The sequence below is a fragment of the Hippopotamus amphibius genome, chromosome 17 (assembly GCF_030028045.1).
Source record: "Hippopotamus amphibius kiboko isolate mHipAmp2 chromosome 17, mHipAmp2.hap2, whole genome shotgun sequence".
NCBI lineage: Eukaryota > Metazoa > Chordata > Mammalia > Artiodactyla > Hippopotamidae > Hippopotamus > Hippopotamus amphibius.
The window spans coordinates 8,901,303-9,171,708 of record NC_080202.1 but is presented as its reverse complement, the minus strand read 5'-3'; the positions used below and the strand labels follow the sequence as shown (position 1 = coordinate 9,171,708).

At 50.9% G+C, this 270,406-nt stretch overlaps 19 protein-coding genes and 2 pseudogenes across 60 annotated transcripts; 9 read left to right on the top strand and 12 right to left on the bottom strand.

Annotated features, from left to right (window-relative positions):
• Positions 1-34,881: 34,881 nt before the first annotated feature.
• Positions 34,882-37,498, bottom strand: LOC130840620 (C-type lectin domain family 10 member A-like). The gene is made up of 9 exons (XM_057716302.1): positions 37,432-37,498; positions 36,764-36,880; positions 36,352-36,456; positions 36,199-36,270; positions 36,013-36,084; positions 35,790-35,876; positions 35,546-35,697; positions 35,175-35,281; positions 34,882-35,038 (listed from the first exon to the last, which is right to left on the bottom strand). The coding sequence occupies exons 1-9, from the start codon at positions 37,496-37,498 to the stop codon at positions 34,882-34,884; spliced, it is 936 nt and encodes a 311-aa protein (XP_057572285.1).
• Positions 37,499-45,859: 8,361 nt separating this feature from the next.
• Positions 45,860-46,254, top strand: LOC130840569 (40S ribosomal protein S15a-like; annotated as a pseudogene).
• Positions 46,255-48,128: 1,874 nt separating this feature from the next.
• ASGR2 (asialoglycoprotein receptor 2) lies at positions 48,129-62,316 on the bottom strand. Of its 3 annotated transcripts, none has more exons than XM_057715568.1 (9): positions 62,180-62,316; positions 61,780-61,972; positions 57,636-57,755; positions 57,342-57,437; positions 56,603-56,674; positions 56,400-56,486; positions 56,152-56,297; positions 49,775-49,881; positions 48,129-49,296 (listed from the first exon to the last, which is right to left on the bottom strand). In XM_057715568.1, the coding sequence occupies exons 2-9, from the start codon at positions 61,844-61,846 to the stop codon at positions 49,095-49,097; spliced, it is 897 nt and encodes a 298-aa protein (XP_057571551.1). In that variant the 5' UTR covers positions 61,847-61,972; positions 62,180-62,316; the 3' UTR covers positions 48,129-49,094. The 3 variants fall into 3 exon arrangements, with proteins under 3 accessions (XP_057571551.1, XP_057571550.1, XP_057571552.1); XM_057715567.1 differs by having other exon boundaries at positions 61,780-61,935; XM_057715569.1 differs by having other exon boundaries at positions 49,214-49,526; positions 61,780-61,935.
• Positions 62,317-90,646: 28,330 nt separating this feature from the next.
• On the top strand, positions 90,647-91,239 carry LOC130840344 (FUN14 domain-containing protein 2-like; annotated as a pseudogene).
• Positions 91,240-105,801: 14,562 nt separating this feature from the next.
• On the bottom strand, positions 105,802-109,183 carry ASGR1 (asialoglycoprotein receptor 1). 5 transcript variants are annotated; one of them, XM_057715383.1, is made up of 9 exons: positions 108,964-109,183; positions 108,608-108,733; positions 107,438-107,554; positions 107,215-107,310; positions 107,073-107,144; positions 106,773-106,859; positions 106,532-106,683; positions 106,349-106,455; positions 105,802-106,210 (listed from the first exon to the last, which is right to left on the bottom strand). In XM_057715383.1, exons 2-9 carry the CDS (start codon positions 108,714-108,716, stop codon positions 106,048-106,050), a joined length of 903 nt encoding a protein of 300 aa, XP_057571366.1. In that variant the 5' UTR covers positions 108,717-108,733; positions 108,964-109,183; the 3' UTR covers positions 105,802-106,047. The 5 variants fall into 5 exon arrangements, with proteins under 5 accessions (XP_057571366.1, XP_057571369.1, XP_057571368.1 ...); XM_057715386.1 differs by having other exon boundaries at positions 108,619-108,733; XM_057715385.1 differs by having other exon boundaries at positions 108,650-108,733.
• Positions 109,184-116,641: 7,458 nt separating this feature from the next.
• Positions 116,642-138,434, bottom strand: DLG4 (discs large MAGUK scaffold protein 4). Of its 6 annotated transcripts, none has more exons than XM_057714196.1 (20): positions 138,285-138,434; positions 130,593-130,757; positions 127,151-127,204; positions 126,956-127,015; positions 126,622-126,746; positions 126,354-126,523; positions 126,116-126,252; positions 125,823-125,967; positions 122,603-122,898; positions 122,375-122,477; positions 122,122-122,236; positions 120,572-120,748; positions 120,254-120,290; positions 120,133-120,160; positions 119,955-120,002; positions 119,778-119,879; positions 119,261-119,433; positions 118,221-118,330; positions 117,595-117,686; positions 116,642-117,386 (listed from the first exon to the last, which is right to left on the bottom strand). In XM_057714196.1, exons 1-20 carry the CDS (start codon positions 138,312-138,314, stop codon positions 117,280-117,282), a joined length of 2,274 nt encoding a protein of 757 aa, XP_057570179.1. In that variant the 5' UTR covers positions 138,315-138,434; the 3' UTR covers positions 116,642-117,279. The 6 variants fall into 6 exon arrangements, with proteins under 6 accessions (XP_057570179.1, XP_057570180.1, XP_057570181.1 ...); XM_057714197.1 differs by having other exon boundaries at positions 126,956-127,006; XM_057714198.1 differs by having other exon boundaries at positions 130,692-130,757.
• A 2,695-nt stretch (positions 138,435-141,129) lies between these two features.
• Positions 141,130-146,508, top strand: ACADVL (acyl-CoA dehydrogenase very long chain). Of its 3 annotated transcripts, none has more exons than XM_057714207.1 (20): positions 141,130-141,184; positions 141,361-141,436; positions 141,710-141,775; positions 141,861-141,933; positions 142,038-142,102; positions 142,210-142,344; positions 142,747-142,891; positions 143,152-143,281; positions 143,381-143,506; positions 143,842-144,040; positions 144,310-144,414; positions 144,848-144,934; positions 145,018-145,080; positions 145,178-145,279; positions 145,353-145,450; positions 145,538-145,610; positions 145,705-145,777; positions 145,868-145,940; positions 146,041-146,116; positions 146,201-146,508. In XM_057714207.1, exons 4-20 carry the CDS (start codon positions 141,885-141,887, stop codon positions 146,339-146,341), a joined length of 1,740 nt encoding a protein of 579 aa, XP_057570190.1. In that variant the 5' UTR covers positions 141,130-141,184; positions 141,361-141,436; positions 141,710-141,775; positions 141,861-141,884; the 3' UTR covers positions 146,342-146,508. The 3 variants fall into 3 exon arrangements, with proteins under 3 accessions (XP_057570190.1, XP_057570189.1, XP_057570191.1); XM_057714206.1 differs by having other exon boundaries at positions 141,144-141,285; XM_057714208.1 differs by lacking the exon at positions 141,361-141,436 and having other exon boundaries at positions 141,172-141,285.
• An 84-nt stretch (positions 146,509-146,592) lies between these two features.
• On the bottom strand, positions 146,593-155,176 carry DVL2 (dishevelled segment polarity protein 2). 3 transcript variants are annotated; one of them, XM_057714203.1, is made up of 15 exons: positions 154,730-155,176; positions 151,976-152,045; positions 151,391-151,536; positions 151,152-151,261; positions 150,893-151,028; positions 150,690-150,780; positions 150,483-150,552; positions 150,243-150,382; positions 150,080-150,156; positions 149,288-149,355; positions 148,973-149,101; positions 148,744-148,875; positions 148,427-148,606; positions 147,756-147,974; positions 146,593-147,608 (listed from the first exon to the last, which is right to left on the bottom strand). In XM_057714203.1, exons 1-15 carry the CDS (start codon positions 154,957-154,959, stop codon positions 147,160-147,162), a joined length of 2,247 nt encoding a protein of 748 aa, XP_057570186.1. In that variant the 5' UTR covers positions 154,960-155,176; the 3' UTR covers positions 146,593-147,159. The 3 variants fall into 3 exon arrangements, with proteins under 3 accessions (XP_057570186.1, XP_057570187.1, XP_057570188.1); XM_057714204.1 differs by having other exon boundaries at positions 151,164-151,261; XM_057714205.1 differs by having other exon boundaries at positions 151,391-151,532; positions 154,730-154,798.
• A 532-nt stretch (positions 155,177-155,708) lies between these two features.
• PHF23 (PHD finger protein 23) lies at positions 155,709-160,841 on the bottom strand. 2 transcript variants are annotated; one of them, XM_057715402.1, is made up of 5 exons: positions 159,872-160,841; positions 158,255-158,286; positions 158,002-158,094; positions 156,618-157,455; positions 155,709-156,513 (listed from the first exon to the last, which is right to left on the bottom strand). In XM_057715402.1, exons 1-5 carry the CDS (start codon positions 159,903-159,905, stop codon positions 156,299-156,301), a joined length of 1,212 nt encoding a protein of 403 aa, XP_057571385.1. In that variant the 5' UTR covers positions 159,906-160,841; the 3' UTR covers positions 155,709-156,298. The 2 variants fall into 2 exon arrangements, with proteins under 2 accessions (XP_057571385.1, XP_057571386.1); XM_057715403.1 differs by lacking the exon at positions 159,872-160,841 and adding an exon at positions 158,842-158,903.
• A 146-nt stretch (positions 160,842-160,987) lies between these two features.
• Positions 160,988-163,075, bottom strand: GABARAP (GABA type A receptor-associated protein). Its single transcript, XM_057715406.1, has 4 exons — positions 162,845-163,075; positions 162,221-162,299; positions 161,964-162,082; positions 160,988-161,491 (listed from the first exon to the last, which is right to left on the bottom strand). Exons 1-4 carry the CDS (start codon positions 162,932-162,934, stop codon positions 161,426-161,428), a joined length of 354 nt encoding a protein of 117 aa, XP_057571389.1. The 5' UTR covers positions 162,935-163,075; the 3' UTR covers positions 160,988-161,425.
• A 1,019-nt stretch (positions 163,076-164,094) lies between these two features.
• On the bottom strand, positions 164,095-170,435 carry CTDNEP1 (CTD nuclear envelope phosphatase 1). Of its 2 annotated transcripts, XM_057715404.1 has the most exons (8): positions 169,627-170,435; positions 166,901-166,967; positions 166,688-166,806; positions 166,410-166,481; positions 165,877-165,993; positions 165,537-165,648; positions 165,041-165,125; positions 164,095-164,744 (listed from the first exon to the last, which is right to left on the bottom strand). In XM_057715404.1, the coding sequence occupies exons 1-8, from the start codon at positions 169,726-169,728 to the stop codon at positions 164,684-164,686; spliced, it is 735 nt and encodes a 244-aa protein (XP_057571387.1). In that variant the 5' UTR covers positions 169,729-170,435; the 3' UTR covers positions 164,095-164,683. The 2 variants fall into 2 exon arrangements, with proteins under 2 accessions (XP_057571387.1, XP_057571388.1); XM_057715405.1 differs by lacking the exon at positions 165,537-165,648.
• Positions 170,436-170,662: 227 nt separating this feature from the next.
• On the top strand, positions 170,663-176,219 carry ELP5 (elongator acetyltransferase complex subunit 5). Of its 3 annotated transcripts, none has more exons than XM_057717139.1 (8): positions 170,663-170,792; positions 171,180-171,240; positions 171,327-171,407; positions 173,007-173,227; positions 174,356-174,537; positions 174,869-174,964; positions 175,108-175,208; positions 175,858-176,219. In XM_057717139.1, exons 1-8 carry the CDS (start codon positions 170,771-170,773, stop codon positions 175,970-175,972), a joined length of 879 nt encoding a protein of 292 aa, XP_057573122.1. In that variant the 5' UTR covers positions 170,663-170,770; the 3' UTR covers positions 175,973-176,219. The 3 variants fall into 3 exon arrangements, with proteins under 3 accessions (XP_057573122.1, XP_057573123.1, XP_057573121.1); XM_057717138.1 differs by lacking the exon at positions 170,663-170,792 and adding an exon at positions 170,801-171,019; XM_057717140.1 differs by lacking the exons at positions 170,663-170,792; positions 175,108-175,208 and adding an exon at positions 170,799-171,019.
• Positions 176,220-176,496: 277 nt separating this feature from the next.
• Positions 176,497-178,843, bottom strand: CLDN7 (claudin 7). The gene is made up of 4 exons (XM_057715859.1): positions 178,189-178,843; positions 177,168-177,332; positions 176,960-177,044; positions 176,497-176,873 (listed from the first exon to the last, which is right to left on the bottom strand). The coding sequence occupies exons 1-4, from the start codon at positions 178,409-178,411 to the stop codon at positions 176,711-176,713; spliced, it is 636 nt and encodes a 211-aa protein (XP_057571842.1). The 5' UTR covers positions 178,412-178,843; the 3' UTR covers positions 176,497-176,710.
• An 11,971-nt stretch (positions 178,844-190,814) lies between these two features.
• Positions 190,815-196,526, top strand: SLC2A4 (solute carrier family 2 member 4). The gene is made up of 11 exons (XM_057716504.1): positions 190,815-191,037; positions 192,331-192,447; positions 192,557-192,729; positions 192,820-192,944; positions 193,058-193,173; positions 193,274-193,436; positions 193,523-193,710; positions 193,880-193,984; positions 194,133-194,234; positions 194,730-194,933; positions 195,445-196,526. The coding sequence occupies exons 1-11, from the start codon at positions 191,005-191,007 to the stop codon at positions 195,646-195,648; spliced, it is 1,530 nt and encodes a 509-aa protein (XP_057572487.1). The 5' UTR covers positions 190,815-191,004; the 3' UTR covers positions 195,649-196,526.
• A 468-nt stretch (positions 196,527-196,994) lies between these two features.
• Positions 196,995-202,990, bottom strand: YBX2 (Y-box binding protein 2). Its single transcript, XM_057713741.1, has 9 exons — positions 202,686-202,990; positions 201,960-202,023; positions 200,490-200,523; positions 199,561-199,650; positions 198,694-198,978; positions 198,415-198,518; positions 197,967-198,144; positions 197,479-197,563; positions 196,995-197,383 (listed from the first exon to the last, which is right to left on the bottom strand). The coding sequence occupies exons 1-8, from the start codon at positions 202,960-202,962 to the stop codon at positions 197,513-197,515; spliced, it is 1,083 nt and encodes a 360-aa protein (XP_057569724.1). The 5' UTR covers positions 202,963-202,990; the 3' UTR covers positions 196,995-197,383; positions 197,479-197,512.
• Positions 202,991-221,649: 18,659 nt separating this feature from the next.
• On the top strand, positions 221,650-226,535 carry EIF5A (eukaryotic translation initiation factor 5A). Of its 3 annotated transcripts, none has more exons than XM_057716637.1 (6): positions 221,650-221,865; positions 223,739-223,924; positions 225,103-225,207; positions 225,418-225,549; positions 225,653-225,726; positions 225,897-226,535. In XM_057716637.1, the coding sequence occupies exons 2-5, from the start codon at positions 223,760-223,762 to the stop codon at positions 225,713-225,715; spliced, it is 465 nt and encodes a 154-aa protein (XP_057572620.1). In that variant the 5' UTR covers positions 221,650-221,865; positions 223,739-223,759; the 3' UTR covers positions 225,716-225,726; positions 225,897-226,535. The 3 variants fall into 3 exon arrangements, with proteins under 3 accessions (XP_057572620.1, XP_057572621.1, XP_057572622.1); XM_057716638.1 differs by lacking the exon at positions 221,650-221,865 and adding an exon at positions 222,075-222,229; XM_057716639.1 differs by lacking the exon at positions 221,650-221,865 and adding an exon at positions 222,106-222,249.
• A 184-nt stretch (positions 226,536-226,719) lies between these two features.
• Positions 226,720-229,517, bottom strand: GPS2 (G protein pathway suppressor 2). Of its 5 annotated transcripts, none has more exons than XM_057716632.1 (11): positions 229,387-229,512; positions 229,038-229,200; positions 228,564-228,673; positions 228,376-228,488; positions 228,145-228,224; positions 227,973-228,055; positions 227,630-227,783; positions 227,439-227,528; positions 227,262-227,365; positions 227,081-227,176; positions 226,720-226,906 (listed from the first exon to the last, which is right to left on the bottom strand). In XM_057716632.1, the coding sequence occupies exons 2-11, from the start codon at positions 229,129-229,131 to the stop codon at positions 226,823-226,825; spliced, it is 1,008 nt and encodes a 335-aa protein (XP_057572615.1). In that variant the 5' UTR covers positions 229,132-229,200; positions 229,387-229,512; the 3' UTR covers positions 226,720-226,822. The 5 variants fall into 5 exon arrangements, with proteins under 5 accessions (XP_057572615.1, XP_057572616.1, XP_057572613.1 ...); XM_057716633.1 differs by having other exon boundaries at positions 227,262-227,341; XM_057716630.1 differs by having other exon boundaries at positions 227,262-227,341; positions 228,376-228,673; positions 229,387-229,517.
• Positions 229,518-229,676: 159 nt separating this feature from the next.
• NEURL4 (neuralized E3 ubiquitin protein ligase 4) lies at positions 229,677-241,752 on the bottom strand. 10 transcript variants are annotated; one of them, XM_057716613.1, is made up of 29 exons: positions 241,216-241,752; positions 239,826-240,270; positions 239,541-239,606; positions 239,098-239,396; positions 238,815-238,926; positions 238,638-238,726; positions 238,040-238,112; positions 237,625-237,889; positions 237,196-237,377; positions 236,790-236,875; positions 236,509-236,683; positions 236,218-236,416; positions 236,050-236,126; positions 235,857-235,935; positions 235,350-235,519; positions 235,125-235,256; positions 234,601-234,746; positions 234,266-234,490; positions 234,070-234,168; positions 233,826-233,987; positions 233,468-233,632; positions 232,746-232,904; positions 232,203-232,382; positions 231,974-232,061; positions 231,773-231,880; positions 231,482-231,626; positions 231,205-231,317; positions 230,961-231,126; positions 229,677-230,371 (listed from the first exon to the last, which is right to left on the bottom strand). In XM_057716613.1, exons 1-29 carry the CDS (start codon positions 241,501-241,503, stop codon positions 230,167-230,169), a joined length of 4,698 nt encoding a protein of 1,565 aa, XP_057572596.1. In that variant the 5' UTR covers positions 241,504-241,752; the 3' UTR covers positions 229,677-230,166. The 10 variants fall into 10 exon arrangements, 9 of the variants coding, with proteins under 9 accessions (XP_057572596.1, XP_057572594.1, XP_057572598.1 ...); XM_057716611.1 differs by having other exon boundaries at positions 235,344-235,519; positions 241,216-241,751; XM_057716615.1 differs by having other exon boundaries at positions 236,505-236,667; positions 241,216-241,751.
• Positions 237,884-257,299, top strand: ACAP1 (ArfGAP with coiled-coil, ankyrin repeat and PH domains 1). 8 transcript variants are annotated; one of them, XM_057716623.1, is made up of 30 exons: positions 237,884-238,824; positions 243,465-243,572; positions 243,684-243,755; positions 243,986-244,071; positions 244,168-244,419; positions 244,765-244,965; positions 245,064-245,201; positions 245,454-245,606; positions 246,517-246,658; positions 247,208-247,265; positions 249,916-250,035; positions 250,211-250,264; positions 250,349-250,407; positions 250,619-250,802; positions 250,943-250,987; positions 251,094-251,189; positions 251,303-251,377; positions 251,470-251,579; positions 252,742-252,793; positions 252,891-252,991; positions 253,316-253,439; positions 253,539-253,750; positions 254,368-254,437; positions 254,560-254,654; positions 254,776-254,948; positions 255,514-255,686; positions 256,092-256,201; positions 256,287-256,397; positions 256,748-256,797; positions 257,120-257,299. In XM_057716623.1, exons 1-30 carry the CDS (start codon positions 238,787-238,789, stop codon positions 257,218-257,220), a joined length of 3,363 nt encoding a protein of 1,120 aa, XP_057572606.1. In that variant the 5' UTR covers positions 237,884-238,786; the 3' UTR covers positions 257,221-257,299. The 8 variants fall into 8 exon arrangements, with proteins under 8 accessions (XP_057572606.1, XP_057572605.1, XP_057572604.1 ...); XM_057716622.1 differs by having other exon boundaries at positions 245,064-245,297; positions 246,568-246,658; XM_057716621.1 differs by having other exon boundaries at positions 245,064-245,297.
• Positions 257,300-258,025: 726 nt separating this feature from the next.
• Positions 258,026-260,774, top strand: KCTD11 (potassium channel tetramerization domain containing 11). Its single transcript, XM_057716635.1, has one exon. It carries the CDS (start codon positions 258,760-258,762, stop codon positions 259,456-259,458), a length of 699 nt encoding a protein of 232 aa, XP_057572618.1. The 5' UTR covers positions 258,026-258,759; the 3' UTR covers positions 259,459-260,774.
• A 243-nt stretch (positions 260,775-261,017) lies between these two features.
• TMEM95 (transmembrane protein 95) lies at positions 261,018-263,090 on the top strand. Its single transcript, XM_057716640.1, has 7 exons — positions 261,018-261,234; positions 261,460-261,516; positions 261,720-261,800; positions 261,906-261,926; positions 262,044-262,148; positions 262,263-262,350; positions 262,511-263,090. Exons 1-7 carry the CDS (start codon positions 261,066-261,068, stop codon positions 262,542-262,544), a joined length of 555 nt encoding a protein of 184 aa, XP_057572623.1. The 5' UTR covers positions 261,018-261,065; the 3' UTR covers positions 262,545-263,090.
• The last annotated feature ends 7,316 nt before the right edge of the window (positions 263,091-270,406 follow it).

Genomic DNA, 270,406 nt, shown 5'->3' with positions numbered 1-270,406 from the left:
GGAAGGGGCCGAGGACACAAAGGTCAAGGCCTGTGGTTCAGGCCAGGGGTGCACCTCGGCTGATATGCTCTGAAATGGGGGGTCGGTCATGAAGGAGGGGGGTGAAGGCACACACACGGTGCGCTTACTGTGTGCAGGGAATGCGTGTGCTTGGATGCCACACCTGAATGGGGAACCAAACAAGATCCCCTGAACCTTGAGTTGGGACTGGGACTTGGTAAGGGATTTGCTGAGTCTGAGGCCTGGGGAGGCTGATGGTGGGCTTGAAGTTGGCACAGACAAGACAGAGCTGAGGCTGGAGCTAGGTTGAAGCCAAGATCTGGGATGGGATGGGATGGGATAGGATGGGAGTCCCAACCCCACCTGACTCCTCTCTTACCCCCTCTACCAAGTTTGTCTCTGGTGCCTCTTCAGTCCAGTCCCCAATCCTGTCCCTCTGTCACCGCCCCCACCTCCCCAACCCTGTCACCTGCTGAAGATCTGGAGCCTCTGGCTTTTGGACCTCTCTGGACAGTCCAGCCTCCAGGACAGGAGATCAGGATGGTGGAGGAGGCACCCAGCTAACGTCTTTGAGCCTGGTCTGTGTGTTTAAATATCCAAATATGTCTTATTCTGGCAATCTCTGCTTCTGGGACTTTGGCTAAGTTATGTGTCAAAGTTCTTAGTTGGAAGCCATAGGCACCAACTCTGGCTTATCTAAGGACAGAAACAATTGATTACAGGATAGTGGGCAACACCCAGAATTACCGAGAAGACTACAGAACTAGCTTTGGCAAGAACACAGACTGCCACAAGCCTAAACGAGGGGTCAAGGCCACTGCTGTCACCATTGGACACTAGATGTCGCTGCTGGTCTTTTGTGGCCACTGGACCTAGAAATGGCTGAGGCTGATCTGGGAAACACTCTCTGCTTCATTTACCTCCAGCTCCAAATCCAAGTCCAGGGTCGTGCTTCTGCCCAAGTGAACCTTGGTCATGTGCTCTCATCTGTGCTCTCCTGCTAGCTAGAAGGGACACCAGGAAAGTAAGAACCTGGTATTTCCATTGTTGACAGATAGATGGGTTCTGCTTCCCATCAAAAATAATAAGGTGGAACATGTCAATCATAACCTCATTAAAGTGGAATCATCATAATCACCATCATAAGAATTTCTCAAACAAAGGAAGAGTTTCAGATGTGAGACAGCCCAAAACGTCCACTAAAAGCAGGTCACATAAGGATAGGAATGGGATTCAAACTGAGGCAGCAAGGTGTGTGTGTCCTGCAGAAGCAGCTTTAAAAGCATGGTTCTTGATTCCCAAATCCAACATTAGGTATCTATTAAAAGGTGGTACTACTTCAAAGGATTGTTGGTGAGACGTCAGTGAAATAAAGCTTGGAAAGGACCGGCACAACCCCAGGCACGTGGTGGGCACTCTACAAAGGCAGGTTCCCTTCCATTTCATTTGCTCCCATTTTTCTGGCCACTGACAGTCACCCCTTTATCTCTACTCCAGTCCGGTCTCTAATCCAGTTCCCTGAAGTGCTCCCATGTCATGATCTGAGAGGGGGAGTCACACCAGAGGGGCCAGTGATGATGTCTGTCATTTCCCTTCTGTGGTACCCTTTAAATATAAGTTTCAGGTGTACAGCATTATGATTCAACATCGGTATGCACTACAAAGTGATCACCACCACAAGTCTAATTACCATCCATCATGATACAGCTGACCCCCTTCACCCACCTCCCCCCAACCCCTTTCCCACTGGTAACCACTAATCTTGTTCTCTGCATCTACGAATTTGTTTTCCTTCTTTCATTGTGTTTATGCATTTGTTTTGCTTTTTTAGATTCCACATATGAAGTCATATGATATTTGTCTTTCTTGGTCTGACTTGTTTCACTTCCACGTTGTCCTAAATGGCAAGATTTCATTTTTTTTTTTATGGCGGAGTAATATTCTATTGTGCGTATACCACACGTTCTTTATGCATCCATCCATCGATGGACACGTAGGTTGTTTCCATATCTTGGCTATTGTAAAATAACGCTACAGTGAACGTAGGGGTGCACATATTTTTTGAATTAGTGTTTTCATAAATACCAGATAAATACCAGAAGTAGAATAGCTGGATCGTATGGTAGTTCTATTCTTAATTTTTTTGAGGCATCTCCACATATTTTCTATAGTGGTTGCACCAATGTACAATCCCACCAATAATGCGTGAGGTTTCCATTTTCTCCACATTCTCGCCAACACATGTTATTTCTTGTCTTTTTTGATAATAGCCATTCTAACAGTGTGAGGTGATGTCTTGTGGCCTTGATTTGCAATTCCCTAATAATTAGTGATGTTGAACAACTTTTCACCTGACTGTTGGCCATCTGCATGTCTATTCAGATCCTCTGCCCATTTTTTAATTGGGCTGTTTGGTTTTTTGTTGTTGAGTTGTATGAGTTCTTTACATATTTTGGATATTAACCCTTTATTGGATATCTGATTTGCCAATACCTTTTCCCATTTAGTAGGTTGCGTTTTCGTTTCGGTGATGGTTTCCTTTGCTGTGCGGAAACTTTTTAGTTTGTCACAGTCCCATTTGTTTATTTTTGCTTTTATTTCCCTTGCCTTTGAAGTCAGATCCACAAAAACATTGCTAAGACCTTTGTCAACAGGTTACTGCCTACGTTTCCTTCTAGGGATTTTATGGTCTCATGTTTTACATTCAAGTTTTAATCCATTTTGAGTTAATTTTTGTGCATGGTGTAAGATAGTAGTCTAGTTTCATTCTTTGGCATGTAGCTGTCCATTTATTGTCCTGTCCTTTCTCTGTGGTATGATCTTTGCTTCTTTGAGGGTTTGTGAACTAGAGGCTGTGACTGGTTGCTGCTACCACACAAACCTCTTCTTGTCTGTGCACAGGGTGGGTCTTTTCCCTTTCAGTACCCTTACTTTTGAACAGAGTTCTACTTGTCTGCCTTGAACCTCCTTTGCCCCTGCCTGCGCTTCAATGTCATTACCTCCGCAAAGCCTTCTCCCCTACTTTCAAAGCATTTTAAATCGTGGGCAGCCTTTTTTCCTAAGGGTTCCTTCCCTCTATCTCATGCAGACAAATAGCTTTACCCACCTTTGTCTCAAACTCTGGTCATATCTCTTTCTGGATTCACAATCAGGAGTCTCTCGCAATGGGACTGATCCTAGTTTAAAGCAAGCTTGTGAGTCTGATGCCTACTGTGTAGTTTGAAGAGTGTGGTGGCAGGGTCTGGCCTGAAGGGAAGTCACATCTGAATAGGCTAAAGAGAGGTCTTGGGCATCTGGTCGACCAGCTGCCTAGGAGTAGCATCTTGATTTATGGGTTATAAATTTACCTCTCCTGGACCCAGGAATCCAGGGGGTAGGAAGTTGGTACCAAAGGCTCAGGCTTAGATGTTTCAGGACTGTGGCCAGTGAGAGCTGAGAGCACTGAGTGGCAGGGTGTGGTAAGACTGGAGCCTGAGCTCCATGATACAGAAAGCCTGGTTGTTCTAAGGTGGCTTGTGGTTTCTGGGTTTATTTCCCTGTTGTCCTTGAGGAGAGTTTATTTATCCCCTGAGTACACAGGGCTTAGGGCTAAAAGCTTTCCAAGTGCTTACAGAAATGTTACAGACCTGAAAAAGTCTATTGACTCCAAAATACAAAAAGGAAACTGTAAAAACCTAAAATAATGAATGCTTAAATCTTTAAATAAATATATGCAAAACAATATTAGTCAATCAATTCCTTTGATAAATTTCATTACATTGGAAAACAATTTGCATGTTAATATTTCACACTTCTCAGAACTTCCTAAATATTCATGATGACTGCCGAGACATCAGAGACAATCATGGATTCAATGAGTTTCTTGTAGGCAATTCTAAAAAAGAAGATCCTTTCAAAATTCTTAACAGCAAAAATGTTATATTTAGTGCGAAATGTGGGTGTATTTTTAAATGCTCAATACTGAGAGGTAATATAGCATGGTGGTAAGAACACTGACCCTGGATCCAGACCCCTGGCTTTTCCATTTATCAGCTCTACCACCAAGAGCAAATTATTTAACCTGTCTGTGAACGATTCCCTCACAGGACACAATAGCACCTTCTTCTGAGATAAAAAGATGATGATGGTGATGGCGATGATTATTACTTGTTACTGTTAGCACAAATTTTTAGGGTTGTTGTGAGCATTAAACGAGTTAATATTTGAAACAATTTGAAACATTTCCTAATAAGAAATAAGCACTACTTAAGGGTCTGTTTGTCCAAATAAATAAATGTAGGAGAGCTTTTGATCCCTGAGTGTTTGCCTAAGTCTTTAGGAAAGTTCCATCCCAGTTTACCTGGGCTGGTGAACCAAAGGAGAGTGTTGTGTGCAGCCTTAGGCCACAACCATGAGAGGAACCATGTACACTTGGGCTTTCAGGATGGAGGCAGAGCTAAAAGAGCCCCAAGGACAAGGGAAAACCCGCGCCAGAGAGTTGCTGCCCAGTTTTTGTGCTTCTCCTACCTGGGCTAATCCATGGAGTCTCCAACTTGGTTTTTATTAAGGAAGCCGCCTTCCTAATCCCTCCCAAAGCTGATTATCCATTTTGGCACTGACCTGCTGGACCCTTGCTGACCATCCCTGCCCTACACAATACATACACCTCCTTGACACTCTCCCTGTTACCCCTCCAATTTCTGATGGTCTCTCACACTTTCACCTGAGCCTTTGTCTCCAGCTAGGGGTCCAACTTCCCATAATGCCATTCAGTATTGGGGATGTCGATGAGAAGAGGCAATGCCCAGAGAGCTCAGTGGGTAGCAGTTCCTGGTAAAATCAGCCCCAGAGAAAAGGGAAGATCCTTGTGAGTCATAAGCCCTTCTGGAGAGCATAAGCAGTGTGCTCACTGGCAGCACACACCATCTCTATTAGTTAGGATGTGTCTGGCCACAAGTAACAAGAGTTCAACTCAACTTGGCTTGAAGAATAACAAAGTATGTTATCTCATGGATCAATAAAACTAGAGGTAGGAATACCCAAGGCTTAGCTAATCATCTTCGGGGAATCAGGTTCTTCCTATGTTTTCAGTCTGTCACCCTTGAGTTTTAGTGTTTTCCTCTTAAGGCTGCAACACAGCTTCACCAGTTTCAGATATGGCATCCAGCCAGAACCATGCTGTGGAGAAAAATGAGCACATTTCTTCCGGTGTGTCCCCCTTAGCAGTAAAGGCATCTTTCCCTACAGACCCCAGCAGAGAGCGCCTCATCTTTGGCCAGATTTGATTTCCATGCCCATGATTAAACCAGCCATTGGCAAGGGGGATGGGGCCACCACAAGTGACTCATTCTCATCTGGTTCTACCTCTGGGACTGGCCTGGAGACGGATTCATCTGAAGCCCAGGACTGTATGGAGTAGGGTGGATTCCTAAACCCCATTCAGGGTCATTTAGGAAGGAGAAAAAAGAATCAGTGTTGCATAGGAAACCAAGAGTGTTGGCTAAGCCATCTATGAACTCTCTGTTGGTGCCTGAAGGGACTGGGGAGGTTGGAAAATCAAAGATTATGCTGGAGGGGCTGTTCCTCTGGAGGGGTAATTCCTATTGCTGTTCCTGGGACTCTGATGGGGATTTTTTGTTTATTATTAATGTGATTTATTCCCTCGGATGATTACCACAAACTCCTCCCTCCTCCACTACATATACTCAGAAGGAGCAGGAAGAAACACCTACACTACATGTAAAGGATCTGACATAATACCTGTCATGAAGTGGGCATCGATATAGCAGCAATAGATAAAAGCGTGTCTCGCCTCCCCCAGTCTCAATGATGGAACCCACATCCTAACTGGTCTTCCAGCCACCAGCTGGCCCCAGCAATTCATTCTCTTCACTGCAGCAGAGTGATTTTTTTTCAAAATTCAAATCTAATCTACCCAGAAAGGCTCCTACTGCCCTCAGGACAAACTCAAGACTCCTTAGCCAGGAACACAAGGGCCATTATCATTTGAATCCATCCTGAAAATCAAATCTTCAGAGCTCATGCTCTCTGTATCCTCAGCTTCAGCCCGCTAGCGGGGTGAATGAGTGAAGCATAGGTAGGCTCGGCATGGTTACAAATTGGAAGGAGCGTCACACCAATAAATTCTAAGACATTGGATGTGCTTCAGCAGCCATGTTCTATTTTTTTTTTAAAGTCTAAGTAAAATAGAAATATAAGGAAACTTCTTAAATTTACTAAAGGCCATTTCTCCCCCAAAGGCAATTATTCTAAAGAGAAAATCATTAAATCTATTTCATTAAAAAGCATGATCACCACTATTACCCAAGGGTGTCCAAAGGTTTTAGCAAGCACAAAAAGAAAGTTAATATTGATAAGACTGAGTACCTAGAAGACAGGGCAGACTCTAGCATAAAAAATTCTCAAATAATAAGAAAATTTGGCAAGGTGGCTGCATACAAGATGTATAAGTGTAAAACAGTAGCTTTAAGTTCTTCTTCTAGCAATAGGGCAGCTAAACTCCTACTACAAAATACCTAAAAGTGCTAGATAAAAAAGCCTTTTAATTCCTTTTAAATTAGTGGCTTAGCTAGAAAGAAAATAAGAGAGATTCTTACAGCAGAAGCATAAACCCAGAGATGTAGCAGATAGCAACCCAGAAGCTGAACACAGTAATACGGAGTTTCAAACTGAACGCCCATGTGAGTGGCAAGTGACAAAGACTTGGGACCACATGAGCTGGGGACTCAGATCATAATAGCAGCCTCAGGAAAGACCATAAAAAAAGATGTAAATGAAAAATATTTCCTGCCATATCGATAAACAAAGGATGTTGCAGCCATCAAGCCATCACATTACAGCTGCCCCCAACAGTGAGCCCTGAGGGAACTCAGGATGGAAACAGGATGATTGCCATGAAGCCATCAGCCACTGCAGCTGCCCCCAACCCCTCAATGGTGCACCCTGAGGAGACTCAGGATGGGAAAACACAAGATACTGGCCCCAGACAGCTGAGGTACATACCAAAAGGAATGATTTCAATGAGCCTAGACTTTTGCATCTTCTCATAAATAGAAAAGTGCTAAATTCATTAACCTGAGATATCGGTTTTCTTTAATTAACAGTTATCTTTTGACATTCTGACTACCTGGTTTTTGTTACAAAACCCCTACATATCCTGCCTCCTCCCTTACCTCTTTGGAGCAGTCTCTCAGAGCTAGCTGAGAGGCTATCTCCTGGGCTCAAAATCCTCAGAAAGTCTGTCAAGTAAAACATAATTCTCAACTTTTAGGTTGTGCTTTTTTTTTTTTTTTTTTTTTTTTGGCCACACCATGCAGCTGGTGGGATCTTAGTTCCCTGATCAGGGATTGAACCGGCACCCTCAGCAGTGAAAGTGCAGAGTCCTAACCACTGGACCACCAGGGAATACCCCAGATTTTGCTTTTTTTTTTTTCAGTTAACAAAGAAGAAAGCTGGTCTTCCAGAGAATGAAAGAAGATTCCCATAAAAATTCATAACCACAAGCCTGTCCTCAAGCAGCATCAGGGCACAAATACACACATCATTTAAGTTTCAAGAAACAACCAGCTGACATGTAAAAGAATGAAATAAGAACACTTCTTAACACCGTACACAAAAATAAACTCAAAATGGATAAAAGACCTAAATGTAAGGCCAGACACTATAAAACTTCTGGAGGAAAACATAGGAAGAACACTCTTCGACGTAAATAACAGCAAGATCTTTTTTGACCCACCCCCTAGAATAATGGAAATAAAAAACAAAAATAAATAAGTGGGACCTAATGAAACGTCAAAGCTTTTCTGCACAGCAAAGGAAACTATAAGCAAGACGAAAAGACAACCCTCAGAATGGGAAAAAATATTTGCAAATGAATCAACAGACAAAGGATTAATCTCCAAAATATATAAACAGTTTATCCAGCTCAATATCAAAAAAACAAACAACCCAATCAAAAAATGGGCAGAAGACCTAAATAGGCATTTCTCCAAAGACGACATACATATGGCCAACAGGCACATGAAAAGCTGCTCAATATCACTAATTATTAGAGAAATGCAAATCAAAACTACAATGAGGTATCACCTCACACCAGTTAGAATGGGCATCATCAGAAAATCTACAAACAGTAAATGCTGGAGAGGGTGTGGAGAAAAAGGAATGCTCTTGCATTGCTGGTGGGAATGTAAATTGATACAGCCACTATGGAAAACAGTATGCGGATTCCTTGCAAAACTAAAAATAGAACTACTATATGACCCAACAATCCCACTACTGGGCATATACCCAGAGAACACCATCATTCAAAAAGACACATGCCCTCCAATGTTCATTGCAGCACTATTTACAATAGCCAGGACATGGAAGCAACCTAAATGTCCATCAACAGATGAATGGATAAAGAAGATGTGGTACATACATACAATGGAATATTACTCAGCTGTAAAAAGCTATGAAACTGGGACATTTGTAGAGACATGGATGGACCTAGAGACTGTCATACAGAGTGAAGCGAGTCAGAAAGAGAAAAACAAATATTGTATATTAACACATATATGTGGACTATAGAAAAATAGTACAAATCAACCGGTTTGCAAGACAGAAATAGAGACACAGATGTAGAGAACAAACATATGGACACCAAGTGGGGAAAGCGGGGAGAGTTGGGGGGAAAGAATTGGGATACCAAATTGTACACTCTAAATATATGCAGTTTATTGTAAAAAATAAAAAAATAAAAAGTTTAAAAAAATCTAATGTAAAAAAAATAAAAAGAAACAACCAGCTGAGTGACTTATTTAAAGTAGTCTCTACTGAGCCTGTGCTCTAGAGCCAGTGTGCCGCAACTACTAAGCCCATGTGCCACAACTACTGAAGCTCTCTCGCCCTAGAGTCTGCATGTCACAACTCCTGAGCCCGTGGGCCACAACTACTGAGCCCATGTGCTGCATCTACTGAAGCCTGCGCACCTACAGCCCGTGCTCCGCAACAAGAGAAGCCACTGCACTGAGAAGCCCACGCACTGCAACGAAAAGTAGCCCTTGCTCGCCACAGCTAGAGAAAAAGCCTGAGCGCAGCAACAAAGACCCAACACAGCCAAAAAATTTTTTTAATTAAAAAATTAAAAATAATAAAATAAAAAGCATAACGATCAGTACACGTCACCCCTAAAGAAATAATAAGGGATAAAAAAAAAGAAATAATAAGGGTAAAGAGAGGGAAGGTTAACATCATTGCAACAGTGGCTGGCACACAGCAGGCTCTAATGAACAAAGGTCATTATTATTATTATTACAATAATTATTATAAGACTAATAAAAGTTATCTGTGTTATTATTTAAAAAAATAAAATAAAGTAGTCTCAGCTAGGGAGGACCTCAGATACCGGGCAGAGGCAAACACAAATCCTCTCTGAAGGAATATACCACCAGACCTGAAAGAATCTTGAGAGACAAAGTTTCAAAAACCAACAGCTTATAGTCTTCAAAAAAAAAAAAAAAAAAATCCAAAACACAAAAGAAAACAGGGCTTCAGAAATGAGAGTCGGTGGAAATAGCAAATGGCAAAATAAAACGTTATGTTTATTTATTTATTTATTTTTGGCCTCGCCACTCGGCTTGTGGGATCTTAGTTCCCCAACCGGGGCTTGAACCCAGGCCCTTGGCAGTGAAAGCGCAGAGTCCTAACCACTGAACCGCCAGGAAATTCCCTAGAACTTTATGTTTAGATGTTGGTGTTATTGGAAAATACAAAATGAATATATCAAATATGTTTAAATAAGTAGAAGAGAGTTTGAAAATATGAATAAGAAAAAAAATTATCAAATGACTACAGAGACTTCCAGTGGGGAGTGCTCACAGCTGCTACTGCCATTTCAGGCACAACAGTGAGGCTGAGACACCAGCTGGTCCACTGCGGGGTGGGTGCTGGGGCTGGCAGGGCTGCACATGGCTAGCAAGTCTCGGCATGTGGGTGCAGAGATGGCCAAGGTAGCAACTTTCACTTGGAGGAGCCGAGGAACTGGGTTGAGCCACCTCAAATTCCAAACTGAAGATCAGGAGTTTGATTCATTGCCTACTGTACAGAATGCACTATTTAGACACTACAACATTGACAGAACCAATTCCCAGGGCCAGGCAGAGAAGTGGAGTGATTCTCAGGCAGGAAGAGCCAGAGGATGTGTGACCCAACCTCTCTTTGACTTTAAGAAAGGCGACATCCTGAAAATCCAAGAAAAGCCTGAAAAGCAGTGGTGGAACAAGGACAGCAAAAGCAAGAGTCCCTTATATTGAGTACAGACCTGCCTCCATCTCAGGATTGGCTCTGAGATTGGTCAGGGAACTGGGAAAGGTCTCAGGATGAATGTGAGTGGTCAGGGGCGTATAATGCAAATGAGGTCACTTCCCATTCACTCTTGTCCCTCTGCTGGATCAACAGAACCCAAAGAGGACTTCAGCAGAGTATAGCTCAACAAACAGTTTTGCTGACAGTAGGGAACGATATTTTTCAGCTTTTTTGCAACTGCCATCCATATAATTTCTTGCAGAGGTCAAAGGCAGTTTACTTCTTAAGGTGTTCTGGGAGAGAATTACTCCATTCCTAGTCATAGTTCATCACGGTAAAGATATGAAATTGGAGAGTTTATATGTTACCTTCTGAATCGTCTAATTTTAGGCAGAAGTGTCTATGCTCCTGTGTACAGCAGGGAGAAGTGTCTTGCCCCTTATTCTCAGGCAGTGCAGATCAATCTGTGGAAAAGTGGTGGAGTTAGGAGGGTCTTCACTGCTTATCCTGATTTACTTAATGGTTTTCTTTTCTCATTCCGAAACCACTCTATTAAAGGGCAATAGACTGTTCCCATCCACCTCCGGGAAGTAATCATGCACCACGTGAATAATACACAATGGGATTGCTTTTTCATTTGTAAAATATGACCAGTTATGACTCATTCTGACATTTCAAATCCTAATAATTCTGGGGGCACAACTAGAGGCATTTGTCTTCCTATCTATCCAATGAGTCATACATTTTCTTCAGATTCTATTCAGATTCTTGTCCTTTTCCCCCAAACCCACAAGTAGGTTAACTCTAAGAGAAGTGTATGTTTTCATTCCAATGAGAGGCAGGATGTGCAGAGCACCTTACTCACTACAAAACGTTAAGCCAGTATTGGGTCCACTAATCACCCAGATCTCTGCCTTCCCCCAAGGAGTCACTGTAAGTTCAGCAGTTAAGTAACTCCTTACTCCCGACTTTCCTTTCATAGTCATGTGATAGCTGCCACTGCTCCAAACAGCATGTCCTCAACAAGGAACCATCCACAGCAGGAAGGCAACAGGCAGGGATCCTCCCTTCCACATCTTTCTTTCTTTCTTCCTCCCTTCCTTTCATTCTTTCTTTCTTTCTCTCTTTTAAATCAGGGAAGAACATCTTTCACTGAAGCCCCAGCAGGTTTCCAGATCCTCAAATGTCATTGGCCAAAACTGAGTCACATGTTTACCTCTAAACCAATAGCAGATGAAACAGTGGCCGTGCCCTAATAGGCTTAAACCAATCATAACTCAGCCCTTGGTAGTGAAGAGGGGAGGGGCTACCCTGGACTGGTTGCTGTCCCACAGCTGTATATCTGAACAAAGAAAGAAGCAGGAAATGACCTTGGGAAGTGTTGGCTAAAAAGCAGAGAATGATAGTCTGCAGTGAGAAAGAGGACTAAAGCAGATGGTGGAAAGACTGCCTCAGGCTTCCAGTTCGCCTTTCCAGTCTATCTCAGGGCTTCAACCACTTCCCTGCCCTGAGTCGCCTGTTGATTCCCTAGATATGGCTGCCTTAACTGAGCCCTGCAAAAACAACAGAAATGCATTGCCTCACAGTTCTGGAGGCTAGAAGTCTGAAATGAAGGCGCCAGGAGGGCTATGCTCCCTCTGAAACTTTTTGGGGGATGACTCTTCCTTGCATCTTCCTAGCTTCTCATGGTTTGCCTCAATCCTTGAGATTCCCTGGCTTGCAGCCGCTACACTTCAATCTTGGCTTCCGTGATCACATGGTTTTCTCCTCTGTGTGTGTCTCTTCTCTCCTTATAGGGACATTCGTTATACTGAATTAGAGACCCATTCTAATATGACATCATTTTAACTAATTACATCTGCAACCATCCTATTTCTGAATAAGGTCACAGTCACAGGTACTGAGGGTTAGAACATCAAAGTATCTTTTTTGGAGGACACAATTCAACCCATAACAGGCTGTGGGAGACACCCTTGTGTAATGAATGGTCTTTGGGCATTATCTAAATCTTCTGTAGTTTATAACCAGAGTCTTCTAATATAGGATTCCAGTAGTGGTTCAAACAAGTCCAGATAAACACGTGTCATACTAACCCTTCCTCAGTCTCCGTCCTCTCCTTACTTAAGACTCTTTGTTTCCAGAAGCAACTTAGAAATTCTTACGTGATCACCCAGGTGCAGTTTTATCTCCTTTGAACCAAAGTCTTTTTTCAGAAGAGGGTCTTGTATAACTTTAAATAACAGAGGGTTTGTTTGCATAATTAGAAAGCCAGCCTGGGAAGTTTCCTAAAATTAGGGAACAGTCTTCTTTTAAAATATATTCATGCCAGACAGAAGAAAAATTCAGGTTGTTGTTGTTTTAATTTGTGAAAATGTAGCTTTTTTTTTTTCTTTTTTTTTTGGCTAAGTTGGGTGTTCATTGCTGCACGCAGGCTTTCTCTAGTCGCTGAGAGCGGGGGCTACTCTTTGTTGTAGCATGCAGATTTCTCATTGCAGTGGTTTCTCTTGTGGAGCACAAGCTCTAGGCGCACAGGCTTCAGTAGCTGTGGCACATGGACTCAATAGTTGTGGTTCACGGGCTCTAGAGCTCAGGCTCAATAGTTGTGGTGCATGGGTTTAGTTGCTCTGTGGCATGTGGGATCTTCCTGGACCAGGGCTCGAACCTGTGTCCCCTGCATTGGCAGGTGGATTCTTAACCACTGCACCATGAGGGAAGTCCCCAAAAATGTAGCTTTTAAATAGCACTTTTTTTGTTCGATTTGCAAGCCTTCCCATGCACCGGCTATGCCAGATTCATTGTGCTTCCTCCCAGTCCTGCCCCCTTTCTGGATATTGATATTCTTTTTTTTTTTTTAATAAATTATTATTTATTTATTTATTGGCTGTGTTGGGTCTTTTTTTTGCTGTGCATGGGCTTTCTTTAGTTGCAGTGAGTGGGGGCTCCTCTTCGTTGTGGTTCGCAGGCTCCTCATTGCCATGGCTTCTCTTGTTGCGGAGCATGGGCTCTAGGTGCACGGGCTTCAGTAGTTGCAGCACATGGGCTCAATAGTTGTGGTTCACAGGCTCTAAAGCGCAGGCTCAATAGTTGTGGCACACGGGCTTAGTTGCTCCGCGGCATGTGGGATCTTCCTGGAGCAGGGCTCAAACCCGTGTCCCCTGCATTGACAGGTGGATTCTTAACCACTGCACCACCTAGGAAGCCCTGGATATTGATATTCTTAATATTCAGAACCTGTCACCAATTGCCCACCCTCATCTAAGTCAACCCCACCCCAAGCACTCTGACTTTTCAGAGCTAGGACAGTCTCCCCTTTGTGGCACCTGTGACCCATCACACCCCAATCCTCCCCCAAGCAGGCCGGAATTGTTTGACTTTGTCCTTGCTGTGGGGGTGACCATTACAATGTGACCTTGACTCGTTTACTCCAAACTTGGAGAACTTTGCAAGTTGGGGGAAATCTTTTTTTTTTTTTTTAAGTTATACGGTGCTTTATTTATTAACATAGACCATGACTTCCTTTGTTAATCATCAAATGTGCACTCATGGCATGATTTTCAAAGGCTTCTGCCCATTCCCAACCCCAATGTTAATCCACCCTCCAATGCTGCCTTGTATTTGTTTTCAACCAAATCTGTGATGCAAATAACTTTATGCTCTAGATCTATGGAAATTTCTATTTAGATATTTTTCTATGTCATTTATTTGGTTTTTTTAATTAAAAAAACTCCACTTTATGCAGTTAGAAAATCCAAGCAGTGCAGGACAATTAAATGAAAAGCATGCAATAATCATATTTAGAGCAGTAGAGGAGGCTCCTTTGTTCCAAGTGCCGAATCTCTGTGTCACCACTGTTCTGCCCACCACTCAGGCAGCAGTGGCAGCTGTCCAGTCTCTGCTCTGAGTTGCGGTGGGTATGCACAGAAACCAAGACAAAAGAGTCAACTGGATTTCTGAATGGGTTTTCAAACTCATGACAGAAGCAACATTCTGAAAGCCACAGTGATTTGCAAGAATCAGGTTGTGGAGGCGAGAAAAGATTTTTCAGATTCCAAAAGTTTTGCTTTCAATATCAACAGCAGTATGACTGCATAAACCTGAATCCAGAGATGAGACAGCGGTGGGGAAGGTGGCGGGGGTACGAGGAGGGGAAGAGGGAGCCTTCCTGGACTTGCCAGGAGAGATATGGTTCCACTGGGGCAGGAGAGGAACTAGAAAGAAAGAGGAACATACTATATGCAGAAATAAACTCAAAATGGTTTAAAAACCTGTATATAAGACATGACACCATAAAACTCCTAGAAGAGAACATAGGCAAAACATTCTTGGACATAAATCATAGCATTATTTTCTTAGATCAGTCTCCCAAGGGAAAAGAAATAAAAGCAAAAATAAACAAATGGGACCTAATCAAACTTAAAATCTTTTGCACAGCAAAGGAAACCATTAACAAAATGAAAATACAACCTATGGAATAGGAGAAAATATTTGCAAACAATGCAAGTAACAAGGGGTTAATATCTAAAATACACAAACAGCTCATACAACTCAGTATCAAAAAAACAAACAACCCAAACAAAAAATTGGCAGAGGATCTAAATAGATATTTTTCCAAACAAGACATACAGATGGGCAAAATGCACATGAAAAAGTGCTCTACATTGCGAATTATTAGAGAAATGCAAATCAAAACCACAGTGAGGTATCACCTCACGACGGTCAGAATGGCCATCATCAAAACGTTTACAAATAATAAATGCTGGAGAGGGTGTGGAGGAAAAGAAACCCACTTACACTGTTGGTGGGAATGTAAATTGGTGCAGCCACTACGGAAAATAGCATGGAGGTTCCTTAAGAAACTAAAAGTAGAGCTACCCCACCCTTGGGTATATATCAGGAAAAGGTGAAAATTCTAATTTGAAAAGATACAGGCACCCCAATGTTCATAGTGGCACTGTTTATAACAGCCAAGACATGGAAGCAACTGGAGTGCCCATCAATAGACTGCTGGCCTAGAAGATGTAGTGTATGTATATACATTGTGTGTGTGTGTGTGAATATTACTCAGCCATAAAAAGAATGAAATATTGCCATTTGCAGCAACATGGATGGACCTAGAGATTATCATACTAAGTAAAGTAAGTCAGACAAAGACAAATACCATATGACATCATTTATACGTGAAATCTAAAAAATAATACAAATGAATATACAAAACAGAAACAGACTCACAGACATAGAAAACAAACTTATGGTTACCAAAGGGGAAAGTGAGGTGGGGAGGGATGATAGGAGTATAGGATCAACAGACACAAACTACTATACATCAAATAGAGAAGCAACAAGGACTTACTGTATAGCACAGGGAATTATATTCAATATCTTGTAATAATCTATAATAGAAAATAATCTGAAAATATATATGCATATAACTGCATGACTTTGCTATACACCTGAAATCAACACAATATTGTAAATTAACTATAATTTGACTTTAAAAAAAAAAGAGGTGAGTCAGAGTGAGTCATTAGTTTGGTTCCTATAAAAGGGACTGGAGGTTAGACTACTGGTGGGGTCAAATTTCTGGGGACAAGGAAGACTGAATGTACAGTAGGTTGGGTTCAACAGAGCAGAGATCTGTGCTTTGCTTCTCAGATGAAGGGCTGGCAAAGACCTCAGGCAGAAGCCCTCACACCAGTAGGCCCACTGACAGGAAGTAGAAATGGCACCTGTGAGGAAAATGTGACACCCTGCTCCATCAAGAATGATCATCCTGGGGGCTTCCCTGGTGACACAGTTGTTAAGAATCCACCTGCCAATGCAGGGGACATGGATTCAAGCCCTGGTCCAGGGAGATCCCACATGCTGCAGAGCAACTAAGCCCATGCACCACAACTAGTGAAGCCCAAGTGCCTGGAGCCTGTGATCCTTGACAAGAGAAGCCACTGCACTAAGCCCCTGCTTGCCGCAGCTAGAGAAAGCCCGTGTGCAGAAACGAAGACCCAATGCAGCCAAAAAAAAAAGAAAGAAAGAAAAAAGAAAAGAAAAAAAGAATGATCATCCCCAGGACAAATGGGGGAGAAGAGGGAAGGGAGAGGATCCAGAATTGACCTGAGCCTGAAAAGGACAAAATCCAGAAGTGACTGGATTCTTCCGAATTAAGGTGATTTTCTGCCATTAGCGATAACGTGTGCTCCAGAGCAATGCTAAGTAAAATTCCATCTTAGAAATCCAGTTCCAGTGATTGTGAAATACTGTGTCTACTCCTTGGGAAAGCTCCTTCCTCCGCCCTCCACCCCATCCCAGGAGCTGAGACGACATCAGTGAAGGGGCAGGTGTGGCCCTCCCTCCTGGGGCCCCATCCTTGAGGCGGGACAGACATTTGAACTACCAACTGCAAGTGACCGACAGTCCAAAGCAGGAAACCTGGAGTTACAGAGGGATTTATAACGGGACGATTCCTTATTCTACAGAGGACAGGGGGTTCTATCTTGAAGGAGTGTCTAACCCAATCCAGAAGTCAGTGGAGAGACGGGCTCAATCTCCTTCAATTAGTAATTTAATCTGTGATGCAAATTCCCATTAATTCCACATAAAACACAAAGTTGCCCTCCCCTATCTTACCTCCTACTCTTCCTGCCTCCTTAGTCCTGTTACCTGCAGAAAGTTGGAGAATGGGATTCCTGGTTTCCTTGGGCAGCCCAGATACCAGGGTCAGGAAATTCTGAATGAAGGGCCAAAAAGTGGAGAGATTCCACACAAGTGACTGAATCCTTCCTGACTCTGTGTGAGAGGCCCAGCATCCTGTACCCTGAGATGCCCTAGCTCCTGACTGCGGACCATACATAAGAAGACGGTTGGAACACAGGTGAAGGGTTTATTTAGGTGGCAGTGGGGGATGAGCCCCACCTGGCACCCCTTTTTCAGGGAGCATTTCTTCTCCTGTCCCCTTCTTTCCAGCTCCCTGACTTCCTCATTTTTACCGTTTGGGAGGGGAGCAGGACAGGAAGGGGCCAGGGTGCAGTTTATTGTTTCTTCTATGCCTCATCCTGTTTCACTTCCTGCCTCTAATTTCTCCAAAACTGCTGATACCTCCAGATATCACGGACCCTGGTCTAGAGGAACCTATTTCTCTTCTCTTGCCCAATTCAGACCTGGCCTCCTAGGATCTGAACCCCTGACCCAGCTTCATTAGGCAGCTCAGCTCGGGGCTTCCCTCCACTCAGAAGTAAAAGTCAACCATAGATTCAAGACCATGGGGGAAGGAGAGAGGGTGATGGAGAACAGGACTTCCTGACTGCAACAGGAGGGGAGGAGCCGAGGACAGGAGCAAATTTTTACTGAGCATGAAATCTGTGATGCAGATTGTGTCAGACCACCCCACCCCTACCCCAGCAACCATCAGTCTGTTCTCTGTATCTATGAGTTTGGGTTTTTTTCAGATTCCACCTGTAAGTGAGATAAGACAGTATTTGTTTTCTCTGTCTGATTTATTTCAGTTAGCCTAATGCCCTCAAGGTCCATCTGTTATCACAAAAGGCAGGATTTCCCTCTTTCTCATGGCTGAATAATATTCCATTATATATATATGATATATATATATATATCATTATAATCATTACAATTATAATCAGGAATCATTATATATATATTAATAATATTCCATTACACACACACACACACACATGAGGGTGAGTCAAAGATTATCCACACTCCGGCTGTAGCATTTCTTTTAATTAATTTTTAGAAAAGACGAATACATTATTTTTCGACATAATCACCTTGCTTTTCAATACACTTTGTCCACCTGTCAGAAAGCTATTGTATTTCCTCATTAAAAAATGTTTTAGGCTGAGCTGTGAGCCACAAATGCACCGCTGTCTTCACTTCTTCATAAGAAGTGAATCTGGCTCCTTCTTGACGGCTGACACCTGTGCGACCTTCCTTGAACTTCTCTATCCATTCATACACACTTCTTCGCCACAAAACACTTTCTCCATATTGTGTACAAAATCTTTGATAAATAATGGCACCAGGTATACCCTTAGACCACAAAAAACAAATTACTGGACACTGATCTTCTTTCATGCAAATCACAAGTGGGGCATCCATTTCTGCTCGCACCACAGTTACAAATGAACTGATGTAACACATTCACACATGCACAGCAGTGACTGGGGAGACAGTAGCCTGAACAGAAAGAGCTGACAAGAGAGTATGGCCAACAGAAGTTTTAATATAACCAGAGTGCGGATAATTTTTGACTCACCCTCGTACAATGGGGAAAAGACAGTCTTTTCAACAAGCAGTGCTGGGGCATGAGAAGATGCGGAGATCACATCTCCCTACAAATAGATCGGTGCTGGAGGCCAGCGGGGGACCTGAGGCCCAAGGAGACCTGAGGAACCCTGGAGCAACCGGGTAGGACCAGGAGGGAAGTCAGGGGAGTGGGAAAGGGGAAGCTGGACAGGACCGGTGCCTCTTGGGGTGGCTGGGTGAGAGGGGAGTTTCCCGCTTGGAGGGACCCTTGGGGGCTGGGGAGATGAAAACCGCAACTGGGTTTCTCCAACTGAGGAGGCCAGAAGGCCTGCTGAGCTCCTGGGCCTGGGAGCCTGCTGGGCTCCCCAGTGAGGTCCTCCACCCTCCAAGGCCCCCTCCAGGCTGCCTGGGTCCTGGGGGTGTGGGAGGGAAGGAGGAGGGTGAGGAGGTGGAGAGGCGGACTGGTGGGGGTGGGGGCTTTGCAATCGGGGGATGGGGAGATGAGAGGGCAATTCACCTGCCCTCTTGGCCAGGGAGGCCGATTGGGCTCCCGGGCCTGGTCCTTCACTCTCCAGGCCGCCCTCCAGCACGTGGGTCCTGGGGGCATGGTGGGGAGGGGGACAGGGGGAGGGAGAGAGGCAGACAGTGAGGGTGGGAAGGGATTTCTCCAGGTCAGAAGAATCGGGGAGGCACCACCGGGTATTTCTTCTGGGCAGGTCCTCCACCTTCCAAGGCCCCTCCGGGCCATTGGTCCTAGGGGTACAGGAGGGAAGTGGTGGGGGGAGAAGAAGAGAGGTGGAAGAGGGGAGGGACCCTCTGGGATCAGGGGATCAGGGGAGGAGCGGAAGGCTTTTCCACGGCCCACTGGCCAGGGAAGACTGCTAGGCTCACAGACCTGGTCTTTCACACTCCAGGGTCTCCTTCCAGATGCGTTGGTCCTGGGGGCGTAGGAGCATGGCAGGGGAAGAGGAAGAGAGGCAGACGGGTGGTGGGACGTTCCAGGATCAGAGGACCAGGGGAGGTGCAGAGGACTTTTCCCCTGCTCACTTGGGCCTGGTGGGCCTGCTGGGCTCCTGAGTCTGGTCCCTCAGTCTCTCCAGCTGAGTGGGTCATAGAGGCATTGGAGGGAGGGAGGAGAGGGGAAGAGGAAGAGAGGAAGACAGTGGTGGGGGGACCTTGCAGGACCAGAGGATCAGGAGAGACACTGTGGGAAATCTCCCTATCCACTTGGCATGGGGAGGCCTGTTGTGCCCCCAGGCCTGGTCTTCAGTCCTCCAGGGGCCCCTCTAGGTCTCACTTGTCCTGAGGGTGTAGAAGGAAAGAGGGGAGAAGAGGAGAGGCAGGCAGGGGAGGGGCCCTTCTGGGGTTGGAGGATCAAAGGGAGTGGGGAAGGTATTTCTCCTGCCCACTAGCCCTGGGAAGCCTGCTAGACTCACAGACCTGGTCTTTCACACTCCAGGGCCCCCTCCGGCTGCTTGGGACCTAGGAGAGTGGGGGGCAGGGAAGAGGAAGAGAGGTGGACAGGGACCCTATGAGACTGGGAGATCTGGGGAAGTGCCGCAGGTGTTACCCTAGCCCAGTTGGCCCTAGGAAGCCTGTTGGGCATCAGAATCTGGTCTCCTGCCTTCCAGTGCCCCCTCCAGCTGTGAGGGTCCTAGGGGAATAGGAGGGAGGGGGTGAGGAAGAAGAGAACCCAAGGGGGAGGGACCATCCAAGAGTGGAGGACTAGGGGAGGTGCCTAGCCTTTCTCCCACCAACTTGGGCCCAGGGAGCCTGCTGGGTAACTGGACCTGGTCCTTTGCCCCCAGGACCAGAGGCATTCCTGGGCCCCGCTGCCTCATTGGGCCTAAGCCCCCTTCCCCACCACCCCCAGGGCCTTTTCTAAACTGCCCATCACCTACCAGCACCCCCTCCTTGTCTAAGCCCCACCCCCACAGCCAAGGCCTTTTCTGGCTTTTTTTTTTTTTTCTTTTTTTTTTCTTTTCTTTTTCTTTTTTTTTCTTCCCACTTCCTCGCTTTGGCTATTGCAGTCATTTTACCTCCCAGTTGTTGCTCCATCTATTTTTTTTAAAATTTTTTCTAACACATCTGTTAGTTTCCTATTCTTATCACATTTTTTAATCTTGCTATTGTCCTGCTGTTCTCCTACTTTTTTTTTTTCCTTCATTTTTCCTGCTCCACATGACTTGTGGGATCTTGATTCACAAGCCCGGGATCAGGCCTGAGCTCCTGAGGTGGGAGCTCTGAGTCCAAAACACTGGACTAACAGGGAAACCCAGTTCCTAGGGGATATTCATCAGAGTGAAGTCTCCCAGAGGTTCTCACCTCAACACCAAAGACCCAGCTATACTCAACAGCCTACAAACTCCAGTGCTTGAAACAGCCAGTGGGACAGGAACACAATCCCACCCATCCAAAGTGGGGGGAAAATGTGATGACAAAAAAATACATCAGATGAAGGAACATGGTAAAAATACACAAGACCAAATAAATGAAGAGGAAATAGGAAAAATGTCGGAAAAAGAATTCAGAGTAATGATAGTAAAGATGATCCAAAATCTCGATAACAAAATAGAGAAAATACAAGAAACAGTTAATAAGGACTCAGAAGAACTAAAGAACAAACAAACAGTAATGGACAACAAAATAATCAAAATTAAAAATATTCTACATGGTATAAACAGCAGAATAACTGAGGCAGAAGAACGAATAAGTGAATTGGAAGATAGAGTGGGGGAAATAACTGCCACAGAGAAGGAAAAAGAAAAAAGAATAAAAACAATGGAAGACAGTCTCAGAGACCTTGGTGACAATATTAAGTGCACCAACATTCGAATCATAGGCATCCCAGAAGAAGAAGAAAAAAAGAAAGGGTCTGAGAAAATATTTCAAGAGGTTATAGTGGAAAACTTCCCCAACATGGAAAAGGAAATAATTAATCAAGTCCAACAATTGCAGAGAGTCCCATACAGAATAAACCCAAGGAGAAATACACTGAGGCACATATTAATCAAACTAATGAAAATTAAACACAAAGAAAAAATATTAAAAACAGCAAGAGAAAAGCAACAAATAACATATAAGAGAAAACCCATGAGGATAACAGCTGATCTTTCTGTAGAAACTCTGCAGGCCAGGAGGGAATGGCAGGATATACTGAAAGTCCTGAAAGAGAAAAACCTACAGCCAAGAATACTCTACCCAGCAAGAATCTCATTCAGATTTGATGGAGAAATCAAAAGCTTTACAGACAAGCACAAGTTAAGAGAATTCAGCACCATCAAACCAGCCTTACAACAATTGCTAAAGGAACTTCTCTAGGTGGCAAACACAAGAGAAGGAAAAGACTTACAAAAACAAACCCAAAACAATTAAGAAAATGGTAATAGGAACATACATGTCAATAATCACTTTAAATGTAAATGGATTAAATGCTCCAACCAAAAGACACAGACTGGTTGAATGGATACAAAAACAAGACCCTTACATATGCTGTCTACAAGAAACCCACTTCAGACCAAGGGACACATACAGACTGAAAGTAAGGGGATGGAAAAAGATATTCCATGCAAATGAAAGTGAAAAGAAAGAGTAGCAATACACATATCAGACAAATAGACTTTAAAGTAAATACTATTACAAGAGACAAGGAAGGACACTACATAATGACCAAGGGATCCATCCAAGAAGAAGATATAACAATTGTAAATGTCTATGCACCCAACATAGGAGCACCTCAATACATAAGGCAAATGCTAATAGCCATAAAAGGGGAAATCGACTGTAACACAATAATAGTAGGAGACTTTAATGCCCCACTTACATCAATGGACAGATCATCCAAACAGAAAATAAATAAGGAAACACAAGCTTTAAATGACACATTAGATCATCTCGACTTAATTGATATTTATAGGACATTCCATCCAAAAACTATAGAATACACTTTCTTCTCAAGTGCACATGGAACATTCTCCAGGATAGGTCACATCCTGGGTCACAAATCAAGCCTTGGTAAATTCAAGAAAATTGAAATCATATCAAGCATTTTCTCTGACCACAATGCCATGAGACTAGATATCAATTACCTGAAAAAAACTGTAAAAAATACAACCACATGGAGACTAAACAATATGCTATTAAACAACCAAGAAATCACTGAAGAAATCAAAGAGGAAATCAAAAAATACCTAGAAACAAATGACAATGAAAACACAACAACCCAAAACCTATGGGATGCAGCAAAAGCAGTTCTAAGAGGGAAGTTTATAGCAATACAGTCCTACCTCAAGAAACAAGAAAAATATCAAATAAACAACCTAAACTTACACCTTAAACAATTAGAGAAAGAAGAACAAAAAACCCCCAAAGTGAGCAGAAGGAAAGAACTCATAAAGATTAGATCAGAAATAAATGAAAAAGAAATGAAGGAAACAATAGCAAAGATCAATAAAACTAAAAGCTGGTTCTTTGAGAAGATAAACAAAATTGGTAAACCATTAGCCAGACTTATCAGGAAAAAAAGGGAGAAGATGCAAATCAACAGAATCAGAAATGAAAAAGAAGTAACAATGGACATCGCAGAAATACAAAAGATCATGAGAGACTACCACAAGCAACTATATGCCAACAAATTGGATAACCTGGAAGAAATGGTTAAATTCTTAGAAAAGCACAATCTTCCAAGACTGAATGAGGAAGAAATAGAAAATATGAACAGACCAATCACAAGTACAGAAATTGAGGCTCTGATTAAAAATCTCCCAACAAACAAAAGCCCAGGGCCAGACGGATTTTCAGGCAAATTCTATCAAACATTTAGAGACGAGTTAACACCTATCCTTCTCAAACTCTTCCAAAATATAGCAGAAGGAGGAACACTCCCAAACTCATTCTACGAGGCCATCATCACCCTGATACCAAAACCAGGCAAAGATGTCACACCAAAAAGAAAATTACAGGCCAATATCACTGATGAATATAGATGCAAAAATCCTCAACAAAATACTAGCTAACAGAATCCAACAGCACATTAAAAAGATCATACACCATGATCAAGTGGGGTTTATCCCTGGAATGCAAGGATTCTTCAATATATGCACATCAATCAATGCGATATATCATATTAACAAATTGAAAGATAAAAACCATATGATCATCTCAATAGATGCAGAAAAAGCTTTTGACAAAATTCAACATCCATTTATGATAAAAACTCTCCAGAAAATGGGCATAGAAGGAAATTACCTCAACATAATAAAAGCCATATATGACAAACCAACAGCCAACATTGTTCTAAATGGTGCAAAACTGAAAGCATTCCCTCTAAGAACAGGAACAAGACAAGGGTGTCCACTCTCACCATTATTATTCAACATAGTTTTGGAAGTTTTAGCCACAGCAATCAGAGAAGAAAATGAAATAAAAGGAATCCAAATTGGAAAAGAAGTAAAATTGCCACGCTTTGCAGATGACATGATATTATACATAGAAAAACCCTAAAGATTCTACCATAAAACAGCTAGAACTAATCGATGAAATTAGTAAAGTAGCAGGATATAAAATTAATGCACAGAAATCTCTTGCATGTCTATACACTAACAATGAAAGAGCAAAAAGAGAAATTAAGGAAACGCTCCCATTTACCATTGCAACAAAAAGAATAAAATACCTAGGAATAAACCTGCCTAAGGAGACAAAAGACCTGTATGCAGAAAACTATAAGACACTGATGAAAGAAATGAAAGACAACACAAACAGATGGAGGGACATAACATGTTCTTGGATTGGAATAATCAACATTGTGAAAATGACTACACTACCCAAAGCAATTTACAGATTCAACGCAATCCCTATCAAATTACCAATGGCATTTTTCACAGAACTAGAACAAGAAATCTTATGATTTGTATGGAAATGCAAAAGACCCCGAATAGCCAAAGCAATCTTGAGAAGGAAAGATGGAGTTGGTGGAATCAGGCTTCCTGACTTCAAACTATACTACATGGCTACAGTGATCAAGACAGTATGGTACTGACACAAAAATAGAAAGGCAGATCAATGGAACAGAATAGAGAACCCAGAGACATATGGGCACCTTATCTTTGACAAAGGAGGTAAGAATATACAATGGAAAAAACACAGCCTCTTCAATAAGTGGTGCTGGGGAAATTGGGCAGCCACATGTAAAAGAATGAAATTAGAACACTTCCTAACACCATACACAAAAATAAACTCCAAATGGATTAAAGACCTAAATGTAAGGTCAGACACTATAAAACTCCTAGAGGAAAACATAGGCAGAACACTCTATGACACACATCAAAGCAAGATCCTTTTTGACCCCCCTCCTAGAATAATGGAAATAAAATCAAGAATAAACAAACAGGACTTAATGAAACAAAAGCCTTTGCACAGCGAAAGAAACAATAAACAAGACAAGAAGACAACCCTCAGAATGGGAGAAAATATTTGCCAACAAAGCAATGGACAAAGGATTAATCTCCAAAATATATAAGCAGCTCATGCAGCTTAACACCAGAAAAGCAAATAACCCAATTCACAAATGGGTGGAAGACCTAAATAGACATTTCTCCAAAGAAGACATGCAGATGGCCAACAAACACATAAAAAGACACTCAACATCACTAATCATTAGAAAAATGCAAGTCAAAGCCACAAGGAGGTATCACCTCACACCAGTCAGAATGGCCATCATCACAAAATCTAGAAACAATAAATGTTGGAGAGGGTGTGGAGAAAAGGGAACTCTCCTGCACTGTTGGTGGGAATGTAGGTTGGTACAGCCACTATGGAAAACAGTTTGGAGGTTCCTTAAAAAATTACAAATGGAACTACCACATGACCCAGCAATCCCACTACTGGGCATATACCCAGAGAAAACCATAATCCAAAAAGAAACATGTACCATAATGTTCACTGCAGCACTATTTACAATAGCCAGGACATGGAAGCAACCTAAATGCCCATTAACAGATGAATGGATAAAGAAGATAAGACATATATATACAGTGGAGCATTACTCAGCCAGGAATGAAATGGAGCTATATGTAACAAGGTGGATAGACCTAGAGTCTGTCACACAGAGTGAAGTAAGCCAGAAAGAGAAAAATAAATACTGTATGCTAACTCATATATATGGAATCTAAAAAAATGGTACTGATGAACCCAGTGACAGGGCAAGAATAAAGATGCAGATGTAGAGAATGGACTTGAGGACACGGGGCTGGGGGGCGGGGGGCAAAGGGGAAGCTGGGATGAAGTGAGAGAGTAGCATAGACATAGATACACTACCAGCTGTAAAATAGATAGCTAGTGGGAAGTTGCTGTATAACAAAGGGAGATCAACTTGATAACGGGTGATGCTTTAGAGGGCCAGGACAGGGAGGGTGGGAGGGAATCACGGGAGGGAGGGGATATGGGGATATACATATAAATACAGCTGATTCACTTTGGTGTACCTCAAAAACTGGTACAAGTGTAAAGCAATTATATTCCAATAAAGAGCTTAAAAAAAGAAAACAAGTTTACCAAGGCACAACCAAATGTATTTTTACACATTGTATGCCCCAATTTAAACCCTTCCCTTCTCCAAGAATAAATAACACCACGTCAGGTAACTGACTGAAATCCCAATCATTTTAAGAAAAAGAAAGTGTTGTATTCTGGACCTTTACAGAATTGGGAAATGCCTTCAGCCAAGAGCAAGCTGAAGACAGGAGTAAGACCGCCTGCAGCTGTGTGTTGATGGGCAGGTGGACTTCCTCTACCTCCTTCCTCTCTAGCCTGTTTTTCCCCCCGCCCTTGTTGACTTGATAGTGTTCTTTGCTACTGAAATTGGTCTCACCTTCACCTCTAGTGTCTTGAACCACAGTGCCTCCCAATAGAAGTCTGTTAGTTAAAGAAATCCTTTCCAGTCAAATAATGAACCCCTCTGAGCTAAGGACAGGGATCTGCTTTAACTTAACCACTCTATTTGCATGTTAATTTTTACCTTAACACAGTTGATTCAGTTTAATAGAGTGCATAAAAATACTGTGCATTTCAGCACAAAATTTTAAAATAGTATCCAATAAAAAAAAACAAAAAAACAAGTAGTGTTGGCAAAGCTGGACAGCTATACATAAATCAATGAATTTAGAACACTGCTCTACACCATATACAAAAATAAACTCAAAATAGTTCAAAAACCTAAATTTAAGACATCACATCATAAAACTCCTGAATAGAACATAGGAAAAACATTCTCACACATAAATTGTAGCAATATTCTCTTAGGTCAGTCTCCCAAGGCAGAAGAAATAAAAGCAAAAATAAACAGATGGGACCTAGTCAAACTTAAAAGCTTTTGCACAGCAAAGGAAACCATCAACAAAACAAAAAGGCAACTTACAGAATGGGAGAAAATATTTGCAAATGATGTGATCAACAAGAGATTAATATCCAAAATATAAAAACAGATCATACAACTCAATATCAAAAAAAAATCAAAAAATGGGCAGAAGGCGTAAATAGACACTTCTCTAAAGAGGACATACAGATGGCCAACAAGCACATGAAAAGATGCTCAACGTCGCTCATTGTTAGAGAACTGCAAATCGAAATCACAATGAGATATTACCTCACACTGGTCAGAATGGCTATCATTGAAATGTCTACAAATAACAAATGCTGGAGAGGGTGTGGAGGAAAGGGAAGCTTTGTTCATTGTTGGTGGGAATGTAAATTGGTGCAGCTACTATGGAAAACGGCATGGAGGTTCCTTAAAAAACTAAAACTAGAGCTACCATATGATCAAGCAATCCCATTCTCAGGTATATATCTAGAAAAGATGAAAAATCTAATTTGAAAAGATACACGCACCCTGATGTTCATTGCAGTATTACTTACAATATCCTAGATATGGAAACAACCCAAGTGCCCCTCAGCAGGAGACTGGCTTAAGAAGATGTAGTATATATAGACACAATGGAATAGAAAAGGAATGAAATACTGCTATTTGCAGGAACATGGATGGAGCTAGAGAACATCATACTAAAAGTGAAGTGTCAGAGAAAGACAAATATTATATGATATCACTTATATGTGGAATCTAAAAAATAATACAAATGAATCTATATACAAAACAGAAACAGACTCACAGACCTAGAAAACAAACCTATGGTTACCAAAAGGGAAAGGGAGTGGCGTGGGGATAAATTAGGAGTATGGGATCAAGAGATACAAACTACTATACATAAAATGGATAAGTAACAAGGATTTACTGTGTAGCACAGGGAACCATATTCAATGTCGTGTAACAACTTTAATGGAAAATAATCTGAAAATATATATATATATATAACTGAATGACTTTGTTATACACCTGGAACTAACACAATATTGTAATATCAACTATAGTTCAACTGAAAAAAAAAAATGATTTGGCTTCCCTAACCTCAGAGTGGCTCTGCTGTGATGCAAACTCACTGCACCTGCAGCATTCACTGGGGCCCCTCTGCATCCCCTCCCCTTGGGCTTGGGAGACAAGGGAATTGAAACAAACACGAGGCTCACACTGTTTGCTCTATTGTGAATAATAAAGTCTTTTATGTCTGACCCAGGGTGTCAGATCTTCAGCTCATACCTATAAAGTGATGGCAGACTAGCTCACTAGCTTACAAGTAGGGCAAAAAATCAGACCCTTCCAAGGAAATCTCACACTCTCCATATTTCTTAACTTGGGTTATGTTAAAAAAAAATTCATTTTGCCACTTTAAAAAGTGTAAAAGGAACGTGTGTGGCTACAGGGGGGTGTATTTGTGTGATCATGAGGCTTGTTGGATTTCTAGACCCTGGTATGTGACAAACAGGTCTCAATCACCTGCCTCCCAGCTTTGTGTGTGAAATGTATTACTTTGACAGTTATAATTAATCAAAGTGGTGGAGACTATTGAAACTGATGGCAAAGAAACAGGAATGTGTGTGCAAGGAAACGTGGTATTTTTGTTTATCAAGGAAAAAAAGAGTAGTTTTTCCCCTAAAGTGTTTAGTTGTTCTAGAATGTGCAAAATGATAAGGATAAAACCTGGGTGGATAAAAGAAATTGTAGAAGGTTTGTGAAATGAAATTTATTTTCCTTGGATTTTATATAATACCTATAAACAATGGCACTAAAAAGAAGGAATGGAATGTATTAAAACTGGCAAGATTGGTTTTATTTTGAGTTTATTAATAACATTTTTTAAGTATGAGAATACTTTCCCTCCAAATATTACATTAATGCAAGGCTAAAAGCTATTTTTTTCTCTGTTAGAATAACAAATTGGTCTGCTCTCAACAATAGTAAAAGTCATCATCTTGTATTTGGTCTGCTGAGAGAGTAGAGATTATATATCTCATCACAATAACTTTTTTTGCTTTATACTGAATTTGTTACATCCTTGCTTATTAAAACCAACAAGCAAAAGCTCCTCACTGCTGAATGTCAAGGTTTCTTACAATTGTGTTACTTTCTGCTATTTTTATTTTTTAATTATTTCACTGTCACCCTTGTAGAAACCTCAACCATTCTTTATTCCAGCATTCATGCTACTATCCTAATCAGGTAATCAACTTGTCTGATAAGTTTAATTTTGCCTTCTCAAGATCAGACCTTAAATTCAGAAAAATAAAATTCGGAAGGTATCTTTCACCCTAAACAATTTTGGAGGTTCCCCAGAAGGCCACTGGATCACTACAAAGGTATTCTTCTTTTCCTTTAGAGAGAGACGTTAACCAAAAAAAAAAAAAAAAAAAGGTTCATTTGGTGTGCACCATATTCTTAAGTATCTCACCACTATTTTAAGAGCTCTATGGGAGGGCTGTTCAATCAAAGGGGAATTCAGCCATCCCTGGGTTAATATGTATTGGCAAAGTGTTGGTAGTAATGTACACGTTTCAGAGACTGTACACTCTACAGATTGGAAGGTGCATAAAATGTTCTTCCTCTTTGGGAAACATACATCAAATCCTCCTAAAATAGTTCTGTATTATATTCAATAGATAACATTCTTCTCCACTATGATACTGCTGGTTATTACAATAAATTAACTGTAGCCATTCAACCTTATCCATCTATAAGCTGTTTCCTTCTGCTGCTTACCTGAAGACCCTGTTAGTAGCTATATAGTTTTAAAAAAAATCTTTGGGCTTCCTAGGTGGCGCAGTGGTTGAGAATCCGCCTGCCAGTGTAGGGAACGTGGGTGTGAGCCCTGCTCCAGGAAGATCCCACATGCCGCGGAGCAACTAAGCCCGTGTGCCACAACTATTGAGGCTGCGCTTTAGAGCCCGTGAGCCACAGCTATTGAACCCTGTGCTGCAACTACTGAAGCCCACTCGCCTAGAGCCCATGCTCCGCAACAAGAGAAGCCATGGCAATGAGGAGCCTGTGCACCACAACGAAGAGTAGCCCCCACTCACCGCAATTAAAGAAAGTCCACACACAGCAAAAAACACCCAACATAGCCAAATAAATAAATAAATAAATAAATAAATAAATTTATTAAAAAAAAATCTTCAACAAAGAAGCGTAGTCTGAAAGCCTCAGGAAAGGCATGGTACCAAGAATTTTTAAATACTGTTATTTCAAGGTATACACTCAGGAGTTTGGGCTTCTGAGCAGACGCTGCTTATGTAACTGTCAGTTCCACCATCAGACTGAGTCAGGATTTCCAGGACTATTCTAGTCTGGACACAGAGAAATTCATGAGACTTGAATGCTGACCCAACAACCAGCAGAACAAGAATTAATTAAGTGGGACTGCATAAACTGACGAGGGAAGTGACCTGGCAGTTATTGGTTTGGAATATTATTGGTGTTGTTTTAATGTTCTGTGCCCTTGGGTGCACTGGGTTCCAAGTTTTGGTGCCCACAGAACTAGCTGGGTGCCTCTGCTCCTTATGGAATCTCTTGCACACTGGGCAGTGTATTCTGGACCCATCAGTTCCAGGTCCCCTCAGAGCATTTTCCATCAAGACCTCTCTCTGCTCCATCCTGATGATTTTCACGTGAAGCTGGTGGGCAGGGTAAAGTGAAGGGGTGCTGCTTCCTGGCAGCTAAATTTTGGTTTTCCCATACCGTCTCTCTGACATCACCCTCTTTATTTTTTTTAATGTTTAGTGACTTCATTTTTTTTAAAAAATTTTTACTACTTATTTTTATTTATTGGCTGTGTTGAGTCTTCTTTGCTGTGCACAGGCTTCCTGTACTTCCAGAGAGCAGGGGCTACTCTTCATTGCCGTGCATGGTCTTCTCATTGCAGTGGCTTCTCTTGTTGCAGAGCACGGGCTCTAGGCACGCGGCCTTCAGTAGTTGTGGAGCATGGGCTCCTCATTAGTTATGGTTCACGGGCTCTAGAGCGCAGGCTCAGTAGTTGTGACACATGGGCTTAGTTGCTCCATGGCATGTGGGATCTTCCTGGAGCAGGGATCGAACCCATGTCCCCTGCACCAGCAGGTGGATTCTTAACTACTGTGCTACCAGGGAAGCCCACCCTCTTTATTTTTAATTAACACTAATTGAGACCCTCCTATATGCCAGGCAGTTTTCTGGATGCCAGTACAGTAATGAATGGGTCCTATCCTCTCTTAATGGGAACATTTAGCTATGAGCTGGTCCTCTGTGACTGAGTTGCTTCCCCTGGTATGCTAGATTGACTGAAAAATAGCAGTTTCCACCCCTTTCTATACCCATTCTCTACACAATATGGCTTTGTAGTTCCTTCCATCAGAAGGTGGAGTCTATTTCCCAACTCTCTGAATCTGGGCTGCCTTGTGATCTACTTTGGCTAATAGGATGCAGCAGAAGTGATGCTTCAGTTCCAAAGCTAAGGCTCCAGAGTCTTTGCATTCTTCCAATTACTCTCTTGGAACCCTGCTCAAATACTATGCAAACAAACCCAGGCTAGCCTAACATGGTCCAGTCATCCCCATTGCCTCAGCCCATAGCCAGCCAAATGTCAGACATGGCAGTGAGGCTAATCCTAGACCAGCCAGCTCCCAGCCAACCCACCACAAATGCATGAACCAGCCCAGCTAAGATGAGCCATACCTGGCCAGACCAAAAAACCACCCAGCTAACCTATAGACTTGTGAGCATAATAAATGCTTGTTTTAAGCCACTGAGCATTGGGATAGTTTGTTACATAGCAATAGCTAACCAATACACCAGGGAATCTTACCTACTTTTCCCAACAACTCTGGGATCTTCAAAGAAATGAAAGAACTGCCTTTCCTTATCATCCTAAGTTTACACAACTTTTAAGTGACAGAAAAACAACTGAATGCAAATCTATGTAAGATGAAAATGTTCTTTTCACAATAACACAGGACTTTCCAAGGCCTCACGTAGCTTCTCCATTCTGCGATTTTAAGGTTGTTAAAAATCAGGTGACATGAAATACATCAGGTTTCACAAAAGAGTACATACTGTGTGATTTCATTTATATGAAATTCTGGAGTAGGCAAAACCAATCAATGGTGAAAGAAAGAAGATCATTAGTGGCCTGAGGACAAGTAAATGGGTTAGACTGTAAAGGGGTAGAAGGGAAATTTGGGGGGTGATGGAAAATGTTCTGTCTCTATTGGAGTGGTAGTTCCCTAGGTATTCATACTTGTCAAAGTCATCTCTACTCTTCAAGTGGGTGCACTTTATTGTGTAAGAATTATGCCTCAATTAAGCTGGCTTTTAAGGTTAAAAAAAAGTCGGGTCAGTAAGGATGTGGAGAAAAAGAAACCCTTATGCACTGTTGGTGGGAATATAAACTGGTGTAGCCAGTATGCAAAGCAATATGGAAGTTCCTCAAAAAATTAAAAATAGAACTACCATATGATCCAGCGATTCCACTTCTAGGTTTATATCCAAGGGAAATGAAAACAGGATATCAAAGAGACACCTGCACACCCATGTTCATTGGCACCTTATTCATAATAGTCGAGATATGGAGACAACCTAAGTGTCTGTCAGTGGATGAATGGATAAAGGATAATATAATAGTACATCATATATCCATTATATATATATATATAAAATGATAGAATATTATTCAGCCAGGAGAAGGAAGGAAATTCTGCCATTTGCAACAATACGGATGGAACTTGAGGGCATTTATACCAAGTGATACAAGCCAGACAGAAAAAGACAATACTGCATAGTATCACTTATATGTAGAATTTTTTAAAAAAAAAAAGAAAAGTCACATTCATAGACAGAAAGTAGAAAAATGGTTGCCAGGGGCTGGGGGTTGGGGGGAACATGGACAGGTTTCAGCTATAAGATGAATAGGGTCTAAAACTCTAATGTAAAACACGGTGACCATGTGACTGACAAGGGATTAATCTCCAAAGTTTACAAACAGCTCATGCAGGTCAATATCAAAAAAACAAACAACCCAATGAAAAAATGGGCAGAAGACCTAAATAGACATTTCTCCAAAGAAGACATACAGATGGCCAAGAGGTGCATGAAACGATGTTTGACATCACTAATTATTAGAGAAACGCAAATCAAAACTACAGTGAGCTATCACCTCACACCAGTCAGAAGGGCCATCGTCAAAAAGTCTACAAAAAATAAATGCTGGAGAGGATGTAGAGAAAAGGGAACCCTCCTACAGTACTGGTGGGAATGTACGTTGGTACAGCCACTATGGAAAACAGTATGGAGGTTCCTAAAACTAAAAATAGGAAATTTCCTGGTGGTCCAGTGGTTAGGACTCCACACTCTCACTGTCAAGGGCCCAGGTTTGATCCCTGGTGGGGGAACTAAGATCCCACAAGCTGTGTGGCAGGGCCAAAAAATAAAAATAAAAAAACAGAGAGAAAGAAACTAAAAAATAGAGCTACCATATGATCCAGCAACCCCACTCCTGGGCATGTATCTGGAGAAAAACATGGTTCAACAGGATACATGCACCCCAGTGTTCATCGCTGTGCTGTTTACAATAACCAAGACATGGAAGCAACCTGAATGTCCATTGACAGATGAATGGATAAAGAAGATGTGGTACATATACACAATGGAATATTACTCAGCCATTAAAAATAATGAAATAAGGCCAGTTGTAGCAACTGGATGGGCTTGGAGATTGTCATACTAAGTGAAGTAAGTCAGGCAGGGAAAGACGAATATCATATAATATTGCTTATATGCAGAATCTTTTAAAAAAATGATAGAAATGAACTTATTTACAAAACAGAAACAGATTCATAGACTTTGAGAACAAACCTATGGTTACCAGGAGGCAAGGGTGGGAGAGATAGATAGATTGAGAGTTTGGGATTGACGTGTACACACTACTATATTTAAAAGAGATAAAAAATTTTAAAAATAGGCTTCCTAGGTGGCGCAGCGGTTGAGAATCCGCCTGCCAATGCAGGGGACACGGGTTCGATCCCTGCTCCAGGAAGATCCCACATGCCGCGGAGCAACTAAGCCAGTGTGCCACAACTATTGAGCCTGCGCTTTAGAGCCCGTGAGCCACAACTATTGAGCCCACGTGCTGCAACTACTGAAGCCCACTCGCCTAGAGCCTGTGCTCCCGCAACAAGAAAAGCCACGGCAATGAGGAGCCTGCGCACCGTGACGAAGAGTAGCCCCCACTCACTGCAGCTAAAAAGAAAGCCCGCACACAGCAAAAAAAGACCCAATACAGCCAATAAAATAATAAATAAATTTATAAAAAAAATTTTTTAAATAGATAAAAAATAATAAAATAAAATAGATAACCAACAAAGATCTACTGTATAGAGCAAGGAATTCTGCTCAATACTCTGTAATAACCTACATGGGAAAAGAATTTGAAAAAGAATAGATCCACGTATATGTATAACTGACTCCCTTTGCTGTACACCTTAAACACAACATTGTTAATCAACTACTAGCCAATATAAAATAAAAAAAATTTTAATAAAACACAGCGACCATAGTTGATAACATTGTATTGTATAGTTGAAATTTGCTAAGAGAGTAGAACTTAAGCGTTCTCACCTAAAAAAATAGATAAATATGTGAGGTTATGGATACATTCATTAACTAGATGGGGGAATCCTTTCACAACGTACACGTATCAAATCACGATGCACACTTAAAATATCTTACAATTTTGTATGTCAATTATAGCTCAATACAGCAGAAATTTTAAAAAATACCTTAGGAACTCTAGATTGTCTTTTAAAAGTTAAGGGGGGAAAAGAAAGAACTCAAAATGATGCTCCAATCTCCCGGGGCTTATTCTTCTCCCACAAGGAGAAGAGTCCCCCTCCCCCAGCCCTGCCATTTCCTTGGCCTGGTGGTCCACTCTCCTAGCTGGCCTTGCTCAGCCCAGCCTCGCAGATCCAGTGGTAGGGTCTCTGGCAGGCGTCGTCATTCCACATGCCATCGGGATAGAAGTGGGCACAGTCCTCGCCCCCACCCAGCTCGTGCCCGTGCCAGTTGTCTGGCTGGCCTGGCTTCCAGTTCCTGAGGGGAGAGGACAACAGCCCGCTAAGAAGATCAGATGGAACAGAACCCAGGTCGGGGAGAAGGGGCTGCGGGCCAGACCCTGAAGGAGCAGAGCTGAAGGACCGAGAAGGGCACAGAGATCCAGGGCACTCACTTCAAGTTGGTCTCATAGTCCATGCCATCCGCCCATTTCCAGACTCCATCGGGATCACTGAGGCCCATCCAGGTGAAGGAGGGGCCTAGATGAGCCTGGACAAAATCCTGGGATGACAGAAGAGCAGTGGTGACTTCTCCCCACCCCGGCCAACTCCTTGGTCTAGCAGTTCTGAACTTCATGTGTTCATTAAACCCACGGAGGAGATTCGGGGTGTTTATCCCAACGCCGGGGCCAATGAAACCTCTGAGGGTCTGGCTCAGATGGCAGTCGCTGTTAAAGCTCTCCAGGTGATACCAACGTGCAGTCACAGCTGAGAAGCATTTCTTTCACTGGGATGTGTCTTGGGACCTGCGCTCCAGGGGCCTCACCTGTTCCTCTCTGGAGTTGATGACCACCAGGTGGGCGCCCTCCAGCTGGCAGTACTTCTCAGCCTCGGGCCAGGGCTTCCCCGAGGAAGAGAACCAGTAGCATTTGCCTTCATACTCCAGCCAATTGGTTGGACAGCAGTTATTTTGCGAGCCTAAGGGGTCGGGGTGGGAGGGTCTGCGATGCTGCCCGGCGGCACGTGGGTGGCCGGCATGCCCCACGCAGCCCCCACGGCGCAGCCCTCACCGTTGCCTTTGAGAGCAGCCACCTTACAGGTCAGGGAGTTCAGGTTATTGACCAGCTGCTGGACTCGCAGGAACATGTCGGAATAACCTGGGACGCACACAGATGGGCAGTGGGTGTGGCTTCTGCTCCTCGAGTCCCAGGAAACCAGAGGTCCGTGCCCAGGCCCGGGCCCAGCCTGGGAACCCCCTCGTCCTCCCACATGCCTCACGCCCAGGGGCCTGACCTGCCATGAGTTCCCGCTGCTGTTTCTCCAGCCTGCTCTCCAGAGAAAGCACCTTGTCGTTCAAGCTACAGGCTGGAGGGGAGGACACTCAGTACCACGTGACTGCTCCCAGTCCCCATCTCCCCCCTCCCGAGAGCCCGGCCCTGGCCCTCACCCCTCCACACACTCTCAGGGAGGGTCTCTCACCTGCTTGCCGTTCCTGCTTGTGACTTTCCACCTCAGCTTTCAGAGCGGTTACCATTTTTTGCAAACTGCCGCCTGGAGGACCCAGGGACTCAGGCGGTCAGCGTGAGTCAGCCCTGACCGCTCCCCCACCCCAGTCCGGAGCCCTTTCCACACCAGCCTCACCCTGGGAGTTCAGTGCCCGGACATTAGCCATCGCGTGTGACGTGAAGTTGCTGAAAGTTGTTCTCAGAGTTGCCAGGTCCCTCTGAAACTTGGAATCTGATCGGGTGATGGGACAGGCAGTGCCGGGGGTTATCAGGTGCTCCCTGGGCCAGCACTGGGCAGGGCACTCGATGTGCATTGCCTCATTGGGTCCCTACAGTGACCCCACCCAGCGGGACAGGCATTATTGTTACCCAGTATCACAGGTGAGGAAACTAAGGCTCAGAGAGGGGACAGAATTTGACTACATTCCCCAACTGATGTGACAGGGCCAGCCGTCATCCTCACTTAGCACTCTCGCCATCAGCGCCCCCACCACACACCCCGTGATTTCTCCCTTCCCTGCCCACCCTGTGCCCCTCACTTTGGGATCCAATCACACAGATGCCGACCAGCAGGAGGAGGCCGAGGCCCAGGGACAGCAGGAGGGGGCGGGGCCCGGAGAGGAGCCGCTGCAGGAAGGTCTGGGGGCGAGGCGGCCCTGCAGGAGGAGAGGGTGTCAGGATGAGAAGGCCCAGGACTTGAGAGAGATGGGGAAGGGGACAGGGCCTCATGGAGGAGGCTGGTGCAAGGAGGCTGCACAAGGACAGTTGTGGGCGGGGGACGTCCTGGCCTCTGATCCCTCATGGCCCAAGTGCTCAGTCATGTGGGCCCCTCACACCCCTGGCGACACATGGACACAAAGACACACAGACAGGGGATGATGGCAATGTGTAAGGTCCTGTCATCAGAACTGGGGGACGTGGCAGGAGGACCTCAAGAGAGGTGGCGACTACCAAGCCCTTAGCAGGTTCACACTCATTAGTGAAAACAGGTTGGAAAGTGGGTTTACCCTCATGCCCTTTCCCAGAGCATAGGAAGCCAGGCCTGCTGTGGACCTTGAATTCCGTTCATATTGGGGCCCCCAGAGGCTGAGGCCTAACCCCTTCAGAGTGAGGGACTGCACCAGTACATACAGTAGAGATGCACATATGACATCTAAACATATTCAGAGGAGATTTTTAGGAAAGACCGTTTCTCCATTCCTCTTACCATCTGTAACCCCCTGGCTTTTCTTCTCACTCTCCAAGTACTGGAGATCTTCATACTTCACTGACATGCTTGGACCAACACGACCTCTGAGGCTGTCGGAGCTGAAGCGGAGGCCGGGCCAATGGCCAGGCTGGGGCAGGAGCTGGGATAAAGGCGGAGGCTGGGACCAAGCACGAGCTGCGGACAGGGCTGGAGATGAGGGAAGAGAAGGAACCCGGGGTCAAGGCTAGGAACAGGGATGGGCTTGGCTTTGCAGCTCAGGTCAGAAGTGGGGCCAGGATTGGGCTTTGAGCTAGGGTCAGGTTGTGTTTGAGGTTGACGGTGAAGGTAAAGTTGGAGCTAATTGTATTGCTAGGACTGGGTCCAACATCGGAACTGGAATTGAGGTTATGTCTTCTGCTACGATTGGGGTCAGTACTCATGTTGAAGCCGTGGATGGAGCTGGACCAAAGCTTGGTGCTGAAGTTGGACATAGAAAGGAGTTGAGGTTCAAGCTTGGTTGGGGGCTGGTGTTAAGATTGAAGCTGACTCTGGGGTTGAAGCTGCCACTGGGGTTAAAGGAGGAGCTGGGGTTGGTATGGGGTTTGGGCTATGGCTGGTGTGGGGGCTAAAGACAGGGCTGGAACTGGGCTAGGGAAGGGGTTGAGTGTGAGTCTCAGTTTGTGACTGAGGTCGTAGCTGCCATAATTCAATTCACATCCAGGGAAGGGAATAGTCTAAAATCTCCACTGGGTCATTAAATCCCCAAGCTGCCCATATACATATATATATATATACATATATATATATATCTTCAAGCATTCAGTCCCACATAAGACCCACAGTCCCCTCTCCCTGCTTTCTCTGGCATCCTTCCTGACCTCTTAGTCTCACCTGCATCCCAGCCTGCTTACCTGTGAAAAGTTGAGAGGCTGTGATTCTTGAGTTCTTTGTGCAGCAAGGACCAGAGTTGGAAAAAACTAAATCCTGGAGAGTTGACCGAAGGAGGAGCCACCTAAGTGACCGGACCTGCCGGTCTTTGTGTCTGAAAGACCAGGAGTCTGTGATCTGGGAATCCCCCACTTCCTTGATTGGCGCGGTAAATAACAAGAAGGAATTGAAATTGAAACGCAGGCAGAGATGGTGTGCGTGGAGTAGCTGGATACGGGGCCAGTTCTGCTCTCCCCTTTCAGGGAGTGTCTACTTCCTTTCTGCTTCTTTTCAGCTCCCCTGACTTCCTCAGTTTTACCATTTGGGAGAGAAGCATTGGACCAGAAGGAACCAGAGGTGCAGTCTGCCCCACTCCTCCTTTCACTTCCTGCATCTGAAGACCTCAGAATTGTCAGTGTCTCCATCACTGCAAACCCAGGTCCAGATGAGCCCATATCTCTGCTCTTGCCCAATCCTGACCTGGGGTCCCTGGAATCTGAGCTTCCTCTGGGGCCTCAGCCATCAAGTTCCCCCAGCTCTGGCCAGTTCTCCCACTACATTCCGAAGGAGGGAATGAGGGAAGGAGGGGAGCGGGTGGCAGAGAGTAGGATTTCCTGGCCGGAATGGGAGGGGAGGAGCTGGGGGAAAGAATAGAAATTATTGAGCAGGCAAATCTGTGATGAGGACTGTGCCAGACAATTGCATTAACCATTCAGTTCCCACAAGAACCTTGGGAGGAATTTTGGATGATGGACTTAGGCTCAGAGCCATTGTGTGACTTGCCCAAGATCACACGCCTGGTAAGCAGAAGAGCCAGAATTCCAGCCCAGTGCTGCCCGACGCCTAGCCTGGGCTCTCTCCACATACGCTGTCTTCACGAAAGGGATTCCATTTAAACCTGCCAACTCTGTAAATCCCTCTAAGGGGGCTGCCTTGAATTCCCACATGCAATCTTTTCAATAGGAAATATTCTTAATGTCTTAAAAGCAAATACATTTCAGATTCTATTTTCTAATTAAACGGGACTGTGTTCTGCTACTTGCTTTTTAAAATTCATTTAACAATGTATCAGAAACATTTTGCTGCATCAGTTCATAAAATATCCTTTATTCCTTTCTCATCTTCATCTCATTTCATAATCTGTGCCAGAATTTATTGACTAAGCTTTTTCCTATTGATAAACATTTAGGTTATTTCTTGCTTTGCTTTTATCTGGTATCCGGTATTTTAATTAGTATTTGTTACAGGTTGGGTTTTTGGAAGCCAATGCTGAGACTGAATTTGGGGTGCAGTCTATTATTAGGGATCAACACCTGTGAAAGGAAGGGGACTAAAGAAGGAGGGGGCACAGGGAGAAGATACATAGCTGCAAAGACCCCACAAAGCTTTAGCCCACCCAACAGGGGCTTCTGGGAGTTCAAACCACATTGCCTGTCAGAGCTGCCCATCACTGGCCTGAACCAGGGCCTTTGTTACCTGACCTTGTTCAGTTACCAGATGCGGCCACCACAGTAGGGGAGGGGCCTCAGGGGAGATGGCTGTGTACACAGGTTACACTGCCCACGACTGGGCACCAAGTCCTTCCTGGAAAGCAGGTCTGGGGCTCTTATCTCTGTGTCTACCCCAGCACTGCATTAGTTTCACACCTTAATTGGGGATAATCAACATTTTTGCATTATTGAATCTTTCCCATCAACAAGTATTTATTGGGTGTTGATAAAAGAAATATTCACATACTGAGGTATGGGGAAGTCGTTTTGGTTTTTTCATGAGTTAACTTGAATTTTATGCCAGCTGAAACAGTCTGTTTGTGGCCTATCAAACATACATTGTACACCTGCTTTAATTATTAAAGGAAAGGGTACACAGACCAGAAGTAAAGAATGCCCATGTTAAAAATAAAGATTAAATGCCTCTCTTCCTGGGACACGAATACTGGTCCTCCTTTGATGATAAGACTCCCTTCCCAGGTGTCAAGGCTGTACTGACTCATTGTGTACGTTCTGGCTTTTTTGAAACCTCGAAGAAATGTATCCCTGACTTATTTAATGTTCTTTGTTCTGACAAAATATGAAACTGTGCTGAAAACCATGCTTCTCTGGAGCAGTTTCTCAGCGTGATCTGGGAAGCTGGCTTCCGGGCTATAGTCTTCAGCTTGGCTCAAATAAAAAAAGTCTTTTCTGTTCTTCTTAGTGTTTGTTCATTGATTATTTTCATCAACAGTGTCTACAATATGCCAGGCACCCTCCTTTAGAAGAGGCATCCTTCAGAAGTAAACAAACAGATAAAAAAGACCCTGGTCACAGAGCTTATATTCTAGTGAGTGACAGATAAACAGAATAAGTGAATAAAATATATATAATGTCACACAGTGATAAGTGCTATGGAAGAAAATATAGCAAGGAACTGAGTCAGGTCAATTTTTAACAAGCTGTTAAGACTAAGATGTCAAGAACAGCCTGGGACTTCCCTGGTGGCGCAGTGGTTAAGAATCCACCTGCCAATGCAGGGGACATGGGTTCGATCCCTGGTCCGGGAAGATCTCACATGCCGCAGAGCAACTAAGCCCGTGAGCCACAACTACTGAGCCCATGCTGCAACTACTGAAGCCTGCACGCCTTAGAGCCCATGCTCTGCAACGAAGAGCAGTCCCTGCTCACCGCCCCGTGCTGCAACAAAGACCCAATGCAGCCAAAAAACAAAACAAAACGCAGCCTGACTGGGAAGATGATGTCTGAGCAAAGTCTGAAGGAGGTGAGGGAGAAGTAGATGAGTCACAACAGCAGGAAAACCTGCAGCTCCAGTTCTTTAGGGCCTGTAGGCTATTCTCACAGATTTGCTTTTACTCTGACTTGGAGGGGTAGGCTTTGGAGAAGGAGTCAGAGCAGAGGAGTGAGTGAATTCACATTTCAACTGTAACAATGTGACTACTGTGTTGTGACTTTCATGAAAAGGGACCAGAGTGGCAACCCAGAGTAGGGGGGAGGGATTAATAAGGAGGTTGGGATGAACAAACACACACTACTATATATAAAATAGATAACCAACAAGGACCTACTGTATAGCACAGGGAACTCTACTCAATATTCTGCAATAACCCACATGGGTAAAGAATCTGAAAGAGAATGGATGTATGTATTCGTATAACTGAATCACTTTGCTGTACACCTGAAATTAACACAACATTGTAAGTCAACTATACTCCAATAATTTTTTTTTTTTTTTAAAAAGAGCCATTGTAATATCTGGGTGAGAGATGGTGGTTTGTGCGTGGTGGTGGTGAGAAATGTTTTTATTCTGAACACATTATGAAGGTAGAATTGATAGGATTTTTGCTGATAAGTTGCATGTGGATTTTACACACATACACAAAACAGTTCTCCTTCTAGTCCCCCAAATAAATGAAACTGAGCATTTCCCATAAATTGCTGACTGTCTAGGAAAAACAACTTTCTCCCTGCCTTTGCAATGCTGATGCCCTAAGATCTGTCATGACCTTTCTGCGAATAGGAAAATCATGTGAGAAAGTTCTGTTTTGCCATCAGGAGAAGACCAATAAAAACTTGTTAAAACTGGTAATTGTGCAATATTTTCCTTTGAATACCTGGTGTGGTTTTGTTTCGTAAGCCTGCCCTCCTAAAGTCTGCTTTCCTTACAACGTTTTTGTTTTGAGTTTCAGCAAAGCAGTTTAATTTATATCCATCTTACTCATTCCTTGCAAATATATTTATTATCCACATTGTTCTTCAATTTTCCTCAAAAATTGTAACACAGAGGCTCATATTGTTTACATATCAATCATGATACACACATGTTAAACAGGTCTGAAACAGACATTGGTCCCTATCCTCCTAGGAACCACACACAAAAGAACACAACAAATGAGAATGTAGTCAGATATACTTTCAGTGATACAGAGAATGTTCTCTCATTGATCTGAGGTGGGATTTAAATTTTATAGTACGAAAAGATTAAATATAAATATTAATGATTAATCACGCCCTTATAACTTTTTTGCAAGTAACCTTTTTTTTTTCTTTTTTTTCCCTTTTGTCTCTGAGACTTCTTTCATGGTTGACAATGATAGCTTTCCTCTTCTGCCACCTTTTCCATGATCCCTTACCCTCTCCCAGCACCTCAGCTGGTCAGGATTCTTTTGCCGGGTGGGGTGACTCCAACTTCATTTCTGTAGCATCCAAGTCCATATGGCCCTGTTTTTACTGGGTCACCACAATGCACCATTGACCATTCTATTATTGGACATGGGAGTGCTACGTGCCACCTCAGGGTCTCACGAATTCTAGACTCAGTGCTCTTTTTTCCCGTCATGAAGCAGCAGACTTATTTCCCTTCTTAATCAGAATCAGTCACCTCCAAACGTACAATCACCTATGTCCCCTACCTAGTGCTATAATGAGGAGCCCACATCAGTCAGGATTCAGTCTCATCTTCAAATTGAAACAGAACCAAAGCTGTCTTCCCGCTGGGGGGGTTCTTCCCTTGGGCACTAGAACTTCAAAATTCAATGATCCCTTACGTGGATTATTAGGTGTCAGGTAAGAGGAGACACCACCCTCCTCTGTCCCATGGTTGTGCACGTGGCTGTGGGGGAGAGGGCACCATATTGACCACTGATTTAAGATGTATCCTCACCAATAGCTCAGGCATGATAGGTCATGGAAAGGTAGTGAGACAAGAAATTTATCCCATTTCCAGCCCCTGAGCCCAGAAATAGAAATTTGATGGGTCTTTTCAGATATATTTATATACCTTTAAGAATACACACACATAAGTAGTGAAGTTGTTTTGGTTTTTTTTGTTTTCTAACAGAATCTTCTCTGTAACATGCTTCTGCCTAGAAGTCGGTCTTGAGGATTTTCCCATGTGACTGCTCACCTCCTGTTTAATGGCTGCATGGTGTTCCAGAGTACAGATATTCCAGACTTTCTTTAGTGATTCCCTTGTTGATGCATTTTCGAGATGCTTGTATCTTTGGCTTTTATAAATAATGTTGACATGAATAGGCTTATATATACCTGTTTGTGCTACGAAGCAAATATTTCTCTTAAATATCTAGAAGTAAAAACAACTGAGTAGAAAAAACTATCTTAAATTTTTTAATTGTATAGATACTGTCTATACAATTGCTGAGTAGAAACAACTATCTTAAATGTTTTGATTGTATAGATACCGTCAAACTGCTCTGAAAAGACATTACCAATTTATTTTCTCCCCACCCATTTATAAGGATTTTCATCTATTCCCACCTTCACCAACAAACCTTTAAGTGGTGGCCGGCTGCCCTAGGGGAATCTGCTCCCCTGGACCTCAACCTGCCGCAACTAGCGAAAGCCCATGTGCAGCAAAGAAGACCCAATGCAGACAAAAACAAAAAGAGAGAGAGAGAGAGGATATAAAGATGGAAAATAAGTACATGAAAAGATGCAAGACATTAGCCATCAGAGAAATGTAAATTAAAACCACAGTATATACCACTACACATCTATCAGAATGGCAAAAATTAAATTAAAAAAAAAATAGTGACAGCAACCAAATGCAGGTGAGGATGCGGACAAACCTCTCCTGGAGGTTTTCCATACAAACCCAGGGGAAAACAGGCAGGGAGAAACTCAACACGGGACACAACCAGCAGAATTTGAGCAAGTAACACCAGAATCCTCGTGATGGCCCCAGAGACCAATCACCCGGCTCTCAGCCACATCTCTTATACCATCTCCTTCGCTCTCCCAGGTGAAAGAAGCCTGGTGAGAGCCAGTATCCTGCCCCCACCAAGATGCATCAGTGCTGATCTTTCAGACCCCAGGGTTAAAGGGAACATCCTAAAGAGGGAGGAAATTTCCCATCCAAGGGATCAGGCCTAGAATAGTGTCAGCTCTTTCCGCAGCACATCAAAGATGGAAAACACAGGGTGAGGCCTATGAAACAGAGATGGAAGATCATTTTCAACCTCGAATTCCATATTTCCACAAATGATCAATCTATCCAAAATAGTCCCTCCCCTGCACTCTTTTCCAGGAAGCTACTGGAGGGGATGCTTCAAGAAAACAAGAGAATAAACCAAGAAAGGACACGCGGATCCAGGGAAGAGAGGATCCAGCCCAGGAGAAAGAGGTGGTCCAGGGACTTCCCAGGACAAGGAGGAAGCCTCAAGAAAACTGCTGGCAAGGGGAAGGGAGGGGGAAAGGGGAGGAGGTGGAGGTGCAGAAGTGGATCAACAGGAAGCCTATGGCAGTTTTAACTCATGGGCCGGTTGTGGGCCCCTTACAAGGTCCCTGAGGCCATGATCACAAGCTTTTGTAAATTATGAAGATAAATAACAGACTGTGATCAGTTGAGATGACTACCGTCATTTTCCACTCCAATTTCCCCTCCTTCACACTTCCCTCTGAGTCAGGTGGCCTTGTTTTAATCCAACTAAGAAGCTGGGTTGGAAAGAGGGGTTTTTGTTTTGTTTTTAATAAATTTATTTATTATTCATTTATTTATTGGCTGTGTTGGGTCTTCGTTGCTGCACACAGGCTTTCTTTAGTTGTGGTGAGCAGGGGCTACTCTTCGTTGTGGTGCACGGGCTCCTTATTGCCGTGGCTTCTCTTGTTGCAGAGCTCGGGCTCTAGGCGCGTGGGCTTCAGTAGTTGCAGCACACGGGCTCAATAGCTGTGGCTCACGGGCCTAGTTGCTCCAAGACATGTGGGATCTTCCTGGAGCAGGGATCAAACCCGTGTCCCCTGCATTGGCAGGCGGATTCTTAACCACTGCGCCATCTGGGAAGCCTGGAAAGAGGGGTTTGGCTTGGGTGGAGAGGCACCCTGTTATGTGCTTTGCAGTCACATCATTCGTCCTCAGGGTTGGCTCAGGCATGGCTTTCAGGGTTACTGTTGGCTCTGAGGTGTGCTCCAAGGACAAAGAACAAGATACACTCGAAGGGCCAATATTGCCGGAACAAAGAGTTACAGGACTCCTCTCACTCTGTACAATGCAACCATTGCAATGTCCCAAAACTTTCCCAAGCAGCATGCCACATCCCTTGCCCATCCCTTATAAGGAAAGATATTTGCCCCATTTTTTTCCTGCTCAGCACACTAAAAGTATGCATACTCTGCCCAGTCAGCAGATAACTGCAGGTTTCCTGGTTATAAAAACAGGCAAGCAACCCGTGCTCAGGGTCGACGTTCGCTGGCTACCAGGAAGTCGGCCCCGCTGTTCTTGCAGGGACCCTTCTAATGAACTATCCCCCTTGCATTGTGCCTTGTGTTTGGAAATTCTTTTCCAACCTGCACTCAGACCATGACAACACCCACTGTGTAGACTCATTTGGGGGTGACATGAAGGTGAGCCATGAGCCTCCCTGAAGCACTGACATGAGTAGTAAAGGAGAAACATGCTAGAGGAAACCCTCCATTATTTCTCTTCTATGAAAAGTCACCTTACAACACCTTTGTCCCATGCAGAAATAAATAATAACTGCGCAGCTCTCTTTCCGCCATCTTTCCGTGCCGCCATAATGGTGTACATGAACGTCCTGGCTGATGCTCTCAAGAGTACCAGTGATGCTGACAAGAATGGCAAAAGCCAGGTTCTTATTAGGCATGCTCCCAAGTCATCATCAGGTTTCTAACTGTGATGATGAAGCATGGTTACACTGGCGAAATTGAAATCATCGATGATCACAGGGCTGGGAAAATTGTTGTGAACCTCACAGGCAGGCTAAATAAGTGTGGAGTGATCAGCCCCAGATTTGATGTGCAACTCAAAGATCTAGAAACATGGCAGAATAACCTGCTCTCGTCCCATCAGTTTGGTTTCATGGTACCGACAACCTCAGCTGGCATCATGGACCATGAAGAAGCAACATGAAAACACACAGGAGGGAAAATCCTTGGATCCTTTTTCTAGGGATGTAATACATACTTGCAAATAAAATGCCTCGGAGGAAAAACACAAAACCCAAACCAAAAACAAACCAGAACAGTAAATATGCAGCCAAAAAGTGTGGGGAAAATGGATTTCACAGGTGTGTTGGAAGATTATTAAAAATATTATATCAGAAAAAATATATATTATATCGTTTTTCTGATTTTGTGATGTTTATGGTAGCTTTCAGCTTTCATGTGTTTTTTTTCTAATTTAAGTAAATAATAAATTTTATGCTTAATTTCGTATTCATAATTTTGTAATATTTTCCTAAGAAGGCCTCCCCAAAATTGTGTACATTTCAGGCTCCCCCAAACTTGGATTTACCCTGGTGGTTCTACAGAAAAAGCACAACTGAAGTGCTGGCTGTGTGACCAGTTTGCATGTGCAGAAAATTATGTTGTCAGGCTTTTTACAGTTAAGGAAGACTTTGCAATCGGCTCAAAGAATATGAAAGAAATTTTTCAATTATTAACTTCAGAAGAAACAAAAGTTGTGCAAGAAAGGAAATGTAATCAGATTATACTACTTGGCTCAGCAGTAAACAACACTGACACAGCCATAACTGACACAGATTCTGAATTAGGATTTAAGCAAAAATTGTTATAGGCTAATTGGAAAATTGTGTAAATTTTATCTACGTGATAAAAAGTGACTAAATAATGTCTACAATTGATAAAGAGATGTCAGTTTGTGCGTATTATTTAGAAGTACAAATATCAACACTAAGGGAAACAGCTAAAACACTAAAACTAGTTTCTCTGAATAGCAGGAGTGGCTTAAGGAAACAGGTCCGGTAACTGCTTCTAGTCCTACAAGACTTTAGATTGTATGTATTATTTCCGTCATAGGTTTTTTTATTTAATGCCAATTACATATATTTGAAGGAAAAGTCCTAGAGAAAATTGGGAAGTCTTGACCCAGCATAAGCTTAGAAGCAAAAACTGCTTGAAATATTATATGTGAAAAACAAAAATAGCACCTATTTGCCCACCACAGAGAATGGTTAAATAACATGTGGCACACCCATACTTTGGAACTCTCTACATTTGCTAAATGCAATGAAGTAAAACCTCTCAGGAAATAGCGTAGATTGGATCAATGTCCGCAAGGCACTGGAGAGTGAAAAAAGCAAGCTACATAATGATATGCAGTGTTACATATATGCACGTATGCAGGAAATGTCCTGACAGGAGCCCTGTAATGGTTCATTTTTATGTGTCAACTAGACTGGGACACAGGGTGCCCAGATAGTTGGCCCAACATTATTCTGAGTGCATCTGTGCGAGTGTTTCGGATGAGAGGAACATTGGAATTGGGAAAGCAGATTGCCCTCCCTAACGTGGGTGGGCCTCGCCCAATCAGTTGAAGCCCTGACTAGAACACGAAGACTGGCCCTCTCATCAGTAAGAGAGAGTTTTTCCTGCCTGACCCTCTCCAAACTGGCACATTGGCTTTTTTTCCTGCCTTCAGACTCAAATGGAAACATTGGCTCTTCCTGGGTCTTGAGACTTCAGACTCAGATTGGAACTTATACTATTGGATCTTGGGGGTTTCCAGCTCACTAACTCACCTGTGGAACTTGGGATTAGTCAGCCTCTGTAATCACATGAGCCAATATATCTCCTATTGGGACATATACATCCTATTGGTTCTGTTTCTTTGGAGAACCTTGACTAATACAATACCCATGAAATGGTTAACTCTGGAGAGAAGTGGGAGGGGTGAGGGGAGGAGACTCCTTGTGTTTACAAGTGTGTGTGTGTGTGTGTGTGTGTGTGTGTGTGTGTGTGAAACATTTTTTACTACTAGCATATATTACTTTTGCAATAAAAATAAAACCAAAAAACCAGATTGCTTAAAGACTCTTTTAAGGTCAGTTTCAGAATGATCTTGGAAGGTGCAGTTTACCCACCTTGAAAGCTGTTGGAGACACCCTGTGCTTGAGAGCCATCTAGGTCTGTCTGGGGTCTTACCAGTCCTCCTTCTCTTAGTAAACCTTGTCACTGGCCTTCGCCAGCCCAGTTCACAGTTCCCAGGCTGACAGTGGAGCAGATGTGTTTCCTGGAACCTCTTCTGGAGGGGATCCCAGCTGTAGGGAACCCCTCAGGGTGTGGACAGACCCTCCAGCCACAGCCCAGCCAGCTCCCCCGCCCCAACAACCCCGCCAGTACCTTCCACAGGTCACCTCTGCTCCAAGCCTCTTCCCTCCCCTCCCTGACCTGTGTCCTTCACGATTAGGTGTCAAGGACAGCTGTCTACCAATTAAGCTTTCTCTCCTCCAGACTCTCGCCCTCCCTTTTCTTTGTACCCTATGTTTCCCAGTTCCAAATAACCACTTCGTGCAGAGTTTCAAGTATTTGTCCTTTTCCTACTCCATTGAGGAGGCTGAAAATTATAATCATAATTACAGTGAATTTCAGAAGGAGGCAGGATCTCAGTCTTCCCAGGGTCTGAGCTTCTTCAATCACCCCCTCCTCTCTCTCCTCAACCCCTCCCCACGCCTCTGAGTGTTACAGGGAGGAGCTAAATCGGACTCCATGTTAGATCTGTTTGTTTTACATGAACCTTTGTATTCTATTGCTTTTGTTACAAGTATAGAATATTACTTTATAGCCTGAAATATGCAAGATAGCCCATTCTCAAACCTCTGAGCTTTAAAGTTGCAGAACAGAGAATAACATTTGCCTTGTTGGAGGTTTACAGGAACACCATGACCTGACCTACGTGGACAGCTGCAAGAACAAAAGATTCTGACACCAGGAAGTCTGCAATAACCAAGAACACCCCCTCCCCTTTTTAGTATAAAAGAAGCCTGAATTCTAACTCAGGCAAGATGGTTTTTTGACAGACATGAGTCTGCCATCTTCTTGGTCTGCCAGCTTTCCAAATAAAGTCCTATTCCTTGCTTCAACACTTCGTCTCCAATTCATTGGCCTGTCATGTGGTGAGCAGAGCAAGCTTGGACTTGGTAACAAGAGGACTCTCTTATCCTTCCTTTTTTCAAAATGCCCAGTGGAGGAGCTGGAGGCAGGTGGGAGTGGGGGTCAGATCAGAGGTCTGCTGGAGGTCAGAGGTCTGCTGGAGGTCGGGGCGCCTCGATGGCGATGTTCCGCTTTATCTCACACACCCAGCGTTTCACTTGCTGGCAGAAATCATCATTCCAGAGGCCGTCCTCCCGGATCTCAGCACAGTCCTCGCTGCCCCCCAGCTCGTGTCCCTGCCAGTCATCAGGCTGAGTGGCAGCCCAGTTCCTAAGAAGCCGGGACAGAGCTCAGCACCAGATGCCCCCTCCTCCCAGCAACCCTCACACCATGTGAGAAAGGCTTGGCCTTGGGGAGGTGCGGGGAGCAGCAGCTGCAGCCTTGGGGGCTGGGAGTCTGGGGAGGAGATGGCTGGAGAATTTGGTCCCTGAGGGAAGAGTGGGAGTGTACTGGGGGAAGAGACCAGATGGCCATCCCCAGACCAAACTAACAGGCTGAGAGGAGGAGAGGCCACTTACTTGTAGCTGTGACTGTAGTCTGTGCCATCCACCCATTTCCAGGAGCCATCGCTGTCAGTGAGACCTATCCAGGTCTGAAAGGAGTTTGCGTGGTGTGCAACGAATTTCTGGAAAACATAAGGGAGGGAAGTTTCTAATCCCTTGTACCTCCACGCAGCCATCAGCTATGGTTCCCTCCGCCCTCCCCAGCCTGATCTACCCCCACATTGAAGCATCAACTTCCAACACTAGTTCCTTGCTTTTTCTTCTGCAACCATAGCTATCACTTAGTGAACATTTACTGGCTAAACCTTGCACTAAGTGCTTTACAAGGATTGTTTTATTTAAATCTCTTAAAGCCCTTTAAATTGGGAGCCCTAATGATTCACACTTTACATGTGAGGTTAAGGAACTCACGGTAGTTGTGGAGCCCAGGGCATCAATCCAGTGCCCAAGTTCGTGACCCCCACCCCCTGACCTGGCCTCCCACTTTATTCCTAACTCACGGCTACTTGGCTCAGATGCTAGTTTTCCCTTGTCTTCTGCCCACAGCCTCAAACTCTTGGGTTCTGACCCTGGACCCTGCCACCCCCATGGACCCCATGACCCGTTAGGGATCTCACTTTCACTGGCCTCTCACGTACACCTATCTGCTCCTGCTTCTATATATAGCTGCCATTTCTGCTGTTTTCCAGGCCCCAGAGCTTCCAAGTTTGGACCCACTGCCCAGAGCCCTGTTATGACTTGGCTGCATGGAGTCTGGCAGTCTGGCTGAAAATAGGAAGATGCCCTATGTATGAGGGGCAGCCCAGTTATCCAGCTGGCAAGGGCTGGGACGAACGTGGTCTTTGAGATAGCTTCCCAGGGTTCATGCACACCTCCTAGGACAAGACATCCAAGTGGCTTTCTCTTACATATATGGCTCTTTCTGGGGCCTTAAGTCCCCTGCTTTGGGAGGGCAGCAGAGGGAGGGTGTGGTCGCCTTGTTTTATGGAGGAAACAGAAGGATGGGTGACCAACATGTACATGTAGCAGTTCCCTTTGACAGTATACAAAAGGTCTCCAGCTATATTTGGAGGAAATTTTCCTAAGTCCACTCTCACGTCCTAGAGACCCAACTAAGATTGCAGCTAGTCACCTCATCTGCAGACAGATACAGTAGCACCCTTGAATTCTAGAATCCTGCAAATAGGTCAACATCCTGCGCATGAAGGGACAGCCCTCAGAGGCTGGCAGGAATGCTCCCCAAATTCAAGGGAGTCAACAGAGCTGGAGGGAAAGTGCCTGGAGACAAAATATTCTATTCACTGCTGCCCCCTGCCCCAGTCCCCTCTTCCCATCACCACAAGAAGCTGAATAACTGAAGGAAGAATACAACTCATCAATATCCAACCCTCTGTGCTGAAGACTGAGGGAAGGAATGAAATAGTGCCAGATGATGGGAGAAGATAGTCCAGGAGAACGCGTCTGCCCTATTCACGAGTAAATAACAGGCAAGAAAGAATTCAGCCAGTTCAAAGAAGTAGCACAGGGGAAGTATGATCACAGAACTTGTGCAAAAATAAAGAGGATGGAAAGGAAGAGAAGGAAGAGAAAAGCACTGTGATATCAAAAAGAGAGGTGAAAAAATATACTTTGTAAAGAAGGTATGTTTCAAAACATAAGAGGATATTGGAGAACAACTTACATCCTCAAAAACATTAAAGAGGATGGACTTCCTTGGTGGTGCAGTGGTTAAGAATCCACCTGCCAATGCAGGGGACATGGGTTAGATCCCTGGCCTGGGAAGATCCCACATACCATGGAGCAACTAAGCCCCTGCACCACAACTAATTGAGCCTGCACTCTAGAGCCAGTGAGCCACAACTACTCAGCCCAAGTGCCACAACTACTGAAGCCCATGTGCCTAGAGCCCGTGCTCAGCAACAAGAGAAGCCACAGCAATGAGAAGCCCTCGAACCACAACGAAGAGTAGCCCCCGCTTGCCACAACTAGAGAAAATCTGCGCACAGCAATGAAGACCCAACACAGCCAACAAAAATTAATTAATTTAAAAACATTAAAGAGGAGATGAACAACATAAAAACATGAAAGGAGATATCAAAGAAGAAAGCTAACAATGAAAAGTAAAGGGAAGAAATTGAAGAGAAAATTTGGAAGTACATTAAAAAAAAAAAAAAAGCAACTCAGCAAAATCCAAGCCTGAGATACGAAAGATAGTCTTGAGAAAAGAACCAAGGATACAGAGGAAAAGGAAGAAAGATGGAAGTAAATAGCAACAAGATGATGGCTGTGGAGGGCAAACAATGGCGATCATTTTGATGGTGTGCTTCAGAGGAAAAGAGAACAAAGGGACAAGAACAAGTATTCAAATACATGGCTTAAGAAAATCTTCCAAAATGTTAGAAAACCTAACTTTATGTGTGAAAAGGACTCTCCTGGCCTCAGAGCAAAAATATAGAGAGAATGAGCAATGCTGAGATATATCTGGACCAGGTTAATGAAATTCAAAGATAGAAAAGACTCCAACTATTTGTGCAGACATTTAAGGAATGTGGGAGAGAAACGAACAAGGCATTATAAACTTCAAAGTTGCTAAGAGACTAGATCATAATTGTTCTTAACAAAAAAAGAAATGCCAATTATGTGACATGATAAAGGTGAGAGCTAACACTACTGTATTAATCATACTGCAATATATAAACGTATCAAACCAGCATGTTGTACACCTCAAGCTTACACAGTGTTATATGCCAATGAAAACTCAATTTTAAACAAGAGAAAAGAGTGAGGGATGTGAAGAAGTGTGCTAATTTCCTCACCTTTCATATGGAAAGCTATATAAACTCTTTTATTTTTTGAAGCAAATAAGTTTCAGCCCATCATTTAAACTTATGACAGTAATTACTAGTATAAGGAAAAACAAGCTACATCTAGTCCAAAATAACAAAGAGGAGAAAACAAAAAGAATATGTCTCATATAGCAAATGGGAGAAAAAAGAAGCATACAAAACAGAAAAAGAGAGACTGGGTTAAAGATATCTATTTTAAAATAAATGTAAGTGAGAGAGCCCAGAAATAAACCCACACACCTACAGTCAATTAACGTACAACAAGGGCAGCAAGAATATACAATGGAAGACTTCCCTGGTGGCACAGTGTTAAGAATCTGCCTGCTAATGCTGGGGACATGGGTTCGATCCCTGGCCCAGGAAGATCCCGTATGGTGCAGAGCAACGAAGCCCATGAGCCACAACTACTGAGCCCGCGTGCCACAACTACTCAAGCCCGAGTGCCTAGAGCCCATACTCTGCAACAAGAGAAGTCATCACAATGAGAAGCCCGTGCACCGCAATGAAGAGTAGCCCCTGCTGGCTGCAACTAGAGAAAGCCCGAGCACAGCAATGAAGACCCAACTCAGCCAAAAATAAATAAAAAAAATTTTTTTTAATTGTTTTAGAATAAATAAAAGAATATACAATGGAGAAAAGACAGCCTCTTGACAAGTGGTACTGGGAAAACTGGACAGCTACATATAAATCAATGAAATTAGAACACTCCCCTACACCATATACAAAAATAAACTCAAAATGGTTTAAAAACCTTTATATATGACATGATACCATAAAATTCCTAGAAGAAAACATAGGCAAAATATTCTCGGACATAAATCTTAGCAATATTTTCTTAGATCAGTTTCCCAAGGTAAAAGAAATAAAAGCAAAAATAAATGGGATCTAATCAAACTTAAAAGATATTGCACAACAAAGGAAACTATCAACAAAACAAAAAGACAGCTTATGGAATGGGAGAAAATATTAGCAAATGATGCAACTGACAAGGGGTTAATTTCCAAAATATAAAAACAGCTCATACAACTCAGTATCAAAAAACAAACCCAATTTTAAAAAAATGGTCAGAATACCTAAAGAAACATTTCTCCAAGACATACAGATGGCCAACAGGCACATGAAAAGATACTCAGTATCACTAATTATTAAAGAAATGCAAGTCAAAACCACAATGAAGTATTACCTCACACTGGTCAGAATGGCCATCATCAAAAAGTCTACAAATAATAAGTGCTGGAGAAGGTGTGGAGAAAAGGGAACCATCATACCCTGTTGGTGGGAATGTAAATTGGTGCAGCCACTATGGAAAACACTATGGAGGTTCCTTAAAAAACTGAAAATAGAGCTACCATATGATTCATCAATCCTACACGTGGGTATATATCTGGAAAAGATAAAAGCTCTAATTCAAAAAGATACATGCCCCTCAATGTTCATAGCAGCACTATTTTACAATAGCCAAGACATGGAAGCAACCCAAGTACCCACCGACAGATGACTGGCTTAAGAAGATGTGGTAGGTGTGTGTATGTGTGTGTGTGTGTGTGTGTGTGTGTGTGTGTATAATGGAATATTAGTCATAAAAAGAATGAAATATTGCCATTTGCAGCAACATGGATGGATCTGGAGATTATCATACTAAGTGAAGTAAGTCAGACAGAGACAAATATATCACTTACACATGAATCTAAAAAATAATAAAAAGGAATCTATATACAAAACAGAAACAGACTCACAGACATAGAAAACAAACCTATGGTTATCAAAAGGCAAAGGGAGGCAGGGAGGGATAAGTTAGGAGTATGGGTTTAATAAATACAAACTACTATACATAAAATAGATAAGCAACAAGGATTTACTGTATAGCATACGGAACTATATTCAATATCTTATAATAACCTAAAATGGAACATAATCTGAATATATATATAACTGAATCACTTTGCTGTACACCTCAAACTAACACAAAATTGTGAATCAACCACATTCCAATCAAAAGAAGAAAAAAGAAAAATAAATAAAAATGAGATACACTCACCTCTTAAAGGCAAAAAGGCCCCTACACATTCAGTTTTTTTAAATCAAAAACAACTTACACACAACCTGTGGAGAAATACTTTAAGCTTGGCTGAACAGTACAGTAGCATCATATGGTGGGGGAGAAACTTAAAAAATCTCACTGCCCAGGGTGAATCCAAGATTAATTCAATCAGGATCTTTGAGTGTGAGACCAGGTGTCAATATGTTTTTAAATTTCTCAAGAGCTTATAATATACTGCGAAGACTGAGAATCACTTATCTAAAACACAGACTCAAAAAGAAATAAAAGGATAGGCAGAGATACACAAAGCAAATGCAAGTGAAAAAGCAATCAAGGACCAGTGTGTTCATACCACATGAAGATGAATTCAAGACAAAAAGCATTAAAGAGGACACTGACATTCATTTCTAAATGATGAAGGTACGATCCCATCCACCATGAAGTTGTAGCTGGTGTGAAATTCTGTGCACCAAATCCCAGGTTGACCCACATGAAACTGATATTTCATAGGCCAACACTGACAGAATACTGGCAATTTCAACCTGATCAGTGAAGCAAAATATGTTTGTAATCGTTCTACCACGTAGAGTGTGTGGCAAGTTACTTAACCTCTCTGCTCTTTAGTTCCCTCATCTCTATGCCCCTCAAAGTGGGGATAACAAGGATGGGTACCCCATAAGGTTGTGAGATTAAAGCAGAGGACATACAAAAGTGCCCGGCACATCGTAGGGACTCAGTAAATATTAGCATTTACTATCCCCCCAAATGCCCCGCCTGTTCTAATGGGTTGTTTCTTCCCTGTGAACTCGCCATTTGGGGTTGTGGTCTGGTGATAGCATGGGGAAGGGAGACCTGGGACGCTTTGGAGGAACCCAGTAACCCACAGCAGGTGAGTCTGGGAACTCCACGCACTCTGTTCCTTTCACCCAAGGGCAGCGGTCTGTAACCTTTTTGGCACCAGGGACCGGTTTCATGGAAGACAATTTTCCCACTGACGGGGGTGGGTGTGGGGAGTGTGGTTCAGATGGGAATGCGGGCGATTGGGAGTGGAAGGTGACGCTTCACTCACTAGCCGCCCCCCGACACACATCCTGCTATGCGGCCCGGTTCCTAACATGCCCCAGACCGGTACCAGTCTGCGGACCGGGGTTGGGGACCTCTGCCCAAGGGACCATCACACCCCAAGGCCAGCACACAGCAAGCAGGGACTCTCAGCGCCTCCACCCAAGTCCTGGCCCTTTAGTTCATCCTGCCACGCATTCTGTCTCCTGACCTGCTTCTCTTCACCTGGGCACCTGGCACCTGTCCTTTGCCCCAGCTCCGGGCTGTAACCTCCCACCTCTTAGAATCAATGGCTTAGATTCCATCCCTGATCTCCCAGAGCTGGGCTGGACTTCTGCTTCTGGATTCTTCTCAGGTTAGAAAAAAATAACCAGCCTGACCCAGGCTCCCAGAGTTTGCACTCCTGAGGTTTCCTCCTGCCTTTGGGAAGGGTGCGGTTTCACCTGCTCCTCTCTGGAGTTGATGACCACCAGGTGGGCGCCCTCCAGCTGACAGTACTTCTCAGCCTCGGGCCAGGGCTTCCCGGAGCGAGAGAACCAGTAGCAGCTGCCTTCATAGTCCACCCAGTTCACGGGGCAGCACTCTGTGCCTGAGGGCGTCGGGGGGTGGGGGCAGAGGGAGATGAGACCCCGCTGGAGGGGGCAGGCAAGAGGGACTGGAGACCCCCCCCCACATCCCGCCCCATCCCTACCGTTACTGTGGAGGAACGCCATCCGACAAGTCAGCGTGCGTATGTCCACCGGGAAGTGCTTCAGATGAAACAGCAAGGTGTCATGATCTAGGGGCCGGAGTGATGACACTGGTGTGGGCAGTGGGCGTGCCCCACCTACCAGGACTCCAGCGTCGGACTGGGGAAACACCACACACACACACACTCAAGGGACAGTCTCTGACCTGCTTTCAGGTCTTGCTGCTGTTTTTCCAGCTTGGCTTCCAGAGATGTCACCTTGTCACGGGCGCCGCCTCCTGAAAGAGAGGAAAGCTAAACCGTTTTCCCTCCGTTCCGCCTCCCCAACATCCCTCCATCCTCACGCCACTGGAGCAGCAGTCTGGGCCATCATCACCGTGACCTGAGACGTTGCATGCTCCGCCCACTGGTCTGCCCGACTCCACCCACTCTTTCTGACGCTGCGCAGTGATTTTCTGAAGCACAAACTGCTCAGCCCGCTGCCCTGTTAAATCCTTCCAATAGACTGTTATTTTCTCGAAATAAAGTCCCACGAGTTAGCACAGCTTACCTGCATTGCCTGGCCCCTACCCACCTCTCTGGCCCACCCCTCCTGCCACACTGGAAGCGTTTAGAGTCCCAGAATGTGCAGTGGTCCTCCTCATGCCCGGGTCATCACAGATTCTGTTCTCTACCAGGCTCTAATCGCCATCCTCTACTCTAGTCCCTGCTCATCCTTTACGGACCCTCGGCTCGGGAATCAGCATCCTTGGAAGCCTCGCCCAGCTTCTCGGGCTGGGTTACCTGGCCTGACCTGTGCACATCCCCACCCAGCACCCCAAACACTCCCTTACTGCAGACCCAGCACTGGGCACCCAGCACGGAGCCGAGCAAACCCAAGCTGATGAACAAACCCCTTGACCATCCAGCGCATCCCGGTCCCTCTCTAGGGGCGCGCCCACTCACCATGGGAGCTCAGAGCCAGGATCTCCATCTGGGTGCTCGAGGAGAAGTTGCTGAAAGTTTCCTTTAGGGTCTGCAGCTCCACTTGCAGCTGTGCTCCTTGTCAGACAGAACGGGATGAAGTGGGTTGCACTGTGTCCCACATGAAAGCCCCCATCACTGTCCATGTGACTGTCCCCTTCCCCATCCCAGCACTGCCCCCTTACTGCCTCCGTCTCTTCCCCATCGTGACTCTCATTGCCCCCAGCACTGCCCGAATCTCCTCCCCCATCGCTGCCCCATCCCTGCGACCCTCACTGTGGGACCCCATCACACAGACGGCCACCAGCAGCAGGATGTTGAGGCCCAGGACAAGCAGACTGAGGCGGAACATGGAGCAGAGACGCTGCAGCAGAGAGGGCTGAGGAGGAGGCTTCCCTGCAAGAGAAGGGGTGTCAGGATGAGGAGCTTGGGGAGAGGGGAGCCAGAGAGCCAAGGTCGAAGAGCATCAGGGGAACAAAGCCTGAGGAAGTACAGCCTGGGGTGGGAGAGTGGGTGTGGGTGCTGTTGAGGGAATCATTGGGCTTTACCCCAGTGTTCATGCAGCGCGCGCACACATTTGCATACCTGCACCCACAGGGACTCATGCAAACATGCACACACCCTCACACAGGGGCACATGGTGCACATGCGTGTAATCATACCATCTGTGTGCACAGCCTCCATCTTGGACCTGGGGGTCCTAGAGGCTGGACCCTGTGTTCTTCGAATTTGTCTGGGCCCCTCAGACAAATCCAAAACTGGGGCAACCTCCCCCAATTCCACTGGGATCCTTAAGTCCAGGTCATTCCACCGTGGACCACTCCCCCAAGCCCATCCTCCCATCTCCCACCCCTCGGGGCCTCCTCGCCCTCCTCCCTCTGCCCTCACGCCCCAGAAACCCCCGTGTCCCACCATAAACCCCCCCTCAGCGTTCAGTCATCTCACAGAAACCTTTCCTTCCCCTCCACCACGCTGAGCCCTGACCAACCCACATGCACAATCACAGAGGCATTTTTCATTTAACGCTCACAAATGCACACACTCTCCTCAGCACATTCTCACACACGCACTGAGATGCCTGTCCTCTCACACACTCGTGCACATACTGCAGTGCACGTAACACACACACACATTCTCACACACCCACACGCTCTCACACCTGTGCACCTACATCTTTGCACACGCAGACCCATCCTCTCCCCTCCCGCTATCTCTGCAGGCCTGGCAGGTCCTGGGCGCCTACTTTTGCATCTTCCTCCTTCAAATAAAATGCTTCCTGTTGTCTGCCTCAGACCCTGAGCCCCCTCTCTCCTCGTGGCTATCACACCCAGGCACCCCGACATCCACCCAGAACTCTTGACCCCTCACACCAAGGAATGTCACCTTCCTCCATGTCAGCCACACCCAGGCCCTCCTCTTGAGCCACACAGGCATGTCTCTGACACCCCACTGGCCCACTCCCCCAGCTCGGCACAGATTCCCTTTGCCTCCCACCCCCTCACACAAGTCTTCCCCAATCCCCCGGGAGAGAAGCGCTCCCTGACCACAGTCTTCCCCACCTAGCAGGGACCTCATGGCTGAGCCCCTGACCACTCTCTCCAGCACTGTCCACTCAGAAGGTCCCTGTCCTGCTTCCCAACCTGACCTATGACGTATAAACCCCCAGTGCTGGGTCAGCTCAGCATCTGTCTCTACCCTGAAACCAGACCCTCCACGGCTGATTCAGTTGTGCCACCAACTGGCTTTGAGGTCACGATCAAGTCATGGAACCTCTGAGCACCTCAGTTTTCTCATGTCCGCTTAAATGAGGAATCTCAATGAGTTAACTCATAGGAGTTGAGAGTAGAATGGGGGTTGCCAGGGGCTGGGGAAATGAGGAGTTGCTGTTCAAGGGGTGTAAAGTTTGTTGCACACGTTGAATAAGTTCCAGAGATCGGCTGTACCACATCGTGCCAGAGCTCACAGTGGGCTGGTGCGCACCTAAAAATGCGTTAAGAGGATGGATCTCATGTTAAGTGTTCTGACTGCAATTTTAAAAAAAAAAAAAATGGGGGTAAGAACAGTAGCTACTTGATTGGATTGTTCTGAGAACGAAATGAAACATATAAAGTGATGCTTGGGCAAGTTTGAAAGTAAAAGAAAGGATCTGCTAAACACGGACTCCGAAGGACCAGATTGACCCTCCTCCCAGAAACGACCAAAACAAAAACAAGATAGGTATAAGAAACAATATTTTTTGAGATACTGGGATTCAGGAAACAAAGGGCAATGATTCCTGTGGAGACAGGAAATAAACAAGGTGAGGCTGGATGATTGCCCCAGTCTCCTGCTGGGAGAAAGTTTTCAGGCTGCAGGGCAGGAAGGGGAAATCCAAGCAGAGCCCAGCAGGCTCCCTGAGTCGAAGACATGGAGCTGGGAGTCTGTGGAGACAAGGGACTTAGAATTCACAGGACAGGGGATCAGAGAAGAGAGCTGCACAGAGAATCCCTGAGATCTACAGAGGGTTCCCCTCAGGCAAGCAGTGGAGTGCTCATCAGCACACGTGTGTAAGAAAATCTACCCAAGGCCAGGAGAAAAACAATCTGAAAGCATTAGGGCACAGTGCCTGGCACTCATTTTGGGCCAGGAATAGTACCTATTCCCACCAGCCAGACTGGAAATCTCATAACCCACAGGGCACTGGGTAGAGTACCCAAGAAGGTCCCAGCACATCTAACAAATTATAAAAGCAAAACCCAAAAGGATCAAATGGACTCCAAGTTACTTAACCACACCCCAGAACAAAGCTCAAGAATATTTAGAGGAATACAAATATATGCAGCACACAGTGACGTAAAATTCACATCTGGCATCCAATCAAAGATTACCAAGCATAGAAGGAAGCAGGAAAACACAACTCATAATGTTAATAAATCTACCAAAACGGATCCAGAACTGACACAGATGTTAGAATTAACAGACAAGGACATTAAAACGGTTACTGTCAAATATTCAAAAATTACGTCGACTATCAAAGGAGATATGTAAAACTCCCAAGTTGAACGTCTAGACATGAAAAATACAATGTCTGAAATGAAAACTACACTGGATAGAATTAATGGAAGATTAGACACACATAAGAAAAGATCCGTGAACTTAGAGACATAGCAATAATAACTATATAAAAAGAAACACCAAGAGAAAAAAGAATCCCATCACCCCCCCAAATAGAGAGAGCACCAATGCTCATTAATACTAATATATGCATAATTGGAGTCCTTGATGGAAAGGGGGTATGGGGATGCATAAAAATTTTTTCAGGAAACAATTGGCCCATATGTTTCCAAACCTTCCAAAAACTACAGGCATATAAAGGGCTGGGAAGAGTGGGAAGTGGTCCCAGGTAAGCAGGTGACAGATGTCAGCCCATGTGAAGGCAGCAGAGGCTGCTGGAGAGAAACACACTGATGGTTGTACCCCCTCCGTCTCGCCCTGCAGTGCTGTCCACCAGGCCTTTATTGGGTGAGCCCCCTCTCCCATGAAATCAAAAACCTCTGGACTCTCTCCAAGTCTCCTGCTTAAACATTGAATCCTCTCATTCTCAGAAGATTCAACAATGTCCAAAGTTATTTTTGAGTGTTCATGACAGCACATGGGCCCCAAGGGTGCAGAGGGGAGTAGACAGATGTGGTCTCTGCCCCACGCAGCCTGCTGCCTGGTGGAGAGGGCTGGCAGCCCGCTTCCCCAGGGAAAGAAGGAGCCAGGTGGGAATACCTGTCCCTCCTGCTGCTCCTGCCCTGCCCAGCTCTCACCCTCAGCGGCAAGAGCGCCAGCCCTCCCTCAGCCTGCCAGCCTCAGGAATGAAGGGTCCCTCCTTCCAGCCCAGGCTAAACAATCCCCCTCCCTGCGCTTCGAGCCCCAACCCCTCCTGGTCTCCACAGAGCTTCCCTCCATCATCAGCACCCACACCTGCCACCCCCTCCCCCACCCCAGCTCCTGCCCTTCAGCCTAAATTGCTGAGGTCTTTCTCACCCAAAAACCCTCCCCCAGACACTTGGGGCCTTCAGTCAAGATCTGCTAGAGAAGAATCCAGGCAGGGGGCTTGCGGGGAATGAGAATCTTCCAGAATCTCTCTGTGCTCTTTCCCCCCAACACACACACACACACACACACACACACACACACACACACACACACGGCACACGCTGCTCAGCTTGGAAGGAAGAGAGGAGATCCCTTTCCTGGGGTCCTGGGGGTGGAGAAGGCGGTAAGGTCAGGGGACAGTCCCTGGTCCCAGAGTGAATGTGACAGAGACCTCGGAGGGACAGAGAGCAGCCAGGAGCTACCCCGAGGTGGAGGGAAGCCCCGGACACCACACACGTGCCTTTCCAGAATGGATCTGCCCTCCTGGGACTGTGCCCACGAGTGCCTGGGCCCTCACCTCTGCCGAGCTGGTGGTCGTTCTCCTCAGGGTCCAGCTGCTGGATGTCCTGAAATTCCCTCGCCATGCTGGGTCTTGGGCTGAGGCTGGGCGCGGGCTGGGGTTGGGCTGAGCTCAGGGCTGATGCTTGTGCTAAGATGCTAATTCCGGTCGAGGCTGATGGGTGCAAGGTCAGGGGTGGCTTGGGTTGGATCTGAGGTTGGAGGGGAGTTTGGGGCTGAAATGCTGCTGGGTCCCATTCCCTCTCAGGAGATGCTTGGGCCTTGACATGGCCAGAAGCCTCCCTTCCACACATTCCAAGTCACCCCACATCTTCCCATCCGTCCCCCACTGTCTCTGAACCAGGGTTTCTTTAATCCCAAACATCCCTGGTCCCGCCTGCCTTCCCAACCTTGGTTACCTGTTAAAGGTATGGAGGGCTGACTCTTGGGTCTCCCAGGCAGCCCAGGCCCTAGGGGAGAGGAGGGGCTTGAGCCGGGATGAGTGGGGCAGGTGGTGCTCACGGAGGAGAGGAGGGAAGGGGAGGGCGCTGGTCCAGGCGAGGGCCCTGAACCCGTGTGTCTGAGTGTCACCGCTTCCAACCTGGCATCTCCTGCCCCTGGGACTTTGGACAGTAAACAGAAGTGGAAACCCAGTTGGAACTCAGGCAAAGCATGGTGGGGGCGGCGGGCAGGACTGTCTCTGTCCTTCACAGAGAAGGGGTCTCCTGGTCTGTCCCCTGTATCCCCACAATCCAGTCACCTCACTCCTCATGGCACCTTTGGGGGCGGACAGGCCAGGAGGGGCCGGTGTGCAGTTTGCTGTTTCTCCTCTGCCCCTCCCCCCCACTTTCACTTCCTGCCTCTGAATTTCCCAGAATTGTTGGTCAGATATCCCTGACCAGGATCAGAGGGGCCAGGACTGCACTGTTGCCCAATCTGGCAGCTGAGTCTAGGTCCCCGCATCCTGAGGGCTCAGCCACCAGGGTCCCCAGCCCTGGGCCAAGTGGCTTCACTCTCCAAGGGGGTAAAGCCCCTCAGGGACTGGAAGTTTGGGGTGGGGCGGGGGAGGAGGGAAGAGCACCCGGAAGTTGGCGGGCAGGAGGGATTCAGCCTCGTAAATAAGCCCCTTCTGCAGCCCTGGCAACACAAGCCTTGGTCCTCACGCCCAGCCAGGGTGCTGAAAGATCCACAGACGTTTTCTCAGGTAACTCACCCCAGGAGGTGGGTCTTCTGCTGTTCCCACTTCACAGGGGAGGAAATGGAGCCTGGGGGAGATGAAGTGACTTGACCCAGGTGGAGGGGTCGGTGGGTAGGGAAGTTGGAAGCAAAATGGGTAAAGAGGGCAAAAGTCATACAGAGGGAGTCATCACTGTCCTGTGAGGAAGACAGGGCACCATGAACTGAGAAACGTGATTAACTCACTGTCTACACTCGCACTAACAGTCGCTTGAGAGAGAAAACCCGGTTTTTGTTCCTGATTTTCTGACCCTCACCAAACTTGGCTGCTGGCTACAGGCAGCGTTTCTCTTAGAAAGCTGCCTGTGTTTCCCTTTGAGCTGAAAAGGGATTGGAAAAAGGAAAGCCTGTGCTTTACTTGGGGTAACTTTCTGACACACAGGAAGCAGCCACACACTCTAACAGCCTGGCATTCCTGGGAAGCCACGAAAGCAGTGGTGGCTGCTTTGCTTTTTGACTGTAACTCGCAATAAGAGATATGTTTTACAGTGTGATCAGAGCACACACGCACGCGTATTTGTATGTTTTACTTTCTCCTGAATCCCCAGTGCCTGGCACATAGTAGGTGCCCAATGAGTATTTATTGAATGAATGAATGAATGAATGAATTTGTAGGTACGTTATTAACATGAATGTTCCATAAAACAATGCTTACGTTACTACTTGCATTCAAATTCATGACCAACTAAGTTGAGTGTCCCAAGTTGGGGTCACAGCTCAAAGTCTGAAAAACACTACCATGTGGTCCCAGTCTTGGCAAGAATGTGGTTTTAGTTCCAAGATGCAGGCACAAGCTTAACAAATTTTTCTACTGTGTATCAAGGTTTACCAACTGCCATCCAGGGGTGGGGGGATTCTCACTGGCCACCCACCTTGAGTGAACTGATTCCAAGTTTCAGGGTAAACTCCCCACCTGGGCACTGGCAAGATAGGGCAGAGAAAACAAGAGACACTTCTGCATCCTTCTCTTTCTCCCTATTTCAAAGTCAGCATTTTAATTTCCTGGAAATTGACATATAATTGGAGTGTTTCTGAGGTTTCCATACTGTCTCATTACTTTTGTTGGTTTTCTGATTTTGGTCATGGAATCCTGTTTTATTTGGTTGATTTGGGTTGGGTTTGGTTTTGTTTTGTTTTGTTTTTGTTTGAGAAATTGGGAGGGGGGGATTGTTTTGTTTTTTCTGTACCTCAGGTGCAGGAAGTTAGGTTAGTGGTGTTGCTGAGTTCATGACACACAGTCTTCCTCAGAAGTCTGAGCAAGATCTTTCTCTTGTTTTATTACCTTTCCTCCTCCATCCTGTTTCCCCACATCAGTTCCTCTGCTCTTCCGAGGCAGACAAAATCACGCATTTGCTACAGGTTACAGTCTCCAAAGATGGCAGCCGTCAAGTACTCCCCTCACTGTACATACGAGTCACACCACCCACCCAGAGGTAGAGTCCATTTCGCCTCCCCTTGAATCTGGGCTGCCTGCCTGACTTGCCCTGACCAATAGAAAGTGCTTGAAATGACACTCTGCCAGTTCTGGATTCAGCCTTCAAGAGACCTGGAAGCTTCCTTTTTCACTCTTGGAAGCTGGCCACCAGACTGTAAGAAGCCCAACTATCCTGCTGGAGAGAGAGACCCAGTGGAGAGACCTGGGGTGTAAGACACAATATGGAGAGACAGAGAACACAGAGGAGCCAAGACCCTCCACACGTAAATAAATCCTTCCGGGAGCTTCCAGCCCGGCCCAGCCAACAGCTAAATGCATCCAAGTGTGTAACCCTAGCCAGTACTACATGGTCCACGTGGCCTAGCCCCGCTCAGATTTCTGACCTGGAGAATCTTGAGAAATAATAAATACAATTGACCCTTGAATGATGCAGGGGTTGGGGGAACCAATCCTCCCCTGTAGTTGAAAATTCAAGTATAACTGTAGAGTCACCCTCCATATCCCTAGTTCAGCATCTGCAGATGGTGCAACACATTTTTAGTGAAAAAAATCTGCATATAAGTGGAACCACGCAGTTCAAACCCATCTTGTTCAAGGGTCAACTGTCGTTTGTTTTAAGCTGCTGAAGCTCCGGCTTGGTTTGTTGTGTATCAATAGGTAACTGAAATAATATACATTCTTAAATCTGTATCCTTATCAAATATGTGGTAATAGTTTGTGCGCCTGTTTTTTTTAAATAGATAAATGGAACTTTTATACATCTCATTTGTTCCCAACCTTTTTCATCCAGGAATAAATGTTTAAGATCTATCTACGTTGCTATTTGTACATGGTTCGTTGCTATGAACCGCTGCACAATATTCAGTGGAGTGTAGCCATCACAGTTTATTTACCCAGTTCCCTAATGATGAGCCCTAGGTTTTCACCAACACCCAGCACCCAACTACCACAACGGACACATCATGTCCCCATGTGGACCTAGGTGAGACTGTCTCTCAGGACTATATCCAAGAATGAAATTGCCAGGTCACAGAATATTCTCGCACTTAATTTCATGCACACACACACTTTTTTTTTTTTTTTTTGCATCAGTGAGATCCTATCCACAATCCTCTTTTTCAGTATGGTTTTTCTTCCCTTTCTTTCCTCACTTGCCTCCATGCTTCTCTACTCTGTGCCTTCACTGCATCCTCCATCCCTGCCCCTCCTGTGATAATATTAACCACCTAGAAATTCTTACTGTTTTTACCTCCACTATTAATGCTTCATCAAGTTTCCATGTGGACCTACATGAGAATTTCCCTGTGAAATATATCCAGGAGTGAAAGCGTGAGGTCACAAAGGATGCTCATGCTTAATTTCACCGAGTCCTGCCAGGCTGTACATTTTCCAGAATGGATGTGCCTGCTGACACTCCCACCACCAGGACATGAGGGCCCCCTCTTTCGAGTCATCCTTCTCAACACTTGATATTATTCAGCTTCTCAGTCGCTGCCAGCCTGATGCCATCTCACTCTTCTTGTATGTTGCATTTCTGGTTAATAGTGGGTTTGGACATTTCTTCACCTATTTTCTAGTCATTCGGGTTTCCCCTTGCACAGACCGCTTTTTTACATCCTTTCTCCATTTTTCTATTGGGTTTCCTGACTTCACTTTGCTGATTCACAGAATTTCTTGTATATTCTAGATACTCATCCAGAAAACAAGAGAAGTCTTTGAAAATAGCAAGTATTATAGTTAAAGCCAAAACAGTTAATAGAAGTTTTGGAAGATAAAAATTAGGAAATCTTTCAAAGAAGAAAAGAACAAAAGGACAAAGTTTTGTGGCGGTGTTTTTTTAATTTTTAATGAGAAAACAGAGAGCAAAATTGGGGAGGTTTTTTCCCCTGGCCTCGTGTGTCCATGTATATTTCCCGCTAGGGAAACTCTCAGGGCCTCTCTCCTGACACCCCTGCCTCCACTCACTCCTCCCCACAGGAGGAAGCTTGACTTACTGAGAACACCTGGTTCAGCTCCGTGAGGCTCTTTGGTGTCTCCCTGCTCAGTTTGTGATCTACTTTCTGCCAGGTAACACTGAGCCCGCCCCTGCAGAGAAAGCCTGCTTTGCCCAGCTCTGCCTGCGACTAGGTAAATATGTCTGCCTAATTCCTGGATGAAATATTAACAAGTCCTTTTGATCGAAGGTTCTAAACCAAATCCACCTTCACTGCTTATCAGCAATAAAGCTATGATTATATACTTATCATATAATAATAATAAAGAATTAGAATGGATTCCACTTTTCAGCTGTTGCTTTCAACATTAGGAGACAGGATGATGCCTTCAGACTTCCAAGAGAAATTTTTTCAACCAAGAATTGTAGGTGCAAATTGGCGTGAGAAAGTAGAATAAAGAGCTTAGAGATGTGCCAGGGCTCCGGATATTTCTTTCCTATTTCTACTATGTTTGGAAGTACCATAGAAAGTGTGGAAATAATCCAGAAACAAGACACGTAAAAGAATATCTCAATATGAGACTTTTTGTTATTATTAAATAAAATCTTATTCAACTCTTTCTGTATTTCTGCCTACAGGTTGGCTTTTTTTCTTATAATGCTAACTAGTGAAATTCGAGAGCCTGGCTTCAAAAATGCAGGTCATCTTATAATAAATAATAAACTTAAGACATCTAAGGAAGAGATAGAGACTCTCATTTGATAGGCTGAGAATGATCACTAGCCTACCCAGCTTGCTCTCCTAGGAACTGTGGAGACCAAGGTGGACCCTTGTGATTCTTGGGGCTGTATTCTGTTCTCTGCAGCATTAACTCTCTCTTTGGAAGGCTTAAGACCCCCAAAACTTTCAAAGAAATTGTTGCCATCACTGGTAAAAATAATTTCAAAAAAAACACCTGTGACTCTGATTGGTTGTCTTTCTTCGTAACTTATTGCACTGGGAATCTCTAAGCAAGGATATAATTTTCTTTTTTTTTTTTTTTGGGTGCACCAGGTCTTAGCTGCAGCACACAGGATCTTCATTGCAGTACATGGGATCTTTTTTGTTGTGGCATGCAGACTTCTTAGCTGCAGCATATGGACTCTTAGTTGCAGCACTGTGGTATCTAGTTCCCCGACCAGGAATGAACCCGGGCCCCCTGCATTGGGAGCATGGCGTCTTACCCACTGGATCACCAGGGAAGTCCTAGGATATAATTCTTATTTCAAATCAGAAACAGTGGCTCCAGTGGCCCTTTCCTCTTCTCTCATGGGCGTGATGGAATAACTAAGACGATGACTCTGCTAGGTTGATGCTTAGCAAATAATTCGAATTAACACTCAAGACACTCAGACAGTGGCTAAGAAGACTATAAAGGAAGTCCTCCTGAGAAAAGCGAATTTGATTTTATGGAGTTTTAATTTTAAGAAATAGAAAATTATTGTAAGGAAAACATTGCAAGATGAATGACTATTATATCTCCAGCAAAAGCAAAAGAAACTGCACAGGAAAGAAAATGTTATAATAGTAGAGTAGTAGGTCCTACAGGACATAATATTTACATAGACATATAATGTGAATGCTTTATTTTTAAAGATGCTGCTATAACTATATTTGGAAGATAGCAGTGGCATAAGAGAGCTAACCCGCATCTCTCATAGGAAATAAATGGTCTAACATTTAGAAATCCCTGCTCCACTTTGTCCAACAGGCACATTGCAGGGGTGGGGAGGGGAGGGTGCCATAGAGCGAGCTGGAGGAAACCTAACAAGTAATTGCCCTTTTGCTTTATGAAAAGGTTGGCCCTGGGCCTTGGCATGACTTGTGCCAAGAACATTCAGAGAACACTATATCCTAATACTTTGTGGACCCAAGACTCTACCTCTGGTATTTTAAAGGATGTTAACAAGAACTTTAGGAATCACCAGCATAGAAGGTCATGGAGTGAGCTGTGACCATTTTAACCAGCGGACATGGGAAGCAGATGAGAGCCAGGTCCCTGGCTGAGACAAGCATGTGACTGGCGGTGCCACTCATCAGCCAAGGAGCCCGGGGAGATCTGGTGTGGCAGCAGAGGCAAGGAGGCTGAGTTTCACTGGTGACATGGGTTTATCACACTGGTGGCCCATCCAGATGGAGATTCCTAGGGGACAGTTGCACACAGATGAATCTGAAGCTTGGAGGGGAGGTCTGGGCTGAAGAACAGGAATTTCCAAATGTAACCGAAGGCTTAGGAGTGGAGAAGAGGGTCTAGGACAGAGCCCTGAAAACACATTGAACAGACAGAGGAAAAGGTCTCAGGAAAGAGACTGAGAAGATGCAGTGAGGGAAGTGGAAGGAAAACAGGGAGGGAAACGAAGCAAAGAGCTTCAAGAAGTGGGACATCCAGTGCAAGATGAATATCTGAGCCCCCGTGTATCACTCTACACCACTTCCAAATTCTACTGCAAGATGTGGTGTAGATAAGAGTGAGCAAAGGAAAAGCAGCCCAGGACTTGGGTGTGGAAGATAATGGTCAGGGAACTAGGTTCCACATGCATGCCGCAACTAAGGAGCCTGCCTGCCGCAACTGAGACACAGCACAACCAAATAAATAAATAAATATTAAAAAAAAAGAATAATCCCACTTAGAAGCTGAACATATAAGAAGCTTAAAGGAAATGAGTTTTTAAATGTATTTGGACAAATTGATTATTGATTTTTTAAAAAACAAAGTAAATAGTCCTTTCTGTAAACAAATACCACCCAAAAACTCAAAAATTCACCTTGACATTAGTGTCCATGTGCCAAGGTGCTGGGGTCTAGAGCAAGCTGTCTAGGAGAAAGAAGACACCCACCATGCCAAGAACATCCACAGTAGAGCCCATCCTGACTCCTCTCTGGCCAAGCAAATAGACTGAGCAGTACATCCACAGCTCCACCATCACCAGCCTCAGAAGCCAAGAAGGTGGACGTGCCACTCTGGCCACCATGTTCCCACATCAGGAGGCTCTGTATCCATCACCACCAACTCTCCCCTCCCCTCTTCCCTGCTCTCTTTTTCTCCATAGCACTTGTCATAATTTAATATATTATACATTGGGGGTGTTTAGGTTGTTATCTCTGTGCACTGGAACAGACATCATGAAAACAGGGACTTGATCTCATTCAGTCCTAAATCCCCAAGCCTAGAATGGTACCTGCCCATCATCTGCTCCCAACAGTATATTTTGTGTGAGTGAATGGCTAGCCTTTGTTTCTCACTTTCTGTTTACGTGTCTCCCTCCCTCTCTGGACTCTAGCTCCGGGAGCTCAGGAACTACCTTACTCACCACTCAATATCTGTGCCCAGCACCATGCCCAGAAAAAAGCAAGGGCCTATGTAAAAGTGACCCCTGTCTGAAGGCAATGTGGAGAAGACCATGGCCTTTGGAGTCAAACAAACACACCTTCGAGTTCTAGTTCTGCCACTTACCAGCCAGAAGTGAGCCTTGGACAAGTTATTGAAGATCTCTGAACTTTAGCTTCTTCAGCTGGAGGCTATTATAATAATACCTACCTTGTGCTGTTCTTGGGAGAATTAAACAGGTTCATGTTAGGAAAAGTATCTAACACTGAGCCTTTATACAAAGTTCATCTCACAGAAGATGGTCAATAAGAACCCACTCTCTTACTGCTACAGAGAAAGCTCTCCTCCCCCCCACCCTCCTCACTCCCCACCCATCCCCCCACCCCCACCCCCAGCTTCAGGTGCTCGATCTGCATTTACTCCCCGGGGAAGTGACAGGAATTGGAGAGACTGCAGCATCTGAGCTCCAGAGAGAGGGTCCCCCTTTCTGTGGCTCAGGCAGGGGGATGGGAGCAGAAGGATGGGTCCCTGGGGATTTGGAGGCACTAATAATTTGGGGAACTTCAAGGGCAGGAGGTGAAAGAAGTGTGGGGCAGAGGGGAAACAGCAACCTGCACCCCACGCCTTCTAGAAACTCCCACTCACACACTCCTGTGACACAAGAATGAGGAACCAAGGAGAACAGACAGGAAGGATCAAGGGGTAAAGACCTGGCCTGGAGGAGAGTCAAGATGGCCCCACCCCCACTCCAGTCCTAGGCCCAGCCCCGGCCGGATCCAAACCTCCGTCCTAGCTCTGATCTCAGGCCCGGTTCCAACCACATGAAGAGCTGGGAGCCCCATAGTAACCGAGTGCCCCAGAATCATGATAGGATTTCCCTGGTCTCTGCCACCTGTGCTCTTTCTCCTGCTGGTCTCTGTCTTCCTACATTATCTGCCTTCACCTCTCTCTCCCCCATGGGCTCCCTTTCTGCCCCTCCGGCTTGTTCACACGTGCATTTCACAGCAGATATTTGTTAGGCGTCCCTTTGGGAGGAGGTCCGGAGCCCCTGTTACGGTCCTCTGGGAAGAGACAAGTGGTGTGAGTCACAGACACGTACACTATCCTAGCTGGCGGGCAACGTAGGCCACCCCCAGGCTGCCTGTCTCCGTCCAAGGAAAGGAAATTGATGCCCCGAGAGGAGACGGTGTGTCCAGGGTCCCACAACCCAACCAGAATGATGATCCTTGATGGACAAGATACTGAGGATGAACGTGTGTGGTCATTAGCTAGGGCTGCCAAACAACAGCACAGACAGGCTTAAATGACGGAAATTTACCTTCTCACAGCACGGAGGCTAGAAATCCAAGATCAAGGTGTCAGCACGTTTGGTCTCTCCTGAGGCGTCTCTCCTCGGCTTGCAGATGGCCACCTTCTTGCTGTGTCTTCACACGGCCTTCCCTCTGTGCGTGTGTCTGTGTCCTAATCTCTTCTTGGAAGGACATCAGTCATGCTGGATTAGGGCCCACCCTGGCCGCCTCATGTTTTCCCCCTAATGACCTCATTGTAACTGAATTACCTCTTTAAAGACCATATCTTCAAATACTGTCACATGGCAAGGGACTAGCGGCTTCAGGCTTCCACATATGAATTTAGGGGGAACCCAGTTCAGCTCATAACAGCATGAAACAGAGAAAGCTTTTCTGGGAGTGTGTGTGTGTTCACAGGGTGTGTGGTACGTGCATTTGGGGTCAGAGGAGAATTACTCTCCCCAAATCGAGCTCAGCCCCAGGCCCAGGAGGAAGCGGCTAGGACGGCCCTTCCACCCGTGCAATTACTGTTTTCAAAAATATCTCCTGGGGGGCTTCCCTGGTGGTGCAGTGGTTAAGAATCCGTCTGCCAATGCAGGGGACACGGGTTCGAGCCCTGGTCCAAGAAGATCCCACATGCCACGGAGCATCTAAGCCCATGTGCCACAACTATTGAGCCCATGTGCCACAACCACTGAAGCCTGCACCTAAAGCCCGTGCTCCACAAGAGAAGCCATCGCAATGAGAAGCCCGCACACCACAATGAAGAGTAGCCCCCGCTCGCCGCAACTACAGAAAGCCCGTGTGCAGCAACGAAGACCCAACACAGCCAATAAATAAATAAATATAAATTAATTAATTGATTTATGGGGAAAAAAATCTCCTGGAATTCCCTGGCGGTCCAGTGGTTAGGACTTGGCATTTTCACTGCCATGGGCGAGAAGTCCACCCCTGATCAGGGATCTAAGATCCCACAAGCCACTCTACGCAGCAAAAATAAAAATGTCCTTAGTGCCTTCTCTCTTCCAGATAGTATTGTAGGCAGCTCTGCTCTTAGCCCTAGGCAATCAAGCCCACACTTGAGAAGACCCTTCTGTGACCCTCCTTAAGCCACAATCCCCCACAAAGGAGTCCATCAGGTCAGGAGACAAGCCCACCTGCACCTTCTAGACCAGATCCAGGACACCTGGACACCCTTCCCACATTCAGGACCTCACAGCTCTGTTTGCTAGGGGAGTCCTCCCAAAGGCAGAACTCCCCTTTGGGTGCATAGCCCTCGGCTTGGGGTGGCCAGGGGCCTCTGTTTTCCGTGGACTGGGAGGCAGTTTTGCAGTGCAGGCTACACGGGCTACACCTTTGTGCGTGAGGTCCCTCTGGGAGGACGAGCCAGCGGTGAGAAGGGAAGGGAGGGCCAGGCCCAGGGCTTCCATCTGGACGCTTGGCCTGGGCTGCACATTAGTGTGGACCTGGATTGAGTGCTGGGAATAGTGACACACAAAACAGACATGGCTTCTGCCCCCTGCAAACCTCCTCTCTAAAAGGGAGACAAATAACAGACAAGTAGTAAACGGAACATAAGCTGATTTCAGAGAGTGAGCAAGTGCTTGAAGAAAACGGGAGTGACGGCAGGGGGATCTTCAGAGGTGCAGCCAGGCAATAATGCGTGCAAAGGCGCTGGTGCAACAAAGAGCTGGGTGTCGTTGAGAAAGAGCTAGAAGGCTGATGTGTGAAAGAAGATGGGTCAGAGGAGCAGAAATTGGAGATAAAGGCAGGGGCTAGATCATGTGGGGACCTCAGGCATGTGGAAGGAGTTTGGTTTCTCCTCCTCTGTGCGATGGGAAGTCATTGATGCGTGACTTGGTCTGATTTCCATTTTCAAAGGCTGCCATTTGAGGATGGACCTTTAAGGGCAAGGGTGGAAGCTGGGGGGCGGGGGTTGGTCCAGAAGTCCCAGGAGAGAGAGGGTGGTGGATAGGACTAGGAGGTGGCAACGATGACAGCAACAGTGAGAAGAGGCCAGATTAAACGTAGATCTTGGAGGAGGAACCGTCAGCTCAGCACTGGCTGGGGAGCAGCTGTGGGCGGGGATGGCGAGGCTTCACGAATGATCCCTCAGCTGTGGCCGAGACAGCAGCTAGATTTAAGTGAGTCGGGAAGATGGGAGAGCGGGAGTGGATTTGCAAGCAGAGTGGAAAGAGGAATGAAAAAGAAGCCTGATTTGGGACCTAGTCAGTGTGAGCTGCTTGTTGGACCCTGCGATGTAGATGTCAGGTGGGAAATAGAATGCATAATCCGGGCCAGGTCACGCACACGCTCACCTCCATCCCATGAGCCCCAGTATCCTGCTCTGGCCAGGCTGGGCCCTGGCCACTGGCTATGCTGTGTCTCCTCCCAAGCCAAGATCCCTGGGGGGCCGTGTGTGGGAAGCGTGTGTCCTTGGATGTCCCATGGGGGAGTATGGGGACAGGAAGACCCACTAAAACACCAAAACAGCAGCTCAAACACCAGAAAGTCCCCAGTCGTTGGACTGATGTTTCCTGCAAGTAATGACATCCCTGCCTGACCCATCACCTCCAACCCACCACCTCCGTTTGAGGGACGTGCTCAGGGGACTAGCAGGGCTGCAGACTCTGCACTCTTCCTTCTTTTTCTGTAAAGAGGGCTCTATCACTCCCCAAAAGCCCCTGTCGATGTCCCACCACCCTTAATCACCGTCGCCACACTTATCCGCATCCGCGTGGCTATCGCCCTGTTGACAGAGGCCTCGTTCTCCTTGCCTGGTTTACAAAACCCATGTCACCCGGGACTTTTTGTGTACGCGTGTGTCACAAGGGCATGAGAGGCTGGAATGGCTGAGGCTATTAGAGACATGAAACGTCAAAGAGGACGTGAGAAACGAAGCCATCAAGAACCTCCCGCAGATTCCTTGAGCCGCATTCCTTTTTCCCTTCTCGACGTGATCACAGGATCCTTTGAGGCCAAATACAAGCAGAGGGGCCTGGTGGTGGCATCAGATGCCTACCGTGTACAGCTCAGGGCTTGTGCCAGGGCTATAGGTATAAGTGGGGACCCCACCCTCAAGAAGACCACAAATGAGAGGGCAGCATGGATTCATAGACGGCACAAGCTCAGAATCAAGGACGGTGTTCAGGGTGGGCTTCCTGGAGAAGGTGGTGGCTCGGCTGCCCTCAGGGGAACCTCAGCCTCCAGACATTTCTACCTACTGTCCCCTAATGTCAGAGGGTAAACTCTGAGAGGACCATTTGCCACACCCTAGTGTTTATTTTAATATATTTGTGTTTGTTTTAATATAAAAATAATTTAAAATTAAATATTGCTAAGTCGGGAATTCCCTGGCGGTCCAGTAGTTAGGACTCTGTGCTTTCACTACCGAGGGCGTGAACTCAACCCGTGGTCAAGAAACTAAGATCCCACAAACTGCGTGGAATGGCCAAAAAAAATTTTAAAGAATTCTAAAAAATGTCTTAACATTACTGTGTCAAAATAGACTCTCCATGGGGGGAAAAATGCACCTGACACATTACCAAGAAATAATCTAATAATACTAGGTTGATATTTATTGAGAGTTTATAAAGTGTCAGGCTTTGTACGACATGCTTTACATCTACCATCTCAGTTAAGCCCTATGGCAAAGGTACTGCTATGATCCCCGTTTTACAGATGAGTAGACTAAGGCTTAGAGAAATTAAAGAATGTCCCTAATATCAGTCACAAAAAAGCGGCTGAGCCAGGAGGCAGCCCCAGGGCCGTCTGACTCCAGGGCCAATGCTCTTGCTATTGTGCAGCCCTGGGTGCACCCCTTACATCGCAGACTTGCATCAGTTTGAGAAGCTAAGAAAGGTCCAAGCTCCTTGCCGCTGCCCTCATACAAGCTCATCTCCAGTCTTCCACATGCTGACATCTTAGAAGCTGCAGGAAACTACTTGGAGCCACCAGAACATGACAAGCTGTTTTGTTTCTTTGTTCCTTTGCACGCGTTTCTCACTTTCCTGGAATCCCAACCCAAGCATCCATCCGGTGACCGCCCCCTCATCCTCCAGGTTATGATTTAAGAGTCCTCTCCTCCAGGAAGCCTTCCCTGATTCACCAGAGCTCACCATGCCCTCCTCGGCGCCACCTCCACGCTGGGCAGATTTCCCTGTCGTGGCTCTGGAGCACCATCTGTCTCCCCTGCTGCACCCTGACACCCTCCAGGCAGGAACCATGGCTTTTCCACCTGTGTCCCTAACACCCTGCCCAGAACCTGGCACCCAGCTCGCCTGGATTCCCCTCCTCCGTTTTTCTGGTTAAGATAGAGGAAGGCTAGCATTTTAGTATGAACATTGGGAAAGACTGAGGGAACAGTTCATCGAAAAGTATGGGGGCAGTGGGATTTGTTTAGTAGCTTTACAATCATTCACCTCTTATAACTCACTGGGCCCTGCTGGTACTAAGTAGAAGTTGCTGGTGGAGAAGGGGGAGGCAGGATTACAGCCAGAGACCCCCAAGAGATCTTTTGAGCCTCATCTCCCCTGCCCCTCTCTTGCCCTCAGCATTGGCCAAATATGTTCTGTTTTTTGGATGACCCCATAGAGTCCTGGAGATCCCAGGCTAGAGAGAAGTCGAACCTTTGATAATCTTAGTGCTATGTCCCCACCACTGAGAAGAGCACTTGACACATTGTAGGCTCTCAAGAAATGTTGATTTAATGACTTTTTAATCAAGTTATCATTAACATACAATTTTATATTCGTTTCAGGTGTACAATTTAGTGATTCGATGTTTTTATACATTATGAAAGGATCACCGCAGTAATTTTCATCCATCATCACACAAAGTTGTTACAATATCATTGATTACATTCCCTATGTGTAACTCCGTGACTTATTTATCTTATAGCTGGGAGTTTGCGCCTCTTAATCCCCTTCATCTATTGGGATTTAATGATTTATGTTTAACAAAATAATGTTTTTAAGTTATTGTGATAGGAAAAATGTTGATGAGAATGTGGAGCAACTGGAACTTTCATACATCGCAGGTGGGAGCTTGAAATGATGCGATTGCTTTGGAAATCTGTTTGGCAGCATCTACTAAATCTGGACACATGACCCAGCAACGCCAGTCTTAGGGGTATACGCAACAGAAGTTCACCCATATTTCACTACACAGCCCCAAGCCTGTGCCACAATCCAGATGAACCTCACAATTGATAAGTCAAAGAAGCCAGAGTCAAAAAGAGTGCAGTGGCCCTGGTGCCATTTACTTAAGGACAAAACAAGCAAATCTAACCTACGCTATGAGACGTCCGAGGACTTCCCTGGTGGCGCAGTGGTTAAGAACCGGCCTCCCAATGCAGGGGACACGGGTTCCATCCCTGGTCCAGGAATATCCCACATGCCACGGAGCAACTAAGCCCCTGCACCCCAGCTACTGAAGCCGGCACGCCTAGAGCCTGCGCTCTGCAACAAGAGAAGCCCCCGCAGTGAGAAGCCCCCGCTCTCCACAACGTGGGTAGCAGCAGCAACAACAACAAAAGTCAGAGAGGGAGGGGCCAGGACTGGAAGGGGACACAGGGGCTCTGAGGTGCTGGTAATCTTCTTTCGAATTCAGGTTTCTGGTTGCATGTGTGTGTTCCATGCGTGAAATCTGACCTATGCGTGTTTCTGGAAAACTTCTTTAAAGTACCGTAATAGACTTGCAAAGTCACTTTGTGCTTTAGGGGGTGTACGCTCACCATTGAAGAAGCTGGGTTTTTCTTTCCTTTTTTTCGCTTACTTTCCCAACATCCAGGACGGCAGCGCCACCGCGTGGTCACCCCTGCATGATGCACCCGTCAACCTCCTATCTATCCAAACAGCTGAAGGGAAACAGTAAATGGCAAAGTGATGGTTCTGATAGCTAAGGGTTTTCCACAGAGCAGTTCCCAGGAGCAATTTGACAACGTTTTCCTCTGATCATTTCTCTTTTGTTAACATTTATTAACTTACTCCCGTTCGAATCCTATACACTTTCTGGTTACTCTGACTTCTATCTTAGAGGCGATGAAGGCTTGCAAAGACCCTGAAGGTGTCCTGGCGGCATCAGAAGGTGGTAGTTTCTCTGTGTAACGCCCAGATCCACTGAAGTCAAGTTCAGAAACCAGGACGACTGAGTTGATAAACTCCAGGTTTATAAGAGCTGGGCGGGGGGTGGGGGGTCGACTTTTACTTTCCAAGAAAGTATACTTAATGCACTCTGCAGCTTCTATCAGATCTTCGCTTCCCTTGTCTCTGTCAAATTGGGAAATGGGGGTAGGGAGATCTACACAGAGCGACGCCACTCTCACCGTATCTGGCTCTTCCCCCAAGAAGGAGAGAGTGTCCCCTTGGCTCCCTGAGGAGGAAGACGGCCCACCCCCGCCAGGCAGGACCACCCACCGCCTCCTTGGCCAAGGCGCCTCTGTCAGCATCACCCTGTGTGTCTCAGCACCCTGCCTGCTTGACAACCGGCCTCAGCGAATCCTCAAACTGTTCCCTTCAAGGTTAGATGCAAGCATGTCTTCACCGATCATGCTTTTAGCACCCCCCCTTAGCAAGTTTCTGACATGGAAGTTCCAGCTGGTTTTGCGGTATGCAAATCGGCCTGAGAGAGCCCAGGAGCCTAGGCTGGGGAGGCCTGCGCGTGCGCTGGGAGGCCAGAGGGACCCAGCGGCCTCCACCCACATCAGGCTCCCCCGGCTTTTCCCAGAGTCTGTCCTTGGAGACAGGGGATGCCCGTCACACTTTTCACAGGAAAGTGTGTTGAAGGGCCTGGGCTGCATCTTCCAGGCCTCTGTGGGGGCCTGAGGACACACTCCCTCCCCCACTGCCCTCGGCCTCTGCTGGGGACCCTCTGTGCCCCCACCCCTACCCCCACCCCCAAGTAAGCCGCCCACTCCAGACCCAGGTCCAGTCCTGGGCCTCAGGTCAGGCCCGAGTGAGTCTTCCTCCTTGGCCGGTTCTGAATGCAATCAGCCCTCCGGGTCTTAAACTGTTTGGTCTGCAGTTGACGGTAGGTGAGTTCTACCTCTAGGTTCGGTGTTGGATTCATCTCCCATGTTGTTCCCCACGCCCTACACCACACGCCTCTCTGGTCTCCATCCCCTGACACCCCCAGCCCAGGGCCCCCTGCCTCTGGCCCCGGCTCAGGGCCACCTGGCTGCCTGTGACCCATCCAGGCAATAGCTTTTCTTCTAATTAACCGTTAATGATGAAACACAGTGCCTTGTTAAAGGAACATACGCTTGGTTTGTTTTCCCAAGCCGACAGTAAAACTTGTTAACAAATTCTCTGTCTGCAAGTGACCTTGCAAGAGAGGACTGCTCTGCTAGAAGCCCTGCAGCCTCTCCTCAGCTGATTAAGCCAGGAGGCCAGCTGCCTGCAGGGGGAGGGGACACAGGGCCTGTCCCCTAGCTCAGCCAAGACTGCTCCTCTCCATAGGCCTTGGTGGGAAATTTTCACAGGGGCCAGAGAATTTCCCATTTCACTCACCCCTACTTATACCCCACCTCTGGCAACCACCAATCTGTTTTCTGTATCTATGATTTTGGTTTTAGCTTTTTTTAAAATAAATTTATTTATTTTATTGGCTGTGTTGGGTCTTTGTTGCTGTGCACAGGCTTTCTCTAGTTGTGGCGAGTGGGGGCTACTCTTCATTGCGGTGCGCGGGCTTCTCATTGCAGTGGCTTCTCTTGTTGCAGAGCACAGGCTCTAGGCACATGGGCTTCAGTAGTTGTGGCACATGGGCTCAGTAGTTGTGGCTCTCGGGCTCTAGAGTGCAGGCTCAGTAGTTTTGACGCTCAGGCTTAGTTGCTCTGCAGCATGTGGGATCTTCCTGGACCAGGGCTCGAACCCGTGTCCCCTGCATTGGTAGGTAGATTCTTAGCCACTGCGCCACCAGGGAAGTCCTGATTTTGGTTTTTTGTTTGGAGAGTTTTTCTTTTTTTTTTTTTTTAATTCTGCATGTGTGAGATCATACAATATTTGTCTTTCTCTGTCTTATTTCACTCAGCATAACGCCCTCCATGTTGTCAAAAATGTCAAGATCAAAAGTCTTGCTTTATTTGAGGAAACAACTTTTTTCTTAAACACACAGCTAAATCACTTAACAAAAAATACAAATTTCTGCACTGGAAACCATGGTAGATTTGTTTTTAATGTCTGTTTGTGTAGATTGTACCTCCATTGTGGAATTCATGTTTTAAGTGTTTCTAACAGGTTAATCTGTTTTTTAAACGGGCTCCCTGCATCCTCAAACCCAGAAAGGGCTGGTAACAAAAGAGTTCGTTTGTTCCTAAAACAAACCTAAGTTTTTATTTCCCCAGTGGGAACATGACCCTCTGTTTTTTGAGGTCCTTAAATGTTTGCAATAAAAATACAATTAGTCAGGGTACCTAAATGACACCTTTGTTTAAGGATCGAGCCCCTCCCTTGAAGCACAAACCTTATTGTTTGAGAACCGTCCTCTTGTTAAGGGAGGTTGGAATATTTTTATTATGTTTCTAAACAATATCCAAGACAACACCAGTTGTTAGATCAAAAAATGTTCTTATACATTAGATTGAACTTGAAAGAACTAATTTTGTATTTTAGGTTTGTAAGTTGTTCTCTTTTCCTCCATAAAAGCAGAAAGCACAGCCCTGCTGTGGGAGCCTGTGGGAGGGCAGAACGTTCTCCCCAGGTGATAAAGTCACCAGCCACAGGGGAGGGAGAGGAGATGCAAGAGAAGAAGGACTACAAGATCGAAACCAAAGTTAAAAGCCGGCTGTTGAACTTTTGCTCCTTACACCCCAGGAATTTCTCCAGAGCAAAACAAACTACTAAAAATACAAGGCAGTCTTGTTTGATAGCAAAGCCCCTCCTCTGCCTTTGGGATGATGGAATGCAGGTCGCTATGACGATAGGGGTTTAGATTGGAAGAAAGAAGGCATTTCCTCTGCTGTGTGGCCTAGAAACTGCAGGGGTGGCCAGAGGGGGCCCTAAAAGGACACAGGGGGCCAACCTCATTGTCAACACTCCCAGTGGGTATCTCTGTTCAAAGCAGTTGCTATCCTTTTCCACCAGCATTCTCTGCCCACACTGACATCATGCAAAGAAGGAATTTCATCAATCGATTGGCATTCCAAAACAGGAGTTCGTTAGTACAAATCTTGTTGGATGCCTTCCTCCCTTACAGGGTTGTTGTTTTTTTTAAATTTATTTATTGGCTGCATTGGGTCTTCATTGCTGCTCATGGGCTTTCTCTAGTTGCGGTGAGCGGGGGCTACACTTTGTTGTGGAGCCCGGGCTCTAGGCACACGGGCTTCAGTAGTTGTGGCTCGCAGACTTAGTTGCTCTGCAGCACTTTGGGATCTTCCCAGAGCAGGAATCTAACCCATGTCCCCTGCCATTGGCAGTTGGATTCTTAACCACTGTGCTCCCAGGGAAGTCCCCCTTCTAGGGTTTTATCCCTTAGTAATCCTAATTGCTTTGGAGAGAGATTTGTATTGGTGGATTTGGTTCTTTTGTGGCATCACAGATTTTCAGAGGCGGCTCTGAATTTTACAATGCACCCATGCAGGAAGGGAGCTGCCTTCGTCTCCTAGGGTTGCTGTGACAAAGTACTGCAGGCTGCGGGGCTTAAACAACAGAAATTCGTTTTCTTGCAGTGCTGGAGGCTGGAAGTCAAAGATCAAGATGTGGGCATGGTGGGTTCCTTCTGAGGGCCGTGAGGGAAAGATCTATTCCGGGCCTCACTCCCTAGCTTGTAGTCGGCTGTCTTCTCCTTGTGTCTTCATATCATCTTCACTATATGTGTCTGTGTTCAAATTTCCCCTTCCAAGTCAGATTAGTGCTCACCCTAATTACCTCTCTTTAATGATCTATTTTTTTTAAGATTTATTTTTATTTATTTATTTATTGGCTGTGTTGAGTCTTCATTGCTGTGAGCTGGCTCTAGTTGCAGAGGGCGGGAGGTATCCTTCTTGCTGTGCGGGCTTCTCATTGCAGTGGCTTCTCTTGTTGCGGAGCACGGGCTCTAGGCACACGGGCTTCAGTAGTTGTGGTACATGGGCTCAGTAGTTGTGGCTCGCAGGCTCTAGAGCGCAGGCTCAGTAGTTGTGGCGCACGGGCTTAGTTGCTCCGCGGCATGTGGGATCTTCTCGAAGCAGGGATCGAACCTGTGTCTCCTGCATCGGCAGGCAGATTCTTAACCACTGCGCCACCAGGAAAGCCCTTAATGACCTATTTTAAATTCCTTATCTCCCAATACAGTCACATCCTGAGATACTGGAGGTTAAGAACTAAATGTATGAATATCATGGGGGCTGAGGTGGGGGGGAGACACAGTGCAGCTCATAACAAGAGTATAATGCAAAGTTTATGCATCTAGGATCTGACGGCCAACTTGAGGATTTGCTTTTTGGACAAGCAAAGCCTGCATTTGGGGACTGCTTCTGTATTTGTATACAGGTATAGGCTGCCCTCTTTGAATATATTGTCCTTTCTGTGGCTCCCCCCATCAAAGAAATTACCCCCCCACCAAAAAAAAAAAGCAATTGCACTTTCACTGATTGTTGTAATATTGACATTTGGTCTCCTGGGCTCAGGGAGGCCTGTCCTGCTGTCTCTGGTCATAAATGTCCAGAGTGAGACGGGAGAACTCTGCAGTCTACAATGGTCCTCCTGATTCTCCCTGAGAGTTGCATGCCTGCCCTTCCCCACCTGTCCAGACCTCTCTTGGCATCCATGCTCTACTCCTCCCATTGTGGACATCTGCCTGTGACCACCCTGAGGCACCCTGGGGTGACCCACAGCCAGTGCAGGTCTGACTAGGAAGCTATCCCTGGTCTGATTAAGCTCAAGCTTCCATGGTCATGGTCTGGCTAGGCTGCCCATGGCAATGTACTTGAGACTTTAACCACTGACCACTTTGAGCTGTAGGATTAAAGAGACAGGTCTGTGAGACACCTACTTATTTTACTGATATAAATGCACTTCCAAGAGATTCTGGATTCAGTGAGTTAGTCAAAGGAACTGAGAGCAGCTCTAACAATTTGATTGATTGAAATCTGGTCTGTACTGGTGAAGACTGAGTTGATACCAAAACATCCCTGGTATCATGCAGAGGAAAGAATACAAAAGCTGGACCTCCTGGTGGGGCCTGGGGGAAGGTTGGAGAGCAGCCAGTCACCCACCTAGCAGCATTTTAGCAGGTTAACGGTTTTGGATGTCATGGAGGGGGCAGCATATTTAGCTAGTCGTTATTCAGCCTGTAGATTTGCCTTCACTGTCTGCAGGGCTTCTGCCAGCACTGCCATCCATACCCGGACTTTTAGAAAAGCCTTACTCACTGTCACGGTGTACACAACGTACTCCTGAGCCAGCAACTCATTATACAGCAAAGGAAGTACAGCGCTGAGCTCAAGCACAAGGGATTCACTGGTCCCTCCTTGTACCTCATCACCCAGAAGCAGCTTATCTGACTTCTGGTGGAATGATGCAGTCGATACTCCATAACCGTGCCAGCTGGGTGACAACACCCTGTAAGACTGGGGATGCTGTCCTACAGGATGCTCTGTAGACTTTGAATGGTTCCTCCCATAGCCTGGATTCACAGGTCCAGAAATCAAGGGGTGCTTCTCCCTGTTACATTTAATAACTCACTTGTGTTCAGCTTCTGTTTACCAACTTTAGAGGCATTAATTCCCAAGGCTGAAATGCTTCCATGAGGAAACATGATTGGTTCCACTGAACTGGAAATGGTATTGCCCCATGACCATTTTTGGGCCCCTCCTGCCACTGAACCACAGAGAAGTGACTGTCTTGTCTGGAATGACTGACCATGGTTCTCAAGGCGGAACAGGGTTGCTGCTACACTACAGGGGCAGGGAGGAGTGTATCTAGAATTCGGGGGATTCATGGGCAGCTCTTGGTCCACCCATACCTTGTAGTAAAACAATGGAAGACTACAGGGACTTCCCTGGTAGTCCGGTGGTTAAGAATCCACCTTCCAATGCAGGGATTCGGGTTCAATCCCTGGTCAGGGAACTAAGGTCCCACATACCGAGTGGCAACTAAGTCCACATGCTACAACTAGAGAGCCCGCCAGCTGCAACTATTGAGCCTGTGCACCATAACTAGAGAGAGAAACCCATGCGCCACAATAAAAGATCCTGAGTGCCGCAAGGAAGATCCCATGTGTCGCAACTAAGACCTGACACAGCCAAAAAAATAAAAAATAAAAAATAAAAAATAATGGAAGACTACAGCAATCTAATAAAGACAGAAAAACCAGGGATTCAGACTCTTCAGGAATGAAGGTTTGTGTTTCCCACCAGAAAAATGTGCCCTGTCTGCCTGTTGAAGTACTTGCTGAGGGCAGAAGGAACAGAGAATGGGTATTGGAAGAATGATGTTATAAAGATAAACTACATCTCTGTGCCCGTAACAGAAATAAGGACTGTAGCAGATATGCATTTCTTCTTCCTTTCTTGTTACAGATTTGAATACATGAACCAATTATTTCCTTTTCCCCCTTTTTCCTTTCTCCTCCCATTTCATACAAAGAGTAGTGGTGGTGTTTAACTTTAAATTTTATTTTTCAGGTCACATAATATCCAGGTGTGGTTGTGACAGAGCTAGAGGAGAAATTAACATCACCCAAAGATGGATAAGGGGAATGATAAGACTTTCAGTCTCCCCTTTTCTGGGACTATTTCCTGGAATGAAAAACAGCTGTCCCATGTTGGATAGAAATGTGATATTGTTATTATTGTATGGAAATTAAGCATGGGTAGAAGGGTGATAGTATTGAACCATCCTTGCGTTTCCTAAAGTCCATTTGGTCATAATGGTCCCAATGCTTTTTTTAAGAGTTTTTTAAGTTGAATATAGCTAATTTACAATGTTGTGTTAATTTCAGGTAAAGTGATTCAGGTTCTATATATACATTCTTTTTCAGGTTCTTTTCCATTATAGATTTCTATAAGGTAATTAATTTAGTTTCCTGTGCTATACAGTAGGTCTTGTTGTTTATTTTATATATAGATATTAGGTCCCAATTCTTTTAATGTGTTGCTGTATTCCATTTGCTAATATATTATTTAGTATTTTTGTATCAATATTTATAACTAAAATAGATAAATAATATTTGTGTAATTTTTATTAAGGTTTGGAATTAATGATGTATTGCCTTCATTAAAATAATTTGGATATTTTTTCCTCTTTTTCTGTGCCCTGAAACAGTATCCAAATAATCTCTAAAGGTTTGTTAGAATTTTTTGCAAAACCATCTGAGTCTGATCCTTTAGGGAAAGCTATTGGCTCTTTGAAAATTCTCTTTCTTTTATTACAAATGTGTTTATACTTCCTCTCTTCTGGGATATTTTTGATGAATAATTTTTTTTTAGAAAATGATGCAGCTTTTCAAATTTGTTTTTTATGAACAATGAATAAGTTAGGTTATATTCTCATTTTTCCTCCTTCCTTCTCTCAACTCTACCATCAAACTTTTGTTTTAATCTTAGTTCTATGCTAAATATATTCAACATTCACTACCTTCCTCTCACTGAAATTTAGTCAGCTATCCCCTGGTTGACTGTTCATCCTCTAGTAATTTCTTCAAAGAGAGCCCATGAGAACAATATTTCCTAAGATCATGCATGGTCAAAACTGTCTATGGTTTAGAGAATAAAAAGACAAGCCGCCATCTGGGAAAAAAATATTTGCAAAACATATATCTGATAAGAAAACAAACAAAATAACTGAAAAATGGGCAAAAGATCTGAACAGCCACCGCACCAAAGAAGACACTCAGGTGGCAAAGAAGTATCTGGAAAGATGTTCAACATTATTTATCATTAGGGAATTTTACATTAAAACAACAGTAGGTACCACTACACACTTATTAGATAGCGAAAATCCAAAGCACTGGCAACAAATGCTGGCAAAAATGTAGAGCAACAGGAACTTTCACCATTGCTGGTGAGAATGCAAAATAGCACAGCTACTTGGGAAGACAATTTGGCAGTTTCTTACAAAGCTAAACATAGGCTTACCTTACAATTCAGCAATCGTGCCCCTAGGCATTTACCTAAATAAAGTAAAAACGTAGGTCCACACAATGTCTACAGTAGCTTTATTCCTAATTGCCAAAAACTGGAAGCAACCAGAATGTCCTTCAATAGGTGAATGGATAAGTGAACTGTGGCACTTCCAGGCAATGGAATGTTATTCAGTGCTGAAAAGAAATGAGTTATCAAGCCAAACAGGAAACTTAAATGCATATTGCTAAGTGAGAGAAGCCAGTCTAAAAAGGCTACATACTATATGATTCCAACTCTGTGAAATTCAGGGGAAAGAGAAATTATTGAGACAGTAAAAAGGTCAATGGTTGCCAGAAGGAGTGGGGGTTGGAGGAGAGAAAACTGTCAGCGACCTTTTTATAAAATCCTGACTCATGTTTTCTTTCCTTGAATACCTTGTGTCATTTCTTCTGGCGTTCGATGTGGGTCTGCAGACATCTAAGGCTAGCCTGATTTCTATCCTCTTATAAGTGACTTGACCTTTCTTCCTGGCTACTCCAAAAATTCTGTATTTTTTTATTTTTATTTTTTTAAACAGATGATTTTTTTAAATTTATTTTATTTATTTATTTGTTTTATTGGCTGTATTGGGTCTTTTTTTGTTGTGCGCGGGCTTTCTTTAGTTGCAGTGAGTGGGGGCTACCCTTCGTTGTGGTGCGTGGGCTCCTCATTGCCATGGCTTCTCTTGTTGCGGAGCATGGGCTCTAGGCGCGTGGGCTTCAGTAGCTGCAGCACATGGGCTCAATAGTTGTGGCTCACGGGCTCTAAAGCGCAGCCTCAATAGTTGTGGTGCACGGGCTTAGTTGCTCCGCGGCATGTGGGATCTTCCTGGAGCAGGGATCGAACCTGTGTCCCCTGCATTGGCAGGAAGGTTCTTAACCACTGCGCCACCTAGAAAGTCCCTGTATTTTTTTAAATCAATACCTTGATCAGTTTTCCCTGGCACATAGCATTCTCTTTCACTGTATAGAGACAAGTCTCTTTTATCTCAGAAAAAGTTTCTTGAAATCCTATATTTAAATGTGTGTGTCCCCGACTTCATTTTCGTTTCTCTAATGTTTGTGATGTTTTTCTTCCACTGCTTCCTGAAGTTCAGCCAGCTCTCATTCCATGTGCCCCTGTTGTCCCGTAGTCTCTTTTCTGCCTTCTTCCTTCATCGGGATGATTGCTTAATTAACTTTTTTAATTCCTAGCAAAATGTTCAGTCACCGTTTTCAACTGCTCCCTGGCAAAATTTTTTCTGGTGAGTACTCTTCATCTCTTTGTGACTTTTACGGCTGTTTCCCACATTTTTTTCCCCTTTGGTATATCTCCTCAGTGCTGTGCTAGTCACTGAATGAGTTGGATTTTCCTAGGTCAATATTTGCACAGTGTCCTTCCTAGCATCACAGCCCAAAGGCTCTCTCCTCAGCTGCTTCCTCTAAATAAGGCTCAGCTGTGGGAGCCTTTGTGGCACCCCAACCCCTCTGCTTCGCTGAACAGACAGTGAACAGAATAACGGCCCCAGACTCTCTCTTTCCAGTTCCTGCTTCTCACTCTGCCCGCAAGGATACACCAGAATGGTCCTCTCAGCTTCCAGAAGTGTATTTTTGCTCAGACTTTCAGAAAGCTGCAGCCGCTCCACCCTCTTGCCATGTTCCCACCTTCCCTTTCTCCTAATCACAGTCTCTGCCTATTCACAGCTGGAAATTTGGTGTCTGTGGATAGGTCTATTTTCTCGTTTTATTGAAAATGGAATTTTCCATTCTCTTTATTCCTTTTATGAGATTTTCAAGCAAAGCATTTAAAGCTGACATCTGCAGATGTGTTTGCATTGGAAATCCCTTTTGGAGATTTGAGGTTGTTAGAATGGCCAGCAGCCATGGTTAGAGCCTCATGGAGAAGCGGGTCTTGCAGAAAGATGCCAACATGCAGAAAAAGACAGAGCGTCCTAGCAGCGTTTGGGTTCCTTCCAGGAGCCTCAAAGATCAGCTCCACCCCTATCCTTCACAAGATTTGGTTTTATGAGTCAATAAATTCTCCTTTTGGTTGCTGTCACTTCCAAAAAGGGAGTTCTGACTAATACAGGAAGTAGCCACGGTCCCCAGTAATCTTTTCCTTGTTTGCTTGGTTTCTCCAGGTCCCGCTGCCCCAGCCTGACACATAACACAAGGTGGCTATTGTCCCCTAATAGGAGCATAAAATAGGTCACCTACTATAAACCAGCATCACACATGCCAGGATGCAAGAAACGGTCAGCAGTTGGAAGCCTTACATCCTTCTACCTCGTCTGGCATGTCAAGTCCATCCTCCATGCCATGTTCCCTTCTTCCTCCCCATCTTCTCTCTGCCCTGCATTCCCATTCCACCTTGGACATCGTTTCCAGGCTCAGCTGCTGCTCCCAAAGCTGCATCCAAGCCCTCAGAGGGATGTATTGGCTAGTGGTCTTGGACCCACAGAAAAGGCATTTCAGAGATTGAGGGGCTTATTATAAAATGATAAAAGATTCAAAGATTCTTGAAAGATATAACAATTGTAGAATTATGTGAACTCAATGAAATAACCTCAACACATATAAAGGGAAAACTTGATAGAACTACAGAGAGAAATTGACAAATCCACCATCACGGTGGAAGGTGTCAACATGCTTCTTACAATTAGTAATAGATCAACGCCTCCCCTCCCAAAATAGCAAAGATTTGGAAGATCTGAACAATCCCATTTTAAAACTTGATTTAATAACATATATAAAACCCTGCTGCAAAGAATTAAAGATTAAACAATCTACTCAAGCATGCCTGGAATATATACTAAATTGGCTGAGTAACAGGCTGGAGGCAAGTCTCAACAAATTTTAAGGAAGAAATATCATATAGATCTCTCACCAAACCCCAGTTAGTAAGAAGCCATTAACACGTAGAAACATTTCAACATTCTTGTGCAGTTGGAAATTTTAAAACCCATTTCTAATGTCTTATAAATCAAAAACAACATAACACATTTTCAATATTTAGAATTGCAGCAACATTGCAAATATTACACATCAAAGCTTGCAGGATGCAGCAATAGGAGAAAAGAGGAGAAAATTTATATTCTCATGTCTTCATTAGAAAAGCACAAAGACTACATAGCTTTCTTTAAAAGTTAAGAACAGGGACTTCCTAGGTCTTACAGTGGTTAAGAATCCGCCTGCCAATGCAGGGGACACGGGTTTGATCCCTGCTCCAGGAAGATCCCACATGCCACGGAGCAACTAAGCCCGTGCACCACAACTATTGAGGCTGCGCTTTAGAGCCCGTGAGCCACAACTATTGAGCCCATGTGCCGCAACTACTGAAGCCCACGCGCCTAGAGCCCGTGCTCTGCAACAAGAGAGGCTACCACAATGAGCAGCCCGCACTCACCGCAACTAGAGAAAGCCCGTGTGCAGCAACAAAGACCCAACACAGCCAATAAAATAAATTAATTAATTTTAAAAAAAAGAATTCATGTGAAATTTAAAAAAAAAAAGTTAAGAACAGAATAACCCAAAGAAAGCTGAGAGCCAAGATTAATTAAACAGAAAACAAAGACTCACCAGAAAGTATCAGCAAAGCCAAAGGTTTCTTTGAAATTGATATTATCTGAAAACACTAATCACAAAAAAAAAGGTAATTCAAAAGGAGGTAAAACTCCAGATATAGCAGAGACTAAAAAAGAAATAAAATACTATAAACAATATTGGGACAGCATTTGAAAATAAAAATAGAATGGACAAATTACTAGAATAAATATAACTTTCCAAAAGTTACTCAAGAAGAAATAGAAATCTGAATAATTTGTAATAGCAAAACCTTGAAAACAACCCAAACATCAGAAGGAAAATTAAAATGGGAGCGAGGGAGGTTGTAACATAGTCCAAAAATGGAACCCTTTTATGGTTTGATATGGAAGTAAAAATATTCTACATACATTGACATGGATACGTCTCACAAAGTGCTGGGTGAATAAAAGCAATCTGTAGAATGATTTATAAGTAGGATATTATGTACGTAAAGTTTAGAAACACACAAAGTAATGCTAGTCATTGGTAATGAACACAGACATAAAAAATTAAAGTACAAAAACCTAAGTACCACCTGTTAATTTCAGGGTGGTGGTTACCTAGGGAGAGAAAGTGATGGGGTGGGATTGGAAATGGGTATGCTGGTGGCTTTAAGTGAACAGGTATCTCTTTTAAGATACTGTATATCAGAAACATATGCAGCCAGATATCAGGACCTATGAAAGCTAGATGCTGGGTATATGGGTTATTTTTTCTGTTTTTCTGTAGATTTGAAATATCTCATAATATTAATTTTTTTTACTAAAAAGAGACTAGGAGGTGAGGAAGTGAAGACAGTGAAAAAGGCAACTCTTAAAAGAGTTTTGCTCTAAAGAGAAGCAAAGAAGCTGGGAATTCACTGGTCCGTGTTCCAGAGAGTGGGTATCTGAGGTGGGGGTGGGGAGAGCTGGTTTGTAACCTGTGGGAATGATTCAGGAGGGAGAGAAGCTTCATGGGTGCAGGGGGGAGGGAAGCCCTGGAATCAGTGGGGGGTGTGGGCTCTATGGCCTTTGATGGGAGCAGAGAGGCTCCACTGGCCCGTTAACAAAAGCAAAGGAGAGGTTGTGTGGATAGAGATGCAGGTGTGGGAGTTGGTACCTGGAGGTGGGAAAATGAGAGAATCTCCTTAGCTGCTGTAACACTGATCTCGATGGTTTAACATCACCAAGCGTGTTTCTCACTCACATCACAGTCCAAAGGAGGATGAGTTTCCTCACAGGGGTGGCTCAGGGGTCCAGGCTCCTCCTGTCCTTGGCTCCGCTGTCCTTTAGGGCCTCCTCAGACTCCCTTCCATCTGGCCGGCTGAGGGGCAAAGAGATAGAATGAGAAGGACCAAGTAAGACACATTACGGCCAGGCCTGCACACACACGACAGAAGCAGCACAGGCCAGAAGCGAGACACATTGCCCCAACCTACCTCCAAGGGAGGCTGGAGTGTGAAGTCCCCCAAGATGGGGGAGAGGAGATGGGATCGGTGCCCATCCCAGTGGTCTCCACCACGGAGCATGGCAGGGTGGTGGGCTCTCATCAAACCAGACGTTGTCTCAGTGAAGGAAGAAGCGAGGTCGTCGACTGAAAGTGAGGAAGGATCAGGAGAAGAGAAAGTAGGAGAAGAGGATCTTGGAGACACGGAGGGCGGATGGATAAATAGCATCTGTGGGAACGTCGGGCAGTGCTAAAGGGTCACTTGAAATTGGTCAAAGTTTTAAAATCAGACAGGTCGTCGGTCGGTGGTGTTTTTGTGGTTCTTGGGGCTGCTTCCTATGGCCACATCCGCCTGCCCGGGTGCAGGACCAGAGCAAAAGGAAAAGAATTGAACTGGGGTTGGAGTTTTGCCTGGTGAGAAAGACGGAGGGAAAGAGGAACAGGGGAATTCAGGGTCTGAAAGGATTCTAATTATAATTTTAATTACAATTGCTTCAAGCTCGCTGAGAAGGACAGTGAACATGACAAGGGAAAGATAATTTGAAGGAGTCCCTGCAATGTCCTTGAGAGACAAGCTAGCCTACATGGCTGTGTCCCGGCAAGGAAACTTTGAGGAAAGTTTCAAACCACTGGACCTTGCACAATTTGCTAAAGAGCAGTCATGTCCGGGCAGGAATCTGGGCCCCGTGCGGAAGAGTCTCGCGTGGCCATCCCATCGTTAATGGAGGCATCTCTGGTTGGCACGTGGGTTTCATTTTCTAGGAGGCTGGAAAGCTGGCTGCAGCATCTGTGAGAGAGAGATTTTTTTTTTCTCCTTGAATTTGCAAACCATATTGGGTGCATCAAAGCTGACTGGCATTAAGTAGAGAAGGATATGAAGAAAGCCCAGGAATTGCTGAAAATCCCTAAGAGCAACCAGATACCTCCTGATGTCAAAAGCAAAACCAAAAAGGTGCCATCATTTGTGAGGAAGAATGTTCCAGAAAGTAGGGGATTCTTTGGAGGCTTTTGGCTTGGTGTGGCATCCTTCAGAGGACAATTCCACTTCCATTGTCCCTGGATGGGTTTTTTCCCTTCCATCGTGTATCAGAATGTGTCAGTTGTGTTTCCCAACCAGAGCCTCTACATTCCATCAAGAGACACTGAGTAGGAAATGGGGGAGGGGAAGTATAAAAAAAGAGAGAGAGAGAAACACTGAGTCTCCTCCTCCTCTTCTCCCGTGCCCTCCTCCCTGTGGTGGCAAATCCAAATGGCTTTCTACAGGCATCTGTTGGTACAGACTGTCTAATATGGCCCTAACATGAGCTTGATGACAATGGAAGAGACTTTCTTCCCAGCACACGCCTCACTTGGCTAATCTCTAGGTCAGCAAGAATGTTTCTAATTCTCCAATGTAACATACACCAGAACTGTTCCAAGATGTGTCACCTTGGTGGTTGAATAGATCCCCGAAGTCTGTTCCAAACTGTTGATCTGGAAAAGAACTAGCAAGTGCATAGATACCTGGCATGTATGTATGTATGTACGTATTTGTATGTATGTATTTAGTTGTGGCTCACAGGCTCTTTAGTTGTGGGATGCATGTGGGATCTAGTTCCCCAACCAGGGATCGAACCTGGGCCCCCTGCATTGGGAGCTCGGAGTCTTACCCACTGCGACACCAGGGAAGTCCCAGATACTTGGTTATTATGTGCTGCGTGGAAAGTAACTGAAAGCATTTGCCTTTAAGTATGAAATATTTTGGCATCTTAGTATCTACTTTCCTTTTTAGTTGGTTTTAGATTACAGAAACAGAACTGTCCGTACCTGCTATTATTATCCTGACAAAAATGGCAACATAAGCACTATAATTGAAAACTCTGAATATAGATGAATTTATGTGCTGTATGTATGTGCTGAAGGTATGGTATTTGGTAGAAGGTCTTTAGGGAAATCAGTTGATAACAATATATCGTTGACTAGTCAGTGAATCATTTAGGGGCATTACGACGTTATCCACAGGAAGTTTTCCACCATACAGGTGGAATGCATTCCATGGCTATTTCAAAAGAGTTTATTTTTGGTAAAACATGTGACTTCAGGGGAGGGAAGAAGCTCTTGGGGTTTTATTTCATAGAAAGGGTTTTAAGCTTTGAAATTTTTTAAAATACATTTTCTTCCTTTCAAATTATGCTTCGTTTTTAATTTTTATTATTTTTGGCTGTGTTGGCTTTCTCTAGTTGCAGAGAGCGGGGGCGAGGGGTGGCTACTCTTTATTGCATTGTACGGGCTTCTCGTTGCAGTGGCTTCTCTTGTTGCAGACCACGGGCCCTAGAGCGCACGGGCTTCAGCAGTTGTGGCTTTCGGGCTCTAGAGCTCAGGCTCAGTAGTTGTGGCGCACAGACTTAGTTGCTCCGCAGCAGGTGGGATCTTCCTGGACGAGAGATTGAACCCGTGTTCCCTGCATTGGCCGGCAGAGTCTTAACCACTGCACCATCAGGGAAGCCCTAAGCTTTGAAATTTGAAGTTTTCTTCACCTCTTATTAAAACATTGGGGGTAACCACAGCTCTTCTGTACCAATTTTACTATTCCTGGTCTGTCAGCATGAAGTGTAATTTTTTTTTTCCTTGAGTTCACTTCATTGCTATTTTTTTTCTTAAGCTCTTTATTGGAATATAATTGCTTTACACTCTTGTACCAGCTTATGAGGTACACCAAAGTGAATCAGCTGTATTTATACACATATCCCCATATCCCCTCCCTCCCGCGACTCCCCCCACCCTCCCCATCCCGGCCCTCTAAGGCATCACCCATCATCGAGTTGATCTCCCTTTGTTATACAGCAAATTCCCACTAGCTATCTATTTTACAGTTGCTAGTATATGTATGTCTATGCTACTCTCTCACTTCATCCCAGCTTCCCCTTCGCCCCCCGCCCCCCCAACCCCGTGTTCTCCAGTCCATTCTCTGCATCTGCATCCTTATTCTTGTCCTGTCACTGGGTTCATCAGTGCCATTTTTTTTTTTTTTAGATTCCATATATATGAGTTAGCATACAATATTTGTTTTTCTCTTTCTGGCTTACTTCACTCTGTATAAGAGACTCTAGGTCTATCCACCTCATTACATATAGCTCCATTTCATTCCTTTTTATAGCTAAGTAATATTCCACTGTATATATATGCCACATCTTCTTTATCCAATCATTTGTTGATGGGCATTTAGGTTGCTTCCATGTCCTGGCTATTGTAAATAGTGCTGCAATAAACATTACGGTACATGTTTCTTTTTGGATTATGGTTTTCTCTGGGTATATGCCCAGGAGTGGGATTACTGGATCATATGGTAGTTCTATTTTTAGGTTTTTAAGGCACCTCCAAACTGTTTTCCACAGTGGCTGTACCAGCTTGCATTCCCACCAACAGTGCAGGAGAGTTCCCTTTTCTCCACACCCTCCCCAACATTTGTTGTTTCTAGATTTTTTGATGATGGCCATTCTGACCGGTGTGAAGTGATACCTCTTTGTTGGCTTTGACGTGCATTTCTCTAATGATTAGTGATGTTGAGCATCTTTTCATGTGTTTGTAAATGTAATATTTGAACCTACATTTTTGAGAAGTAGCATTCCAGGCGTTCAGAATTAAGAAAGATGGCACATAAAAAATAAATTATTTCTGTCATCAAATATTTTTTAAGTGATGAGGTGGGTAACTGTCCCACCACCATTCACTGTATCTTTTCACTTCTGATTTGAAATTCCTCCTTAATTATTAAAGGAAAACTCTGGTTTCCTCTATTCATGACACATCTGACATCAAATGTGGGGGATTTTCACACACCAGTCAATTCTCAAGCTCTGCAGACACCAACGGGGTGTCCTACAATTCAATTATGACACCAGCTTCCTGGAGTTAGCACAGACTCACATGTTAAGGGCTCAGTCCTACAAGACTGTACCCACTTCAGATGCCACCACAAGTCCTGGTTGTCACCTGTTCTTCTGGCCAACCCGCTGTAAATCAGGGGTTCCCACAACTCCCCTCATCAGATTCAATAATCAGCTATAAGCGCTCACAAAACTCAGGGAAACACTTACATTTACTGATTTATTATAAAGGATATGGTAAAGGATATAGATGGACAGACAGCTGAAGAGGTTCCTAAGGCGGAGTCCAGAAGGATCCTGAGTGCAGAGCTTCTGTCCCTGTTGAGTTGAGAGGGCGCCACTCTCCTGATACTCGGATGTGTTTCCCAACCCAGAAGCTCTCCAGACCCTGTAGTTTAAGAGCTTTTACGGAGGCTTCACCACATAGGCATGATCAATTGTTATTGATCAATTATCAACTCATTTCCAGACCCTCTCCCCTCCGTGGAGGATGGAGGGTGGGACTGAAAGTTCCAAGCTCCTCATTAATGGCTTGGTCTTTCTGGTGACCAGACCCCATCCTGAAGCCATCCAGCACCTCACCAAGAGGAGCCTCATTAGAACAAAAGATGCTGTCATCACCAAGGAAATTCCAAGGGATTTAGGAGCTCTGTGCCAGGAACTGGGGACAGATACCAAATATATATTTCTTATTATGTCACAACTGTTGAATAAATTCCTATATGCACTTGGATATCATAGATATCAATGGTTTGCCCATCCCCACCTCCAGCCCCCAATCACCACATTTGGGTGAACCCTCCCCCTCCTTTCCATGTGGTCAGTACATGACCCTGCCCTTGGCTCCACTTTATTGGCACAGAGTCGGTCAGCTGACCCAAAGAGAGCCAATCAGTGTCTTCCCTGGGAGTTTGGGGAGGAGGAGACAGACAGATGGACTGACAGAATATGTAAGCTATAAAACTCAAGAGTGTTGTAAGCATGTGAACTGAAGAGCAGAGAAGCCAGCCTGCAATAGGAGAGAAGAATGAGGAAGATGCTCTGGAAAAAGCACAGCCTATACACAGAGAGAATTTTCTGGGTCCCCTATGGAGCTCCAGTCCCCGTTTTGAATCATGAGCCCCAGCTGTACCCCTGCCCCAAGATGCCATGAGACACTCCACAATCCTTCTGATAAACTCCTTCTTTGCTTACACTGGTTCCCATTGGATTTCTGTCACTTACAAACAAAACAGCCCCTACTAATTCCCTGGATCCATTTCTGGAGTCTGTTCTGTGACATTGATTCATCTGTCCATCCCTCTGCAATTGCCACGTGTGGTTTAATCCCTTACCTTCTATCTTAACAACTGATAGGACAAGTTCCCTGACTGTTTTTTTTCTGCAGGTTATTCTCACACATTTATGTTGTCCAATTTCCAAAAAAATTGCACAGGAATTTTGGTTCAGATAACCGTGTCTTTAGACATTAATCTAGGGGAAATTGACATCATTGCCCTACTGAGACTCCCTAGCCAAGGATGAGTTGGCTGTATTCAAGTATTTCTATGACCTCCATTAGAGTTTTACAGCTGTTTTCGCACGCATCGTATACATTTCTCAAGTTCATTCTTAGGTGTTTTATGTATTGGTTGCTATTGTGCGTCCTTATCTTTCTTTCTGGCGTTTGGGGACCGGGCTTGCAGTAGACACATCGCATCCCCTTGACTGCCTCCCATTTCAGCCACAGCAGAGGTGGACAGTGCTCTGTGAGCTCGGGCAGCTCCTCCAGCTGACGCTTCCCACCCAGCATGAGCCACACCTTCTGCCCCAGCGCCTTCTCCAGCACCGCGGGGAGCTGCCCAGCCAGCCAAGCACAGCCCAGACCCGCCGAGGGGTTAACACCACGGGAAACGGGAGCTGTGGGGAAATGCTCCAGCTACCCCCCCTTTAGGTCGTAGCTCAGGAGACCCTGGGGAGCCCCATCGCCTAAAGCACCCAAAGTGTGCGGCAACCCCAGGGATGCATCCCTAACGGTCTCCTCTTCCCTGCCCCCCCACCCCACCCCCCAACGCCTTCCCTCCTGCTTTCTGGAACCAGCTCCCAAGACAACTCCCTCCCTCAAGCCTTTCTCTCAGGGAGAGACTCAAACCAAGACAAGCCTCCTGGGGATTCTGACTCATGTGAGACAATGGAGATTTATAGGAGAATCATTGGAGCTGGTTGGTTTCCCTGCTGGCAAGAAACATCACAGCACCTTCATGCAGCATTAAACACAGCTGGGACCAGTCTGCCCCGCGTCTCTTCAGGTGAGAGGCATCCCAAGGTATAGTCCTCTCAGGGGATGCAACGAGGGGCTAACTTGGACGTGGTTTCCTCCTCTGACTCTTCTTCCCGGCATGCACGTGCATGTGTGCACACGTACACACACACATAAACATAAACACACATGCATACACACAGACTCATACACAAACAGAAACAGACATGCACACATACATACACAGACACATATACACACATACACAGAAACATACACACACACACACGCACACACACGCACACACACATCAAGCTGTAACCCAAATATTCCTGAGTTTTCCAGGCTTTGGTGCCTTACCAGTCTCTTTAATACCTCTGACAAGCCTGTAACTCCACAAATCTGCAACCCTCCTTGGTCTGCCTCCCCCCAGTCCAGGCCACAGCCCCTCCCTTTATTCCCCAAAGCAAGGTTAGCTTGAGGCAATAAAGAGGAAGATACGACAATGGCTGGAGAGGGGCCTGGAGATCAGGTAGGGAATTTTTGATGGGGAAGTCTTTGAACACAGAGAGAATCCCTGGAGAGGGAGAGGATGAAAATACAGGAGAAAAGCAACGGTCTCTGGAGTGATTTAAGGAAATATAGAGCAATTGCAGGGGTTTTATTGGGGAGGATACTACATAGATGGGATTATATTGTATATATTATTTTGCAGCCTGGATTTTTTACTTAACTTCTTAAAGACCTTAAGCATGACTGCCCACCCCCGCACCCCTCCAACTATTCTCACAAATTTGCATCTTGCATTCCAGACTCAGCGTTCTGGGAGAGAGGGTCCAGTGGGCAAGGTCTAAAGTACAAGCCCCCACAGCTACACCAGCAAGGGGAGAGGGAGAATATGGTCCCCCTTGGGATTCTTGTGCCCTCAAGTATGCACATAATGAGGGATTCCCTAAAACAGATGACAAATGTTTACTACAACATCCTGCTTCCCTGTTGGGTTGCTTTCTTTTCTTGTTATTGTAGGAGTTCTTTATACTCTGGATATTAATTACTTGTTATAAATGTTGCAAATATTTCATCCAAGTCTATTGCTTGTTTCCAATTTTAGTGAAGTCAAATCTGCCCATCTTTTCTGGAGAAACAAAATATCATCTCCCCATATTGCACTTGTAAAAAAAATCTATCACATCCCATATTTCCATTGAATCATATCTGCAGACCTGCATTTCCTAATTCGGCTGTAGTGAATAAAATATGAACAAAAGTGAGAGAATAGTAATGTGGTGAACACCCAGGTACCATTGCTCACGTCAACAATTGTCAATGGATGACCAGTTTTGTTTCTTCTACACCCATCCCAACCTGCCCCCCCCAACCCTGCTGAATATTTTCAGAGCACATCCCAGACATGTAATTTCACCTGTAAATATTTCAGCATGGATCTCTAAAATAGAGAATCTTCCATTTTTAACTTAACCATAACACCTCCTATTATACCAAAAATAATTGACGATAATGCCTTATCCAGGTAGTATTCAAAATTACCTGATATTCCCATAATGTCTTTTTTACAATCGGTCTGTTCAAATCAGGATCCAAGAGTCCCATGTTGCACATATCAGATATGCCTCTTAAGGCTCTTTTAATCTATAACAATCTCTCCCTCCCTTTTATTTTCTCCTTGTCATTTATTTGTTGAAGAAACCGGAAATCGGCTCTGCAAAATCCTCCCCTTCTGGATTTTCTTTCTTTCTTTCTTTCTTTCTTTCTTTCTTTCTTTCTTTCTTTCTTTCTTTCTTTCTTTCTTTCTTTCTTTCTTTCTTTCTTTCTTTCTTTCTTTCTTTCTTTCTTTCTTTCTTTCTTTCTTTCTTTCTTTTTTGGCTGCTCCACGCGGCTTGCAGGATCTTAGTTCCACAACCAGGGATCAAACCCAGGCCACTGCAGTGAAAGCACAGAGTCCTGACCACTGGACCACCAGGGAACTCTCCCCCTCCTCTTTCTGGATTTGACAGAATGCACACCTTGTGTGCGTGCTCCCCCCCCCCCCACTAAATTTCCTATATTTTTATTTATTTATTTATTTATTTGCTGGCTGTGTTGGGTCTTTGTTGCTGCACACGGGCTTTCTCTAGTTGCGGTGAGCGGGAGCTACTCTTCTTTGCAGTGCGCGGGGCTCCTCACTGCTATGTCTTCTCTTATTGCAGAGCACGGGCTCTAGGCGCGTGGGCTTCAGTAGTTGCAGCACGTGGGTGCAATAGTTGTGGCTCACGGGCTTTAAAGCACAGGCTCAATAGCTGTGGTGCACGGGCTTATTTGCTCCACGGCATGTGGGATCTTCCTGGAGCAGGGATCGAACCCATGCCCCCTGCATTGGCAGGCGGATTCTTAACCACTGTGCCACCTAGGAAGCCCTAAATTTCCTATAAACTGGTAGTTAGCACTAGAAGTTTAATTAGATTCGAGTTCAAGATTCTCTGAGAAAAATCTTTCCCAGGTGATTCTGCGTAGCCCCCATTGCATCAAAACGGGAGATACATAATGTCTGCATTTTTTTTTTTTATTGACCTCCTCCTTTCTAACCATTTTATTCCCATTTCTTGCTCTGGATCAACCTCCAGAAGTAGTCCAGGTAATGATTCACCTCCTTTTCTGGGTCCTGTTTCTCATCTCTCCCCATTAAGGCCCCAGCAGGGTGAAGGTTGAGATGTGTATAGACATTTTTCCTTCCGGACCAGAGGTGAGGTGTGAGTTTCTCCCACTCACAGCTCTCAGCTCTCAGCTTTGGTCTATTCAAGGTCCTTCTCTCATTTTGATGCCCCTCCTTCATCCTGGTCCCGTCCCAGTCTCCTCCCTTCCTTAAGCAACCACTCGAGGGGGATTGACATGTCCTTGAAAATGTGTGGATCCTTGAAATGTAGGTAGTGCTACGGTGTGTGTAGGCTATTGATTTTTATCAGTGTTCTTGTGTTTTAGGTGGCATTCTGTTCTTTAGTTTTTTCATTCAATGCTGATTTTAGGTGTCTCTGTTATCATATGGACATGTAGTCACTGGGGTTTTTTCTATGCAATATGCTTTAAATATTTTTTCCCAGATTTATTGTGGTACGATTGACAAATAAAAATTGTATATATTTAGGTTGTACAATGTGATTTTTTAAGGTGTACAATGTGGTGATTTAATATACATATACATTGTAACATGAGTCCCACGATCAAGGAAATTGACACATCCATTACCTCACATGGTTACCATTTTTTGTTGTGGTGAGAACAGGTAAGATTTACTCTCTTAGCAAATTTCAAGTATACAATATGGTATTGTTAACTATAGTTACCACACTGTACATTAGATCTCCAGAACTTAGTCATCTTATGACTGAAACTTTGTATCCTTTGACCAATATCTCCCCATTTCTCCCACCACCACCTCCAGCCCCTGGCAACCACTATTCTACTCTCTGGTTCAGTGAGTTTGATTTTTTTATATAGAGTCCACATATAAGTGAGATCATGCAGGTTTTGTCTTTCTGCAACTTGCTTATTTCACTTAGCATAAACAACGTCCTCAAGGTTTATCCATGTTGTCACAAAAGGCAGGACTATGATTTCCTTCTTTTATGGCTGAATAATATTCCATTGTACATTTATGTATATGTGTATATATATATATCATCTTTATCCATTCACCCAACGACAGATACTTTGGTTGTTTCCATATCTTGGCTATTGTAAATAACGCTGCAAGGACCAGGGGGGCAGATATCTCTTCAAGATACTGATTTCATTTCCTTTGGTTATATACCCAAAAGCGGGACTGTGGATCATATGGTAGTTCTAGTTTTAATATTTTGAGGACCCCATTGCATCAAAACGGGAGATACATAATGTCTGCATTTTCTTTTTTATTGACCTCCTCCTTTCTAACCATTTTATCCATGCTGTTTTCCACAGTGGCTGCTCCATAATCACTGATCCTAAATGCTGGACCAGAGCCTGCCAGGCACACCCACCACATTACGCCATCAGTGGGCACCTAGGTCGCCTCTAGTTCCTGCTACCCAAACAGCACTGCTGTGAACATCTCCACAGTGTCCCAGAGTGGACCAGTGAGAGAACTTCTCTGGTATGTATACCCAGAAGTAGGACTGCAGGGATGGTGGTATATATGCATTCTTAATCCCACAGAATACCTTGCAGAATGGCTATTCCCTTTCACGCGCCCATCAGCAGTGCATAAGGTTCTCATTTCCCCCACATCCCTGCCAGCACTTTTTATCTCTAATTTTTGTCAGCTGAATGGGTTTAAAGAGATGGCTCATTGACATTTGTTTTAAATTGCATTTCCTTCCTTGCTGGTGATTATATGCATGTCTTCATATGTTCATTGGGCCCACGGGGTTCCTCTTCTGTGAACTGCTGTTTATATCTTTGGCTACTTCTCTAGTAGGTTTCCTATCTATTTCTTCATCTCTGGGCTCCTTTGATGCTGGATGTCTTCTGTTTGTCCCTCCGCATCCACTGTCTATCCTTCTCCATGTCATTCTATGGCCTCAGAGGCTGCGCTGTATGACTACATCAAAGTGCTGCCTTGCCATCTGGCTTCGAGCCCTGGCAGGAGATCAGAGGGAGGAAGATGAGGGCAGTGAAGGTACTGACTCCCCAGCTCCCTTCCTGCCAGGGTAGCTGTGAGCTAACTGCCTCCTGCAACCAAAAGTCATAACAGATTGACAAAGTCACAGATCCTGGAGGCCCTCTCCACGCAGCTTTCTCTCTCTCTGGGCTCCTGAAGTTGCCACCAGCTCCCCACCGCTGGGATACCTGGGTCCCTGCCCTATTTCGTGTGGCTTCTGTAATCCTGCTCACAGGATCTTGTAAATCATCCCTTTATTAAAACATCTTCCAATTACCCATTTCATGTATGCCATCTGTTTCTTGCTGGGAGCCTAAATGATACATTGTCATTGAGCTGAAATTTTAAATTTACATGCAGTCAATTTCACTGATTTTTTTTTTTTTTTTTTTTTTTGCTTTTTGGCATATGCTTTGCAGGTCTTATTTTTGAAGCCCTTCTGTACTGCTAGGTAAAAGATTCTTCTTCCTTTTCTTTCCACTACTTTTGCAATTTTACCTTTTATATTGTCTTTTTTTTTTTTGGCTGTGTTGGGTCTTCATTGCTGTGCGTGGGCTTTCTCTAGTTGCAGAGAGTGGGGGCTACTCTTCGTTGTGGTGCACAGACTTATTGCTGTGGCTTCTCTTGTTGCAGAGCACGGGTTTCTAGGCACACGGGCTTCAGTAGTTGTGGCACGTGGGCTCAATAGTTGTGGCTTGCAGGCTCTATAGCACAGGCTCAGTAGTTGTGGCGAATGGGCTTAGTTGCTCCGTGGCTTGTGGGATCATCCTGGGCCAGGGCTTAAACCTGTGTCCCCTGTATTGGCAGGTGGATTCTTAACCCCTGCACCACCAGGGAAGCCCTTATATTAAGTCTTGAATCCATCCAGCAACCACCTTTGTATGTGATGTTGGGTATGGATTTCTTTTTCTTCATAAGGGGAGACAATTTTCCCAATAATGACTTTCCTCCACCAACTTGAGATGCTTCCCTTTATTATATATTAAGTTCCCATTTATGCATAGTTCTGTCTCCAAGCCCCCTATCCCATGCCATTGGTCTATTTGTCTGTTCTATATCATTACCATACTGTGTTTTTATGAATAGGGCTTTGCAATATATTTCTAATGCCTGGTAAATCTGATTTCACTTTCTCTCATTTTTACTCTTTTTTCCCCAAGTTGACTTTTATTCTTCTTCTTTTTTTTTAAAGATTGTTGAGTTGCTTCTAAAAATATGGCTGAGGACTTCCTAGGTGGTGCAGTGGGTAAGAATCTGCCTGCCAATGCAGGGGACATGGGTTCGATCCCTGCTCCAGGAAGATACCACATGCCACGGAGCAACTAAGCCCGTGTGCCTTAAAAAAAAATAAAATAAAATAAAAATAAAAATATAGCTGAAACTAGTATTTTTATTACATTGAATTCATGTATGAATTTGGCAAGGATTTTAATTTTTTTCTTGTATAGTCAGTCTTTATACATCACTGTGATAATAGGTGACAGATACTTCCTGAAGCCTCTTATTAGGTCTAATTGTTTATTGATGGTATTGATTTTCCATGTGGATGATCATATTTTTTTATCTCTTTCTTTCACAGATGTACTTTTCTCTCTTTTTCTTCTCTCCTTTCTCTTGCCTGGAATGTGTCACAGCTGGAGTGGGGCAGTCATCTGGGAACAGGTGATCAAACCCATATGCTGAGAATACTAGAACAACAACACAGAAGCAGCCAAGGTCCTAAAAGATTTTATTGTAAATAGGTGCTGAGCTTTCGCCAAGTGCTCTTTCTGCATGATGTAATCTTTTCCTTTGTACTCCATTAATCTAGTCTTCTGTACTCCCTATGCCTATCTTATAAATAGACTTTTCTGATGTTAAACCATCTTTGAGTTCTTACTCAAGGCATAGATGTCACTTGAACATGTTATCTCTTTTATTTATTTATTTATTTATTTATTTATTTATTTATTTATTTGGTTGTGCCCAGTCTTAGTTGTGTCAGGCGGGCTCCTTAGTTGCAGCTTGCCAGCTCCTCAGTTGCAGCATGCAAACTCTTAGTTGCCTCATGCATGTGGGATCTAGTTCCCTGACCAGGGATCAAACCCAGGCCCCCTGCATTGGGAGCACGGAGTCTTAACCACTGCACCACCAGGGAAGTCCCACATATTATCTCTCTTAATACACTATTTAATTTGGGCTAGTTAATATTTTAGATAGGAGTTTTACTTTTTTGGTCATTATAATGAAAATATTTGAAATTTGTTAAAATTTGCCTTAGGGTTCAGTACTTTCTCAAAAAAATTTTTAATGTAACAGCATACTTGAAAAGAATGAGTATTCGGTAGTTGATGAGGGCACTATAATAAATGTGTCCATTGGATCATTATATTTCAATCTGGCATTCAAAACATCTGTATACTTAGTGATATTTTTGGTCTGCTTGATATATCAATTACTGAGAGAGGTGCATTACAAACTGCTACCATGAATATAGATTTTTCTACCTTTTTTGTACTTCCAGATTTTTAATGTATATATTTTGTGGCCATGTTATTCAGTGCACATATATTTAACACTGGTATATCTTCCTGTTGAATTAAACCTTTTACCATTAAGAAGTAACCCTCTTTATCTCCAATAATACTTTTTGTTATAAGGTATACTTTATAAGATAATTGTTTGGTTAGAATTTTCCTAATATATCTGTTTTATACTTTCACTTTCAACCTCTGTTTAGATGTGTCTCTTGGGCGTATGCTTGGACTTGATCTTTTATTCTGTCTGGAAGTTCTTGTCTTCTAAAAAAATACTTTAGAGAATTCCCTGGTTGTCCAGTGGTTAGGACTCAGTGCTTGCACTGCAGTGGCTCGTGGTTCAGTCCCTGGTCCGGGAACTAAGATTCCTGCAAGCCGCACAGTGCAGCCAAAAAAATAATAATAAATAAATAAATAGATAATTTAGTCTTTTGCATTAAATATAATCAGCAACATATTTGGATTCATGATTAACCTTTTATTTTTATTTTTCTTATCTACCTGTACTGTTTTTCTCTCCTTTCCTGCCACCCTTTAATGTTTTTTCTTCTTTTCTCCCCTTTATAAATTTGGAGGTTATAAGCTCTGTTTCTAAGGGATTAACCCAAAAATTACAACCATGGTAGGAGACTCTGTCTGTACTCTGCTGTTTCAAATCCGATAGTGTTACATAATCATATCCTCTATGTCTGTGCTCCTGTAAACTTTTTCCTTTCTAAAATCATGTACCTGTGTTTCCTTTATTCTCCTTCATATTTGTTTGTTATTTACCTTTTCCAAGAATCAGAGTGTTCTTTTACTGATTGATCTACATTTTCCTTTTCTTGTGCATTGTTTTGCTTTTTTAAAAAAACAAGTTTTTTCTACTTGGGGGAATTTCTTTTGTTATTCTTTTTCAAGTGTCTTGAGTTAAAATTAAGATTATTTCCATTCAGCCTTTCCTATTTTTTAATAAATGTACTTAAGGCTGTATACTTTTCCTTTAGGGAATTGCTTTATACCATCCCACAATCTCAGTATGTAGTGTTCTCCTTGTTCATTTTTAAACCACTTGACTGTTTCATTTTTATTTTTTTCTTAAATTCAGGGTTTTCTAGAAAGATGGTGAGAAATGTATATGTTGACAGATCTTTTTGGCTATACTTTTGTACTTATTCCTAACTTTATTTTATTGTGGTCAGAGCATTGCTCCTTTTTAGAATTAGTGGAGGGCTCATTGGTGGGCTAATACTTTGTCCATTTTGGTTGATAAACCCATAAGTGTCCATAAAGTCTTCATCTGTTTGTTTATCCTGTTGTTAACTCCCATCTAGGTTGTGGGTTCTATTTGTTGGGGTTTTCTTTTCCATGGCATTGGTTTTCCTCCCATGTTGGTGATTCTGGGTTGTGGGTTCACCTTTGCATTTGTTTTATTTGTTACCTATCTGTGGATGCTGCTTCTATTCACATTGAGGTGGTTCTGTTCCTGGGGGCATTGCTGGAGATAGGATGGTCCCAGTGAAACCATGCAAGACCCTGTGGGGACCTCCCAGGTACAAAAGTCCCTCCATGTCCCCTGTCTCTTGTTGAAGAAGAAGAAGAAAAAGGAGAAGGAGAGGAAGGGGAGGAAGAGGAGGAAGAGGGGGAAGAGGAAGGAGAAGAAGGGGAGGAGGAGGAAGCTGTAGTCTCCCAAGCTTCCCCTGAGTCACAAAAGAGCAAGCTTAAGCTAAAGTTAACAATTAGGACAAAAGAGTCACAGAATCTTTAGTTCCTCCCTGAAGGACATAGACAACAGTGTCTAATGCACACTCCTGAGTTGCTTTGCAGATACTAAAACCACCACCAAATGGAAAAAGTTAACTGCATGATGACTAGACTGTAGCCATGACATAAGTTGCTCCATCTTGTACAATTCAAGAACTGGTCTCAAGGAAATGAGAAGAAACCCACCCTGGAACTGAAGATTAACTCTGCTTAAAAAAATCAAGATGACGCTGATCAGACCTCCGAATGACCAATTTCAAGGTGATTATCAGAGCTGACTGTGCTGTTCTGCATGTAGACCCCTGCCCCACCTATGTACCTATGAAACTCCCCTTTAAAAGCTCCTGCCCCCTGATCGGCAAGGGGGAGTTGGTTCTTTGGGACATGAGTCCACCTTCTCCTCAGGATTGTCAGCTTCCTCAATAAAGTTATATTTCCTTTTACCCAACACTTGTCTCTCAGTGTCAGATTCTTGAGAGAGGAGCAGCCGAACCTGAATTCAGTAACACCAGTAACAACGCCATTTTACAGCTGAGACTCAGAGCAGAGTAACTTGCCCTAACTCACATACCTGTAAATAACGAATCCAGGCCACCTGGCCCAAGGCCCAGACAGTTCTCAGGATGACCTGCTGCCTTCCCAAGGCTACCTAGTGCCAACCAGCCCACTCCCGATTCCTAGTCCCCAACAACAAGACCACTCAGAATGTTTCACGTATTTCTCTTCTTTTCACTCTAAAAAAAAAGTTGACAATAATAATCTGCAAACCACAGACAGTGGCATGGGTTTCAATCTCTTTGACCCTCCAAACATCAGTCTACATTCCTCAGACACCACCCTTCCCCCTTCCCTTCAAATCTTAGATGAAAATCCAGAAGCCCCCAGATAGGAGGGTGCCCAGACTAGGACCCCCATGGCAGGTAAAGGCATTGAGGAAATAAATTAGGGGGAGAGGAGGCCGCTAGCTTTCGCTGCCCCTGTCCCGTTGTGTCTCGCAGATCCAGCGGTAGGGCCTCTGACAGACATCATCGTTCCAGCGGCCATCATCGGTGAAGTGGGCACAGTCTTCACCTCCTCCGAGCCCGTGCCCATACCAGTCATCTGGCTGCTCTGGTCTCCAGTTCCTAAAGAGACCAGATGGACGTGGGCCCCAGGGGCCCAGACCCTCAGCTGAGCTGAGGAGCCCCTGGTGCCCTGGGACCCGCCAGGCTGGGATGGTGGGGCGCAGGAGGAGGGCTGAGCTGCAGGGCGCACACACTCACTTGAAGCCTGACTCGTAGTCCGTCCCGTCCACCCATTTCCAGGGCCCGTTTTGGTCAGTGAGGCCCATCCAGGTGTTCGCAGGGCCCATGTGGTGCTGGATAAATTTCTGGGGAGAGAGGAGGGGCTGGTGACCTCTCCTTTAGACCTGCCAGCCTCCCAGCCGAGCCCTGCCAGGCCCTCACCTGCTCCTCCCAGGAGCCCACCACCACCAGGTGGGCGTTCTCCAGCTGGCAGTACTTCTCAGCCTCAGGCCAGGGCTTCCCCGAGTGGGAGAACCAGTAGCAGCTGCCTTCGTAGTCCATCCAGTTCACCGGGCAGCAGTTCCTTTCAGAGCCTTTCGGGGCAAGGGGAGCGGGAGTGTGAGGGGCTGAGGGGAAGTGGTCAGGAAAGCAAGGCTAGGCGATCCCCACGCCCTGCCCTCACCGTTGCCCTGGAGGACGGCCATCTGACAGCTCAGGCTTCGCAGGTCAGACACAAACTGCTTCACTTGGAGCAGCAAGCTGGAGTGATCTGGGGAGACCGAGGGCAGACGGGGAGTGGGGATGAGAGCGGGGGAGGGTAAGGAAGTCGGGATGAAGCGGGGGAGGCTGGGGAGGCTGTCATCTACGTGCTGGGCTATGAAAATCCATCGCAGATGCTTTGCCACAAGGCCCCTAGGTTTGGCCTGAGAGCCTGTATCCTGCACGCTCACACACCCTCACGCACACACACTCCCTCGCTGACCTTCATTCAGGTCCTGCTGCTGTTTCTCCAGCTGGGACTCCAGGAACTTCATCTTTCTGCCCACATTTCCTCCTGGGGGAGAGACTTGCTCAGGGTCCCAATGTCCCTACGTTCCCAGCCCCCCAGCCCCAGCCCTCCTCACCCTGGACGCTCAGGGCCTTGACCTTGGCCTCCGTGCTCACAGTGAGGTTGCTGAACGTTTCTCGCAGACCCCGCAGCTCCTCCTGCAGCTTGGAGTCTGGGCAGAAGAGGGTGAGGACAGCACAAGATGAGGAGGCTGTGTCCGCCATCATGGTGGCCAGGACTTCCGCCACCCACCCACCCCCAACATTGCTCCCTTCCCAGCCCACCCCTGGGGAACGCACTCTGGGATCCGATCAGACAGACAACCACCAGCAGGAGGAGGCTAAGGCCAACGGAGATCAGGAGGAGGCTGCGTCCGGAGCAGAGACGCCGAAAGAATGATTTAGGAGGAGGCGGCCCTGCAAGAGGAGAGGGCGTCGGGGCTCAGGGACACAGAGGAGCCTGGGGCAGCTCTGGGGTCCTAGGAGGAGAGCAGCCTGAGCCTCCTCTAGTAGACGAGGAGGAACGTTATAGAGGAAGAAATTGGGCGGTGGGTGACCGGGAGAAGCCAGAGGCGACTGGAGGTGGGGAGGGGCGCAATGCTTTGACCTGCCAGAGCCCTACCCAGGCCCTGGGCCTTTGCTGCCATCTGGTGGCCAGACTGAGTCACTGCAGCATCAGAACTCAGCCTGGAGGATGGATTTTGCCAGCTGGAGGGTGTGGGGGGGACCGGGAAAGCCTTGCAGGTGGGGCAAAAGAAGTGGATTTCTTGCTCTCCGCCTTAATCCCACTCCTCTTTTGCTGGATGCAGGGAAAGGAAGTGGAGTAACCAGACTTCAGCTCCCTCAAGTTGCTCCCACGCAGGAGCCCTGTCCCAGTGAGCTGGAATGTGGGGGCTTCCCCTCCATTTTCTCCACAGTCCCTTCCCCCCATCGAAGGGCGCCGCCCACTCCCATTTGCCAAGAACTTCCTCCTGGCTCAGCCCAAACAGCATCCCTGCTCGCAGAAGAAAGAAAGGGGGCTTGCTTTTTGATGGGGGGGGGGGCGTCATCCTCCCCCATCAGAGATCCGTCAGACCCGTCACAGAAATCTTCCCCTTGACCAAACTGATCCCTGACACCCGTGCATTCACACACGTACTCACACTCACCCATACTCACACTCACACACTTGGCCAAGGCTCACCGGGTGCTGGAAAAGGAAAGAAGAAGGGGGTCTAACTTCTTCCAGTTACTCCCACGCCCCGGGCGCCCCTCTCCCCAGGGTCCTGAGAATTCGGTGACAAGGTGAGGGACGGGAGGGTCATGCGGAAGCCTGGGGTCACCCGTCACCAAGAAAGGGACTCCAGCCCCACACCCGCACCGCCCCTAAGAGGGGCGTCTCGGACGCTGTGTCCTTGTGCGCGGGGCAGACCCAGGGAGAGTCTGGGTCACAGGATTCTGTAGGAGCTGAGAGGAGGGGTCGAGAACCACCTAATGCTCGCCTTTCAGAAATGGGGGAGGTCGTCCCCTCACGTTTTCTGTGCTGATGGTCATTCTCCTCGTTGTCCAGGTGCTGAAGGTCTTGATACTCCTTTGTCATGGTAGGGCTGGCTGGACCTGGGACCAGGTCAAGGCTGGGGTTAGGACTGAGGCTGGGGCTGAACAGAGTTGAGGTGTGTGGTCCCGTCCCTTTCTAAGTGATCAGCGTCTGCAGGGAGACCTTTCTTCTTGCTCCCGTTCCCTCCCAGGTCTGACGTCCAACATCTGTCTTCTGAAGTTTTCCCACTCCTTCCCCACCCCTCCTGATATGGGTCCTCTCAGTCCCCTCCCCCACCCACCGCCATCACCTTTCTTCCCCTTTTACTTGCTGAAGGTCTCAAGGTTGGCTCCTGGGTCCCTCAACGCTGTGCAGATCCCAGGCTAAGAAACGGGCTGAAGCCTGGAGAATTAGGGTGCGCAGACTGCCCTGGATGGTGGGAGAGGAGGGGGCAGGGTCCATATGAGGGCCCTGAGCCCTGTGCGTCTGCCTGTCTGTGCGTCTGCGTGTCTGTGTGTCCAAACACACCAAACCTGGCATCTCCAATGCCCAGGACTTTGGACGTAAACAGAGGTAGAAATGGATTTGGAACTCAGGGGGGAAGCGGGGGTGGGAGCGGGGGATGGGTTGCCTCTTCTGTCCTTCCCAGGGATGGGGAGTCTCCCCAGTCTGTCCCCTATGCTTGTATGCAGTCACCTCACTCGTGGCACGGTTTCGGAGGGGGCCCGGCCAGGAGGGGCTGGGGTGCATTATGCTGTTTCCCCTCTGCTCCTCCCCACCCTTTCACTTCCTGCCTCTGAATTTCCCGGAATTGTTGGTATCTCCAAATATCCCTGAGCAGGATCAGAGGAGCCGAGCTCTGCTCTTGCCCAATCTGGGCCTGTGACCCTGGCACCTGAGCCTGGGCCTGGCTTCCTTGGGGCTCAGCCGCCAGACTCCCCAGCCTGGGGCTGAATGGCTTCGCTCTCCCGGGAGTGAAGTCCTCCCGGCTGCATGGGGGGATGTGGGGGGAGACGCAGGAGGACAGGTTTTTCCCACTCAGCTGGGACTGGTGCCAACAAACCTCCAATGACTCCTGTGTGCTTTTCTTTCATTACCTCCTCTCCTTAGCGCCAGGGCACATCCCTATTCGATTCGCACATGAGGAAACCGAGGCCCTGAATGGTAAGAGCTTACCCAGGGTCATGCTGCAAGGAACAGTAGAGGTAGGGCTGGAATGTGGCAGCCGGACTCCAGGACTTGTGTGCTGTCCCCAGAACCAGGGTCCCATCCTGCCACCACAGCTGGGCCTCAGGGTCCCAGAAATGCTAAAAGTGGTCCCTCCCACCCCCATGGAGAGTTCAGGAAGGGTTATGTTCAGAGAGGAGTGTCTGGATTAGAATTATGCTAAATTAGAAATTGGGGACTTCCCTGGTGGTCCAGCGGTTAAGACTCTGTGCTCCCAGTGCAGGGGGGCAGGGGTTCGATTGCTGGTCAGGGCACTAGATCCTGCCTGCCGCAACTAGGACCTGACACAGCCAAATAAATAAATAAATATTTTTTTTAAAAGAAGAAAGAAAAATTGGGCGATGTTAAAGACGTTGATAAGTTCTTGCTTTAGGCCCCAAATATGAAGTCACAGGAATCCTGTGACAATTATTTCAGTGAGAAAACTAGGCCTGAGTTAGGAGAGTTTACATTACATGAGATATTCAGGAACACGTCCGTTGCATAAAATAAGAAGCGCTGGCTGCACCCTCATTTGTCTGTGTCTTGAAAAGCCCTACTTTGTTTGCATGCACTGGGAATGTGGCCAGTAATTTTGGTGGTTATTGGGCTGTTAATTTGGCTTTCTCTGATATTATCACTTACAATCTGGTTCATTCAGGCAAACAAACCTACGCTGTTTCGGTCTGAAGGGCGGTCACCCTTACAGAAGTGGTGATTGGAAGGGAGCTTCTGGGCAATGGGAATGTTCCACTTCTTGATCTAGACACCATTTGCAAGGGCATGTTCGGTTTGTAAAACTGCTAAAATCTGTATACCTGAGATCTGTGCATTCTTCTGTTTGCATCTTGTACTAGAAGAAGATGATCTTGCACCTGCCTTCCTCACTGAGTGGTCCCTCCATCTGCAAAGTCAGCAACAATGCCTGGAATCTTCCTCGCGCTCCAGATCTCTCTGACACCCCCTGTGCTTTCAAAGGGGCTCATGGAATTAAATTAGACCCACCTGGAGAATCTTCCTGTCCTGCGGTCAGCTGTGTACACAACATACACAACAACTTAAGAACAGGAGTCAGAGGTGATAAAACACTATGAAAAAAGTCAGACAAACAACACGAGACCTTGGGTGAGAATTACAAGGCAGCCCCCTGTACGATGTGTACGGCCATATGTAGGGCCACTCCCTATAACATAACGATTGTGAGAGAGATATCCCAGCACATTCACAGGTGCTGAGGAGGACAGCATGGAATCTGGGGGGCCACTTTTAGAACTCTGCTTCTTTGTGCGAAGCGACCCTGTCCCCTCTGAGTACTCTCCCCCTCGGGATATGGGGTATGTGCAGGGAGCAAATCAGAGAGGTTGGGCTCCAAACCTGGGAATCCCACCACCAGGGTGACGGAGAAAGGCTCCCTAGAGGAGGTCTGTGACGCTGGCCTGAAAGAACAGGAAGGATTTAATCAGTTGTAATAAGCAAGTGACGCTGGAAAGAGTGGGAGAAGTGGCCAGAGAGGTAGCTTGGGCCACCCTGGGGAGGGCCCTGTATCTCAAGGTGAGGCATCTTGAATGTCACTCAGAGGCACAGAGGTCTCCAAACTGGGGGGACAGGCGCCCCAAGGGGTCACAAGATCATCCATTAGGAGGGTGGCAAGAAAACATTAGAACTTTATTTAGGGACTTCCCTGGCGGGCCAGTGGTTAGGACTCTGAACTTTCACCGCTGAGGGCCCAGGTTCAATCCCTGGTTGAGGAACTAAGGTCCCGTAAACTGTGTGGCACGGCCAAAAAAAAAAAAAAACTTTCTATATATTTTTATCCCCTTTCTTTAGTTTTCTACTTGGGGATGTGTTTTATAATGTACATAATAGACTTGTACAGTGCTGCATGTGTATTGGTGATCTATTGCCATAAAATGATTACTCCAAAACTGAGCAACTTAAAATAGGGAATATTTATCATTTCAGTTTCTGAGGGTCAGGAATCTGGATGCAGCTTAGCCAGTTGGTTCCTGCGCAGAGTCTCTCATGAGGCTGCAGTCAGGATGTCAGCCTGTGCTACATTCATTTGAAGACTTGACTGAGACTGGGGGACCAGCTTCCAAGGTGACTCGCTCACACAGCTGGCAGGTTAGTGCTGGCTGTTGGCAGGAGGCCTCAGCTCCTCACCGCACGGGCCCCTCCATGGGGCTGCTTGAGCATCCTTGCAACATGACAGCTGGCTTCCCCCAGAGCAAATGATCCGAGAGCACAGGTGGAGGCTGCAATTTCTTTTACGACCTAACCTCAGAAGTGACGCTTGCTCCATCGTCTCCACAACATCCTAGTGGTTCCTCAGTGTGGAAGGGAACCACACGAGGGTGTGAATACCAGGGACGAGAATAATCAGGGCCACCCTGAAGGCTGGCTACCACAACATGGCTAGAATTATTAGATGAGGGAATATACACTGGGGGACACACACCCAAAAACACTGTCCTGATGTTGGCACCTGAACAACAAAGTTCAAGACTGACTACAGGGGCCCATGAGGAGTTGCAGGCAGGGCAGTGGTGAGGTCAGAGCTGTGAGCTGAACAATGGCCTGGCCAGAGGTGGGTCCCTGAGAGGCAGGGAGCTCAGTAGGGAGGCTGCCCAGTTGGTTCCAATGAGAAAGTGTGAGGCTTGAGGCCAGAAAGTGAAGGTCACACAGGCAGAGATTTGCAGAGGAATGGAGTGGACCTGGTGGCTGCGAAGCGGGGGATGGGGGCAAGGACAGCAGTGCACCTGACCGGGGTCCAGAAGGCTCCTGGAGACCACAGAGATTTTTAGTGACACCGAAGGCACAGTCTTGGGTGCTGCCCTGTGGTGAGGGCACAGTGGAAAGAAAGCCCAGGACAGAGTCCCCGCCTGTGGGGGGAGCAGAAGAAAGAGCCCCAGGAAGTGGGGGTAACCTTCAGGGCCAGCTCTGGGGACCCCAAGTGCCAGGTTAAAGATGGTCAAGGAGAAAGGGGGCTGGGGCTCCAATCCGGGTGAGTCAGGAAGAGGGAAGTGCTTTTCTGGCAGGTGGAGGAGGGGCCTGGGCAGTTAGGGAACGGAGGAGGGGCGGGGTGAGGTGGACACTGAGAAGGGAGGATGCTGACGGCCGGAAGTCCCCAGGAAGGATGTTAAGGGGGCAGAAAACCAGTGCAGCTGCTCTCGGAATCTGAGTTCACCTCATCTGGAGAGTGGCTTTAACGCCCATCTCAGGGTCATGTCAAGGTTAAATAAGATAACAAGTGGAAAGCACTGAGCACGGTGCCTGGCAGTACCAAGCGCTCTGCGCCTGCTATTTTTATTCTTATTATCACTAGCAGCACAGCCAAGAGATGAGTTACCCCCAGGGCCTCTGCATGAGGGGGATGGGGGAAGGCTGGGTCGGGAGAGCAGAGGAGCTCTCTCCCCACATCCCAGAGGGTGGTGAGCAACTTCCCCGGGACAGAACTGGGGCCCTGGGATGTGTTCCAAGACAGCCCCCTCCCCTTCTACAGAGACGGAGACCTGGGCCCCGAGCCCCGCAGCTCTGGCCCACACCTCTCAGAGCGCTTCCGACCTCGTGCCTCTCGGCGCCCTGCGGGCTGCAGAGTCACATACCCAGCAGACCCAGCAGAAGAGGTCACAACAAATGGGCAGAGGGGCGCAGAGGAGGCTCGGTGCTGACCTTCCAAAGAGGGGGACCTGTGGTTCCCCACATCTAGCCCAGGCTGACTTGGACTCAGTGCCAGGAGCAGCGACAAAGAGAGAGGGGGCTCTGAGCAGGACGGAGGAGACGGCCGCTGCGCACAAGTTTCAGATGTGAACGGATAAACCCACCCAAGGGCTTCAGCCTCCCCTCCCGGGGCTGGGCGAGACCTTGCCTGCACCGCGGGGTCGGAGCGCCCCGGCCCCCATAGGTGTTCCCTGTCCTGGCTCTCTGCCCCCAACCCCACTGTCTTTTGTGCTGGGACAGCCAGGACCCTGTGACCCAGGACCCTCTACTCCTCCTTCCTACTTTGATTTAGAGCATGAAAATTTTAGAAGATTGTAAAACTCCAAATGTTTCGAAGTTTTATTTTAACTTTCAAGTTTACCCAGTAACAGAGAACAGACGAAGAGGCCAAGAACGAAAATCACTACCACATTCTAACGTGTGCCGGGCAGTGTGCCAAACACTTTACGTGTTTTTTTCCCTTTATTCGTCACGAGAATCCAACAAGGTGGTTATCGTTCCCATTTAACAGCTAGGGAAACTGAGGCTCAGAGAAGTTAAGCTCTTTGGCCAGTGACAGTGACACCACATCTCTCATCTTAACCTCACGACCACCTCCTCCCTGGCTCTCTACCGCTCCCTACCGGACCTCTTCTGACAGGACCCACGGCAGCCGGCCGCCCCCCTCTTACAGCCCAACAGGACTTTTCCTGGTGTTTATAAAATCCACACGAAGGCCTCAGGCCTTGCTGACTCCTCTGACTCATCTCCTACTTATCTCCCTCACCTGGCCCCGCTCCACTCTGTGACCTCCTTCTGTCCACCAACATCACAAACTTCTTCCTACTTCGCTTCCTCTCTCCACCTGGCCCGCTCCCCGACCCTAGGCTGTGTTGTCAGGTCTCTACACAAGCGCTGCTCCAAGAAGAGGCCTCCCTGACCACCCTGCCTAAACTAGCAAGGACACACACCCAGTGGTCACTTTCTTTCCTCAATAACACCGTTATTATCTTAAATTCCCTGCATTCCTTCACTTCCTACTGTGTGTCCCCACTGGGGGGACCCCCAAGTGCCCTGAGGGCAGGGACATCATGTTCCCAGCATTTCAAACACTGCCTGGCACCAAGGAAGATCCAAATAAGTACTTGCTGACAGAAGTAGAGAGCGGTGAATAGGAATCAGGCTTTTTTTTAAAAAAAACAAATAAATAAAAGCAGGGGGGAAAAAAGAGGAGTCAGGCTTTGAACCCCAGTCTGTGTGGGAACCCAGCACACCAACCACTCAAGCACACACGGTCTCCTTAAAGGGCCGAGGAAGAGCTTGTTAGCGATTTGGAAGAATACATCCCAAACTTCTAACATGCTTCACTCTAAGGAGTATGTGGAATGAGATGGGGAAGGAACTTTTTTTTTCAACCATATGTATTTCCATATTTGCAGTTTTGTAAGGTACATGTAGTAGTTTTGTAATCTAAAACAAAATGCATGCAGAACTAGGATTCACCTTCTAGGTGAATTCTCCTTAACCCCTTAGATGCGACGCGTTACCTGCACGCACCTTCCTCAGCTCACAGCTTTCTCCCTTGAGCCGGTGGCAGAGAACGTGAACACAGCCTCACACCATCTGCTCCTACGCAGAACCAAGCTAAAAGGATTATTGGGAAAACCAGTGCTTCTCCATCCAGTAAGATATCATAATCACCTGGGAGGTTTCCTGAAAGGCAGACCCCGGGCCTCCACCCCCAGGACTGGCCTCTGCTGGATAGACTGCTGCACAGAAAACTGCAGGGCGATGCAGAGTGGACCCCTGGTTTCAGGGCCACACCTCTGGGGATCTCTGCCTCTAGCCTTGGATCTGGTCAGACCAGAGCAGTTCCCCCCGAGACCCCCACCCCCCACCGCCAATACTGCCCCTGGGGGTGGTTGGTCTTTTCCATCCAACTCTCAACTTTGTCAGGGGTGGCTACAAAAACTGCCCTTTTGCACAGTTCATGACTTAACCATCCCACCTCAGCCTTCCTCCCTGGGGCCCCTGAATCAGAGAGAGAAAAGGGTCGGTGGGACCCCCCAGCTGGTGCCAGCAATGGCTCATCTATGCTGCAGTTGAGGCCGGTGTGAGGGGAGCCTGTCAAGCATATGAACAGTGGCAGAAGGGAAGCTGGGAGTGGCATCTGAGAAGCTTCAGTTAGGATCTAGGGCACAGGAACACCTGACTCCCAGAAGAGCCATAAGTTTTTCTCCTTCGTAACATACATACATATATGTGTGTGTGTGTATGTAATGGACTGTTTCTCTTTTTGCCTGACCAGGAAGCTCAGAAATCATATTTACCTCATGGCCAACACACCTGTTTCTCCTATTTTCACCTTTGGTATCACGTTCTATTTTCCTACCCTTATTATTTGCACAACTGCCTCAAATATTTCCTACAGAGATGGGGCAAAGAAATCCAATGAATACTTACACAGCATTTCTTACGGGCAAACCTCTGTGGAGGTCCTTGCCAGAGCCCAGCTCTGTTCACGGCTCCGTGAACGTGAGTGAAGTGTCCTCTCTGTTCTTCTTTAGAGACCACTGTGCTGCCCGACAGGACTGAGACAGCCCAGGGGAGTGGTCAGGGCTGGGCTACATTTGCAGGTCCTCTTTCTGGGTTTGTCAGTGACCTTGGACTGAGCTCCAGCCCCGCCCCTCCCCCAGGCCCATTCTTCACTAACGACTCTGGAGCCTTGAGGTGCAGGTTCCTCCAAGGCCCCTTTCTGGCCACTCTATCCTGCCTCGGGGTGGGGGGGTGGGGGGGGAAGGGGGGTGGTAAAGGAAGGATCTGACATTCCCAGACCCATCCCTATGCTCCCACCTGGTCTCCCTCCTCACCCGGGTCCCCAAATAACCAGGCCACACACCAGGTTTCAAGTATCTGTCTCTTCCTTTCACTCTCTCAAAAGAAAAAATAAATAAATTGCAGAAGGCGGCAGCATTTCCAGTCTTCCCCTGGCTCCCGGATACCCGACTCCCAACCCTGCCCCCCCACCCTCCCTCCCACATTCCCACTCCCTAGACCCATCCCTCCCCGTTCCCCCAAAAAAAAATTCCCAGAAAAAAAAAAAAGCCACAGTTAGACCTTCCACTCATGCAAACCAGCAAAGAAAAAAGGTGGGGGGCATGTGGAAGGCAGGGGGCCCACAGTAGAGTCCCCCTACTTATCCCCCCAAAAACCACCTTTGAGAAGAAAAAAAATGGAAAAAAATAAATGAGAAATCAAGGGACATGGGGGGCAGGGGTGACCCCAGACCCTGCCTCGGGAGAGCGAGAGCGCGGAGGCCTGTAGCCCTGCATCCCTGCAGCGGGGTGCTCCTTGAGGGGGCCCTGACTTCTGGAATGTGTGTGGGAGAAGATGGGAGAGGGCAGGTGGCCCCCGGTGGGTCTGTGTGTGCGTTGGGGGCGGGCAGGGGCGAGGGGTCCTAAGGAGCTGGGGCTCAAGATCAGGAGCCCGGAGCTCCCCCCCACCAGGCCCCAGGTTCCTGGGGTTCAGGAGCCCAGTTCTGGGGTGCGGGAATACATGCAGAGGAGTGTCCCCCCTCCAGTGGGCTGGATCCAGTTAGAAAGGAAATAAATAAGAATGGGTGGGAGGGAGGCTGGGGGAGCGAAGGGCTTGGGCAATTCAGTCCAGACCAGGGGCCCGGGCGACGGAGGCGGGGCGAGTCCAGGCCAAGCCAGGGCAGGAATCAGAGTCTCTCTCGGGCTGGGACCCAGATGTAGGGGCCTGAGAGGTCCTCGATGACGCGCTTCACCTTGTGGTAGATCTCCTCAAAGCTGTCGCCCTCCACGATGGCTGGGGGTTGGCAGGGAGCGGGGAGTCAGGCCCAGAGGAAGGGGCCCCCTTTCCCAATTCTCCCATCCGTGTGCCATGGGGCTGCACCCACCCAGAGGCGTGGCCTCTTTCTAAACCGCCCGCCCAGTGGGGGCCCCTTTCGTGAATCGGAGCCAAAGGTGTCTGGAGTGGCGGCCGCAGGCTGGCTGCAGCCTCGCCGCAGCCTCACCTGAGAAGCACTCTGTGAACTCCTGCTCCAGCTTGGTGGCTCTGTCGAAGGCTTTGCGGGCTTGCTCCTCTGTGATCCGCTTATTAATCTCTCTGTGGAGAGTGAGAGACACACAGGCCTGAGGGTGGGTCCTGCCCTGCCTTTTAACTCCTCCATCCAGGGATGCGAAGTTGCAACCAGTATTTTCTTATTTGGAGTGCGAAGCAAAAAATACAATCCCTAACATCCTCTGGGGCCACAGGTGGGCCCCTCCCCACACCCCACCCCAGATGGGTGTGGCCACTCCAGGGACCTCACCAGAGCCTCATCCTGCCAGCCTGGCAGCCCCAGTGAAGGGATTCAGACCCTAACTCCCAACAGCCCCGAGGCCCTGGCTCCGCCCAGCAGGTGTGTGCCGCAGGGGTTGCTGGGAGTTGTAGTCCTGCCTAGCCCAGGGCAGGAGAGGAGGGAAGAGGCCTGGGATTCCCTGCATCCTCTAGGTCCCAGCTCTAGGTGCAGATTCTCCTCAAGGGCTGCTGGAGCTGTTGTCCAGTGTTCTGAGGGGAGAGTTCAACACACAGGCCTTCTGAGGCCCAGGGCCACAGGTGTGGGGGAGCAGAGGGGGAGCCCCTTGGGACCGTACTCACAGCACATTCTCCAGGGAGCGGGGGCGGATGAAGATGGCGATAGGGTGCAGGTGGGCCGCCTGCAGCCGCCGCACGGCATTGGCCGAGACATCGAGGATGCAGTGCTTCCCCTGGGGGCGGGCAGGGTGGGCGGAGGGGGACCGACAGGTGGCGGCAAAGGACAGACAGAGGTGCCAGGGCAGGACACAGTATGTGGAAAGGTGGGAAACAGGGGATTGGCCAAAAGGGAAGTGACATGGATGCGGAAAGACAAGTGAGCAGAAAGAGTGGAGGCAGGAAGGGTATGGACAGACAGAGCGAAAGACAGAGAGAAAAAGGTGAGGGGCAGACAGAGAGCAAGGGAGGTGCCAGCACAGGAGGGAGGGAGTGGGGGGAATGGAGGAAGGGGTGAGGAACAAAAAGATGGGGCAGAGCAAGGCGGGGGGGGGGGGGGGCGGAGTTGGACAGGTGGGGCGAGGAAGCAAAGAAAGAGGAGAAAGGAAGTAGGATAGAGGGAGGAGGGAGGGGAGGACGGACAGAGGACAGACAGATGGAAGGAACAAGGAGAGACAGATGGGAGGGAGGACAGGCAGATGGAGAAAGGAGCCATGGAGGGAGAGGGCAGGGTGGGGGCAGCAGGGAGAAGGTGGCGGCAGAGGAGTGGGAGAGGGGAGTGGAGACCCCAGGAACAGGCGAGGGGATGAGGGAGAGGGCCAAAGGGGAGCGGACAGAAAGGAGGGACCGAGTTGGGGGAGGCAGAGCCCCCGAGGGCAAGGCCACAGGGAGAGAGGTGAAACGGGGCAAGGAGGAGGGCAGGGGAGGAGAGGGGACAGATGGCAGCGCAGAGTTTGGGGTCAGGGACCGAGGGAGGGAGGGAGGTGGGGCAGCGCGGCACAGGAGAGCAGGCAGCCAGACAGAGTTGCCCAAGAGGAGGAGGAGGTGGAGGAGCCGAGTGCAGACCCAGCAGGGAAAGAGACAGAGAGAGAGACAGAGTTAGAGAGAGCTGGAGGGAGGCCATGGGGGGTGGGGGAGGAGGAAGAGGACGGGGCCGCGGCTCCTACCTGCTCGGCCACCTCGCGCACGGACTGGACGCTGGTTCCATACAGGTGGCTGTTGTACTGGCCGGCCTCGATGAACTTGTGCGCCTGAATGTCCTTCTCCATTTTCTCCCGGGACGACACAAAGTGGTAATCCCGGCCATCGATCTCATACTCCCGCTTAGGCCGTGTGGTATCTGCCAGGAAGTCACCCCACCCCCCAAAGATCTAACCACCATCCCTCCAGCTGAAACCCTGCCCACCGCGACCCCTCCGTCCCAAGTACCCAGCTGTTCCTTCAGGGAGGGGGGCTGCTGGGGAGACTGAGACCGAGGAGGGGCAGAGCCGCCTGCCCCAGCAGCCCTGGGTCCTCCAAGTCCCTGGCCTGGGACGGCCACGGAGGAACCTGAGGGTGGCGGAGAAGCACCCTTCTCTGAGGATCCCCGTGTCCGGCTGCACCCCAACGCGCAGGAGCAGCTCTGCCTGTGACCCCTTGGGCCCTGCCCCCACCCCGCACCCCCAGCCGAGGCCCCGCACTCACGGGGAACACAGGATCCGAACTTGTCGGGGAACTCGGAGAGCAGGTCGTCGTTGGCGCGGTCCTTGGCGGGCCCGAGGATGATGATGGGGCGAGCGTAGTGCACTGAGGAGAGAGCTGGGGTCAGGCGGGGGCAGAGCCCGGCGCAGGACGGGCTGGGCCCCGGGCCGCGGGACTCACCTTCCATCTGCGTCACTGTCTCGTAGCTCAGAACCGAGTCTTCTCGACCTGGGGGGAGGCAGGGCGTCTGCAAGGGGCTCGGCGGCAGGGGACTCACGGCCCCACGCCGCCGCCTCGCGGACTCAAGAGAGGCTCAGAGCCCCTCTCACGTCAGGTCTTCCCAGCTGACCCTGCCTACCCTGCGATCCAGAGCTGGAGCCCCAGTCCTAGGAAGAAAGAGCAGGCCACGCGGTTGGTCAAGAGTCCAGCCCCGCGAGCCTCCCACCCTTCCACCCAAGCGCACGGCCGCCTCTGCCTACCTTGGCCTTTAATCTTGACCACTCCCGTCGTTCAACCCTGCGGGGTACGTGGAGAGATGCTGGGGGTTGCAGGGAAATGCCCAGGGAGGGGCCCTAAGGCCCCGCCCCCAGGCCAGCTGAGAACCCCATCTCCCAGCAGCCCCTGGGCCCCATGCTCCTAAATGAGGTGTTTGCCCCAAGGGCTCATGCGAGTCACGGTGCCCAGGAAGGCCCAGCAGACAGAGTCCCAGGAAGTCAGAGGCCGCACCCATGCCCTCCCTACTGGCTGCACAACCTGGGGACCTTGCGAGCTTCAGTGCCTAAGGCAGGAAGGCTCACCGCCGTTTGCTGGGGATAAAGCCGATGTCATCGGTCTCGCTGTCAGAGTGGACCCGCCGCGCCTGCCACCACTCCTCATCACTGGCGTCGATGACATGCAGCACGTCCCCAAAGCGGAAGCTCAGGGCCTGGCTCAGGAAGCCGCAGTCCTTGGTCTTGTCGTAGTCAAACAGGGCCCTGGAGGGCAGGCGGCCTTTGGTCAGAGCCTGGTGAGGACTCCGGTCCCTGAGACCCAGCCTTAGAGGTTCTGCCCAGGGGTCTACAGACAGGCACGGCCTCTGAGGGCTCTCCCACAGGTGCTGTGGATCCTGTGCGGGGACCAAAAGCTCTACCAAAACTCATCATCGCCACAACTATGAACGGTCATTCAGTCCACACTGTGTCAGGGATCAGTCAAGCTATGGATTCAGTGCAATTTCTAGAGTAAGATCTAGAACAGCTCCCTCCCAAGAAAGCAGCAGCCACATGCACGCACCTCACAGCCACACTCACAGGGGTAACCTGGAATCACACTCATTAGGGGGAGAAAAAAGATCACTCTTTGCAAACGCTGGATACCCTCAGCAGCATGAAATTCCTGTAAGTCACAAGCCCTGGGGCCAGAACAAGGGAAAGAATGACCACAGAGACAGCAGAGACGCCGAGCACGGCACTCCGGCCAGGAAGACAGGAAGGGACTTCAGGATCGTCCAACATCATCTGGGAGTCAGAATTAAGCAGCCCCTGGAAGCCAACTGGACCCCGCAGGGAGGGAAGGGCCACGTGAGGCTCCGGATTAAGCCAGGCGTCTGGGCGGATGGCGTGGCCACTCAGGGAGCGAGAACACTGACTGGGAAGGACGGAGAACACGCGTGCACGGCAGAAAGCGCTGAGCTCAGTCTGGGACGTGTTGAGTGTGAGTGCCTGTGGGACATCCCCATGGATGTGTCCAGAAAGCAGATGGCCAGAACTGCAGGTCTGGGCCTTGGGGAAGAGGTCAGGCCAGAGCTGACAGCTCTGAGAAACATCTGCAGAGCAAGCGGCAGGTGAGGCCGTGTGAGTGGAAGGGAGCCCAGAGGAAAAGAAGGGAAGAAGCATCAGACACAGCGCCTACGCCTGGGGAGGACAAGAAAGAGGAGCCAATGGGAGGAGGCCTGAGAAGGTAGCAAAATGCCACTGGAGAGGGAGAAGGGACGGGCTGGAGAGGGCGTCTGGACCGCGTTACCCCAGGCGCCTGGGTAGGCTGCAGCAATATTCCAAAAGCCGAGAGGCCCCTCCCCCGCTCTGCCAGGCATGAACCTTTGGGTTACCAGAGTGTGGGGCAGCTGGGGGTCCCAGGGGAGGTGCCAGGGTGACCAAGGGCTAGTGGCAGTAGCGATCACTGAGGCCGAGGCTGTTTTCCAACCGCTATGGAGTATTTCAGCAGTGCGTGAACACCAGCTGAGCAGCGGACCCAGGTGGGGGGCGGGAGCCAGGCGGGGGGCGGGAGCCAGGCAGGGTTCGTGGGGAGAGCTGGCCGCGCGATGAGGGGGCACAGAATGAAGAGGAGGCCAGCCCAGGAAGCATCCAACCTGATGTAGAAACCCCTTTTGGGGTTGCTCCGCAGGGAAGCAGTCCCTGAGCCCAGGCTGCTGTTCATGAGCTGTTCCCGAAGGTCATGGATCTTGGCCTCAAACCGGCTGTACTCTGAGGACGGACAAGAAGGTTCCTGAGTTCTGGCCCCATCCTACTGCCACCCTCCCTCGCCCCTCCCCCACCCCGCTGAAGCCAGGAGCTGAGGAGACAGCTCTGAGCCCACACGAAGGGGAGCTCCAGGCCCAGTACCTTCCGGTTTATACTGAGCGATGATCGTGACTGTCTGCCCCGCATTCTTCAGGGCAATGGCAGCCTGCTCGTGGCTGGCATTGCGGAGGTCAACACCATTGACCTAGAGAGAGCAGGAGAGGCGGAGTCGCTGGAGATGGGGGCCAGGCTCCAGCCTACAGGAGCCCCAGCCCGAGAGCGAGCGCTGGGCTCTGCCCCGAGGGGAGGGCAAGGGTGGCCTTCCCTCACCGAGAGGATCTGGTCCCCCTTCCGCAGCTCCCCGCTGAGGTCCGCAGGGCCCCCGGCCAGGATGAAGGAGATGAAGATGCCTTCCCCATCCTCGCCACCCACGATGTTGAAGCCCAGGCCCGTGGAGCCCCGGTGGATGACGATCCGCCTCGGTTCTCGGGGGATGTCTTCCTCCCCGAGCAGGTCCTTGGCCACTGGGGAGTAGCGCCGAGGGGAGGTGGGGGTCATGGCTGTGGGGTAGTCGGTGCCCAGGTAGCTGCTGTGACTTATCTCGTTGTCCAGGTGCTGGGAATAAGCTGGGGGAAGACAGGGGCGAAAGGATGAGATGGAAGTGCATGGAGGGAAGCAGCGCCCACCACCCTGCCTCCTCCCGAGGGAACCAGCAGTGCCAGACTCAGGGGAAGTTACTGTGCCAGAGAAATGAGGCTGGGGTGGTAAAGGGAACATCAGGTCACAGCAATGTCGGGGGCAGGAACTCGTAGGTGACAGTAGGGGTTGGTGCTCCTAGGGGCCAGTGGATCTGAAGAGCACGTGACCTCGGTATGCCAGGGATCGTGGAGCCAAGGGAAATATTAACACCAGGCTTTTGGGATTTTCGTTCGGTTGTAGCATCTCTCAAATCTCTTTATCTATAAAATTCCTCTCCCTTTTTTTTTCCCTCTTGGCCATTCATTTGTTGAAAACACAAGGTCACTTGTCTAGCAGAATTTCCCACATTCTATTAGGGAAATTCCAATAGGTAAAACACGGCTTGCATCCCTGTCCCTGGGATGCTAACCTGTGCCTCTGCCCTGTATCTCCTGCACACTGGTCATCCATAAAGAGACTCAGGTTCAATTTTTGGCAAGAATTATTTCATACCTAGTGCTGCGTACTTTCTGCATCACAACAGATGCAACAATGTCCGGTTATCTTTTTTTAAAGTAAGACGAGTCCATTATAAAGCTCCCCATCAGCCTTTCACCTTAAGAGTTTTAGCAGGCCACTGATGTTCACCGCCTGGTCCTGACAGTTCGCTGGGGACAGCAAAATAGCACCAATATTCTATTTTTTTTTTTTTGAGGGAGGAACATTTATTAGTGAGAATTCGTCTATAAAAAAGAATGTTCCCATATCAACCATTTGGTTACTCTAAGGTGCAGTTTGTACGGGAAGGGAGAATAAATGCTTGACTCTTTCCCTCTATTTGCCAGTTTTCAGAATGAATGAGTTAGTTCCCTAGCATCCTCCAAAGGGACCCAATTGTTTTGAGGTATCATTATAATCCTGTGGATTTTAACATATTTCATGAGTTTGGGTTGAATGGCCAGTTTCAATTTGGCTTCTGTGCCTTTGACATGACCCTTGGATATCCTCCTTGCTTTCTAGCATGAAAGATGTTACAAGCTCATCTTGCACATCTCTTGCTCAAGATTTGGAATTCACCCTTTCTCCAAGGAGCCAAGGTTCCTTATGGTAGGTTACAGTGTTTAGAAACAAGGCCCTGTGATTTTAATATGGTCTTACAGTATGATTTCAGATTTGGAAGGAGCAGTCACATCTCGTTATTCTTCTCCAAACATTTCTTAGCTATTCTCCCAAATGTATTTTTCCAGTTGGGGGATGGGGGAGACATATTCTGATGAGGATTGCATAAAATGTAGAGATTAACTTGGAGAGGATTGAGATCTTTAGCATATTATGTTTTTTTGCACCAGGAAACATGACGTAACACTCCAATTCTTCAGTCTTCCTTTACATCCTTCAGTAAAGTTTCATTATTTTCTTCATGTAAATTTTACACACTTCTTGTCAAGCTTATTTTTCTAAGAATTTTATAGAGCTTTTTTCCTATGGCAAAAGGAATCTTTTTACCCATTAGATTTTCTTCTGGCTGGGAAGTTACTAATTCTTGTTTTTTATCTTACATATGGCCACATTCTTAACCCTACACATTATTTCTAAGCTCTTCAGTTAATTCACTTAGATTTTAATCTAGATGCACAAAAGTATAATTTACAAATAAGGATAAGTTTGTTTCTCCCCTTTCAAATGTAACATCTGTTCACTCTTTTTCTCTTGCTACGCTGCCCGAAATCTCTAAAGCAGTGATTCTCAAGCAGGGGACATTTGACAATGTCTAAAGACATTTTCGATTGTTCTCACTGGTGGGGAGGAATACCACTGTCATCTGATAGACAGAGGCCAGGGCTATTAAGCATCCCACAGGGCACAGAAGAACCCCTCCACAACAAAGAATTATCAAGAACAAAAAAGTCAATAGTCCCAACACTGCGAAACCCTGATCTACAGCACTGTGGAATAACAGCAGCAGGAAGAGGCATCCTTGCCTAGTTCCTAACTTAATGTACACACTGCTAGGATTTTATCATTAAAATGTGTTCACTATTAGTTTCTGATACCTATTCTTTAATCACCTTAAGGAAAATTCCTCTGTTCCTAGTATACTAAGTTTCCCTCTGAAAATAGGATGTTGAATTTCATCAAATGCCTTTCCCACATTTATTTAACTTTGAAATGAACTTACCCTTTTTCTCCCTTAACTTTTTAATACAATGAATCATACTAAGAGGTTTCATAATATGGAACCACCTTTAATTCCCTGAAACAAACCCTACTTTGTGACAATGTTATTCCCTTAATATGCGGTTGTATTTGTCTTGCAACTATGTTATTAGAAACTTTTACATCTCTGTTCAGAAGCAAAAATTAGCCTACACTATCCTTCTTTTTCTCCTTTTTTTTTTTTTTTTTTTTTTGGCTGCCCCACGCAGCTTGTGGGATCTCAGTTCCCTGACCAGAGATTTAACCCTGGCCCACAGCAGTGAAAGCCTGGAATCCCAACCACTAGATCACCAGGGAACTCCCTACTTTCTTTCTTTTATATTATCTTTGTGACCATTTTCAAATGCCCTTATAAAATGAAATGTGAAATGTTTTATCTTTTCCTATACTCAGAAAGAGCATAAGAATTAGCTATTCCATGAAGGATTTGATAAAATTAGCCATAAAACCATCTGGGCCTTGTGCCTTCTGGTGAAGGGACTACTGACAACCTTTTCTAGTTCTCTGATGGTGACCGATTTTCCAACTATTCTCCAACCACAGGAAGAGGTTGTGGCCAGTTCAGGGGAAGTATCTGAAGAGGAATGGTCACCGGGGATGTCATGGGGTGACTGAGGTGGGGCATGGGCAGCTCTGGGGTTTGGAGGGCTCTCACAGGTTGTGATGTCTGGGGGAGCATAGCTGTCACTCAGGTAGGCATTGCTGGGCTTGGCCACCTTTAGGTAGACAACATCATACGTGTTCTTCAGGGCTGCCACCGCATCCTCATGCATGACGTCCTCCAGCCCCACACTGTTGACCTGGGGTCAAGGGAAGCAGAGCTCAGACAGAACCAGAAACACCCTCAAGACAGATGCACTGAGGGTGAGCCAATAAGGAAGCCTGGGCCTGCACATGGCCAACAGGCAAGACCGAAGTGTGGGCTAGAAAAGTGATGGGGGTCCTCACCGCCAGGATCTTGTCTCCAATCTGCAACCTCCCATCCTTGTGGGCAGCACCCCCTTCAATAATCTTGGTTACATAGATGCTATTATCTCCGGGAATGTGCTGGTTCCCTACGCCTCCGGCGATGCTGAAGCCAAGACCTGAACAGAGGGGAGAGCAGAGGTGGATGCCCAGGTACCTGAGGAGCAGGCCTTGGGGCCGGGGACAGTGGGATGGGAGTGGAGACATAACGGGTAACTACCTTTAGGCCCCTTGATGAGCTTGATCTCCATGAGCTTCTCAGCTGGGGGCTTCCGGCGCATGACGTAGAGGCGGACAATGGAGCCCGCCTCTTTGAGGGCCTCCACTGCGGCTGAGTGGGTCACCTCCCGTACATCCACTTCATTTACAAACAAGATGCTGTCGTTGACCCTGAGGGCAGCAAAGTGGGCCTGAGCCAGGAGCTTCCTGCTGCCCTGGCCCTCCCTTTCAAGGGAACCAGCCTCCTAATTCCTGTCTCCTCTGCCCACCTGAGACGGCCATCCTGAGCCGCAGCCCCACCGGGAATGATCTTGGTGATGAAAATGGATGGGTCGTCACCGATGTGTGGGTTATCAGTGCCACCTGCGATGCTGAAGCCCAGACCTGAGTTACCCTGGGCAGAAGGAGGGGAAAAGGGTCAGCTCCCCTCACCGACCACTCTAGACAGGGTGAGAGGGGACAGGAGTGGGTCAGGGAGCTGTGACCAGAGCAGGAAGGGACAGGGTTAAGAGGCTGGCCACTGAGACAACATGGGCACAGAGAGAAGCACAGACAGGGAGTGGGTGGGGGCGGGGAGGACCTCAGATGGAGGTGCCTGCTCACCCTTTCCAACGTGATCTCCTCGTATTCCATTTCCCCCTCCGTCCCGTTCACCTGCAACTCCAGCACGGGCCAGAAACACAAAAGCAGTGAGACAGACTTCCTACCTGAGAATCTGGCCCTACCCTGTTGCTGGGATCCAGGCCTCCCTCTCTCCCTCCTCCTTTCTGTAATGGCCCCAAAATCTAAACAACTCACATATCCCGGGGCTTCTAGGGTATCTGTGTTGACAATCACAGGGGGAGAATTGGCCTGTGAGGGGAAAAAGGAAACGAAAAGCTGCCTGAGCTCTGGATCAAGAGGGAGCCCGTAACCAAGAGACCCACCAGCCTGGCTACCCTCTCAGCCTCTTAACCAGCAGGCTCTGCTACCCTTGACTCCCTGAAGGACCCAGCCTCAATCCATGTTACATACACACCCGTGCACGTGCAGGACCCAGCTCTGCCCAGCCCAGGCCCCCTGCATGTAGAAGGAGGTGTCTGAGAAGCAGAAAGGGAGAGACAGCCAGATGGGGGAGCAGCAGATGGTAAAGAGTGGGGGGGGGGGGCCAACTGGGGGGGAAGCTTCTCACCGGATGTAACACCACAGAGTGTTACATGCCTTATGTGCTACACACACACCACAGGGCTTCTGTCCACAGGGTCCTGCTCCCCCTTCCTGCCCCCATCCCTGTCCCTATCCGCCCACATACACCCAGATACCTTCAAAACCCTCCCTCGGATTTGCCCCTCATTTTCACACATATCTGCCCTAAACCCCGGGTCCCGGGAATCCGGGGTTCCCCCAGATGCAGGCCCCACCCTCCCTCTTGCCCACCCACCATTCAATCTACTCCTTCCTCTAGGGACCCTGTTGCCTAGCAACTGTATCTAAGCACAGCCAAGGCCTGGGGGGACCCACCTCCTGGAGGCCCTGTCGCCAGGACAACGGGAGGGGGAGATGGGGCGTGGCCTAAGGTCGACCAGATTCCCAAAGGCAGAAGCTATCCTCTAGCTCCGCCTCTCCTGCCCTGGGCCCCACCCCCCCCACCCCCGCCCCGTTAGCCCGGCGGAAAGAAGTCCAGGCTGAAGAGGTTTGAGGGCGCAGCGCATCCTGAATAACCTCTCTTTCTCCCTCTTCTACGCCCCTCACCCTACGCAGTGCAAAGAACGTCAGGAAAGGGGAGTGGTGAAAGACATCCGGGTCCTGTCTTCTCATCTACTCTCCGCCCCGCCACCCCACTTCCTCCGGGAAAGGGAAAGGGTTAAAGTGGGGTGTGCCCAGGTCCCTGACGTCAGTCGCCTCGACGCAGCAGGGTCTCTAGACTCCAGGGCGGGGCCCGCTTTAGGCCTGTCCTAGGGGCTTCCCCAATTGCCAGGGCAACGGAAGCCACGTTTCCATGGCAATGGGGGAAGGCGGCCAAAAGCCTCCTTCCGGGGTCCCCAACCTATCTCCTCCTTAAACAAATATTTATTTGGAGCCTACCAAGCGCGAGGCACTCATCACGGATTCCCCAGACTCCTCGCTCTCTCCTTCCAAAGGGGTCCCTCCTCTCTCCTACTGCTATTTGTCAATACTATACATTTTCAAGCTCTATAGTAGATTTCATACCCATAAATCTATTAACAGCATCCTCCGACCCTTCAAATCTCAACAGATGCTACTGTCCAACCAATAGCCACTGACTGCCGAAATCTCATCCGCACGTCCATCCCCTATCCCACAGCCTATCCTCAGTAGCTATCCCCATCCTTATCCTAGAATTTCCTTTCCCAGGCCCCATCTTTTATCCACAACTACCTTTATCGGTGTCCCCTCCCTCTCTCTACCCCACCATCTCCATCTACATCCATCTACATCTCTGCCTCACCCTTCAATTTCCATCTTCCAACCCCAGCCTCCATTCTCCATCCGCTTCCCTGTCCCTATCCTCCCCTCCAGCCCCATCCCTAATCAGCCTCCTGCTCTAACCCTCCACCCTAATTTCTGATTCCCCAGAGAGATCAGCACCACTCTCCCTTACTTCATCCTCAAACCCTCAAGATTCTACGCCCAAATCACAATCCTTCATTCTCAACCCACTCCCCGTCGCCTCTGAAAATTGAGGCTTTTCCTGTGCCCCAGCTCAAGGCTTGTCGTGAGACCCCCCTCCCATGCTCACAGCCTCCAGCATGCTCTCCTTTCACCTTCCTCGGCTTCCTGGGCTCAGATTCCAAATCTCCCTAGCTCTGTACTAACTACCATCTTCTCTCCTCTTCTCCTTCCCCAGGGGCTTAATGGCCCTATCTTGGGGGGAAAAAAGCATTCCTAGTCTTCTTTCCTTCCTTCCTTGCAGCACCTAGAGTTTCACAGGAATCCCCTCCACCATCTCCTCATCTCCAGGGCCTTCTTTTTCTCCCTCTCAATCAGTTCAACCTGCTGCCCTGATTTCACATTCTCATCCTTGTCTGTCTCTGGGCCCAGGACCTCTTACCCTTCTGTTGTGTCTCCACTCTGCTACCTGCCTGAGAATGAATGGTCTTTCTTCCCTCTCCAATTCCTCTCCTACCACCTCCTTCTCACCCCAGAACCTACTGCTGCCCCCTCTCTACCTCCTCATCCCTAGGCTCAGAAACCTCCTCCCCATCTTCTTGGTGAACCTCCCCTTTCCCAGGGCATCCCATAAGTCCTAGAATCTCACTCCTGACCCCACAATGTTCGCCTGGTACACTCCATCCCCCAGCCAGTGCCCCCAGAAGAGGAGATTGAGGGGGAAGAAGATGGGAAGTGGCCTGGAAAATGGAAGGTCTCAGAAACAAGGCCTCCCCAGGACTGTAGAAGGGAAAACATACTGTGAGCACAGAAGAGAAGGGGAAACAGGTGGTGGTGAATAATAATGGGGGGACACAAGAAGTGCAAAAAGAAATCTGGGTGGAGGTGAGAGCCCAAGAGGAGGAGAGACAGGAGGCAGAGGAGGAAAGGAGAGAGTGATGAGTAGGGAAGGGGGTAGGTGGGCGAGGGGAGCCAGCTGACCGAGTGAGAGTGAGAGGACTGATGAGGCCAAAGAGGGCCTGGGCTGGGTGGGGATCAGGGAGAGGGAGAAGGAGAGTGCGTGGGAGGAAGAGAGAGACAGCATCCAGAACCAGCCAGCCAGCCAGCCAGCAGGGAGGGAAAGGCAGCGAGGAGGAAAGGGCGCACAGGAGGGGTGCAAAGGCCGGAGCAGGGGACAGAGGCAGAAAGGCATGGGTGACTAGAAGTCTCGGGCCAGACAGATGGAAAGGGCTGGAGTGCCAGGCCCAGAGGCCGGAAGTGGGGGGAGGAGGCGGCAAAGGGACAAGAGCAAATGAGGGCAGCAGGAGCTCTGCACAGAGCCCTGGACGCAGGAAATGGAAACGGAGCTGGGGGGTGTGAAGGAATGAAGAGGGCCTGGGCGAAGGGAGCATCCTGGGGGATGCACACATCTCAACACACACCCCTGGCTGTAAACTCTGCGCCCACTCCCACTCGCCTGGCCTCTGTTTCTCCTCTTTGGGACCCGGGTGTTTTCAACGCCCCAGATGCCCCCTCCCCCGGCCCCAGCCTCCCCCCAGCCTACGGCTCTCGCCCTACCGGGCCTTGGGGGTAGTTGTAGCTCCGAGGCTCCGAGGGCCACACTGGGGAGGGGGCCGCCTGAGTCTCCTACCTTGAGGGGGGAGAAGTGGGCGTGGCCCACGACCCCTTGGACGGCCTCGAGGTGGGACAAGTTCCTCTCCGCCACGTGCACCAGCTCGGGGGCGTTTACCTGGTTGGGGAGGTGGGCCGGGCTGTGCTCCAGAGGGGGCGTGTCTTCATCTTGGTAGCGGTATTTCTGGGGATGGGGACGGAGGCGTCACAGGGGCCAGCCCAGCGCCTCGGGCTCCAGGCTGCCCGCCCCGGCGCGCCTCCTCTTCCCCTCGCCAGTGCAGTGCGGAAGGCCCTGGGGCCTGACCAGCTCCTCCCCCTCCCTGTCCTCCAGCCCATTGGCTCCCCTCTCTCCACCCTCCCCGCAGCCCCCTCTCCCGCCAGGGCCTCGGCACCTCTCCTCTCTTCCCAAATCCCTGCCCCATCCCCCAGCTCCTCCAACTCCCAGCCTAGGACCCCGGCCTTCTTCCCGGCACACTCTGGCTTCCGTTTCTTCACCCCTTTCCCACTGCTCCAGCCCCTCTGACACGTGCACCTCCGTTCTCTACATCCATCCCCAGCGTCTTTGCTTCCCTCATCAGCTTCCTCACCCCCACCCCCCGACTTCTTCTTTGCCTTAATCCCACTCCCCATGTTGTAACCTCCCTCCTTCCAGTGGCTTCTCCCGCTCTGTACTCCACCCCGCCCCATCCTCCTTGCCTCAATCTCCCCACTGCAGCCTCCAGCCCGGGAGTGAACAGCTTTCCAGCACCTTGCATTCCCCAGGCAGGCACCGCAGTCAAGCCCTTCAACTAGCAGGTACCTGGCATCAGCCCCCCTGGCAGGACAAAGCTAAACCCGTCCAGCTGGCCTCGCTGGTTCCCAGGCCATCGGCAAAGGGGCCTCAGGAGTCTACCCCACCTCTACAAATGCCCACAGCCCAGCCAGCTAATCGGATATACTAGAAGGAAAAGGGGGAGGAAGGGGGGAAAAGAGAGAGTAGGGCTCAGAAGGGGCAGGAATGGGTGCCAGCTTCCAGGTTCGCTGACTGTGGAAGTGGGTAGAGCCTCAGAGTGAATTCCTGGTCCCCCTCCAGCCTCCTGGTGTGAAAGACCCTACCTAACACCTGACTCCCTTCCTAAGTAACCACGTGCCATCTCAAGGGCTTCCTGTGCTAGCTTAATAGGGACACCAGTAAATGAGATTAACTGGGGACTGGAGAGAGGAAAAGGGCAGCTGGAGATAGTAGTGAAGGCCAGTGCCCCTGCCTGGGTCTTCCCACATCTGCCTCTGCCCCCACAGAAGCAAACCCTCCCCAATGCCAGGCTCCATGGAGTGGGGGAGGGGGGGCTACCATATGCAGGGCTCCCTCAGAGACTGGAGAAGACAGAATACACTCCCCAGTACACGTGGGCCAAAAGAAAAGGCAAGATTCCCCCTCTCAAAAAAGTATCTGGGAAGCTGAGAGGACCCCAACATTCGAAGACGAACAGTTACAAGATCACACTGGAGGAGACGTATCAAGGTCAATGCCTGATTCTAGAGTCTGATTCTGAAAATTCTGAGGATAAGGAACCAAGGCTCACATTATAATCCAATGCTGGCCATGGTTAAAGATGAAGGAAGAGAACAGGAAGAGGAAAATGGTACATGGAGACTCTCAAACCCAGGACACGGAGACAGCTGGGACCAGGAGCACTTTGATACTTTTGAAGAGCCTTCAAGAAAGAAAATAGGGACTCATCAAGGTACACTGCCTTCTGGCCTTGGAGAGAGACTTGACTCGGAGACAGACTTGGAGAGAGAATCCTGAGCTCCCTCCAGGTTTCAAAACCACGAACACAAAAAGTGGAGAAGAAGGGAAGTTAAGGGAAGTATAAGCTAAATAATCCTCCTGAAATCTGGGCCCTCCAGGATAACAGAATTTGATGAATTGAAAGAGGCTGTCACTCCACACCCTGAAAAGGTGGTCTTCAGCCTGGACAGTGCAAGACCTGAGGGACAGAGCCCCAGAACTGGAAGGGCCAGGGAGAAAGGGAGGAGGCGCCTGTCCCTTCACTTCACAAGGCCCCCAATTCCCTGCGTGATCCATGAGGCGGGGCCAAAGGTTGCAGCTTCAAGTTTTGGAGTCTGGGGAGGGTTTGAGCCCAGTGCCCCTCCATCTTCACCCCACCTCACATAGAAAATTCCTGAATCCCGATGAATAAATATCAGGGTGCACGTAATGAAAATGGAAGCGTGGAAAGGGACATTTCATTGTTTATTCTAGAGAGAAGAAAGTAAATTTGTAGCACAGTGAGACTGCAGACACCTCTCCCCGCCCCACTCCCATGGGGGGTGTGGGGGGTTGTCTAGGACTGAGGAAAAGGCTCCTCCTGACTGGGAGACGATGTGAGGGAAATGGGGAACAAGGGAAGGTACCAAAGTTCCCAGAATGTGGCCAAAGGAGGTTAGGGCCTGTGTTCAGTCCCTGGACATTTTATCTTCTAAGTAAATGTAGTAAGGAAAAACCTCTGGAGAGGCGGGGGTGAGAGAGAGTCGTTCTGAAACTGCACACTGGGAGGTGAGGGTCGGAGTCAGCACCGCTCATCCCAGATTACAGGACAACTAAAGCAGGACAGGCCAGAAAGGAGGGTCCCCTCTTTGACCCTGCTGGGACTCAGGGCCACGACAGTCCACAGCTCAGATGCTACTGGGACCAAGTCTGAACCCCCACTATATTAAGGCAGAGGATAATTCAAAGGCCTGGGGGTCGCTGTGGTTCGTTCGCCCTTGGCCCCTTCCTCACCGGAGCCCCAGTTGCAAGAGTGACCTGGAACCCAGGCTTGCACCCCTAGAATAGAGGGGTGTGAGTGAAAGTCGATGATCAGAGGAGGGGCGACCCACTGCGCCTGTCCGCGAGACACTGCAACCCAGAGACCCCGCCAAGCAGAAGGAAGAGCAACAGCACTTGAAGCTTGCACCCTGAGATTTAGGGGGTCCGGGAAGAGGGGAGCGGGGCCGGAGCCCGTACCGCGGCACGTACCACGCAGAGGCACATGGAGGCGAATCTGTTCCGAGCCGACATGGAGAAGGGGTGGGGGAGTGAGGGGAGGGGGTGGGTGGGAGAGCAAGGGTCCCGGGATTGGGGGAGGGGGAGGGGCAGAGGGGCGGGGGCTGCGGCGGCCGCGGCGACTGGAGGCTGCGGCCGGAGGGGGGGGACGGCGCCTGCGCAGTGCGGGAGAGCGTCACGATGGGAGCGAGGGGGTGAGGGGAGACCCTCTTAGCCGTCTACTTCCCTGGCTCCAGCTGTTTCTCTGTGGACTTAACCTTCCACAGTATACTCCTATTCCTTTACAAATAGTCACTCCTAAAATTTACCAATTTATCGCTCTGCTTCTCTGGGCCCCCTTATTCTATCTAATCTCCCCCCCCCCCCCGAAAATCACCAGGCCCCTATTAAACAACCTCACTGGGCTCTCAGGGGGCAAGAAAGGAAGCAGCACTTCTCCCTCACTTCAGAAGGACCCCCAGGGGATCTAAACTGCCTCTCACAATCCCCGACCCCCAAAGATTGTTAACGGGAACAACATCCCCACAGATGCCAAGACACCTCCTATTCTAACCAGCAGCAAAGCCCCACATGATGGCCAGACGACGCTTTCTAAGAGCTGAAGGATCACAGATCCTGTTGTGCCCTCAAATTAAACTACCCTTTAAATCATCCCTTTTAAAATTATATCTATATCCCCAATCCACTGACAGAGACCTTAAAATCAGTGCAACTGTTACCCTTGCTCTAACGTAAACATCCGAATAAGCAGTCCTCAAATTCGTTTGGGGTCCCCTGTCCAAATCCTTGAACCTAATGAGATAACTCATGGGTTTCTAATATACCACTCCCCAATGCCACCAGATCCCATTTCAGGGAATACTTAATATAGCTTAAAGCTGACCTTCTAAATTCAATTGCAACCTCTTCAATTTATTACCAAACCTTTAAATTAAGAGATATTTCCCTATTCCTTTTCTTTACCCCTTAAATGCACACATTACTTCCTTTTCTAACTGCCCTCCCCTACATCTCAACATGCCCCCCTCCATGATTCTGAATTTCAACTTTGTTGGAGGATTACTCCCAAATATATCTATCTCCCCCACACCCAAGTCTCAAAAAATATTCACCAAAATAAGATCTGGTCTGCAATTTGCAGTGACCCACAAACCTCCCATAACACCCAAAATGACTCCCTCAGATCTCTTCTATTTTGTCCCAAATTGAACCTGAAAGCATCTCTTCCAAATATTCTCCCATTGAACGCCCACCTTTCCAACTCTTAAAGCCCAGTGAGCAGTCTCCTAAAATCTGCTTCTCTGGCTTTTCTAAAATGCCTACATATGGTAGAGGACGGATTTCCCTAGAACCTGACCCATGCCCCCTCCCTTCCCATAGATTGGAATCTGTTAGATGCGCCCCCAAGATGACCCCCAAGGTCCTAGTTTCATATCTGGATAGAATGCTTGGATCCTCAGAAGGAGCCAGTGCGGAAAAAGCTGAACTCGAAATTCCTTCTAGAAAAGAAAATGCACAGGCCTTAGTTCTCCACCAGTGGGCGCTGTGGCCCATTAAGACCCTTCCCCACCCCCCGTTTCCTTTTTCCCTCCATTTTCCGTTTCCCCGTTGCCTGGCAACGCAGCAATCAAGGACTTTGCTGTCGCCTAGCAACCGTCTCCCTGGAACTTAGAGCTGAGGTAGGAGGTTGTGCTCCGATGAAATCTGAACAGGCCTCCATCTTAGGAAAATTGAGACGTCAGATCGCCCAACCCCCGGATTCTCCTTTCCAAAGACCCCCGCGCCCCGCAGTTTCTTAGACAACAAGCCCCTCAAACCAGGTCTTCTTTCGGCACATGGGACCACGCCACGCCCCTGCCGGGTCAGCCCCGCCCTCATTTCGGGCCTGTTACCCACCCCTAAGGCCCCGCCCCTTTCGTTGCCCGCCTCCCTTGGTAGAGTAAGCCAGACCCCGCCCACCAGCCTCGAGGAGACCACGCCTCCGTCCACTTCCCGCCCGTTCGCTCCCCCGGCCTCGCCCACACTGCCCCTCCGCCACGCCCCAGTCGGCCAATGAATGAGGCCGTTGGCCACACTGCCCCGCCCCCGGCGTCTTAGCTTTGCCCAATAAGGACCACCCGGAGGGTTTAACCGCTTCGCCTCTGGGACTCTGGCCAAATACCCCCGGTCTTTCCCCACTTCCCCCCCTCCCCCACTTGTTCTGCTCCGCCCTCCGCCATCCTCGCCCGGCCCTCAAGTCCGCCACGCAACTTCAGTCGTCGCCGGTTACCATGGCAACGGCGGCAGCAGCGCGGGGAGAAGGGGGAGGGACGGGGGCGGAGTGGGAGAAAGATGCTCAGAGACAGAGAGACCAGCGGAGAGCTAGGCACAGAGTAAGACTAAGTGATCGCTATAAAGGCAGAGTTAGCACAAAGCACAGGGCCTGGCACATGGCAGGCATTCAATAAATGATCCTTAAATTACTGCGGCACAAGTCTAAATATAGGCAATGAAAGATGGAGGCCTCAGACGGAGCTGGGAAGCTCAACAACCGCAAAGCATGAGCACCCTCTACCCCACCCAGCATTTTGGGGGGACAAGTGCCATGTGCCCCCTGCTGGCTCCTCCTAAGCCAACCCTCCGCTGCCCTGGATAGAGATGAACCACAACTCCCAACAGCCCCAGGGGCAACAACCCTCTAACATTGACGGATCTTGTGCCTCAAGGCCTTATGGGACTTGGAGTCCCTGCCATCCCAAGACTGACAAGTTTTCTGGCCAAGGAATGTGGCAAGCCTAGGTCTCCACACCTCTGTAAAACCCAAAAATGCATGATCCTCTCTGCGCAAGACTCTTTCCTTGGGGGATGCTCAACCCTGGGCTTCAGCGAAGAACCAGGATTCTTGAAGGGAGATCAATAAGCCCACCCTCCCAGAATAGCTGCCAATGCAGGCAAGCCCCTCACCCTCGGTCGCATATGTATGTTCACGTGCTGCAAGCAGAGCCCACACATTCCAACTGGCTTTCTGTGTACACCTGCACATAAGGGACCACAGCCAGGGAGCCTAAGGCTAGGGGGCAGGCTAAGGGCAAGAGGCAGGAGGAACTGAGAATCAGACAGACATTAAAGGAGAGCAGGCCAGAGAAACTGAGGCACAAAAAAATCCACTGAAACTACAGGGATGGGAGGAAGAAGCAGTATGGGGCAAAGCCCAAAGCCCACAGACTGGGGGATAAGCAAGTAGCCCTGGAGAGGGGGCGGGGGCTTGGACCTGAAGGTCCTCAGCCCCCAGTCTCCTCCATCCATGCTCACACATGCATGACGCATGTGTAGACGCATGTGTATACACATATGTGAGTTTGTGGCAGGGAACATGTGTGTCCTCAGCTCCCTCCTCTGAGAATCTGCAGTTCCCACTAAATATAACCCCCTCCCCAGCCTGTGACTCACCCAGACCCCGCCTCCCCGGCCCCCACTTCCTGTCCCACCCCCCAACCCCCAGCTGCCTGCCACCCGCCCAAGCCTCCCTCCACACACCAGGCATCCAGCTTTCCAGTCTTCAGAGTCTTCCATCCAGCTTCCCAGAGTCTTACAGCCAAGACCTAGGTATTCTACATCCCACCAGAAGCTTGCTAGTGCTCCCCATCCAAGATCTCCTGCACTTGCCAGGCTCCAACCACAGGGACACCCCTGTACAGATCTTCACTGCTGCCACCCCGGCCCTCCTACACCTTTTCACCCCAGTAACCTTAAATCCAGGTGTCTTCCCCCACGTTGATCCCAAGTGTCAGGGGTAACAGGAACATTCCCCTCCATCTGCTCTTCTCCCTCTTTCTCAACCAGGGGTAGATGCAGTGTGGGAGGAAATGAAGATGTTGGGCACCTGCCTGGGCCACCCCCAAATTTTGCACCATGCACCTGGTGCCCCTCCTCAAATCCCCTCTCCCCAAACCTCTCATCCTTCTCCTCAGGAGCTAGCAACCTCAGTTGCTGCAACCTTCTGCCTCCCAAGGGAGTACCCCAAATCCTAACCTCACCTGGTCCATTCCCTCAGGTGATCCTATGTCAGGCCCCAGCTCTCTGACAACTCCCAACTATCCCCTTTCCACATGACTGAACCCTAAATTAATAGTTCCCTCAAACTGAGAGCACCCCCAAATGGATCTACCATGAGACGCTTCTTTTATAGCCTGAAGGCCCACCTCTTCCCTGCCAGCTGACACCCCCAGACCAGTCAGGTACTCACAATCAGTAACCTTCTACCCTCAAGCCAGGAGCCCCCTGAAATTGGACAAGGCACCTGGAAGCCAGCTTGTCCCCCAGGAGGGAAGAGGACCCCCCCATACACCATGGAGTCCACCTTCTAACATATACCAAGCAGGGCTCCCATGTGAGCCAGGCTTCTCCTTAAATAAGTCTCCCTCCAACATCACTGGTGAACCTCCAAAGCCACCAGATCCCCCAAGTCACAGAATATCCCCAGTTTTCCATTTCTCTATAGGTACAAAGGGATCACTCCAGGGGGCACCTGTGGCCAAACCCAGCATTTTCTCAGATGTGAACCCCAAAACTAAATTATGACCCCCGCGGATACGTCTTCTGATGCTCTCACCCCAGGGCCCCCAGCCGCAGATTAGGCCTGACGAAACCCTCCCCACGAACTCAACCCTCCCCCCAGCTTATAGGCCCCCCCATCATGCTTACCTTGGTTGTCACTATACAGAGACAGTCCATGTTGGGGGGCCTGGCCGCGGCGGCGGGTGAGGGGCTCTGACTTCATCGGAGTTTCGTTCCTCCCCTCCGTGGGTTCTCACCCCTCCCCCCTCCGCACCCCACTTTTGCAGGGGGGGCCAGGATGGGGGGAGGGGTGAGAGGGGAAAGAGGGGGTTGGAGAAGGGAAGGGGAGGGGAGCGTGGGAGGGAGGGAAAGGGGGCCCAAAAAAGGGGTCCCCAATGGAGGGGAGGGGGCTTAGGGAGCACACCCCGATTCTCAGGAGGGGCGGGGGCACCGGGGGCTGGCAGCCCCGGAGTTCGGGGACTGGGGCATGAGCTGAGGTGGGGGAGGGGAACTGGATTTCGGGGCGCCCCGGGGTAGGGGAGGGCCTTGCCTACCGGCCAGGGGCTAGGGGCCGTGGCGGGGGAGTGGGGTGGGGGGGGTCGGAGGCGGCAGCGGCCGATGGAGCCGTGGAGCCGAGGAGGGAAGGGGAGAGAGGAGGAGAGAGGAAGCAGGGGGAGGGAGGGAGCGAGGAGCGAGAATGGGGGGGTGCCTTGGCAGGGTTAACTCCTTCCGCGCTGGCAGGAACCCGGATAATGGGAAAGGAGATGGAGGCAGGAGCCCAGAGGCCCTGAGGCAAACATGGAGTCCCGGCCAGCCACCAGCGATGACAGCAGAAGCAGTGAGGAGGGAGTTCACTCCTCAGAGGAGGAAGCACCCACGGATGGGCTGGGAGCACCCGGGGTTGTTGAGATACCGGAGAGAGGCCATGGTAGAGGGTAGGGAGTGAGGGAGGGGCTGGCTGGAGGGGAATCCCTGGGGGCCTAGTGCTCCTTCAGGACTCACAGAAGGAAGCGTGGAAAGTGATTGCGTCCTAGACTCTTTAGTGCTGGAAACTGGGGCAGGTATAGAGGAGTGGGAAGCAAGAGGGCAGAGGGGCTGAGGACGGGAAGAGAGCATTCTCCTTGCCCCTGGCTCAGGATGCTGTCCCCAGGGCCCCCAAGTCTCAGGTTCTTATTAGCAGTAGTTTGCTTACTCTCCAGCCCTGGCTGCTCCCCCAGGAAGTCAGGCCCCCACCCTCACCCCCTTACCTGGCTCTCTGAGATGGAAGCCTCATAATAGTCCAGGATGTCTGTCACAGGAACAGAGCTGAGTTAGCTCGCCCACCCCCCAGCCTCCCTGGCCGCCCCGGCCATTACCTCACCTCTGTCTGCCTGGTAAGGACAGAGGAACTCCTCCAGCCAAGGCTGGTGGACTGGACGCTGATGGGTGACCCCTGCCTGGGGCTCCTGCTTGTACCGAGTGATCTCCAGGGTGCCAACCAGCCCCCAAGTTCAGTAATTGCCCTCACAGGCACAGGCCAGCCCTTTCCACCGCCGCCCCTCAGAAAACTGGGGCTACTTACCCAGCAAGGCCTGGAAGAGGTCACTGTGCAGCACCGTGAGGAGAGGGGGTGCCCACCGCAATAGTGGGGGGGCCAGGAGCCAGAGGGCTGACCTGGGAGCTGGTGAAATGCAAGTGAGGGGGGACTGTGACAAGGAAGAGACAGAGGGACCAACACACTCACCTCCTCTTCCCCACCCTTTACTCTGTCACCCCAGACTCTCTGGAAAGGTCCAGGGAGAAGGATCCTTGTGTCCCAGCCCCCCACCCACACCCAGGCCTCTCCTTCACAAAGACTCCTGTTTTTCACCTCTCCGTCCCAGTCCCTCAGACATCTCTCTCTTCTCTCACTTTAATCTCTCTAATCCACCAGGGTCGAGCTGAGCTGTCTTCTCCCCACCCAGCCTGAGCTGTCAGGTAAAGTAGGCAGTCTCTGACCCGCCCACCATCCCATTCTTCCTGGGTCCCCAGGGGATACCACCACCACCACCACCACCACCACCACCACCACCACCACCACCACCACCACCACCACCACCACCACCACCTTCCTCCTCACACCCTGGCCCCTCTCCCCAAAGCCAGGCATGACCACTACATTTTCCTGAGGACCAGGGAAGGTCACTCCCAAGGGGCTCTGCTCTCACAGCTCGAAAAGGAAAGGAAGCTGTCACTCTCTCTCCTCCTGGCCCTGTCCCCAGTAAGTATAGCAAAAAAGGGGCATAAATTACCTGGGACTTCTTGACCCAGAGCTATGTGTGTGTGCGCGCGCCTGTGTGAAGAGGCCAGGACACGAGAACCATGAGAACTCCAACAGTTCATCTCAGGCCTGGAGAGAATCCATCTGCCCAGAGGCCCATAGGTCTGGCCTGAGAACATGGTCTCAGGAAAGAGCAAGAGGGCAGAGAGAGATGTTCAGGAAGGTCCCAGAGGTCCTAAGGGGGAGGCAGTAAACTTGGGGGTCCTTCCTGCTGTGAAAATTTAGGTGTTTCCAGAGTTAGTGACAACTCCCAGGTCTCAGGATAATATGCCTGGGCCACTACCTTGAGTCACTCACCCCACTGTTTCCCTCTTTTGTGTTAGTGAAGACGGACTTGACAAGGGACCCCAAAGAGTCCTCTTTCCATGCCTCTACCATCTATCTCACACATCTCTCTTCCCACCTCTCCCTTCTAACTCCACCTGGGAAGTCCTCCCTTCAGTCTACCCTCCATCCCTCTGGCTGCAGTTGCCGAAGTTCCTCTGTCTTCCGTCTCAGCCGACCTCATCACCCCTTCCGAGGGCTACACTCTAGTTCGGACAGGCAAGATGGAGCAGTTTGGGGGAGACAAGGGACATTTGGAGATGACCCTAGGTCAACCAGAATGCAGGGGCCCTGTGGCGCTCCGGAACTACAGCTCCCAGCATGCCCCGGAGGCCGGAAGCCCCGCCTCCCGCCTCCCGGTGCATTGTGGAGGATGAGTCAGGGCGGGGGAACCACACTTTGGCAGACCTGGCGAGAGCGCTAGGTCAGCGCATTGGGCAGCAGCGGCCGGAGCGGTTCGGACATGCGGGCGGCGAGGATGGCCCCGAGCGTGGGGCGGCAGCTGCTGAGGCTGGGGGGCGGGAGGTGTGTGTATGACAGGGGGGTCGGGAGGCAGCGGGCCCGGGCACCGGGCCAGGACTGAACCCCTACTCCCCACAGCTCGCGGCCCAGTGCGCTCCTGGGGCAGCCCCGGCCCGGCCCTGCCCGGCGACCTTATGCCGGTGGGGCCGCCCAGGTAAGCGACGGCGACCTTCAAGGGGCGTGAGAGCGGGAGTCCACCTCGGCTCCCACCTACCCGCCGCCGGCAGGGGTCTCCCTCTTGGTCCCAGTCACCTGCCAACTGCCCTGGCGCCGAAAGTAGGGGAAAGGGCAGACCAGGGTGCCCTGCGGATGAAACTAGGGGAAAGGTGGCAGATGTGCCCTCCCCTCGCACCCAGCTCTTCCCCTTTGCTTTCGTTTGTACTTCGATATCCGCTTCCGCGGCCTCACTAACCATCCCTTTCCCCAGGCGGCTGTGGACAAGTCCGATACCCTCTCTTCTGAGGCTTCGATCAGGGAAAAACGGGCCAAGCCGGTATGTGGCTCCGAGCCCCGGAGGAGCTAAGCCAGGGGCAGACCCACCCCAGGTTGCTCCCTGAAACCCTCTTCTCCCTGCGCAGGAATCTAAGTCCTTTGCTGTGGCGATGTTCAAAGGCCAGCTCACCACCGATCAGGTGTTCCCATACCCGTCTGGTAAGGAAATGAATAGGCGGAGCGGGAAGGGGATGGGACGGCTTCCCCTGACCGCCTGGCCTGGCCTGGCCTGACGGTCCCTCTTGCCACTCCAACACCCGCAGTGCTCAACGAGGACCAGACACAGTTTCTCAAAGAGCTGGTGGGGCCTGTGTCCCGATTCCTTGAGGTGAGCAATGCCAGCCTGAGGAATAGAGGGCTCCGTCCCTGATGGGGTGGGAGAGAGGTTAAGCAGCCTAAAAGGAGCCTGGACGTGAGATCGTGTCCCTTCCCCAGGAGGTGAACGATCCTGCCAAGAATGACCTGCTGGAGCACGTGGAGGAGACCACTATGCAGGGTCTCAAGGAGCTGGGGGCCTTTGGTCTGCAAGTGCCCACTGAACTGGGTGGTGTGGGCCTCTGCAACACCCAGGTGAGGGAGCCTCCTCAGTCACCTCCAGTGGCCCCAGTCTACTCGGTCCTCACCCCTGGGGCTAAAGTCTCGGCCAAGAGCTGCCCTGGGGGCCTGTGGGGGGTTGACTCTTAACACCAAACTACTTGCAGTTCCCAAGGACCATGGACCTCACCCAGGTTCCCGAGTCCTAATGAATCTCTAAGGTGGGGACTGCCTGAGGATAGGGTAGGGAACCTCCCTCCCACCAAGACCTGGAACAGACCTGCCAGCATCCTCCTCTGCCGTGGTCCCACTTGCTCTGTCTGCTCTCTCTGCTGCAGGGATGCCCAGATCAGGCTCTGCCCTGCTGCCCATGCTTTCCTGCTAAGGGCAGGTCCCCATGCAACCAGTTACAGCCCCAGATACCTGTTTCCCCTCCAGTATGCCCGCTTGGTGGAGATCGTGGGCATGCACGACCTTGGCCTGGGCATCGTCCTGGGGGCCCATCAGAGCATCGGTTTCAAAGGCATCCTGCTCTTCGGCACTAAGGCCCAGAAAGAAAAATACCTCCCCAAACTGGCATCTGGTGAGGCAGCCCCAGAAGACCCAGAGATTGGGAGTGTCCTGGGCTTGGCACAAATTAGGCTGGTGGTACTTAGATCACCGCGTAGCTGGGTGTGTTGGCTTGGGGAGATTTTGGGGAGACATCACAGTGTGCTGGTGGGGAAATGTGAAGACAGAGTATTGCCGGAAGTGTTCAGGGGGACTGCCTGTGGGGGAGGGGACAGGACTACAGGGCCTTTCATGCCCATCAGAACCCAGCATAGAGAGCTCTCTCTCCAACAGGGGAGACTATTGCCGCCTTCTGTCTAACGGAGCCCTCGAGCGGGTCAGATGCAGCCTCCATCCAAACTTCAGCTGTGCCCAGCTCCTGCGGAAAATACTACACCCTCAACGGAAGCAAGATTTGGATCAGGCACTCTTCCTCTCATGTCTCCCTCCTGTCAACCTCTGCCCAAATCCAGGCCCCACTGCTCCAGCCTCCCTGCCCTGACTGCCTCTCATTTTTCCACAGTAACGGGGGCCTGGCAGATATCTTCACAGTCTTTGCCAAGACACCAGTTACAGACACAGCCACGGGGGCTGTGAAGGAGAAGATCACAGCTTTTGTGGTGGAGAGGAGCTTTGGAGGTGTCACCAGGTGAGTGGGCCGTGGACGAAGAGGTGGAGCCAGGGAGGGGGCAGTACTGAGTTCCAGGGCAGACGGCTGTCACAGGTCACTCTGGGCATGGCGCAGAAGCCATGGCACCTGGACAGCATGTTCCCTTTAGGCCCAGTATGCATGGATCTGATCTAAAGTTTGGCTCCAGCAACCGCTGAGCCCAACACACGGCAGCAGGATAGAGCCAGGACTCCTCAGCCCTCTGAGCGTGCCAGGGACTGCTGCCTGCGCCTCTTACAGGCTGGTTCATAAGGAGTGAAGGGCCAGCTCCACCCCCACCCCTGACCAGGAGCAACTTCTCCACCCTGTCACAGTGGGCCCCCTGAGAAGAAGATGGGCATCAAGGCCTCCAACACGGCAGAGGTGCACTTTGATGGAGTACGGGTGCCGTCAGAGAACGTACTGGGCGAGGTGGGGAGCGGCTTCAAGGTCGCCATGCACATTCTCAACAACGGAAGGTTTGGCATGGCGGCAGCCTTGGCAGGCACCATGAAGGGCATCATTGCTAAGGCGGTGAGTACCCTGCCTGAGTCCCTAGCTAGCATGAATCTAAGCCTAAGAACATTGTCCCCCCTTCCATGTGTCCCTTGTCTCTTGTAAGCGCTCCCTCCACCAGAGACCCCTCCCCCGCCAGCAGGTCCAGACTGGATAGCTTAGGTCTCCACCCAGCCTGGACTGAACTCTTGGCTGTGGCCAAAGCCCATCCCTCCAGCACAGCCCAGCCCCTCTATCGGAAAGAGGAGACTAGAGAACCACAGTGGGACACACGTGCCCTCTTCCAGGTGGATCATGCTGCTAATCGTACCCAGTTTGGGGAGAAAATTCACAACTTTGGGATGATCCAGGAGAAGCTGGCCCGGATGGCCATGCTGCAGTATGTGACTGAGGTAAGGGCCATCCTCCCGTCCCCAGAGCCCCGAGGCCTTCCTCCCAGTCGGGTCAGACTACAACCCCCAGCAGCACCTGGGGCAGTGGGTCTCCAGCTTTACACCAATGCCCTAGGGGATGCGGGGAGGCATAGTCAGCTCAGCTTCTGCCACACAGGTCAGCTCACGCTGTTCTGCTGAGGTGCTTCCAGGGGTCCCTGAAGTTTGGTCCACCCGACCCTCACCCCTTCACCCCTTTCAAGAAGTCAAATGCCTATAAGTCCCTGAGGAGTGGGCCAGGAGACCAAATATTTGGACGTGCCTGACACATGGCACTGGAAGGTGAAGGCAAGGGCCACAGGGCACCAGGGCAGACCCAGCCTTGGAGCTTTGGGTGATCAGGTCGAGTCTGATGCAGCCCTTTTCCATTTCCCTTCCCGTGTCCCAACCTCAGTCCATGGCGTACATGGTGAGTGCCAACATGGACCAGGGATCCACGGACTTCCAGATAGAGGCCGCCATCAGCAAGATCTTTGGCTCGGTGAGGTCCAGGCCTGTGGGGAGGGAGAGCCCGGTTTGGGAGCTTGGCTCTAAAACCAGTCTTGGGTGTTTCTTTATCCCTAGGAGGCAGCCTGGAAGGTGACGGACGAGTGCATCCAAATCATGGGGGGCATGGGCTTCATGAAGGTACAGAAGGCTGCTCTGCCCAGGGTAGCTGCAGTGGGCCGGGAGGAGGCGGCGCACATCCCAGCAGGGGCGTATGACCTGTCCTCCCCTGTGGTAGGAGCCGGGGGTAGAGCGCGTGCTCCGAGATCTTCGCATCTTCCGGATCTTTGAGGGGACGAATGACATTCTCCGGCTGTTTGTGGCTCTGCAGGGCTGTATGGTAAGAGAGAGGAGAATGGGGTGGGGGGGGGGAGGACAGCGAGTCCTGACTGTTGGACCCTCCTCCCCCACAGAACAAAGGGAAGGAACTCTCGGGGCTTGGCAACGCTCTAAAGAATCCTTTTGGGAACGCTGGCCTCCTGCTAGAAGAGGCAGGCAAACAGCTGAGGCGGTAAGCTTAGAGGCCAGCGCAGGGCAAGGCAGGGCGGGGCAGGGCTGTGTACGGCAACTAACCAGTCACCCACCCCCTTCCTCTAAGGCGGGCAGGGCTGGGCAGTGGCCTAAGTCTCAGTGGCACCATCCACCAGGAACTGAGCCGGAGCGGAGAGCTGGTACGTAAGGCGTCAAGGTTGGGGGACAGTCTGCGTCAAAGGCTGACGGGGCTGGGCCCCGCTCTGAGCCCTGGCACCTTCCGCATCTCTTCAGGCCGTGCAGGCTCTGGAGCGGTTTGCCACTGTGGTGGAGACCAAGCTGATAAAACACAAGAAGGAGATTGTCAGTGAGTGAGCTCTACCCCATTCCCACCCCTTCCTTGTCCTCTCCCTCCAACTAACGCACCCGCCCCCACCCCATCCCATCTACCTGACAGATGAGCAGTTTCTGCTGCAGCGTCTAGCAGACAGTGCCATTGATCTCTATGCCATGGTGGTGGTTCTGTCCAGGTGAGGAGGCAGTGGCGGGGAGGCCTGAGCTGCCGTGGGGGCAGTGGGGGTTCTGGGCCAGGGTCACGGCCCAGATTTGTTTTCTCCTGCTTCCCACCAGGGCCTCAAGGTCCCTGAGTGAAGGCCACCCCACAGCCCAGCATGAGAAAATGCTCTGTGACAGCTGGTGTATTGAGGTGAGATCCAGGGTTACCAAGTACGGGGGGAGGGCGGGGGGAGGCCCAAGGCACAGGCCTGAACGTCTCCTTCCCCACCCCCAGGCTGCAGCCCGGATCCGGGAGAACACGGCTGCTCTGCAGTCCGACCCCCAGCAGCAGGAGCTCTTCCGTAACTTCAAAACCATCTCCAAGGCCTTAGTGGAACAGGGTGGCGTGGTCACCAGCAACCCCCTTGGCGTCTGAATACGCTCAACCAGGGCCTGGCCCAGAATGTGCCTTCTCTCAAGCCAAAGCGTGGGCCCCTTTCATGCCACTCCTGCCTCTGCCTTGAAGGGGGCCTCGGCCCAGGACTGTGCCTGCTCTAAGAGGGAGCACTTACTGCCTCACAAATAAAGTTCCTAACAAGTCACGCTCTGCTAGCGAACCTCTGTCCTTTCCCTTGCTGCCTGCCTCCCTCCCAAAGAAAGGAGCCAGAGGCGCGGGGAGTTTGCCCCTATTGCTTTATTTAGTGTTTTACACAAGTGACTAAAATAAATAGAGTAACAAATGCAGCTACACAGCCCCCAAATACCAAATACCCCAGCTTCCTTTGACTGCTGTCTAGGGGAACCGACCCCTTCCACTTCCCAGGGTACCAGTGACGACCCTCCCACCCTGCAGGACAGAGCTGACTGGGCAAATGGAGTAGGTCACATTTTGGGGTTAGAAGAAGGGGCCCGGAGATGAAAACGCTTCATATAAAAGAGAAAATATCTACTAAAAAAATAGTCCCCAAAATGTAAAAACGTCTATTTTAACCCCCCCAAAAGGCTTATAAAAAACAATAAAGCTAAAAATAACCAAAGGTCCCTTGTTAACCCCTGAGGGAAGGGGATGAACCAGGCACTGCTGGAAAGAGTCACAGTGGCAACAACCTCACAACAGACAGCTGCCCACAGGACAGGCTGAGTCCAGGCACCAGAGGAGTAACAGGCACGTGACGGACAAGACACCCAGTCACAGGACAGGAGCACCCAGCACTGCCAGGCCAAGTGGAGATCCAACATGGCCCCACCGCAGCTCTACATAACATCCACAAAGAACTCACTGGGGTTGCCCATGGCCATGTGGAAGCTCTGGCGGCTGGCCGTCAGCTCTGGGGGCACGGAGCCCAGGTCTCTGACTGGAGGGGCCCCTGGAGGCTGCACTGCTGGAGGGACAGGTGGGGGGGGTGGGGGCATCATGACCACCATCATGGGGTTGTACGGGAGGGCCATACCAGGAGGTGGGCCATAGGGATGGAGACCTGGGTGGGCTCGGAGATTGGGGGCACCTCCTGATGAGCCCCTGGATGGGGGAGGGCCCCCATCACCAGTCCCACCAGGTTCCCCGCCCCGCCGAAGGCTGCCACCCCGACTGGAAGGCTCCGACTCGCTGCCGCTGCCGGACTTGGACTCAGGGGCCCGCTCCTCAGGCCTCCCTGTGCGCCCTGCCCCCCCATCGCTTCGCGTCGACCCACTGCTCCGGCTCCCTGTGGGGGGCAGAGGGGATGGGAGCAACTGAGCCCTAGCCCAGGGTCCCTCGGCCTCCCCAGTTCCCACGCCAGCCCCTGCTCCCTGGCTTCGCCTCGGCCCCCACGTCCAGACCCCAGCCATGTGGGGATGTTGCAGCGACTTACCCTCACTGTGCTGGCTGCTGGCACTGCCCCCGCCGTAGGTGTAGGACGAGAGCTCATGGTAGGGTGGGGGCTGGGGACTGTACGGGTGCGGGGCTGGGTACTGGTAGGAGAAGGTGGGCAGCAGGGGCCAGGGGGTGGCCCCAGGCAGAGGAGCCAAGGTGTCCTGGTCCGAAGCACCACTGGAGCCATCATTGTCATTCAGAGACAGGTTCACTAGGTCTGGAAGGCAAGAGGTGAGCCCAAGGGTCACTGTTTTAAGAAGCCAGCACCCCAAGACATCGAATGAAGAGGAACTGGGAACCGTTTTCCCACAACCATCTGTGATGGGGGTTAAAACTAGGGCCTCTGACAGGAAATGTCCCACTGGCCACAGCCATCAGGGCAGGAACTGGGCCACGGCCACCACTAGTCCCACATGCTTTTATGCGACTCAGGAAAAGCCCCCCTCCCCCTCAGCAGACACAGCCCTGCGCCTGGCGCACAGCCTGTCCCCCAGAATACACGTGGCTGTCAGCCGCCACGTGCGTCACCAGCCAGTGCAGAGTCCAGTGCAGGACGCACACTGCGCAGCGTCCATGGTGCCCGCAGCTGGTTTCTGGGCTAGACCTGGGGTTGGAGAGGCAGGACGAGGCAGCCAGAGCCGCGCTCCCTGGGCCGGGACGGGTACTCACAGCTCTCACAGCCGCCACTGAGGTCTCCGAAGACATAATAGCACTGCTCAGAGAAGGTGATCTTGTTCACAGTGTGCCGGATAAGGCCCGCCTTGAGCAGCCCGCTGGCATACTTCCGGGCCTCCCGCCGCTCAGGAAAGCCCTCCACGTGATGGTAGAGCCAGTCAACCACGTCCGAGCCTGGATCGCCCAGGGCAGAGAAGGGTCTCAGGTTTTTCTCTTTGGCTCCTGCCTCCCCCCTGCCTGGACCATTCCCAGCTTTGGCCTCCTCCTCCCCTCCCTCCCCGCCAAGTCACCTGCCCAGAGCCCAGCCGTACCCAGAAAGGCGTTAGGGATGGTGATCTTGAGCCACATTCGGTCCCGAACTTCCAGTCCAGACTCTGGAGCCGCCATGGCCTTGGTCACAGATGCCATGTCTGTATGGATGGAGAGGCCCCGGCCCTCACAGCCTGACAAGAGGACAAACGAGGAAATCAGAGGTAGCATCAGCTCCCATGGAGCGGTGGACTCATACCTCACTGGGCGGCCTTCCAGGGAGGGGCTCACCGTCAGGAAGAGAGGACCCCGATGTGATGGTGCTCATGGACGAGGAGCCTGGATAGGCTGGGAAGGTGCCGGTCAGCGCAGCAGAATGTGAGACCCAGGCAGCAGGGTCAATTGGCTGGATGGGCTCATCTGGGATAGCGAGGGCCACCAAGATGGTCACTTCGCAGCCCTACAGAGAGCCAGCCCTGTCCCTCCCCGACTCAGACTCCTGTCCCAGCCCCGCCTTGACCCTCATCCACCCACTCCCTGTAGCCTGGAGGTCAAAGGTACCCACTCCCGCCCTGTCCTCCCAGCTACAGGCCCAGCATCACTCACTTCGGGGGAGAGTGAAATAGGCCTGGGGAGAGGGATCCCAGCACTTGGCCACAGTCAGCACGATGGGGCTGTGGGGAAGAGGAGGCCAAATAAGATGGGGTGAAGAGAGAGGCCTGGAGTGAGAATGGATGAGGGGCAGAGAGAGGGAAAGAAGGAGCACAGACACGGCTGGGCCAGAGAAGATGACGGTGGAAGGCTTCACAATGCGGGTGACTCACCAACACGGTAACTCTTAAAAACACATTGCTGAGTAACTCAAGCAAGCACACGCTGCACAGGCCCATTCAGAGAAAGTCCGAAGATGGACAAAACTAAACTGTGTTGCTCAAAAACACAGGCATGGCCGGTGAAACAACCACGAAGTAAACCATTGGAGTGATGACCAAAGAATCAGGACAGTGTGTTACCCCTGAAGGAGTGAGGAGGGAGGGTGCGGGAAGGGACACTGGGGGGCTCTTTGGGGGGCAGCAATCTTCTAGGTCATGATCTAGGCAGTGGGGACACCCACTCACTCCAGACTCACTCATTATGTGTTTCTGCTTTTTGTACTTTTTTTTTTTTTTTGGCAGCTCAGATCGGCACGTGGGATCTTCGCTCCCTGACTAGGGATCGCACCCGCGCCCCCTGCAGTGGAAGCATGGAGTCCCCACCACTGCACCGCCAGGGAAGCCCCACTTTATGTACTTTTTGATGAGTGTTATGTTTCACATCATCACTTTTCAAAATGATAAAATGAAAAGTGAAAAGGCAAAGGCAGAGGACCCAGGACCCGGGACCAGCTCGCAGGCTCACCCTGGCTTGTGCACGATGTCCCTCAGCACCCGCACCGCATCATCGTTGCTCATGTTCTCAAAGTTCATGTCGTTCACCTGGCAGGAGGGGCAGTGGGTCAAAGGCGGGGGAGAGGGGCTTAACTGCCCTGACCGAGTCGGCGGGTGGCCCCACCCCAGCTCACCTGCAAAAGCATGTCCCCGGGCTCGATGCGTCCGTCCGCCGCCACAGCCCCACCCTTCATGATGGAGCCGATGTAGATGCCTCCATCTCCCCGCTCATTGCTTTGGCCCACGATGGAGATACCCAGGAAGTTGTACTTCTCTGTGCAGGGAGGCCAGGTGACAAGGGGAAGCCCCGGCCTCAGGCCCCCCAGGGACCCTGGAGCCCAGTTCCCCCCCCACCCCCCTGGCCCTCTCTGTACCCATGTTGAGCGTGACTGTGATGATGTTGAGAGACATGGTGGAATCGGTGACGCTGCTGAAGGACGAGGCCTGTGGTGGGAAGAGGGGAAGGAGCTGAACTGCCTCCAACAACCCTGGATTCTCTCTACCCAGGCCTTGTACCCCTAAGCCAAGGCCCACGCCTCCAACTTCCCCGAGGCCCAGCTGTCCCAAGAGAAGCCCCTCACCCTCTCCAGGCGGGGTGGCCGCTGTTTCCTCCGCCGCCGGTGGCGCTTGAGGAGGCGGGAGGCGCTGCTCTGCTCCGTGGAGCTGCTGAACCTGCCGGGAGGTCGGGCGGTCGGGCGGGGAGCAGGCCGGGCGGTGGTCGTGGGGCCAAAAGACAGGACAGGAGGAGGGGACCGGTGCCCCGGGGAGGCCAGCGGACCCTCACCTGCTCATGGTGTCATCCTCATCCGAGTCCCCCAGGCTGGTGCTCTCCAGCTCGCTGGTCATGAGGGTGGAGGAGCTCTCGTAGCCCGCCAGGTGGCGCTCCAGCCTCGAGGGGCCGCTGGGCCTGTGGCCCCCCGCTGAGGAGCGACAGGAAGCTCAGGAACCAGGCCTCCGGCTCCTCACTCTCATCAGGGCTTTGGGTCGGGCCAACCCCTCCCCAGCTCCTGGTCTAGCTGGCCTCCAGGCCTGGCCCCCCTCACCGCCGTGCTCACTGCTGTCTCGCCTGCGAGGCCGCTCCCGCCTCAGAGACACCACTGACTCTGTTTCTGTCTCGGGCTCCAGATTTTCCCGGCTGCTGGACACGTTAGGGCTAAATGGGCAGAGAGGATTTCCAACCCATGTCAGTGGGACAGGGCTCCAAATCCTCGGCTTCCCCTCTTAGGGGCTTGGATTCCCCCCTCACCTCCCTCCCCTGGACTCAAGAATCCCAAGGACTCACTGGAAGGATGGAGGCCTGGAGTCCCCAATGCCACTGGTCCTCTCTGGTGGCAGAGGAGGTAAAGGTGGGGGTGGAGGCGCTAGGTCTGTCCGAGGCTCGTGGGCTGGGGGGGCCATCTCAGGTTGGGGGTTATCTGATGACACTAACTAGAACAGTGCAAGTGATTAAAACAAAAAACAAAAAAAAACACAACAGCTGAATGGAGAAGTGAAGTATATGAGATGGGAGTAATAGAAAGGACTAGTAAAGGGGACAGGGCCTGAGAGAGCCTGGAGAAAAGCACAAAAGCAAGCTAGTGCTTGCTGAAAGCTCCAGCTGGCTGGGTCTCCAAAGAAGCAAGGAAGAGAGGAGTTCCCTGGCGGTCCAGTGATTACGACTTGGCACTTTCACTGCCGGGCCCAGGTTCCATTACCAGTGAGGAACTAAGATCCCGAAAGCCGCACGGTGCATGGCCAAAAACAAAGAAACAAACAGGCAAGGAGGCAAAGAGCCAGAGCTTCCAGCAACTGAGAGGGGACACAGGCTGAGGCTTCAAGGAGCTTGGCAATGCCAGAGGGACTGGCCCTCAGAGCCAGGGCCCCTTACCCAGGATACCACTCTTCCATTGAAGCAGGGAAGGCGGGCATTGTCATCTGAAATCTCTTCCTTCACCACCCTGCCAAGAGACAAGATAAAGGTCAGTGAGGCTGGACTGGCTTCCCCCATTCCCTTCCACATTTGAAGTTTCTCCCAATCTTCATCCAGCTCAAGGATGTTGATTTTCTCCCTCCCTGTCCAAGCCCTCTTCTCTGACACTGACACACTTCACTCTTACACCTAAGAAATCGCCAAACTCAATTCCCTTTCTTTATTTCTCCTTCTCTCCCCAGCTCATCCTCAGGGCTCAACGATGTTCCAAAGATTTCCTAGAGTCTGATTCAAACTTCTCAGTCCAATTTCAAAAGCCCTCCCCTAAGGTTGCCCCAGCTGCCCCAAATATCTAAAATTCAGAGACTTTTAGGCAGCCTCCTCCAACTTCCACCCTGTTCCTCACACAATTTCTCCCCAAAGCCTTTGGTCCTCACCTATGTCTCTACTCTTATGCTTTCCTTAGTTTTCTCTAACTTACTTCCAGAGAGACATCCAAATGTGCTGTCTTCCCCTAGATAAAAATACCCCTTAGACCAAAGAGTGATACTTCCTCATTAGACTGAGCTCCCAAGGAGAGGTGAAGCTGAGATCCCCATTCCCTTGTGCTTCACCTGGCACAAACTCTGCACTAAGAAACCTGCTCCTCCTGACAGACCCCAACGCCCAGCCCTGGGGGTCATCTCTCCCATGGGTTCCTTCAATGGATCGGACTTGCGTCTTCTTTTCAATCACCACGTGAAATAATTAATGCCTATTTTGAGGACTTCCCTGACAGCCGTGGTTAAGAATCTGCCTGCCAATGCAGGGTACAGGGATCAATCCCTGGTCAGGGAAGATCCCACATGCTGTGGAGCAACTAAGCCCGTGTGCCACAACTACTGAGCCCGTGTGCTACAACTACTGAAGCCCATGAGCCAAGAGCCCGTGCTCCACAACGAGAAGCCACTGCAATGAGAAGCCTGTGCACCGCAACGAAGAGTAGCCCCCACTCTCCGCAACTAGAGAAAGCACGCACGCAGCAACGAAGACCCAATGCAGCCAATAGATAAATTGATTAATTAAAGAAAACTAATGCCTATTTTGTTCAAAACCATGCCCCTGGCCACAGGGCAGAGTCCCTGACACTTCGTAAGCATTAACAAATACCTGTTGGATAAACTAACAAACATTATCAACTATGAGACACTGCCCTGAACAGAGTTCTCTCTCACACATACTCCCCAAATTAGGGCATCCTGTCTGATTAAAATCCTGATATATATCCAGGCTCCTCATGGTTTTAGGAGCCTGGATGTATGTCAACTTCATCCCATCGATTACCAATGTGACAACAAAAACAAAACCCAGCCACTACCAATCTGTCTCAGCATAACTTGTATTCTTCACAACATAATCCAGCCTCAGCACAGTCCAGCCTGCCAAGTGATTCTATCCTGTATGATCATAGCCTAGTTTAAGAATTAGACTCAATGCTCAGGACTTCCCTGGTGGTCCAGTGATTAAGAATCCGCTGTCCAACACAGGGGACGCAGGTTCGATCCCTGGTCAGGAAACTAAGATCCCACATGCCACAGGGCAACTAAACCCGTGGGCTGTGACTATTGATCCCGTGCGCCCTGACGAAAGATCCCTCATGCTACAATTAAGACCCAAAGCAGGCAAATAAATGAATAAAAGAATTAGACTCAATGCTAATAAAGACAATGACCACTCACCAAGAACGTACCATGCACCTGTAGCAACCATTTTACTCTGGTTAACTCCATTTCACAGATGAAATCAAGACACAAAAATTAAATACATCAGCCCAGATTCCCAATGCCCAATAGTCTTTCTAGGTAGAGCCCAGTCTCTTCAGCTTTCCTAGAATCCAGGCTTTCCCAGCCTAATACAACCTCCCTTCAATAGCTGAGACTGAGGACCTAGAGAGCACAGTTCCAAAGGCTATAAACAAGAAAGGGCCTCCTCTACATTACTTAAAATCCCAGTCTAGCCCAGACTGTCCCAAATTACTCCAGGATAGCCCAATAATATTCGAGCACATGCAGCTGTCTACACCAGTATAGACTAGAATATCCCAATACAGCTGTCTGTACCAGCATAGACCACCGTCAGCCGTGTCTGCCCCTGTATTGAGTGTCCCAATAAAATCTATGGCCCCAAAGAAACTAAGATCAATCAATGGATGCCAGTGGAGACCAGAATGGCATCCCAATACAGCACTCTGCATTAGTACAGACTAGAATGTTCCCAAACAATCCTGCCTTAGTATAGGACAGAACATCCCAAGTTGCCCAGTATAGCCCAATCTGTATCAGCAGATTCCACAACATCCCTACACATCCCTGTAGTCTGTGTGCTACAGCACTACTCACAATGTAATTACCAGAGGAAAGATCAATCTACCTCAGGATAGTCCAGAACACCCAAAAATAAACCAGTGTGTCCTACCCTATTTCAGTGTAGCCTAATCTTTTCTAATGTGGTTTAGCATAGCCCAGTCTGTGCTCCTACAGCTCCGCGAGCCTCGATCTATCTAAGCGTAACCCTGTCCATCCTGGGATAACCAACCTACACCAGCATAGTAAAATCTGCTCCACTATAGCCCAGAAGATCCCAGCATGTCCCAGAGTAGATCGGTGCCCCTTAATATTACTCAATCCACAAAAGCACAGCCCCCATCGGTCCTAATCTAGGCCTCGCGCTCACCCGAAATCCTGATCCATAGACTTGAAAAAGTACTTAGCGCCCGCGGGCCGCTGCAAGACGCTCTTGAAATCGCCGAGAGTGATGCGCTCGGCGGGGACGGGGATCTTCACCAGGTAGGGAGTCTCTTCTTCATCCAGGTGGTAAATCACTTTCGTCTCCCCGACACCCCCACCCCCAGCGCCGCTGCCCGCCATGGTCTCGCCCGCGCGCTCCCGGGCTCCGCCGCCCATCCAACGGGGCTGATCGCCCCCGCCGCGCCTGCGCACTCCCGCGAACCGAGGCGCGAGCAGCAGGAACGACCCAGCGCAAGAAAAGTGCAAAAGGGAAAAAGGCGGGGGTCAGCGGGGTGGCGGCGGCAGGGGGGGGGGGGGCGGGCCGTGAAGTGCGACCCAAAGCCGCGGGCTCCGCCGCCGCCGCCACCGCCGCCGACGTCGCGAGTGCCCTCTAGCGCCCCGCCCACCTCTCCCCATGTCACGTGGCCCTAACCGGCCCACCCCGCTCTCCTCTTAACGCCCCCAGCACGTGACCTTCTGCTGGTCACGTGACCTCGAAGCTCCGCCTAGCCCCCGCCACATGATTGCCGCTTTCAGCAACGGTCTCCCAACCCTCTACGGCTCCGCCTCCAAGTGTGTCCCCACCCGCGTCCTCCGACTAGCCTGACTACCCTAGCTTGGCTGGCCTCTGCCCTCAGGGGGCAGGCAGCCAACTCTCATCCCGCCTTACCCCCCTCAGGCACGGAGCGCCAGGCAATTATCGTGGAGTGTAAGTGTGGCAGGTGAGGGTGGGAATTCGGGGGGTCCTTGAATGGGTGGGTGAGGTGGGGCAAAGTCAATTGAGGTCATAGGGTTGATGGGAAAGGCGCAGAGCCAGGTAATTTTCATCATTTTCAGCTGCGATTTTTAAAGAGAGGTGGGTTTCAGTCCCACCTCCAGCCAGCTTTTCCAAAGCCTCCCTCCCAAGCAGGACAGTCAGTGAGGGCTATAAACACAAAAGAGCCCACTCTGCTTTATTTACAACACGCAGGCTGTCTGTACAAACAGCTGGCCAATATTATTAAAAACAAACGAGATGAGTGAGAGAATCGTCACCTTTTTGTTTTTCTTCCTCCCTCGGCCCAGCTCTGGTTGGTACTCCACCTCTGAGCTGCCATGCTCAAAAGGGGAAGTCCAAAATTAAAAATACAACCGGTGTAGAATAAATGGGGAGTGAGATATAAGAAAAGATGGAGGGGAGTGCTATATTTACACTAGAGTTTTATAGACAACTGTCCCACTCCATCCCAGCTCCCACCCTGGCCCAGAAAGTGAGCAGTGGCAGGTCCAAGGGACAGAACTTAAGTGTCTAGGGACCCAGACAGCTTCCCACCCCCAACTGCAGTGGGTCCGAGTTCAAGTTGACAAAGTGGGAAGAAAAGGTAGGGTAGGAACATCACTCATTTCCAAACCAGTCTCCCTTGGGAATTTCTGCCTTGGAGTGGGACATCCCAGCTCCGGGGAAAGGCTGAGGACCCTGAGGCTCAGTTCCCAAGTCATGTTGCCATTCGAAGTTCCAGCCTAGGGATGGCATATGTCAGGGCTCTCCAGATTTTGGAGGCCCCCCTAACCGCCGGGCCTCTGGCCGCAGTTCCTTGCATTTCTGGCAGTAAAAGAAGTCAGGGACATTGGTCTTCTTAATCTTAGCACAGGAGAGGTGGATCCACGTCCCACACAGGCTGCACTCAATCATGGGCCGGCCTGCAAAGGGCTTTCGGCAGTAACACGTGATGAGATCCCATGAGTCATCACCTGGGGAAGAGAAGGTTGGTTTGATGTTCTGCCTGAGCTCTTAGATCCACAACACCCCCAAACCCATCAACCCAGCTGCCCCTGGGCCGCCCCAAACTTCTCACCTGATTCTACCATGATGTCCTCATCCATAACCCGCATCTCGCCTTCACTGGAGCTGGCATCTCCATCTTGGCTTGTTTCAGTGCTGCCCACCTCCTTGCTTTCATTGTCAGTGGGAGGGGCTCCTTCAGGGTGCACTGTGGCAGGGGGCCTAGGAGCCTCAGGAGGTGTTGACAGCACAGGGGCTGGGGCTTCCCCTCCTACCATTGCTGCTATCTCTTCCTCCTCTTCCTCTTCCTCTTCTTCCTCCTCCTCTTCAGAGTCTGTATCACTGGGAGGTGCCCGGGGAGGCCCAGGAGGTGGGAGTCTATCCCCCCGCTCTGCCTTTTTCAACTTCCGCTTCTTGCTCTTCTTGATTCGAGACCTCTTTTCCCCATCCCCAGGGGCTGGCCGAGGCCTCCGAAGCACCCCAAAGCCTGTCCCCCCTCCTGGCCCCAACTTTCGGTTCTTTCGGTCCTTCTTTCGAGGAGGCTGGGAGAGATCCCCCTGGGAAAGGGGCACTGGGGTGAGAGCAGCAGGGGGCCGGGAGGCATGTGTCAGGGATGTAGGGGACAATGGAGATGCCATTTTGGGCCCATCTAGATCAAAGAGAGAGTCTTTGAGTTTCATCTTCTCAAGCAGGGTGGCACTGTCAGGGGCCTGCAGACGAGGGAAAGTGGACCTTGGGGGTCCTGGCTGGGTGGGACCTGCTTGAGCCGCCCTTCTCTTGGATGACTTTGCTTTCTTGACAAAGGTCTGGATGGTTCTGAGATCTGAGGGGGCTGAGTCCCAGCCATCGCTGTCTGCCGCACTCTCACCTCGCAATGGAGAGCTGGAGCCAGAGGCTGGCCAGTCACTTTCCTTAAAGGGCAGAAGAGACCAGGGTCATGAGGGGGCTCAATGTCATCTCAGCCCCTCCACAAACCCAACTTGAAAGACCAAAATATCCAGCCAAAACCACCAAATCTCACTGTATTCAGAAAACTTATCCCCACCCCAATTCCCATCAGCATCTCCTCTTGAACACTTCTATGTTACCTCTGACCTCAAATTCTAGCCACCTCCCCAATGCCAACTGCCTTCACAACACTGCATCCCCCAGACCACAGCCATATTTCTTCAGCTCTGTTTGTGTACAGCCTCATTTGTTACCGTTTTCAGCTTCCTAAAATTTTATCCAAAAGCACTTGTCATAAAGACTACCCCAAAACCATTCACTGCACTCAAACCACCTATGTTAATCCCACCCCTACTCCAGATACCAGTTTTCCCATCAGAACTTCCGTTTCCCTAGTCCTATATGTAATTTCTAGGCTTTGCCTATAAAGTAATACAGTCTCATAAGCTCAAGAGCCCCCCTACAGCCCTAGGACACCACCCTCCAGTCAGTTGTCTTCCTGTCCCTACCTCTTTGCTAGGGGGGATGTAACCGGCATAGGCCAAAACAAAACTGCAGAATTTGTTGAAATCTTCAATTGTCCTCCGACGTTTCTCTGGTGGCTAAAAGGAAGGAAATATGTATCACATAGAGTTTAAGAGGGGCATTCCCAAAGGCATAGTCCCTGGAGTGAGGAATCTGGAAAAGGTGGGAGGAGGAAGGAGACAGAAGGGGCAGGGGTCCTGCAGTAACACTGGGCTGCAAAGGAATGGGAAACCTCACCTGAGTCTCTGGCTTAAGGGTCGGAGGCGGATCTGTGAAAGCAATAAAAGCTGAGTCAAGGCACTAGGAACGAGTCGGTGTAAAACCCCACCTCTCAATCTTCAAGGTCCCAAGTGAACCCCCTCCTCTCCCAGGTCCCTCAGCCAGCCGAGCTGGCCCCCAGCGGTGCTGGCCCCGCCCCTGCTCCCCCTTCCGCCCCGCGAGGGGCGGAGCCTGGGCGCGGCGCCCTCTCAGGCCTCGCTATAGCGCTCCCCTTCCCCCCACCGGAGGCCTGGCGCCCCGCCCCCCCCCCTCACGGTTTCTCTAGACTCTGGGCTCCTCGGCTCTCTCGGCGCCCCACCCCGCCATACCGCTCCCCGGACCGAGCCCGGGCTGCCGCCTGGCCCCGTCCTTCACACACGCCCAGTGCCTGGAGTTCCCACCCCGCCGCGCTCTACCGCCCCGGGCCCTCCGCGACCGCACACGCCGCCCGCCGGCCCCCAGGGTCGAGGATGACCACGCCGAACCGCTCCCCGCCCTCCGGCCCCTTCTACTCGAGCACGAGGCCCGGCGCGCCCCTCACCCCCGCCAAACACACACGGGCTCACACATCCAACGCCACTTCGCAGCCGGGACAGACCAGAGAGCTCTCACCCGGACGCGGCCCCACCTGCCCCCCCCATACCGCGCTCCCCACAATTTCGCCGTCCCTCCGCCCCCATCCGGGGCTTTGGCCCCTCCCCGTCTCGAGCTCCTCGGGCTCCCCGCCGGGCCCCCGGGCCCAGTTCCGAGCTCCCTCCGGCCGCCGCCCCCCCCCCGCCCCCGGACTCGCCACCAAGTCACTAGGCTACAGACCCCTAAACTCTAGCCCCCCCAACCAGCTACTCTCTTCCTCCACAGCAAGCCTCGCTGCAGCCGTCGCTGCCCCCTTCACCCTCCTCAACTCCCAGGCTCTAACCCTCGCCGACCGACCAACCCCCCCCCCACCCCCCCCGCGCAACTCACCGGCCTTAAACCCCCACCCCGCCCCACCGCCCCCCAAACTACCCAGCTCTCGTCGCTTCCCGGCTCCCTCTCCCCACAACTACCCCCCAGCACAGGTCTCTCTACCGCAGACAATACCCAGACCCCCTCTTCTCCCCACAACTATCTGCCCACCCCTCCAACAATCACCGGGCTATCTCCGGCGGCAACTACCGGGAGCTCCAGCACCTCCGCCACAAACTCCCCCACCTCGGCGAACTACCGAGCTTCTCACTCAATCCTCTTCTACATCCTCCCTCCTCAACAACTCTCCGGCCCCCAGAGACCCCCAATCTCCCAGTCTAGGGCCCCAACCTGCCGGAGGCCCTTTCGGCCCCTAACCCCCGAACCTCTGGGGTTTCCAGCTCCCACTCCCCTATCCCACCCCACCCCCCCTACACACACACAGCGTCTGATCTCCAACTACCCCCAGCCCAGTCTCCCACTCCTCTTTCTCCAAGGTCTCAACTCGTCACTCTCCCACCTCCAGAGGCAGGCCCCCGATCCCCTCCCCGCGCTCCCCCGCTGGGCTCCAGGGCTCGACCTCCAAGTTTGCCAATAGATTCCTCGCCCGCCCCCCGCCGACTAAACGCTCTGTGCCGGTCGAGAGCTCACCTTCGGGACTGGGCTCCGCCATGGCTTCCAGCATCGCCCCCTCCCCTCCTCCCGGTCCGGCGCCCCCCTCCCCTGAGCCGGGGATCCCGGTGCCGCCTCCGGTGCTCGGTGCTCCTACTGCCTCGCTCCGCAGAGGTGTCTCCTTCGGCTCGGTTGTGACTCGAGTCCGCTAGCCGCTGCCGCCACCTCCCTCTACCACTGCCTCCCGCACTCCCGGACCGGGCCCCCTCCCCCCGCGCCGCCGGCCGCCTGCTCCCTCCTCCTCCTCCTCGCCTCCCTCCCTCCTCCTCTCTCCCCCCTCCCTTCGCGGGCGCTATCGCGCAATGCATCAAGGGGACTGTAGTCCGTCCAGGGTCAGTGAAAAGGGGACTGCATAAGCCTCCGGAACTTCAGCTCCCAGCAAGCCATGGATAAGCGCAGGCGCACTAAACCGTTCTCCTCCCCCGGGGAGTGGCGGGGAGATTGGGAGCAGAGGGGAGAGCGGAAGAGTGCGCGCAGGTTCCTGGGAAATGTAGGATGGGCGGGGCTAAGAAAGAAGGGGAAGAAGGGATTAGAACTCTCGGCCACCATACTGCCTCATTTTGCGGCTTCTTTCTATCCCCGGGGGACCGCCCCACTTCCTGCCAGACAGAGAAAAGGCTGCTGGGAGATGAAGTTCTCTTGGTGATAATGGCTCCCTCCTCCCAGTCTTCTCCCTCTCTTGGATTCCACTCCACTGGATCCCACATGCTGGCAGAAAGTCTGCCTAAGCGACATGCATCTGAGGACAGAGACCTTTTACTAGCTCCCACACTCGAAAACCTCTTCCTAATCCAAAAGGTTGACAAACTTGGATGGTTTATCTAAAGCGGTTGCTTTCAAACGTTCTCCACAGGAACCCACAGTTAAAAAAACTATTTTTTTTAAATAACCTCAGGACCTAATCTATAAATACGTATATAAAACTGAACTTTCATGAAATGACAGTATTCCATCCATCACAACACTCACTTTTTATGCACAAGGAAAAAGCCCAACATAAGCAGAAACAAAATATACTACTATCCCTCCAACCTCCTCTTTCCCCACCACTGACAAGAGAGCACAAAACGGGGAGGGGAGCAACACAAAGAAAAATCCAGTTCAGCTTGGTGGTTTCCTCTTTATTGATGTGCCTCCTACCTTCCCCCCACAATTTCAGTCCCTTCCATCTACCTCCAAAAAAGAAGGTAGTGAAAAGAAGGGATTGTTGGGGTTCTGAGCCCCCTGGGCAGTTAGAAAGGGAACAGAAACCAAAACAATCACCGGATGTGACAGGGACTGACAATCAAGAAATCTAAAGCAGAATGGGAAAGGTGATAAAGAAAGGAGAAGAATGGAGAAAGGAGAGGTACTGGAGACCATCTCCCCCATTAATCCTCATGTTAAGAGGAGCTGGAGGAGAGTCTCAAACATTAGGAAGTGCAGGTCCTGAAGAAGGGAGGTGGTGTTTGAGCCTGAAGGAGGAGTAGGTCAGGGAAGGGGGGCCACCTCTCTCTTCGTAGGATGGGACCCCCCACCTTAGGGGCAGCAGCTTCACAGACCGTAGACACTTTCATCACTGTAGGCAATGTATAGAAAGAAGTCTTCTTCATGGTGTTCCTGGGGTGAAAGCAGAAAATAACAATGTTCAGGCATCTGGGATTTAGTTACTTGAAGTACCCACCACAAGGATACATTCTTCCAATACCATTCTTTTTGAAGACCCCCCCAAAACCAGTGCTTTGACACTTCCTCTCAGTTGCTCCAGGCCCTAGCCATTGAGCAGTATTATCCTAGCAACAGTCTTGGGCAGAAAGACCTCAAGTTGGTCTCTGCTGCCCTAGAATGGGGAGGGGCCTGGGCAGAGTCTGGATCAGGACCGTTGTTTCAGCTCACTGTGCTTTCTCTTCTCTCTGCTCCCAACTGCCCTGCCCAAATCCCCAACCAATGACTATGTGGAAATTTTAAGGGCAAATATAAAACTGAGACCTAAGCAAGCCAGCTGGTCCAAGAACTGCTTACTTAAAACTTTCTGCCTCTCAAGTGCTTCCAACTCCTCTCCAAAGGCTCCATTACTTCCCAGGCACCTTACCTGGTATAGCTGACCCATCGTGGCACTGGTGGGTGGAATGACATTGTTGACAAAGAAAAACAAGGCATCCTCAGCTCGGAGATGAATTCGCTTCCGGATCAAGAAGTAGAACTGACCAACTGCCAAAGATACAAGGCCTGATAAAGTCAGAGATCACAAATGCCCTCAAAAGAACACCTGCTATGTGGAGCCTCCTTCAATAGAAACTGCACTCCCACCCACAGGAAGCAAACCCGTGTACTGGGTCTGGTTCCCACCTGTAAGATCAGAAGGCACCAGGTATTTCTTTTTGTCCAGGTCTCCTATTCGAGCTTTGGGAGCCTTTTCTACTATCACCTGTTAAAGAGAAGGTGAAAATTAGGGGACACTGGGTATACAGCTCCTCAGCTCCACCTGTCAAAAACTCAAACAACATTCCTAGCACCCACACCTACCCCAGACTCATTTCTCTTTGTCTCTGAACACGCGGCGCAGCCCTGAATAGGAAGTCTGGCCCCACTGACTCAAATTCACCTAAACATCCAGCATTCATGAATAGGGTGTCATAACAATTATTTTGATCAGACGAGGATGACTTGTCTGGGCCGACGAGAGCTTCAATTTCAAAAACGCCATGTAAAGCTCAGACTGTCAAACGCCCCACAGCCTCACACAAGAATCCCGAGGTCTGCCTCTCGCGTTTACATCCTCTTACCCCTAGCTCTACGGCTACCCGACTCCTTTCACCTCCGGTCCCAGAGACAGCAGTTTCAGGCTTGTTCCCAAGCCCGCCACAGCAGGCGGCCTGATGCCCGCGCTGCGGGTCCCGGACTCAAGCCCAAGCTGTGGCGTCAGCGCCAGCGCCCGCGCCCCGCGCCCTCGGCCCTGGCTACTGTCCTCACCGGGACCCGGTCCGGGTATTTCTTTCGGATCTTCTCGCCCTCAGAGCGGCGCTTCTCGAACGGATGCTCCTCTTTATACACGAACTTCATCCTCCCGGGAACCGGGCTGGACCGGGCTGGGCTGAGGGAACCCGGGGGGGCCGGGATGGGGGGCGGCGGCGACGGCGGCGACGCGCAGGCGGATTCAGCGGAGCGATCCCGGCACTTGCGCCACTTCCCTATTCACCAACCCCGCCCCCGCGTCTCAGGGGCCTCCCCGCCTGCGCTGTTACGCCACTAGCGCAACGGCCCTAAAGCCACCAGCGTAGCACCACCTACTGACCGCCCTCCTCACGCCGTCAGCGTAATCGCTTTGGAATCAACTTGGAGGCTACGCAGGCGGCGTAGCAAAGATGGTTGTCTTTTGCTATCGTCGAACGTAACTGAAAACCCATTTCCCCACTTTCCCCCCAAGAAGGTAACGATGAAAAGGGCTAAAAGACGGTAATCATAATTTGAGACTTGGCTCTCCAAAAGTTTTTTCGGGAGTAACGTAGAGGGAAAAAAGCAGATAATTACAAGGATAGCTATTCACGAAACGTGTTGGTACGCCGTTGACACCAAAACAAAGTAGTACCCAAGTGGAGGAAGTGGTCTCCGGATACAGAGGAGGGCAGAAACAAAACATATGTTTGGAGAAACGTACGGAACGCTTAAGTTCCAGGAATGAGTGGACCAATAGGGACTAGAGAGGAGGTCCGGAAAGGTAAGGACTACGTCAGCGCGGAAGAACACTGCCACTGTGTACCAAAAAATCATGTGATCTCGGAGAAGGGCGGAGCGTCACGTGGCGGGTGCGAGGAAGTAGGGCCGGCTGGGGCTTGGGGAGGTTGGGCCGCAGGGCCCGGCCTGCCCGCCGCTGGCCTGGGGCACCCGCCGCTGAGGGCAGCGCCTGCTTAGCTTGTTAGCGTCAGTTCCCCAGACAAAGCGCGCGGCCTTTTTTTCCCCCCGGCGTCCAGGTCTCTCTTCCTTTCATATTTCTCCGTCCTGACGCTCAGGTTCCCTCAGGACACACAGCTGTCCTTTCACTTTCCGCCAGGGCGCCCATCCTATCACTAAGACCCTTCCCACCAAGGAAAGCCAACATCACCTTTCCCCCTACTCCTCGGGTCTACAGCAGGCTCTTTCCCCTCTGTCTAGGGGATAGGGTGGGTGTGAACAAAGACCCCTCCCTTTATTTCCCAAAACCCCAGAGAAGGACCTAGGGCAGCTTTGGTTTCAAAGTTATAATGCATGGTTTAAAAGAGAGGAAAGAAAAAAAGAGAGAGAAAGCTGGTTACAGGTCTGAGGGAAGAAGGGAAAATAGAGGGAAAGTAAGGGAGGGGACAAGTTTGGGGAAAATCCAGTGGCCCAAAATCCCAGTTTCCCACCCACAGCCCAGCCCTTGGAGTGAAGAATTAGATCAGTTTTGTACAAGAGTTTTTTAAAAAAAAAAACAAATCACAACAAAGCTGGCTTGGCTTCTCTTTGAGCCTCCCGGATTACCGAATGTCTGTCTCTCACTCTGGCCAGTCCTGTCTCTCCACCAGACACTGTTGCGGCTCTCCTAGGCCTCCGCTTATGTCCCAGTCTGGGGTATCCAGGGAGTGCGAACGTGAAGTTAGAGTGAGGCTGCTTCAGAATCTGGCCCTTGTGTCCATCCAGACTCCATACGGAGTGCAGGGCTCCCAGGGCAGAGAGGGGTGGGAGGGGCAGACCTGCCCAGGCAGTCCTCACCAGTGGACAGGGCATCAGACGGCATCCCGAGGGCACACCCTCCCTTTCCCCCCCACCCCAACTCAGGTGGAGGGGGAGCAGCTGTCACCAGAGCCTATGTTGGTGAAGGTTTCGGCTCAGCACAGAACGAACATCAGCGGTGAACCTGGGACAATAATAACTTGCATTGGTAGAGTTCTTATGCTGATATCCTGACACTAGCATAAGGCAGCCTCACTGAAGATGTGGGGCGGAAAGGATCACCATTTTCACATGAGACTGAGATTCAGTTTGCCCAAAACCCAATGCCTAGAAGTGATGAGTTTTAAGAAGACCTGGGTTCAAAAGTTATATTCTTAAAGGAAAAGAAATAAGTAAGTAAAACAGGACAAACTTTTATTCCTTCTTGGGATCCCCCACCCGCTCCTCTCCTCAGAAATCTAAGTGTCTAGCTTTCCTTACCTGAGGGCATCCAGCATCGGAAGCAGGTTGAGAAGGGCGGTATCGCTGGGGTCACTGAACCAGGATTTGATGGGGATGGCATTGTCTAGGGTGGGTGAAAAGGCACATGAGGAGAAACAAAGGATTCAAGAGAGAGACAGGGTGTTTTTCCTTTTATTTAGAGGCGGGGATCATTACTTTAATGTAATGACCTAAGTAACGCCTTCCTGATTTATTCCCCAAAATAAAACTAAACTTTAATAGCCCTATCTCTTACTAGGGTGAGGCTTCTAGTCAAACTTACTGCCTGTGTCTTACCTGAAGCAAATCTGATATGAGAAATCTGATGTATGAAATGGATATTGGCGGGGAGGGGGGATCTCATTTAAAAGAGAAACAACTTGCATCCTAACCTACTGTAAACCAGGAAATCCCAGCTCTATGCATTCAAAATATCTCCTCAGAAGCACCTCCTAGTCCTGCCAGACTCACCCCCCCCCGCCCCCCCACCCCATACCTGGATGGCTCCTATAAGCCCCTGGGGAGTTATCCAGGATCACAATGCTGGAGAGGTCACTGTGGACCACAGAGAGGTCCTTGATGTAGCTGCCCAATTCCAAAGTGCAGTGCTGGAAGGCAGGGTGAGCTGGGCATCAAAAGGAGACTCGCCCTCTGTGATTGCTCCCCCAATCCCAACGATGCCCACAGGCAGCCAATTCCCACAAACAGGATTACGCAACACGCCTCCCCCACACCCTCAGAAGGTCCCATTCCAGGGCAGTTGCCTCAAACTCGGGTCCCTCCCTGATGGCCTGCCTCCCAAGCCTCACTCTTAGACCTGGACTCTAGCCCCTTACCTGTCTGTAGTATCTCCTCTTGAGAATGCTTCTGCTATTATCCAGTTTATCTGCCACAGCAGAGCCATAAATCTCCATGCTTGCTGTGAACACCACCAGCTCGTACCACTGGCTCACCTGAAACAGATTGGAGAAGAGGAAGGTGTCAGAAGAGGGGGTCACTCATTCAGACATACAGTTCCCTGTTACTAAGACTCCAGCGCAGTCATTCAGGCCTTTCAACAACACTGCATGTCTCTGAGGACACAAAATTCTAAAACTGTCTTCAAACTCAGTCTTAGGCACCATACACCCTTAAGATCCAGACATGCAAGAACAAAAGAGCAGGAAGGCCCTGGAAGAACAGAATTGTATCAGCACAACAAATGAACCCAAACCATCAAAAGCTATTCTCTGACCATCCTACAACCTCCCCTCTCCAAAACTGCCCTTACCCACTTCTCCTGATCCCTTACTTCCTCCAAATCCTCTAAACTCCCAGAGCTCTAAAACATTCCTCCACCACAGAGCTGCCTTCAGTTCTGCAAACTCACCACTTCCAAGAAGAAATCCACATGAGGCCTCTTATGTACAAAAAACCGGACGGGATGTTTGTCTATTACCACCTGTAGAGGAACAGAGCAGGGCTGGGAGAAGTCCTGAGCACCACAACACAGGCCCAAAGGACACCCCTGCCTCCCTCCCCCTCACTGCCTGCTTCCCTCCTTCAGGCTGCCAAAGGACGGAGCCAGGGACAAGATGCTCTGGGACCGACAAAGAATCTGAGCAGAATAACAGACATGAGTATCCCATCACTTCCCAGCCCACACACCTTGAGAATGAAGTCAGGAGGCGTTCCAGGCCGGACTGTGGGCCTCAGGACCCCATCATGATGGGAGTGAATCAGTGTCTCATCCAGATCCAGCACCAGGATCTTCCTCTTCACCTGGCCTGAACCACAACGGGAAGGGGTAACACCAACCAACCTTCAGCCAAGACCTTGAACCCTACCTCACCTAGGGTTCTTCCCAGCCAGCATACTCACTTAGCCGATTCCGGGACACAGGAGATAAGGGAAGGATATCATATCGAACAGTCTGGTACTGAATTACCTAGGAATAGCAAGAGAGGGGGTTAGAACCCTGGACGAGGAAACCTTCCCCACTAACAATGGGAAGCACATGTTGAACATCTACCATGGGCATCTACCCATACATTTACCATCGTGTATTTAGGGTTATTTCATTTAATTCTTAAAACAACTCTAATAATAATAACAGTATCATCTACATTTTAAGGATGAAGAAACCAAGGCTTAGAAAAGTTAAATACCTTGCCTAAGACCACATAGCTAGGAATGATCTTATTCAGTGGTTTGCCCCTCCAGTTAGAATGAAGACTCCATGAAAGCATGGATTTTGTCTTGATCATGGCTGTATTCCTAGAACACTACAGCAGAAGTGGTCACTTAACATTAGAATCAGTGAAGTGGTGGAGCCAGGATTGTAACTGTGCAGTAGGACCCAAGAACCTGCTCCGTTAACCATGATATTATCCTGCTAAGTGGAACAAAGAAATGCATGGCCCTCCCCATCTCCACCTCAAAAATTCTTTGTGACAACTCCCATCACCTCCTGTTGGGAGCTGAGAGCCTCAGACTCCTTAGTGGACAGAGGGTAGGAGTCAGGAGGGGAGATCCTTGGGTCACTAAGGGGAAGAGAGGATGAGGGAATCCAGGGGTTGTCAGGTCAGCTAAGTTCCTTTGGCTGGGGCCACCAGGCCTATTTTAACCAGCCACCTGTCCATTTCTGTCTCTACTAGCCAAGTCACAAGTTGCAGAGAACCTCAGCCCTCTGAACAGCCTCCTTATCCTGGTACCCAGGGCAAGGCAGAGAACACTGGAAAGCCCCACTCACCAGGCAGACTGAAAGAGTATCAAGGCCAGAGTGAAGTAAGGGCTGTGAGTGGGACGTGAGGAAGGGACAAGGCTGTCAACACCTCGGCCTTCCAGCTTCTCCAAGTTTTCTCTAGAGGCTCCTGTTTCCAAAACTCAGATCTCTCCCATGCGGAGCTTGGCAATTCCCTCCTCTGCTCTTTTCTTCTACACACAGTCCATCCCTAGGCCCCAAGTCTCACCAGAACCAGGCTCCCCACCTGCAACGCGAAGGGCCCTCTCCCCCTAATCCTGAGGCATCTGCCCTTCCTTTCCCCGCCGGGGGCTGCGATGAGGGCCGCAACAGCTCGGGTGTCCTGCCCTGCTATCTCGGGTTGCACATGCTGGGCATGTAGGGAATGCTCTAAGCATCTGCCAGAAAGGGGGTGGGAGAAACCAGATTGGAGAGGAAGGAAGGGAAGACAAAAGGCTGTGGGGTCAGTGCTGCCCAGAGGAGAGCAATTTTGCAAAGAACCAGTCTCTGGATGGGCTGGAGCCCATCCCTGCACCCAGAACAGAAAACTGCTATGTTAGGGGAAGAAGGGCGGATGCTCGGAGCAAGGCCAGGCAGAGACGACAGCAGGTTACACGTAAGGAAAACGCCAGGAGCTAGCTCCACACACATCTCAGCATCTCTGACTCCCGATTCTTCCTAGATCCTAACCCTCATCTCAGGGAAACAGCCGGGCCTACAACCATAACCACCCAGAAACAATCCTCACCCTAAATCAGGAAGTGCAAGGAGTGGACTGGTAAAGGAGACACTGAATCCAAGGCCAGGCCCATTCCCCAAATCAGTAAGTCAACCACCACTACCACTCTGGGCTTTCTGGCAATTCCTTGACCTAGGCAAGGCCCTGCCTGGTTTTATTCCTTCAAGTTTTATCGAGGTATGCCACAGTACAGACTGCAGATCCTCTGTACCCCCCGCTCACCGAATCCTCCCCAGGCTCCTCCAGAGGATTCTCCCCCATGGTAGTGAGAACACAGAGCACATTTATTAAATGATGTTAGCCTAAGGAGCTTTGACCTTGGAGGAAAGCTATGGGAGAGGGAACCCAGAGACACACTCCCCACAGTATCCTTCACAATGTTGGGACCTCCTGGAGAAACAAGCTTGCTCTCAAATTCAAACCTTACAACTGACAAGTACCGTCTCTTGATAGGGACACCCAAACTTTAATGTGCTCCCTTCCACAACTGAAGATGCCCACCACAAACGCACCTTTTTTTAGTCCCAGGGTCTTAATAAACCCAAATATTCACACTAACACTATGAAATGAGTTTTCAAGACCTTTCTGGAAGAGTTCCCTTAATTTGAATGGCGGGGCTTTCTCCTTCACACCCAGAGCTTTTCCCAAGTTCCCATCCTTGTTTGTCACATACGCCCTCCCACTCACCCCCCACCCTTGGCACAGGAGCCTGTCTCTCCCTTGTTATAAGACTAAACACATACGGAGGTTTCAGATAATAGGAGGGTCTTTCACAAGGCCACATCCACAGATCTGCTACCATCAAACAGGTGTTCCCCGCCTCTCGGTTTCTTTACCAACAACTCCAGCTTTCTTAAAGAGTGCCCCACCCCACCACCCTAGCCCCCAAGAGTTGCCAAATCCTGTTTCCCGTCTAGCCCCCCTCCACCATCTCGGTTCTACTACAAGGGTCTTTCTCTTCCCCATCCCACCCTATGCCCAGCTACGGGTGCTCTAATTCTCTAGCGGTAGAAGCCACCGCCAGGACTCGGTTCCTAGGCCCAAACAGACGCCCGACACTTTCCAAAAACCCTTGAGCACCGCTGACAGAGGTCCCCCCCGCCACAGCGCCCACCCAGGCTCACCGTGCGGATCTGCCTCCGCAAAAGGTAAATGAAGAAGCTCCAGAGCTTGGCGGCGAAGGCCACGAACGTGCGCAGCCCCAGCAGACACTGCGTCCGCATCATCCCGATGACCCCGGCACCGCCGGCCCCGGGGCCCCCGCGGCCCAGCTCCGCCAGCCCCCCGGGGGCAGCCCCCCGCCACCGGGAGGGGGAACGGGGGCCCCGAGTGGCAGGAGAGGCTGCAGAGAGGGGCACGGAGCGGGCGGCTCAGAAAGCCACCCACGACGAGGGGAAAGCCCAGCGGAACGGGGAGCTGGGGGACAGGCGTGGGCAGCCCGCGGGGGCCCACATGGGCGGGGAGTAGCACCGACGGCTTCGCGGAGGTTGCGGGCCGAGACAGGTCGGGCTACGAAGGGGTCCTCCGAGACCAGGAGGGAAGGGGATGGAGAATTGGGGGAGGGGGCTGTGGGGGAGGGGGCTAGGGAGAAGGGAGGGAGGGAGAAGGAAGGGGGAGGGGAAGGGGGAAGCGGAGGGTGGCCCGCTGCGCAGGCGCGCTAGGGGGCTGCCCGCGGGAAAGGGGCGGGCGGGGGCAGCGGCGCGCAAAGGGCCGCGGAGACGGCGAACGGGCCGGCTGAGCCAAGGAGCCGGAAAGGAGGGGAGGGGGGGCCAAAGGGCGCGGATGGCTGGACCGGAGCGGCCTCCCCCTCCCCGAGGTCGGGGGTGCCTCAGCCGCTGGGGAGCGGGACTGCAGCCTCTGCAGCTGGATTTCCCAATCTGACAGGCGCCATTTTACCGCCCAAAGGGCTCACTCCTCCTTTCTTCCCCCCTCCTCTTCCCCTATGACACTACTTCCGTTGGTGACGTGTATTCGCTTCACCGGGACTGAAGCTCCCCCTACTCGGTCTTTGGGGGTGGAGATAAGGAAAGGGGAGCGTGCTCGGAACAAGGCACCAATGTGGCGCATGCGCGGAGGGTGGCAATGGGGCGGGGCCTGGGGCGAAGCAGGCCCGCCTCCAACTGCATGGGCGGGGCGGAGTGACGTGCTTGCCCTCTAGGCTCCGACCGTCGAACGGGCTCGCACGGCCACCTCTCCCTCCCACAGACAACTGTCCCAACGGCTCTTCCCGCCCTAGTCACGGCAGAAATGTAGAGGGGCGTCGTCCCTATGTCTGTGCACCAGGGCTCAGGTGGGGCCGCTCCGCGTGAGCCTTCCTGGGATAGTGAACCTAATTACCTCGCCAGACTCTGCCAAGTCTTAGTGGTGGGGAGGGATTGTGGGTGCCCCGCCCTTTTCATGTAGAGGGGGCGGGGCAATGGGCAATGACGGCATCAGAGGGCGTCCGAAGAGGGAGAGGACGTGTTTTGGAGATGCTGGAGTCGCTGTTGGCTTTTGGTGGCCTGGTGCTGCTGCGGGGTGAGGGTCACAGGCACTGGGGCTTCGGAGCAGGGCTCAAGGGGCGGAAGTGGAGAGGAAGGGCCGTGGGTCATAGGCCAGGAGTGGAGGTCGCTAGCGGTTCGTGAATGGGAAAACCTCAGTGTTCTCAGGCTGTTTATCCGTCTCTCGCTCTCCCCAGACTCCGTGGAGTGGGAGGGGCGCAGTCTCTTGAAGGCGCTTATCAAGAAATCTGCACTGTGGTGAGTATCCCGCAGCGTCTCGCTGTCCAACCCGAGAAGGGAGCCGGGGCCTCACTCTTTGACACTCCCCCTCATCTCTGCCTCAGTGGGAAGCAAGTCCACATCCTGGGCTGTGAAGTGAGCGAAGAAGAGTTTCGTGAAGGTTTTGACTCCAATGTCAACAGCCAGTAAGTACAAACTGGAAGAAATTTATTGGATTTGGAACCTCTATTGCTGAGGAACTTCCCTTCCACCAACAGGGACAGAGGCTGATATGTAGTAGCAGCTACTTAAATATTCTTTGAATGGCTGTGGGTCTTTCAAGAAGTAGGATTTAGTAAGAGGAATGATGAAGAGTGGTATCTGGAGAATCCAAAGCAGGGACCCTAGAAGATGAGAGGACTCGAGTAATAAAAGGCCGACAGTACAAGTTAGCACTAGAGGCTGGACTGGAAGGTAAGAATACATATGTTATGCCTTTGAGTTCTTCAGAATCTAGTGATCAACATACATCAGCGCTAACTGTGGGCTACATAGCGACTTGTCCTACAGGCAGAAGGAACAATTTATGCAAAATTAGGAAGGTATGGAAAGCATACCTGTTCATGGGAGATGGAAGTGCTTCCTGAGGTCAGACAGAGAGAGGCACCTATAGTAAAAGGTCTTACAGAGCATGAAAAGGAAAATTTGGGAGAAGAGTGATATTATCATGCCTCTTAGAAAGACAGTGACCAAAGTGTGGAGAATGGGTTGGGAGGAGGCAGCCTGGAGATAGGGAGACCAGGTGGGAAGGCTATTGCAGTAATGCAGGTTCACTCAGATGTACAAGTGCCGGTTAAGAACTAGTTGTGAACCAGAAGCTGTGCTAGGCTAGAGCAGTGAATGAAGCAGACATGATTCCTGTTACAATGAATCTTAGAGAATAATGGTAGGAGGTGATAGAGGCCTGGCTTAAGGCAGTGGCAGTAGGGATGGAGAGTTTAGGACAAATGTAAAAGGACTTTTGCAGGTAGAATTTCCAGGACTTACAGAGTGAAGTGGGGTAGAGGAAAGCGCCCAAATCGGCAGTCTCTGAACCCACCTATGCTGGCTGGTTAAGAGAGATTACTTTTTGGTCTGGGTAGCTAAGTGGATAATAGTAGTTTACATTTGCCCTAATTTGGTATCAACTGTTATAGTAGAGGTGATGCTGTAAAGATGGCATTCACAAGAGAAGCAGAGGATAGAAAGGAGGTGTCTGGGAACAAGTTCTGCCACTGTGAAGCTTTCCCAGGATTTCTCATCCACACCAGTGTCTTTTCCTGGATTGTTGTTTTATCTGTAGTTAATAGTACAGGACTTGATTCTTGACCTTCTCTAAGCTGTTCTACAGGCAGGAACCATGTCTCAGGTCCTCTCCTTTCTCTATCCATTCAGAGAATGATACACTTTAGGCACCACTCAGGAAATATTTGATAATAATGACAGCTGACATTTAGTACATGTCAAGCCCTGTGCTAATATCAGGAGGTTGGTATTCGTATCTTATAAATGAAGAAACTGAGTCTTAGACGAAGTAACGTATCAATTAGGTGACCTCGGACAAGTAGAACCAAACTTGGAGCTCAGGGCTCTCTGAACCCAAAGTCTGCGTGCTCAATCACTAGATGCTACTTCTCAGTAAAAAGTTTTCACTAATATTTAGGATATTAGTGAAAACCAAGAAACAGAGCCACAAAGATCAGAAGCTGAATTTGGAGATTGCGGGGAAGGGCAGTATAGTCATGGCTCTCCATTTCCCTTTGCAGGCTGGTTTACCATGACCTCTTTAGAGACCCTCTCAACTGGTCAAAGCCTGGGGAAGCCCTTCCTGGGGGGCCCCTGGAAGCCTTGAGGGCCCTGTGCAGGAGGAGAGATCTTGGCCCTGTCACCATTGCTCTGGATTCCCTCAGCTGGCTGCTGCTTCACCTTCCCTGCACCACGCTCTGCCAGACCCTGCACGCGCTGAGCCGTCAGGACTCCTGCCCTGGTGAGACTCCTCCTTCGCGTCTTCCCCCCATTACATTCCCCCTGCCAAAGAATGTGCCCCTTTCCACCCTAACAGGAAACATATCAGGGATCTCCAGTCGGGCCTTCTTCCATCTCTTTGACCTTTATTTTAGTTCTTAGTTTCTCCATAATACCATCTACCAATCACTATTTTTTTCTTTTCCAAGTTTTTTTTTTTCCCTCATTCATTTCATTCATTCATTCAACAAACATTAAATACAGTGTCAGGTGCAATTTTAGATAATGGAACAATAAAGGCTGACTATAGTTAGGTCCTTGCCTTCTAGGAGCTCAGAGTCCCATAAAGGGTACAGACAAGTAAACAGGCAATTACTAGATAGTCTGATAAGGACCATGATGATAAAGTAACATGCACAAAGTACCTTAAGGAAGGAATGTCTTGAAGAGCATGGGAGCAGCCAGGCCAGTTTGTCCAGCTGGGGGCACTGAGACTAGCCCTAAAGTACAGTGGGTACTAGAACGGGCTTTAGAGTCTGATACCCAGCTTGGTGTACATGTACTTGGTTTCACAGTGCTTCGGTTTCATCTGTAAAAGTTGAGGGAGGAGGAAGTTTATAGTATTAGGATGAACCACTTGGAATTGCTGTTTTTGTAGGTCAGATATGATCAAATGTCAGCAATTTCATACGGTTCAACCTAAAAATGCAAGTATTTAGTATAGTGCCTGACACTGTAAATGCTGCTAGGGAGGGAAGAAGAGAGGGGATCTCAGGCACTGACTGGGATCTTGGCAAGTTCCAGGAACTGCAAGTAGTTCAGTGTGTAAGAGATGAGGGTGAAAAGCAAGCAGAGAACAGATGCTGAAAGCGTCAGTTCCATCCTAAAGGCCTTGAGGCGCCCCTGAGGATTGAGGTCAGAGCGGTGCCTTGATTCGATGTGCATTGGAATAAGAAAGTGTATTAACGGTGAGGGCTGAAAGAGGTCAGAGCAGGGCGGTGAAACTGGCCAAGGTCAGTCAAGATCATGGTAGAGCTCTGAGGGAATGCAGGCCTCTCCTTCCTTTCTTCCTCTTCACTATTTGATCCCAGGCCTTCCCCCAAATGCTCTCTACTGCCCTTCATGCACCACCTTTCTTGTCCTGCTCCAGGTGATGGCTCCTCAGGAGAGCTGGTGCATGTGCTGGGCCTGCTGCATGAAGAGCTTCATGGCCCAGGCCCCTTGGGAGCACTGAGCAGCCTTGCTCAGACCGAGGTGACCCTGAGCGGTACAATGGGCCAGGCCTCGGCCCACATCCTCTGTCGGAGGCCCCGACAGCGGCCCACCCAGCAGGTCAGGAGAAGCGCAGGAGGGCTGAGGTGGTGCAGACAGAGAGGAGGTCCATGAAATGGCTGATGCGACGGAGCACTTCCGTCGCTATATCCCCGCAGCTGCCCTGTGCGGCAGATTGTTTAATTATCCCCCTCCTGTAGCCTGGAAAGCTCGGATCCTGTGAGCTTAGCCAATGAAAGACATTGCCTTCCAGGAAATGAAAAAGGAGAGCAAGAGCCCGGAAGCAGCCAGTTACATAGGTGGCTGGGAGCTGGGGTGGCAGGCCCTGATGCTCTGGTTTGTTCAGTAAGACAGAAAAAACCTTTTTAATACTCTTCTTTTTTCTCCCCAGACTCAGCGGTTCTCTGTCCTTCCTGACTTCAGTGTGGAGCTCCAAGGGGGGCTGCCTCTAGAGTCCCAGCCCCACCCAGATCCTTATACTTCCTCGGTATCTAAGAGCCAGGGCCGGAACAAGGGGATGGAGTTTGGGGTCTGGAAAAAGGAGAGAGGGGGATAAAGACTGCAGAGGTTGGGGGTGGGGCCAGGGATTCCAGTGATGGGGAAGAGTGGCAGCATCCTTTGTACCTACAGGTGGACCCCACGGCTCATTTGACTTTTAACCTTCGCCTGTCCAAGAAAGAGAGAGAAGCCAAAGATAGCCTGACCCTGCCCTTCCAGTTCAGCTCGGAAAAGTAAGGTTCAGGCCTCAGTGCCCGGGTCCCTGAGTTGAGCCCAGCATCTGAGCCTAAGAGGTGGGGCGACAGCAGGTTGCTGATTAACCGCTTAGACTTTAAAAGGGCTGAAGTCCACCTCCAGAGGCAAGTCTGGGGAGTGGTTCTCTACCCACCCAAACCCCAGCAATGGCAAAGGGCTTTATGTCTCTTTTCTCTCCTTTAGAGCCTTGGGCCCCAGCTCCACAGGTGTCCCCAGAGTAATCTGGGCCTGGGTTGAGCCAGACCAGACCCTGGGGAAGTGGCCCTATCTCCAGGCAGCCATGCTGAGAGGACAGGAAGCTAGATGGATATGACTGAGGCAGGTTAATAAGGGCTTAGTGGATGCCTGTTGTTCTGTGCCCAGTGTGTGGGCGGGTGAGGCAAGACTACGGCAGCATCCTTACCCTCAAGCTGCTAAGAACTTAGGGTATTATGAGAACAGTATAAGAATATCTATCCCTGTACCAAGTGGTGCTTTAGTGCTAACCAAACGAGGTCAGACAGAGGGACTTAGACCAAGAAAACATGGAAGCCAAAGAGGAAGTCTCTGTCACAAGGAAAGAGGGTATCCAGACATGACCTGTTACCCACCCTCACCGGCACCAATTCTCGCCTTCTCTCTCGTCAGACAGCAGGCTCTGCTGCGCCCTGGGCCAGGCCAGGCTACCAGCCACATCTTCTATGAGCCAGATGCTTACGATGATCTGGATCAAGAAGACCCAGATGATGACTTAGATGTCTGACTGGCGAGATTTGACTAGACTGTAATTGGAGGGGGACGAGGGAGACCTTGGGCCCATGACCATCCTCCCATTATTTGTGTTGGTCTTAGCTTCCCTCTGCCCCGTCTTTGTTTCCTGTGTCTGTGGAGGCCCTGTCCTGTGACCCATGAGCCAGGGAGCAACTTCCAGTGAGAGAAAGTGGGATGGGGGCATAAGGGAAGGTGACACCACCACCCCCCAAGCCTAATAAAATCTTTATTTTTTTAATTAAAAACAAAAGCTCTTTGCTCGTTATTTAAGCAGGAGTTGCAAGTGGATGGGACTGGAGGCTGGGAGTGGATGAGGGAAACCAAGCACCTGAGTCGTTTAGAGTCAATAGTCAAAGTGATGGGGACTGAATGACTGAAATGGTGGAGCTCGGATAGTCTTGCACACCACTGGTGCTCAATACATTTTTTTAACTGAAGTAGGTACACTGTAGGTTCTAGGCTCCCTGCAAGGATCTGGGGTGGAAGAAAGCAGATGCCCCGAAGAGGGAAAAAGCCTACTTTCCAAAACATATTTTTATTACTGTACAAAAGGCACACCCTCCCCTTTTTGTCTCCCCCCACCCCCAACACCCCTGAGAACTGTACATGGTGTGCTGGGCTAGGGTGCCCGCAGGCACCCCGCCCACAGGCTGAGCTCTCTGCCCCAGGTTCTTTCAGATGTCTCGGGGCAGCCATATAGGCTGCCAGGCTGGGGCAAGGGCGTCCCAGCTCACACGTACTCCTTGGCAGAGTTGGGCTTAGGGTAGGAGCGGGGTGCACGGTACCCAGCTTTGCTCTCACTCCCAGGACAGGAGCAAGAGAGCAGTGCACCTCCCAGAAGGATCAGAGAGGACCCTGCCCAGCCAATGAAGATGGCAGGACCAAATTCATACCTGTGGAGAGAGGGGATTGAGGTCAGAAACTCTGGCCTGCCTCTCCCGACCCCAGACCCCTTAGAAGGCAGGGCTCTCATACTTACTTCACATTCATGGGGACCAACGGATTATAAAAGTCTGTGACGATCTGGTGGCCATACCAGGAGCAAGCTATCAAGGCAGCAAGACCTGGTGAAAGAATGAGGATTCAGGTATTTGTCAGCCCCCTGCAAACCAGCACCGTGCCCACCCTTACCCCTCCAGGACGGGCAAGAAGAGAGTCCTTGGGCCCACCTTGGACCTGTTGCTCACCTGCCAAGATGAAAATGATGCCTCCAGCCATGGCAATACGGGCCTTCTTCACTTTGTCGTCTCCCCCACAGTTTGTACACTTCATGCCCATCGTGGCCACGAACGTGGCCAGGAAGCCCAGCACCAGAGAGACCACCATTAGGGCTCGGGTGGCCTGCAAGGCCGCTGCGGGAAAGGGGGAAGGATGCTGTCCTTGCTGGAAATGCCAGCGGCCCTCGGACGGCTCCAGCCTCAAAGTCGCCGGCCGCGCCCACTCGCCGCCAGCCTGAGGCCCCCTCGGCGCCCAAGTCCCGGGCCCGAGCGGGTGGATCCCGCCCCTCCCGACTCCGCGGCCTTCCCGCTCCGCCCCGCCCTCTCGGCTCTAGGATCCGCCCGGGGCGCCAGGGTTTCGATGAAACTGCCCCGAGGAGGGGGAAGGGTGAAAGGGGACCTCGAAGAGAAACCGAGGTGGTGGCCTGAGCCCCGGAAGCGGTGCCGGAGCCCTGGCGCCGCCCGCAGATCCCCGCTCTGACCCCACTATCGAGGCCACGGTTTGTGGCTTCGGCTAATCGGCCGATAAGATTAGAAGCCGCAGGCGGCGGCCCAGGATTGACAGGGTGCACGGCTCCTCGGCGCTCGGCCCGACCCCGCAGCCCCCAACTCGACCCCGCGGCCTCCAGCCCCCGCCGCCTTTTGTCCGAGAAAAGGGCGGGAGATGGTGGAGGCCCTTGCCTCCTCGGGGTGGGGGGAGGGGAAGGCCCCGCCCCAGGGTTCGGCTTCCAGCGAGGGGCTGGGGCCGCCGAGCCCGGAGACGAGGCCCGTCCGCGGGCGAAGAGGGCCGCGGCCGGCCCCGGACGCGCGCACGTGCGGCCCCAGAACCGAGGCCCGCGACGGCCCCGGCCCGACCGCTTCCGCTTCCTCCTCTGCGCCCCGGCTCCCCGGCAACCCGAGGCGTCGCGCCGTGGGGCCTCGGGCCGGGCCCCGCACCCACCCCGCGACCCGGGCCCCGAGCGCGTCCGCCCCGTCGGTCCCGCGGCCTTACCGGGCAGGGCGAGCACCGAGTCGTACATTTTGCAGCTCATCATGCCGGTGCTCTGCGTGACGCACTCCATCCACAGCCCCTTGTACATGGCCTGGGCGGTGATGATGTTGTCGCCCGCGTACGAGCTCATCTGCCACTGCGGGATGGCGGTGCACGCCACCAGGCCCACCCAGCCCAGCAGAGCCATGGAAAAGCCCAGCAGCTGCAGGCCCGAATTGGCCATTTCCGCCCTCAGAGAAGACGGGGGGCGCCGGGAGGGCGAGTTTTAAGTCACCCAAAGAGGCCAAAAAGTTTTGGGTCGAGTGCTTGCAGATCTTGTCACCGAAGTAAACACAAATCGACCCCTCCGGCGGGGCGAGGGTCTCACAGCAACGGGAACAGAACTGGTGGCCGACAAAAGCGATCCTCGAAGGCCCGGCGGTTCCCTCCGGCGCTCCGCGACCCTTCCCAAACCAAAGGTGGAGGGGCCGTACGGGCGCGCTCCCGGGTGCTGGAAGTCCCCAAAGTATCCTGGGCTGTCGGCCCGAGGCTGCTGTGCGAAGAGGTCGCTCCGCGGTGAAGGAGCAGGTGCGGGCGGACAGGTGCGGCGCACCTGAGTATATGTAGGGCGTCGGGGGCGCGCCCCCGCGGGCACCGGGAGCGCGAGGAGAGGAGGGACCGGAGGGGCGGCCGAGGGTGACCTGACGTCACCGAAGGGACACTCACCTGAGCCGGAAGTCCTGGCCCCCACCCCTCCCTGCCCAGGTGAAGAGGAAGAAACCTGAGCACCAGGGTCACGCCCCCTCACTCGCCGGCCTTGGACCGCCGGAGGCGAGGAGGCGGAGTCTTCTCTCGAGTCCCAAGCTCCGAGTAAGCCCCCCTGGACTGGAGGTCCCTCGGGCACCAGGTTGTCCCTTCCCCTCTCCCCGACAGGTGCGCCAGGAACGCGGCGGGGCCGGAGCGGGGGGATGACCCAGACCAGCCTTGGCTCCGCCTTTCCCCCCTGCTCAGGGACTCTCGGTTTCTACTCTGGGCGCTCTTTGTCCCGCCCTACTTTCGCCACCACCCTCGGCTCTTCTCTTTTTCTCTTCGGTCTCTTTTCCTAGCCGATCACAGCTTCAGGGGCTCCGGCTCCAATCCCTCAGAACTCCCCGCTTCACCAGCCTTATTGGAGTCTCCACCGCCAGAGCCATCGCGTAGCCACCCACCCGCCCCTCGCCGCTGTCGCCCTCAAAAACACACCTGGCTTCCAGACATGCCGCCCCAACACGCCCCCCCCCCCATCTCCTTGGCCCCCTGTTCCGATCCCTGCTTGACATGACTTAATGGCAGGGCCCTTGGCACCCCACCTCCCAGTGGTCTCTATCCCATCCCGCCTCAAGCGTCCCTGTAGCAGAAGGAAGGAACCGCTGCGGCCAGGAGCCAGCAGAGGGTGGGAGCAGGGTAAGGCCTGGGTCAGAGTCTTGGCCACACCCATCATTCCCCTCCCTTGGAGTCATTCCAACCTGTCCTCCACCTTTCCCTCTTCCTCCTCCCCCAGGCCTGCACACATTTTTCTCCCTCATTCTGAGCCTGGACCTGCCTGTTTGTGAACCCTCTTGCACCCTCTCACCATTCTGTCCTCCAGAACATCTGGCTCTAATGTGGCCTTTGATTCAGCCCTCAGACTCCCAGCACACCCTCAGGTTTTTCCTCTCTTTCTCCCCGAGCTATGGCCCCATCCTTTCTCCAGACATCTCTTCCAAGCATCCCCCATTTACTCGTTCCTCCCTTATCTGTTACCATCTCTCTTTCCTGTCTTTTCCACTTCCTATTTTACTCCCCCCTCTTTTAGTCTACCTTCGTACCCTATCTCCAGCCCCCTTGGAGTCCAGCATCACCAAGTATAACCTTTCTTTGCATCTTCGTGAATGTATATTACTGCCACCCCCTTGTCCAGTTTCCTCCTAATCTTCCTCTCCTCCAAACTCCTGACATCTCTCAGGCTCACACACTTTTGTTACTCTGTCTCTCTCATTTAATTTTTCTCTCTCCATTTTTTACCTCAACTCTCTCACATTTCCCGTCTTTGCGCCTCCCTCTCAAACATTTCCCTGTCTTTCCTTCTTTTATTCAATAAAAATATTAAAGGGCCCTTCATGCTCAGCTAATTAACCTACTTTTCTGTAAAATGCAGACTTCAGTGAACTCTTTATTATTCATTTTAATTATATTAAATTTATAATTCATGCCATCTATAATTCATTTTAACCTATTGATTAATGGTGAGTTGGTTGTGGGTTTTTTGTTTATTTGTTTTTGAAGGTGCTTTCCAGCTCTGAAATTCCGTGTTTCTCATTATCCAGCTCCTCTCTAAGTTCACTGAGACCATCTCAGGCCAAGCCACCATCACCTCTTGCCTGGACACTGGAACTGCCTCCAAACCAGTCTCCCTGCTTCCCTGCTTGTCCTTCTAAAATCTGTTATCCGGAAGTGAAATTTTTTTTCCAAATAAACTTAGATCTTATCACTTCCTGGTTAAAATCCTTAAAACTTCCAATGGCACTCTTTTGCTCCTATTGCTTCACTGGATTTGGCAAATAAATGCCACACTATGGCTTACCAGACTCTATGCGTCAGCCACGCTTCCTGAACCGTACTGTCTTCCCACAAAAGTGCCTTTGCACTCTGTTCTCTATGCCTGGGTGCTCTTCTACCATCTGCCCCCACCCAATCTTCCTCTACCCGGCTAACCGACTCATCCGTCAGCTATCAGCTCAAATAGTACTTCTCCTGGGAAGCCTGACCTGACTACCCCACCCCAGACTGAGTCAGATCACCTGCTAAATGCTCTCACCGCTACCTGTACTTTACTTTCAAAGTTCTTATCATGGTTGGAAACTGTTTACTTTATGTGATTATTTACTCAATGTCAGTCTCCCCACTGTACTATAAGTTCCAAAGAGGGCAGAGATGTGTCTCGCTTTTATCACCAATAAATAGTTGATGAATGAATGACTAAATTGCAAATTCACAAGATTTTCATCCACTTGTCTGACAAGTATTATCTGAGCCCCTAGATAATATACCAGGCACCATGCTTGACACTGGGGCTGCAGCTGTAAACAAGAGGACACTGTGGACTTCCCTTGTAGTCCCGTGGTTAAGACTCCAAGTTTCCACTACAGGGGGCAAGGGTTTGATCCCTGGTCTGGGAAGTTGCACATGCCACGTGGTGCCACCAGAAAAAAAAAAAACACCACCAAAAACCCACAAGAGGAAACTGCGCTCAGGTAACTTCAATTCTAGAGGGAGGAAACAGGCAATAAAGACATAAACAAATTGTGCATGTTTAAAGGCAATAAAACAGGGTAATATGATGAGGTTGGGTCCACTCCAGAGTGAGGTCAGGGAGACCTTTCTAGGAAGAGACTGTTAAATAATGAGCCAGCTAGGGGAGAACCATGCCATGGGCAGAGGGAACAGCAAGTGCTAAGACCCCGTGACAGTTGTCCCTGTGAGATTTGTATTAACTTAAAGCGGGCTCTCTCAACCTCGGCACTATTGATACTTGGGGCCAGATAATTCTTTGTTATGGGTGACTGTCCTGTGCATCACAGGATATTTAACAGCACCCTAGACTTCCATTGATTTGTTGCAGTAGAACCCTCCCCCACACCCCAGTGTGACAATCAAAATGTCTCCAGAATAAACTATATATATATATATAATATATATATGTATAATCCTAACCAATATATATATATATTGGTTAGGATTCCAGGCTTTCACTGCTGTGGCCTGGGTTCAGTCCCTGGTCAGGGCACTGAGAATCCCACAAGCTGTGCAGCATGGCCAAGAAAGAAAGAAAGAGAGAGAGAGAGAAAGGAGGCAGGGGAGGAAGAAAGGAAGGAAGGAAGGGAGGGAGGGAAAGAAAAAGAGAGAGAGAATGGATTTTAAGTTGTTTGCATGAGAGCAATTATGTGCTAGATCATGGATATAAATTGGGTATTAACGAGAGTAAAGGTAAAAAGGAGTCAGTGGATAGTGAAAAGCTGAGTCAATGGTTTCAAGGTCTCCATGAAGTGAAAGGAGTGGGGATCCATGAGTAGATGACCTGGAAGGCTCGGAGGTGATCATCAGAGGTGCGAGGCTTCAATTCAATAAATTGGAAGAGGGTGTTTTGGGAGATGACAAAGCCATGGGTAGGGGCCTGAGGGTGGGCTGAAGAGAAAGATCACTGGAAAGGAGACTGAGGGCTGAGAGGCTGTAAGTCGGTGGAGTACCCTAGTGGGCTTTGAAGTCAATAACAACGATGATGAGATCATAGGTGTAAAGAGGAAGACGATGAGCCAGTTGCTAAAGCTGTCAGTCATGTGGGTGAAGGACCAGGCTGAAAGAGGCCAGCAACAATTAGAGGTAGTGGGTGATACACTTCCAGAGATGAATGTCAAAGGGGCTGAGGATTTTGAAGGATAAAGGAAGAATAATGGTACAAAGTAGCATTGAAGATCAATACTTCCAGCTCCAGACCCTGAGGTATATGAAGTAGGAGCAAAAATAAGCCTTTATTAAGAGGGCTGCTGGAGGGACTTCCCTGGTGGCTCAGTGGTTAAGAATCTGCCTGCCAATACAGGGGACATGGATTCCATCCCTGGTCAGGGAAGATCCCACATGCCAAGGAGCAACTAAGCCTGTGCACCACAACTACTGAGCCCATGTGCTGCAACTACTGAAGCCCGTGAGCCTAGAGTCCATGCTCCGCAACAAGAGAAGCCTTCACAATGAGAAGCCCCCAAGCACAGCAACAAAGAGTAGCCCCCACTCGTGGCAACTAGAGAAAGCCCAAGTGCAGCAACGAAGACCCAATGCAGCCAAAAATTTAAAAAGAAATGAAAGAAAGAAAGAAAGAGAAAGAAGGAAGGAAGGAAGGAAGAAAGAAAGGAAGGAAGAAAAAGAAAGAAAGAAAGAAAGAAAGAAAGAAAGAAAGGAAGGAAGGAAGGAAGGAAGGAAGGAAGGAAGGAAGGAAGGAAGGAAGGAAGGAAGGAAGGAAGGAAGGAAGGAAGAAAGAAAGAAAGAGGAAAGAAAGGCTGCCGGGACTTCTCTGGTTGTTCATGCTTCCACTGAAGGGGATGCAGCTTTGATCCTTGGTCGGGGAAGTAAGATCCCACATGCCACATGGTGTGGCAAAAAAAAAAAAGGGCTACTGGGGAAGTGTGTCCTCCAAGACAGCAAGGTTTCAGAAAGGAGCATTCAGAGAAGAGGCTGGGCATATAAGGATGATGACAGACGTTGAGTCCAGAAGTCACAGTGGAAGGGTTAGAAAGATCAAATTCGACTGGAATATTGGGTCAGGTTAGGGGACCTATACCATATGAGATAGGCAACCTGGTATGGAAACCCTACCAGCTTGTTTGTTTCTATGGGAAAATATATTCTGAGTTCTGGAAAAAAAAAAAACTGATAAATAAGTGAACTCTGGAAACTTGCAATGTTATTTTAATATTATGTATTATTGCTCAAAAACTCATTATTATATGGGTCACTGGTTATTATTTCACTGGTCAGACCAAGAAGTTATACACCCAAGGCAGTTAAAATATTCCAGGTTCCAATTCCATCCCATTCAGGAATTTGTTCTTGGGCCTCAATTGCCTCATCTACGAAATAGGAGTGATAATACTTTGCGTGCTTAGGAAGCAGGGTCCTGGTCCAAATGATTTCCTATGGCTCAGCCTGGAATGCATGTGAGGTTCGGATCTGGTGAAGGAGTGAAAAAGTGACCAACTCATTTTCTGAGGCTACGGTACTCTTGCCTCTGAAATCAGTTAAGGATAACATAAGTATTATAGGCCCATTTCATTTATAAATACAGATGCAAACATCATTAATCAAATATTACTTAACCAAATGTGAAAACAAGAACAGTTTATCCCAGGAATGCAAGTGTTTCCACATTAGAAAATCCATCAATGTAATTTACATGTTAATAGATTAAATAAAAATATATATATATGGTTACCTCAATCAATAATTTAAAAAAGAATTTGATAAGGTTCAACATCCACTTATGATAAGAATTTTTAGCAAACAAAGATTAGGGAGGAAATTCTTATACTTAATGAAGAAATTTTAGATTCATCTCTTTTGTGATCAGGAAAAGGACAAAGACGTCCACTGTTACCCCTTTAGTCTGACAAAGTCCTGGAAGTCTTGACAAATACTTCAGGGAAGTGAAAGAAATACTCTAGTGCAAAGATTGAAAGGGATGAAATAAAACTGATTTGCAGATGATAGTATCATCTACTTAGAAAATTGGATAGAATCAACAGAGAGTCTATTACAACTGTCAGTGATGTTCCGCAAGGTTGCTGTATGACAAGATCAACCTACAAAAAGAGTCATGAGTATTTTACTACACCAGCAATAACTTATTAGAAAATGTAAATTTTAAAAATAACACTCAATATGCATCACTGACAAAAATTATAAAGCATCTAGGGAACCAAGTATTCATAAGACCTCAATGGAAGAAACATTTTACTTCTACTAAAGGTCATAGAAGATGACTTAAATAAGTAGAGAAATAGTCCATGCTCTTAAATGGGATGACTTAACATTATAAAGATATCAGTTGTCCCCAAAATAACTTACATTTTGATATATTACCAATAAAAATTCAATTGGTGATTTTTGAAAGATCTTGATAAGCTTACCCCCAAATTGTGTGGAGCAATCACAAAACAAAACAAAACAAAACAAAACACAAATGGTTAAGTTGACACTGAGAGGTAAGAGTAACAAGAGGGATCTTGCCCTTCCAGAAATTTTAACTTGCTACAAAGCATCCAGCAACAATAACAGTATAGCATTAGTGCAAGAACAAACAGATACACCAATGGAACAGAATACCAGAGACAAACAGACACTCTATATATAGTAAATGTGGTAAATGTGGCTCAATATGAAAAAAATAAATTGAATCCCTAACACCCAAACAAGGATGAACTCTAGATGGATTAAAAAGACCTAAGTGTGAAGTGTAAAACTATAAAGTTATTTAAAAAAAATATAAAGTTATTGGGAGAAAAGAGAAATTTGTGATGCAGAAATGGAAAAGAACATACGCAAAATTTCAAAATCACAAATCCTAAGGGGAAAATTGGTCATTCTGATTACACCATATTTAAGGATTTCTGTTAAGTGAAGTTCACCAAAGAAAAATTAATAGGCAGATGACAGAACAAGAGAAAATATTTGCAATGTCCAAATCTGACAAAAAACTGATATTATTTGTTTAAATGTCTTGCCAATCAACAAGAAAAATGTTTTAAGAGAAAACAGGCAGAGAATACCAGGAGGGACTTTGCAAAAATAAAAAAAGAAAGAAAGAAAAAGGAAAGAAGGAAAGAAAGAAAGCCAAAGTGCTTACAAGTATTTAAAGGGATGCTCTAAGCCATAAGTTATCAGAGAAAAATGCAGTAAGATATCACCTTTCACCTACTAAGTTGAGAAATATTAGAAATCCAAACAAATTCTCATTTATTTGATTCAAATCTCATATAGTCCATTCTGAATTTTAAAAGACTGGCCATCTTAAGTGTTGGTGAGGCTGTGGAGGAACTGGAACTTTCAGACATTGCTGGTGGGAATGTAAAGTGGAGCAACCACTTTGGAAAACAGTTTGGCCGATTCGTAAAAAGTTACACACTGCTGTCTGCTGCTAAGGTTTCCACTACAGATTCAAGAAAAAAGTGTCCTGGTACTTTCTGTCTGTCTGATTGTGGCAGCCCAGATTGCGTGGGGGAATACAGGGAAAAATTGTTTGCATCTCAGAAATGACCCTGTGAGCAGTAAAAGCCTGGTTTACTAAAAACAAACAAACAAAAAGTTACACAGGGCTTCCTAGGTGGCGCAGTGGTTAAGAATCCGCCTGACAATGCAGAGGTCACGGGTTCGATCCCAGCTCCAGGAAGATCCCACATGCCATGGAGCAACTAAGCCCGTGTGCCAAAAAAAAAAAAAAAAAAAAGTTACACATACACCTATCATATAATCCAGCCATTCTATTCCTAGGTATTTTTCAAGAGAAATGAAAGCATACATGTCTATACCGAAACTTGTATGTGAATGTTCCTGGCAGCGTTATTTGTAATGGCCCCAAACTGGATATAACCCAGATACCCATCAACAAGTGAATGGAAAATCAAACTGATTACTATTGATAATCAAATCAATAATATTTCCCGATAAAAAAGAATGAACTCATAATACATGCAAAACATACATGAATCTCAAAATAATTACGGTAAGTAAAAGAAGCCCAGACAAAAGGAGTACCTTCAGTATTATTCCATTTGCATAAAACTCTAAAACATGCAAACTGGTCCGTAATGACCGAAATCAGATCAGTGGTTGCCTAGGGGCTGAAGGGAGGAATGACAAAGAGGTACAAGGAAACACTGGGGGTGATGGATGTGCACTGTATCTTGATTCTGAGGACAGTTTCAGGAGTGTATACATATGTCAAAACATATCAAATTATGGATGTTAACCTGACTTATTGCAGTAATCATTTCGCAATATATACAAATATTGAATCATTACGTTGTACACCTGAAATTAATGTTACATATCAATTACACATCAATAAAAAATTCTTTTGACTTACCAAATTGAACATCTTACATATGTGTAGTTTATTGTTTGTCAATTATATCTCAACAGAGCTTTTAGAAAACAAAAACAATAAACTGCAGTACTCCATTCTATTTTAAGCACTATATGAGTATTACATTATTCACCTTCATTAAAACCCTAAGATGTAGAGATACTATTATTATCTCCCTTCTCATTTTACAGATGAGGTAAATAAGGCACAAAGAGCTTAGGTAACTTTCCCAAGGGCACAAAGTGAGTTAGTATCAGAGCTGGGACTCAAAGTCTGGCAGTCTGAACCCAGAGTCCATACTCTTAACTATGCTGCCTCTGGGTGGATGCTGTCTGGGAGGATGTGGTGGTAGCAGAACTGTCTTAGTCAAATTTGGTATAAGTATACCCTATGACTCAGCAATTCTGCTCGTGGAGATAGATATAAATAAAGACAAAGACATAGGTGGAGGCAGAGATATAGCTCCCGTAAACGAGCCTTGTATGAAAATGTTCATTGCCACATTATTTGTTGTGGTTGGAAAGTGGAGGTGACATGGGTGCCTACCAATGGGATGACTGACGTTGTGGAGTATTACGTAATGATAAATCGTGCAATAAAATAAATAAATAATGCAATAAATTAATTATACAACAATAACTTTGATAATCATATAACAGGAATGGGTTGTGGTTTTTCTTGGCTTGCAGAGATCTTAGTTCCCTGACCAGGGACAGAACCCACACCTACTGCAATGGAAGCACAGAGTCCTAACTACTGGATCGCCAGGGAATTCCCTGAATAGGTTTTCAAAACGTAGTGCTTACTGAAAACAAGTAAGATCAGATTGAAATATATAACCAGATGCTATTTACATAAATTAAAAATCTGTGCACAAAAAACAATTCATATTTTGCAAGTGAGCATTAAATTCATTGGAGTAGTTACCTTTTGAGGGAGGACAAATGAGAAACGGGTATGGAAATAAAAGAATAATTTTTAAAATAAAAACAAGATAAGACAGATCAGTGAGACTAATGTACCAAAAACTGTGTCATTAATTCAATCCTCTGTATCTGAGACCCTCATATATAGACAAAAACAGTGATGGGACAAAGGGAGAAGATGGCATTGCTGGAGCTCAGGGGTCCAAGGTTTCCCTTCAGAATGTGGAAGCAAAGTGGCCTGTCGAGTAGGCGCTAGAGGCAAAGAGAGGGAAGAAATATCCTGGTTTTCTCCTGCCCTCCAATCTCTTACCCACCGTGGGCTGCACCCAGTCAGAAGGTAGTGAACACAGGAGCTTGAAAACAAAAGCTCACAGGCATCAGCTCCCCATGACATAGGGCAGAGCTTAGGAAGGGCTACGACTGGTTCTGAGATCAAACAGGGGCAAGAATGAATTTCTAGGCAAGATCAACACATACAGGCTCCAATGCAAAGTGCCCTCTTGTGTCCTGTGTCTCTCACCTTCCTTTCCCATCCTCTCTCAATTGACCCCTTTCTCCCACCTTCCAAGCCAGTTTTCCTCCACCCTCCGAACTCTCTCTCCTTATTCCTGTTGTCTCTTCTACTCCCCCATCTCTTTCTCCATATTCTTTACTCTGTCTCCTATATCTAGATCTGACTTGTTTTCCTTGATTCCACTTTCCCTGGGGTTTAAACTCCCAGAAGCACCAGAACAGAGCATCTGAATGAAATCAGGAACGTGCCATGCCTGAGTGCCAGGACAGACCCTGGCCCTGCGCTCTACCCGCCACACTGACTTACCATCTGCCCCCAGCCTGTGCCTCCCTCCAACTCTCTTTTTTCCTCTTGGTACCTTTCTCACCTTTTCCTCTCTCCCTGCCCTCCTCCTTTTATGGTATCCCAGCATCCCTGGTTTTCCTTTTACCTTCCGGATTGGTCCTCTCTGCTTCCATCAATCGCTTCCGCTCCTTTCTGCTCATAAATGAGTGGTTCTCCTCAACCAGCAGACCTTAGTTCTTCATCTACATCTGCTTAGTCAGATATGTGGAACCGTTCACCAGAGGGTTCTCCCCACTGTGACTGCTCCCGAATCTGCATTCTTGGCCATTAGGAACAGACCCTCACTTCATTCATTCAACAAACATTTACTGAGTGCCCACCCCTAGGCTGGGTGCTGGGGATACAGAGGTAAACTGATGATCATATGTCCTCAAGTTTAAGGTGCAGAGAAGAAATTACGACAATATACTATATTGTGGACACATGGATTTCTGGAGGAAAGCCAAGGAAGGTATCACAGAGAGGGTGTGCCCTTTTTTTTTTTTTTTTTTTTGCATTTTTATTTTGGAGGATGAATAGGAGTCCTCTGGTATTCCAGACTGAGGGATTAGTATGGCAAAGGTACCAAGGAGTGAAACAGCACAGGGTGTTCTGAGTGCAAGAAGTAGTTAGGAATTGACTAAAACTTGAGGGGAGAGGAAAGGATAGAATGTGAGGCAGAGATAGGAGAAGAAAGGCAGGAGGTTTTGTTCGCTCTGAAAAGGGATTTGAACTTGACAGTGGGCAACAAAGACTTTTGGGAGGAGAGTGAGAGGTTGAACTGTTTTGTATTGTACTCTGCCCTCCCTGCAGGGGAAGAAGAGGAGCAGGAAGACCAGTCAGGGTGATGGTGGTCTGGACCAAAGCGGCAACCGTACAGGTAGAGAAAATCAGATGAATATGAGAATTTAGGAGGCCAAAACACCAGTGTTGGTAGCTTACTGGATAAAGGGAGGTGCAGGAAAGGAGGAATCAAGCATGACTTCCTCCTTCTGATAGGAGTGACAAGGGTGCCTAATAGGACCATTCTCTGGAATGAGGAAGTTAGCAGACGGAGCAGGTTTGGACATGCTAATCATGTGAGCAGCCCACCTAGGCAGAAACTGAACAGTCGGATCCGGAGCTCCAGAAAGAGGCCTGGGCTGGAAGTAATGGAAGCCTTAGAGAAGCCGAATGACAGGGACATTGGGCCGGAGACCACCCGGGCCCGATCCGCTGCGGATCCGCGTTCTCCCTCCAGGTGGCACTAGAGCCCCGCGCTTCTGCGGCCCGTTTTCCCAGGCGCGCGCTCTCCGTGCTCCGGGTGTTCCGCTGCCCTGGGCGCTCGCCAACTCTAGGTCGCGCCCTCCTCACTGGGCAGGACTTCGCTGGGGATGCAAACCCGGAGCGACCTCTAAGAGAGCTTGTCCAAGTCGTCCACGCGGCCAGCACATTCTTGACGGCTCAGAGACCTCAGGACTGGTGACGTGGTTGGTGTGACCACCTGTCCCTCGGGCCGCCTCCAGGAACCAACGTGGGGAACGGGTGTAGGGGCAGGGCCAGACAGTGCCCGCAGCAGGGATGCATGGAAAGAGGACCACCAAGGCCAGACACCTGACCCGCTAGGAACGGAATTTCCTATGCCCCGGGTCATCTTCGCGTGGGAAGCGTGTCGCGGATCCTTTAAGGCTCCGTCTCCCTGCCCTCCCCCGCCCGGGGCCAGGCCGGGACACCCGGGACCTGACATTTGGCGTCTCCCAACGTGGGAGCTAAAAATAACCGCTGTGGGTTACTCCAGGCCATTGCTCCGCACCCACCCCACGCGCCGGCTCGCGCTCAGTCTCGGGCCACCCGAGTTCTCTCCCGGGCTAGTGTACCTGGCCCATCCCCTCCTCTCGGACCCCGCCGTCCCAAGCCGCCGCGCTGGGTTCTGAAGTATCTTCTTCAGCCCCGAACCTTGGCCGGTGGGCGGAGTCTTCACGCTAAAGGGAACAGAGCCGCCAGGGCTCTCACGTCCCTTTTCTCAAAACTTCCCGGACGGATGCTGGCGGGAACCCGAGGGGCGTGTCTCGCCGGGCACGCTGCGGGGCGTGGTCCCGCTGGCCAACCCTACAGCAGGGGCCAAGTTCTCAGCGCCAGGCTCAGGGAGGGGCGTGGCCTTCTGGCGGGCTCCCGGCCAATGGGTGCCGTGAAAGGCGTGGCCCTGGGGGCTGCGGGGGCTGCTCTTCGGGTCTTTTCCCACCAGCCAGGCTCCGCCAGATCCTCGGGAGCTGGTCTCTGGCTCCTCGGCTTGTGGCTGTGGATCACGCCAGGCTTGCCCTCCGCACAACGCTCCGGGACCCCCATCGCTCTCGCGCCCTCTACCCGCCAGGCTGGGGCCGCAGACCCCCAGTCGCCTCCCTCTCATCTACCGCAGCTCCTGCGTCTCCAGTTCCTAAGACAAGATGCCGTCGGGCTTCCAACAGATCGGCTCCGAAGTAGGGTTTAGCATAAGGGGACGGGACGGGGACACGGGTCCGGCTTTTCTCGGGCTGGGGTCGTGGTTGGGGTCAGCTAAGGGGCGGTCCTTGCGCAGGCGCAGGGGTGGGGGGTGAGGGGACTGGCTATTTATACCAGAGCTGGACAACCCGTGACTGTCGGATTCCAGTCCCTCTAAGAGGCAGAGTGGGTCTGGGGGACCATTCGGGGGCTTGCCCCCGAATCCCTGATTCTGCGAGTCCACGGTTCGTCCCCTTCTCCAGTTGACGGCGCGTTGCGCTGGGATCGTGGACACCCTGCCCTCAAGAAAGCAGATCCTGGCGGGTCTTGCCCTCCAGGAGCTGTCCGTCTGTCCCGGCTTGCCCGCAGTTTTTCGAGGACCGGAGGCTCTCCGTAGCCACCGCCCCCCCCCCCCCCCCCCCCACCCTTGGCAGTCCTCCAGGACGCTGAACTTTCCCTCGGCCCCGCGGTTGGTGGAGAGGTAGAGGGGAGTGTCAGCCCTCCCTCCCCCAGCTCAGGTTTCCATTTGGAGACAGTCTGTGCCGCCAGCGATCAGCCGCCACGGCTACCGCCCCTCACACCACCTTCCCGCCCCCATCCCCTGGGCAAGGCTCTCCCAGGCAAAAGCCAGCATGGCCCCCTGCCCTTTGTCGCAGCTTAGAGGGGGAAGGGAGGCTGGGGCGGAGACAGAGAAGGCCATAGGCCAGGAGGAATGACCGCGATGTCCTTTTTGGAAGTGCCCTTCTTGAGCCCGTTGGGGGCTTCCAGGAATGGGAGGAGAGAACCCCCAGATGGAAGTGGGAGGACAGAAGCTGAGGGCGATAATGCACTTGTCACTTTATAAAACCAGCACTGTTGGGGGCACTATTAACATTTGATTTTGATTTTCACACTTTCACTGACAGGTAGGCAAATCAGGCAACATCAATCCTATCTCCCCAGTTCAGAGTGAGGAAGTGACTTACCCAAGGTCACACACATCTGAACTCAGGCCTTTTAAGGCCAAGCCTGTCCCAAGGTCAGAGGCATTGTGAGACCCATGTCCTCAAACATTTCTCTGCCTGCTGGACTCAGACATCAGCTTCTCTTTCATGCCTTGGTACTGTCCGGTTCTTCTTGCTCTTGTTTACACTGAGATCTTCAAGTGATTCCTAATATGGCCCACTTTCCCTCACCCAACATGCTGGATGGAACCCAGCATCTCAAGGCTCCTGCTGGGCTTGGGCCCCTGGCGGAAGGAAAGATGCCACGATTCCATGTGACATGCCTCCTCTCTGCTTCCGCCTGCCCAGGATGGGGAGCCCCCTCAGCAGCGAGTCACTGGGACCCTGGTTCTTGCCGTATTCTCTGCTGTGCTCGGCTCCCTGCAGTTTGGCTACAACATTGGGGTCATCAATGCCCCCCAGAAGGTGAGGGGCTATAGCCAGCAGAGTGGGGTGCCCAGGCAAGGCAGGGGGTGTCGCGGGTGAGCAGAGAGGGAGGAGTCTGCAGGGACTCACTGCTGTGCTATCCCCCCAGGTGATTGAACAGAGCTACAATGAGACGTGGCTGGGGAGGCAGGGGCCTGAGGGACCCGGCTCTATCCCACCGGGCACCCTCACCACCCTGTGGGCTCTCTCTGTGGCCATCTTCTCTGTGGGAGGCATGATCTCCTCCTTCCTGATTGGCATCGTCTCTCAGTGGCTGGGAAGGTATGGGGCTGGAGGGCAAGGGTGGAGGGACAGGAAGGGAGCCAGAGCACCTGTGCCCTGACTCTCACAGCCCCACTCTTTGCCTGCCAGGAAGAGGGCAATGCTGTTCAACAACGCCCTGGCAGTGCTGGGGGGCGCCCTCATGGGCCTGGCCAAGGCAGCTGCCTCCTACGAGATGCTCATTCTTGGACGGTTCCTCATTGGCGCCTACTCAGGTACCCGCGGGCACTGTGGCCCCGCCCAGTGCCTTGCTCTCCTTCACTGTCCCTGGGCTTGGGGGTCAGAGTGGGCAGCTGCCCTCAGAGGCTCTCTCCTTCTCTCTGCCCAGGGCTGACGTCGGGGCTGGTGCCCATGTACGTGGGGGAGATCGCCCCGACTCACCTGCGGGGTGCCTTGGGGACACTCAACCAACTGGCCATTGTCATTGGCATCCTGGTCGCCCAGGTGACTGGACCTGGCCTCATGGGAGGCTGGGCAGGGGATTGAGGTGGGGCTCTGGGGACGGGCTGAAGGTCCTGCCCTCCCTCCCACCCTTCTCCCACAGGTGCTGGGCTTGGAGTCCATGCTGGGCACTGCCAACCTTTGGCCGCTACTCCTGGGCATCACAGTGGTGCCTGCCCTCCTGCAGCTGGTCCTGCTGCCCTTCTGCCCAGAAAGCCCCCGCTACCTCTACATCATCCGGAACCTGGAGGGGCCCGCCAGAAAGAGTGAGCTTCCGTACTGTCTTGCTGGCACCTGTCCTCCTCCCAGGCCCCCTCCCTGCCCTCTCAGGCCTGACCCTCCTCACCTCCAGGCTTGAAGCGCCTGACAGGCTGGGCTGACGTGTCTGAAGCGCTGGCCGAGCTGAAGGAGGAGAAGCGGAAGCTGGAGCGTGAGCGGCCACTGTCCCTGCTCCAGCTCCTGGGCAGCCACACCCACCGGCAGCCCCTCGTCATTGCAGTTGTGCTGCAGCTGAGCCAACAGCTGTCGGGCATCAATGCAGTACGTATGCAGCAGCCCCCAGGAAGGGGAAGGGTTAGGGAGCAGCCCGAGAGGGAGGAAGAAGGGAGCAAGCCCCCCTGTTAAAATTCAGGGTCAGTCCAGCTTGGTGTGGCTGCAAGGGAGGAAGGGACACATCCCTGCCATCCCTTTTCTTCTTGCCCACCTCTAGGTTTTCTATTATTCAACCAGCATCTTCGAGACGGCAGGGGTAGGACAACCAGCCTACGCCACTATCGGAGCCGGTGTGGTCAACACGGTCTTCACCTTGGTCTCGGTAACTGCTGGCCTCTGGAAGGGCCCCCACCATTGGTTTCACATCCCTGGGTGTCCTGGAAGTCCAGCTCTTGGTTGACCCCACCCACTGAACCTCTCCCACTTCCCGAACCTTAAAGGCCCCTTGCAAGCCCTGACTCTTCCTGCAGGTGTTCTTGGTGGAACGGGCTGGGCGCCGGACCCTCCATCTCCTGGGCTTGGCAGGCATGTGTGGCTGTGCCATCTTGATGACCGTGGCTCTGCTTCTGCTGGTGAGGCCTGGGGAAAGGGAAGAGGACCAGCGGCCCAACCCAGGGAAACTGTCCCAAGGGGCTCTGTGGGCAGCCGGGGCCATTCCTCAACATACATGCTTTTGACCCTGGGGCCAGGCCTCAGGCTGGGACCGTGCTTACCAAGGTACCCAGGCTGCACTTCCTCCTCCTTTGGAAGGAATCTGTAGCACAGTCCTGGCAGCCAGGGAGGAGAGCTCCTGTCAAGCCTCAGGAAAAATAGTTCCTAAGGACCCAGCTCTTGAACCAAGGGGGAATCGACAGTCATAAGAGCTGAGAGACCACACCTTCCCTCTGCCCTGAATCAGCACAGGGCAGCCAGCTGAATGTCAAGTGCTCAAGGGCCTGTTCTAACCAAGAGTGGCAGGCCCCCCACGAGCAGCTGGGAGGGGTAGATGCCAGTTTGCTAGGTTGAGGACAAAGGAAGATCCGGAAAGACCTGACCTGAATGTTCCACCCTCCCTGCCTGGCCCCCAGGAGCGGGTTCCAGCCATGAGCTATGTCTCCATCGTGGCCATCTTCGGCTTTGTGGCCTTCTTTGAGATTGGCCCTGGCCCCATCCCTTGGTTCATCGTGGCCGAGCTCTTCGGCCAGGGACCCCGCCCAGCAGCCATGGCCGTGGCTGGTTTCTCCAACTGGACGTGCAACTTCATCATTGGCATGGGTTTCCAGTACGTCACGGTAGGTCCCCCCCCACCCCCCTGCCATCCCCATCTCCCTCACGGTCAGCCAGAGGAGGGCACCTCACACTCACGACTAGCCCAGTTGCTCTCCAGTCAGCATTTCCCCCTCTCCCCTGTCCGTAGAGCAGTGGTCTAGGGATCACTTTAGTGGACCACGTGGGTCCTGAAGACCATCTGCTCCACCAGAATCAAAGCAAAGAAGGGAGCTGACCTAGATTGGATAACAACAGAGGTGTCTTCAAAACAAACTAGTGGCATAACTTACTTAGACCAGGAGTAAAATTTCAAACTTCATATGGCCAGGAATCCACTCTGAGTGCAGTAACTCAGGAGAGTTGGGATTCAAAGAATTCTTTTTTCACTAAGTTCTGGTAATTTCCATTGACCGGCGAAGAAGCCACCTGCTGTGTGCAGTATCCCAGCTCCCAGTGAAGGCCTTTAGTCCCTGGCTTGCCCGAGGCCACCCATTTCCTCCCCTCTGTCAACACCTCTTTCTCCACCTGTCCCAGGATGCTATGGGTCCTTACGTCTTCCTTCTATTCGCGGTCCTCCTGCTTGGCTTCTTCATCTTCACCTTCTTAAAAGTGCCTGAAACCCGTGGCCGGACGTTTGAGCAGATCTCAGCCGCCTTCCACCGGACACCCTCTCTTTTAGAGCAGGAGGTGAAACCCAGCACAGAACTTGAGTACTTAGGGCCAGATGAGAATGACTGAGGGGCTAGTCAGGGGCAGGAGAGCCAGTTCCCTCAAGCTGCCCAGAGATCCCTTCTTTTCCTCTGCAGCACTTTAACCCTCTCTTCCCCATCACTTCCAGGGTGGAAAACCCCCCTGCAGCCTGGTGGAAGTGGGAAGCTGGAGGGAAGGGGGGTTTGGGCACCCCCTCATCCCCCTCGTGTGACTCTTGGATTATTTATGTTGTGGTTAGGCTGTGGCCGTGGGGTGGGCCATTCTCCCTTCTCATCCCCTCCTTCCTTGGTAGCCCACCCCCACCCCACCTCAGCTCTAGAATACTTCCGTCCGGACTAGCATGGGGGATTATAGGGAGGAGAGGCTCTAGGACTGACTTTCCGGTGGGGCTGAGCTGAAGTCAAGAGGAGGACTGGAGAAGAGAAATCCAGTTCCTGCCACCTTGGACTCCTCCCACTCTGGCACTTTCTCTGAATTCTTGCCACAGACTCTGGGGGGAGGGGGGATGCTCTCTTGTCCCCTCCTGGGCAAAGGATTCACCGCCCCCCCCTCCAAGACCTAACCTCTGTCACTGCAGGCTCAGTCCTCTCACTCAACCTTCCGGGGCAAGAGGGAACACGCGTCCACATGTGGTGAGAGGAAGGGACAGCAGGCTCCCCTCTAGGCTCAGGGTTCCGGGCCCCACCCCAGCTGCTCCCCAAGGCTCCCCAGCTCTTTCCTCCTCTCCCATCTTGGGAGGGTGCTGTACCCACAGGCTTTTGACCAACTAAGGAAAAGAGGGATTTGAAAGGCTGCCTGTGAACACTGGGCTGGGAGGAGCCTTCAGATATTTTTGTATATGTTTGAAAAAGAAGGGGCAGGGAGAAGAAACCGAAGGTCTGTTGTATTAAATGTGTATATATAGATCCGTATAAAAAGTTACTGTATGAGATGAGCGTCCTGTCGTGTGGAGGCACTCCAGGAGGGGCTGAGACAGGGACCACAGCCACCCCCACCCCCATCTCCTCCCCATCCTGCCTCAGCTCAGGGCCGCGGAATCCTCTGGAGGCTGTCACTCACTCACGCCCCCACTTAAGCGTTGTAGTCATGGCTTTTGTTAACAGTAGTAAATGCTCAGTAAGTGGATGCTGCAGATGCCGGACGCTGCTCTCGGCACTTTAGGAAACACTCATTCTGCCAGGCAGGCGTGTGCCCCGTTTCACAGATGGGAAAAGTCAACCTCACGGGGATGAAGGCACTTCTGCAGAGCCGCACTGCTGGAAACCAGGGAAGGCGGGAGGATCCGCGAGCAGGCCCTGCCCACCGCCCCACACCCTCTTCCTCGCCCCTCAGCAGTGGCGGGGCTCCGAACAGAAAAGAGGCAGACACCCAGACAACAGGAAAGCCCGTTTTGGTTTTTACTGGAGGCTCAGGTGGCACACGGCAGTTCATAAAATGGCTTCTGAGGTAGGGGGCAGCGGGGAAACAAAAAATAAACTGGGGTGGGAAAGCAAAACAACCAGGAGGAGGTAAGAGCTGGCTGGTTCCTTCTCAGCCTGATTTAGGGGAGGGAGTTGGTGCCTCTGAACAAGGATGGATTCCTTCCTTTAACCCTTGGTAAGGGAATGAGAGAAAAAAAAAAGCAGAAGGCTGTTGCGTTGGCCCTCCTGAGTCTCAAGGAAAAGGGGGAAAAGCGCTGGTGTTTTGATGTCATGAATTATGGGAAAGGCGGGGAGGGAGGTGCTGGGTAGGATACAGGTCAGTTGGAAAAACTGGCAGATACCTGAGAGGAAGAGATGGAAGGATCACAACGGGCCACTTACCACCACCCGAGCCCCACCCCCACCTCTCAATACCTGCCCTGGGCTCGCCACTCACCAGAGGGGGGCTCTGGGTGTCCTCTGAGTTGGAATCACTCCAGCATGGTGGTTGAGGGGTCCCCACTGTTGATGGGGGCTGAGGGCTAGGGAGAAAAGCGTGCTCAGCCGGGACACTCTTGCTCGTTGGAGCCCCCGACTTCAACCTGCTCCCGCCTCTTCTCTCCCCAGTCCTCCCCAAGCCCACTGGTGCCGGTGGGGGCTGGTGCCGTGGCTCCCCGCGGAGCCGAGAGGGAGTCCGCGGCGCTGACACGGGTTCAGTCGCCTCTGATGGGGTTTCCCAGTGGGTGGGGGTGCCCACCAGGGGTGGACCCAGCAGTACTGGCTCTTGGGCATCAGGCTGTGTGACATAGGGTGGGGGGGGACAGGGCCAGAAGGGAAAAGAAGACAGAAGTGGGGGGAGAGAGGGGAGGTGGCCCCAGCCTCTTCGTGCATTCCCGCCCCCACCCCGTCACCCACGCCCCCATACAGACAGTAGAAGGTCCTCGCCTCGGGGGCTGTGGGCTGCCTGGGTCCAGGGGGCTGCTGCCGTCTCCGCTGGAAGTAGGGACGGTTTCGTGGGCGCTGGGGCTCAGGCCGGGAACCGTCCGTGGGGCCTTGGCTGGGCTTGGTCTCACCATCCCCACCTTCTGTGGTGGGCTGCTGGGGTGGCCTGGGGCGGAAAGGCCTGGGGAAAGAAGCGGGGACCCTGAAGGGACAGAAGCCCAGGGTGGACCACATCCTTCCCTCCCAGGACCCCTCAAGCAGAGGTGCGCTGGCCTGCCGCCCCGTCCTCACCCCACCCCAGAGGCGCCTGCTAACCCCTGGGCACCTCAGCAGTAATGGCTCAGCCACCCAGCCCTCCTGGCCACTGGCTTCAGGCCCTCCCCCCTCCCACCCTCCCATCCCCAGACTGGTGGGTAAAGGGGAAGACTGAGCCCGGGAGAGAGGGTCTTACCTTCGGTACCTGGGCCGGAATCTGGGTGGGGGGACCCGCTCATCTCCCTGCTGTTGGTCCCCCTCCAACGGGGCTGTCTCTTTGGGTCCAACCCCGTCAGTGCCCTGGGAACACACAAAGGCCCGGGTGAGCTGGGAGGCGCCAGCTGCCCAGGTGTCCGCAGCTCTTCCCAGCCCACCGTTCCGCATCTTCTGAGGACTCTGGGCTCCAGCCCTCACCAACTCCCGCTCCTTTCCCAGGATGTGGGCAGCTGGTTCCCACGCTCCCAGTTCCCCTCACCTCCATGGGCTGCTGCGGGTTGGGGGGCCGAGGGCCTCGCACGAAGCGCCGTCGGTAGAAGAAGGGTGGTGGGCGCCGTCGTCTGGGCCGCTGCGCGGAGTCTTCAGCGCGCTCCCCTTCGCTGCCTGGTTCTGTCCCGCCCGATGGAGCCTCTGCCACCATGGGTGGTGGGGCAGCTGGGCGGGGCCGAGGGATGAATCGGCGGAACCTACGTCGGTTGGGGGCATAGCGGCTGCCCTTCACGGGCACCCCCCCAGGCCCAGTTACATTAGCAGCTTCTGCACCCTGGGGAGGAGGTGGGGAGGAACTGGTGAGAACCTGCTCCCACCGCCGGTGCGCAACCTTCCCAATCTTGCTCAAATAATTGTCTTCCTGTCCTTCCAGCTTTCCTCCAGCTCCTCTAACTTCTAGTTCTTTCCACCCTCCCCAGGGAGCATTGGCAGGCGCTCAGACCCTTCTAGGAGGAGCCACATCTGCAACTGGTCCTTTTGAAATAGCTGCCACTGGACCCTCTTGAGGTTTAGCCTGGAAGTGGGGTGGGAGTGGGGATGGAGAAAGAGGGCTGCCGAAAGGCATCCATCTCCTGGAGGGCTGATTCTGAGAGGAGAACGTGGGCACAGGCCCCAGTGGAGAACAGGCATGGGAGTGCTTAGTGAACTACAAAGAAACCCAGATATTGCTGACTGGTGACAGGGACACATTCTTTAGGACATCCCTTGGAGCAGCCAGAGAGTTAAGGATGACAAGGTCTGTGTGAGGACACAGTCCTGGTCCCACAGCCTGGGCTGCTGGGCCAGAGCCTGGGGAGACCTCCAGGCCACCCTCCCATTGCTTGGTGGGCCCTCCATCCCACCGCGACCCCCGAACCTTCTCTCCTTCCACGACATCAAACTCCACCGTCTCCCCATCTCCAACGCTGCGCAGAAACTTCCTTGGATTGTTTCTTTTAATAGCTGTCTGGTTAGGGAAAGCCCAGGGGAAAGGTGAGGACAGCCAGCGGGGAGTCTTTCGCACCCCTGCTGGGCCCACCACCCAATGTCATTCTTTTCAAAGTTTTATTGAACACTTGTGGGCCGGGGCTGGAAGGTAGAGCAGAGAAGGCAAAGTTTACCAGGGGAAAAGCCACAAACTAGAAGGCTCGGAACAACTGTGCAGTTACCACGGTCCCCAGGACACACTCCCTCCTCCCTGACCCCTCAGGGATTTCAAGAAGGGAAGCAAGACACAGGAACTCAAAAGCAAAACAAAAAGCCGAGACAGTCTTAAGCTGTAAAGTGGGTAAAACGTACTGCGCTTCTTACCTCAATCCCACCGAGAGCGCTTTCCACCAAAGCAGTGGTTCTCAAACTGTGCGTGCATCGCAAATACCTGGAGAGCTTGTTAAAACAGGATGCTGGCCCCTCCCCCAAGCCCGACTGATTTGCTAGGTCTGAGGTGGGCCTGAGAATTTGGATGTCAGGTGATGCTGCTGTTGCCGCGGGTGCCAGGACCACACTTTGAGAACCACTGCGCCCAAGTAGCGCTAGCCTGTGTCCTTTCCCTCGGACACCGCCTGTGATTCATTCCCGGGGTGGTCACAGGTCCCAGCAGGTAGTCAGCGTGCCATGCCCGGAGGGCAACAGGTACGTTTCATACAGAGACAACCCAACACAGGTGGGGCCAATGCAGTTAATACAGACACCTGAGGCAGATGGACGGGGGAACTATTTCCTGGTGGGAGGTGAAAGCAGGAGAAACAGGCTCTGTGCTGCTAAGGGTAATGGCAAAGGCCATCAGAAAGCCAACCTAGCTCTTACCTGGTGGACAAAGACATCCTCCTTGGTGTCATTCCTGCAGAACAGGATGGGTTGTTAGGGGGTGACTTTGGTAAGGTGCTCACCTCCACTGAAGCCTCCCTGGCTGCCCTTTCCTAAGACCCGTGGCCCCATCCTCTCCACCTTCCATGGCTGCTCAGGCTTAAACAGGGCCCAGGGAGTGAGACAAGAGCCCGTGGGGCTCCCTGAAGCCAGTATGAAGAGAATATCCCTAAAACCTCTGTGAAAGACCTGGGCTTCATAAGGAAAGAGCTGTGGGGGGAGGCAAAGTCACCTTGAAGGAGCTGGGCCAGCCTTTACCTGCGGAGCACTCCACCCTCTACCCCAGGGCACCTTAGAACCTGGTAGTGCTGGGTGTAACTGTCCCCAGCCAACAACCCCTCTTCCCCAACCCACATCATGGGTGGAAAATTCCACTCTGTCTCCTTCCTTCTACAGCTAAGGAGGGAGAAAGTGGGGACAGGGGTAGAGGTGCAGAACAAGTTTGAGGAGGGGAAAATGTATCAAGAACTCGCTCCAAACAGCCACAAAACTTTATTCTCAGCCTGGAGGTGAAGCCCAGGGTTAGGCCCCCTCTCAACACACCAAGAGATCAAGTGTGAGACCGAAGATAACAGTCGATCTGTTACTACCTTGCCTAGCACCCCAGTTTATCCTAGCACCCCAGTGGGGGAGGGGAGTGGAGTGGAGAGGTCTTCCCTCAGAACCTCCCAGGAGTCCTCAGTTCCCGGAATTAGAGAAGGGACCATTCCCTAGAACAAGTGTTCTAGCTTTAAAAGCACTTGGATCTGCACAAAGGTCAGCCTGCTAAGAGGGAACTGGGGCCTCCCAGGAGGGCTGGGCTGGGCAGGGTGCCTGGGCTGGGGAAAGGCCCTCTTGGGGGAGACCTGGCTCCGCTCAGAATTACCCACTATGGCCCCTCCAGGGTGGGGGCCGGGGAGTGGGGTGGGGGGAAGATGCAGAACTGAAGGAAAGCAGCAGCCTCAGGCTGGGCTGGCACCTTCCTTCCCCAACCCCCACCAGACTCAGTCCTATCAGGTGGGGGATTCAATGAGCTACCAGCTCTCTAAGGGAGATGAGTTATGACAGTGCTGTGTGTGCTGCCCGAAACAGGAAATGAGTGAGGATTCCAGCCCAGAGGCACAGAGAGCAGGTACATTCTGCCCCAAAGGCAGCAGCAAACTAAAACAGAAGGTGACACAGACAGGCTGGGAGGGTCAGAGCCAGGTTTGCCAACTCCCTAGATCATTAACCCTCTGCTGCCTTTGAAGATGTGGAGGAGGCTTCGTCTTGCCCACATCTGTGCTGTGGTTAAGGACTTTCAATCAGCGTCAGCTGGACATTGCAACCATGTGCCTTGGTAGGGGTAGAGATGAGTCTGGGTAGGTGTCCAGTCCCACAGGTCAGTTTGGAAGACACCCATTCCACCCCCTCCCTGGGTTCCTCAGATACCTGTTGATGAATCCGTAACCATTCCGCACGTTGAACCATTTGACAGTGCCCAGGACTTGGATTGCTGCCAGGCAGGGATGCAGTGGGGGCAGTAAGATGGGGAAGAGATGGAGCTGGACTCAGTTTGGAGACACTCCAAAATTTAACCTACCTCCCTACTACATATTAAGCTTAACTTCACGCCAACCAGGTTTCACCCAGTAGCTTCAACGCATTCTTACCCCAATTCCACTACGTAAATGGAAGTGCCCATACGCGGGGCTCAGGCTTTCAAAACTCTTCCGATTCTAAGGCACGTTCCTCACATCCTACAAGTCAAGGCCCTTCACCTAGAACCGGGTACTCACCTGGTCCACGAGGTTCCGCCCTCAGGTTATAACTGAGGGTCTCTCTAGCCCTCCCAATGTAAGAGTCACTAGAGCACTTGCTTCCCGGGCTCAGAGATTTACCTAATACTAACCCGAGTCAACAAGGCCAAGTCTCCCGCCGCGGGGGCGTGGCCAGACCCTAGCAGACCGACCACGCCCTCCCGCCCAAGAAGACACTGCAGGATTTCCCACCAGGGGAACCCATTTCGGTCCGCTGGCCTCAGCCTAGGTAGTCCTTTGAGCCTCGAGCCAAACCGGCCTTCGGCTTTCCGGACCCCGCCGGGCTCCACGATGCCCCTCCCCCAGCCCGCCGACCCCCACCCCTTAGAGCCGCCCTGGCGCGCGCCCCGCCCCTCACCCAGCACCGGCTTGTCCGCCTGACTCCGGGCTGGGGCTGCGGGGGTCCCCGAGGCTGCCGTCGCCGGGTTGCCAGGGGTGCGGGGGCCCGGCGCCGAGGGGGTCCCAGCAGCGGGGCCCGAGGAGGCTCCGACCCCGCCGCCGCCCGCCCCGCCGCCTGCTTTCTGTGGCTCCCCTGCGGGCACCGGAACCACCACCGCTACCACCCCTGCCGCCGTCGCGGGCACCGTCGCCGCGGGGGCCGCTGTCGCCACCACTGCCGCCTCCGCCTCGTTCATCCCGCCGGGTCCAGTACCAGCCCCCGCCGCCACCTCCTCCTCCTCCGCCGCCGCCGCCACCGCCCCTGCCCCTCCCCCTGGCTCGCGAACCCGCCGCCCGGCTCGGTCCTCGAGCCCCGAGCCTCGCCCGCACGCCGGCAGCGGGCCCTGAGCCGAGGCCAATCGCAACCAGCAGCCGCGGCGCGCGCAGGCCCCGCCTCCCCGCCACAAGCCAATCCTAGCGGAGCTACCCCGGGGCCCGCACGCCGCCCCCGCCTCCCGGACTTCGCGCGGAGGCCGAGGCCCCCGCCCGCAGCCTCGTAAGTACACCTGGGCCCCGCCCCGTGCCCGTCACGTGACCGGCCGCAGCCCAACCCATTGGCCGACGGCCTCTTTCCCCTCCCCCCTCCACCCCTTTCCACCGGCCGCGGGAAATCAAACGGGCTGGTGGAGCCCTAACCGCCACCTGGCCTCTGCGCGGAGGGCGGGGAGGGGAGCGCAACTCCACGGTTGCCCCTGACAACCCGGGCGGGGGGCCGGAGCCCGCAACCTCGGCCCCGGCTGTGAGCGGCAGTGCTCGCCTTCACGCTCGAGACCACTCTTGCCCGCACACCGCCGGTGTGGTCGCTTTCTCCCAGCCCGCCCGACCCTCTCCCTAGAGGACGCCCCGCACAGCCTGGCCTGCGGGGTTAGCCTGCAGGGCCAGCCAGACTTTCCCAGCTCAAGATTGCTCTCACAAGCCGAGGACTCTCACTTTTTAGTTTGTTTTTGAGGTATAATTTACATACAGCAAAATGCACAACTCTTAGGTGAGTTTTGATAAACGTGTTCATCCGTGTACTCAACAGCCGAATCAAGGTGTTTTTCCCTCGCTCAGGGAGGTTTCCCGGAGCCCCTTCCCAGCAGGCCCAGACTCCCCCACAAACCACCGCTGTTCTGAAGTTTTCCACCCAAGATCAATTTCAGGGTGCATAGTGCCGGGCGCTTTGGTCTCCGGCAGTGTGAGGCCTCTCCAGCTCCCTGGCCTCTCCCTCCACCTTCTTACTTTTATCCAACTGGCCAAGCTCTTCGGACTCAAGGCAGTTTCCTCTGCCTCCATGCCTCTCGGGGTGACTTCTTCAAGTACCAGCTTACATATCACTCCTCACTACCACTTCATCCTTTTACTTTTCTCATGGCAACTTTGAAAGTATGAACTTGCTTATTCCTGCCCCCTCTGAAACTCTAGACTGTGAACTCCACAGCAAGAACTCTGAAGTTATGCCTGACCCCCGGAACAGTGCCTGGCGCAACATAGGCGCTCAATATTTCTTAAGCAGATGAATGGTCCCCATTCCACAGATGAGAAAACTGAGTCCAGATGTGAGGCTTGCCCAGGGTTTCTGCGGAGCCCAGGTATCTGGCCCAGGAGCCGCAATCTCCCTCCCAGAAAGATGCGGCTCCAAGAAGTCTTTCACCCCGAGGGCCGTCTCCCCGATCCAGGCAGGACGCATATTTTTAGCCGGGACAGTACACCCCCGGGCAGCACACGTGCCCCCATGCGCTGCCCGGCCCCGCGTGCGCTTCCCCAGTCCCGGAGTCTCCCGCCAGGCGGGTGTCCGCTTTCCAGACCGCAGCCGCTGCCAAATCCCGGTGCCGGCGCGCCCTCTGCCGGCCGCTTCGGGAGGCCGCCCACCGCGGTTTCCTCTCTCCTTCCATCCCGCTACCCTGCCTACCCCGCCGCTCCGGCCCTTTCGCAGTGGAAGATTCTATTTCCCAGGGCATCGGGCACCCAAAAAGAGAAAAGAGGCAAAAACAACTAAATCAAGTTGAGGCTGTGAAGGATACAAAGATGCCCACTTTCCTTTAGACTATTAAGGACGACTTACCTGTGTCCAGCCCTGAGCTCAAGGAATTTGAGAAGCGTGAGGCCAAGGCTGGGGGCAGGCAAGCAGGCTAACTCAGTGTGACCCCGGCAACCAAAGCATCGCCTGGAAGGCACAGAGGGAGCTCAGGTGTGGCCTGGTTAACTGTAAGGTTAGAGGGTGAGAGAGGGGAAGCTCGCAGGGAGGGTGAGCCGTGCTTGTAGTAAAATAAAAAATATGTCAGGAGACAAAGGGTGGGGGTGCTGAAGGACAAGTACTTTTGGCTGAAACAATACTTAGGCATACAGCAGGTACATACTCTCTATCCCCATGAATGAGAAGCAGCAGATGCCACAGAGATTTGCAATTAATATCCTCGTTCGTTTGAAGGGTTTGCGCATGTAATTTTCTGGGTATTTAATCCACCCCCACCCCCACCCGAGCGTGGCATGTGGGATCTCAGTTCTCCCACCAGGGATCAAACATGTACCCCCTGCAGTGGAAGTGTAGAGTCTTAACCACTGGACCACCAGGGAAATCCCTATTTAAATATTTTTAAGTGCTGTAGATAACAAGGGCTCCAGGCATTCTTGTCAAAAGGCTTCCTCCTCTTTCTGTCCCTCTCTTTCTGTCATTTCCTGCCCACCTGCAATCTGGCCTATCTGTTCACTGTTAAAAATAAATAAGTAAATAAAATAAAACCCCTATCTCCTTCACTCTTCCTCTATACCTCTCCATCAATTTAACACCAAACTTCCAGGAAAAAAATCTACTGTCTCTACTTCCTCATCCTTTCACACCCCACCAACCCAAACCTAGTTTCTGCCCCCACCACTCCACTGAGATGGTTTCAGCAATGGTCCACGCCCTCTTTTTTTTTTTTTTTTTTTTGGCTGCATTGGGTCTTTGTTCCTGTGTGAGGGCTTTCTCTAGTTGTGAGCAGGGGCTACTCTTCATTGCGATGCGCAGGCGTCTCAGTGTGGTGGCTTCTCTTGTCGCTGAGCCTGGGCTATAGGCACGTCGGCTTCAGTAGTTGCAGCATGCGGGCTCAGTAGTTGTGGCATTTGGGCCCTAGAGCACACGGGCTTCAGTAGTTGTGGCACACAGGCTCTGTAGTTGTGGCTTGCAGGCTCTAGAGCGCAGGCTCTGTAGTTGTGTTGTCCAGACTTAGTTGCTCCCAGGCATGTGAGATCTTTCCAGACCAAGGATAGAACCCGTGTCCCCTGCATTAGCAGGCAGATCCTCAACCACGGTGCCACCAGGGAAGTCCCCACACCCTCTTCTTAATTAAGACATTGGGGGCCTGGCTTTAGGTTCTCTTTCAGCTCCATCCGCAGAAGAGTTCCAGCTAAAGCTTCCGCAACCTAACCTTCCCCCATGCCCTCATACCTCTCCTTCTGTGGCTTGTTCTCCACCAGCCTCAGTCTTTCCTGGACTGTCTTCTCCTACCATCCACCTTCTTCTATAGGTAATTTTGTCCATTCCCCTGGTTTAGGTGACCACCTACTACTGATGGCTCTTAATCCCGTGTCTCCAGCCCTGAGTCTTTCTCACCTTATAGCAGACTCTGAGCCAGGCATCCTCTAGCCAATAGCTCCTCAGGCTTCTGAAACATAAGTCCTCTTCCAGGCTTCTCTTTTTCCCCCTCCCATGCTGAGTTATGTCACCATGTACCCACAGTTATTCCTTAGTGCCCGTTCCTCCTTTGTAGAACAGTTTCCCCTGGATGCCCAGGCTCAGCACAGCCAAGTATCAAACTGAGATATTTGAAAGATTTACAAGATGCTGTTGCCTCTCTCTGGCCCCTAGTACCAAACACTCCCAGCAACTTTCCCCTCTAACTTTCTCCTTGCAGCCCAAATCAGGATGTTTCTTCTTCTCTCTTCCAATACCTGCTCTCCTATTTCTTAGCTGCTGCTGAGAGAGTGTTCCCTGTCTGCAGTCCCACTCTCTCTTCCCCATCTGCTCTTTAGCTACAATTAGCTCTGCCCTCTCCTTTTGCAGGCTCTGCTAGCACTCTGCCAAATCCTTGACCTTTTCTCTACCCTCTGCCTCCTGTCCTAACTCCTATAACGGATATTACTTACCACCTCCTTCTTGAAACCTCCTCCTTGTCTTTTTTTTTTAAACCTAATTGCAGTAAGAGTTCATATTTATTGAGCACTTAGTATGTGCCACATGTTGTGTTAAACACAAAATGTCTTCAGTCATTGACTTTTTACAGCAGCCCTGGGAAGTGGATACTAGTATAATTATCTCCCTTTATCAGATAAGGAAACAGAGGTATAGTGAAGTTAAACAACCAACCTAAAATCACACCGCTGTGGAACAAGCTAAACTGAGAATCCTGTGCAGACCAGCCCAACTCCAGAGCCCATTTTCTAAGTCATCAACCTCCTTCCACCGTGCTGGGACTACACTGTTCCCATCTTCCCCAGCAATCCCTTGGCCCCACTTCCCCTCTAGTCCTTTCCATGTGTCAGGCTTTTCCTTCGCAACTAAATTTTTTTTAATTAATTTTTTTAATTGACGTATAGTTGAATTACAATGTTGTGTTAATTACTGCTGTACAGCAAAGGGACTCAGCTACATATATATATTCTTTTTCATATTCTTTTCCGTTATGGTGTATCACGGGATATGGAATATAGTTCCCTGTGCTATGCGGTAGGACCTTGTTGTTTATCCATTCTATATATACCAGCCTTCGAAACTAAATTTCTTAAAAGACTATTTCCGTTACCCAGGCTCTGCTTCTTCCCTTGAGGGGGAGGGTGCATCAGGAAAGACACTGATATCTGCCCTGTTACTTAGTTCACTGGACACTTTTTTTGCCCTTGTTCCTCCACTTCTGTCTATGTGACAGATGTAACTGGAGACCATCTCCTTCTCAGACTTCTACATGGGCTCCTCAGTCTTTTATTTGCTAGATCCCCCAGTTCTTCTGTTCTGACTCTATCACCTTTGGAGAGCTCATCCACTCCCACTGTTACGGGTAGAGTTGTGTCCCCCCAAAGGTATATTGATGCCCAACCTCTGGTACCTGTGAATGTGACCTTATTTGGAAATAAGATCTTTGCAGATGAAATCAAATTAAGATGAAGTCATTGGGCTGGGCCGTAATCCAACATGACTAGTGTCCTCACAAGAGGAAACTACCATGTAAAGACAGACACATAGGGACAATGCCACGTGATGACAAAGCAGAGACAGAAGTGCTAGCTGCAAGCCAAAGAGCGCCTGGGCTACCAGAAGCTGGAAGAGGCAAGGAAGGATCCTCTTTTCAAGACTGCCAATATCTTCATTTCAGACTTCTATCCTACAGATGACTCCCCAGTCTATGCCTCCAGCCCAGACCACCCTCCTGAGCTCCAGACCCATGATGCCAAACTGCCAACTGGAACTCTCCAGGGTCCCCTGTCTTGGGAAAGGGCTCCACCATATCTGGCTGTGGAGATATGCACTCTGCAGTGCTTACCTGTTTCACACCATCAGCATTTCTCACCTGCATCATTGCATCATTGCAATAGCCTCCAGAATTGCCCCCCTCCCATGCACTTTTTAAAATAATTAATTAATTTATTTATTTATTTATTGGCTGTGTTGGGTCTTCCTTGCTGTGTGTGGGCTTTCTCTAGTTGCGGTGAGCAGGAGCTACTCTTCCTTGTGGTTTGCAGGCATTTCACTGCGGTGGCTTCTCTTGTTGTGGAGCACGGACTCTAGACACATGGGCTTCAGTAGTCGTGGCACACGGACTTAGTTGCTCCTCGGCATGTGGGATCTTCTGGGACCAGGGATCAAACCCATGTCCCCTGCATTGGCAGCCAGATTCTTAACCACTGCGCCACCAGGGAAGTCCCTCCCATGCACTTTTCACAAAATACCCCACAAGAAAAATAGCCTCCCATTCTGTCCTAACCTCAGCTTTATTTTCACTACAGTATTTATCAGTGCCTGATATTTTCTTGTTTATAATGTATATAAACTTGGGATCTTGACTGTCTTCTTCACTGATATATTCACAGCATCTAAAACTGTACCCAGCATCTAATAAGTGACCAGTAAAGATTTGACTGAATGACTGAAGACAGCCAGAAAGATCTTTCTAAAATGCTTTTTTTTTCCCCCTGGCAATACTTAGGCACATTAAATATATACTTTCTCTTTAACCTGGCATTTCATCTTCTAGGCACATGACTCAGAGATTCTTTTACAGATCTATAAGGAAACGTGCAAAAGAATGTGAAAGTGGGGAGTTTGGGGCAGCTTGGGCCCCTGTCAGTGGCGGCATGATGGTAAGATGTGATAGGCGCACACATGGAGCATAGCGCAGCAATGAGGAGCGACAGGTTGGATGTGCTTATGACAACCTGGATGGATCTTCATAACACTGTGTGTAGAGAAAAAGGCTAAGAAACAGAATGACATATACAATGAGCTCACTTAAAAAGACACGCTCCTGGGCTTCCCTAGTGGCACAGTGGCGAAGAATTCACCTGCCAATGCAGGGGACACAGATTCCATCCCTGGTCCAGGAAGATCCCACGTGCTGCAGAGCAACTAAGCTGGTGGGCCACAACTACTGAGCCTGTGCTCTAGAGCCCGAGAGCTACAACTAATGAGCCCACACCCCGCAGCTGCCGAAGCCGGTGCACCTAGAGCCTGTGCTCCACAGCAAGAGAAGCCACCACAATGAGAAGCCTGCGCAGCGCAACAGAGTAGCTCCTGCTCGCCCGTTAACAGCAAATAAATAAGTAAACAAACAAACAAACAAACAAACATAATTCTTAAAAAAAAAAAGTGCTGGGAAGGGACTCCCCTGACAGTCCAGTGGAACTAGGATCCCACATGCTGCGCAGTGCAGAAAAAAAAAAAAAGTGCTGGGGAAATCGTGAATGAGACACTCCCTGCCCTGACATAATTAACAGTCTAGTAAAGGAGATGATGAAATAAGTCAACAGATTTACATGATAATAACAGATGTAATGAAAGCCACGAAGGAAATGCACAGATTGACGTGATGGAGAACAGGAGGATGTAGGGAGATAATCCAGAATTAGGCTATCAGGAAGACACTGTGAGGAGGTGTGTCACAGTTCATGCTGTGACCCAAGGGATGAGAAGAAGATAGCCAAATGTGGGGATTAGGGAAGAGAGTTCCAGGCACATGAAAAAAAATTAGTGCAAAGGCCCTGAGGCAGAAAAGACTTGAACCTATGGGAGGAAAATGTTTAGTGAACGAGGAGGAGGAGGAGGAGGTCAGCAGGGCCAGATCAGCCAAAGCTTTGGAACCTGGATTTTATCCTAAGTGCGATGGGAAGTCTTTGAAGGGTTTTAAAAGAGGAAGTGAGTGATATGGTCTAATTTATTATTTTTTTAATAAACTTTATTTTTTTTAATTTAAAAATGTTTTTTGGCCGCACTGCAGGGCTTGTGGGATCTTAGCTCGCTGGCTAGGGATTGACCCCTGCGCTCTCGGCAGTGAAAGTGCCATGTCCTAACCCCTGGACCACCAGGGAATTCCTGAAACTTTACTTTTTAAAGCAGTTTTAGGTTGACAGCAAAATTAAGCGGATGATACCGAGATTTCTCATATGCCCTCTGCTCTCCCCCGCCCCCCCCAACCCACACAACCTCCCCTGCTTGATTTATGTTTTAAAAATATTGCTTGGCTGCTCTGGAGAAAATAAATTGGAGGCAGGCAGAGGTGATGCGGGTGTGGATTAGTGAGGACGGGAAGAAGTGGACCAATTCGAAGTATGTTTTGCAAATAGTGTCTGCAGGGCTTGGTGGCGGACTGGATGTGGGGGTGAGAGAACAGGAATCAAGGAATCTAGGTTTTTAGCTTGAACGTGGGCAGATGATGCTATTTTTTTTTCACGAGAAATCCTAGAAGAGGAACATAGTCAGGAGCTTGGTTTGGGGCTTGTTTGAAATATCCAAGAAGAGAGTTCATGCAGTCAGTTGGAAGGATGAGTCTGCAGCTCAGGAGGAAGCTGGGGCTGGAGTTGGGAGCCCTGCGCAGGTGGGATTTACAGCCCTAGGTCAGGCTGAGCTCCCAGTGAAATAAGTGTTGAGCTCTCTATTATCATAGATGAGGAGACAGTCCCAAAGAGGCTAAGTGACTGGGCCGGAGTGATGCTGAAAACTTGGCCTCTCTACAGCAGTGCCAAGTTGAATCTCAGAGACAGAGTTTTGGGTGAACTAGAAAAGAATAGCTTTATTACTTTGCCAGGCAAAGGGTGATGCTGCGGGCTTCACAGCGGGCTCATGCCTCAAAATTGTGTGTCCCAACCCAGAAGGAAGTGGTGAGGAGTTTTTGTTTTTGTCTTTTAAAGATTTTAAAAAATATTTATTTTTATTTATTTACTTGGCTGCACGATCTTATTTGTGGCATGTGGGATCTAGTTCCCGGACCAGGGGTCAAACTCGGGCCCCCTGAATTGGAAGTGCAGAGTCCACCAGGGAAGTCCCTCACTGGTCTTAAAACCCTCTTTCCAGGGCTTCCCTGGTGGCGCAGTGGTTAAGAGTCCGCCTGCCAATGCAGGGGACATGGGTTTGAGCCCTGGTCCGGGAAGACCCTACATGCCACAGAGCAACTAAGCCCATGCGCCACAAGTACTGCGCCTGTGCTCTAGAGCCCATGAGCTACAACTACTGAAGCCGTCGTGCCTAACGCCCATGCTCCATAACAAGAAGCCTGTGCACTGCAATGAAGTCCCAATGCAGCCAATTAAAAAAAAAAAAGTTGATTACATTAAACACACACACAAAAAACCTTTTTCTTCTTGAGTCCCTCTGAGCATCTGAGCATCTGGCAGTTTCTCTGGCTCAGGTACTAGCCCCTCATTCATTCATTTACTCATTCAATAGACATGCAAAGCTAGCCACATGTCAGGCTCTGCGATGGGTGCTGGGTCTACCTGCTTGCATGGAGCTCAGAGTCTAGTGGGGGAGACAGACGTTGTCTGTAGGACAAGTGCTGGGTAGAGGTGAGCACAGGGGCTGTGAGGCAGAGAAGATGCCATTCGAGTCAGCCTGGGAGTGTCAGGATGGCATGAGCTGGAGGTGAAGTCCGATCCCAGTTCTGAAAGGCACACGACAGGTGGCCACGTGGAGAGAAAAGAGGCAGGAATGGGATTCGGAGCGACCAAGTGACTGTGGGCAGGTGCACAGGCCCTGGACCCAGGACGAAGCAAGGGTAGCCCTGTTTGAGGATTGAGACCCCAACTGGCCCCTTGGATCTTTCTTCTCTGAACACAGATGGCATCTGCCCTTCACTTCCTCTCCTATACCTTGAGGTGTTCTTTTTTTGTTTTGTTTGGGGTTTTTTCTGGTCGCACCTCATGGCTTGTGTTCCTGACTATGGATTGAACCTGGGCCTCCTGCAGTGGGAGCTCAGATTCCTAACCACTGGACTGCCAGGGAATTCCCCTTTGAGGTGTTCTTTTCATGGGTCTAGACCAGCCAAGAAGGGTTGTTACCCAGCCAATTTTGCTTTATCCCTCGCCCACCGAGTTCCCAGTCCCGCCCTCACTCTGTTGAGAGCCGATCTTTCTGCAGATTCCTCAGCTGGGGTGTCTCCCTGCCAAAAGATCTGCCGGGCTTCCAGGCTGGGTTTGGCCCCTCTGGGTGCTCACTCAGCCCCCTCATGCCCTGCCGTCGGCCGCATAGCTCTGTGCTGCAATCGCCTGGCTACCTCTTCACTCTGGCCACAGGGCTTGGCACAGTTTCCACCTGGAGAATGAATGACTGAGCAAATGAAAAATCACAGCTAACACTCTGGAGTTATTTGTGATGGGCTCATTGAGTTTTCTTCCCCTGTAAGCTGGGTCCCTATTCTGTCCTCAGACCTATTCCCTACTTGCTTGGTCCAGTTTCTAAGAAACTTTCTGACCTTCTCCATAGCACCTGGGTTCCACAAGGCCTCTGGGAATGGGGGCGGGGGAGAACTCCTGGGCTTTTCTTCTAGGCCCAGAACCACTCCAGTCTCATTCTTCTCCATCTCCACTCTCTTTTTCTTAGCTTCCAAAGAAGCAAGGTCAAAATCACAAAAGATCCCTCAGGCATCTTCTCAGGGCACTCCTCCTACTCTCATACCTCCTGCCATTCAGAAACCCATCAGATACTGGTGGTAGACAGGTACTGGCCTGAGCACACGGGCCAATGTTATGCATTTGTTTATCATCTGATAATCTCCTCCCAGCTGTGGGGCAGGGACCAAACTGCTAAACTCACCACCCTTGTATCCCAAGTATCTGGCACTTATTGGACTCAGTAAATATGAATTGAATGAGTGGATAAGTGAGTGAATGCAGTCAAGGTTTCTGTTCTGATCCCAGCAGCTGGGTGCTGCAAAAGCAGATCCAAGAATGCTCCCCCTCCCCGCCCCCCTCCCCCACACCTAAGCGTTACCATTTGCCCAGCCTCAAGCTTCACTTCGTGTGTTTGACTTTTTTTTTTTTTAACTTTTTTTGTTGTTTCGTTTTGGCCATGCCACGTGGCATGTGGGATCTTAGTTCCCCAACCAGGGATCATTGAACCCACGCCTTCCACAGTGAAAGCACAGAGTCTTAACCACTGGACTGCCAGGGAATTCCCTGGTGTGTTTGACTTTTATGCAAGCCCTTGAGGGTAAAAGGAACACTAGTCAAGGGACTAATGTTCTCCTGATAAGGAGAAATTCTCACTGTGGAATATATGTACCACAGAGAAAGCCTGCCCCTACCCCCAGTCCTGGCCTGTTTTCTTTGTATCTAGAAATTCCTTCCATCAGCTGACATTTACCTTCACGTGCAACACAGACAGAATCTGTTCACTATGATCTCAGATGTATTTTTATTTTTATTTTATTTACTTATTTATTTTTGGCTATGTTGGGTCTTTGTTGCTGTGCAAGGGCTTTCTCTAGTTATGGCAAGTGGGGGCTATTCTTCATTTTGGTGCATGGGCTTCTCATTGTGGTGGCTCCTCTTGCTTCGGAGCACGGGTTTTAGGTGCAAGGGCTTCAGTAGTTGCAGCGCATGGGCTCAGTAGTTCTGGCGCATGGGCTCAGTAGTTGTGGTACACGGGCTTAGTTGGGCTTAGTTGCTCTATGGCATGTGGGATCTTCCCAGATGAGGGATTGAACCCACATCTCCTGCATTGGCATTGGCAGGCGGATTCTTAACCACTGCGCCACCAGGGAAGTCCCTTTTTTTTTTTTTTTTTTTCTTTTTGGCCGCATCGCGCAGCTTATGGCATCTCGGTTCCCCAACCAGGGATTGAACCCAGGGCCACGACAGTGACAGCCCAGAATCCTAACCACTAGGCTGCCAGGGAATTCCTTCCAAGGGCCTTCTTACCTCCAGCCTCTCACTTTTTCAACCCCCCTCTCACACCATTGCTGGACTATCCTGATCTAACACTATTTGTATACATCAGAGCCGCCTTCTCTATCAATGGTCCCTATTTGTGGTGTGCTGCTAAATGTTTAACAATCAGCTCTGGGTATGGGGACCCTGATTTGCAACATCTGCCAGTTTCCATGGTGTAAATACTCATCGTGCCAATTTTAAACTACCAATAAGACTATTGAATTTGGAGTTGGTAAGAGATGTGCACAGTTGGTTCTCCTATGCCTGTATAAGCAGCCTTCCCCACACCGTTGGTTCCTATTCAAAAGTTCTCATTGACATTGCTTAAAGTACTCTTTGTACTACCCTTGCAAGTCTTTTGTAAATCTAAAATTTTTTCAAAATAGACAGTTTAAAAAGCCTACCAGAAACGTCTACCAGAATGGATTTAGACTCATTTAGCAAACTTCTTTCTCAGCAGAATGTGAGTACCCTTTAAACTGTTACCCTCTGAGAAAGGAATGAGGAAATAATGAATGAAATTAATTGCCAAGATATCATCCAAAATCATAGAAAGTCTATAGAGGGAATTCACTTCTGGTCCAGTGGTTAGGACTCCACACTCTCGCTGCGGAGGGCCCAGGTTCAATCTCCACTTGGGGAACTAAAAACCCACAAGCCATGTGGCACGGTCAAAAAAAAAAAAAAAAGAATCGTAACTGGAGAGTTTTTCAAGAACATTTGAATTCTGATCTTGGTGAGTGGGTGTAACCATAAGAAGGTGGGAAAGGAATGTGAATGTCATTAAGACAAGATAGAATCTGACCAATTGTATTTGAATCAGTTCTTGGGAAAGAAACTTCTATGTGGACTGAAGGCAAATGCTCAGTATGTAAATCAGAAAAAAAAAAAAAAGGCCAGAAAGAGTCTCCAATAATTTTCAGGGGAGTCTTGATCCAGGATTATTACTATTCCCGATTCTTTTCAAAGGGGAAACATACAGGCCTCTCCTACATTGAAGACAAAAGCACTTTGGTCTTAGAGCTGTATGGTACTAGTCATGAAGTAAATGCAGTTAATTCCTTTACATTGATTTCAAGGCTCCTTGACTGGGTTTTGTCTTTCCACTTATATTTTCTTTCTTTTTTTTCTCTCATTTTTTTTAAGCTCTTTATTGGAATATAATTGCTTTACACTCTTGTACCAGTTTTTGAGGTTCAGCAAAGTGAATCAGCTGTATTTATACATATATCCCCATATCCCCTCCCTCCCACGACTCCCTCCTACCCTCCCTATCCTGGCCCTCTAAGGTATCACCCATCATCGAGTTGATCTCCCTTTGTTAGACAGCAACTTCCCACTAGCTATCTATTTAACATTTGGTAGTGTATATATGTCTATGCTACTCTCTCACTTCGTCCCAGCTTCCCCTTCGCCCCCACGCCAACCCCTCCACTTATATTTTCTTTTTTTTTAAATTATTTATTTATTTATTTATCTCTTTATTGGAATATAATTGCACTTATATTTTCTTATAGAGTGAATGGACAGATGGACCAGCCAACACAGATGTTCTCTTGCCCTTGGCCACTTCAATTCATTTATAGCTAAGTTGATATTGCCATTTCTTTGTCAATTTATTGGGAGTCTAGTTAGCTCAAGTCAGGTGTACCTTCACTCAACGTTAAATTTACTGTGCGCCAAATATCTGCCAGGCACAATTCTAGGAGCTGGGGACACGATAGTGAACAAAACAGCCAGACTCCTGTCCTTATATAAGTTATATTCTTTTTTTTTTTTTGGGGGGGGGTACACCAAGTTCAATCATCTGTTTTTTTTTTTTTTTTTTTGGCACACGGGCTTAGTTGCTCCGCGGCATGTGGGATCTTCCTGGAACTGGGATCGAACCCATGACCTCTGCATTGTCAGGTGGATTCCCAACCACTGCGCCACCTAGGAAGCCCTAATCATCTGCTTTTATACACATATCCCCATATATAAGTTATATTCTAATGGAGAAGACTAGACATTAATAAAACAATTACAGAAATAGATATCAACAATTTGTGATAAATGCTATAATGTTTGCTATGACCACGTATGATATGAGACGCTGACTTAGTCTGGTAGGTCGGGAAAGTGCTCCCTAAAGAAGTGACTTGGTTGGTGAAATATAATGTTGGGGCTTTCAAAGCTGAAGACTCTACCCTGGGCTTTGGCTATTCCACAGATGCAATGCCAGCGTGGTCTCCCAGATACTATCTCATCACTCTACAATACTGTGCAATATTTTGCCCTTCTCTTCCTTTGAGTGTGTATGCCTTAGCCTTCCATCAAAATTATTTGTGCCCCTTCTATTTTGAATGGGAGCTCTTGGGAGCTGTCATCACTCAGCCCCTTTTAAAGTCATGGAGCTTGTGACTTAGTTCACCTAGGACTCTTTACCAATGTCTCAGAGAAATGAACCAATTAAGACCGTTACATATGCATAGTATATGCTGTCAAGCAAAGATGACCATACATTTTAATTTTTATTTATTTATTTTTTGGCCACACTGTGTGGCTTGTGGGATCTTAGTTCCATGCCCTCAACAGTGAAAGCACTGAGTCCTAACTACTAGACCACCAGGGAATTCCCAACAACACATTTTAAAAGTAACAGCTTTATCAAGATATAATTCAATCATACACCATGATCAAGTGGGGTTTATCCCTGGGATGCAAGGATTCTTCAATATACGCAAATCAATCAACGTGATACATCATATCAACAAATTGAAGGATCAAAACCATATGATCATTTCAATAGATGCAGAAAAAGCTTTTGACAAAGTTCAACATCCATTTATGATAAAAGCTCTCCAGAAAATGGGCATAGAAGGAAATTACCTCAACATAATAAAAGCCATATATGAAAAACCAAAAGCCAACATTGTTCTCAATGGGGAAAAACTGGAAGAATTCCCTCTAAGAACAGGAACAAGACAAGGGTGTCCACTCTCACCACTATTATTCAACATAGTTTTGGAAGTTTTAGCCACAGCAATCAGAGAAGAAAAAGAAATAAAAGGAATCCAAATTGGAAAAGAAGAAGTAAAATTGTCACTCTTTGCAGATGACATGATATTATATATAGAAAACCCTAAAGACTCTACCAGAAAACTGCTAGCACTCATTGATGAGTTTAGTAAAGTAGCAGGATACAAAATTAATGCACAGAAATCTCTTGCATTCCTATACACTAACAACGGAAGAGCAGAAAGAGAAATTAAGGAAACTCTCCCATTCACCATTGCAACCAAAAGAATAAAATACCTAGGAATAAACCTGCCTAAGGAGGCAAAAGATCTGTATGCAGAAAACTTTAAGACATTGATGAAAGAAATCAAAGATGACACAAACAGATGGAGAGACATACCATGTTCCTGGATTGGAAGAATCAACATCGTGAAAATGACTGTACTACCCAAAGCAATTTACAGATTCAATGCAATCCCGATCAAATTACCAATGGCATTTTTCACAGAACTAGAGCAAGAAATCTTACGATTTCTATGGAAATGCAAAAGACCCCGAATAGCCAAAGCAATCTTGAGAAGGAAAAATGGAGTTGGTGGAATCAGGCTTCCTGACTTCAAACTATACTACAAGGCCATAGTGATCAAGACAGTATGGTACTGGCACAAAAATAGAAAGGAAGATCAATGGAATAGAATAGAGAACTCAGAAGTAAGCCCAAACACATACGGGCACCTTATCTTTGACAAAGGAGGCATGAGTATACAATGGAAAAAAGACAGCCTCTTCAATAAGTGGTGCTGGGAAAACTGGACAGCAACATGTAAAAGAATGAAATTAGAACACTTCCTAACACCATACACAAAAATAAACTCCAAATGGATTAAAGACCTACATGTAAGGCCAGACACCATAAAACTCCTAGAGGAAAATATAGGCAGAACACTCTATGACATACATCAAAGCAAGATCCTTTTTGACCCACCTCCTAGAATCATGGAAATAAAATCAAGAATAAACAAATGGGACGTCATGAAACTTAAAAGCTTTTGCACAGCAAAAGAAACCATAAACAAGACTAAAAGGCAACCCTCAGAATGGGAAAAAATAATTGCCTATGAAACAACGGACAAAGGATTAACCTCCAAAATATACAAGCAGCTCATGCAGCTTCATACCAAAAAAGCAAATAACCCAATCCACAAATGGGCAGAAGACCTAAATAGACATTTCTCCAAAGAAGACATACAGATGGCCAACAAACACATGAAAAGATGCTCAACATCACTCATCATCAGAGAAATGCAAGTCAAAGCCACAATGAGGTATCACCTCACACCAATCAGAATGGCCATCATCACAAAATCTGGAAACAACAAATGTTGGAGAGGGTGTGGAGAATAGGGAACTCTCCTGCATTGTTGGTGGGAATGTAAGTTGGTACAGCCACTATGGAAAACAATTTGGAGGTTCCTTAAAAAACTACAAATAGAACTACCATATGATCCAGTAATCCCACTCCTGGGCATATACCCAAAGTAAACCATAATCCCAAAAGAAACTTGTACCATAATGTTTATTGCAGCACTCTTTACAATAGCCAGGACATGGAAGCAACCTAAATGCCCATCAACAAATGAATGGATACAGAAGATGTGGCATATATATACAATGGAATATTACTCAGCTATAAAAAGGGATGAGATGGAGCTATATGTAATGAGGTGGATAGACCTAGAGTCTGTCATACAGAGTGAAGTAAGTCAGAAAGAGAAGGACAAATATTGTATGCTAACTCACATATACGGAATCTAAAAATGGTACTGATGAACTCAGTGACAAGAACAAGGAAGCAGATACAGAGAATGGACTGGAGAACTCGAGGTATGGGAGGGGGCGGGGGGTGAAGGGGAAACTGAGACAAAGCGAGAGAGTAGCACAGACATATATATACTACCAACTGTTAAATAGTCAGTGGGAAATTGTTGTATAACAAAGGGAGCCCAACTCAAGGATGGAAGATGCCTTAGAGGACTGGGGCGGGGAGGGTGGGGGGGACTCGAGGGGGAGGGAGTCAAGGAAGGGAGGGAATATGAGGATATGTGTATAAAAACAGATGATTGAACCTGGTGTACCCCCAAAAAATAAAAAAAATTAAAAAAAATAAATAAAAAAAAGATATAATTCACATACCATACAACTTAATTATTTACAGTGTACAAGTCAATGATTTTTAATATTTGAAGAGGGCAACCATCACGCCAATCAATTTTAGAACATTTTCATCATTCCAAAAGACACCCTCTGCCCCTTCCGCCATGGTCATTAGCAGTCCCCGTCCATGTCTTCATTTCCCCCTAACCCCCAAGCGCTAGGCTACTACTATCTGCTTTCTGTCTCTATGGATTTGCCTATTGTGGACATTTCCTGTAAATGGAATAACATACTACTGTATGTGGTCTTTTGTGACTGACTTTTATTTAGCATATGTTTCATGGTTCATCCATGTTGTAGCATGTACCCAGTACTTCATTCCTTTTTATTGTTGAATAAGATTTCATTATGTGGATATACTATATTTTATTTATCCCTACATCAGTTAATGGACATTTGATTAGTTTCTACTTTTTGGCTATTATGAATGATGCTGCTTTGAACATTAGTGTACAAGAGCTTTTAAATTGAGGTGAAATTCACATAACATAAAAACTAAACATTTAAAAATAAACATTCAGTGGTATTTAGTGCATTCACATGTTGTGCAACCACCACCTCTATCTAATTCCAAAACATTTCATCACTCTAAAATAAAACCCCACAGCCATTAAGCAGTTCTAGCACCTGGTGACCACCAGTCTGCTCTTTGTTTCTATGGATTTACCTGTTCTGGAGATCTCATATCAATGGAATCATAGACTATGTGACTTTTTTTTTTTTTTGGCTTCTTTCACTTTCAATGTTTTTTAAGTTCATCTGGTTGTGGGACGCATTTATACTTCATTCCTTTGTGTGATTAATATTCCATTACATGTATATACCACAATTTGTTTATTCATTCATCTGTTGATGGATATTTGGGTTGTTTCCACCTTTTGACTACTATTAAGTAGCACTCTCTAAACATTTGTGTTCAAGGATTTGAGTACCTGTTTGGTTTTTTTGGGAGAGGGGCGCTGTATACCTAGGGGTGGAATTGTTGGGTCATAAGGACAATACATCTTTGAGAAAAACAGGAATTGGACTTTTAAACAATGCACCCAGGAAGTTTGTTTTTCCCAAAGGAAATGGCAGAAATTTCAGAAAATTGAGTGGGAGGAGCTGGGGGTGATAGTATAATGTGCTACGTAAATGTGTTAATTCAAGCTAGTGTTCGCAGTTCACATCTATCATGTCACATCTTAAACAAGAACCAGATTCAGGATTTTGGATTCCAAACCCAGCTATTTAGTTGCTTGTCGTGTTCTACAATACTATGGTCCACCTAGCTTACTGAAGCAAATAAGGTAACTATGAAGGCAGTGCTGAAAACCTAGGAACTAGAGGAAGGAGACTACAAAGTTTCAGGAAACGCAGCAGCTTTCTTCCCTAGAACGAGGGCCAGTGAAATTCATTCCGATAGTTTGTTTCTGGTTTCATGGTCACCTCCCATGATTTGAGAACGTCAGTGGAACTTGATATACCACTCTCACTTTTTTATAGAGAATTTTTTTTCTAAGGGTGCTCGTAGACAACTGTTTTGGAGACCGCAGAGAACAACTGGGGGGAAACGAGAAATGCCATGTACGTCTATTTCAGGATTCAGAAGTATAACTGCTTTTTTAGAAGCCATTGGGACCAATACGGACTGAGGGTTTGAACAAGATGGTGGCTGGAACAGGACCGCTCTATCTCTCCGGGTGAAACTCTATGGCAGAACAGAGGCGCACAGCTTAGAGAAGTGAAGCTGAGATGACTGGTAACCAAACCACACTAGCGCGCTGGGAAGAGCGGAGCGGAAAGAGCTCTCTCGCGCATGTGTGGAACCGTGGGAAGAAGGGGGAAATGGGTTTCGAGACAAGGGACCCACCCCACGGTACAAGTTTTCTGAAACGTGTGTCTTTTAAGTCCAGCTAAACTCGAGGTGGGGCGTTTCCTAAGGCGCATGCGTTCCAGACGAGACCAGCGATATAGTGGCGTGGTCTTTTCAACGCCTGGCGTACAGACGACGTCTGAGGTGGAAGGGGCGGGCAGGATTCCCAAGACGCATGCTCTTTGAGGCCGAGGCGTTTCCTTCAGAGGGCGTGGAGTGCAGGGCTCCTTATTGCGCAGGCGCAAGGGCTGTCCGCTAGGGCTGGTGGTCTAACACGGGGAGGGGAGAGGAGGTTGAAGGGATTAAAAAACCGGTTGCGCCTGCGCGTTGCTCACTGGTGGGACGAACTCAGGATTTGTGAGGGGCGGGGTCACGTATGCGCGTCATTGGATGGGTAGGTGGGAGGGAGGGTGGAGAGCCGGGAGAATGTGTGCGCTTGCGCAGTGCGGGGGTGGAGGGCGGAGGAGATAGATAGCACGCTTGCGCGGCTGTCACAGGGCTGCTTGGTTGGTCAGTGGGGAGTCGGCGCCTGCGTACTAAGACCCGTGTGCAGCAGCGGCGGCGGCGGTAGAGGCGGCGGCGGCGGCGGCAGCGGGCTTGGAGGCAGTGGTTGGGCTCGCGGCGAGCGGACGGGGTCGAGTCATTGCGTTCGCGCGAGGTGAGAGCGGGCAGGGCGCGCGTGCGCGGAACCTTGGCTTGGGCCTGGGAGTAGAGATGGAACTGCGCGAGGGTCGGGGAGGGGGCAGAGGGGAGCGGCGGCCACCGCCGCACGGGGTTGGGTCTGCGAGCGGCGCGAGGTGCGGAGAGGCTCGGGCGCGCCACCCGGTTGGCGCGCGGGGTGACGGTTGGGGCTGGCCGGGTGACGTTGGAGCGACGCAGGGCGGGGGACGGCGAGCCGCGAGGCCGCCACGCGGGAGAGGCCGCCGGGCGGCCACGCTGGGGCGAGGGCCGGGGGCCAGATCGGCCCGCCGGTGCAGGGGTACCTGGGCAGTTGAGAACCGGGCGCCGCGCGGCCACGTGAGGTGGGGGAGGGGGCTGTTCGGTGAGAGGGCATGTGGAGGGGGGGTTGGCGGCCGGCGGGGGGGAGGGGAGGCGGCGTGACTCCGGCCCGGCGCTGCCTTTGAGGAGGGGGCGGCCGCAGTACCGGAAGTGCCCCCCACGGGAGACTGCCCTCGGGGTCGGAGGCCGCATGGCCGAACGTGGACGGGGGCCGCATGGCAGCGCGGGGACCCCTCCCCCCAGGTCCCGGCCACCGGAAGCCCCGGGCGGCCACATGGTGGGCGGGAGCCGGCAACCCCCATCGTGGAGAGAGCTGGACGTCGCGGGCGCCTAAGGGAGCTTGGAATTTTGAGGAGTGGGAGAAGCCCGAGGCCCGGATCTTGATCATCCCGGAGAGCCCGCCGTGGGCATATGCTAGCGCTCCCCCACCTCATGGGCCCCTGGAGTTTTCCCCCCAGTCCTCCTGTGAAGTGAGGCGGTCAGCCAGGTGTAAGTGGCACTCGTCCGTGCTGGGAGGCCAGAGAAATGGGGAAACCGAGGGCGATTGGACGGGAGCCCAACTCTTCTCGGGTGGCGACAGCGCCTTAAAGTCCTGGGCAGATGAGTTACCCGCTGTGATAGGTGCTCTTCACCTTGTCACTGTCTTTCTTGTTGTGCCTGATTTGGGAGTTCTCGGTCTTAGAGTCCTTGACTCTGTTAGCCTAGTATAATTTACTCTACTCACTAACTACTACCAGCCTTTTGCTTTCATTTTATTGTCATTCACCACTCCCCACTCCCCCACTTTCTACTGACTGTACAGGCCGGGCCTGAAAAGCCGACAGGGCCGATGCATCCTGGGAAAAGTGGGAGGGCCCTCGAGGAGAGGCTGGGTTCCTGGGTTCCCTTTGGGAAACCAGAGGTGTTTGGCAGGGAGATCAGTTAGAAAACAACTTTACTTTCTCCCCTTCGGCTGCATCTGCAAATGCATGTTGGAGAGGCGGGAATCCCCCAAAGAGGCCTTGTGGTTTCCTGTACCAATGACTGGCTGGTGTGTGGATAGGGTGGGGGGGTGTAACAGAGACGGGTGGGGCTCCCTGTCCTCCGGTCTCCACCCCCTCTCCCCCCCACATTAGCCCCGCCCTTTTGCTGGCTCATAGCTGCTCACCTAATTATAGCCCTGGTTATGTGTGGGGAAGAGGGGTGGTAGGTTTCAGTGGCAAGTAACACCTGAGTTCTCCCCCTACCAGAAATTAGGCCTTTGCCCATCTCAGAGATTTGGCATCCTGACTTCCTGGAGCTTTTTCTACCCTAAGTCACCCCTTTAGCTTTCGTTTGGGGTAAGGATCCTGCTTATCTTTCACCCCCATGCACACACCAATTCTTCAGTAATTTTGATCCCAACAGTATTTAATCTAGTGACTTTATTTCATATGGGTAAGGGGATAAAGTCCTGGGGGGAAAATGAAGCAATATTTTTAGGATAGAGTGGGCTAGATTGGAGACCCTGTTAACTCTGTCCTTACTGACTCTAGTTCTCTTCTTGACACTAGTTGGAATCGAAGCCTCTTAAAATGGCTGATGATTTGGACTTCGAGACAGGAGATGCCGGGGCCTCAGCCACCTTCCCGATGCAGTGCTCAGCATTACGTAAGAATGGCTTTGTGGTGCTCAAAGGCCGGCCATGTAAGATTGTGGAGATGTCAACCTCCAAGACTGGCAAGCACGGCCATGCCAAGGTTAGAATTTCATTTCCATGTCTTGTCTTCCCCACAAGCTGTCATCAGTTCTAGCCGCCTATCTTCTTTAGCTCTTTTATTACCATCCAGTTCCTTGTGTTCAGCATTCAGCCCTGGACACCTTTTTCAACTACTACACTGGCCTTCAGGTTCCTCCTTGGTTATCCTCCTGTGCCCCGTCATCCTTGGGATCCCTCCCTTTCTCCATCTTTGTGTGTCTCCAACTTCTCTCCATGGTCCTTTATGCTCTAGCTATTCAGTTGCTCTGTCCTTGTTCCTGACTTTGACTTTTTCTGTTTGTATCTCCATTTGAGTCTTTGTGGGTGCTCCTTGTTTCCCTCACTTTGCCCAGGAGTTCTCCAATCCTAATACACCCTTCCCCTGAAGGGGCTCCAGTGCATGCTCTCTAGTGCCAGCGTTCCCACTGGATCTCTGATGCAGTGTCAGAGTGCGTGCCTGGCGCCTCTCCTGCAGCCTCCTTGCTTGCTTAGGTCCTAACGTCCTTCTTACAGATATCCTTTTAACTTCAGACTTTTTCTTTCTTTTTTTATCAAAAGTTCAACCTGATTTATTCTTGTTGGATTTCTAATGATTTTATTTCCCATAAGTTTTTCTCTCTTCTGTTGGCTTGGCATTCATCCTGGGTTACCCCCAAATGTCTAGATCATTTTCTGTTCTGATTTCCTTATTTCCTAAATGTATAGTTCTTTCTCTTCTCCCCAAGTTTTTTTTCTTTTCAGCTTCTTTCTCATTCCTTCCTGTTTTCTCATCTCTTTTCCTTCCACCTTCCCTACCTTCCTTACTTTCCAGGTTCTCAGCCTTTTATGCTGATGTCCAAAAAAGTTCTTCCAAACTTCTGCCTAGATAGCTCCTGCTCCCCCTAGGATCTTGGTCTCTTGTTATTGTTCTGATAGCTCCAAGTAATTGACTGCTCCAAGCCTGCCCTACACCCTTCCCTTGTGCTATCAACTCCAATCTCAGTGGTGGTCTTTTGGCCTCAGTCTCTTTGGAGGCTTTAGTGTTTCTTTCTTGAGCTGATTAGTTCAATTCCAACTCCTCTAATCTTTGTCCTGACAACCTAGTCTGACTTCCCTTACCAGCCAGGGATAACTTGAGCCTTTATCTCCTCCATCCTAGAGTCTGGTTGGGTTTCTCTTTGATGTGATGCATACATACAGGTCCATCTGGTTGGTATTGACATCTTTACTGGGAAGAAATATGAAGATATCTGCCCATCAACTCATAATATGGATGTCCCCAACATCAAAAGGAACGATTTCCAGGTATGCAGATGGTCTGGATGTAGATGGGTTAGTGGTTTGGTGGGGAGGATAGAGACTGACCAGAAGAGCTTGTGCTGAGAGAAGGGAGACTGGCAGGAGGAGGAGCGGGTATTTGGTATGAGCAGTTTGCCACCCGAGTTTTGCCTATCAGACTCTTTATCCTTAGGCTACTTGGGCCTATCTTCAGCTTCCTTCCCTGTCTGCCCCCAGCTGATTGGCATCCAGGATGGGTATCTATCACTGCTTCAAGACAGTGGGGAGGTTCGAGAAGACCTCCGTCTGCCTGAGGGAGACCTCGGCAAGGAGATTGAGCAGAAGTATGACTGTGGAGAAGAGATCCTGGTATGGTCCCCGTCCACCCCCCCCTTTTCTTTTGTGCCCACCTTTGGTTTTTGTGCTTCTTCCTCTGAGCTCAAACTTCTGACTATCCCCCACGCTCCCCCAGATCACGGTGCTGTCTGCCATGACAGAGGAGGCAGCTGTTGCAATCAAGGCCATGGCAAAATAACTGGCTCCCAGGTGAGTGTGACAGCACCCCTCCCCCCAGCCCTCTTCACACACTGTTCTATCAAAGAGCTGCTTTAGTCTTAATTGGCTTACTTTCTGCCCCCAGCATGGTCCTGTCCCCCTCACCCTTTTTCTCTTTGAAGGTTTTATCCTGTCTCACCTGGTTTCTCTCTCCTACCCAGGGCGGCTGTGGTGGCAGCAGTGATCCTCCAGCCTACAGAGGTCCCCTCCCCCAGCCTGGCCCAGCTCTGGCCTGGCCCCTGGCTGGACTCCTCCTACAAAATTTATTTGATGTTTTATTTTGGTTTCCCCCACCCCCTCAATCTGTCGGGGAGCCCCTGCCCTTCACCCTGCTCCCTTGGCCAGGAGTGAGTGAACCATGGCCTTGGTGAAGCTGCCCTCCTCTTCTCCCCTCGCACTACAGCCCTGGTGGGGGAGACGGGGTGGGTGCTGCTTGTGGTTTAGTTTTTTTTTTTTTTTTTTTTTTTTTTTAATTCAATCTGGAATCAGAAAGCTGTGGATTCTGGCAAATGGTCCTTGTGCCCTTCCCCCACTCATCCCTGGTCTGGTCCCTTGTTCCCTCATAGTCCTTTATCCTAAGCACCACCCCCACAGACTGGGGACCAGCCCCCTCCCCTGCCTATGTCTCTCCCCAAATCCCTTTAGATGGGGAGGGAAGAGGAGGAGAGGGGAGGGGACCTGCCCCCTCCTCAGGCATCTGGGAGGGCCTTGCCCCCATGGGCTTCACCCTTTCCTGCGGACTCTTTCCCCGACACATTTGTTAAAATCAAACCTGAATAAAACTACAAGTTTAATATGAAGCCCCCAACTCAGCTGCTTCTTGGAATTAAATGGGTATTTGCTGACTAGAACGTCAGTACTCTGCCATGCCATTGAGTTCATCACAACCAACCTACTGTCCCCCTGTGGTTCCTATGGACCTGCCAGCCACCCCCACCCTTCAAGCAGCCCAGTGGGAGGCAACATGAGACAGTAGCAGCCAGGGGCAGTAGCAGGTAGATTTTTATTGGCCTGGGACTGGGACACACGGGGGATCCTCCCCCCCACGGCAGGGGCTGGGGGTAAGGTTGAAGATAAAATCTGATGATCACTTGTGGTAGAATCGCGGGTTCTGGCTGTGCTGGATGAAGGGGAGCCGAGGGCCGGGCTGGCTGGCGGTTGCGAAGCCCGACTGGCAGCAGTGATGAAAGGAGGGCTTTGTCAGTGTGAGTGCCCTCCCTTCTACTCCACGCTGGACTGAGCCACCCCAAGGGAGGAAGGGAAAATGGGGGTGGGGCCACCTATCCTCCCCAACCCTGTTTCCCTGTAGCACAGGGATTCTCGTGGCTTGGATTCCCACCCTTACCTTTCCTGCTGTTTGCATCTGCACAGGGAGCTGGGGTGAGGCCAGGAGTCCAGGGGCTGGATGCAGAGCTTGAGGATGCATGGGACGCAGGGAAGACTGCAGAGAACAAAGTCAGCTAAGGCAGCCTGGGGCTCCCCTTAGTGTAGGTAGCCCTTCCCTGACTTTGCAAGGCTCTACTCACTGAGTCAGAGAAGCCAGGCTGCTGGTTAGCATGTTCCATCTGCTTTTGCAAGGACAGGGCACCACCAGGCTGGAGAAACCCTAGGTGGTGAAGAGGGACATGAACTGAGTAGAGAATGGGGAAAGGAAGACGGGAGGACCCATGGAACTTTGCCCCTGCATAGGATGTTGCAGTCACCTGTCTGAGTGGGCTGAAAGTGGCTGTGCACGGCATAGGGCTGTGGCTGTGGCTGAGACAGGTACTGCACTGCAGGAAATGCGGAAGGTGCTGAGAAAGGAGAAAGGCCATTAGAACCTCCTTGTAGCCTGTTCAACACTTCTTTCTCTGGGCCTTGAGGAAGGTCCCCTTCTTGTTTTCCCACTGCTCACCTCTGAGCTGCTGACTAGGGCTGTAGGCAGGCTGCGTGGGTCCATAGTGAGGTGGGGGCTGAGCAGTCCCATAGGCGCCACCCGGGCTCCCTTGGAATTGCCCGTGCTCTGGGGTCCCTGCGAAAGCAGCTGCTGAGCCCACGTAGTGCCGGGTCTAAGAAGGAAGAGTGAGAACTCTGCCTGTAAGCTCCATGAAGCAAAAACTCAAGGGACTGTGCCCCATTTGTCCTACACAGTTTGGACAAACTCATAACTTTGAGTGTTGGCTGGTAAGCACGCCTGGGGTCTGGGTGGAAGTAGTAGGGAAAAATTCAGCCTAGACACCCAATCCTACTGCTCTTACCGTAAGCACTTGGGGTCCAAACATCTGTTTGGCTCTGTCAGCTGCCATGAGGGTGCCTGGGCGATTGTGTCCTCCAGGGCTCCCTAGAGAGGGAGAGGGGCTTCGTGATGCTGAAATGAGGCTGCAGCCTACAGGAAGGCCCATTCTGACAAGTGGTTTCTTTAATCCTCACCCTGCATACTGAGGAGGTGAGTTCCGGTGTGAACGGTCAGCCCTTGCTGGTATGCTGCTGATGTCAGAGTGGTCAGGTCACTGGAGCAAAAAGAAGGCAGGTCAAAGACGAGTCGTCCCATCCCGTTCCCCACCCCTTTCCCTGTCCCGTTTGCCATTAAACACTGATCTTTTGTTACCTGATCCCAGTTATACTTTGGCACCAGTTTTATTTTTAGCTTTCCAATCTCACCTCTGTTCCTTTCGCCTTCGTTTTTCTTCCTCATGTAAAACTTTCTTGAGTTGCAAGAAAAGCTGGTGCTTCTCTTCCTGTAGAGCTAAAAGCTTCTCCTGAAGCTTCAGGATCTGGGAAGGGGAGAGAAGATGAAGGCAGGAGAGCCAAGAGAAGAAAGAGCTGGGAGAGATGAAGGGACTGCTCACTTGTTCCTTGGTCTCTTCTAGTGACATTCTCTCTTCCATCTCCTTTTTCTTCCTTCTCTCCTGCTCTTCTTTCATCTTCTGTTCCATCATCTTGTCCACCTCTTCCTCCTCTGGAATAAGAGGCAGAATGGGAAAGGATCAGTGTGGTTAAACTATTAGAATGTTAAGAGGTTGAAGAGCAGCAGGAACTGGTTAGCCCAGTGCTCTTGGGACAGGCTTTTTCCCCCTGGAGGGAACAGGCTTCCCCATCAGTAAGAGGGGGCTGGGACGGGGAGGTTTCTCAGGTGCTCTCCAAGGTCCTTCCCAGCTCCAGGGCGCTAGAGTTTAGGCGTGGCCTCTAACTCCCACCACAACGGGGCTGTCCGTCCCTCTAGCTTCGGCCCCCGTGCACTGGTCTGCCCGTGGGTGGGGGTCAGCCCCGGGAGAGCGGTGCGCCCCGGGCTGTGCATTCCCCCCGCTTTGGCTCCGGCTCACCCTGCCGCTTGCGCTCCCTCTCCATCATGATGTGCCGATGCAACGCCCTGGCCATGGCGTTGGAAAGCTTGGGGCGCTCCAGGAGCGCAGGCATGGTGCTGCCGGGGGCGCTCGGGCCGTGGGCGCCCGGCTCGGTCGCTGGCTGCCAGACCTCGGGCCGAGCCTGCGGGGAGGCGGGCGCTCAGCGGGAGCGCGCCGGGCCCGGGCGGAAGCCGCCCGCCCGCCGCCCCGGTCACGTGCCCGCCGCCGCGCCCGGCCCTCAGCGCGGCTCCTCCGCGTGCGCGGGCGGGGGTCTCGGCCCCGGCGCTCCCGCCCCCTGCCCGCCACCCGGGCCCCGGCCCCTCCCTACCCGCCTTCTCGTCGCTGTCTCCGCGGCCTCCCGAGCGCCTGGGCCGCGGCGTCACGTCCGGCCGCTGGGCCGAGCCCTTCCGGAGTCGGGGCGGCCGCGGGCTCGCGGGTTGGGCGGCGCAGGCGGAAGCGCCGGCGACGGGTGCCCGTGGCGTCCAAGCGCCTCGGCGGCGCGGCGCCCCGCGCAACGCTCCTACCCGGCCGCCCCCGCGGGCGGAGCCCCTGACGTGGCGGGGCCCGGGCTCCTCCGGGAGGCGACAGGCGGCAGGCGCGCGCGAGAGAGAGGCCGAGACGGCTGCTCTGAGACGGCGTTTATTGGCTCCTTAGAAATCAGAGTCAGTAACAACTGTACAGAGGCCCGACCCCCGGCGCCGCCTTCCCCACTCCCGCCCGGGCCGGAAAAGCAGCTTCGCGTGGGGCACGGGAGACTCCCCAGGATTCACAGTAACCAGGAACAGAAACGGAAATAAATTAAGTGTGGGGGGGGGGGTTGTCGCGCTCCCCAGATCAGTGCATGGCGAGGGCTCCCCAGGGCCTGCGGCGGGCTCCCCAATGCGCCCTCGCCTCGGAGGAGGGCGGGGCTGTCCGCCCCGGGCACGGGGACGGAGACGGGCCGGGCTCCGCTCCCCAGCTAGTCTCAGAGCCTGCCCACGCGCTCCTGTGCAGCTGCCGGGCTGAGCACCGTGCATGCCGTGGGTCGCTGGAATGAGGTGGCGGCAGTCGTCACTCAGAGTCCGCGGGCCGAGGCCCAACTGTGCTTGTAGTGGTGCGGCCTCACCCCTCACTCCACCCGTACCAGCAGGGCATAGAGGAGCGTGGCCCCCTTCTCCTTGGTTACCCACTCAAGTTCGGCTGGGCTGAAGTGAGGGTCCGGAGGCTCTCTGAGGGCAGCGGAGGGGGGGCCGGGGGTGTAGGAGCCAGGGCGCACACACACCTGGAACGCCACCTGGGCCTGGTGCGTCCGCTGGGATTTGGGGTCCCGGAATCTGTCGCAAGAGGCAGAAATAGGGCAGTGAGGCCCAGTACCTCTCCCCCTCTCCAACTGCAACCACTGCAGCTAGCCGCTGGCCTTGCCGCTCCCAGGAATCACTCCTTCCCTACAGGGACCTGGCTGTAGCCGTCCTCACTTGAAATGGTCTTCCTCGCTGTGCCTGCTCGGCTAACTCCCTCCTGCCTTCTCCAAGTCTTTGCTCAAATCTCACCTTTTTTGAAATTTTTTCTCATCTTCTTAATGATGTCTACCCGGACTACCCTATCTCATATGCCTGCTCCAACCACACTTCTGATCCACTTCACTCCGCTCTACTTTTTGTTTCCACAGTACTTACTTGTCACCTTTAAAAATACTGAATACTTATTATGCATAAACATTCTAGAGCGAGAGAGGACACACGTTCCACATGGCCAGGGTTCCCTTCTTTGTTCTCTGTGATAGGACAAAATTAGTGGTACCCGTGCAAAGACTGTGAGGAAAAGGCTGGGTGGAGACTGAGGAACTAGGGAGACAAGGTGGGGGGAGAGGGGAAGAAATCATGGAGACCCACGTGGCCCCTGGACCCCCTCCCGTGTACTCACTGCACTTTGGACGCCAGGGTCTCAGCCCCAGCATACTGGAGGGAGGGGGAGAGCAGCACCGGAGGGGGCTGCTCCTCCCGAGGAGGCGCGCAGTTCTCGCCAGGCTCCTCAAATCCTACCCCAGGCTCTCCCTTCAAGGGTCGGCAGCTCAGGATGGAAGCAGCACCTGTGGAGAGCTGGGTCAGGACGGCCCTCCCATGGCCCACGGGCCTGGCCTGCCCTGCCTCTGCCGGCCCCGCGGTACCTGCTCCCAGCTCCCCCCGGTCCAGCACCCTCCGGACGGCTGCCACGCTGCTCCCGTGATACGCCATGTGCCACTTCTTGGTCAGTGTCCCGGCCTCCAGGCGGGGATTCACTCTAGGAGGTAGACAAACAGGCCAGGTAGGTCAAAGGTCACTGGCTCCCCAAGGTCATTCTCCAGACAAGCAGTTCTGTCTTCTTCCATACACCCTCTCTGGACCTTCCTTTCTCAAGGAGGCAAAGTATAGTGAGGGAGACACGTGACCCTGCCCCATACGTACCTGAGATTGAACCTGCACCAGCCAAAGGGCAGCGCGTATTCCCGGGGGGGCTCCCCGCGGCGCCTGTGGGCCTCGTCCCCTCGAAGCTTCCGGCACGACTCACAGTAGCACAAGCTACGCTTCGGCGGAGGCATGAAATAATCCTCTGTGGAGAGTGAGTGGCAGACTTTGTGGCGTGGCTCCCGCCCTGGGTCTCCGCCACGTGGCCTCTTCCTACCGGTCTCCAGGGCTCTGGCCGTGGCCCTGGGCTGGGCTGGCAATGAGGCAGGTTCTGGGGGACTGGGGACTCACCAGGAAGCAGCAGCAGTTCCTGGAAACGGGAGCAAAGGGCGTGGTACTCGCAGCTCTTGAGGGGGCTAGCGGTGGGCGGTGGACCCCAGCACACACTCTCCTTGATACCTGAGGGAGCAGAGCGGGCACAGGTCACAGGAGCTGAGGCCAGAAGGACACGGTGGGGGGGAGGTGGGATCCTGGCCCCTGGGACGGGCTCACCGTCCACCATGTCCGCTTTCTCCATGTCCCCCTGAGTTCCAGCACTCTTCCCACTGGCAGCCCCTGGTTCGGGACTCACGATTGTCACCTGTGGGGGAGAAGGTGGTCAGCCAGAGTGTGACCAGCCCCCAGAGCCTGCTGATGCCCTCCCTGAACTCCAGACTTCCCCTTTCCTCAGACAGCCCAGCCTCCCAGGCACCTCTCCTCCCCGCCTCCACTGCCAACGAACCTGCTCGCACTGCCCGTAGAGGTCTACGAGCGCGTGGCAGGGCTGGGGGACATCTGGCACGGCCACCCCCTGGTCCATCCCATTGATGTGGAGATGCAGCCCCCCAGAGCTGTCCAGCCGCAGTCCCAGGATGGTGCCTTCAGGACACGTGTCCAGATTTGTCCCAAACTTCTCACAGATCTGGGAGGAGAGACCGACTGTCTTCCCAGAGATCAGACTCCACCGGCAGTAGCCACCCCTGCCCTTCCCTAAGCTTCGGGTAGCCAGTGCCTGGGCTTTGCTGCCACCCTTACCCACTGCCCCTGCTTCAGACCTAGAGTCCATCTCCCCTTCTCCACCTCCCACTCCCCCGGCAACATTCTCCAGGAGACAGTAAGCCCGAGACTGTCCAGGTGATGACACTCACACCCTCACCCACCTGCTATAGGACCCCTTTATACCCGTGGTCCTGCCTCCAGGGCTAGGGGCCCCTCTTCTCCCTCTGGGCCAGCCCCTCCTTCCTCAGAGGCCTGGCCCGCTCCTTTCCCTCTACTCCCTACCCACCTTGAGACCGTTGTGGAAGACCCCGCGGCCCCGCAGCAGCCAGGCTGCCCGTTTGAGGGCACAGGCAGAAGCAGGGAAGTTGAGCCTCTCCGGTGGGCAGGTGATGACTCCCAGGACAAGGGAAGATGTCCACTGCCGGTTCAAGAAGTCTATCCGCACCTGGGGAAAAGGCAACGACTCTGCCATCGCGGCCTCTTACGAAGAGGTCACCCGCCCACCCAGCAGGACGGGGTTCCTCAGCCCAGCTGGGGGAGACGGCGCCCCTCAGTGTGGCCTGGGAGGCCGCCCCTCCTGATGCCTGGAGGGCCCGGAAACTGCAGGTTCAGTTGTGTCCTTCCCTCTCTCGGCCTTGGTCTTGCTATTGCCTCTGAAAGGATTCTAGTCCCCAGGGGCTTCCTTCACCTGCCCAACTCTGACATCCTGTAGTTTGCAGCATAAGGCCCCCTCCTCTGGAAAGCATGCCCTGTTCCCACAGGTAGGATCAGGAGTTTCCCTAGCCTCCCCCAACCCTTCCCCACTGCTTCCCTCAACACAGCCTGGAGCTGGCTACTTCCTAGAAACTGATTTACAATTCCCCCCACAGGGTATGAACAAAAGCCCAGGAAGCTCGCCCAAGGGGCGTGCCTTCCACTTCATCCTCGACCTGGAAAAGCTTTCTGCAGGCTGGCTGGCCCTGGGTCACCCTGAACAAGAGGAGATGGGGACAAGGAGGTGAGGCCTACCTGGACCAGCAGCTGGGGCACCAGGGGCTGGTTGACAACGACGATGCCCTGGTTGTAGCTGGCCACTCGTGTAGCTGTACGGTTCCCATTGGACAAGAGAATATTCTTCCCGTGGTTCTCAAGGAACTCGAGGGCTGTAGGCATAATGGCCACTTGATTCTGGCCCTGATGTGGAGGAGAGACTGAGCTGCTGGGGCTGCCGACGCAAGGCCCAAGCCACGCCACTAGGGCTGACACGGAGCCTGTGAATAAGCCTCCGCCCACCCAGGACTGGATCAGAGAACCCAAAGGTGACCCGCTGGCCAGTGGCCCACCAACGGTCTGTCCCTGTGCCCAGTGGGCCCTGCTGCCGCCTTACTTCCAGGCCGTGCTCCTCGCCCTCGTCGTCCTCCTCGCCCTCGCTGCCGGTGTCCGAGCTGGGGGAAGGAGGCTGGGTGCCTTCCGGCTCCTCCTGCCTGGTGGAGCTGACTATGGAGACGCCCCGCACCGACCCGTACAGATCCAGCACGGCCCACACGCTCTGCGCGCACACCCACCCGGAAGTCAGAGACCAGCAGAGGACTCGGCCCCGCTCCCAGACCCAAGGCAGGTCTTAGGTCTACCTTGGCAATGCCGGTGGCTGCAGGCCCCATGTCCTCTCCATCCACCAGGATGTGCATCGTGTCATCTGCCCCTCGGCGAATGCCCACACGGCTCCCCACCTAGGCCCAGGGTGAGGCAAGGATGAGTGCTCAGCCCACCGCTCCCCGCCACCCCGCCTCCCAGGCCCACCCCCGTCCCTGGAGCCAGCTGCCTCACCCCCAGTCTCTCGAGGTTCCGGCCATAGTTCATTCTCTGGAGCTGTCCGTCACGCCTCACTTCACAGCTGGACACCATCCAGGTGGTCTTAGTCCGGAGCTCTGGCAGGGAGGGAGGCAGCCCCGGGCCACCACCTGCTCCAGGCCCCATCTCCCCAGGCACTAGTGTGGTGAGCCCTAGCCGGAGGGAACCGGCCCACTTCTCATCCAGCTCCTCCACCTTCACCTGTGAAAGAGAGAAACTCTCAGCAGCACTGGGGGGGAAAGAGGGTGGGAAGCAGTCTGGCCCGGCTGTGAAGGCTCCGCAGCCTCCTTTGTCATGTCGCCACCACCCACCTCAAAGACTTCCTCAGTCTTGAGCTCCTTGGTGCTGAAGACGAGGCCGTGGGCATAGCCGGCTGCACGCACCGCCCTCGTGCCATCTTCCTCCAGGGTGATGTTCTTGCCGCAAGTACTGTGGAATCGGTGAGCCACACCAGCCACTGTGGAAAGATGGCACCAGAGGAAGGGGGAGGATTGGGGGAACAAGCTTCAGACAGGACACAGGCAAAGCTGGAAGCTGACACAAAGGTCCCATCTCCAGTACTCCCTCAAGACCCCTGCCCCCTCTTTGACCATGCAAGACTCAGTCCCAAACCTGCCACCCCCAGCTACGGTGTCCCGGCCCCTTGGTGGCAGGGAAGCATCCTCCCCTCGTCTTGACTGCTTCCTGCCATGGGTTGATCCCTCCCCTTTCCCCTCGGCCTGCAGCTGCTGCTGCCAGCCTGTCTCTGAACAGCTTCTGTGACCTGGAAGCTGCATCCCTCAGGCCCACAGCAGGCAGGTAGGGCCCTCCCTCCCTCCCGCCCTGCTGGCTGAACCTGGGGAGTGCAGGGGGAATGACTTCTCAGTGGCAGTGTTACTGGTCGCCAGGCTGTTGTCCATGGGGCCGGTGGCATTGGTGATGGACACTTGGACGCACTGACCATATAGATCCACTACCGCGTATACCTCTGGGCAAGAAAGGAAGCGGTCAGCAGCCTGACGGCCGGGGGTGGGCTGGGCCAAAGGTGGCAGGTCGAAAGCCACAGAATAGTCACCTTTACCGGGAGGCAAGCCTGAGCAGGCAGCGCCTTGGTCCTGGCCATTGATGAAGTAGTGCAGATCGCCCTTGGCCGTGCGCATCATGCCAATGCGGGCACCCGTGCCCAGTGCGTCAAGGTCACACCCGTAGTTGTTGCGCATCGTGTTACCGTCTTGCATGATGGCTGTGCCGCTGGGGGGAAGACAGAAGGGGTCGGTCAGCCTCCTAGCTTCCTCCTCACACAGGCCTCTGCCCAGTCTCTGTTAGAAACTTCCAGTGCCTTGGACTGGGATCTCAATCTGGGGTCTGAGACCCAATCTTGTCTCCTACATCCCTGGGATCCCCCCAGGGAAAAGCAGAAGCTACCTTAAGGGTCTGGGGGGGAAGGCCTTCCCAGAAATGAAGGGGCAGCCAGACCCCCTAGGTCTGTCACTGTCTATGGCCACCACAGGCCCCAAACCCTGCTTCCCTCATCCCAGCCAGCCCCACTCGGCCCCACCCAGCTGGTCCCCAAAGCAGACAGCCCAACCTCAGCATCCACGTATCGTAGTCAATGTCCGTCATAGTGTTGGGGAATTCAAGGTCCTCTGGCCGAATAGCGGTCACTCCTGCAAGGAGGCAGGGGTGGGTCAGAGCCGAGCCCCCAGACTCCTGCAGCCAATGCCTCTTGCCAGCGTACATGCGTGCGTACACACGTGCGCACACACACAGATGCCTCTCACCAGCCTCAATGGAGCCTGACCAGCGGTCCACCATCTTCTGAATGACAATTTCAAACAGCTCTCCATCCCTTAGGGCCCTGCCAGGGAGAATGGCCATCAGACAGGCCCTACTTGGGTGGCCGACACTGGGTAGTAGGAAAGTGGGGACGTGAAAGTCTAGACCCTGACCGGTTGGAGATGACAATGGCGTCATTGAACTCGCTGCGGCAGTTGTGGCGGAGCGCGGTGCGGCCCCCGTTGGTGATGACTGCGTTGCTGCCGTGCAGCTGGTGGAAGCGGAGGTCCGAGCCCCCGGCCCCTGATGACGGGGAGCTTGGAGACACCTGGTTATTCCCCTCGGAGAGTGGCTCGGGGACCGGGGGCACCTCTGCAAGAGTGGACATCACCCATTAGGCTTACAGTTGTCTCTGAGGCCTCCCAAGGCCACCCCAACCCCTGCCTAGCCCGGCCCTCACCCACGTCGTCCACAATGGTGGCCTGGGCTGCCTGGCCATAGAGATCGACGACAGCATAGACGCCAGGGGGCACGTTCCAGGCGGCGGGACCCTGAGTCATCCCATTGACAAAGAAGTGGAGAGTCCCGTCCTCCCGCCGCACCACGCCCACCGTGTCCCCTGCCTTGGAAGAAGGGGGGCTGGAGTGAGGAGTCAGGCGGAGTTCCTGCCTGGGCTGGTCCTGCAGCAGCCCCACCTCGCCCACCTCCCCACTTCTGCCACCTGGTGGTACCCCCGCTCTCCCACCTTGAGCCGGTCCAGGTTGTGCCCATATTCGTCCAAGATGGTCGTCCCATTGTGCATCACCCCATTCCCTGTCATCATCCAGGTCCCTAGGGGGACAAGGAGCGGCAAAGGCCATGAGGGGGAAGCCAGGGCTCCTCTCCTTTCCACAGCGGTCCCCAAGGTGCTCCCCGAAGCCAGCAGCCCAGCCTGCCTTTTCTTTGACAGTTGCTTTCTCCCCAGAGCAGAGCAAGAAAACTCTACAGTTCCCAAGCCAGCCACAGGCCTTGACCACGCGGCACTCCTCAGCCACCGAATGAGTCGTCACCGATGAAACAAGTGAAAGCAGGGCCGGAGAACAAGCCTCAGGGCTTCAGGGACAGCCTCCTCCCTAGCCCCCCACCCTGGCCCTCCCTCCTTGGGAGCTCACCAGAGCGCAAGTTGGTCATGGTGGAGGGCAACTGGAGGTAGGCAGGGTTGTGGGTGGTGACGCCAATCTCAATGGAGCCAGCCCACTTGTCCACCATCTTGTCAATGCGCACCTGGAACACCTCCCCGTCCCGCAGGGCTCTGCTGCTCAGCACCACGCCGTGATTGAAGTCGTCGGTGGCACTGCGGGCAGAGCAAGTGGGGACTCAGACCCCGACAAACACTGAGTGTGCCAAAGCTCAGCCCAGTGATGCCTGCCCGACAGCCACTGCCCGAGGCAAGCAGCCACGCTTCACACTCCGGGAGGCACCCCCCGCCGCCTCTGTCCAGGATGCCCCAGACCAGACGCCTGCTGCCCCCCACTTCCCTCCCCCTCACCCAATCCCATCAGAGCCCTTTCGCAGGCTTCTCCCCACCCCATGGGCCATACTGGGGCCTCAGGGCAGTGCGTCCCTCGTGGGTGATGGCTGCCTTCTGCCCACAGTTGGGGTGGAAGAGCAGGCGCTCGGGTTCTGCCTGGGCCGCGGGCGCAGCCCGGCGGAGAGCACCCTCAGGGGACAGCGCCCGCAGGATGGCATTGTTCCGGCGCAGGCGGTCACTGTGGTTGTTATTGTGGACGATGGTCACCTTCACGGCCATCCCATACAAGTCCACCACACCATACACCACTGGGGGCGTCAAGGGGGTAGCCACGCCTGCAGGGATGGAAGGCACAGGGAATGCAGGGATGAGGGGAGAAGAGTCAATACACTGCAATGGGGTATGAAACAGGTTAAGAGGCTGAGATACAGACCCCCTCACAGCGAAAGCCCTGGCCCAGCCGCCCTCTCTGAGCGTCCCCTTACCCTGATCAATGCCATTAATGAAGAAGTGTAGGGCAGAGTTGGACTTCCTCGTGAGACCAATGTGGTCGCCCTCCTATTCAAAGCAGAAAAATAACAGCCTGGAATCTATTCACAATCAGGCCCCAGACTTGTCCTGGGAACTGGGAGAACAGAGTGGTCCTCAAGTCTTCCCACCACGCCATGAGACGGGGAAGCAGCTCCAACGCACTCCAGTGTGTCTCAGACCACTCCGAACGCTCACGGGCAAGTCAGGCGCTGTGTGAAACCACCTCATCCACACCAACTTGTTAAGCCTTAGGACAGTCTATCAAATACTACTAACAGGCTCATCTTTAAACATTAAGAAGAAATAACTACCAAAGAGGATACGCTTCTTGCCGCAGATCATGCCACAGGTGGCCAAACGGAAACAGGAATTGACCCCACCTGATTCCCAAATCTGAGTGCCTAACTGTTGGGCAACCCTGTCTTCTCAGAAGGAACCTTCTGGCAAAAGATAAAGGGCCTTGCTCTAGGTCAGAGAGCACAGTGCCCCGGCAGGGCTGCACAGTACCGGGTCACCCCTGGGGAGTGGCCCATGCTTTGTGCCCACGCTCACCTGCAGCTCATCCAGACTGAATTCACAGTACTCCCGGCGGGTGCCCTTGCCGTTGGTCAGGATCCCACAGCCGCTCATCATGATGGTGCCTGGGGGAAGTGGACACCTGGTCAGGGTTCGGGATCCCTGCACCTCAGCGACCACAGGCCATGCCCCCACCCTGCCAGGGGCTGGTACCTGACTGCAGGTTGGTCATGGTGGCTGGGTACTCCAAATTGTTGGGGTTGTGGGTGGTGACACCAATCTCAATGGAGCCCGACCACTTATCTACGAGCTTGTCGATGCGGATCTTGGGTGGAGTGACAGCAGAAGGGAGAGGTGGGGAGTGTAAATGCAGAGAAAACTCTCCGTCCATGGCTCTTCCCCAGGCCACGCCCACCCCCTTCCAGCATCAAGGCTCCAGCCCCATCTCTAGCTCCCAGAGGGTGAGGTGCCGGCCACACCCCCAGACCTTGCACACCTCAAACATCTCATTGTCTCGGAGTGGGCGGTTGGTCATGACGACCCCATTATTGAATTCATCCAGGGGCCGGCGGCGCTCTGCCGTCTTATTATTGTTGCTGAGTTTGATGAGGGTTCCACACTTCTCATGAAAAAGGAGGGCATCGTTGGAAGTGAGGATGGGCGAGGTGGCAGCGCCACTAGGCCCCGGTGCTTCCCCTGCCGGTGGGGAGCTCAGGTTCACATTCAGGAGCCCCCCATTGTAGGCAGACAGGATGGCGTTGCTCACCACCTCGGAGAGCTCCATGCTGGCAAAGTCTATGGCAGCAGGAGAGAAGAAGGAAGCAGAAATGAGTCTTCTCACCCTCAGGCTTGCCGCACTCTCCCTACCCCACTCCTGAGGTCCCTCCCTGTCCACCTCACTTCCCGCTCCCCTTCCCAGGGCCTCCCCGGAGCCCTCACCATTATGCGACTCAAGGCTGTTAGGAAACGTCTCCGGCCGGGCCTGCGCTGGAGACACCATGAAGGCTGGGGACCAGGTGGGATGGGAGGGGAATAAGGGTTCAGCCCCTGCTGCAGGGCCCACAGCCAGGAGACCACTCCTCTAGCCCCTGCTCTTCCCTTCAACAGACTCAGGGGTCTGAGTGGCCATGCCCACACCCAGCCTCACTTGTCATTACATTTCCCCCATTCCTTCAGCCATTCCCTCTGCCCGCCCCTCCGCCACTGCCCTAGCTGTGTTCTCACCTTCGTCCCCAGAGGTCCCCTGTTCAGCCAAGGCAGAATCTTCAGGGGGGGCGGAGGGCTCGAGGGGAGGTGTGGGGATGGGAGTAGGGGGGCTGAAGCCCGGCTCAGGGGGTAGCACGGTGATCTGGGTGCACTTGCCGTAAAGGTCCACGACGGCCCAGACACGAGCAGGGAGGCCAGTGGCAGCCACACCGCAATCCCGCCCATTCACCCAGAGCCGCAGCTCCCCGGCAGCCGTGCGCTCCACTCCCACACGGTCCCCTTCGCCAAGCTGGTCCAGGTCCTGCCCATACTCCTCCAGCACAGAACGTCCATCCCTCAGCACCGAGCAGCCTGACACTACCCACGAGCCCCCCTTCAGCCCCGTGGCGCTGCTTGGGAAGTCCAGCACACTGGGGTCCAGTGCCGTCACCCCAATCTCAATGGAGCCACTCCAGGAGTTGACCTGCGATGGGGTGGTGGACAGAGGCTCAGGATGGGCCACGAACTGGTCTCCCGCCACGGGGAAACCACATTTCACAGGTCACTGTGTCCCCCTCTTCCCACCTCTCAGACAGCTAACTGGCTTTGCTCTCTCAAGACACGAGGCATCACCACCCAGAGATCCAATCCCACAAGGTATTTTCTGGACTCTGGTCTCAGGGGATGGTTGGGCCCGCTCTCCTTTAGGAACTCTGCTCTGCACTCTGGGTGTTCACTGTCTACGACCCCGTGCCTTTCCTCACCACGCTGGCTATATTCCCTGGCCCCAGCCCCCGGCGCCTCTAACGGCCCTGGTCTCTGTGGCCCCTCAACTAGCCAAATTCACAGCTCTCCATCCACGTCCATATTCCTTGCTCTTGCACATCGCTCTCTCTTCCGGCCTAATTCTCTCCTAGGCTCTGACTGTACTCAAACTCACTCTTCTCCCAAATTCTATCTGCGTGCACCTGGCCTCTTCACCGCAGCACGCAACTGGCACACACATCTCCTGCTTTCCGAGCATCTCTCCTCACCCATCTTTCTGGTTCAACCGGTGAGTTTGTCCTTCAATGGTTATTCTTTTCTTAGCTATCTCTCTTCTCCTCCCAACATATCTCTGATATCTCTCCATCCTCCATCTCCCAGAAATTGTTCCAGGAGGTCTGTTCCCTAGCCATTATAGTGGCTGGGGCCCCGTGTCCCTTCCCTGCTCCTGGATCTTGAGAAAACTCAAGCTCTCCTTGCCTCCTTCTCCTTGAGACGGAATGTTTCCGCCTCACGCTCCCTTCCTGCCCATCACCTGGTGTCCTATCTGGCGGTTCCCTCTCGGTACCCGGTGATGTGGGATACCCTGGCTGTCCTCCCCCATCTCCTTCTGGTCCCCTCCTACCACCCTCCACGTCTCGCTTCCGCGGCCCCAGCTCCGCACCTTGCGGTCGATGCGGACGGTGAAGACGCGTCCATCGCGCAAGGGTTCCCGGCTCAACACCAGCCCGTGGTTAAACTCTTGGCCCGGCTGCTGCCGCCGCGCTGTACGCCCACAGGCCGACAGGCTCACCAAGCGTCCGGTGCGCGGGTGCAGCTCCCCGCCGCTGCCCAGACCCCCGCCGGACCCTGGTCCTGGGCCGCTCCCGCCGGGGCCCCCACCCCCACCCCCACCCGGCCCTGGCCCGGGGCCTCCCCCAGAGCCTCCACTCCCACCCGACCCCGCCGCCATCGCCGCTGACACCGGGGCCGCGCGACAGCCGCGCTTGGCGGCACCGTGGCAACCGCGGTGCACGGATGCCCTAAGGGAATAGGACCAGGGGACTGGGGCCAGATATGCTTTACGGCAGTGCCGGGCAATGAAGCATCCCGGGCTAGGGAACTAAGGACTACCACGGTGGGAAGAAAAAGGACGACAGGGTCGGGCAGGTTTGCTTTACGGCACAGCGAGGTGACGGAGTGGCTCCAGAGGGGTGAAGACGGGCCAGGAGCTTTTGCGACAGTGGAAGAAACGACCGCCGCGGGCATCTTTACGACGCGGGGGGGTGGCGCCCGAACACTTTCTGCTTTGCGACAGTGGCACCGGCGACCCCGCCTTCGTCTAGGCAGGCAAACACCTTGAAGGATTCGCTTTACGGCAAGAGGAGGGGGTTTTTCCTTCGCGCCGCAGGCTTCGAAGCCGTGTGAGCGCGCCCTGAGCACGCGCGGCAGGAAACTAGTAGCTTTGTAAATGAAAATGTCTGCCCTCCGGGCCGGATATGTCTTTCGACAGTGTCGCAGTCCCTCCACTTTGTATCACAACTGTCTGCAGAGGCAGAGCGGGCCGGCTCTGGGGGGAAAAGAAGCTCGCGGACATTTCTAGTCAAGGCCATCTTGAACTCTAACCAAACTTAGGTTTTAAAGCCACGAATAGCCCAAAGGAACCCCGACAGGCAGTTTCAAGCAACGGCGCTGACAATCCCCAGAGATCCCCAGAACTATTAACAAATCCCTAGCACAACTCTCCCGATGCTCACGCTAAGGGTGGAGGGCTGTGACGTCACAATTGGGCTTCTCGCCCCAGGTCCAGGACCCTTGACTGCTATTGGATTGTTCGGATGAGGGCAGTGATGGGGGAGAAAGGCGGGAACAAATCCTAGAGACAAAGAAAGGTCTTAGGGTGGGACAGAAAGGGAGGGGCAAGCGGATAGGCTCCCAGCCGGATGTTCCTATGCAGTTTTGAATCCGCTCCCCCTCCCCGCTCCGCGGCTCCAGGGAGCGGTGGGGGAAGGGACCCAGGCGTCCCCCGCCCGCCGCGGTGGGGGCGGGGCCTCAGGGGCGGGGCTATGTGGAGCTGGGAGGCGGGGCGGGGTAGCTGAGAGTGGCCCTCTAGTGGGCCCATGGAGAAGCAGAAATCTCTGGGGGCTGCTGGCGGCCGCAATGGAGAATCCCCTGGAGGGCCAACCAGGGGAGTGCCAGGAGGCCTCGGAGAAGTCGAGGCAGGCGCCGGGCTGCCCTCCGGAGTAGCCATGTTTCACGGTTCTGGGCCCCCCATGCACTCCGGGGGAATCCTAATTCGCAGTGCTGATTCTAGCCAGCCCTCCGGAGGGACAGCAGTCCTCGATTCCGAGCTCGACCAGCATCCTGGGGAGGTCGCGGGCCCCAGTCTTGGGTCCGGTATACACCCTGGCGGGTTTAATCCCTCCGTCCCTGGAGCCAGTGTATCCGGGACGTCCAACCTGGGGTCCTCGGGGCCTGGGGTGTACAATCTGGGATATATTCCGGGCTCCGGGTCAACTTGCATGCACCCCGATAAACCCTGTGAGGACCGGCCCCGGAGCATCCTAAAAAACAACAGCTCCACCGTAATGCACAAATCCCCCAGGGCGGGGAGGTAAGGAGCCAGGGAGAAAGAGATTCCAGACTCTAGAGGAGGAGGAGTAGGGGCGGAGTCCCAAAAACTATAAGTGAGAGTAGGTGAGGGTAATTGGGTGGGAAATCTGAGGTTCCTTAGCCTTTGAGAGGGTAGCAGGTACTGGATAAACCCTGACTACATAGCACATGATTATCATCAGCTGTGACCCCATCCCCAGCCTCTTACACTTCTGGAACTACAAGAAAAAGTTTTTGAATGACTGAAAGAATGAGAGAGGGCTGTGAGGAGGAAGGCACTAGGTTTCCTCCTCCTTTTTTGTGTCCTTCCCTCTTCCAAAGGAGAAAGTCTCAGCACTGGGATGAAATGAATATCCTGGCGACCTACCACCCTGCTGGCAAGGACTATGGATTTATGAAGGTGGATGAGCCTAGCACTCCCTACCACAGGTGCTGAGCCCTCAGCCTTAGCCCTTCAGCCCAGACTCTCTTCCCTACTCAAAGGAGTGGGGGACTGCCTGCTGGCCCCCTCTGAGGCACTGCTTCCTCCCTCCCGTGCAGGCTGCAGGGCAGCGATGAAGACCTGCTTGCAGGGACCTCTCACACAATGACTCCTGAGGAGCTAGAACAGAGGTGAGAGCCCTGCCAGAGATCAGTAGGCACATGGGTCCTCTTCCTCCCTCCACTCCTGAACTCGGGTTGGAGCCAGCTCTGCTTTTTGGCCCCCCAAATGGGAGGTACTACAGTTTGGATCAGGACTCACCGAGGCCAAGTCGGGGGATTCAGTCAGCTTGGCCCCATCTACCACCTGCTCCCCTTGTTCTCTCCCTTCCGTGCCCCCAACTGGTCTCCCTCCCCTTCAGGTTTGCAACAATGGACAATTTCTGCCCCAAGGTCCTGTACAATGATAACAGAAGTTCAGGGTCTTCAGACAACTTTTCCAAGACACGTGAGATGAGGGACAGGGATTGAGTGGAAAAGGGAGGTGGAGTGAGCCTTCAGCGGGAGCCTGGCAGGAAAGCCAAGCTCTGACACTGGCCCACAGAATCCAGCGATTTTGAAAAGCACCGCAAGGCACACTACAATGAAGGAAAGTTCCTCAAGGCTCAGAAAAACCTGTCCTTGGATAACAACAAGAACAGCACTGTGGGCGGTGCCAGCATGAGCAGCGGCGGTCGAGGTATGTTGCCGGACCCAGAGCCCAGGCCTGTGGAGAGAGGCGGGGCAAGAGGACTGACCAGAGGAGTCAAAGATGAGATTGGCCTGGTGGTCAGGAACCACATCCTAGAAGCCAAAGGTTAGCTATGGTGGGGCCCGGGGACCCAAGGGAATTGTAGTCCAGAACCTTCTCCACCATAGTCTGTCTTCCTCAGGGCTCTGATGCCTGAGAGGGGAGTCGTGCTGGAAAGTGACCCCAGGGAAGACAGAGGACAGCTGGGGTGGGGTCCCCATCAGGATAGGCCCAAGGAAGCCTGGCTGGGGAGGAAGAACAGAAAGCCCAAGAGAACCGTGGGAGGTGGAAAGGTCACTGATGTTTTTTCTAAAATGGGAGGAGGTGATAGAAGTGAGATGAGAACCTGGGGCTTGAACTTCTTCCCAGTGCTCAGAGGTCACAGTGGAACTGACGGCCTGTATTCTCTAGGTGGCTGTAAGACTGGGATTGATTTGGCTGACTCCTCAGCTTCCCCTGCTTTAAGAGGTCAGTCCCCAGCTTCATCCACCACCATTGTGATGGAGAGGGAAATGGATCTGCAACGCAAGGAGTATTATAGCAAAGGAAGATACCTGCGGTGCTCCCCCCACCCTGAACTTGAGGAGGATACAGAAGATGAGCAGCAGACCAGTGAGAGCTGGGAGCTGGGTAGGGCCAGCCTGGGACTCAGCGGGCTGAGAACCAGCAGACTGATGGGTGCCCCAACCCGGATCCTGTGATGCTTCCAGGCTCCACAAGCCTGAACTGGGTGATTGAGAATCCCATAAGCACTGAGGTCCGTCTGCTGGACCACACCGGAAGCCCTTCGCAGGATTACAAGGCCACCGAGAGTTCCCTGAAAATGACAGTGACGTCATCGAAGCCTGGTGAGGACACCGGGCCACCGTCTCACCAGACCTGGCTCTTGGCAAGCTCCCATCCCCCCAACCCCTCCTGCCTTCAGGCCAGTAGATCGGCAACAGGTGATGAGAGAGGCCCTAAACATCCTTGTGTGCAATGTGGATTGTATGGCGGGGACCCAGCGAGGCTCAGAGGGATTGAGACCTCCCCCCAGCCTTGGCACCACCACTGCCCCATGCCTCCTTCCTGATTCTTCTCTGCCACCTACCCTGCTCCAGGTACTGCCCCATCCTCCAGAGACAGTGGGTCCCGAGCAATGTCTGGCTGGTGTCAGTGGCTAGTGTCCAAGGGGCTGAACTGGCAAAGCATGGAAGGCTCAGAGAGGGAACCTGGAAGCCACCCCAACTCCCCAGACCAGAACCAGCACAGACGTGAGCCTGGGCAGGGGCAAGGGGCTGGCTAGGGAGGGAGAGGGGCTGAGTGGGTAGGTTATAGGGAGTCGGGGGGTCACGTGGGCCAGATCTCCTGCCTGCTGCAAGAAAGCCACTAACCCAGATGAGCCCTCTTCTCTCCAGATGAAACTCTGCGGCTCCAGTGGACTCAGGCGGGGGAAACCAGACAATGGAAACTGTAGCCAGCCGGGGATGGGGTGGGGGCCCACCTTCCCCCCACCCCCTGAGCACCCTCGGTAGGGGTAGACAATAAAGAGAAGACGAGCAGGAGTCTGGGTGCTGTGAATTAGTGGCCCAGGCTGGACCTGAGCTGTCATTGGGGAGAGGAGGGCAGAGAGGGAAGTTCACACACAGGAAACCACGGGCAGGCAGAGCAGAGCAGAAAGCTTGGAGTGGTCTGGGGGACTGGACTCAACAGGCACCCAGGAGTCCAAGAAGACCCAGGCTGACAGGGATTGGTGTGATTCAGTCAACCACACAGCAGTGTCGTCTTTAAGTCTTACAACAACCCTGGAGGTAGGAGTTACCATCCCCATCTTTCAGATGAGGAAACTGGGAATCAGAGATCTTGCCCAGGGTCACACAATCAGGATTTGAACCAGTATCTCTCAGGCCTCCACAACTCGACCACTGAAGGAGAATGAAGTAGAAGAGACCAGGGCCCCTGGTAGGAAGGTGACTACAGATAGTCTCCGAGGGCGGGGCTGTGGCTTCTCTGATCTCAGGCCCTTCTCTACCACCCAGGCCCCGCCTCTACCCCTCCCACCGCTGCCTGGAAGTGTGGGGTGAGAGCTCCTCCTAGAACATCCCTTCCACTTAGGGAAAGAATTGCGCCCCCCCACCCCTCAGGCTCTACCCTGGAGAAGACCCTCTTCTCCTTCCTCATCAGCATCCCCGCCCTGGGGCAGGGAGTGCGGCCACCTGCATCCCCACCCTCCAGGCCCCAGGGCCCACTGGCCCCGGAGCAGTCAAGCTGAGATGACGGTCAAGCTGGATTTCGAGGAGTGCCTTAAGGACTCACCCCGCTTCCGGTAAGTGTGCACAGGTCTCGGGGTGGGGGGGGCAGAGGCGGGGAGGTCCAACACCCCCTAACACACACACACACACACACAAAATCTTCCCTAAGTCGGAGGATGTCTTTCCAGGGAGTAAGTCTCAAAGGGAGATACAGCTTACACGCCAAAGCAGTACCTCTGCTATCAAATCCCGTGCTCTGATCCTCACCACCCACTGCATGGGTGAAGGGGGTCCCTCCACCCTCTCTCACCCCCGGAGCTGGCATTCCCTCCTTCCTCTCTCTGGGACCCCTGCCCCTCCCCCAGCACCTGCACTGGGCGGTTAGCAACTTCCTGCCATCGCCACATCCACCCTCTCTCTACCCTTCCTGCTCTGGCCGGGGGCCATAGCGGCTCCCACACTGTGCAGAGTGAGCAAGCGTGAGAGGGTGGGTGGGCTCTTCATAACCCATCAGCTTTTTCTGTCTGTACCCTCCACCCTCCAAACCCTAACCCCCGACCCTGCTGAGGCGGACAGACCAGATGGACCCAAGCTCTGTTCCTGTTCCATCCCTCCTTTCCCAGAGCCTCTATTGAGCTGGTGGAAGCGGAAGTGTCAGAATTGGAGACCCGGCTGGAAAAGGTGATCTTGACGTGGAGAAGGGTGACCCACCCGGGGTGGGATTAAGATGAGAGGGGTGGGGCCAGGGAGAAAATTGGAGACTGAGTTCCGGGGATTACTGAATGCTAACCAAGCGGGGTAGATATTTGGGGGCTACAGAGAAACCAAAAGATGGCTCTGTACCCTCAAGGAGCTCGGAATCTTGGGAAACAAGCCTCACCTGTGGACTTACTTGGTCAGTTCTTGAGACGTGCATTATGCGAGACCCTGGGTGCCTGAGGGAGAAGTAGGTGGTTTCTGCCCTCAAGGGGCCCACAGACTGACTGTGGAAAACAAACCAGTGAAACACTTTCACACACACAGCAAGGCCCTCCTAGCTATTCTTTATAAAGATGGCACACTCCCACCCCTCCTTATTTGGCTTTTTTTCCTCTACAGCATTTATCTCAATCTGACATGTTGTATGTTTACTTGCCATATCAGTTTTCTATTATTGTGTAACAAATTATTACAAAATTGGTGACTGAAAACAATGCACAGGTGTTATCATAGTTTTTGTGGGTCAGGAGTCAAGCACAGCTTAACTGCGCTCAGGGTCTCACAGGCTGCAGCCAAGGTGTCCGCAGAGGCTGCAGCCTCATCCGCAGCTCAGGGTTTTCTTCCAAGCTCACGTGATTATTGGCAGAATTGAGGTCCTTGCTGTTGCCGGACTGAGGCCCTCATCTCCTAGAGGCCACCCGTGGTTTCCTGCTACGGGGCCCTGTCCATAGGCAGTTTCCTTCATGGCAGCTTGCTTCTTTAAGGCCAACAGGACGGTCTCCCTTGCATATGCTTGGCAAGATGCCATCAGTTTATGTCAGAAGGTGATCATAGGAGCGAATCCATCACCTCTGGCGTTTGGAGGTGCCGTCCCATCGCCCTTGCCGTATTGTATTCTACTGATTAGAAGCAAATCACGGGTCTCACTCACCCACACTCAAGCGGTGAGGATTATGCAAGGGTGGGGGTGATCAGGGTTCACCTTAGCCTGTGTCTGTCAGGCTTGCCAATTTTTTTCTTGTCTACTTTTCCCCCATCTCCCAGCTTCCCCCAATGGCAGCATCTTCCATAACTGTAGTCTACTACCCAAACCAGGAAATTGCTATTGGCGTGATACAGTGAACTGTCTAAAGACTTTACTTGTCTAAAGATTTTATCTGTTGTGCATATACTGTTAAAAAAGAACTGTGTGTTTGCTTCAGTGGCACTTTATCACACGTATAGATTCTTATAACCAGCATCACACTCAAGATACAAAACTCCTGTCACCACAAAGGAGCTCTTTTGTGCCATCCTTTGTAATGGTACCCTCCCCACCCCCTTCCTTATCCATGACAGCCACTCATCTGTTTTCTATCTCTAGACTTTTGTCATTTCTAGGTTGTTATCTAGATGGAATCATACAGTATGTGACCTTTCAAGATTGGCCTTTTTTCCCCCCTCTCAGAATAATGTCTTTGAAGTTTATTCCAGTTATTACATATCAGTAGTTAGCAGCAGCTCATTAATAGTTCAGGGAGGAATAGCTCATTCCTTCTGCATTGCTGAGCACCCTGCTGTTGTGTGGATGTACCAGTTTGTCACTAGTTCAGTCTTTATTCAGCTCTTTAGGAAGGTGGGGTGGATAAGGAAAAAGCTAGACACTCAGTCCCCCACCTCCACACAGTGGAGTTGTCATCATCCGGGTCCTTGTCCCTTGTCACACACACCCGATGGTGACATCTGATAAGATTTGATCGTGGGCAGTTTCCTGACCATTACTGCCGGCCGTCTTCAAGTCAAGCTATATTTCCCTGAAGCCTTCACTAGCCCTGAAAAGTGTTTTTCAGTTCAACAAATGTTCCACAGGCACCTATGTAGCCCACATTCTCTGAGCCTCTGCTTCCTCCCTGGTGGTCTCCTGCTCCCTCGGCTGAGTTGACAGGCTCCACAGACCCTTGCCCCATCCCAGATACGGTACTTGGGCTAGAGCCAATGGTGTCATCTCAGGAGCAGTGCAGTTTCTGCAGGTAGCAAGGGCCAGGGGTCAGAAGACCTCGCTTTGGCTTCTGGGTTGGCCACCTGGCTCTCCCAGAGACCCTCCTCAGGCCAGTCACTTGTCCCTTTGTTTATCAAGCCTCTTTGTTTGTAGTTGGGGCCAGACAGAATGGGCCCTAGGAGCACCATCTTTGCCCTGACCCTGTGGCCTAGCTGACCAATGAATATTTATGAGGGTATGTTCACTAAGCACAGAGTGGACAACTCCAGACAGTAAATCTTGTAGAATTGAATACCAACCAGGTAGAGCATTCATCCTGCGAGCAAGGCAGTGTGTGAGGATGGCGTTTCTGGGGAACTCTGGAACCAAGCAGATGGAGCAGGGCGGGAGAGACATTTTGGAGGTGAAGCTGACCCTGGCTTTGGTGACAGGCTGGGAGGAATTTTGTTCCAGGCATAGAGTAGTGGGAACAAAGAAAAGAGATGAGAAAGCAGCACGTGTGTATTAGAAACTGGACTGGGCTGCAGAGAAGTGTAGGTGAGGTGGGGAGGGAGGGGCACAGCCCTGGGAAAAGGGAGAGGAAGCACGACAGGAGTGGGGTGGCACTGGGTATTGGTGGTGCCCGGCACGACTCCCTATTTTGTTGCTTCCTAGCTCCTCAAGCTGGGTAATGGCCTCCTGGAAAGTGGGCGCCACTACCTTGCTGCCAGCCGGGCCTTCATTGCCGGCATTTGTGACCTGGCCCACCTGGGCCCACCAGAGCCCATGATGGCGGTATGAGGAGGGTCCAAACCAGGCTGGGGTGGTGTCTGGGATGTGGAGAGATCCTGTGCAAGGGAGGAGGGTTTGGTCTGGGGTCTGCAGGTCTCAGGCCAGAGCAGGCTGAGTCTAGGGATGCGAGGGCCCTAGCACCCATGCCTGGTACCTCTCTCTGCCTCTTCTTGCCTAGGAGTGTCTGGACAAATTCACTCAGAGCCTGAGCCACAAGCTGGACAGCCACGTGGTAAGTGGGGGTAGCCGGGGCTGGTGAGGGGAGCAAGGTCATCTGTGGTCCTGACCCCCACCTGCCAATTTCTGCTTCCCTCAGGAGCTTCTAGATGCCACCCAGCACACACTGCAGCAGCAAATCCAAACTCTGGTCAAGGAGTGAGTTAGGAGGGAAACCAGTCCTCCAGCCCTCTTCCCGTTGTGAGATTGGGGGTTTCTGGTGGCCCACTTGTTATCCCCCATCCTGAGGAGCCCCTTGGAGTTCTGACCACTCATAGGCTAGCTGCAAGGCTGTGAGCGAACCTCAGGGACTTCTCTGCTAGGGGCGGGCGGGTGTATCGGTGATTCTATGCTGTCCCCGCACCCCCAGAGGTCTCCGGGGCTTCCGAGAGGCTCGCCGGGATTTCTGGCGGGGGGCCGAGAGCCTGGAGGCTGCTCTCATCCACAATGCAGAGGTCCCCAGGCGCCGGGCCCAGGAGGCAGAAGAAGCCGGAGCTGCTTTGAAGATTGCTCGAGCTGGGTACCGGGGACGGGCCCTGGATTATGCCCTGCAGGTGCCTGTCCCAACTTGTCCTCCTGGGGTACCGGGGTACCAGGGCCTCAGTCACCTCGAGGCTGGAGAATCGCTGGTGTGCAGTGTTGGGGGGGGGGCTCTCTGTTTTCAAGGCTGACCTGAGGTTTTTTGGGCTCTCAGATCAATGTGATTGAGGACAAGAGGAAATTTGACATCATGGAGTTTGTGAGTCTCAGTGGGGGCGAGGGCAGGGCAGGGAGCAGCCTGCTGATGGGAGCAGGAGGGAAGAGGGAAAGAGAGGGGTCTGCCCCCTGCCCACCTTGTCCTCCAGGTGCTGCGTTTGGTGGAGGCCCAGGCTATCCATTTCCAGCAGGGCCACGAGGAGCTGAGCCGGCTGGCCCAGTATCGCAAGGAGCTGGGTGGCCAGGTAGAGCCCCAGGGAGCAGACAGGTGGAAGAGGGAGGGTAGGGGCTCTGAGATGACTCTCCTGGGCTGGTTAGGGGAGGCCAGGGCCATCTGAGATGCCCCTCCTGTGCTCAGTTACACCAGCTGGTCTTGAATTCAGCTCGAGAGAAGAGGGACATGGAACAGAGACACGTGCTGCTGAAACAGAAGGTCAGGGCTGGGGCTGTGGGCAGGAGGCGGACAGGCCAGGGGCTTTGGTCTCTGCCCACTTCAGTTGCCCTTTGACACTTTTGTGCCCCCAGGAGCTGGGTGGGGAGGAACCAGAGCCAAGCCTAAAGGAGGGGCCTGGTGGCCTGGTCATGGAAGGACATCTCTTCAAACGGGCCAGCAATGCATTTAAAACCTGGAGCAGGTGAGGAGCAGACACCCCAATCAGCCAAACCCATTGGGTTAATTTTTTTGAGTAACTATAGCCGAGAAAAACAGACAAACCCCCTGCCTTCAGAGAGTTTACATTCCAACAGCAAAGACAGACAATAACATAATGATTAAGTAAATTATATCTTAGAAGGTAAGAGTACCATAGGCGAAACATAATAAAGCAAGCAATGTGGAGCGCTGGGGAGGAGTTGGGATCGCAATAGGGTGGTCAAGGAGTTCCCTGGTGGCCTAGTGATGAGGATTCCGGGTTTTGCTGCCACGGCCTGGGTTCAGGGCCTGGTCAGGGAACTGAGATCCCACAAGCTGTGCAGCCAAAAAATAACAATAATGATAAAAATAAATAAATAGGGTGGTCAGGATAGGCCTCAGGAAAAGATGACTTCTGAGTGAAGACTGGAAGGCTGTCTGGGAGAGAATGTTCTAGGCAGAAGGAGGAGCCAGCGCCAAAGCCCTGAGGAACCTGGAAGGTTCGAGGAACAGAGAGTAGGCCCTGGGTGTGGACAGAGGGAGGGAGGAGGAAGTGGTAGAGATGCAGGTGGAGCTAAGGCGGGTGTGAATGATGACAGGGCCTTGCTGGCTGTGCTCTGAGGGAAGTGGGGAGCCATCGCAGGGCGTGGAGCAGAGTGGCGATCTGCTCTCAATTTGACCCTTCCCCTTCCAGAGCCATCGCCAGAGGCCCTTCTCCAAGATACTTCTTTCTTTCTTTCTTTGTTTAATTTAATTTTATTTTATTTTTGGCTGGGCTGTGCTGTGCGGCTTGCGGAATCATAGTTCCCTACCAGGGCTCAAACTCGGGCCCTCGGCAGTGAAAGTGCAGACTCCTAACCACTGGACCCCCAAAAATTGTAGCAATAGACATTTTATTAGACAACACAGTTTATTGCCATCTGCTGGAAAGCTGTCTTCATAAATATCATCAAATCTGGGGTACTCAAGATGTGAATAGCACCCCTTCAATGTCCCTGGCTGTACCTCTGCTGCCCTCCTCTGGAACATCTCATGGGATGGGCAGCCCGGGTCTCTCTCCTCTCAGCAAGATCCTTATGGAGCTTCGTGCACAGCCTCTCTCCTGTCCCTGTCCCGAGCCACATCCCGATACTGCCCGTGTCATCAGCTCTTTCTGCCTCCTCCAGACGCTGGTTCACTATTCAGAGCAACCAACTGGTTTATCAGAAGAAGTACAAGGTGAGTAGACCCAGGTCTTGGACACCTGCACCCAGGAGGACTCAGCCCTGCTGTGGCTGCCTGGACGCCTGCCCCCCGAATCTGCTTCCCCGGCCAGGACCCTGTGACGGTGGTGGTGGATGACCTTCGTCTCTGCACCGTGAAGCTCTGTCCCGACTCAGAACGGCGGTTCTGCTTTGAGGTGGTGTCCCCCAGCAAGTGAGTGCAGTGCCCAGCGCCCGCGCGTCTCAGTCTTACCAACTAGGAAGGCAAGGCCAATCACAAAGGCATCCCTGGAGCAGCGTCTTGGAGGCCCCGCATGCAGCCCCAGGCATTAACCCTTTGGTGGCTCAACTGGGGGGCAGGCTGGGGGAGGGTACAGCGTGAAGGGGGATATCTAGAAGGATATTACCAACGGGTGCAGAGGTATTTCAATATGACTGGTGCCAGCTGAACACTGGCTGAACGTCAGCCTGCCCATCCTGCCACTTGGCTCCCCAGGCCTCAGACCCCTCCCTGCTCTCCGGCTCCCCTCCTGCCCAGGTCCTGCCTCCTGCAGGCTGACTCAGAGCGCCTCCTGCAGCTGTGGGTCAGTGCCGTACAGAGCAGCATTGCTACGGCCTTCAGCCAGGCTCGCCTTGATGACAGCCCTCGGGGTCCAAGCCAGGTACCTTAACGTGGGGGTGCAGGGCCAGGCTGCCCAGACAGATGGGCCAGCCTCTCCTCTAGACCTCACAGCCACTCTCTCTTTCCCTGTCCCCCCCAGGGCTCAGGACACCTAGCTATGGGCTCCGCTGCCACCCTGGGCCCCGGCGGGATGACCAGGGGAAGAGATTCTGGCGGAGTCGGGCATGTGGCAGCCCAGGTGCAGAGCGTGGACGGCAATGCCCAGTGCTGTGACTGCCGGGAGCCCGCGCCCGAGTGGGCCAGCATCAACCTCGGCGTCACCCTGTGCATTCAGTGCTCCGGCATCCACAGGTCACTCCCCAAGGTCCCGAGCGTGGGCCTCTGCTCCTGGCGGCGGGGGCAACAGAGAGCCCATGACAAGGGCTCCTCCCTTTCCTCCGTGCCGGGGCTTCCTCTCTGATTCTGCCTGTCACCGGGCACAGGCCCGGGCAGCACCTGTGGGGCGCAAGGTGGGCCCGGCCCCTCAGTGTCCTGGTCTGGCCAGGGTAGGGGGCCACCCCGGGGAGTTGATTGGCTTGCCTGGAGGAGGTGTGAGGTCAGGGCTGCTGAGGGCCGGGGAGCTGACGAAAAGCAGAGAGAGATGTTGTGAGGACTTAGCTAGTCTGTACTGTTCTGGTGGAACGGGGAGGGCGAATGGCGTGGAAAGAGTTGTCCAGGCCAGAGTGCCTGGCGAGGGGGGAGGTGGCTGGAGAGGATGAGAAGAAGGGAGAAGAGGGAATGGTGACCAGGCGGGACCCTGCCAGATCCAGGTCAAGGCTACGTGGCCCCGGCTGCCCTGCTGCCTCCTGGTCCAGCGCCCCTGCACGGGCCCCCCACGCAGGACCCTGCCCCAAGGTCTTCTCAGGAGCGGCAGCAGCTCCCCCAGCTGCTGCCCCCACAGAGGGCCTGACATCCCCCCTGCCCTCCAGGAGCCTTGGAGTTCATTTCTCCAAAGTCCGGTCCCTAACCCTTGACTCATGGGAGCCGGAACTCGTGAAGGTGACTTGCGGTGCTGTGAGAGTGTGGGGGCGGGGTGAGGGCAGGGCTGCAGAGCCCTGAGGGCTCAGACGGTCACCCGCACCCTACCTGTCTGTCTCTGCCTCCGTCTGGGCCGCCTGAAGCTCATGTGTGAGCTGGGAAATGTTGTCATGAACCAAATCTATGAGGCCCGTGTGGAGGCCATGGCAGTGAAGAAGCCAGGGCCCACCTGCTCCCGGTGAGGCTGGGTGGAAGGGCTGGGGCTGCCCCCTTTGTGGGGATGGAGGGAGGAGAGCCTGGGATGGGAGGAGGGAAGAGTGTCCCCTTCTTCCCCACCCCCCGCAACCCTCCCCTGCCAGGCAAGAGAAGGAGGCCTGGATTCACGCCAAATACGTAGAGAAGAAGTTCCTGACCAAGCTTCCGGAGATTCGAGGGCGAAGAGGTGGCCGGGGGCCCCCAAGGGGGCAACCTCCTGTGCCCCCAAAGCCGGGGACCATCAGGCCCCAGCCGGGGAGCTTCAGATCCAAGCCAGGTATAGGGCTGGTTGGGCGTTTGCTGAGCACCTGCCGTGTCTCAGCACTGTGCCAAGCCCAGTAGGGAGGCACAGGGTCTGGGGCCCCGGTGTTCCCCTTGACAGTGTTGGGGGTAGGCCAGACCACGCTGGCACTGGTTTTACAAGGTGAGAATTTCGGGGATTATGGTGAAGGATGGGAAGGACTGTGGGGCTGGGAGTAGGCAGGAAGGGCTATGTGAGGGTGTCACCAGCATGAGGAGAGTCGGGAGAATGAGCCAGGGTCTCCAGAGGCCTGTGGAGGAGGGTGTGAGTTTGGCTGGAACAGAGGAGCCAAGAGAGCTGAGGCTGACCAGCACCACATCAGCTCACCCCGACATCCCAGCCAGTCAGGGTGGTGGGACAGGAAGAGGTGAACGATGTCGTCTATCTCGTGTGCCCTGGGGGACCTGCCCACATCCACTCCCACCACCATCCTCAGTCTTAAAGGCCTCCCCACAGTTGGGCAGTGACCTGTCCCATGACAGCATCAGGGGACTGTGCTGAGGGTTTTCTTCCCAGATTCACAGCTGGTTCCCCCTAACAGGGCCACCCTCTGGTGACCTGGGCAGCCTGCACCCTGGGGCCCTGCTCTTTCGAGCTGCTGGGCATCCTCCATCCCTTCCCACCATGGCTGATGCCCTCGCCCATGGAGCCGATGTCAACTGGGTCAACGGGGGCCAGGAGAACACCACACCACTGATCCAGGCCACAGCTGCTGTGAGTCTTGCCGACCTCCCCACCCCACCCTTAGGCTCCTCCTCTCCTCCCCTGCTCCTGACTTTGGTCCCAGCTCTTGCCCTCTCCCACCCCATAGGGAGTGATAACCAACAGAGCCTGGTTGCTAAGAGTGTGAGATTTGGAGGCAGACAAACCTGGGTTTGAACCCAGACCCTCACCACTCACAGTTTTGAACCTCCCTGTACCTAGCTTCCTCATCTGGAAAATAGGGATAACATACCTCGTTAGGCTGTAGTATGGAGTGAATGTATGAATACGCGTAAAGAGCCAGAGCGGAGCCTGCCGTCCCATACCCACCCTCTGAACCGACCCCATTCGAAAGTATCTTTAAATTTGCCTCTGAGGATGCCACCCTCTCTCCCCATTCTCTACTTCTCCATGCAGAATTCTCTTCTGGCCTGTGAGTTCCTCCTCCAGAACGGGGCAAACGTGAACCAAGTGGACAGCAACGGCCGGGGCCCGCTCCACCACGCAACCATTCTTGGCCACACGGGGTAGGGGCAGCAGGGATGAGATGGCCTCTAGGAGGAAGGCTCCAGGTGGGGTGAGGGGCCGGCTGAACTTGGCTATCCTGTCCAGGCTGGCCTGCCTGTTCCTGAAACGGGGGGCCGATCTGGGAGCTCGAGACTCTGAAGGCAGAGACCCTCTGACCATCGCCGTGGAAACAGCTAACGCTGACATCGTCACTCTGTGAGGATGCCTGAAGAGGCGGGGCTAGCGCTTGCACTGTCCACTTGGGCGGGGCTAATGCCGAGACCCCAGCATGCCAGGCGGGGCCTGGGGAGGGGCGGGGCCGGCTCCGGGGCCAGACAGAGAAAGGATGCTCCAAGAGTTGACTGAGGCTTGGAGTAGGAAGGGGGTTGGGCAGGGTCCGAGGAAGGTGTTTATTCTGAGAGAAGCATCATTCATCAGTATTGTTGTTAGGCATCTTTAAAGCACTGGACCCTGGGGAAACACGTGAATGAAACAACCCAGCTCAAAGGAGGCAAGTTGGGGCGGGGGGCAGAGAGAATAACGTTCCTTAATTCTCACCCTTTCAGGCTGCGATTGGCAAAGATGAGGGAGGCCGATGCGGCCCAGGGCCAGGCTGGTAAAGTACCCCACCCCCCTGTCTGCCTGCACAACATTGTAACTCTGGGCTCCTGGCCCCTGGTGACCCGTCCCCAACCCCCTGTGTCCCGCTTCATCAATTAACTACGTCATTTATTCAACAAATATGTATTGGGCGCATCCTACGCGCCAGGTCCTTGAAACAGAGCAAAGAATAGGCGAGGGCGCTGCCCTGACGGTGCAGATGTCCTCTCCACCCACGCTGGAAGCGCGTGCTCTTGCCAGGCCGGGCTGTCCCTATTGTGCTCTTCCGTGCTAGGGCCGAGCCACCCGGCCTCTCAGCCCTTCCTCCCTCCCCTCAGGAGACGAGACGTATCTCGACATCTTCCGAGACTTCTCCCTCATGGCGTCGGACGACCCGGAGAAGCTGAGCCGGCGTAGTCATGACCTCCACACGCTTTAATCCCAGGCCTTGGAGGGCCCGCACCCCCCCACCCCTTCTCTCCCCACCGCCCGCCTCTCTCCATTAAAGCCTTTGTGCTTTGGTCTTCAAAGTTCATTTATTGGGCACCCCCCTCAGGCTGGTGAGGTGTAGGGCACTGTGGCTCCTGGGCTGCAGGAGCGATTGGGAGTTTGCGAACTGGAGTCACTCGAGGGGCGACCTCCCCGGGGAGTGAAGTGGGAGCCTCGGCCCGAGCGCCGGGTGGCTCTGGAGTGGGGCTCGCGGGCTCAGGCGACGTGGCCAGACCCATCAGGTCGGGCAGAGGCCGCTTGCGTGGGCTGGGTCCAGCCTTCCCTGGGGGGGCTGGTATCTGGCCGGGATGGAGAGGCTGGCTCGGCCCTCCCGGGCCCGGAGGCATCCGTGGAATGCGGCGGCTCAGCACCCGCCCCCTCGGGAATTCCCTGCGGGAGCGACTGAAAAAGAACTGGTCCCCAACCCGCGACGGCTGGGCCTCCGTTTCCCGAGCGGCGAGATGGGAGACGCCGGTCCCTGCCGAGTTGCAGACGTGAGGTCGGGCACACCTGGAGGCCGGTGGGGCCGTCGCGGCCACATCCTGAACGACGCGCCTGAGTCACCCTCCGGGCCCCACCCCCGCTAGCGTCAGCCGGTCCAGCCCGTCCGCCCCGTCTCTCCAGTTCGCCGTTTTCGGCTTCCACCACCATCACAGACGCGCGCCGGGCGGGGGCAGGGGGCGGGGCGCCAGGGGGCGGGTCTGCCTCTTAAAGGGCCCCCGGCCGCTGCCCTTAGGCCACTTCCTGGGGGCGGAGAGGACTAAAGCGGCTGCGGCGAAACCCGGGGAAGGCAGAGGCGCCGGGTCCCGAGACTCCCTGCTGCTTCCATCCGAGTCCTCGGACACTCCCAGGTCGGATTGAACGTATATCTTCGCTCCCCAGCCGATATAGAGGCACCTCCGCCATCGGCTCCGGTCAGCCTCGCCTCCATCTCCTGGGACCCGCGCCGGAGTCGGGCCAGGCCTCGGACTCGCCCACGGTGACAGTGGTCTGCCCGAGAAGCTGGACCCTTCAGAGTCGGCCTTGTGCTCGCCACCGTCACCTGCTGGTTGGATTTCGGAAACCCACTGTCTGAAGAGCACAGAAAGGAATCGCTGACTACCCAGAATCGGATGCGTCTGGACCTAAATCTCCCGTGCCTCTCTGACTTCCCTCTGCTCTTTTCATCCGTTCTCTCAACCTCTCCGGCATTTCTGTGCCCGGAAACCGTCCCCCACCACCAAGGTAGCTGGGGTGAGCCCCAAATCTTGCTGCCTTGTACTCCAACCTGTGCCTTCCACCCAGAGACAGTTTGAACCTTACGACCCAAATCTACACACACCCAGGAAGTTCTGCCCTTTCTTCTCTTTCGGTGTCTTCGATACTTCTCAAAATTTCTCCTCCTCCTGTGCCCTCTTCGCCCCCCTCCTTTGGGGGCCCCGTGACCCTGAATGTCGGGGGCACGTTATATTCCACCACTTTGGAGACCCTGACTCGATTCCCAGACTCCATGCTGGGGGCCATGTTTAGGTCGGGTACCCCCATGACCCCCAACCTCAGTCCCCAGGGAGGTGGCCACTACTTCATCGACCGAGACGGCAAGGCCTTCCGGCACATCCTCAATTTCCTACGGCTGGGCCGCCTGGACCTGCCCCGTGGATACGGGGAGACAGCGCTTCTCAGGGCAGAGGCTGACTTTTACCAGATCCGGCCCCTTCTGGATGCCCTGCGGGAACTGGAGGCCTCTCGGGGCACCCCGGCATCCACAGCCGCCCTGCTCCACGCAGATGTAGATAGCAGCCCCCGCCTGGTGCACTTCTCTGCCCGTCGGGGCCCCCACCACTATGAGCTGAGCTCTGTCCAGGTGGACACCTTCCGGGCCAACCTCTTCTGCACTGACCCCGAGTGTCTGGGTGCCATGAGGGCCCGATTTGGTGTGACCAATGAGGACAGGGCAGAGGGAGGCCCACACTTTCATCTGGAATGGGCCCCCCGCCCCGCGGAGCTCCCTGAAGTGGAGTACAGGAGACTGGGGCTGCAGCCGCTGTGGACTGGGGGGCCAGGAGAGCGACGGGAGGTGGTGGGCACGCCAGGCTTCCTGGAGGAGGTGCTGCGAGTAGCTCTGGAGCACGGCTTCCGTCTCGACTCCGTCTTCCCTGACCCCGAAGACCTGCTCAACTCCCGATCTCTGCGCTTTGTCCGGCACTAGGAACTAACAACTGTGAATGCTGCCCTCAGTTGACTGTGGGGGGGGGAAACAGTGGGTCAGTAAAGGGGGTGAAGGCTCCTGAGGCATCTTCCTAGCTCTGCTCTGGGAGCTGTGAGAGTCAGGGGCCCCACTGCCCCTGACTGGAGCCCAGATGTGGGCAGGAATCCCCAAACCAGAGGGAGCCCACCAAGGGCTCATGCGACCAGAGGGTCTGGACTGGTGCTAATCTTGGGAGGGGTGGGGACGCTTCCCTGGCTGGTCCTCACCTGAGCCTGGGGACCTTCAGTGTTTCCTTGCTTGGAGCTCAGTATTAAGGGTCTGGAAGAGTGGAGGTGCTTCTCTGCCCAGGCTAGGCTTAGCAGAACCGTGGAGGGACAGTGAGGTCTGGGGGAAAGAGAGATTTTGGATTGTTCTAATGTGGTCTCCTGGACTGTGACTTCTCCTGGAGCTGGTGGCCTGGCCTGGCCTGACCAATGAGAGGTCAGAACACTCTGAAACATGGGAAGGAAAAATTCTTTGCTGTGTCCCAAGCCACCACTGAGGGAGACAGAAAGGCTACATCCCACCCTAGGTTGGCATAAGGGAGCTAGGAGAACCCCCATTCACTGGGGCTGGAGCATCCCTCTGGAGATCCGAGTGTTTGAAAGGATCCCATATTGATGGTGGGGCTGGTCACAGGGGAGGAGCAGGGCATCTTCTTGGGTCCTGGCCATCCTTCCGTCATGTGTACGTGCCTGTCAGCCAGTGGGTCTGACTGATGTGTGGGTCCCTGGCATCTTGGCTTCCATCCATGTTGCTGGAGGTGGTGTCTGTGTGCTGGTCTTTCTGTGGTCTCTGCGTGTCCAGGCCTGTGTGGGGTTGCCCAGCAACTGTTTTGGCACCAGGTGTGTCTGCAGTATGGGTGTGAGCAGACTGAGAATTAGTTTAATCACACGGGGTATGCGTACACATGTACTTCACATCACCACGTAGGCAGGAGGGGCCTGCTGGGCTGTGAGTCACTAGGATCTGGTGAGAAGTAAGAGAAGGCACGGGGCTTAGCTGGGCCCTGGAGGCCTGTATAGAACTCTCTGTTGCTAAGGCAACCATGAGCCTGTTGCTAGGAGATAGCTGGGGAAGGCCCAAGGCTGCCCAGGGCAAAGAGGAGATGAACAGCAGAGTCTGAGAGAGTGGGGGAGGATATGGAAAGGGATGGGATTTCTGGGTCCCTGAGGGGATGGGATACTCACAGACAACTTCTTCACTGGGGGAGTCACATATTATTTATCACTGGTCATGATTTACAAGAAGAAAAATAAAGTTGCTTTTGGAACCACATACTTGTAAAGGCTGCTGAGGGCTAGGTTGGGGGTACATTAGAAGTCCTGCTTTCTCTGTCCATCTCCCACTAGAGGTTTCTGCTTCTGGTCCCCAGTTCCTTAGGCCCCAGGTTTACCCCAGCCAGGGATGGAGCAGTGGCACTGTTCTGGAATGCTCTAGAACCTCCAACTGTTCTGGAACGCTCTAGAACCTCCAGGCAAAGGGCTGGAACCAGGATCACAGAGCACTCCGAGGCCTTCGCAGCCTAGGTGGGGCCAGCACCCCTCCAGCACCCACCAGCGGGCCTCATGTGGATGCTGGCACTAGGTGGGATATTCCTGGCAGCTGCCCAGGCCTGTGTCTTCTGCCGCTTCCCAGATCGTGACTTGTCGGGCCGCCTGGCTCAGCTTTGCAGCCAGATGGAGGCCCAGTGGAAGGACTGTGACGTCTCCTGGAACTTCTCGGCCTTTGCCTTAGGTGAGATCAGGCATCCGGGGATGGGCTCAGCAACCGTCACCTCTGTGCCCCAACGGGGGCTGCGTGTGGCCTCCCAGCTGTGCGTCTCAGCCACCTCCTCAGTCCACAGCCCTCTTTGGACACACTGGCCTCTCCCTCTGAGAAAGCTTCTTCAGACCCTGGGAAAGTCAGGAAAGGCCCCACAACCTCCTTCTGGGCCAACGAGGTCCTTACCCATCTCTGCAGATGATGCATCCTTGAACAAAGTCACAGAGAAGACTCACAGAGTCCTGCGGGTCATGGGTGAGGTCAAGGGGGAAGAAGGCACCACCTAGGGGCTTGGATGGCACCAGGGCGGGGGCTGTGAGGAGGGGGCTGTGAAGGCAGGAAAGGGTGGAGGGCAGGTGGAGACAGGAGGGCGTGATGGGGAGGTGCTGGGTGAAGGGGTGGAGGTGAACCGGCCCTGCTGAGGCCCCGGGCACTACAGTTGCTCTCTGCCTCCCTAGAGATCAAAGGGTCTCTCTCATCACTCCCTTCATATTGGCAATGGCTTCAAAAGACCAAGCTCCCGGAGTACAGCAGGGAAGGTACTGATGCGGGGAGGGATCAAGGGGTGGCTCGGTCCTCAGGCAAAGGAGTGTGTGGCTGAGCTCATCCACCCGCCCCACCCCCACCCCCGTCTTTCATTTCAGCTCTCTGCGCTCCCGCCTGCCGTGAGTAGGAAAGGGAAGGCTTAGCGAGGGCCAGAGGCCTCCAGGGACCTGAGGAGAGCCTGCCCTTAGGGGAGGAAGTGTGGGACTCGCAGGGTGGAGGGAGGCTTCCCGCCCCAGCGCTGGTCCTGCTGTCTCCTGCAGGGGGCAGCACCACCCTGTACAACTGCTCCACCTGTCAGGGCTTCGAGGTGTACTGCTGGCCAAGAAAGCGCTGCTTCCCAGGTCCTTACTCTCCACCTGTGCCTCACCCCACCCAGATCTCTGAGCTCTTAGGCTCCCCCAGCATCGATGGGTGTGGTCCCCGGGATTATTCACTGCCTCCTGGGTTCCCTGCAGGAAGTCACGATCTTTGGGAAGCCAGGATCCTGCTCTTCTTTGTCTCTGGAGCTGCCCTGCTCCTGGGTATTCTGAGCCTCGCAGTGGAGTGAGTTGGGGGATAAGGGCCAGAAACAGCCTCACCACCACCAACCCAGCAGCACCTGCCCCCACCCCTCATCCTGCCTTCTTCCCTCCCATCCCCCTTCCTTTCCCTTCCCTTCCCTTCCCTTCCTTTCCCAGGGCTCCCACCCTCTGTCTTCCCTCAGATACAGGCACCTCCAAGCAAAAAGTGACTTGTGAAGATGAGGACGGATCCCAGCCTCCAGCTCTAAGGAGCATGTACCCACAACTCCCACTTCTCTCATGGGGTGGGGGTGGGGGTGGGGGGGTGGACAGCCAGACCCTCAGTTCCAGCCTCGACGGTTCAGTCTTCCAGACCCTGATACCCAGACGTCCCCATGATCCCAGCATCAGATGGCCTCCAGGGACCCAGGCACCCACAGCTGGAAAGTTCCTCTCCTCCAGTCCACAACCAATCAGACAGGGGCAGTCACCGTGCCAGGAAAATATCTACAGAAGGAAAGAATCCCCTCCACACACAGCACCACTCCCACACCCCCTTCTGCCTGTTCCCGGAAAGCGGGGGCTGTCTGCCCCAGAAGCTCCTCTTGGCCCTCCTGTGACTGATTGGGAATCCGGGAATGAGTGTTCTGGAAAAGTCCCTCCCCCCTAGAGTGAGACCACATCAGTCAGCCTGCTGGCATGCTACCCTTCCATTTAACATTGTGAAGCCTCCCACAGAGGCCTCCCTCTTGCCAGGCCCAACTAAACCTGCTGTCAAATGGCCTCTGCCCCTGCCTGGCCTCTATCTGCAACTGGGGACAACAGAGGGACTGGGGTGGGAGGCTCGTGTAGCACAAGTGATTCTCCAAGGGGTGTGGTTGCACCCGAGGAGACATTTGGCAACATCTGGAGACATTTTCGATTGTTTTGCTTGTGGGGGTTGGGGATGCGCTACTGGCATCGGGTTGGTAGAGACCAGAGATGCTGCTAAACATCTGAAAATTTGCCACACGGGCAAGTACTCCACAACAGAGGATGATCCGGTCCAAACCGTCAACAGCGTGTGGTTGAGAAACCCTGGTGTTTGGTCCCCTGGCTATCAGGAGTTTGGGTTTGGGGGATGGGAGATGGGACAGGAAAAGAAAGGCCTTCCACCAGCCATAAGTCTCAGTCCACGGGCCTTGGCCTGAAAGGATCCTGCCCTTCACCTAGCCCCGTGGGTTGCAAACTGGGTACCTGGAGGCTCCTGGTTCTTGACCAGCTGCACGCCGGAGCCGCCTGGGCAACTTTAAAAACTACCTCATATCCAGATATTCTGAGTGTAGTGGTCTCCTATGGGGCTTCGGTTAATCTAACTTACGGCCAGGGTTAGAACCACTGTTTGGGGGGGTCCTTAAAGGTCCTGGGGATGGAGAGAGGAACGCTGACCCCTCCCAGAAGAATACCTTCTGTTTTGTTTTACGCCATGTTCTAGTCCGGTCCTTTCACTTTACACCAAAGAATGGGACCCAGAGATCACACAACCAGATCATACAACTTGCCCGAGATCATACAACGATTCATACATTCATCTGACGAATACTAAGCGGTTGCTGGCCAGGTGCCAGGCAGCATTGCTGCCCACACTGGGGTGAGAAGCCCTCTCCTGACTGCCCAGGCACCACAGCTCTCCTCTGGTCTGCGGTAGCAGGCTTGCACCCTCCTAGGCTGTGCCCTCTTTCCAGGCTCAACGTTTTGGAGCTGTCCTTGTTTTCACACCGAACAAGCAATGGGTCCACAGTTCTGCCCATTCCTGAAGGACCTCTATCCTATCTGTCCCCTCCTCCTGCTCTGTGGCCCCCAGCCCACTCTAGAACCGTCTCGCTGTGGACCCCAGTCTCTCAGATATGCATCTGACCCTGCCCACCCCCCTCAAATCCACTGCACCCTCAGTGGCCACACTGGTCGTCTTAAAATTCCATATCACTCAAACCTCCTGTCCAGAATCAAATGATGCTTAAACACTTGGGCTCTGGAGTTGGGCTGACAGTTTTCAAGTCCTGGCTCTGGCTCTTACTGGACCTTGGGAAAGTCATTTAACTTCTCTGTTCCTGTTTCCTCATATTGTAAATGCAGATCATATATTTCCTTGATTCCATGGCTTTTTTTTTTTTTTTCTGTTTACATTTTATCTCTGAAGAATCCATCTTAAATTGAAGACACGTCATGGCATAATGGTATATTACAATCGATGGTGTCTTAAATTCAACACAGCAGTACTTACCTTACAGAATTTCTGCTAGGTCCAAATCACTTCATATAAAATGCTTGGGACTGTGCCCAACGTGTAATGGGCCCTCATTAAGTATTAGCTATTATAATCTCTTACTTAAAACCTTTCCTAGCTCTTCTTTGCCTGCAGAATATAGAGTTGGTCCTTGACCCTGACATTCAAGGCTCTCCATCAGCAGCTCCCCCATCTTATTTAGTCATCAGGCCAGAACTGTCCAGACACAGAACTGGAATCTCGCTTGAACGCCCCACAGGCACCTCAGACTCCACGTGTCCACCTTCCTCAGACCCACCTTGCTCCCAACCCCACCCCCTCCTGAGACCTCTCAGGCTCAATGGCAGTGCCCAAAGTGTCATGGGCATCCTCCTCCTCTCATGCCATGTGCCTACCTTTTTTTTTTTTTTTTGGCTGCATTGGGTCTTCATTGCTGCGCGCGGGCTTTCTCTAGTTGTGGCGAGCGGGGGCTACTCTTTGCTGTGGTGCATGGGCTTCTCAGTGCGGTGGCTTCTGTTGTTGTGGAGCATGGGCTCTAGGCATGCGGGCCTCAGTAGCTGCAGCACATGGGCTCAGTGAGTTGTGGCTTGTGGACTCTAGAGTGCAGGCTCAGTAGTTTTGGCGCACGGGCTTAGTTGCTCCACAGCATGTGGGATCTTCCTGGACCAGGGATGGAAGCCATGTCCCCTGCATTGCCAGGCAGATTGTTAACCACTGCGCCACCAGGGAAGCCCCCATGTGCTTACTTCTTACCAGTTAGTGATCTACGTTGGTCATGCTTCTTGGAATCCGATCCCCTGGTGTCCCTGGAGCTTCATCTCAGCTCTGCCCACGCCACAGCCATCCTGAATCACTTATAGTTACCCAAACACTGTTTCCTCATGTCTCCTCGCCTTTGCCCAGGCTTGTTCCTCTGTGTGGAATGACTTTCTCCTTTGGCTCAGGGATCGCCTCTTCCGAGAAGCCTTCTCTGAACTCCTGAGCAGAGCAGAGTTCATCTGCTGCAGCCATCTCTCATGTGGCGCCTGTTACCTCGGGTGACGGTGTTTCTTTACACATCGTCCCTCTACACCACGCATTCCTCTCTCAAGCCACTGCTTAGGGTTTTGTGTCTTTGTTTCCTCACATGGTAGATGCCAGGAAGTGTTGCTGATGACTCCAGCACCTTCCCTGAACCCTCGTAATATGCCTTCCCCATGTAAGCCCTTCATGATTACTGAGCACAGGAGGCTGGTGGAGTTTGTGCTTGTTTTGTGCACGTAAGGGCAACCTACCACAGTGTAGCCTCCCAGGGCAGGGATGGTTTTTCTGAGCCCCTTGGCAAACGGGGCTGCTGTGGGTGTGGCAGTTTTAAACAACGGCCCCGCATCCTTTGACATGCCTCCTACCCAGAGGTAGGTTCTATGTATCCTTCCCTTGAACCTGGGCTCCATGACTAGCCAGCCAATTGAATGTGGCAGAAGTGACACCGGGCCACTTTCTGAGCCCAGCCTTAAGAACATGGCACCTTCTTCTGCCCTCTGCCCCTTGGGACACTCACTCTGGAGCTCAGCTACACATGCCATGTGGATGCCCAGCCTACATCGAGTCCATCTGGTGTGCCAGTGGTTAAGACTCTGTGCTTCCAATGCAGGGGGCACGGGCTTGATCCCTGGTCAGGGAAATAAGATCCCACATGCCGCATGGTGCAGCCAAAAAAATGAAAAGAAAAAAAAAAAGTGCTTTCACTTTGGAAAGTAAACCGCCAGATATATGCAAGGTGCTGGGGGCTGGTGATTCCACTGACTAGTGAGGCAAATGCAAACTGGGAAAAGATGGGACCTCAGGGTCCTGGGAGATGGAGATGGGGTGATGGAACAGGAGGCTTTACCCAAGGCTCTGGGGGGAGCTAACCATGTATAGCTGGGGAGCACCACTTAGGGAGAGGGGCAGGGATGGATTCATTAGGAGAGCGTTTATAGATTAAGTTTAGAAACTCCCATCTCCATCACTCCCAGCAAAGGAGCTTGTGATGTCAAAAATCTCCTTTGTTTCACTCTACCCAGGTGACTCTGTCTCATCCATTTGTTCAACAAAGGTTACTGAGCACTTATCATGTGAGTCAGGCACTAGACTGCGCACAGGGGACCTAGCAATGCCCAGGTAAGATGACATCATTTTCTACCCGAAGCTTGAAATCTAGCAGGGAAGACAGACAACGTACTGGCAAATTCTACCAGAGCAATGAGTGCAATGACGGGAAAGCACAGGGATCTTGGGGTGCAGGGTAAGAGACCTGACCAGTTAGGAGTAGGCTTCCTGCACTTAGCAAGGCCAGATTGGGAGAAGGGGGGGGAGAATTCCAAACAGAGGAAACAGCCAGGCAAAGGCTCAGAAGAGAGAGAGAGCTAGAATGCTGCGGTGCTTTCCTCGGCCAAGAGGTGGATGTGGGTGAGGCAGAAAGGGGAGAGCCCAGGGATCTCAGGGATCAGAGGAAAAAAGGAGAAAGTAAAGAGGCACCTATGTGGTTCCTGATGGGAGCGAAGAGGTTTCTGCACAAGGATGGGCCCTGGGACTTCCCTGGTGGTGCAGTGGTTAAGAATCCGCCTGCCAGTGCTGCGTACGTGGGTTCGAGCCCTGGTCTGGGAAGATCCCACATGCCGAGGAGCAACTAAGTCTGTGCACCAGAACTACTGAGCCCACGTGCTACAACTACTGAAGCCCGTGCACCTAGAGCCCGTGCTCTGCAACAAGAGAAGCCACAGCACTGAGAAGACTATGCACTGCAACGAAGAGCAGCCCCCACTCACCACAACTAGAGAAAGCCCGCGTACAGCAACAAAGATCCAATGAAGCCAATCAATCAATCAATCAATCAATTTTTTAAAAAATTAAAAACAAAACACAAAAAAACAAGGCTGGGCCCTACCCCTCACCCAACCCTAGGTGGGGGAGGGGAGGTAGGCCACCTGGGTGCCCTCTCTGCTTGTCCTCCTGGTTCTCTGCCCTGTGGGGAAAGACTTGGCCCTGGTGGTGTGAATGTCTTCATCCTTCTTGGATACAGAGCCTGCAGGGCAGGGCAGGGCAGAGGTTGGGGAAAGGCAGACGGAGGGGGTGGTGCTCAACCTGGGCCTCCAAGTTTAAGTGTTAGCAGGAGGCCCCATCTCAGCCTGGAGGAGGTGTTTCCAGGGGGGTGGTGAGGATGGTCAGGCTGTGCTTCCCCACACCCCATCATCCTTTATGGGCAAAGGTGGGGATGAGAGACGCTTAACTCCAAAAGTAAGAACGAAGAGGGAGAAAAGGAGGAATCAAGAGGGCTCTGATTCTCTCGGTCTTTTCCAAGCCAAAGACAAAGGTGGGGCAGAGCCTCTGCCTCTGGTTTCCTGCTGGAGCACAAAAGACCTAGGCCAGGAGTCCAATCAATAGCGCCCCCCCCCCCCCCCCATCCTCAGCCTCCTCTCCATCCCACAGCCAAGGTCCAGGCAGGGGCAGCCTCACTCCCCTGAACCAATGGTCAGGGCCTCTTCCCTGAGCTCCCTGCTTCTTCTGTCTCACCTTTTCCCCAGCGTCTTACTACTGCAGGCTGGTTCTCTCACTCCCCTGTTAAACCTTTCAGTGGTCATCAGAGCCCTCAGGTAAGGCTCAAGCTCCTGTGTTCTGCAAGGCCCTGCAGAAGGATTCCAACCAGGGAAAGGATCACATCAGCTTGTTCGCCTGGGTCCCTGAACCTGGCACAGTGAAAGCTTGCTGGGAGGATGAACTGATGCCTAGTTTGGCTTCTGCCAGCCTCTCCGGCTGCATCTGCCTTTGTGTCCCCCATGTGCTCTACACTCATGTATTCATTCAACTCCCAGGGGACTCCCAGTGCACCCAGACCTGTGAAGACACTGGACATTCAGAGGAACATCAGGTTTCACATGCTCTTCCTTGAAGATGCTCATTGAGCTATTGTTCAATTGAGCTATTGTTTCCCACCAAGAACTTGGGCAACATCAAGATGAATCTCAAAAATGTGTTGAGTGAAGGAAGCCAGTTGCAAATAATAAACAGTGTGTGATTCCACTGACAGAAAGGTCAAGAGCAGGCAAAATGCTCTATGGGTTTTAGAAATCAGAATAGCAATTGCTGGGGACTTCCCTGGTTGCATAGTGGTTAGGACTCTGTGCTTTCACTGCTGAGGGCGTGGGTTCAATCCCTAGTCGGGGGAACTAAGATTCTGCAAGCCTGTGCAGCGAGACCAAATTGAAAAAAAAAAAAAGCAACTACTTCTGGGGAATGGGATTGACTGAAAATGGGTGCAAGGCTACTTCCTGGGATCACAGAAATGTTCCGGAGACTTCTCTGGCGGTTCAATGGTTAAGACTGTCTGCTCCAAATGCAGGGGGCTCAGGTTCAATCCCTGGTCAGGGAACTAGATCCCGCATGCCATAACTAAGAGTTCCCATGCTGCAACTAAAAAAGCCTGCATGCCGCAACTCAAAAAAGATGCCGCATGCCACAACGAAGACCCCGTACATGACAACGGAGATCCCGACCTGGCATAGCCAAGTAAATAAATATTTACCAGAAAAAAAGAAAAAAAGAAATGTTCTGGGTTTTTATCTGCATTAATGGGTATGTGTATTCGTTGAAATGCGTTGCACTGTACATTTAAATCTGTGCATGTTACTGAATATGTTATACCTCAATAAAGTACTGTCAGTGTAGAAAGTGTGGTAATGGTCATATAACTGTAACTAACAAAAAACCTCAGTGTGTGGATTAAACAGCACATCAGACATAGTTAAAGAGAGAACTGTTGAACTGAAAGATAGAGCTGAAGAGTGACCAGGATTGCAATCCTGGAGACACAAAGAATGGAAAATACGGAAGAGGGGTTAAAAGATTTGGAGGACAGGGACTTCCCTCGTGGTGCAGTGGTTAAGAATCCGCTGTCAGTGCAGGGGACACGGGTTTGATCCCTGGGCCAGGAAGATCCCACTTGCCATGGAGCAACTAAGCCCATGCGCCACAACTACTGAGCCAACGTGCCGCAACTAATGAAGCCCACGAGCCTACAGTCCAGGCTCCATGACAAGAGAAGCCACTGCAATGAGAAGCTCGCGCACCAGGGTGAAGAGTAGCCCCTGCTCGTTGTAACTAGAGAAAAGGCCGCAAGCAGCAACGAAGACCCAACGCAGCCAATTAATTAATTAATTAATTAAAAAAAAGATTTGGAGGACAGAGTGAAAAGGCCTAGCATACTTCTAGAGTCCTCGAAGGAGAGAACACAAGGAAAGGAGGAAAAAGAATATTTGGAGAAATACTGGCTGATAAGTTTCCAAAACTGGTGAAAGATGTGAATTCATAGACAAAGGAAATACAACATACTGAGCAGAATAAATAGAAAGGAATCCATACTTAGGCTCCTTGTGAAACAGGACGGAAGTGGGCAGGGCACAACCTCTGAAAGAATGACATAGCCTGAGGACATGACATAAACTGATTCAAACCAAATGGGTCCAAGAGGGCGAACAAGTTGACTTCCACTAGACCTTGAGCCTCAGTATACGCTCACTGTAACACATCAGCAACATAAGTGACATGCCCACAGGCGCATGACAGTTCCAAGGCTGACCATAAGAATCAAAAAGTGGGTGGTGGCCCAGTTTCTGGAAATCCCTGCTCCTTCCTGAAATAGCTGGAATACTTCTCTCACTCATTAGTCTATGAAATTACCCACGCCTCTAAAAACTGACACCCCCATATCCTGGTACTCTTCTCACCTTCTGCGATGGCCCGCACTCTCTGTGGAGTGTGTTTCTCTCTAAATAAATCCACTTCTTACCTATCACTTTGCCTCTCACTGAATTCT

Excerpts from the sequence above, each read along its gene's own strand:
- LOC130840620 (XM_057716302.1), bottom strand. The coding sequence starts at position 37,498 with ATGTCAGTGAAGTATGAAGATCTCCAGTACTTGGAGAGTGAGAAGAAA. Across the intron at positions 36,085-36,198 it reads CAAGCAGGAACGGCAAGCAG|CCTGTAGCTTGAACGACAAG; the intron begins GTGAGAGACCCT and ends CCTCCCCTCCAG. Across the intron at positions 35,698-35,789 it reads GGCTGCTCTCAAAGGCAACG|GCTCGCAAAATAACTGCTGT; the intron begins GTGAGGGCTGCG and ends CCGACCCCTTAG.
- ASGR2 (XM_057715568.1), bottom strand. The coding sequence starts at position 61,846 with ATGGCGAGGGAATTTCAGGACATCCAGCAGCTGGACCCTGAGGAGAAC. Across the intron at positions 57,438-57,635 it reads CTGTGTGATGGGGTCCCACA|GAGCACAGCTGCAAGTGGAG; the intron begins GTGAGGGTCGCA and ends CTGTCTGACAAG. Across the intron at positions 49,882-56,151 it reads TCAACTCCAGAGAGGAGCAG|AAATTCGTTGCACACCACGC; the intron begins GTGAAACCGCAC and ends TATGTTTTCCAG.
- ASGR1 (XM_057715383.1), bottom strand. The coding sequence starts at position 108,716 with ATGACAAAGGAGTATCAAGACCTTCAGCACCTGGACAACGAGGAGAAT. Across the intron at positions 107,145-107,214 it reads CAAGGCCCTGAGCGTCCAGG|GAGGAAATGTGGGCAGAAAG; the intron begins GTGAGGAGGGCT and ends TCTCTCCCCCAG. Across the intron at positions 106,211-106,348 it reads GACTACGAGTCAGGCTTCAA|GAACTGGAGACCAGAGCAGC; the intron begins GTGAGTGTGTGC and ends TGGTCTCTTTAG.
- DLG4 (XM_057714196.1), bottom strand. The coding sequence starts at position 138,314 with ATGGACTGTCTCTGTATAGTGACAACCAAG. Across the intron at positions 125,968-126,115 it reads TTGGAGACAAGATCCTGGCG|GTCAACAGTGTGGGGCTGGA; the intron begins GTGAGGACCCCC and ends CCTTGACCCCAG. Across the intron at positions 122,237-122,374 it reads CGCTCAGTATAAACCGGAAG|AGTACAGCCGGTTTGAGGCC; the intron begins GTACTGGGCCTG and ends GTCCGTCCTCAG.
- ACADVL (XM_057714206.1), top strand. The coding sequence starts at position 141,224 with ATGCGGGCGGCGAGGATGGCCCCGAGCGTGGGGCGGCAGCTGCTGAGG. Across the intron at positions 141,437-141,709 it reads ATGCCGGTGGGGCCGCCCAG|GCGGCTGTGGACAAGTCCGA; the intron begins GTAAGCGACGGC and ends CCCTTTCCCCAG. Across the intron at positions 142,103-142,209 it reads CTGTGTCCCGATTCCTTGAG|GAGGTGAACGATCCTGCCAA; the intron begins GTGAGCAATGCC and ends TCCCTTCCCCAG.
- DVL2 (XM_057714203.1), bottom strand. The coding sequence starts at position 154,959 with ATGGGCGGCGGAGCCCGGGAGCGCGCGGGCGAGACCATGGCGGGCAGC. Across the intron at positions 149,356-150,079 it reads GACATCGTGCACAAGCCAGG|CCCCATCGTGCTGACTGTGG; the intron begins GTGAGCCTGCGA and ends TCTTCCCCACAG. Across the intron at positions 148,876-148,972 it reads GGGGTCCTCTCTTCCTGACG|GCTGTGAGGGCCGGGGCCTC; the intron begins GTGAGCCCCTCC and ends TCCTCTTGTCAG.
- PHF23 (XM_057715402.1), bottom strand. The coding sequence starts at position 159,905 with ATGCTGGAAGCCATGGCGGAGCCCAGTCCCGAAG. Across the intron at positions 158,095-158,254 it reads CCCTTAAGCCAGAGACTCAG|CCACCAGAGAAACGTCGGAG; the intron begins GTGAGGTTTCCC and ends CCTTCCTTTTAG. Across the intron at positions 156,514-156,617 it reads GGACATCATGGTAGAATCAG|GTGATGACTCATGGGATCTC; the intron begins GTGAGAAGTTTG and ends TCTCTTCCCCAG.
- GABARAP (XM_057715406.1), bottom strand. The coding sequence starts at position 162,934 with ATGAAGTTCGTGTATAAAGAGGAGCATCCGTTCGAGAAGCGCCGCTCT. Across the intron at positions 162,300-162,844 it reads AATACCCGGACCGGGTCCCG|GTGATAGTAGAAAAGGCTCC; the intron begins GTGAGGACAGTA and ends TCTCTTTAACAG. Across the intron at positions 162,083-162,220 it reads GGTGCCTTCTGATCTTACAG|TTGGTCAGTTCTACTTCTTG; the intron begins GTGGGAACCAGA and ends TATCTTTGGCAG.
- CTDNEP1 (XM_057715404.1), bottom strand. The coding sequence starts at position 169,728 with ATGATGCGGACGCAGTGTCTGCTGGGGCTGCGCACGTTCGTGGCCTTC. Across the intron at positions 166,482-166,687 it reads CTCCTGACTTCATTCTCAAG|GTGGTAATAGACAAACATCC; the intron begins GTGTGTGGGCTG and ends GTTCCTCTACAG. Across the intron at positions 165,994-166,409 it reads TGGATTTCTTCTTGGAAGTG|GTGAGCCAGTGGTACGAGCT; the intron begins GTGAGTTTGCAG and ends AATCTGTTTCAG.
- ELP5 (XM_057717138.1), top strand. The coding sequence starts at position 170,926 with ATGACGGCATCAGAGGGCGTCCGAAGAGGGAGAGGACGTGTTTTGGAG. Across the intron at positions 173,228-174,355 it reads CCGTCAGGACTCCTGCCCTG|GTGATGGCTCCTCAGGAGAG; the intron begins GTGAGACTCCTC and ends GTCCTGCTCCAG. Across the intron at positions 174,538-174,868 it reads GACAGCGGCCCACCCAGCAG|ACTCAGCGGTTCTCTGTCCT; the intron begins GTCAGGAGAAGC and ends TTTTCTCCCCAG.
- CLDN7 (XM_057715859.1), bottom strand. The coding sequence starts at position 178,411 with ATGGCCAATTCGGGCCTGCAGCTGCTGGGCTTTTCCATGGCTCTGCTG. Across the intron at positions 177,333-178,188 it reads CTCGGTGCTCGCCCTGCCCG|CGGCCTTGCAGGCCACCCGA; the intron begins GTAAGGCCGCGG and ends CCTTTCCCGCAG. Across the intron at positions 177,045-177,167 it reads CATCATTTTCATCTTGGCAG|GTCTTGCTGCCTTGATAGCT; the intron begins GTGAGCAACAGG and ends TTCTTTCACCAG.
- SLC2A4 (XM_057716504.1), top strand. The coding sequence starts at position 191,005 with ATGCCGTCGGGCTTCCAACAGATCGGCTCCGAA. Across the intron at positions 194,235-194,729 it reads CCGTGGCTCTGCTTCTGCTG|GAGCGGGTTCCAGCCATGAG; the intron begins GTGAGGCCTGGG and ends CCTGGCCCCCAG. Across the intron at positions 194,934-195,444 it reads TGGGTTTCCAGTACGTCACG|GATGCTATGGGTCCTTACGT; the intron begins GTAGGTCCCCCC and ends CACCTGTCCCAG.
- YBX2 (XM_057713741.1), bottom strand. The coding sequence starts at position 202,962 with ATGAACGAGGCGGAGGCGGCAGTGGTGGCGACAGCGGCCCCCGCGGCG. Across the intron at positions 198,979-199,560 it reads ATGTCGTGGAAGGAGAGAAG|GGTGCAGAAGCTGCTAATGT; the intron begins GTTCGGGGGTCG and ends CCTCCTCCCCAG. Across the intron at positions 197,564-197,966 it reads GGCAGCCCACAGCCCCCGAG|CCCTCAGCCCCCATCAACAG; the intron begins GCGAGGACCTTC and ends TTTTCTCCCTAG.
- EIF5A (XM_057716637.1), top strand. The coding sequence starts at position 223,760 with ATGGCTGATGATTTGGACTTCGAGACAGGAGATGCCGGGGCCTCAGCC. Across the intron at positions 225,208-225,417 it reads TCAAAAGGAACGATTTCCAG|CTGATTGGCATCCAGGATGG; the intron begins GTATGCAGATGG and ends GTCTGCCCCCAG. Across the intron at positions 225,550-225,652 it reads ACTGTGGAGAAGAGATCCTG|ATCACGGTGCTGTCTGCCAT; the intron begins GTATGGTCCCCG and ends ACGCTCCCCCAG.
- GPS2 (XM_057716630.1), bottom strand. The coding sequence starts at position 229,131 with ATGCCTGCGCTCCTGGAGCGCCCCAAGCTTTCCAACGCCATGGCCAGG. Across the intron at positions 228,674-229,037 it reads GAGGGAGCGCAAGCGGCAGG|AGGAGGAAGAGGTGGACAAG; the intron begins GTGAGCCGGAGC and ends CTCTTATTCCAG. Across the intron at positions 228,056-228,144 it reads TCACCTCCTCAGTATGCAGG|GGAGCCCTGGAGGACACAAT; the intron begins GTGAGGATTAAA and ends CTCCCTCTCTAG.
- ACAP1 (XM_057716621.1), top strand. The coding sequence starts at position 238,787 with ATGCCCCCACCCTGCCAGGGGCTGGTACCTGACTGCAG. Across the intron at positions 247,266-249,915 it reads TGGAGACCCGGCTGGAAAAG|CTCCTCAAGCTGGGTAATGG; the intron begins GTGATCTTGACG and ends GTTGCTTCCTAG. Across the intron at positions 251,580-252,741 it reads GCATTTAAAACCTGGAGCAG|ACGCTGGTTCACTATTCAGA; the intron begins GTGAGGAGCAGA and ends TGCCTCCTCCAG.
- NEURL4 (XM_057716611.1), bottom strand. The coding sequence starts at position 241,503 with ATGGCGGCGGGGTCGGGTGGGAGTGGAGGCTCTGGGGGAGGCCCCGGG. Across the intron at positions 235,520-235,856 it reads TACGATACGTGGATGCTGAG|CGGCACAGCCATCATGCAAG; the intron begins GTTGGGCTGTCT and ends TCTTCCCCCCAG. Across the intron at positions 232,062-232,202 it reads TCTACGGGCAGTGCGAGCAG|GTGACAATCGTGAGTCCCGA; the intron begins GTTCGTTGGCAG and ends TCTCCCCCACAG.
- KCTD11 (XM_057716635.1), top strand. The coding sequence starts at position 258,760 with ATGCTGGGGGCCATGTTTAGGTCGGGTACCCCCATGACCCCCAACCTC.
- TMEM95 (XM_057716640.1), top strand. The coding sequence starts at position 261,066 with ATGTGGATGCTGGCACTAGGTGGGATATTCCTGGCAGCTGCCCAGGCC. Across the intron at positions 261,235-261,459 it reads CTTCTCGGCCTTTGCCTTAG|ATGATGCATCCTTGAACAAA; the intron begins GTGAGATCAGGC and ends CCATCTCTGCAG. Across the intron at positions 262,149-262,262 it reads AAGAAAGCGCTGCTTCCCAG|GAAGTCACGATCTTTGGGAA; the intron begins GTCCTTACTCTC and ends GGTTCCCTGCAG.